At 37.9% G+C, this 246,241-nt stretch overlaps 2 protein-coding genes across 12 annotated transcripts; one reads left to right on the top strand and one right to left on the bottom strand.

Annotated features, from left to right (window-relative positions):
- MLLT10 (myeloid/lymphoid or mixed-lineage leukemia; translocated to, 10) lies at nucleotides 11,739–224,788 on the bottom strand. 11 transcript variants are annotated; one of them, XM_018057081.1, is made up of 23 exons: nucleotides 224,328–224,783; nucleotides 224,029–224,188; nucleotides 221,058–221,137; nucleotides 175,503–175,557; nucleotides 149,914–150,023; nucleotides 138,159–138,262; nucleotides 135,866–135,959; nucleotides 133,879–133,974; nucleotides 108,493–108,588; nucleotides 81,575–81,827; nucleotides 77,526–78,095; nucleotides 71,042–71,086; nucleotides 70,170–70,202; nucleotides 42,112–42,290; nucleotides 28,571–28,688; nucleotides 27,135–27,207; nucleotides 24,925–25,079; nucleotides 22,938–23,126; nucleotides 22,432–22,520; nucleotides 21,937–22,298; nucleotides 20,842–20,938; nucleotides 15,183–15,395; nucleotides 11,739–13,464 (listed from the first exon to the last, which is right to left on the bottom strand). In XM_018057081.1, the coding sequence occupies exons 2-23, from the start codon at nucleotides 224,186–224,188 to the stop codon at nucleotides 13,420–13,422; spliced, it is 3,216 nt and encodes a 1,071-aa protein (XP_017912570.1). In that variant the 5' UTR covers nucleotides 224,328–224,783; the 3' UTR covers nucleotides 11,739–13,419. The 11 variants fall into 11 exon arrangements, 3 of the variants coding, with proteins under 3 accessions (XP_017912570.1, XP_017912567.1, XP_017912568.1); XM_018057078.1 differs by having other exon boundaries at nucleotides 15,177–15,395; nucleotides 224,328–224,782; XM_018057079.1 differs by having other exon boundaries at nucleotides 15,177–15,395; nucleotides 224,354–224,782.
- SKIDA1 (SKI/DACH domain containing 1) lies at nucleotides 240,539–244,093 on the top strand. The gene has a single exon (XM_018057077.1). It carries the CDS (start codon nucleotides 241,163–241,165, stop codon nucleotides 243,935–243,937), a length of 2,775 nt encoding a protein of 924 aa, XP_017912566.1. The 5' UTR covers nucleotides 240,539–241,162; the 3' UTR covers nucleotides 243,938–244,093.

Genomic DNA, 246,241 nt, shown 5'->3' with positions numbered 1-246,241 from the left:
CATGAGGGACAGTTCTAGTGGCTTGCCAGGCCCTGGGTCCATTCTGGCTCTGGTCCAGCATCAGCCCGTCTTTCACACAGCTTGTCTGTCCAGCTGTGACATTCTGTATTAAGATCACCCTTTTCACTTATGGTGCTTTGAACTGGGTCTCTGTTACATGCATCCCCAAATCCCATTACAAGGTTTCTGGGCTTCCAGTGTTGGGAGAGCCTCACACGGGTCCAGCGATGCCTTAAGAGGTACAATTCAAGATAAAAGGCCCTAATTTGCCTACATCATCATCTTCTGCACACCCATTAAGGAGGTGTCTCCAGCATGGTTTGTCCTGATGACTGCCCCTGCCACCAGTCCCTCTAAAACCAGAAAGGGGCCCTTTCTGCATGGCCGCCCCTATTCAGGGGACACAGAGTGGCTAGTTCTGTTGAGGTAGGACCAGTGTGCCTGGTGGGGAGGGTTCACGAGCGTAGCAGGACACAGGAGACCCATGGGTGCTTCCAAAGGAGGTTTCTGACAGGTCATGTGGGGGCCAGGCCTGCCCTTCCTGACTCCCAAGGAATCCCTCCCCAAACCCACTCCCTCAAAGCCCCGCCTTGTGACCTCTGTCTACTCACACCTCCAAGGCCAAGCTGTGTGACATCAGTGCCTTGTTTTACCTCTTTGTCTCAACTCCTTGTCTGGAAAAATAGACTAATGGTGGCTGCAACACAGGTTGTTATGACAGTCTGGCTTGTTGAAAAAAATAAATGTTGCTTTTCTATCTGACCATCCGGACTCCCTGTTGCCATCATTTTCAGTGGCTGCTGACACGCGTGACAGGGCTGACAGGCCACCAGCCCGTCACATGCTCATTTGGCCCCTCATGGGTGGGAATCTCGGGCCCTGTGTGGATTCCTGGGGGTCTGGGAACCCTACCACATGGTATGCACAACCTTTTCCTTTTGGATGTGTGGTCCACATCTTTCACTAGATGCCCCTGAAGGGTTTCTCACCCAGAAAGGTTAACTCTAGCCTCTGCTAGTGTGTTTACTCTAATGATAGCCATGGCGGACCCACATGGTACAAGAAGAACCCCCAGACTTCACCTCTGACAGGAGGTCCAGGACTTTACCTGGGAGCTCCACCCCACTCAGACCCCAGCAGAGGGACGGGCGGCAGGTGTCACCTGGCCCTGGCACACCCCCCAGCTGCACCTCCAGCCCCACGGGCTTCAGGGTCTTGCCCCCATCCTCCCAGAAGCCTGAGCCTTTTCTCCCAGAGTGATTTTCATTTACTTTATCCACTGGGGCAAGGGCTGATGGTTCTGTTCTTTACACCAGTGAGAGCGCCGATTTTCAAGTCCCATCTCACGTTCTTCTGTGTGTGCTCACCAGGCCCCTACTGTTGGAGCAGGTTCCCACCAGAGCCAGCGAGGCTCTGAGGCCAGGTGCTGTCACCTAGCATGTGGACCGGCAGGGCTGGCTGCTTTCCTGGCTGCGCCTGATGATGCTTCCTCACTGAGACTCCAGGCGGATGACAGGTTTTTCTGTTGACACTTGCTGTGGGAACCACCTAGAAGTCTCATGCTCTTGTCCCCTTGATTGACCCACGAGTGCCTGGCAAACATCCTGGCCCCACAAGACAAGCTCTGTCTCGACTGGAATACTGCTGCCCATAGGCCAAGTCTTCCTGAGTCCCCTTCTCAGTTTTAGAAAAATCATAAGCAGCGTTCCTGGTCAATGTTCTGGATGCCTTAAAAATCCCTCTTGGTATGTGCCAGCCCCACCCCCACACCAAGTCCACCCACCCCTTGAAACTGGAGAAGGAACCCCTTTAAAATATGAACCACTTTAGCCCCTTACACCTATAGCGGAGCTGCAGTTGTTTGCTTCAGCAATTAAGTTTTTTCCTAAATCTTAAAGGGCACAGTTTAAATTGTGACGTTCTGTCCTCACGGGGTAACTGCATGTCCCAAGCAGCCAGGGACGGCCCCGGTTTGAACTGGACCCAGTTCAGAGCGCACTTCACATGGTCACCTGTCTGTGAGGTCCAAGAGGTCCCGCCTCAACCCCACCTCATGAGCGCGCGGCTTCTGCATTTGTTTTGCCCAGTTTGGGCTGAGAAAGCTGGAGGACAGAGGGCAAGTGAGCCCTGGCACCCCCTGGGACACGGCCGCCTGCGTGGGAGCCAACCCGATGGGGTCTCCTGTAGCCAGGCGGGGACCCTCGCTCCCCCGTCACCTCCCCGCCGCCCCCACCGGCCCCCGCCTCCCCGCCGGCCGCCTGTGCCTCCACCTGTAGCTCGGATCACAGCACGGCCTGGAAGCCACCCCACTGTCTTGGCAGGAGTCCCAGCCTCCTGTTTGAGTAAACTGCTTGGCCTTCAGCCTTCGACTTTATTCACCAGGGAGCTAAATTAACACGCTGTAAAACTGAGCGGCTGCGATTATTTTCCTCTGGTCTGGGGGAAAAAAGAATGGCTTCGTGTAGAACAGAAAAAGGGAAACCACTTTAGCAATCAGATCCCCAGGGGGAAGCTACCAGTGTTTCAAAGAGCCGTGTCCAAAGAGCACCGCGGGCTGGTCCCCCCGCCGGAAGTGGGGTGAGCAGGCAGCTCCTCTCCTTCACTGGGTCTGACACCCCCGCCCCAGCCTCAGCAGGGACCCTCGAGCCCAGCTCCCTTCCTCAAGCCCCCCATGTCCTCCCACTCCAGAAATGAAAAGACACCAAATTCTTCTGCAGGGAAAGTTGACTGCTCATCTCTTGCCGTCACCACCTGTCAGAAGCCAGAAGCTCAGTGTCCCCTGGATTACTTCAGAAGTTTAACTTGATTAAGCCCATCTTTGATTAGTACAGTTTAAAAAGAAATCCTACTTTTACAGATGAAATGGACAAAGATATGAAAGGGTTATCTTTTTAAATGAAGTATAGCGAATTTACAATGTTGTGTTACTTTCTGGTGGTACGGCAAACTGATTCAGGTTTATATATATATAAACCTTTTCATATTCTTTTCCATTATGGTTTATTGCAGGATAGTGAATATAGTTGTCTGTGCTACAGAGTAGGATCTTGTTTATTTTATATATAGTCATTTGAATCTCAAACTCCTAATTTACCCCTCCCCATGCCCTTCCCTTTTGGTAACCAGAAGCTTATTTTCCATGTTTGAGGGAGTTATCTTTTTGTTTTGCCTGTCCTAAGTTACAAAGGAAAATGAACAGTCATGTTTTCTGTTACTCAAAAAGAAATGTTTTGTAGAATTTAAGATAAAATATCAAATTGTTTATCCCAAATTATCTTGGTTCCAATCTGTCTTACAAAGGAAGATGTTCCTGCAGTGACAGATAGATGCCTCTAGACACCTGACCCCAGCTGGTCTCCTGTTTTAAGAGGCTTGGCATAGGAAACCCCGACGGAATCCTCCTCTTTGGCTACACTGAGATCTATCCTATTATGTTAACACTGGAATAGGAGCACTGGACGTGGACTCTTGCCTGAGGCTCTTTCCGTACAGGAGAGAGGAGGGTTCTGGCCTGGGGTGGGACAGGATCTCATTGTGCTAATGAACCCAAACATGCTTCAATCCTGGGACCAGTCAGCTCCAAACCACCACCCCCGCTCAGCACCAGTGCCTGGAGCAGAGAAATCCACTGTCTGCAGTGGGCTAAGCAGCAAGGGTGGGGGAGAGAGGGCTGACAGGGCCACTTCCTCCAGGAGCAGAGCCTGGGGCGAGTAGGGGCCGCCCAACACCTCCTTCCGGGTCTCAGCTTGGACACTGACAACAAACCAGAACCAGAGGTGCAGAGATGGAGGACCGTTCTGAGGGAGGAGTTAAACATGGGTCATAAATCAGAAGAAAGAACTTCCAAGAACTCGAGAAGCACAAAGCTGAGAGCACTGCAGGTGGGAGGGCCAGTGTTTATGAGGTCACGGGCCTGGCTGTGGAGCTGCTCTCGGTCCCCAGTAAAACCCAAGACTGAGCACTGAGGCCTACAGTCAAAGTGTCAAAGGTTCACACTGCGGTGAACAAGGCCACCTGATCCGCAGCTGGAAGAGGCCAGTTCCTGGAACAGCAGCAAGGCCCATGACGGGGACCAGCCCTTCGCCAGTCTGGGCAGCTGCGCGGCTTCCCCCAGAGCCAGGAAAGGAGGAGAACTGGGGGGGAAGGGGCAGAGGGCCCGCGGGAGGGGAAGCAGCTGGAGGGCGCATCAGGTTGTTCCCGGAGCTCCGGGAGCACCTAGGGCCAAGCCCCACTCCACCTTCAAGGTTGGCCACACCCCACCAAGAATTTGCAGACACTGTGCATCTTAGTTTTTCACAGACCAACAACACACACACACACACACACGTTCAGCTGTGGAAACACCTGTCCGTACTTGCTTTGGGAGAACTAGCAAGATCACTGTGGCAGAGCAGTGGCGGTGCCAAAAATGTAAAATCTCCTAATTAATCCGTCTGCTTGTTCAGTGAGCCAAGTGAGAAACAGCAGATGCATCAATCACAATTTGAGGAAAACCAAATTAATTCCATCAGCAAAAAAGTGAATGTCTTGCTTTAAACTTCAGAAAGACTGGCACAGCCGGAACGTGTTCACGGCCGCCAACCGCAAGTTGCCTTCTTGTGCCTCGGGCCTCCGGCTGCCTGGCCGCGGGACCCGGCCTGTCAGCTGTCCCTCACACCACCCAAACTTCTTCAGGTCACGTCACCACACATCTTTGCTACCCACTGGATCCCGGAGGCGTTTTCACCAGGGGGCTGATTTCAAGCTGGATCTTCAGTCCTGATGACCAGCAGTGTCACCTTTCAATTTTCTGCAGCTTCAAGTTTTTACAGAATGAAATGAGTGCAAATTCAAGAAAACAGGGAGCCTTTCAGGGTCCTCCTCAGATCCTGTGCAGGGGCTTCATCTCCCTCCTGCCTTTTGAATCTTGTGGCCCCCAAAGGCCTGCCTCCAGCGCTCCCTCCTCGCAGCTGTCACCCACACCGTCTGCACTGGCCCAACGGGGACAGCCTTCCTGTGCGCCGATTCCCCAAGTACCGTCCTCTCCGCCCCTCTGGGTCCCCTCCCTGGAAATCAGAGGTTAGAAGTCCTCCAACAGAACCAAGACAAGGCATCTTCAGTCTGGAACCGGCGATGGAGTCTGTTCATTCCTTGCCTCTAAAAGCCTCTGCTTGGTGGAAACACCCTGCTGTTTCTTTCCCATTCTACTCAGGGGTCACCCCCCCAAGGGACCCAAACATGCCTTTCTTCCCCACCCTCCACCTGATTTCATCGGAACCTTCAAAAGTTTGTGGTCCCATGGAGACAGGCCTGGGACCCTTTGCTGCAGTGTTTCCACCTGGACACACCTCTCCTCCAGCAACAAAATATAAAGAAACTATATTGGACTAAAAATGAGTGTGTGCATGAGCAGTTAGGACAAATTCTGGACCCCAAAGATACAAAGAGATCAAAAAACCCAACGGCCACTTTTAAAGAAACAGGAACAAAAAACAGGGTTCCTGAAGCAAAAGAAGAGTATTATGCATGCCCCCTGCACACACCACAATTTAAGGGGTTGGCAAACCATGTAAATCACCCCTACTCTCACCCCATGTAAGAAACAAGCTCACCCCGCCTCAGTGAGGGAGCAAGGGAACCTGTTGTTTGTCCCTCCCCGATCCCCCCAGCTACAGAGGGGCCCCAGTAAAGCCTCACCTGTATTTCCTGTCTGGCCTCTGATCAATTTCTAATGATTAAGGAAGCCAAGAACTCTGGTCGGTAACACTATGCCAATTTTTTGGTGCCGTCAGGTTGGTAAGGAGAGAGTGACAAGTTCCAAGGCCCTGCACTCAGGGGGTGGGGGGCGGGAAGGGCGAGTGGGAGATGTCCCAGCTGCTGCCTGGGAATTGATGCAGAGTCAAGTCTTGCAATTGTTTGAAAAGCGGTCATGATAACTTGTCACTTAAAAAATGTATTAATCCTAACACCTAACAGTGTTACTTACCAGCACCCGGAGGTGGATGTACACGCTGGGGAACATTGGCAGTTTGTCTCTTCCCCAGTTCTGCGTCCTTGTGGGGCACCAGGCCCAAAGCAGCCAGGGGTCTGGGGCCAGAGAGGGGCCACAGCCGTGAGGGTGTCCCGGCACCACGGAGGCTGTCTCCAAGCACAAACTTGCCAAGCCTGAACTGTGACCAAAGACAGCTCACAGAAGTCCTTACTGAACTTACAGGATCGTCAACATTCACTTATCAGTAAGAAAGAGACATTTCCTTTGATGCCACTAATAAGGTGAGGGATGGGACTGTTAAGTGGAGGAACAGCTGGCATGAATTCCTAACAAGGTAAAATTACTTGAAAAATCTAGTGGTTTCCCAATGTTTGCAAAAGTTCACAACTATTTCATTTGGAAAAGCCTACTTTAATGTATAGCAAAACTTGGCATGATCAATGTATATTTCATTTTCACTGAGTAAATTTAAGGTTAATGGTATTTGTCTCATTGAAGAGTGTTCACATTCGAAACACAAGTCCATCCCCTACTTTTAAAAGCAGAGTTCCATTTAGTTGTAAGGCACTTGTGCCTACAATGCCAAGGGCTCTGCATTCTGTCTTGGGGAGCATCCTGAGTCAGTGGTTATCTCATCTTCTGATCGGCTGATGAGAGCTGAAGAAAACAGCATGGAGACTTGTTTTCTGGGCACTCATGTCCAATGCCTGCTCTTGACCCCATGAGCAAGCACACCTGCACAGAAGTCTCGCTGGGAACCAGCCCACAGAACCCCACGTCCACGCAGAGCACCCTTTCCCAAGCGTCTGTGGTGGGCAATAAGCAGCAGGTGCTCAGAAACTTCTCAGAATGAAACTCAACAACAGGGAAGCAGGGAGCAGCAGCCCAGGTGCATGCCATTTGCAGGGGTCGAATTAGGCTACCCAGAACCTCAGATAAGTTAAAGTGACTAAAGCATGAAGAACCACACGAAGACAAACAAACAGCCGAGACAAGTGACTACACGTATATATAAGTATATAAATGCAAGTGTAAGTGTATAAATGAAATATATATTTCATTTCTTATACAAGAAATGAAAAGGTGGCCAGTGATGTTTTGTTTGGAGTCAATGACTCAGAGTGAAAACCGAGGAGGCTGCCAATGAGCTCCTGTCTTCAGTCTTGGGAGGGACAAGACTTTCCAGAATCTGGTAATTATTTTCCAGTTGTGTACCAGAAACCTAAAATGTGCTCCTTAATAAAGTGAAAAGCCTAACCCGGTTTTCCTTACTCATTCAACACTTAACAACCAGGACCCAGTTACACAGACCAGCATACTCTACACAGATCAGTATACTGTGGTTCGGTAAGTCTGAGATAAAGGACTCTGCAAGGACCACAGGTGATTCTGATGCTCACTGAGAGCCCGCAACCACGAGTTTCTCTTTAACTTAAATGCCTCTGGTTAAAGCTAACTGTGTAAAAAAAAAAAGAACTCACTTTTTACCAAGTACGAATACAGCTTTACTGATGTGCCTTCTTTTCCTGTCTTTTCCACTGCGGTCATTCCCTCCTCTCTACACCGGTGGTTTGCGGGACACTGTGTCACCTAACCCGCGGGCCGCAGGGTGGTTTGCCCTCCACGCTGCATGGAGTCTACTCCCGAGATTCAATAACCCCAAGATGCAACCGCACCGACACCAAAGCACGAAGCACCCAGAGTCTCCTGGAACCAACCCACTCCAAGGGCACCAGGGTGTCAGGAGCTCATCTTCTCCAAACAAGATAGACGTCACCAAGCAGGTGACACAAGGCCTTCTGACCTCACTGTCCTCACAAGACGCCCCTAAAAACCCTAGACCTGGCGGGAAGGGGTTGAGGCTGAAGCTCCGTCCACACCACCGGCCTTAATTATTACGAGTAATGAAAGTGCGGCCACTGCCTCAGGGCCAGCACAGCGCCACCCAGAGGCACCCTGCGCCTCCGAGGGAGCCTAGGTGGATACCCAGCCTCCACCCGGGCACCATGGGATGCTTCACAGGAACGTCTACTCCAGCTCCACCTCCTCAGGAGCAGGGGAATCTGAGGGCCTCAACGCCTCGTCCGCTGTGGTGGAGACGGCACCGGGGCTAACAACCAGCCTTGGCCAACTGAGCTCCTACCTGCAGAGTCCAGGGAGCAGTGGCTCTCGGCACCTCCACTCCCCTGCGGCGGCGAGGAAAGCAGGGCCGGGAGCCGGACGCAGGGCCTGGAGTCAGTTTCCCGCCGCTCAGGCCCGAGCTCACTCAGAGCCCCGCCCACCAGAGAGGATGCTGGGAAGCCAGCGGAGCGGACCCTCACTCACCCCCCGCCCACTGCTGAGAGCGGCTCCCCGGCCCACCTGCCCAGAAAGCGTGAAGAGAACGCAGGAAAGCTGGCATAGCCCAGCAACTCTGGAGCCTAGTTGGGCAAGCCGAGTTCTGCTGAACACATCCAGTGGCCCTATTCAGCCAGAGAACTTGAGACACAGGTGGGCTTAAGTCAAGAACGCAAGAGCCTTACCGTCTTGGAGCTAGTTCTTCCACTCTGCCTGGGCAGGGGAACCAATTTGTATCCCCACCCACTGCCAAGAACAAGCGCTTACCCAGGGAGCCTAACAGGAGCACATCCCATCCTGGGATGTAGGCGGCCCACCCCAGAGCCATGCTTACAGTGGCACTTAGTGCACGGCCCGTGCTTCTCTGTCTTCCCCGGGAGTTCAGTGCCGTCTGGCCTAATTAGGAGGCCTAAACAACGGTGCCCGCCAGAGAGGGAAGCTAACTCGGAGTTCTGCTTACTACTGTGTATAGTACCCAGTCTCAAATAGCCGGATAAACCTGACCAGAGGTCTTAGGCAACAGCAAAGCCCATCCTACAGCCTTACTAGGGCAAGGAAACAAGCCAGAATTCCTATCCAAGACTTCTCAGCAGCAACACCACCCCTGCCCTCCCACCTTTCAGGGCTCTGGGCAGGGGCGGTGTTGCCCCAAAACAGACACTAATATAGCAGGCCCCATCTGCCCACAAGCATTACCAGCAGACACATCCAGAAACCTCAACAGAGCTGACTGGTGAAAAGCTGTCTCTCCCAAAACAAACCTGTAAAACCTGGAAGACAAGCCCATTTACTCACAAAAATTCACATAAACATGATGTCACCAAAGTAAACTAATAACTGACACTAAAGTAATGGAGATCCATGAACTGTCAAAGAATTCAGAATAATCCCCTTAAGGGAACTACAAGAACACAAAACTATAAACAAAATTAGGAAAACAATTCGTGAACAAAATGAGAAGTTCAACAAAGAAATAGAAACCATTAAAAACAAAAATCCTAAAGCTGAAAAATACAATGGAAGGATTCAACAGCTTTAAAAAGATGAAGATGCAGGAGAAAGAATCATCTTGACCTAGAAGACAGGATATTTGAAATTACCCAGTCAGAGGAACACAAGGGAAAAAGTGAAAAACTGTAAAGAAAGCCTTGTGGGACACAATCAAAGAACCCACATCTGCATTATGGAAATTTCAGGAGAAAGTGAAAGAGACAGGAAGCATATTCAAATATGCTAAATATTCAAATGCTAAAAACTCCCAAACCTGGGGAGAGGTGTGAACAGATCCACGAGGTCCAAAAGACCCCAAACAGGTTGAACCTAAACAGGGCTACACTGAGACACATTATAAATATCAAAAGTCAAAGACAAATAATTTTGGAAAAGACAAGAGAGAAGTTACATACAAGGGAAATCTCATTTTTAAGACTATCAGCAGATTTCCCAAAAAAAACTTCAGGCCAGGAAAGATGGGTGATACATTCCAAATACTGAAAGTAAAAAACTGTCAACCAAGAAGTCTGTATCCAGCCAAAGTGTCCTTTAGAAATGAAGGACGGATAAACATTTTCCTGAACAAGCAGAAGTTGAGGAAGTCCATCACCAGGAGACATGCTTTACAAGAAAAGCTAAAGGGAGTTGAGTGGAAGTAAAAGGATGCTAACTAACATTGTAAAAATAAAAGAAGGTAGCATGAAATTCACTGGTATTTGTAAACATATATTCAAAAGTAGATTCTGTAATACAGTATGGTGGCACATAATTCACTTACAACTCAAAGTTAAAAAACAAACAGTAAAAAGAACCATAACTACAAAAATCTGTTATTGGATACACAATATGAAAAATATGTAAACTGTAACATCAGTAAAATGTGAAGGGAGGAGAAGTAAAAGGGTGAAGCTGAGGACTTAAGCTGTGTAAGTTTAGTTATCAGTTTAAAATAGGGTGTGTTATAATTCTCATGTAACCACATGAGAAAAATCTGTAGTAATTACAACAAAAAGAAAATGATGGAGAAGTCAAAGCATATTGATCCCCAAAGACCTCAAAATACAGAACAAGACAGCAGGAAAAAGAAAAAGGAACAAAGGGTCTACAAAACAGCCAGAAAACAATCAACAAAGTGGCCATAGTCTAAGTCCATATCTACCAATAACTACTGTAAACAAAAATAGATTAAATTCTCCAATAAAAACAAAAGAATGGCTGAATCGATTTTTTAAAAAATGATACAACAATATGCTGCTGCCTACAAGAGACTTGCTTTAGTCTTTGAGATATTTAACTGAGAGTGAAGGGATGGAAAAAGACATCTCAAGCAGAAGTAACCAAAAAGAAGCAGGGAGAGGTTGTTATATATCAGACAGAACAGATTTTAAACTAAAAAGAGACAAAGAAGGTCAGCATATAATGAAAAAGGGGTCAATCCATCAAGAAGATATAACAACAAACTGAAAAGACAACCTACAGAATGGGAAAAAATATCTGTAAATCATGTATCTGATAAGGGATTAATAAATATACAAAGAACTCATACAACTTCATAGGGAGGAAAAAATCCAATTTTAAAATGGGCAAAGAACTGCAACAGACATTTTTCCAAAGACCTACAAATGGCCAACAGATACATAAAAAGTCATTTGAAAAGTTCCTCAACATCACTAAATCATTAGGGATATGCAAATCAAAACCACAATGAGTTATCACCTCATGCCTGTTAGATGGCTATTATCAAGCTACCATCTGATCCAGCAATCTCACTTCTGGGAACACATCCAAAGGAAACAAAAACACTTATGTTGAAGAGATATCTATACCCTTATATGTTCATAGCAGCACTATTCATATTAGCCAAGACATGGAAATAATCTAAATGCCCATTAATGGATGAAGTTGCTGTGTTATGTACATGTGTGCGTGTGTAATGGAATATTATTCAGCCATAAAAAGGAAGTAAACCCTGCTATCATGACAACATGGATGGACCTTGAAGACATTTTGCTAAGTGAATTTAGTCAAACAAAGACAAAATACTGTACGATCTCATATGTGGAATCTTATTAAAAGAACAAAATCTAACTCACAGAAAAGAGGTGGAGTGAGGGGACGGAATTGGACAAAAGTGGTCAAAAAGTTCAAATTTCCAGTTATAAGATAAATAAGTATTAGGGCTGTAATGTACAACATGATGACTGTAGTTAACATGATATATAGAGAAGTGGTTAAAGAGAGTGAATTCTAAGAGTTCTCATCACAAGGAAAAAAACTGTTTTTGCTGTTCTCTTTTTTTGGTATCTGTATGAGATGGATGTTTACACTTACTACGGCAATTATTTCACAATATATGTAAGTCAAATTTTTATGGTGTATATAAACTTATACCATGCTGATGTCAATTATATCTTAATAAAATGGGGGAAAATGGCAGAGTTATAAACATTATTAAATTTTATTAACAAAAACTTTGTACATTTTCTTTAATACATGTGGAATTTTACATCTAAGTAAAATAACAACACATTCAAAATTTACCATTTATACAAATTGTTACAGAATAACAACCAGTGGGTTAAATAAGTAAAATAAACCACACCGATTTTTTTTTAATTATCTACAAAAGATTTGACTTTCTTTAAAATTCCCCTGAACATATAAAAATAAATTAATTTTACTTTTCAATTAAATCTACCAATTAGAAATATTACAAATCAAAATATCAATGTTATCTTATGAATTTTTCACAATACAAAACAGATTCACAAAACCTTATTTACAGAAATGAGGTAAGAACTGTGCAATGTTTAACCAAGAGACATATTGCAGAATTAACATGTTCTTCCAGCTAAGTACACAGTGGAGGTCTAATTACATCTGGGTCTTTTTTCCACTAATAATTCACACATTCAAGAGCAGTTCAATGATTACATCCCCAATTGTTTAATTTATATTCTGCTACAGTTACCCCAGGAGTGGGGCTACCCAACGTGGAAGGGGTGTAACATAGATTTCACCTGTTTCAGGAACTGCTGTGGTGGGGTTTGTTTGTATCTTGTTTTGTTTGTTTGAAATCACTGTTAACAAGAAGTTGTCTAAAGAAAAAAAGAAAATTCTTACCAAATCCACACATTTTTCTTGTGACTCATTAGTGGATAAATACCCAGGTAATAGCTTCGCCTGAGCTATCTACAGTGGCATAGAAAGTTCTCAATAAAGGCAGAACCATGGGGAAGGCTGCTGTTGCTACTCAGCTGACCAGAGCCACTTCAGCACAAGGCAGGTACTAACAGGCACTTGATTCAGGCCAAACCCTACCAGCAGTTTCCAGAGTGGCCCCTCTTTCATTTTGAATTGAGCTGGTTTCCCCAGCAGCCTTAGAGCTCACTTAACTCGAGGTTTCTTCAAAATATGAGTAGGTCTTAACACTAAAGAAAAAGCATTTAGCAAAAAAAAATTACCTTTAGCAGAAGCAGACATTTACCATGCTAACTTGATTACCAAAATTGGCCAAATCCCATTAGAAGGGAAATTTTTATAACAAAGATTGCCAAGTCCCAGTGGATGACCTATTTATTTGTAATATTTAACCAATCAAACTCTAGAAGAAGAAATTTAACAGTTCCTTGAAATTTGTTTTAAGGTTTGACTCACAGAGCAAATGTACTGTAACCCAAACAAAAGATCATATTTCATGTTCCAACTGGTACAATAAAATCAAATGGTTTATAAATGGAATGAGTCTTTAGTTTTGCTAGTCATCTCTGCAATTTAAAATCAAAATTAGTTGTGCACCAACTATATTAAATTTCTCTTAGGTTGATAAAATCATTGCCATGTAAATTATTTCACTGACCAAAGTTAGCCATTAAATTTTCTTTCCAAGTTCAAAAAAATCTGGGAGAGGGGTAGGGGATATGGGAATTTCATTTCAGTGCAACAAAGCAACATCAACCAAAGCCTTACAAGAATGCTCTTGTGGCAATTAATCCCTTGTCGTGCAGCTGGTTTTTTGTTGCATTTCTTCATAGGTGTAGTAAAAGGACTGCAACAGCAGCCAGATGAAGTGCCAGGACAGCAGGATAGGCCATTTCTAGATGGTTTTTTCTCAAGTGTCAACTTTTCTCTTGAGCAACAGGCCCACTTTTATCACTAAGTCTCTGTGGTTAAAACAAACAAAATCAACTGCATTAGCTAAAGAAATTTTTGGCCCATACTTGAAACAATCCACTCAACTGAAATTATAACTGAGATAAAAGGTAGTATATATGGTTATTCCTTTTTTCTACAAGTCAGCATGGCTACTTTTCAGCATAATGTAAAGACATGAAAATACTGATAAACATTCAGCTGCTTTATATTAAATTCAGCAGTACACAAAGACAGAAGTACTCCTCTGAGGCAGGACTAATAAGGAATGAAAAGTAGAAATCATCCCTCCAAAACGGACTTTTCCATGGTAGTAGTAATACAGTCGTGTGGAAAATGAACAAATAAGGGAGTCATGGGTTCTGATACCACATACATGCTATCTGTCCTTTGAACTTTAACCTCTTTCAATCTCCCTATTTTAAAAAACAGGGTTTTTAATAGTTTAAAGACTGGAACCATATATACCACTGTCTCTAATAAAGATGCCTGTCACATAGAGGGATACTCATTACTTCCCAGACTTGCTTTTCTACATTAGGTAATTAATATTGATAGTGTTTACTATCATGATTTTCCATTAAAATACATTTCATATTGTATAACCTTTTTGTTTTTAACACAAGAAAAAACTTTAGAGCAAAAAATGGTTAAAAAAAAAATCTAAATCAGTACAGAATGAATGAAATTTCCATGTCTGCAAAACTAGGTTTCTGATAATGATAATGACAGTATTCACAATCAGGAAGTCAGAGAACAGTAGGGTAAACAAAAAGCATTGACGAGGTAATGAAAACCAGTATACTTTATTTTGAACTAATTCTTGTTACTAAATACAAACTAAAGCTTCTGAAAACTAAAAGCACAGTAAAGAGCAAGGTTTCAAAGTAATGGGAAAGAGCAAACATTGTGACTTTGAACACCGTTTTTGCCAAGTCTCCCACCTCATTCTTTCCCTTCTTCCTTTTCCTGGTGTCCAGTCTCCATTCTATATCCCAATATCCTTCCTCTAACAGGGTTCTGCCCTCAACTGGAATTTAGGGGAAACATTTACACTCCAGTAAAGTAGACCTGATTGCAGAGGAGAATTAATAGAAAGAAACAGCCTTAAAATGTGTGCACTGTAAGCATAAGGATACTGTTCCTGCACCCCTTGTTTTGCTATCATTTTCATAAGATTAAGAATTTAAATTTCATTACAATTGTGATTATGATTTACTTTCTATCCAGTAGAATAACTAGATTGCCCTAAAATTTATATATTAATTTTACTGTAAGTATAATTCAGTTTTAGCACATCTGAGCAAAACAATAAAAATAATCCTAAATTATCTAGACTATTTCTGTAGTTAAACAAATCACTTAAAGATTCTCAAAATACCAACTCTTATCTTTTGATTGGACTGTCCCATATCACTTACTATACCAAAATATTTTCATTTTGAAAAACTGGTGAATTATAAAACAGCCCTCCAACCTTATATGCAAATTCAAACTGATATACTTAGGGGATATATAAATTGGTGTAGGTCCTTCGTGTTTACAATATACAGCTGCTGAAACAACTGGTTTTAAGAAGAAATTATCTGGGGGATAATATATTTTAAAAGAGAGAGAAGGAAAGAGGGAGGAAGGGAAGAAGGGGAGGGCCGGAGAGACAGTCATCTCTAATCACTAAAATTGGCTCTGTGATTTCACTAGCTGTAACAAAACAGATACTTACTGTTACCTTCTGGCTTGCATTCTCACCATGGATGGTGAGGAACGGGTTGGTGGTGGCTGGGTGAAGTGGAGGCGCCTGCGTGCCTGCAAGCAGGTTGTTGATAGGTATCTGCGTGGGCCCCGGGATCTGCAGCTGCTGGAGGTCAGGCTGGTGGTGCTGCTGCTGCTGCTGCTGGTGGTGCTGCTGCACCAGCTGGTACAGAAGTGCCTGGTGCTGCTCCTTAAGCAAGAACACGCGGGAGGGGTGAGTTCCCAGCCCAGATACGCCAGCAGGACAGCCTGCCTTGTCTCTTTTCTTCTTTATTCTGATACTAGGTACTGAAGTGATGTCAAAGTCATACTACTAAGAAACACAACAGGAGTCCCATCTGGAAAAACACACTGCACTAGACAATAACCATCTACTGTAAATGTCAGTATCAGGGAATGGTTTTATTTTCAAAATGGAACAAGCAAAAGAACCCCTATTCAAATGAGACTGTACACGAGAATCAAGGAAAATGGCAACTTAGAGAAGCCACGGTGATCTGTGTTTGGCTTTAGAAATCATTGCATGGGGAAATCCATCCTATAATTCTGGGAACATGAAGAGTTATTTTATTATGTTCTTATTCTGAGAACTTTAAAAGTTATTTTAAGAGGTGGGTGCAAATGTAATTGCAGTTTCAGATCACATATTTTAAATAATTATAACTAGGCTCAAATACATCTTTATTAATCAAAATAGGAACCATTACAATTAACACATTTTTGTCAACGAGAAATAAACGTGCTTATTCCTATAGCATAAAAATCCATTCTTTGGGATTCGATGAACTCTTGGAAAGCAGTCTCTGCCTCCTGGTCGTGGAAGCATTTCCTTGCAAGAAGTCATCAAGATGCTTAAAGAAGTGGTAGTTGGTTGGCAAAAGGTCAGGTGAATACGGTGGATGAGGCAAAACTTCGTAGCCCAATTTGTTCAACTTCTGAAGCACTGGTTGTGTGATGTGCCGTTGGGCGCTGTCGTGAAGAACCGGGCCCCTTCTGTTGACCATTGCCAGCTGCAGGTGTTACAGTTTTCGGTGCATCTCATCGATTTGCTGAGCATACTTCTCAGATGTAATGATATCACTGGGATTCAGAAAGCCGTAGTGGATCAGACCAGCAGCAGAGCACCAAACAGTGACCATGACTTTTGGTGCAAGTTTGGCTTTGGGAAGTGCTTTGGAACTTCTTCTTTGTCCAACCTCTGAGCTGGTCTGGTCATTGCCAATTGTCATATACAATCCACTTTTCACTGCACATCACAATCAGATCAAGAAATGGTTTGTTGCTGTTGCATAGAATAAGAGAAGATGATACTTCAAAACAACAATCTTTTAGATTTTCAGTCAGCTCATGAGGCACCCATTTATGGAGTTTTTTCACCTTTCCAATTTGCTTCAAATGCTGAACAACCGTAGAATGGCTGACATTGAGTTCTTCGGCAAATTCTCGTTTAGTTTTAAGAGGATCAGCCTCGATGTTGGCTCTCAACTGGTCGTTGTCAACTTTTGATGGCTGACTGCTATGTTCCTCATCTTCAAGGCTCTCATCTCCTTTGAAAGACTTCTCGAACCACCACTGCACTGTACATCTGTTAGCAGTTCCTGGGCCAAATGCGTTGTTGACATTGAGAGTTGTTTCCACTGCTTTACGACCCATTCTGAACTTGAATAAGAAAACTGCTTGAATTTGCTTTTTGTCTAACATCATTTCCATAGTCTAAAATAAATATAAAATAAACAGCAAGTAATAAGTCATTAGCAAAAAAAACCATAAAGCGAGAAATACTCATTAAAATGATGTAGAACATAACCACATTTAAGAATGTATTCCAATATCAAACAGTAAAGTTCAACAAAACCGCAATTACTGTTGCACCAACTTTTTAACTTTTAAAGTTCTCATTCATGCCAACAGAAAGACTGTTCTCCTGATGTGGTTATCATACCATGCCTTCCAGCATTCCTGAATGCTTACTGTGATTTGTCAGGCACTGTTCTAGGGAGAAGAAGTGTTAGGATGTGATTCCTGTCAAGCAAAACAGTAGTGTGAGAGAGACTATTGTGTGTGGCGGTTTCAGGGGGCCCTCACTTGGTTACAGGTGCAAGGAGATGAGGGAATTCTCTATGTGGACTGGGTGGGGTAAGGAGGAGGGCAGACAGTTCTAGGCACAGAGAATGCTAGCCAGTGCTGAGGGGCCCTGTGGGTGTAGCTAGCATGACCCAGGGCAAGTGAGGAGACCGGGGCTGGAGTGGAGTGAGCAGGATGGAGGCTGGAGAAGGACGAGGGCCTGCAGTGTGGCTGAGAACACTGGCTCTTCTTTCTCAGAGTTCTGTCGGAAGGCAGACGAAGCAGAGGAATGACACAACTTGACCTGGCATTTCTTGATGGATTCAATGTGAGGTGTCAGAAGAAGAGAGGGGTGAAGTAAAAACAGCAGGGATTTTTGACTGAAGCAGCTGGAAGGACGGAGGTGCATCAGCTGCGGTGGGGGCACCGTGTGGCGGGCCAGCAGTTCAGTGTGGCCATGGTATGCCTGCACCATCTGTTAAGAGAGCCAAGAGGCAACACCAAGGAAGCAGTGGATATGAGAGCTTCCAATTCCAAAGAAAGGCCTGGTCTGGAGAAGTCGGTGTTGGCACAGACAGTCTTTAAAGCCACTTGGCTGGAGGAGATCCTGAATTCTAGGATCCAATGAAGTTGAGAGGGACTAAGAAAAAGAGGAGCACCCAGGAAAGGAAGCTAAAAAGGAAGAACCAATTAGGTAGGAAGAAAACCAAGATCCTGGGAGCAAGGGGAAGAGAAGAGTTTTTGGGAACAGTCGCCATTACCAGGGGAGATGCCAGGTGGGAATGGTCCGGGCTGAGCACAGGCAGTACCTGGAGGAGGGTCCAGCAACAGTTTGTTCTTAAAGTGGGAGAGGGGAGGTGCCGCACAGGACCATTCCTGCCTACAAGAAGTTCAATGCTTATCAATGAACAAACCTCATCCCACAGCCTTGGCTGGCGAAAGAAAATATCAAGTCTAATCCACTCAGTCTTCATGGACTCTGGGCAATGATTTGTGCTAAAAATTTCTTAATCAACCACATTCCAGAAACAAGACACCTACATGTGACTATTAGAATAAAATCTTAATAGGAAGAACCCCCAATAAATTGAAATTTCAGTACTTCATAATAAGATGTGGCAAGAGATAAGAAAACAAGACCACATTTTAGTGTAAGCATTGAAGAATTTATATGTAATCTATCCTCATACCACTTTAAGAACAGTGACAATGATCCAGAATTGTAAAACAGACATTTTCAATATATTTTTGACTAAAGCAAGAAAGTCGGTGGGTTTTATTTTAGAAAGAAATTACAAAGGCTGAAACCTTGAGTTAATTAAAGGAACGTCCTCCTAGTCTAACTCAGTGAGGTGTGCAAGACACAGCCGGTACATAAAGTACCTTAGTTCTCTCACCCCTCCTCCAAGATATCTGCTCCACACCTTTTCTCTCCTCTGAACACAATTTCCCTATCTCCATCAGCTGATGACTTTACTTATACTTCTCATTTGAAAATGAAAAACATCAGAAGTGGGCTTCTTCAGCTTCCTATCTGCACTTAACAGCTTCTGCACCTCCCTCTTACCAGGTGAAGCTGCTCCCTCCTGAAGCACTCTGCTGCCCTGGCCTTACCCCTCCCCTCTCTGCACCAGAAAATCACCCATCAACATACATAGAGGGCTTCACTGGCCGTCCAGTAATGAGTCAGCCTGCCACTGTAGAAGACATGAGTTCCAGCTCTGGTCCAGGAAGATATCACATGCCACGGGGCAACTAAGCCCATGCAAGTACTGAAGCCTCTGCACCTAGAGCCTGCGCTCTACAACAGAGAGGCCACCGCACTGAGAAGCTTGGGCACCACAACTAGAGGATCCCTCGTTCGACACAACTAGAGAAAGTCCACACAGGCCAACGAAGACCTAGTGCTGCCAAAGATGAATCAATCAAAAAAACATACACATATGCTGTTATTTTCAAAATGAATAGAAAGACGCCCGTAGACGTCTTCCTAATGCTAACTGCTCTTTCACTTCTCTGCTCTTCACAGTAAAATATCTCAAGTGGCCTGTGCCCCATTTGTGTTTCCTGTTTTCTTTTGAACCACTCAATGAAGCTTTTCACTTCTCACCAAAATCACATTCTCAAAGAGTTCTAGACACGTAGTTTCAACAGGCAGTTCTTACTTGTCTCAACAGAGTATTTTACTCAGCTGAGTCCTCCCTGTCTTGAAAAGCTTCTTTGCATGGACTCTAGGCCACCACTCTGTTCTAACTCTCCCCTCATTCTCTCCTCAAGACCCTTGACTGGATTACTCTCCTCTTTCAGGATGCCCAGAGCCCAGTCCTCTGAAGACATCAGTCTTCATTCCCTACTGTCCTCAGCAAGTCATGTGAATCTAAACATCACATATGCAGCAATGACTCCAAGCTCCTATTTCCAACCTCATCCTTTCCTTGGACTCCAGACTCATCTAACTGCTTAATCTGTGTCACCTGAACATCTAAACAGATACCTCAAATCAGCATGTCCATAACAGAACTCCTGTTCTCTTGCCAAAACATGGTGTTCCTCCTAATCTTCCAAATCTCAGTAAGAGTCATCATCTAAGTAAATGTCCAACAAACCAGTCTTGTTGGCTCTATCTTCAAAATACACAATTCTAGACAGTTTCACCATGTTAATCTTGCTCTCATAAATCAGCAGCACCTGGACCACCCCCAGAGCCCTGCTCCCCCCAACACACACACACTGTTCTCCATTCAGCAGCTAAACTCATGTTTTAAAATGTAACTTACTGTCATGTCACTATTGTGTTCAAAACCCTACACTTAATTCTTTAAAATCCCGAAAGGAAAAAATGAGGATATATGAAAAGACTTTTAAATGGGGATAATTATAAAAGCTAGGCAATTGGTATACCATACTCTCTACCACTGGTACACCTGAATGTTTATTTCCACAAAGAAAGGTTTTTGTTTGTTTTTTTTTAAATCACCAACGGCTTTCCATCACACTTAGGATAAATTTAAACCCCATACCATGGACAGCCAAACAAAGCAGCCCACGACCTTGCAGCCCACATCTGCCTGCTCTCCTCCACACCAGCCCAGTCATGCAGCACAGGTGCTCTAGCCCCTCAGCCCTGAGTGCACATTCTCTGCTACCTCTGTGTCAGAAAGTCATGCTCCTTCACCTTTTATTTACATCTGTGCTCAGAAGTCATCTGCTCAGTGGCTGCACCATCCTATCTACCATGGCTCTCCCCCCACTGTCCTCTATTCCCTTATCCTGCTTCGTTTTTCTTTCTAGTACTCATCACTATCAAAAAATATGCATCTAATGTTTATCTCCCCTATCAGAATGAAGTTACATGAAAAGACAAGTCTTGTTCACCAGAGCCTATAAGAGCAGCACAATAATGTTCTAATACCTGTTGAAGAATCCATATAATTAATATCACTGCAGGTATCATAGACTAGACCATGTCACTTCACAAAGTGGGTGATCTATACCTACACACTGAATATTTATTATAACTTTGATCACTTGCTCCTACTAAAGATCAAATATTATCAAAAGGAAGAACTTACTGGTGTGAGCTGTTGCGAATTTAACAACTGCTGGAATTGCTGTTGATGAAGAAATATTTGTCTTTGCTGGTCAGAAAGTAATCCTAGTCCTGAGGCACTGAAAAATGATGAAAATTCTTACTTTCTACTGTAAACCTCTTTTTTTTTAATGTAAAATGAAAGAACTTCTCAATTTGATGTTTAATAAGTTTAACAAGTCAAGTTTTTAACCATAACACTTTTTGAAAAACAACGATGTAAAAATCTCTTCTTTCTCTCTCTCTGCACATATACAGATAACCAAGAATTCACATTGTCAATAAATGTTTTGGTTCCCTTTTTATTGTAAACCAAGCAGGTACTAAGTTGTTTAATGGAATAAAAATTTATATGTACATGTAATACTTTATTTTCAATCATTCAAGGATAATTTAACCCACAGATTAAAACAAAGAATCCAAACATACTGCTAACTGATTTAACTTAAACTTTTTTTATGGTCCCAACTGTCAGTAAAATTAAGCACCAACGAAAAGAGAGCCAGAAGAAACAGTTTGCTACTATCCACTACAAATCCATTTAAAATGATTTATTCCTCAAAAGTATGTGCAATAACAACATGGCTTTGCCATTCAAATGAAATTCCAGCACAATGAAACAGCAAGTCTCACTCCCTGGAAATTCAAGATAAATATTTGACCTTCATCTTATATCAAAACCTTTGATTACAAAGCTAACAAAATTACATAGCTGAATTTTAAGAAACCAACATTCATATGTGATCTTCATTACAATATTACTTTGCTCCAGAATTTTTGATACATGAGGTTAAGAAAAATAGCATTTAAAACAGACATTACAGATCAAGACTGAAATTTTCAGTACAGAATATATTTAATGCTTATGCTTTGTTACTAAAAATGATTTTACTTTGTATTTAATCTGAATTACTAAAGTGTCAAAAATAAATGGCTCCTGGTATAATATATTTAGTTTGTGGGTTTTACTTTCTTAGAGCACATCTATAAGGGACACATTAAAACATCCCTAACTAAAGCATGGATAGCTTGGTACCATGCTGCTCTAAAAACTGCAAAAGATACTTAAGTTTCTTACCTGTTAGTCAGTGTAGCTGGCATTGGATGTGTTGCATTAGGTGGTACAGTTGTGTGGGTGAGGGGGGTAGGGTTCTGGGATATTGTGACAGGGGTCTGAATAACCCCATTTAAAGCTCCTACAATGCCATTAATTGCCAGTTGGTTACCTGGCAAAGCTCCAATTATTCCACCCACTCCAGGCACGGCAGGAATGGTGGATGTTACAGTCGGCATTCCACTAGCCAGTGCCCCCACTGTCACACCATTGACCTGCTGAACTCCACTAACGCCTGAGCCCTGCTGAGCTGGACTCTGCCCGGCAGGAGGTGGAGTAGAAAGAGCCGATGAGCTGCTGGTGCTTTGTCCGCTGGAGGTTAAGTCCTAACATAAGAAAGAAGAGGAACCAAGTTGTAAACAACACAGCAAAACGGTTTAAAATTATTTTAAACCATTTAATGTGGCATACTCTTGTTTGTAAGTAAAACACACAAATGAAATTAACCATACCAATTACCTGATTTAATACAGGAAGAGAATTATCAGGTAAAAAGCTGTTTCCAAGATGAGGGCTCTTACTGCTGTTCAAGGAATCAGTAGTAGGAGCTAGAAAGAAAAAAGACAAAAAGAAACTTATTTACCTGTTGAATTACATTACATGTAAGATTAAAGGTTTGTCTAAAAGCTTAGTTTGAAGCCCACATCCGAAACATTTAAATTTTAAGCCTTGCGATTCTTAAGATCAATCTGAATGAAAAAATCTATATCTCTATTGAATATCATGGCTTTAAATCAATAGATATCATCATATACTTAAATTTTATCATTAAACTCTGTACTAAAGATGTTAGAGCAAATTCAAATTGAACACTGAACAGGATTCTTTATGCTCCTCTAAAATAACCTATTATTCCTCTTCTACGTCTTCATATACCTGGTGACCACTTATTATTCACTTATTATGAAAAAGATAATGAAAAGTCCATCCTACTGTCCTTAGATCCACAATAAATTCACACTTACCATTCTGTGCTGAAAATGCATGCATTTGATGAGATGGGCTGGGGTTTGCTGTTATTGTTGGAAAAGGCACTGAGAGCTGTGCATTCAATAATTGAAGGCGTTCCTTTTTGGCAGTCAAGTTTTTAATCTGTTCCTCTAATCTTCGATTTTCTACCTGAAGTTGATGTAATGACTTCAGCATCCCTAAAACTAGCAGAGATTTGAATAAACACAATTTCACACACAGGACTAAGTACTTTATGAACTTGTGTCAATAACTTTAGAAATAAAACAGAAAAGCAGAAATTCTGTAAAGCATTTCTAAGTGACTAGGTTCTATTTCTAAATTTATATACAGATACAAATATATAGTAATATATTTCTACCTATATAAGCATAAAGGGATATTGTTCCAAGATGTACTGTGTAGAAACTTTGTTGCCACTAACAAAAACACCCAAACCTACTTCAGGTAATTTCCATTCTCAAATAAAAATGACAAGAACATTTGATTTTCATTAAAATAAAAACTTAATTAAAAATTCCAAGTGCCCGCCATGATTTTTCATTAAAATCATTTGTTAAAGGGCAAAGAATCACACACACCAATATCCTTCAAAACAAATAAAGAGCACAAGCATTTGTTTGCTGTTTGGTTAAACTAAGCAAGCTACCCAACGACACTGGACGAGGAAGCCCAGCCGCTCAGCCTGCGGATCCACACACGCCCAGCAGGGAGCAGTGTGTGCGCATCAAAGCCCTACTCCTGGCTCCCAGGAAAGGTGCATCCTCTGCACACGGCTGTCCTGTTTCACCACCTCAAATACTTTTTCCATCCCTGCCACAGCTCGAACCTCTCAACGGACAGCAGAGATGCCATGATGATGGACACTTTAAAGTTCTATGTATTAAAAAGTTGTATTTGTTTAACATGCCCTCAGGGCCTTCAGAAGACACAATTCTACTGGTACAGACACATACGGTCATTTCCCAAGGATTTAACTTTTATCCCTTCTCTTCAAGATCCCACACAGATCCCTTAGTGTACCCAAATGAGATGCAATAGGACTAAGCTAAACCTGTCCTCCAGCTATCATGTTTAAAGGATTATCCCGGCATGAATTTTCTCACAATTAGCATTTTTTGTCAAGAGCACCATTCATAAAAATACCAAATTTACAGCACCTGTCTAATAATAAGCAAAATATTTTGTTTTGTTTTAAAAAATAAAAAAGCAAAAGCTTATACCCCCTCAAATTATTAGAAAAAAATTAAAATAAAACACCTATTATTTCCACCAGATAGATCCTTAAAATTGTAAAGATACTAAATACGTATATATAATAGACACTACATAATTTAACAAGTAAATTATATAAATAATATATAGTATACATGTGTAACTTAATACTTATTCTTTCCCATCCAAATTATAAAATCAAGAGAGTTGGCCTTACTTGACTACACACATTTTTAAAAATAAATTCTGCAGTGGTGAGCAAGTTTTATTTAAACAATTAAGCTAAAAGAAGCTACAGCTCATATTTTTAGTAAAACTTAACTGATTAGAACAAAGTAGAATGGAGAAACAAAGTACTAATATTTTAATATTAATAATTATAAAAAGTAATAAGAACCAGTGAATTCTACAAACCAGCAATGTTCATTTTATCTTTTATGTTATCTAACCCTCAATACTGTGATATAGGTACATTATTATTTTCATCCTATAAATGGAAAACTACAGCATACTGACATTAACACACTTGCCCAAGATTACACTGCTAATAACAGGTAAAAACAGAATTCAAGCCCAAGGGGTAAAACTGTAGCCTCTGTTCTATTAAGCCACTACATTACACTTTCTCACCATATTATATAAGACATACATCATAATTTCAATGCTATTCTTGACAAAGTGTGACTTCTACATCTGTCCACCTGAATATTCATCTATCCATCCATCCATCTACTGCTCTTCCTTCAAAGACAAGAAGAGAATACTTACTGTCACTAGGAGTGCCCTGTTCTAATAAAAACTGCTGTCCTTCACTCCACTGCCTCTCCAGAAGCTGCTCTATGCTGGCTGCTACTGGGGGCAGGTTTTCCAAACTGCTGTTGCCTGGTTGGTCATAGCGGATCTGTAAGTTGCTTACAGGGGACCTGTTGGAAACATTAATCCTCAGGTTAAACAGGAGGAGGACCCTCTAAGGGAAGCATAATCACATTTCTCACCTTATGCTGACTCTTCTCCTGTACAAGCTTTCTAACACCAGGTTATCTAGGCTAAAATGATAAAATAATCTACCCTAAAATTAGTAATTACCATCCTTCCTCCCCAAATGGTAACAACCAAGGGGGAATAGCTGGCATATAGGATAAGTAAAAAACACTAGAAAATATAAATATACTACTAATAATCTCTGAAACTGGCAATAAAAGAACTTGATGCAACTTTATAAGACAAAAGGGAAAAAGACAGGATTAGAAAGATTCACACTATACAGTTAAATGAATTTTTCCTAACATCTCTTAGATCTGTACTTCAAATGATAAGAACTTAAATATTCCAAAACAAAAATCACTTACATTAACATGAACATGTAATGTTCTCTCATTCAGTTTTTGTTTTAAATACATAAATGTGCCCATTTCTGGTCTCTGGCCTCTATAATTACATAATGAATTAGGGCTATAGAGTTTCCAAAGTATTTCCATATAATTATCTTCACACCAACCTAGTGAGAAGTCAAAACCTGCCTTCCTGGCTCTATTTCTATTTGAGGAAACAAGATGGGGCTTTAGTGACTTGTCCAAAGACACACTGCTAGTGAGCGACAGAACTGGGCAGCAGCTCAGGGCCTCTTGCAGCCTGCTGGTATTCTGCTGCAGCCCTAACACGCGTCGCCACAAAAATCCCTTCAAACAAGAAGTTAAACAAATGAGTCTTTTTATCCCTTCCACATGTAACCATTGAGTGCTATACATACAGCTGCCTGTCCCTTCCCAAATAGTACATTATTGCCAGGATAATTTAGGCTATTTTATTCCAGGCTGATTTTTAAAGAATAATATACACTCAGAAATATGTGCTAAAAGTAATTTAGTGCCATTTTTTGGTGTTAAATCCTATTTAGCAAACAAAACACAAAGAACCACACAATAGCAAGATACCACTAAGGAATCTTAACTAATTTCTAGGGTTGCCTGTATGATATTTTAAATTTATAAGAACACAGAGATGCTTCTTCCACTAAACATACAAGCAAAAAAATCCATTAACTTTCTCCTTTGAGGAAAAAAAGAATAAAACAGTACAGAAGTAGCACAGCATAAATTACAGATTGGTCTGACGATGTTTTAACTGTGTACTTCAGACTCCTAGTTTCAAAAGAATAATATTTAATTTTCTGAAGAGTTCAACTGGGAAAAACAATACGACCTTTATTTCAACCAAGGATCATACAGGAAAAAAGGAACTACTGATGCACCACTAGAAAATAGCTACATTAGAGGTTATTGGACGAATCTCTCTAACATTACACAACTAGAAAACAGTATGGAAGTTGAGAGTGGAATAAAATTAATAAAAATACAGCCTATTAAATAATAAAAACATGTCCTGTTAGCAAGAATAATCTGACATATATATTAATATTATAAATGATATCTGAGCTCTCTTATATAATATCCAAGGAAATTTCACAGAACAAGTATAATATATTTGCTGTACTTTGTTTCAAACAATTTTAAACAATTTTAGAGGGATTTTAGAGACAAGTCATAAGAACTTCATTTACTGAATTAGGAACTGGAGACTAAAGGATTAAGTACATAGCCCACAACAGCACTAAAACTGGACCCCAAAGTTGAAAGCCTGGAGTCTGCAGCTTTAACAGATCTTAAGACTATTCTATAACCAAAAAGAATTATCCAAGTTAACACATTAATAGTACCTGCAGCTAAATATACAAGAGAGCTCAAATTGATTAGAGATCCAAGAAAAGGCTATGTCTTTTATAAAGCTTAGAAATCTAACCACATGTTTAATATTCAAATTAATTTAGAATCACTCTTCTTAACTGTCCAGACATGCCTCTTATCTACAGAATGATTTTATAGCCTCACAAATGTAAGCTCTGCTGATATGAGATAAAGAAGTTTCCAAATCTCAAAATGTTTCCTTTGCTGATACTTTGCAGTGCAAATAATGCTTACCTTGGTGAGAGACTTCCTCTGGGTGAGCTTCCTCTGCCAGCAAGGCTACGGCTATTGTCTCCAAGATCTTGATCTGCAGTGTAAATATTTCACAGCTGATAAAGTGACTCTCACTAGATGAGAGGTTTTAAGCCCTGGCCCTGATTTTTCCTAAAACATACATAAAACCTTTACTACTATCTTTGCAGTTACTACAAAAGTAGAAGATCTAGTATGTTGCTAGTTTAGAACTGCTGGAGTGTGGCATGTAAGGCGCTGTCCCTACACGTTTTTTTTGTGGGTGGAGAAGGCCATGGATTATGTTCCTTCTTTCATTCCTTTCAGTTTTACAGCACAGAAGCGTGGTTTCCATTTGCAGTACCCTCCCCTCAGCCACTTTTAATTTCTACGGTTAAAGTAATGAATCACAGCTGTGGACAGCTAATCTGTATGCTTATCACAGCAAATCCTTATGCTTTGTATATTTTAACACTTCACATTCCAAGACAAATCATAAAATACATATGTATTACATAGAGCCACGCACCAAAACTAAAATTATATATATGTTACATGGATCATTACACGTAACACTAAATAACCAAATGGACAAAGACAAGTAGGAATACAGAATTCTGTATGCAAAAAGAAATTAATTTTTTAAAGATATTCCTGAGGTGACATCCAATATCTCAGCTTGAAGAATAATTTGTATTTCCCCTACAGTGAGTTCCTTATAAAATCACCCTATCTGGCCTCTTTCAAGGTCGTCCTCCCCTTATTCTGAGTCAGGTGACCTTTGACTCTTGAAGGGTAAAGACATGACTGATCCATTCTTGGTGAACTGCTAAACCCATTCCCTTCCCCCAAACAGGCATGACTACTTGGACATGTCAACAAATCCTTAAGGGTGGAATGAAACAAAGCAAATCCAGTGGCTCATTAAAACAGTACAAGAGGCAAATGCTACAAAATGTCAACTGGTAAAAATTCACAGGATTACTAAACACTGTAGAGATTCTCTAACAGGATTTTTTTTAACCAAGTTTGTGTAATGCAATTTCATGAATTATGCAAATAAAGATTGAGGCTATTCACAGAAAGCCCAGTGTTATGCTACTTTCATTGCACAGAACTAAGCACTGAACACATCAATCACAAAAGTCACAGGAGACACTAGCATTCCTGCCTGCTGATGGCTCTGCTTAAACATTTACATTTCAGACAGTAAAAAAAAGGCACAGATTTTGCAGCACAGCATACTATTTACTTCCAACTGTAATTCTTTTCATTTAAAAGGGGAGGGGTACACACACACACACACAATCCTCCCCTTTAGATTTTATTTATTAACCACATCTTTAGATTCTTCAAATGAAATTAGCTTGATGGGGGGTAAAAATCAGTTTGGTGGAGGGGAACAGAATTTTAGAGTTTAAAAATTCTTGAGACCATACCTGTTTGATTGTTTTCAGACTGAGCTATAAGAGCTGCCATTGATGAAGCTGAATTTAATCTATTGCCATACATATGAGATGATGCCTGATTAAGAGACGATCCAGATAAGGTATTTGCCTAAATGAAAAGAATTACAAAGACAAATTAATTATTGTATAAAATATCTTAATACTTTCCTTCCTAAAAGACCTAGCAACAACTATTTTCTTCAACATAAGAATGTAAGTAGAACTTCCTGACTTTGCAAATTTCATTCTTGTTTTACCATTTCAACATTCCAGTTTCTGAAAAGTTACATTAACTCAAAAGAGAGAGGGAGCACTGCAACTGGCACAAAGTTAACTATTTATGATTTAATTTCAAAGTATCTATTTGATACCAAAACCAGTGGCCTGGTAACCATGTGAACATATGACTAGTTATTTAATCTTATTAAACCGTTTAGAAAATAAGGGCAGGGAGACAACAGATGTCTAACAAATGCTTCAGTCTCTTACCTCACAGGCTGCCTGAGGAGGCCAAAAGGTTCAGCTTCTACCTTTAGTATTTTAACTACACAGAGCCATATCTCCATTGCTTAACTCTGTCATTAGTAAAACCCGCACACTATTTTGTTACTTCCTATTTTGATAGACTTGGAAGCCTGCTGCTTTTTCTGTTTTGTTTTGTTTTTATTTTAAAAGAAAGCAAACAGGCATCACAAGTATGTTTTCTATACAATGCAGGGCTCAACGAATCACAGCTTTGCCCTGACCCCATATAAGGCACTGTCTTTTTGGCAGTAAGCCAGCTCTGCGAACTGAAGAGCTGGTCCACAGTTTGTAATTCATTCATGTTGCTAACCACAATTCTGAAGGCCTCTACTGGGACTTGTGCCAAACAAGCGAAAATGAACCCTTAAACAGATGAAGCTAAGGAGGCTGGCCAAAGTCTTGCGTAATCCAATGTAATAAAAATGCCTTCTTTGATGTGAATACTTTCTCCCACTTTCCAAGAATATTATAACCTCAAAAATGTGGCATTTTGGAAGCAAATCTCTTGTACACAAAACACTGCTAACTCACAGAAGGCTATCACTAGTCTGAAATACTTTTCAGATTTAACAGAACCACACATTTCAAAGCAGATTTTTCTTTTTCATGAAGTGAAATCAAAACTTAAACTTTTGTAAAATGAAATAATTGTGTAGTTATTGCAGAACAAAATTCTGGAAAACAATCTCAAAGAATTGAGGTGTTTTTAATATAAATAAGCTGATTAACAATAGAACAAGATGTAGAACATTTTGACATGTTTAACTGCACAAAAGAGACCAAGACGACAAAGCAGTGACAACAAGCAAAATATCACAGAAAATAAACTGTGCTTCTGGAAAGACTCATTCCCTGACATTAATATTTGGCCTCTAGCCAACTTACTCAACATAAAAACTAGACTTTACAAGTCACAGGAATAGTCTCCGTGACATAGAATCCTGTCCTTGCTTTCCATTGTCTCAAAGGGTATATTTCATAGTTCATACTATAATGTCTAAGTTCAATTGGTCAGTTTCTGGGATTCACTTTTCTTCTCATTAAAGCTATGTATACAAAGTCAGTAGTTTGGATTATACAGTCCTGTTTCACAATCAATTAGCCCTCAGCAAAAGCTAAGTCATCCCTTTAATCTGAAGATCACACTAGACACTTACCATGCATAGAATATATAAAATGTGTCAGCAACAGAAAGATAGGAAGACTTTTCTTTTAACCTCTTCAAAAGTTAACTGCTTGGGAATCAGCTACTCATAAAATAACTTAGAATGAGAAAAATCCAGAGACAAACAGAAAGACCAGATGTTACTAGAAACCCAGTTTAAAATCTTGGGCACCTCACACTTAAAAGAGCCCTTTGCAGAGCCAATTTACTCTTACTCTAGACAGAATTCTAAAAAGATCAACTAAGCATATAACAGATTAGAAGTGGAAAATTAATTAGAAAGAGGGAGAAAAAGTAATATCTTGAGACACTTTGTTGGCAGCAAGAAGTAACAGCTGACAGCAGGAGAGGAGAGAGAAAAATATGAGCAAGAAGGAGCACGCTCCCGAGTGCTGGCCGGGCCTGGCTCCGAGCACGGGCAGGAAGGGTCGCCACACCTGCACTCCAGCCTTCTGACTCTTGTGCTAGTGCACTCATCCACTGGCTGAATCCAAACTATTATCACACTAGTTAAACTGCTTTTCCAGTTCCAATTATCAGCTTTATTAGCTTCCTTAGTCTCTTGATAAGAATCAAAGATCCTATTCTCTTTCAGGAAGGGTTCCTTCTGTCAAGGGCTTTATATTTATCCCTGTTAGCTTCAAATTTCTTGATGTAGTCTCCAAATCATCATATTTTTTCAATCACACACTCCACCCACTACACTACCGGCTCAAAATGCAAAGCAGCACAGCGTAACTCATTTCCATAAAGACTACCATCAGGAAGAGGATAAATCATCGTTAGCACAATTTCAAAGCAAGAAAGTATGGATTTTATAAAGATGGTAGGCAAAGGTAAAATTAATAATAAAAAAATTAGAAATACATTCATTATCCTGAATGACAAATTTCCCTCAATTTTTTTAATGTTTAAAAACTACCAGGTAGTTTTTTAAATTATTGTATTCATCTAAGTAAGGAATTTCCAAGAGAGATTGAAAATTACTAATTTTTACCATCTAGGGTTTTGTGGTATATGAGAGCACCTAAACCACTCTACATTAAATTCAAGTCATTACCATCATTTTTAGCAGGTAATATGAGCTAGCAAAGACTCTACAAATGTCTGACACTGGCCAACATTTCTGAAATGATATTTACAAAGGTTACTGCTGGAAAATGTTGATAACTCTGCAGGAAACTTAGAGCAAAGAGACTCCCAACATTTTAGCTAAAAGATTCTACAACTTTTAGTAGCAATAAAGAAAGAAAAGTGAAAGAGACAACCTACACTGATGGGGGAATATAAATTGGTACAGCCACATGGAGAAAAGTACAGATCTTTAAAAACCAAAAACAGAGCTGTCATATGATTCAGCAATCCCACTCCTGGGCATATATCTGGAGAAAAACATAATTTGAAAAGACACAAGCATCCCAATGTTCACAGCGGCACTATTTACAAGGAAGCAATGTAAATGTCTGTCAACAGATGAATGGACTACTACTCAGTCATGTTCAACTCTATGGGGCCCCATGGACCACAGCCCACCAGGTTCGTATGTCCATGGAATTTTCCATGCAAGAATACTGGACTGGATACCATTGCCTTCTCCAGGGGATCTTTCTGACCCAGGGATCAAACCTGGGTTCCCTGCATTATAGTCAGATTCTTTACTGTCTGAACCACAAGGGAATTGATATCACTTATATGTGGAATAAAAAAAAAAAAGATACAAATGAACTCACATACAAAACAAAGATATAGCCACAGACATAGAAATAAATTTATGGTTACCAGAGGAGAAAGGGGGAGGGGAGGGGGATAAACTAGCGTTAACATACACATATTACTATATAGAAAATAGATTACCAACAAGAACATACTGTGAGGCACAGGGAGCTTCACTCAGTATTTTGAAGTAATCTATAAGCGGAAAGAATCTGAAAAAGATTATATACACACACATACCACAACGGAATCATTCTGCTGTATACCTGAAATTAAATCAACACTGTAAATCAACTATACTTCAATTACCCACAAAAAAGAAAGTGCTACTTGTTTTTGGAAGTAAGTATACACCTTATGGTATTTCAATTCTATCTTGCCCTGGAAAGGAGAATGTCTACTGTGGGCAAATATGTTCTTGAGCCTGTTGGCACTATAAAGAATATAAGCTGTTAAAACACTGGGGAGGCTGAGTGAAAGTATCCAAACACTCTGCACTGTTCCTGCAACTTTTCCATATACCTAAAATTATTTCAAAATAAAATGCTAAAACAAAAAAGAATATGATTGCAAAAAACTGGTTACTTGGCTTTATAGTATTTTGATGAAATGAAGTAATGTACTCAAAATGTAAAAAGAGGTGTTAGTCAAGATTCACTTCCAAATATATGATCTTGGGTTTTTTCTCTCCCCAAGAAGAAACCATTTACACGCAAGATGTTATACTATACCTATTCCAAAATCCTAGTAACAGTCTTAGTAAGTGTAATAATTATTTTACAAAATGAACCCAAAGCAAAGTAAAGCAGAAGTAAACTTAATAATTACTGAGGTAAATCTAAGTTACACTGAAGCAAAATATGCTTAGGTATCCAAGGAGACCTGGGTTCAACCCTTGGGTCGTGACGATCCCCTGGGGAAGGGAATGGTTGCAAAAGGGCAGACACGACTAAGTGACTTTCACTTTTTCACCCAAGAAAGAGAATACCCTTAGCAAATTTAGACTACTATGCTATGCTAAGCATCTAGAAAGACATGTAAGCCACTACCAAGGTAGTATTTACACTCAAAATCAAAGAATCCTAAGTAGACTGACATACCCTATTAAAATACAAGATTAAAATTACATTTCAGCTTGAAATTTCCTATTAATAGCTCACCTCTTATATTTCAAATGTCTGCTTATGACCACAGAGAAATTTTTAAAAGGATTGTAGTTGTAGAGTGAAGTGAATCTATCAAATTCCTAGGCACCTGGCTCATTCTAAAGGAGTTAGTTGTGGAGGGGAAAAAAAATCAGGCTAAATCTATTCAATTATCTGAATGTCAGACTTAAAAGTGAGTATTGATAGTTTTTTCCCCCTCCCCACTGTTGGTAAAGGCAGAATGATAAAATATAAAGAAGTAAAATTAGTACCTATCAAAATTTCACCTTTGAAAAGTATCATAGCAATACATCATCTAGAGGTGAATATGAAACTTCATGCTTGAATCATATAGGAAGAGCAAGCATTTTTTAAAAATGCACAATTAACCTGCCAATAAACATTAAAGTCAAATCATGCAAAGAAGCTCTAAAACACAGTAGCCTCCTCTTCAAACTTTCCAACTCTAATTCCTGATTTTAAATTGCATTCTTCCAAAATATCAGCTCACTAAGCAGTATTATTTTAAATATTCCTACTTCATGTATACTCTTACAAGGAAAAACTTTTCCTTATCACTGTATCTGCCATAAGCCCACCTATCCCACCTTGCTTGGGTGGGGCACTAAAGCTCTGTCTTTAAGCTCCATCTGTAAAAATGGAGATATGAAATAGTAACTACCTCCTAAGAATATTATGAGAAATTAAGCTGAGGTATAGAAGGGCTGAGAAGAATGCACGACACACAGTAAGCACTCAAATTTTACCGTGCTATTTTAAAATTATTTTCCTGAGCTATTATGGCTTCCATCTTTTCCAGTAACTTCATTAGCAAATATAAATTGCCAATTATATTCTTATATGAACATGGTTATATTTCAAAGAGCAAAACATTTCCCTGAGAAAAATTAGATAGAATTAATATCTCATTATACAATGACATTTTAATCTATATATTTTATAATAACACAGCAATAACACAGCAATACTGCAAATATACTATAAGAATTCAAATATTTTAATGACAATTTACACACAATTTGTTTGACTACAAAGGTTTCCATGAAAAATTAGAGAACAATGGAAAGTTTTATGTGTTCTCTAACTTAATTCTAACTTTCTACTGTAAAATGTACCCTGATAACAGACCCAATTCTGTGTCAGCTACCACCATTGGGCTTTAATGCTCTGCGTGTGATGAGAGAAGAAACCAAGTGTGAACAACTTTCAGGTCCCATGAGTAGGCTGACTGTTAAAGCTGTCAGGTTCAATTGCATCATTCCACTTTATTCAATGCCCCAAACTGCTCCCTAATTGTTAGGAGCTTAACGTATTCAAAACCATTGTTTAGGCTAATGCTGAAATGCCCCACAATTGAGTTTCTACAAAGTCGTGGGAGGATTAAATTGTAGTTAAACCATTAATGAACACTTATGACTGGACAACAGGACTGTACAGAATAACCACCAACTCTAAGCAGGTTTCTAATTGGTTAATATCTAATCAACATATCACTTATCTTTTGGGGGGAAAATTATCAAGTCCCTAAATAGGCTGTTGAAATAATTTAAGAATGGAAAAGATCTCATTCAACAGCTATATGTAAAATGACTAAAATTCATCTGTCTATAGTAATATGAAATTGTAAGTTTTAACAGAAAAGTTTAACACTAGTAAAGGAAGTGCTTCTGTACAATTTTCTCACTGGCAATCAGGCTGTTTCTATAAGAGCTGAAATTCAAAATGTGCTATAACAACTGTAACATCAATGCAGTGACTATGAATTCCAAAGTAATTATGGTCTGCAAAGTACTTTTCTCATTTGAACTTCAATATATACCTGTATTGCAGGTAGAATAGGTATTTAAAATATTCCATTTCATATATGAAAAAAAATAAAACCCACAAATGTAAAAGATCTACCCACCACCACACTAGTAGTGGTAATGTTCCAGGAACCTAGGGTTTCTGACCCAATTTCTGCTATTTTGGATTGTGTCACACAGACACAGTAAAATTCCAAACATCTTTTTTCGACAGAGACTCATCATCTATGTCCCTTACCCTCTTTATCATCCATAGTAAGAAATGTTAGAAAGCACTTTTAAAACCTTTTCTGCTCAGAAAGATAACTCCTGTAAAATTTTAAGTCATGTTGCAATTGTTTAAGACAGATGAAACTTTTATTCTGACCAATCAAGTCAGAGCTCCTTCAAAGACAGGTGAATCTGCCTGGGAAACTGAAGCATTTTCCAAACAATATCAAAGTGTCCTACCAAACATTATCTGAAAGGAAACCAAAATTAGATCTACAATAACTCCCCAGCACACACAACCACACCACACATAAACACCAAACTTACAGTCCTTGAAGCAAAAGTCTCAAAGAAATCTGCAAAACATCATTTGCTAAGTTATTCCTTTAAAATACTTCAATTTATCTGCATTGACTAAATATCTCATAAATAAACCTTAAAAGTTGCTTCATTTATATTACTTTTAAACTGTATCATTTGTATAATAGTAACATAGAGGAAACAAGAAACCATAATTTAACCAAAGACTGTATCCAAAAGCAAAACTCACAATGCAGGATGTTAGAACACAATTATTTTCATTACATTCTGCCTTTAATTCTACTAAAGTAATCCTTCAAACAAAAGCACCTGCATTTCTCCCAAACACAAAACAGAATGAATGTAGAACTGGGAAACTGGAATTTGAAAGGCAGAATGAAAAATTAATGGCACAGCTATAGAAACTAATCTATTATCTCCACCGATGATACAACAAGAGCAGAGCACCCACCATTAAAAACACCACACGGACAGCAGTTCTATCTTCCAGTAATGTTAAGAAACTATGCTTGTAACTATAATGTCATACACTGCTGATATCTGTGAACCAATAATCACCCTAAAAACAAGTTTATCAAAGAAAAGGATTTAACATCAAACAACATGAAACAAGGCTAGCAAACATTTTTAAAAGTTTTTTGTCCCTTCAAATTAGGGGTGTTAAGCATTAGACTTTTTCTTCCAAAATTTTAACAAGTGTCTCCTTTTTGCCCCATTAAAGGCACATATCTAGTCTCAGTTTTTAATTTCTATTAGTTCTTTCTGATTATATATCCCCGACCACTTGCCTGGGAACAATCCTTAAGACATCAAACAAACCAAATAAAGAGGTCTGCTTGTCTTACTTAAAACCAAGGCCAGAAAGATCAAGAATGATCTCCGGATTTTTATCCTGCTGGCACCAAGACTATCACTAAAACAGACTACTTTCATAAACTTTTTGGGAGGGAAAGGAAAAAAGTCAAAACACTGTTCAAATTTAACACCTCTATTCTCTGTTTACTTCTTTAAAATATTTGCTTGCTGCAAGACTGTGTAACAAGTCTTCTACAATTATATTTTACATATTAATAGTTTTAATTTACACACTTTAGAAGTGTGTAAGAACTACTCTTTTCACTTTTCAATCAACTACCTATAAAGAAACTCTAAGTAAAAGGCTAAAATGGGGTTAAACACACTGAATTGTATGATGTAAAAACATATAAGGCCTATATATAAACAGAAATAAACGTGTTGTTTTGAAAAGAAGATTAAATTACCAAGTGCATCACAATTTTAGGAGTTCTATCTAAATATTCAATTTATTCTAAATATTTCTGTATCCTTTCCTTTGCACACTGCCTAGAAAATTCACACCTTGTACACTCAAAATCAATACTATTGTCTCAGGAAGCTAAACTGACATAGTTTTGCACTTGATTCAACTCAGAGGTCAACCTGCCTCAGTTGCCTGGAGACTGATGGTTGCTAGAGCAGTACCAGCTAAGCCAGGCTAAATACACTCTGGCGTGAGGGCGGAAGGCGTTTACTGCTGGAGAGAAACATAGATGCAGCTGTCTCAGCATGCAGCCTGTGAGTCTCACTGGATGATCATATTTATAAGCTACCCATCTTACTGCAACAGGGAAAGAGGATAAACAGTGAAGATTTTAATTGGACTGAATCCTGGATTACTTGCAACTATGATTTCTTTGTTCTTCAGTTGAGTCATATGTGAAGTGGAATTTTCCCTCTAGCCATAAATTTCTCTTCCCTACCACTTCCCCCACCCATCTCCCTAATGCCAACCCTCAAAACCACAAACATAATGAATGGGAAGAAATGAGATTTTTGCTTAATTCAGCCTGGAATTAACGAGAGAGTAATTAAAACAGACTTTTATAAAGAAAGGAAAGAAAAACGCACATTGAAAATGTTCATGTGAGACTCTTTCCAAGGATATAAAGCTATCAACAGCATATGGTTACACTTAATTAAGAGATAAAACTATTTATAAAGGCCATTCTCTCATTTATCCTTTCACCCTCTCTAACCCCAAACCCCAGTGATTATGCCTACCTCACCAAGGCTAGTGACATGAGCTAGAGAAAAACTCTCCTAAACTAGTCAAATTCCCCTTGCTCAGGTTGATAAGTTCACCAAATTGTCAAAGACAATACCACTAATCATGCCATTGTTTTTCTGTGCTAAACTACTGTTTAGCTAACTAAACTAAACTATTGTTTTTCTGTGCTAACTATTCCAATTCTTGACCTAATTAAAAAGTGACTGTTTGCACTTCACCATTACATACTTTAAAGACAACAATGCTATGCTTTGATGTACAGATTACAGGATATGCTGGAAAAGCCTAGGTATACTCTAAAGGCCCATACAATGTAATTTACGCACACAGACATAAAGCATGAGTTTACAGCAACTTACAAACAACTACTTAACTAGTTACTTATAGTTAGACATTTGTCTTTGTTAGAATTTTCTCAAAACATTGAGACTATTAGAGGCTTTGGGTAAAGTGAAAATAAAATTATAAGAGAATGTCAATAAATAAAACAAATAGGAATTTTAAATTATCACCTTTGAAGAAATCTGAGGGTTGAGGATGGGGAATGAGGGGTGGAGTGTGTGTGTGTGTGTGCATGTGTGTGTGTGCGTGTGCGTGTGTGTGCATACACACGTGTGCAAGCATACACCCATGAAAAACTTTGCCCATTTACTGTCCTACATATATAATTCAAGACTATGATTTCTCTGCTTTGACTCTAGGTCTTAGAGCATTCCTGCAGACTAGGGCACCTATCAAGTTCTAGATACAAAATGAAGAAAAAGATTAAATGGATGCAAAATCATCAACATAGTCACCACTGCTTACAATTTTATAAATACTTCTTATCTACTAGGAAGAAATCATGTAAGTATATAAAGACTTAAATGAATTATTCATTCTCAATCCTATATCCTTCTGCACTGTTCTTTAAAAAAATTAGACCATAGATATTCATATATTACTTTTGTGATTTTAAAATTATAAAAGGAATTTTTTAAACCACCTAAGTCCAAAATTGGTTCATACTTTGTAAAGTCCTTAACCCTTTTATCCTTATCCATCAGAGGGCAGACAAAACGAAACCACAATCACAGAAAACTAACCAAACTGATCACATGGACCACAGCCCTGTCTAACTCAATGAAACTATGACCCATGCCATGTGGGGAAACCCAAAACAGATGGGTCATAGTGGAGACTTCTGACAAAACGTGGTCCACTGGAGAAGGGAATGGCAAAGTACTTCAGCATTCTTGCTTTAGGAAACCCATGAACAGTATGAGCAGGCAAAAATAGGACACTGAAAGATGAATTTCCCAGGTTGGTAGGTAACCAATGTGCTACTACTGGAGAAGAGTGGAGAAATAACTCCAGAAAGAATGAAGAGATGGAGCCAAGGCAAAAACAATGCCCAGTTGTGGATGTGACTGGTGATGGAAGTCAAGTCCAATGCTGTGAAGAACAATACTGCATAGGAACCTGGGATGTTAGGTCCATGAATCAAGGCAAATTGGAAGCGGTCAAACAGGAGACTGCAAGAGTGAACATCGACATTTTAGAAATCGGTGAACTAAAATGGACTAGGGCAAATTTAACTCAGATGACCATTATATCTACTAGTGTGGGCAAAAATCCCTTACAAGAAATGGAATAGCCCTCATAATCAACAAAGAAGTCTGAAATACAGTACTTGTGTGCCATCTCAAATATGACAGAATGACCTCTGTTTCTTCTCCAAGGCAAACCATCTAGTATCACAGTAATCCAAGTCTATGCCCCAACCACTAACACTGAAGAAGCTGAAGTTGAACGATTCTATGAAGACCTACAAGACCTTCTAGAACTAACACCCAAAAAAGATGTCCTTTTCACCATAGAGGACTGGAATGCAAAACTAGGAAGTTGAGAGATATCTGGAGTAACAGACAGCTGGAGTACAAAGTGAAGCAGGGCAAAGGCTAGCAGAATTTTGCCAAGAGAACGCACTAGTCATAGCAAACACCCTCTTCCAACAAAGCAAAACACAACTCTACACATGGATATCACCAGATGGTCAACACCAAAATCATATGGATTATGTTCTTTGCAGCTTAAGATGGAGAAGCTCTATACAGTCAGCAAAAAGAAGACCAGGAACTGACTGTGGCTCAGATCATGAACTCCTTATTGCCAAATTAAGACTTAAATTGAAGAGAGTAGGGACAACCACTAGACCATTTAGCTATGACCTAAATCAAATCCCTTACGATTACACAGTGGAAGTGACAAATAGATTCAAGGGATTAGATCTGTTAAGAGTGCCTTAAGAACTATGGATGGAGGTTCCTAACACTGTATGGGAAGCAGTGATCAAGACTCATCCCCAAGAAGAAGAAATGCAAAAAGGCAAAATGTTGTCTGAGGAGGCCTTACAAATAGCTGAGAAAAGAAGAGAAGCTAAAGGCAAAGGAGAAAAGGAAAGATCTACCCATCTGAATGCAGAGTTCCAAAGAATAGCAAAGAGGGATAAGAAAGCCTTCCTCAGTGATCAACGCAAAGAAATAGAGGAAAACAATAAAATGAGAAAGACTAGATATATCTTCAGGAAAATTAGAGACACCAAGGGAACATTTCATCCAACAATAGGCACAATAAAGGACAGAAACAATATGGACCTAACAGAAGCAGAAGATATTAAGAAGAGGTGACAAGAATACACAGAAGAAACCTATACAAAAAAGATCTTTATGATCCAGACAACCACAATAGTGTGATCACTCACCTAGAGTCAGACATCCTGGAATATGAAGTCAAGTGGGCCTTAGGAAGGACCACTATGAACAAAGCTAGTGGAGGTGATGGAATTTCAGTTGAGCTATTTCAAATCCTAAAAGATGATGCTATTAAAGTGCTACACTCAATTTCCCAGCAAATTTGGAAAACTCAGCAGTGGCCACAGGACTGGAAAAGGTCAGTTTTCCTTCCAATCCCAAAGAAAGACAATGCCAAAGAGTGCTCAAACTACTGCACAATTGAACTCATCTCACACGCTAGCAAAATAATGCTAGCATGACTTTCAAAATACTCCAAGCCAGGCTTCAACAGTACATGAACCAAGAACTTCCCGATGTTAAAGGTGGATTTAGAAAAGGAAGAGAAACCAGAGATAAAATTGCCAACATCTGCTGGATCATTGAAAAAGTGAGAGTTCCAGAAAACATCTACTTCTGCTTTACTGAGTACACCAAAGCCTTTGACTGTGTGGATCACAACAAGCTGTGAAAAATTCTTAAAGAGATGGGAATACCAGACCACCTGTCTCCTGAGAAATCTGTATGCAGGTCAAGAACCAACAGTTAGAGCCAGACATGAACAATGGACTGGTTCGAAATTGGGAAAGAAGTACGTCAAGGCTGTATATTGTCACCCTGCTTATTTAACATATATTCAGAGAACATCATGTGAAATGCTGGGCTGGATGAAGCACAGCTGGAATCAAGATGGCAGGGGAAAATATCAATAACCTCAGATATGCAGATGACACCACTCTTATGGCAGAAAGCAAAGAAGAACTAAAGAGCCTCTTGATGAAAGTGAAAGAGGAGAGTGAAAAAGCTTGCTTGAAACTCAACATTAAAAAAGAAAGAACATGGCATCTGGACCCATCTCTTCATGGTAAATAGATGGGCAAACAATGGAAACAGTGACAGACTTTTATTTTCTTGGCTCCAATATCACTGCAAATGGTGACTGAAGCCATGAAATTAAAAGATGTTTGCTCCTTGCAAGAAAAGCTGACCAACCTAGAGAGCATGTTAAAAAAAAAGAGACAATTACTTTGTCAACAAAGGTCCATCTAGTCAAAGGTATGGTTTTTCCAGTAGTCATGTACAGATGTGAGAGTTGGACTATAAAGAAAGCTGAGTGCCGAAAAACTGATGCTTTTGAACTGTGGTGTTGGAGAAGACTCTTGAGAGTCTCTTGGACAGCAAGGAGATGCAACCAGTCTATCCTAAAGGAAATCAGTCCTGAATATTCATTGCAAGGACTGATGCTGGAGCTGAAACTCCAATACTTTGGCAACCTGATGGGAAGAACTGATTCATTGGAAAAGACCCTAATACTGGGAAAGATTGAAGGTAGGAGGAGAAGGGGACGACAGAGGGTGAGATGGTTGGATGATATCACCCACTTGATGGACACAAGTTTGAGCAAGCCCTGGGAGTTGGTGATGGACAGGAAAGCCTGGTGTGCTGAAGTCCACTGGGTGGCAAAGAATTGAACATGACTGAGCAACTGAACTGCACTTGTAAGTCCTAGTTTTAAAAGAAAGAATAAAAGCTGCCCCCAAATCACTATTTCACATTATTAGGACAAAATCAGAAACGCAGAAATCTAAAAGAATTAGTTGGTGCCAACATCAGTTTGTGCTCTCAGGAATATCAAGTAAAAATGCATATTATTTCCACTCATGTCAATATAGGTTGAGACATTTTATAACTTCCTACAGGAAGTCCTATTCATTTCTCTCTTACAATGAAACAGTTTCAAAAATGACAAAATGATCCCCATTACTTTGTAACATTGTAATAATTTACCTGAGTTGCAGCAACAGCAGAGGGTGCAGATGACCCAGCTGATGGGGAGAGAGCGCCCACTTGCTGTAAATGCCCAGAAGGTTGCTGAGGTAAATGAGAACTGGAGACAGGAGTACTCGATCCTGAGCCAGATACTACATTTGGAAATGATACTGCTACATCACTGCTGTTATAAATACCTATAAGGGAAAAAAGGGTCTTATTTAAATATTTTATAACTTAGCAGTTGAATCTGTCACAGACACACAATATTAATCAATACGTTAGAGTACTCATTATTTGCTCCTGATCCTTCCCACAATGATAAATTTTATTGGTTTAAAAAAAAAAACAAATGAATAAAAACTGACTTTTCATAAAGCACTTGTTTTAAAGAACCTAAGTCATTTTTTACATATCAATGATGGTTTGTTAAGAGACAGAAATCGCCTCAGGAGGTGCTTTGTAAAAATAATAGTAAGGGTTTTAGGAATTCCTAAAAGAAGTGACATGCTTGTTAAACTGCAAAATGAAGAAATTAGAAACTGTATAAAAATCACTTGGTAAATCTTTCAAAAATGCAGATAGGTAGGACCCAGAACTCATGAATTGAGAAGGTCTGAAATGGTAGGAGACTGTCTTAGGAAGAACATCCAGATTACAATGCAGAAAATAAAATGGAATAAGACTAGACATTCCAAGAACAATAAAAAGCCTGATGCCACTGGTGGACACCCCCTCGGTGAGAATAAAGAGTACCAGTGGGTTCTGTAGACATTCAAGAGGTAAAATAAACAGGACTTATTGACTGACTGGATGGAATATCAAAGTACGAGTCAGGATGGCCAGGGACATGGAATACTAGGTGTTGGATGCATTCACTTCAGAGAACACAGAAAAAGACAATAAAGACTTGAAAGCATTTTCAGTGGCACCACAGGTGTAAAAGCCAGAAAGAAAAAGCAGAAGCAAGTCTAGAAAAGTGGATGGGAAGAGGACAGAGAGAGAACATGAACAAAAGTTAAAAGGAATCAAAGAGTTACTTTAAAAAGTGCTCTGTGGGTTTCTTTTAAAAAGATTGGAGCTCAGGTTCTTACACTGATGCCTAGGAGTCCAAGGAGAGGCTCTTTAAGGATAAAGGTTAAGAGACAGGAATCTCTATAAACCAGTGGGCTCTCAATCAGGGGTGATTTTGCTCCACAAGAGACTTGACAATGTCTGGAGACATTTTTGGTTGTCAAAACTAGGAGGTGCTACTGGCATCTGGTAGGTCAATGGTGTCCGCGGGCTCAGTCATTCATTCCTGTTACAACTCTTTGCAACCGTATGGACTGTAGCACACCAGGCTCCTCTGTCCATGGAATTTTCCAGGGAAGTGTACTAGAGAAGGTAGGCATTTCCTTCTCTAGGGGTAACTGCAAGGAGATGTTGCTAAACATCGCACAATGAACTGGACAGCTCCTCACAACTGAGAATTATCTGGCCCCTAGAGTCAACAGCAAAAGAAGCTGAGAAATCTTGTAATAAACCAGGGCTCCTGGGAGGCTGGGAGGTAATAAAACCCTAAGAACCTAACACAGAGGAGAAAGCAGGGAAAAAAAGAACCTAAGCAGGCTGTATTAAAAACAAAAAACAAAAACAGTGAGAAAACACAGCCCTTGAAGGCAATAACTAGTTATCTATAATGACAGTACAATTTACTTTGTTTCTAAAAAATACAAATACTATTAATTCATAATATATAAAAGTACCTATAATCTTCAAACGAGAATGAAAAAAGGGGGGGGGACATTTTTAAAGGTCTTACAACTATAATTGAGGCTCCTAAGATCCTTTTAATATCTACCATTTCTCCAGGAAAAAAAGAAAAAGAAAAATTTATTCACTCAGCAAATGCATTCATTTCCACAAACATCTGAGAGCTCACTGTTTACTAGACATTATTCTAAGCCCTAGAGATACAAAGCCATTCAAGATATGTGGTCTCTGCCTTCAAGACGCTTAGTGGAATAAAGAGACAATTACAAAAGACTGTGAAGAGCACTGTGACAGAGACATCGTCCGGAAGCTGGGAGTGCATAAAGAGGGGTATCTGACCCAGACGTGGAGGGAGAGACTGTGGGTGAGAACAGTACCTTTAAAGCTCATTCCTAAAGAAGCCGCAGGACAGAGGAGAAGGGCAGTCTGAGGAAGAAACATGCCACAAGAGCTTATATGTACCATGCATGCAGCCTAAGCAGAAATGAGGTTAAAAAATAAGCAGGAATCAAGAACAGGAAAAATTAATGGGTTAAAAATTTAGAGACAATAGGAAGCCACTGAAGGACTGTAAGCAGAAGTTTGGTGTGACCAGATTTGTGTTTCAGCAAAACAAACCACAGGCACAATGCGGAGAAGAGCCTGGGAAAGAGGGTTAAAAACAGACTGAGAAAGCTGTTAAGGGCTGCTACAGTAATACTGATGAGCAAAAATATTATTTTTAAAAAACTTAAAGCAACAGCAATAAAGAAACATTACAAAAATAACATTCACAGGACTGGAAACTAATTAGATTTGAAGAATAAAAAAAGAGAAAAGAGTCAAGAATGACTCTTAAGCACCAGTAAGTGGATCACAATAAACTGAGGAAAATTCTGAAAGAGATGGGAATTCCAGACCACCTGACCTGCCTCTTGAGAAACCTATATGCAGGTCAGGAAGCAACAGTTAGAACTGGACATGGAACAACAGACTGGTTCCAAATTGTGAAAGGAGTATGGCAATGCTGTATATTGTCACCCTGCTTATTTAACTTCTATGCAGAGTACATGATGAGAAACGCTGGGCTGGAAGAAGCACAAGCTGGAATCAAGATTGCCGGGAGAAATATCAATCACCTCAGATATGCAGATGACACCACCCTTATGGCAGAAGGTGAAGAGGAGCTAAAAAGCCTCTTGATACAAGTAAAAGAGGAGAGTGAAAAAGTTGGCTTAAAGCTCAACATTCAGAAAACGAAGATCATGGCATCTGGTCCCATCACTTCATGGGAAATAGATGGGGAAACAGTGGAAACAGTGGTTGACTTTATTTTTCTGGGCTCCAAGATTACTGCAGATGGTGACTGCAGCCATGAAATTAAAAGACGCTTACTCCTTAGCTGGAAAGTTATGACCAACCTAAACAGCATATTCAAAAGCAGAGACATTACTTTGCCAACAAAGGTCCATCTAGTCAAGGCTATGGTTTTTCCAGTGGTCATGTATAGATGTGAGAGTTGGACTATAAAGAAAGCTGAGCGCCGAAGAATTGATGCGTTTGAACTGTGGTGTTGGAGAAGACTCTTGAGAGTCCCTTGGACTGCAAGGGGATCCAACCAGTCCAACCTAAAGGAGATCAGTCCTGGGTGTTCATTGGAAGGACTGATGTTGAAGCTGAAAGTCCAATACTTTGGCCACCTGATGTGAAGAGCTGACTCACTGGAAAAGACCCTGACACTGGGAAAGACTGACGGCAGGAGGAGAAGGGGATGACAGAGGATGAGATGGTTGGATGGCATCACCGACTCAATGGACATGGGTTTGGGTGGACTCCAGGAGTTGGTGATGGACAGGGAGGCCTGGTGTGCTGCGGTTCACAGGGTCACAAAGAGTCGGACATGACTGAGCAACTGAACTGAACTGAAGTTGGTGTGAGAGTGGTAAACACCATTCACTGAAGCAGAAACACCAACTGAGAGCACTTGTTATTACGTGTAGGTCACTGTGCTAGCACAACAGACCAATGAAATACTATTACTCTCATTTTACATATGAGCAAACAAGTTTAAGGAACTGAACTAACCTGTTTAGTGACCTAGTAGATGGTGGAACCAAGAGTCAAATTCATACAGCCATCAGACTTTACAACTGAAACCACTTCCTAAGTACATGTTTGAGGTTCAGGTTGAACATTACAGTCTTTGAGATGCCTGTGGGACACAGAACTCCTAGATGGTCTAGAAGAGAATGTGGGGAGTCTGAAGCTTTGCAGAAAAATCAGGTCTAGAGATACAAGGATGTCAGAAGGATGTCATGTCTAGAGATACAGGAGTCAGAAGGATGACAAAGATAGAATAAACATGAAAACTCAAAAAGGCTTTCAGCTGGCCTGCTAACTATAGTTCATATTAAGACACATAGAAACTTCACATTAAAAAGCCTAGATTTCTATTTCCTTCTGAAAAACCTGAAGTTCCATTCACACTGATAATGTATTCTGAAATAGCAACAATCCACTGGAGCTCTGGACGGGGCACTGATTCTTTAATCCTCATGAGCCCCTCCATTCATTATTCATCATCTTTTCCTCACTCATTTATGTCATTTACTTGGCTCCATTAAGTAACTGATTATAACAACCTGTGATATGAAAACTGGTCAAAGGCAAGGAATGGAAAAATGAGATCACCCAGTTCTCAGTGTGATCAAGAGAAGTAGATTAAAAACAGGACCTCGGGAATGTTACCATTTAAAGGGTAATTTTAACATTCAACAAATATTGAGGTACCAATTATTTAAAAAGGCACTGAAGACAGCAAAGAGCACAAAGAAATTCTTCCTTCCAAGAACTCAGTCTCACAGCAGAGCCAGTAAGTACTCATAAGCCACTAAATACAGGAGGGAAACACTAAGTACCAGAAGAAGGTCATATCAGACGAAAAAGTTCAGAGGAACAGTCAGGTAGAAGAGTTCTAGAGAGAAGTACTTGAACTCAAAATTTAAGTTTTAGGGTAAAAATACCTTAAAAGGTAGAGTGCTTTTTTTAAATATCAAAAAGTATATTATACATAGAATCTCCAGTTACGAAATCTAAAAGACAAAAGTGAGCTGGAGGCAGAAGGCTGAAATCACAAGAGCAAGAGTTTTTGCCTGAGACAAAAGTACAGGCTCTCCCAACCATGTGATCTCAACTGTCTGAGCCTTTATAGTGTTCTTTTCTATAAAACCAAGATAATAGCTACCTTAAAGGTTTATATTTGAGAATATCCTTGTAAAGTCTCTAACAATGCCTAAAGCACAGTTAAGTTAATTTTAAGTTAGGAAAGTATTGTATTTAAATTGTCAGGTCCTCTAAAGTCCCTGTTGTTGTTGCTTAGCTGCTAAGTTGTATCTGACTCTTACAACTCCTTGGATTGTAGCCCACCAAGCTCCTCCATGGGCTTTCCCAAGCAAGAATCCTGGAGTGGGTTGCCATTTCTGTCTCCAGGGGATCTTCCTATCCCAGAGATTGAAACCATGCCTCTTGCATTGGCAGGCAGACTCTACCACTGAGCCACCAGGGAAGCCCCACATGTCCCCACTGCACTTTGAAAACTACAAATACCATTATCACTGCAATGGTATATCATGAGAGTACAATACCAAAAAGCAAAACTGTAGTGTTAGAGGATCCTCAATCTCTAAACTTAAGTCTGTTTTCATACTGCATTAACATGTACTTAAATGGGAAACTGCACAGCTAAACAGGCAGCAATCACACTTTGAAACTAGTGCTCAGGTTACTGCAATAAAATGGAACAAATCAAAATTTTCCTTTCTTATCAAATCAGGAAAGCATGGAATTCTGAATCTTTTTGGAAAATGAAGCTCACTTGCTTACCTCAGCTCTCTCACACATCAGGTATTCTGGTTTAGCATTATTCACTAAGACCTCTAGGTCTTTTTTTCAGAAAGCAAATGATCCTCTTCAGACTGTTCTGTACTTGTTTTCTGTTTATCTTCACTCTATTTCCATCTTTTACAAGCTATATGCTATTTTAATCCAAATCAAGATGACATTCATCAAACTAAACAGACCTGAATCCTTCAATGCACAAACTCTAGGAAAATACCCTGAAATTCACCTGTTTAACATAGAGTAGAAACAAAGATGCAGTATGACAGAGAGAGTGGGAGTAACACACTGATTCATTTATCCATCCAAGAAATATGTATTTCATGTGTGCTGAAATATAGCCACTATGCTAGGAGCAGGGAATAAAGGAGGGAACAAGACAGAAAAGATCTCTGCTCTCCAGGAATATACAGACGAATCAGGGAGGCAGACATTAAAACAAACACATGACTATAAACTGTGCCAAGTGCTCTGATGGAAGAGAAAAGGGTGCCATGAGAAGGAAAAATTAAGAAGCAGAAAAAATGATATACCAAGACCTAAAGGTTAGGTAGACAGTTGTTAACTGAACGAAGAACGAAGGAGAAAAGCTTGTTCAAAAGACAACACATACACATTATCAATAATTTTAAATAAATGTCAAAGTAGGAAAAGAAACATTTTAACATATTTTTAAAACATCAATTTATATATTTAATATAATTATATATAATTAATGTATTTAATATACTATAATGTATAACAATATAGTATGAAATATAAATAATATATTTAACAGTAAACAATTTATATATTTAATATAATTGAATGTACTTTATATATTTAATATAATATTAATTTATATATTTAAAATATTTTTATATTTTTTCAAACTTTTTGGTGCATAGCTTACGGTTTTGCTGTATAGAACTGCCTATATACAGGATAGAGGATTTTAATCCTTTTATTAACTTACCATACACATTTTTGGGTTTCATTATAAAATATTTCAAAATGTTTTATATCATTTTGATATCAATCGAATATTGCAGAGCTGACCTGATTTTACAATATCCCACAAATATTTATGTGCCTTATATGATCAGACGCAATGTGCTGCTAAACATACTACAAAAAAAGAAAACAGATACTATCCTTGCACTCATGGAGCTTACAGTGAAGGCTCCACACATTAAATAATCACACAACTATTAGTGCTATGATGAAAAAGTAGAATGTGCTATGACAGAACATGAAGGGTAACTTAAATAAGATTCACAGTACAAAAAGAAAAAAAAAGGATCAGCAGTAAAGAGGAGAAATCCTTAGGAGTGGTCTCTACTTTTATTTGCCGAGAATTCATTCCCATGTCTTTTTCAAACAGCACCCTATTTTCCATCAGGGATATACTCCTAGCCAGGGATGAACATGTGATCTAACTTGAGGTGGAGCGTTTCTGCTGGGAACTTACACCTTTAACACATGCCCACCAGGGCAGAGAATGGTCAGACCTAAGTTAGTCCAATACTAATAATACTGGTAGTCTATTAGGTTCTTGTTCACCTGGCCCTGGAAACTACCATTTCTCTCCTCCCAAAAGTTTACGATAAGATTTTTCTACTAATTCTCTGTGTGGTATAATAAGCAAAGAAACAAGATACTCAAAAATGAAGCTAGAATCCAGCCCAAGAACAAGCTCAGGTACAACTCTGCAGGCAATAAATGACTTGCCAAAATCATAGTAAAAAAAACTATTAAAGCATTTTAACTTAGAGTAACAAGATCAGAATAATATTTTTTAAAGATCACTTTGAATATAACGTGAACAATGCCTTAAAATACAATAGAAGGGGACTTGACCGGTGGCACAGTGGATAAAACTCCGCTTGCCAATGCAGGGCATGTCAGTTCAAAGCCTGGTCCAAGAATTCCAAGTGCTGCGAACAAAGTAAGTCCATGTACCACAATTACTGAGCCCATGTGCTGCAACTACTGAAGCCTGTGTGCCTAGAGCTCGTGCTCCGCAACAAGAAAGATCACTGCAATGAGCAGCCTGCACACCACAACAAAAAGCAGCCCCCATTCACTGCAACGAGAGAAAGCCCACACAAAGCAATGAAGACTCAACATAGTCAAAGATAATTAATATTTTTTTAAAAAACAGACAACAGAAGAGTGGAATCAGGGAGCTAACTTTAGTCACTGTAATACTTGAGACAAAAGATTTTATTTAGCTTAAATTTGGTGAGAATTATGGAATGAGCGAAGCAGAGGTTCAGGACTGAGCCCCAAGGAATTTCAACACCAAATCAGGATGAAAGGGAAGCCACAAGAAAACTAAACACAAATGATCAAAACAGTAGGATAACCAAGCTAAGGCAAGAAAAGAAGGGAAAGTGATGGAAGATGATCATGAAAAAAGAAAAGTGAAAATACCCATCTGAACTTGGCAATGTGAAAGCTATTTCTGACTTAAGTGTAGTACTAGTTGCAGAAGCCAGTATGAAGTGGGTTAAAAAAACAAAACAATCAATCAATGGGGGAATTTGTTTCTGTCAATGAGGGAGGTAAGGCAATGTAAAAATCTTCCTGATTAAAATTACCTAAAAATGAATAGTTGAGCCTGTAAGAAAGGAAAAAACCTTAGGGGCCAAAGTGAAGAGGAAAAGCTTTAACAGCTGCCCTAGAGCAGCCTGTCAGAAACCTAGGAGCTTGGCTTTAATGCTCACAAGGAAAAGAGATAAACCTTGGATCTCCAAAAGACGAAAAGCTGAAATTGGTAAGACCTTGTTTATATAATTTAGACTTTACAAGGGCTAGACTTTGAGGGGAAAGTTAAGCTATTCCTTCCCAACTCCACTCCTAAAAGACTCTCACAAAACACAAAACCTCAAAATCACAGCATACACAGGGAGAAAAAGAAGTTTGTCCAATTTGATCTCAGCTTTGAATAAAGGATGGAAAATCTGCCTTGAGATTCAAATAGGCTGACAGCCTTGCCTTCAATAGGTATGGGGGTTTGAATTTACACCATGTTCCTGGTCTGGTAAATCACAAACATTAAATAAACATAAGAAGGGGTTACGCAGTCTTGTCACTCTCTGAAGGGATACATCCTCAACTCAGAACAGAAAATGAGCTTGCAATCCAAAATTAAAAAACAAGGAAAGAACAATCCTCTTTCTCACAAGTTAGCATTTATAAACATTAGGATTTTACTGTCTTCTAAGAACCTTAGAAAACAGAACCAGCAAATAAGGATTAGGACACAAAGATTTCAAATGATTAAGAACCTAAGAAAAGGAATAAAAAATGAGAGAACAAAATTCTATAAGAACCTGGGATTATCCTGCTGTGGTAAGCAGAATTCTAAAGATGTTTCCCAAGTTCCCCCTCTCCTGGTTATTCAACCAAACACTAACCTAGGAACTGTTCTGAAGAAACCTGGCAGACTGAATTAAGGTGCTGATCAGCTAAACTTAAAATAGGTACATTAACTGGATATGAGGATGGGCCCAATGTAATCAAATGAGTCCTTAAAAACCAAAAAAGGGCAGGATAGCCAGTGGAAGATGTAGAAGAGAAAGCAACAGAAATGCAGCAGAAGGGAAAGTCAAAAGAGAAGAGAACTCAAACCATCACCTAGGGGCACATGTACAAGGATGAGCAAGAAGCCTCTAGGAGCTAAGGGAGGCCTCAACTGACCAGTATCAGGTAGTGAGGAAGCATTAAAAGAGCAGTGGAGACCTACCAGAAGGACATGGACCCATTTTAAAGGGCTGCCAATGGCTAACTGTGAACAATTTGAGCATCACAACAAACGGATTATAATCCATACAAATCTGTAAATCCACAGTGAAACAGATTGAAAGTCTGATGAGGAATGACTATTTAATATAGTCTTTAATTTTAAACTCAGGCCCATCGAGTCAGTGATGCCATCCAACCATCTCATCCTCTGTTGTCCCCTTCTCTTCCCACCTGCAATCACTCCCAGCATCAGGGTCTTTTCCAATGAGTCAGTTCTTCACATCAAGTGGCCAAAGTATTGGAGTTTCAGCCTCAGCATCAGTACTTCCAATGAACACCCAGGACTGATCTCCTTTAGGTTGGACTGGTTGGATCTCCTTGCAGTCCAAGGGACACTCTAGAGTCTTCTCCAACACCACAGTTCAAACGCATCAATTCTTCGGAGCTTAACTTTCTTTATACTCCAACACTCACGTCTATACATGACCACTGGAAAAACCATAGCCTTGACTAGATGGACCTTTGTTGGCAAGGTAATATCTCTGCTTTTCAATATGCTATCTAGGTTGGTCATAACTTTCCTTCCAAGGAGTAAGCGTCTTTTAATTTCATGGCTGCAATCACCATCTGCAGTGATTCTGGACCTCAAAAAGATAAAGTCTGACACTGTTTCTACTGTTTCCCCATCTATTTCCCATGAAGTGATGGGACCGGATGCCATGATCTTCGTTTTCTGAATGTTGAGCTTTAAGCCAACTTTTTCACTCTCCTCTTTCACTTTCATCAAGAGGCTTTTTAGCTCCTCTTCACCTTCTGCCACAAGGGTGGTGTCATCTGCATATCTGAGGTGATTGATATTTCTTCCGGCAATCTTGATTCCAGCTTGTGCTTCTTCCAGCCCAGCGTTTCTCATCATGTACTCTGCATAGAAAGTTAAATAAACAGGGTGACAATATACAGCCTTGAAGACTCCTTTCACAATTTGGAACCAGTCTGCTGTTCCATGTCCAGTTCTAACTGTTGCTTCCTGACCTACATATAGGTTTCTCAAGAGGCAGGTCAGGTGGTCTGGTAGTCCAGTCTCTTTCAGAACTTTTCACAGTTTATGGTGATCCACACAGTCAAAGGCTTTGGCATACTCAATAAAGCAGAAATACATGTTTTTCTGGAACTCTCTTCCTTTTTCCATGATCCAGCGGATGTTGGCAATTTGATCTCTGATTCCTCTACCTTTTCTAAAACCAGCTTGAACATCTGGAATTCATGGTTCACCTAGTGCTGAAGCCTGGCTTAGAGAATTTTGAGGATTAATTAATCAGCGTGTGAGCTGAGTGCAATTGTGCAGTAGTTTGAGCATTCTTTGGCATTGCCTTTCTTTGGGATTGGAATGAAAACTGACATTTTCCAGAGCTAAACATACTTAAAAGCAAGAAAGAAAAAAACAGGCCAGCTCCTTTAAAAAAGAAAACCCACAAAGAATTCCTAAAATTTAAAAACACATTCACTAAACAGAAACAATAATAAAGAAATTATGAGTGAACAAAAAGCGCTAACGAAATTAAATAGATATAGCACACAGAGATTAACAAGTAGAGTTTATAAAAGAGAGGGTAAGGAATATAAAGACAGGCGAAAATCTTAAAAAATGTCCTCAAGAATAGAAAGAATACGAAGAGTAATAATTTGAGATATAATGGCTACAACTGGGTCCAGAACTGACAATAGACATGAATTCTCTCAATGAGGAAAAGGGATTAAAAGAGTGTCTGGGGTGTTTTTTCAAGAGGAAAGACTGGAGCATATTTAGATGTAGATGGTCAAAGATAAGTGATAGTGAAAGAGAGGGTGAAGAAACTAAAATGACAAGGTCTCTGAGAGGGCATAAAAAGGATACATGAGATCCAGATCACAAGTAAGGATTAGCCTTTGACTGCAGGAGAGAAAGACAAGATGGATACAAATCAAGCAGGGTTGCAGAACTGGGTGTTGAGAGATCAAGGTGTTCCTGGGAATAAAAGACAAAGACATCTACTATAGTGGGGACAGGGAAAGGGGAGAAAGAGCTAAAATATCATGGCAAAAATTGAGAGCTTCCTAGTGATGTGTACTAATACTGCCAAGTAATGTAAATGTTACTCAAGGCTAATATCAGGAACCTAAACACTTAGCTCAGATGAAGTATAAAAATATAGGTGGTCAGCTTAATGAAGGAGTTCAGTTCAGTTCAGTTGCTCAGTCATGTTCGACTCTTTGCGACCCCATGAATTGCAGCACGCCAGGTCTCCCTGTCCATCACCAACTCCCAGAGTTCGCTCAGACTCATGTCCATTGAGTCAGTGATGCCATCCAGCCATCTCATCCTCTGTCGTCTCCTTCTCCTCCTATCCTCCCAGCATCAGAGTCTTTTCCAATGAATCAACTCTTCACATGAGGTGGCCAAAGTACTGGAGTTTCAGCTTTAGCCATCATTCCTTCTGAAGAAATCCCAGGGCTGATCTCCTTCAGAATGGACTGGTTGGATCTCCTTGCAGTCCAAGGGACTCGCAAGAGTCTTCTCCAACACCACAGTTCAAAAGCATCAATTCTTCGGCGCTCAGCCTTCTTCACAGTCCAACTCTCACATCCATACATGACCACAGGAAAAACCACAGCCTTGGCTAGACGGACCTTGGTCAGCAAAATGATGTCTCTGCTTTTGGAATATGCTGTCTAGGTTGGTCATAACTTTTCTTCCAAGGAATAAGCATCTTTTAATTTCATGGTTGCAATCACCATCTGCAGTGATTTTGGAGCCCCCCAAAATAAATTCAACCACTGTTTCCCCATCTATTTCCCATGAAGTGATGGGACCGGATGCCATGATGTTCGTTTTCTGAATGTTGAGCTTTAAGCCAAATTTTTCACTCTCCACTTTCACTTTCATCAAGAGGCTTTTTAGTTCCTCTTCACTTTCTGCCATAAGGGTGGGGTCATCTGCATATCTGAGGTGACTGATATTTCTCCCGGCAATCTTGATTCCAGCTTGTGTTTCTTTCAGTCCAGCGTTTCTCATGATGTATTCTACACAGAAGTTAAATAAGCAGGGTGACAATATACAGCCTTGATGTACTCCTTGTCCTATTTGAAACCAGTCTGTTGTTCCATGTCCAGTTCTAACTGTTGCTTCCTGACCTGCATACAGATTTCTCAAGAGGCAGGTCAGGTGGTCTGGAATTCTCATCTCTTTCAGAATTTTCCACAGTTTATTGTGATCCACACAGTCAAATAGAGTTTTGCCAAGAAAATGCACTGGTCACAGCAAACACCCACTGAAATCAGATTGATTATGTTCTTTGCAGCCAAAAATGGAGAAGCTCTATACAGTCAGCAAAAACAAGACCAGGAGCTGACTGTGGCTCAGATCATGAACTCCTTATTGCCAAATTCAGACTTAAATTGAAGAAAGTAGGGAAAACCACTAGACCATTCAGGTATGACCTAAATCAAATCCCTTATGATTATACAGTGGAAGTGAGAAATAGATTTAAGGGCCTAGATCTGATTGATAGAGTGCCTGATGAACTATGGAATGAGGTTCGTGACACTGTACATGAGACAGGGATCAAGACCATCCCCATGGAAAAGAAATGCAAAAAAGCAAAATGGCTGTCTCGGAAGGCCTTACAAATAGCTGTGAAAAGAAGAGAAGAGAAAAACAAAGGAGAAAAGGAAAGATATAAGCATCTGAATGCAGAGTTCCAAAGAATAGCAAGGAGAGAAAGAAAGCCTTCCTCAGCGATCAATGCAAAGAAATAGAGGAAAACAACACAATGGGAAAGACTAGAGATCTCTTCAAGAAAATTAGAGATACCAAGGGAACATTTCATGCAAAGATGGGCTCAGTAAAGGACAGAAATGGTATGGACCTATCAGAAGCAGAAGATATTAAGAAGAGGTGGCAAGAATACACAGAAGAACTGTACAAAAAAGATCTTCACGACCTGGATAATCACGATGGTGTGATCACGCACCTAGAGCCAGACATCCTGGAATGTGAAGTCAAGTGGGCCTTAGAAAGCATCACTACGAACAAAGCTAGTGGAGGTGATGGAATTCCAGTAGAGCTCTTTCAAATCCTCAGAGATGATGCTGTGAAAGTGCTGCACTCAATATGCCAGCAAATTTGGAAAACTCAGCAGTGGCCACAGGACTGGAAAAGGTCAGTTTTCATTCCAATCCCAAAGAAATGCAATGCCTAAAAATGCTCAAACTACTGCACAATTGCACTCATCTCACATGCTAGTAAAGTAATGCTCAAATTTCTCCAAGCCAGGGTTCAGCAATATGTGGACCATGAACTTCCTGATGTTCAAGCTGGATTCAGAAAAGGCAGAGGAACCAGAGATCAAATGGCCAACATCTGCTGGATCATGGAAAAAGCAAGAGAGTTCCAGAAAAACATCTAATGAAGGAGAGTACTTAACTAAGAAGAGATAAGACACACCTAAACTGGTATCAATCATAAGCCTAGATGAGAAACATTATGAAGTTCATCACACAGTTATTTATTTTTTAATTTCTTTATCTTATAGAAAAAGAAGGTACAGTAGGAAAAAAAATTGTCCAGTAAAATGAAGAGCATAATCTTATTAGACGTGGCAGCTGTTAAAACAATTATTCATTCTTCATGAAAGATTTTTTGTTACTCTAATAAAAACATAAAAGTAATGACAACATTCAATTTTAGAAAGTGAAGACAAGGAAAAAACTACTCTCAAATCTTTAACATAGTTGCTATGATAACTTTGTCTAATATTTATTCTCTATTTATATTTCTGACTCTTCCAACTAGAATGTGAGCACCAAGAAAACAAGAATCATAAGAAATTGACAGTCTTTTACCATAGTCATTATTTATGCATAATAATACACAACCTGTTATTCTGGGTTTGGCGTCCAGGAAAATATATCCCGGATATATTTTCAAGTTACTAGATAAACTTCCTAAATAAAACTTGATAATCAAATCTAGGTGATTCTGTAAGAAATGTGAGTATAATTTTCACATTCCCAATATTTTCACTTTTTCGCTATGATAAATATCTCTGTAACTCTAACCTTTTCATATGTTGTACCATTTCCTTAGAAAAATAATCACTTCTATTTATTCCTTTTCGATTTCCTTAAGAAGCACTCCATAGTTAAGAGTCCATGTTTTAGAATTATTTCCTTTCTTGATAGTTCTACATTTTCTCTATAATGTGTCCAGATGAGAATTTTTTCTTCACTCTTTTTTCTGCGGCACTCCAAGGGCTGTTTCAGTCTAAGACCTCGTATTTTTTTTGTTGTTAAAGAAAGTTTATCTCCATTATTTCTTCACATTATTTCCTCTTCTCCGTTCTTTCTCTGCCTTTCTGGGGCTCCTGTTATCTGGATTCTACTTCTACCCTCCTCGTTGTTGTTGTTCAGTCACTCTTGAGTTCGAATCCTTGTGACCCCATGGGCTGCATGCAGCACGCCAGGCTTCCCTGTTCTTTTTTATTTTTTTATAGAGATCCTTCCCATCTTTCTACAGATTTCCTTAATCTGACCTACCTATTATTTATTTTCTTCCTTGGCTATATGCACTGCTATTTATTCCATATATGGTGTTCTTTATTTCAAACATTATAATCTTCCATACCTGAAATTTCTATCTCTTTCTTTTTATAATGTTTTCTTAGTTTAAAACTATTTCCCTTCACATGTTTTATATGTTTATTACACTGATTTGGTCTCTCTCCATAGTTCCTTTAAGGACTGATCTGGGTAGAAGGTCAGATTCTTTGGTCTCCTAAATCTTGACACACCTAGAAACAACTTTCAATATGAGCTTTCTAATTTGGAATAAAAATACTAGTTGCTTTAATACTTTTGGAGCATGACGCATGCTCCACAAGCATCATGAAGAAAAATCTGAGAAGCATAATTCCAAATATTTAGCTGTTATTACATGAATATACTATTCTGTCAGGAACAGGTATATACATCAATCCACTCCAAGTAGCTACACTTTAAGCATCAGGTAATATGTTCCATTCTCTGGATATCTCGTTCCCTCAGATGAAAGTAATTTCCTCTGACCTTGAACTCTTTATTATACTATAGATCATTTAAGAACTTATAACTATGATCTGGAAATTATTTATACACACAGTTCTTTTCCTTTTAGATTTTATGTTCCCTAAACAAAGGTCCATATAATCAAAGTTACGGATTTTCCAGTATTCACATATGGATGTGAGTTGGACTATAAAGAAAGTAGAGCACCAAAGAACTGATGCTTTCAAATTGTGGTGCTGGAGAATAGAGTCCCCAGACTGTGAGGAGGTCAAACCAGTCAATTCTAAAAGAAATTAACCCTGAATGTGCACCGGAAGGACTGATGCTGAAGTTTCAATACTTTGGCACCTCATGTGAACAGTCGACTCACTGGAAACGACCCTGATGATGGGAAAGACTGAAGGCAAATGCAGAAGGAGGAGGCAGAGCATGGGATAGTTAGATAGCATCATCAACTCAATGGACATGAATGTGAGAAAACTCTGGGAGACAGTGAAAGACAGAGAAGCCTGGCATGCTACAGTTCATGGGGTCCCAAACAGTAGGACACAACTTAGCGACTGACAACAACAAAGGCAGGATCCACTTGCAGTATATACTTATTTCCCCAAAGCAACTAACCAGGATCTTAGATATAGAAACAATATATACTTGCCAAATGAAAAACAGCCAAGACACTCTTGAGAAGGAATGTTTAATACTGCAGATACTCACAGCCTGCAAGATTTTTATTATTAATATGCACAACTGATGTTTTTAGGAGAGAGAAAAGGAGAGAGTAAATGCATACGTTATTTGGTTTAGAGTAGTAGATTCAGAATATATATGCTTATTCTCAGCCATTCCAGAAGTAACACAGAGATACATTATAGAATTAGAGAATTTTTATAAATCATAGAATATGGTCTCTGATTCTTCTTTCTCTCAGTGAGAGAGACGTGTCACAGATGTAGAAAATAGCCTTTAAAAAAATCAAAGACTTGACAGGTAAATAATTTAAGGAATCTTAAAACCCAACATACCATGTCTTAACAAATTCAAACAAATACAGTAAGAACATGATCGAGTTCTTCATCCCACCAACCACCCACATTTATGGAGAATCCATTTCAGTTATTATTTCTGTAACTACAGGTCTCTAACGCTGCTTTATATGGGAAGGCTCCCAAGCTACATTAGGATTAATTTAACACTACTATCTTGTACATACCTATGAATTTAAGTTCCTGCTCTGTTAGTATAAAACTGTCAACACTGTCTAAAGAAAGGACACACTTTAATTTTGAATTTTTCATAAACCAATTCCTAAAAACTACCATGACAGACAAGTTTAAAAACAGACATTATGAGAAGGAAAAATCAGTAGAGTTAAAGTCAAAATGGGGAGAGGTCAGTAATTATACTTTCATTTTTCACTAAAATAAAAAGGTAGCACTCTAAATAAAGGTCTATTATCAAACAGCAGCATCATTTAAATTAAAATAAATTCTTATAAATTCATGTCCATTTACACCAATTCCTTCAGTGAGAACTTTTCAGATTCTTTTCCTCTTGTAGTTTCAATGAAATGCTTATACATTTCACTTTGTAAGTAAATAAAGACGCATACTGCAAGTGACTTTTTAGCCCCAGTGGCTGATTCACCATTCATATATTAATATCCTTCAGTGTTTATCACTTAAAAGTCTTGAACAGCCATCTTTCAGGTACTTAGAGAGATCCACAAGGTAGCCTGGAAGCTTTGAGATGGAAAAAGCCTTACTGTTTTATCTGTAATATATATCTTATATTACTTAGCAAGGCTATATAGTAATTAGTTAAATTCCTTCCTACTTAGGAACAAATACCAAAAGGAACAGCAGTATTTGTTGTATCTTGGGGTATCACAATTTACTGTATAAAAATAACATACCAACTAATTTCGGTAATAAGGAAAAACAAGTCTATCGTGATGAAAAAGAAATTAAATCTAGAATGATCTAGATCCACTCTTCTCAGTCTCTACACTACGCACAGCAATAGCTTCTCCCATCAGCAATGCCTCGTTACACACAGTTAATCTCAGATGATTCACAGAGGGACTGTGGAACAGTTCTGTCTGGGAACTATTCATCCCTGTTCTTAGATCTCTACCTCAATCCTGCCTTGAAAGAAGAAGGGGACATATGTGAAGAGAAAAAAATTCTAGTTTCCTACAAATCATTCTGAATAAACCTTAGTAGGAACCCATTCTTGAGGGAGAATATTCCCCCCAAATCAATTAGCATTCATATTATTCTCAATCCTATAGCAGATATTTATGAACAACTGGTTGACATTACTTTGTCTCCTCCATCAAATGAGATTTGTTTAATAAGCATGGTTGTGACAAACTATAAGCACCGTAATTAAGGGAATTTAAACTCTTAGTAAATGGGGCACTGAAATAAATTACCAATATTACCGTGGTGAAAACAGATCTAAGCTCTTTAGCTACTTTAATCTACTATTTCAAAATTATATTAAAAGTAAGACTTGAAGCTAAACAAATGAAGCAACTCTACTTTTGCAGCAAAGAACAAAGTTACTACTGTGACAGAAACAAGATGGCCTAATGCAAAAGCTTAATTTCTCAAGAAAATAAACACATTACAGACAATATATAAAACCTATTCAAGGACTATGTAGCAACTGACAACAATTTATTCATTCAACATTCATGGAGAGTCTACTAGATGGTAAGTTAAACACCAGTGAAATAAAGAGTAAAATCCACTGCCTATGCTACATGGCTTTACAGTCTAGTGAGGCAGAAAAACTATAAACAAACAAATAATTAAACCACCTAGAAAGCACTAGAGCAAAATCATGCTTTAAATAGGATGATGAAAATCAGGCTGCTGATGTGGTAGGTTTTAACTGGACTATGAAACTAAACTGCAATCCTGTATACGTACATAGTACTTGTTTCATCATTATTTTAAGTATACTTGCCAGATGAAATCTAGAGGTTAAACTTATAGTTCAGTAATACCATAAAATCTAAATTCTACCACGCAAGCTAGCTAGTTCCAAGGTACCACCATGAAACAAAATGTTATGAAATACCAGGCACTTAACTTCACTACTACTACTACTAAGTCGCTTCAGTCATGTCCGACTCTGTGAGACCCCATAGACGGCAGCCCACCAGGCTCCACCGTCCCTGGGATTCTCCAAGCAAGAACACTGGAGTGGGTTGCCATTTCCTTCTCCAATGCATGAAAGTGAAAAGTAAAAGTGAAGTCGCTCAGTTGTCTCCAACTCAGCGACCCCATGGACTGCAGCCCACCAGGCTCCTCCATCCATGGGATTTTCCAGGCAAGAGTACTGGAGTGGGGTGCCATTGCCTATTTAAAGTTTACCTCCCACCTAGCCCCACTGTTTTTTGAGCAAACTCCAGGAGACAGTGAAGGCCAGGAAGCCTGGCATGCTACCGTCCATGTGTTGAGAGTCAGATATGACTTAGCGACTGAACAACAACACTGTTGTTCAAAGCAGTCAAATGACTATTTTGCCTTTCCAAACTGCCTTAAAAGTTTCCAAAATTTACAAAAAGACTTTTACATTCTGTCTTACTCCTATCTATTCAATTCTCTTTTTCTGTTAGGACAATAATTTTAATGTTATTTCAATTCAAGCTTCCTAAATTTCTCGCATCAAACAGAATTCATCCTACTTGAGGCTATTTTTAAAATATATATTTTGGCAAAGAGCTTTCCTAAAAGTAATTTTCTTTGTATTGATGATATTCTTACTTCCTTATCAAAACATACCAATTTCAAAAGTTTATGGAATATTTTACACACTTTCAAAAAACCCACCATCATTAAGTCCTATGATCTTCTATGAGAAACACCAAATCAAGAAATATGCTTAAAATTCAACATGACTATTAAACATACAATATGTCCTCGGTTCTTATATTTCGTTAGTTTTTCAAAGCAAGTCTTACTGAAATAACAAATTTTAATTTTATAAAGTTCTGTATAACAAGATATTTTGATATGTATCAATGCTGGACAGTGAACAGAAGAGTTTATGGGGTTTTTTTCCCCTCCTCCACAAATGTGAGACAAGTATGACTAATATACAGATTACAGAAACAAAAACAATTGTCTGGAGCAGCAGTAGAAACAGAATAAAGAAAGCATTAGACCACCAGGTACACCAGAAGTGCAAGGGTTTTTGTTTTTAGTTACTGTCAATAGACGGGGGAAAAAGTTGCAGAAGATAAACCTATGCTTAGTTTTAAATTCTATTTTCTTTAGAAAAAGACAGATGGAATGTCATACCAGCAGATACAACCAAAGTCTAAATCATTGATTTTTGCAGAGAGCAGTCTATCAGGAAACTGACTAGGATATACTCATGCCACAAGAAGTAGGAGAGTTAGGTGAGCCTGGAGAGGCAGGTCAGTCCAGGAAAAACTTCTTATGCCTTGTTAAGGACTATGAATTTATCCCATCAACATCAGGATTTAAGTAACACAGTGACATGGTCAAATCTGCATCTTTAAAAAAAGATCTAAGATCAATAATCTAACTTTCTATCTTAAGAAATTAGAAAAAGAACAAACAAAATTCAAAGTAAGCAGAAGGAGAAAAAAAGCAGAAATACAATAAAGAACAGGAAAACTATAAAGGAAATTAATGAAACCACAAGTTGGTTTAAAAAAAACACAAAACTGTTAAATCTTTAGCTAGACTGACAAAGAAAAAAAGCCTCATATTATTATAATCAGGAATAAAAGGGGACTTTACTACACATCTTATAAAAAAAATTTTTAAGGACTATAAAGATAATATTATGAATAACTATATGCCAACAAAATTAAAAATCCAGATGAAATGGGCAAATTCTTAGAAACATCCAAAACATAAAAACTGACCCAAGATATAATTTTCCTGAGGAAAAAAAAAAAAAGCCCAATAAAAACATTAAAAGATGCTAATTCATGCTAATTCATAAGGGCAATGCAAATCAAAACCAAAATGAGGTACCATTTCACATCCACTTGGATGGCTATGGAAAAAAAAAGGAAGAAGTAGTCTTGGTGAGGATGTGGTAAAATTGGAACCCTCATGTACTGCTAATGGAAATGTAAAATGGTACAGCTGCTGTGGGAAAGAGTTTGGCAGTTCCTCAAAAAGTCACCATAATGAACCAGCAATTCTACCCTACATATACACACAAGACAAATAAAATAAAACCAGTATGTTCACACAAAAACTTGTGTGAAAGTTGACAGCAGTATCAGTCATACTATTCAAGCAGTGGAAACAACCAAATGTCCATCAACTGATGACTGGATAAACCAAATATGCTTTATATCCATATAATGTGTATCATCCAACCATTAAAAAACAAACAAACAAAAAAGAATGAAGTGTTGATATGCAAGGAGATCCAACCAGTCCATTCTTAAAGAGATCAACCCTGGGATTTCTTTGGAAGGACTGATGCTAAAGCTGAAACTCCAGTACTTTGGCCACCTCATGCAAAGAGTTGACTCATTGGAAAAGACTTTGATGCTGGGAGGGATTGGGGGTAGGAGGAGAAGGGGATGACAGAGGATGAGATGGCTGGATGGCATCACCGACTTGATGGACATGAATCTGAGTGAACTCCAGGAGTTGGTGATGGACAGGGAGGCCTGGCGTGCTGTGACCCACAGCGTTGCAAAAACTCAGACACAACTGAGTGACTGAACTGAACTGAACTGATAATGTAGATAAACCTTAGGTTTAAACACAAAAAATATTAAGTTAAGTAAAAGGAACCAAACACAAATTCCCTCTATGTGTAATGCCAAAAACAGGCAGATCTATAGAGACAGAACCCAAATTGAGGGACAGATTTCTCTGGTGGCTCAGTGGTAAAGAATCTGCCTGCCAAGGGGGCTTGATACCTGGGTTGGGAAGATCCCCTGGAGAAGGCAATGGCAATCCATGCCAGTATTCTTGCCTGGAGAATCCCATGGACAGAGGACCGAGCAGGCTACAGTCCATGGGGTTGCAAAGAGTTGGAGACACTTACAGAGACAGAAAATAGATTATTGATTGCCAGGATGCAGAGGTGGAAGACAATATACTGGGATTATGAGATTTATTCTGGGACTGATCACATTGTGAATATAGTTGACCCTCAAACAATATGAATTTTAATTGTATGGGTCCACTTACATGTGAATTTTTTTCAGTAGCAAATACTGCAGTACTACATGATCCTTGGCTGAATTCATGGGTGTAAAAATAACTATAGAAAAGAAATCTGTATATGCAGGGCCAACTATAAATGATATGCAAAAATTTTACATGTGAGGAGTGTTAGGGCCCCTCTCTTGAGATATTCAAGGGCCAACTGTATACCAATAAACCTTTGAACTATATACTTTTAAATGGTTAAAATTGTAACTTTTGTATTAAATAAATTTTATCTCACTGAAGACGCTGGGGGAAGAAGTAAGATACTGAAGAAGTAGACCAAAAGTCATTTACTCTGAAAAAGGATGAAAGCAGGAAAAAGAAATAAGGGAGTATAATTTTACACATACATGCAAAACAACTAAGCAAAGGAATTATAAACAAAATGCAGGGTAGTCGTTAACCGTGGGGAATGCAACGGTGACGAGTATTCAACAGTGCTGGTAACATTCTATTTCTTAAATTGGCAGTAAATTCCTGAGTGCTCAAGTTGAAAAAGGGTCTATGAAAATAAGGCAAAATATTATCAGGTGTTACATCTGTAATAAATTCATGATGTCTGTACTTTTCTATAAATGTGAAATATTTTATAAATTTATTAAAAAGATAAAGGAGAATGATATAATGGAATACAAAAAGCTTCAAAACAGAGTGGCCAACAATATCTCTGCAATAAAATCAAGTAAGATAAAAACCTGACTCTCTCCTGGAATTGGCAATCAGAACGGGTCACCAGTAATTTAAGAGAGAAAAGTTAACAAAAAAGGTGCAAAGCCAAAATTATTCAACAAATACATGTACTAGCAAAGCCTAACCTCGGAAATGATTTAAGCAACACCTTCTTAAAGTACAGTAGAATAATTTTAAGCGAATATGGTATGCAGAATACTACCCCCCCAAAAAAGTACCCATGCCTTATGTCCACAACCTATGAATGTGTTAGCTTAAATGGCAAGAGACTATGCAAATGTATGTAACTTAAGGACCCAGAGAAGCAGAACTGTCTGGGTCAACCCCATATAATCAGAGTCCTCACAAAGTGTATCTGAGAACCAGAGAGACTGAAACATGAGAGACTCCCCACAAAACTGATGGTTGTGAAGACAGAAGCCACAGGGTAAGGAGAGCAGGCACTGCCCCAAAGCTGGAAAATATAAGGACACAGATCTTCCTACACAGATTTGAAAAAGGAACAAAGCCTGCCCACACCTTAATAGACCCAGTAAGGTTCATGTCAGACTTCTACAGCACTATAATAAATGTGTGTTGTTTTCAGTTTCTGATAATTTTTTAGAACCACAGAAAACAAACCTAAGAAGAATAAAATGGAATGTAAATTCTTTTTCTTTCCTCCTCTGGTGACAAGTCTCAAGCTTTTTACTCCTTGATGTTCAATATAATGAAGAAGAAAAAATATTAAAGCTAACATTTGACACCTCATATCCATTAAGATGGTTACTATCAAAAAAAACCAAGAAAACAAGTGTTGGCAAGGATATTAAGACATTGGAACCCTTAACACTGTTGGTGGGAATGTAAAGTGGTGCAGCAACTATGGAAAACGGTATAATAGCTTCTCAAAAATTAAAAATATAACTATGTAAAAAATAAATAAGCTACAAAGATCTATTATACAGCACAAGAAATATAGCCAATAATGTATTAATAACTTTAATGGGGTATAATCTATAAACATTCATTCTGAAACATTCTGTTATACACCTGAAACTACCAAATTGTTGTAAATTTAAACAAGTATCACAAATACTTAAATTTTTAAAAATTTAGATAAATGCATAAGAAGTGGTATGTTCATATGATGCAGTGTTAATACTATTCAGTCTTAAAAAGGAAGGAAATTCCAACACATGCTATAACACGGATGAATCTTGATGATATGATCCTAAGTGAAATAAGTTAGTCACAAAAAAGATAAATATTATATGATTCTATTTACATGAGGTATCTATAGTAGTCAAATTCATACACAGTAAAATGGTGGTTGTCAGGGTCTGAGGAGGCAGGGAATGGGGAGCTACGGTTTTATCACTATAGTTTCAGTTTTTGTAACACTGAAAAATTCTGGAGATTGCTTGTACAACACTGTGAAAATATTTAACACTAACTGCACAATTGAAAAAGGTTAAAATGGAAAATTTTTTATTATGTGTATTTTACTACACTTTAAAAAAAGATAAGACTTGAAAAAAAAAGAAAACACAAACATATGGATATTTCCAACCAAGTCCGAACAACTCTCCTTCAATCCTCCACAGACTAAATATCAATTCACTAGGTGCCAATTCTACACTTATCTTTACAACTGAAAATATACATCCAGAGTGATTCCACAAGAAAACAAAAGACATCTATTTGGAAGGGAAAAAAATAAAACCACTGCTATTTACAGATGGTATGCTGTTACACACTACATTAAGTCCACTACTATGAACTTTCAAGTTGTAAACTTTCAAAAATGCAAATGTGCATGCATGTAAGTTAGTTCACATGTCTGGCATGAACTACTGTGCTTTCCAAGGTAATGTACTCTAAGATTAAAAACATTTTATTTTTGTGTTTGCTTTTTTATTATTTGTGAGAAAAGTATTATAAACCTATTACAGCACAGTACTATGTAGCAGACTGTGGTAGTTGGGTACCTAGGCTCACTTTGTTGGGACTTATAAACACACTTAAACTTATAAATGTACTCTTAAAATGGAACTCCTTTGGATGTAGGGGACTTACTGTATAGAAAGCTCTAGATACTTCACCACAAAAATGTTAAAATGAATAAACAAATTCAATAATGCTGCAGGATATAAAATTAACATACAAAATCAGTCACATTTCTATACACTGATAACAAACTAAACAATAAAACAATCCCACTAACAACTGCATTAAAAAGAATAAAATACCCAGGAACAAATTAAATCGAGGAGGTGAAAGATCTCTACACTGAGAAATAAAAGGCATTAATGAAAGAAGTTGAAGGCACAAATAATGTAAAGATATTCCATATTTATGAACTGGAAGAATTAATGTTAAAATGTCCATACTACCCAAAGCAAGCTACAGACTCCGTGTAATCCATATCAAGATTCCAATGGTATTTTTCACAGAAATAGGAAAAAAAAAAAAAATTAAATTTGTATGGAACCACAAAAGGCCCCAAACAGCAAAAGCAATGAGAAAGAACAAACCTGGAGGCATCATGCACCCTAATTTCAACTATATTACAAAACTATAGTAATCAAAGCAGTATGGTATTAGCATAAAAACAGATATACAGATCAGTGCAACAGAATAGGGAGCCCAGAAATAAACCCTAGCATATATGCTCAAGTTGTGACAAAAGAACCAAGAACATAAAATGGGGAAAGGATAGTCTCTGCAATGAATGGTGCTGGGAAAACTGGACATCCGTATGCAAAAAGATGAACCTGGATCTTATAGTCTACACAAAACCCAACTCAAAATGGATTAAAGACTTGAAACTATAAAAGTCCTAGAAGAAAACACAGGTGATAAGCTCCTTGATACTGGTCTTGGCTATGATTTTTTGGATTTGATAACCAATAACAAGGATCAGCATTCCTAATCGCCAGTTGTTTCAGTTGTTCAAGGGTCACTTATATCTGATAAAGGGTTAATATCCAAAATACATAACAACTCCTACAATTCAAAAGAGAAAAAATATCCAATTAAAAAATGGGCAGGGGATCTGAAAACATGTTTTATCCAAGGACAAACAAATGGCCAACAGACACATGAAAAGATGCTCAACACCGCTATCAACAGGGCAATGCAAATCAAAACCACAATGATATCACCTCACATCTGTCAGAATGGCCATTATCAAAAATGTAAGAATTAAGTATTAGTGAAAATGTGGAGAAATGGGAACCTGTGTTGTAAGAATACAAACTGGTGAAGCTACTATGGAACACTGTTTGGAGGTTCTTTTTAAAAAATCAAAGGCTAACATATGGATCCATTTCTGGGCATTTATTTAAAGAAGACAAAAACACTTTACCCAGAAAGGTATGTGTACCCCGCCATGTTCACTGCAGCATTATTTACAAAACCCAAGACATGGAAACAACCTAAATGTGCATCAGTAGATGGGGAGGAATGGGTAATGGTGGTCAAAAGGTACCAACTTCCAGTCATAAAATAACCCAAGATTTTAAAGGAAATCCATGTTCACTGTATTACTCCGTGACATTAGCTTCATTTACCATGCAGAGAAACAGGACAACTGCCCCATTAAATTAATATAACCAGTATTTTGTCAGTTACTAAAGGCAAAGGATTTCTGTGGCACTGACAGTATTTACCTTTTTTTTTAAACCCCATCTAGTCAAAGCTATGATTTTTCCAGTAGTCATGTATGGATGTGAGAGTTGGACTATAAAGAAGGCTGAGCACCAAAGAAGTGATGCTTTTGAACTGTGGTGTTGGAGAAGACTCTTGAGAGTCCCCTGGACTGCAAGGAGATCCAACCAGTTCATCCTAAAGGAAATCAGTCCTGAATATTCATTGCAAGGACTGATGCTAAAGCTGAAACTCAAATACTATGGCCACCTGATGTGAAGAACTGACTCATTAGAAAAGACCCTGATACTGGGAAAGATTGAAGGCAGGAGGAGAAGGTGACAACAGAGAACTGAGATGGTTGGGTGGTATCACTGGCTCGATGGACATGAGTTTGAGTAAACTCCGGGAGTTGGTTATGGACAGGAGGTCTGGTGTGCTGCAGTCCACGGGGTTGCAAAGAGTCGGACACGACTGAGTGAGTGAACTGATTACTCTTCAAATTTTCAGAATACTTCTAGAATAAATTACTCATTAATTATAATAATAATTACTACTATTCCAGAATTTAAAAAACAAGTTAAATTTATGTATGTAAACTGAAAATGATGTTTTTATACTTTCCTATCAAAGAATGGTAATATATTCACTTTACTCTAAAGAAGGTTGCTAATCCCCTTTCCTCTGTATACAAATGTTCAAGAGTTCCTTTTTATCTGGAGTATTTATTCTAAGAGCTCACAGTTCCAAGTTACACAGGAAAGCAGGAGTTATCTTTTAAAAGCACCCATTAATATAATGCTCATTATGGGGTCACCATCCCAACCACTTCCACCCTCAAATCAAAGAGTGTCCTTCCTTATTCACCATGGAAGTCTCTTGCTGGCTATACATTTGTAAACATGTTACAGTTTAATCCAAATACAATGCAAATCAATGGCAAATTAAACGACATTAGTAAAACATTCAAGACTTCATGAAGTTAATGAAAATGTGCTGGGAAAACTGCCTGGAATCATACACACAGTACTGAACAAATAAGTTTGTCAGTTAATGACTAAAAATGAAAATCAACAAAAGGTGACAGTAGATTCAAGAGGTTTATTTTTTTGAACATCAAAAAATTAAGGTTCTTGGAACTGAAGAAACTCAAACATTTTTGCAAAATTTTATCTTAAAAGTAAAAAAAAAACTAACGGTAGCATTTGCCTTAATATTATGATTTCAGAACCTAATCCTATAAAAGATTCAAGTCTCCTATAAAAATACTGGTCCCAAACTGGGCATAATCTAAAAGACTTTTTTTTTTTTAAGTCGCTTACTCGTGTCCAACTCTTTGTGACCCCATGGACTATACAGTCCATGGAATTCTCCAGGCCAGTATACTACAGTGGGCTATTCCCTTCTCCAGGGTATCTTCCCAACCCAGGTCTTCAAGGGATCTCCAGGGGATCATTCCCAATCCAGGTCTCCCATATTGCAGGCAGATTCTTTACCAGCTGAGCCATGAGGGAAGCCCAAGAATACTAGAGAGGGCAGCCTATCCCTTCTCCAGGGATATTCCTAAACCAGGAATTGAACCGGGGTCTCCTGTACTGCAGGTGGATTCTTTACCAGGTGAGCTACCAGGGAAGCCCACTTATCCTTTGTTTAATCACTCAATGAAACAGAGAAGTAGAATAACGAAAGTATTATGTTTTTAACCCTAAAATGAAATTCACGTTCATGGTTGCAAAACATCAGTTAATTCCTGAAGAAGAAACCAATAATCAACTGCACTGGTAAGAAAAGTTCAAAAGAACCAGGAAAAAAAAATTTTTGCAAAACTAGAAAAAAGACTTTAATAAAGGAAGAACAACACTATCACCATTTTGTCTTACAAAGAGACAGTAAAAGCCAAACTGATGAACGAAGTTGACCTATCATCTTCCTATAGGCAATCTACAAAAAGTTTCACTGTGGTGCTGAACAATTGATTCAGAGGCAGGTTTCATTTCATCAATAGAACATGCAAGCTTTCAACTGGGATTCTCAAAAAAAGGCAACCTTTGTAATAAATGAACCACCAGAGAAGATTCTAATAAAACTTACCATTGTGTATTGCATTCAGCAACTCTGAGAAAGCTTTTAAGTAAGGAAAAAAGGACTTCAGGTTAAGATCATTCTCAAACACACAAAAGAAATACATAGGTATAGACTGAATTAGTATAATAAAATCTCATAAGTCTATCATGTATCATTACTTAAATCATTACAAGGTTGGCTCAGTTTCCACACAGTATGAATTTTAGATATTGTATTTCATTTGCCAATATATTATCTACTAAATTTGTATGCCAGATATACTGTCATAATGATGATAAATTTCCTTAGTAAAAATATATGTAAAGCTACTTTTAAAAAGACATTTAGTAGTCAAATGTCTTTCTTGCTGAAAGTCAGTAACAGTAAGATACAATTCTATATAGGTAAATCCACCTTTGGTCACACTTAACAATATTTATAATTAAAAAAAAAAAAAAACTCATTTTAACATCTAGCCTGATCAAACATTCTCATTTCCTAGACTTTAGAACAACAGTCTCAACATATGAAGTGGTCTAAGCAAAAAACGCTATCTAATGCCAATATACATATATGAACATTAAGATTAGTGAAAACCAAAATATTGAAAATATTACTTCACTGGGGAACAAAAGTCACAATTTCGCAACAGAAGCACCATATTAAAAGGCCAGCAATCAACAAAATTTGGTCACAATTTCACTGTAATATGGATTCTGAACACAGGTCAGACAAAACAGCAAGTTAATCTATCACTGTAGGAGAAACCTACATAATTAAGAATCAACTGCATTTTAGAAAATTAAAACTTAAGGGTTCAGAGGTGGTGTAATACACTAGAAAAAGCACCAGAGTAGAAGTCAAAAAGCCTGGGTTACCAACCCAGTTCGACAACTTACTAGTTGTTGGACAAGCTCCATCATGCCGATACTGCATGGAAATTTCTGTTGGGAGGGAGGAGAAAGGAAATCAGCAAAGAAGTTGCCAGTGACTTAAGGGTAGAAAAGAAAGGGGCCAGAAAAACAGGAAAACATTCATCCAAAGTCTAGCTGAGAAGGGGAAACAGAACTGTGTGAACAGAAATTATAAGCCAGTAATTGGGACGTCAGGGGTACAAGGACCAAACAGAATGTAATTCTCACAATCTTAACAGGACAGTGTAGAAATATGTGTGCATGCATATGTGGGCAAAGAATGAGGAAAAGACATACGGGCTTACAAACGAATCTGTGTAACAAATGTTTTAAGAATAAATAGATACACTACTATGAGGAAATATAGTTAGGTAATGAGATAAATTTTATACAATTCATTAGATGAGAACAATGTATCAAAAATATCTGAATGCTGTATTCAATTAGAAACTGTAAGTATGAAAATTTAGTTTCTATCTGAGCAGAAAACCATTATGACTTACTGTTATGTAAGTTTTATATAACTTACAGTTATGTAAAACTCATTAAACTACACTCAGCTTATTATCTTGTATCTTTCATTTTTGATGATTATAATGAACAAGCAATTACTTTTATTGCTTTATTCCTTCCTTATGAAGAGAACTAGCAGAGGGTGACTAGCAGAGGAAATAAAACACTGCTAAAAGGAAAATCTGCTCAGAAATTGGGAGTCAATTTCTATATGATATTCCAAATAAAAAAATAATTGATAAAGCCAGGACTAAGGGAAAGCTGTGACTCAGAAGACCTGGCCTACTAATCTGGAAACAACTGTTATTCACGTATGGTCACCACCACTGGCCAGTTTTTTTAAAGAAGGGATATCTGGGAATTCTCTGGATATTATGTTAACCAAAAACATGTACCAGAGAGCCTTCCAGGCAACCATCATTCACGCATCTACCTCAAAAGTCAAGTCTAATCATGAGCCCACTCTGAATAATTTGAAATTAAAAAGGAAGACAAAGCAATCACTATAATGTTAAAGAAACTGATATGAGATACAGTTTAAAGATTAAACATTTGGGCCAGTTTAGTGTAAGTCCTTTCCAAATAACCCAAGAAGATGAGCCATTGTGGGAGAATTTGCCACCTTAATGTTTCATTAATAAATGCAATACAAGTGAGATTTTAAAAGGCTACTGAAGAGATAGACATGCTATGTTCTAGAGAAATGGTATCTGCTTGGAATGGTGCTAAAAATAATCAAAGGACCTGGTGCAGAAAGATTTTGTCAATGGGAAATAAACTGGAATATGGCTATTCTGGCTTTTGATATAATACTGTTATAGAAAGAAAGCCATAACATAGGGCCAGAAATTTTCATGTCATCAAAGACACAAAAAAATCAGGATTTTCTAAGGAAACAGATTCCAAGATATTCACTGGTCTTAGCCGTATTCAGTATCTTCTTCATTTATAATCCAATATAATCAATGTATACAAAATCATTAACCTAAGTCATTAAGATAGATGTGAATTATGTTCACTAACTGTATCTACTCCCTGGTTTCCAGTACTGCATTACTAACTCTACTCTTATGAGTCTACTATAATAATACTTTATATCTTTATGATTCCCTTATTTGCTTACAGAACCAGTCTGTTTTTAATTAAAATATTTTATCAGAAAAAGACTTCAAAGTTTCACTTTACCAATATAAGTAGATATGACATAAATAGGATCCCTTTCAAAGTTACATGGGGCTCAAGTCAAACTTTCATAAACTTTATATTTCAGTAGAAACCAAAAGAAACTTCTAGAGGTGATTTACTCATATTAATAACTTATCTTTGTGATTATCTTTTAAGAGCTTAAGAATTATAAGTATACAGCATCACAACAGAATGACTGCCTTTCCAGAATCTCTTTTTACAGCATTTATTACCACTAAAGAATTCCATCACTGAAAGATTTCAGGTATCTTAACTGAGAAAGGTATGACAGCACTCTATTAAAGAACGAGCGACTAAGATTGAAAAAAAATAAACAGGGAAGAATATACTCTGAAAGGGCAGAGAATGCCCAAAGAAAAGAAATTAATGCTAAACTACTGACTCTTTATCAGTAGTTTTAATGAATACCAAATTTTTCTCAGAAAAAAATAACATGTTGATTTCTGTGAAGAAAAAAGTGCTTTCATTTTAGTAAATCCTAAATTCTCCTACTGTGATTGAGATAAACAGGAAAACAGTAAAGGACAAATATAACATGTCAATTCATCCAAAACTTTCAATGTTTTCAACATCCTAACTTTCAACATTTCAAAAGACCAGGTGCCTGTTAATACCTCATAAGAATATATGTAGGAAAGAACTCAATCAAAAGTTTAATATAATCTATAAGCCAAAACTTATAACCTTGAGTAAATTTTGTGCAAGTCACTATAAAACAGTAGTCATTTAACGGGATGTACTGTGATTTATTTTAATAGAAATCTTACAATACAAATCCTCCATCACTCCAGTTTAGAGGTGTTTTTTGGGTTTCTATTCTGACTGGATCTAGGCCTCCTAGAATACATATCTCGACACATATGCTCTACTGTAATTTGAACATGTCAAGAGAGAACTTTGACTACTCTTAAATTGCTATTTCTAACAATTTTAAGAGAATCACATCATAAGGACTTGATTGTACATCTGCTTTATGTCTTAGTGGTGGTAAAGAGGAAAAACAACTACCACAACAATGGCAGCTGTCCTGTCTATTTCACAAGATTGTTCTAAGGATCAACTGAGATGGTCATTAAAGAGTTCTTTAGAAACTCTTAGGTGTTCCAAGATATACAAGATATCATTACTAGAAGTTCAGACTTACTCTCCATAAACCCATCCTGCCCTGTTTAATCAATGTTACTTCTATCCCACAAACACAAGCTTCTTGTTTTTATAAAGTTTATCCTTTAAATATACCTTAACTTTCTTTTCTGATAATAATGCTGGGCTTCTTTATCTGCCAACTCCAAAGAACAATACAAATTTCATTTTGTCCATGGTCTTTTCCAGCTAATTATATATCCTAAAACTAGCCTGTAATACTACATGAGAAGCTTTTAAAAAAATAATTTCACTTGCAACCTGGTAAAAACTCTTGAAAGACAAGTACAAAACTACACAGGATACTACTAAACACATGGTACATTCTCAGTGATCACTAATTACTAACAGTATTCACTCTTTTTTCTTTTTAATGTTTAGCACTTAATTTGTTCAAAGCACTAGCTAGCAGTGGAGACAGTAATGAACATGGCAAACACAGGCCCTAACCTGCTGGAGCTAGGGTTCCAGTGCATGGTACAGCTCACCTTATAGTTAATAGCTGTATACAAGGTTGCCTGCATTGTTACTTGCACATGCATCTTTTAAAGAGAACATCATGAAAGACTCTTGGTAACACACTGCACAGTACAGATTCCTTCTATGACTTATTTATACAGGATAAAGTTTTCAGCTTGTATAATTACTAAGTGACTTCTCAATCTAAAATTAGTGCGAAAGTAAAATTAACATTTTCCTACTAGTAGGAGGTAGTACTTACTGCAAGTTAAAATTATTGGCTCAAATTTTCTTGTTGATCCCATTGCTTAAAGTATGACCAACAGCGTACTACCATGGTTTTAGACCCTCATCAACAAACACCCCTTAAATTTTATAACTGTTACTGGAGTCAAGGTAAATGCATAGTTCCACCACTGAGAGCTGTGAGAATTCTGTTTATATTTCTTCTTCTATATAATGAGCAATAATATTCTATGGAAGCCAGTGTGCAGCACAGGCTAAGTTTCAACAGCAGTTAGCAATCTTAACTTATGGTAAGAAGACTTAATTCCTAAATATTCATGGCATTCAGCTAGCATTTCTTAGGTAAGAATAGACTTTTTAGAACTAAGCTTATCAATGAGAGAAAGCTCTGATCTAATCATAAAACTTTTATTTAAATGTGTAAGATTAAATAATATATTACCTCAAATAGTTTTAAACAATCTTACTCCATAATAATAGCTTTAACAAGATCTATACAATCTTCAAAGTGATTTAAAAATACAGATTTAAGGGGGAAAAAAATCCTGACAAGTCTAAACTTCGTGAAATATTTATGGGAATTTCTCCCTAAATTTCTGTTTTGCCTACTGGTGAGGTAAAAGGGATATAATTCATATTTTTCTGCCACAAACACTGCTCTCTCAATGTAATCACTATGTAAAGAATATGATTTCCACACCTAAAATCTCCCTAAATCAGTAACACACAGTAAAATCTTCTCAAGAGTGTAAACTGGTATTTTAAGTCCATTAATTTGAGGATGTGTATTTCAACTGGCATCCAAATGCAATTTCTGAAATTTAGTTAACTCTCAGACTGTGCCCCTATGGATAGGACACTGGTGAGGATCTCCTCCTAAGAGCAAATTTACACCTAATTTTCTGTCTGTTACTTACCTGATTCCTGTGCCTCTTTGCTAAAGAAAAACATGAACTAAAAAATTTTTTCCAAGGAAATCTGTGTAAATTTATTTTTTGTGACCAGGGGCTATGACTATCTGCTAAGCTCTTCTGGTCTCAAAGCAAATATACTATATAAATAAAACATATATTCAAGGGTGCAAAATATTAAAATCTTTTCAATGAACTTATTTCTTGATGCAACTTATTATTTTCCCCTTCTAAAACAGTGGTTCTCAACCAAGGGCTATTTTGCCCCTTTCAGAACCCAAATGTTTTTTGATTGTCACTATGGGTAGTGGTAAGGTTTGGGAATCCTGATAAACATGCTTCAAGGCAGAGGGCAGTGATGCACAGCAGAGAATTAGCCCAACCAGAATATCAATAGTGCTAAGACTAAGGAATCTTGCTCTAAACCATCTTTAACAGTACTAAATCCTTCCATAGTTTCTATTCATTTCTCCAAAAAACCTAACAGGTCCACCACAGGCAAAGAAGCCAGCTATCAGAAATAAAGAGAGAAAGAAATCCCTAACTGTGTGATCTTGATATTTTACCTAAGTCTCAGTTTTATCAGCTATAAAATAGAGGCATTCATAGCCCCTATGTCATAAAACTGTTCTAAAGATTAAACAAGATAAAAAAGAATGTAACAGATGGCAGTTAATAAGTTACTACTTTTCATATCTGACTTTTACACAAGCTCTTTTCTCCCTTATAATGGTCTTTCTTACATTTACTTACTGAATTGTCTGTAAAACTACAGAAACAATACAAAATTCTATATTTGTAAAATAAACATGGAATACTCTTCACTTAAATTCTATTTATTATTTTATATATACCATTTTCCACCTATCTTCTCCATCTAACAGGCAAAATCCATAGTTTATTTTAGCCAAAATTTCATCATTTCTATAATCAGAAATCTAAAGTTGAAACATGGGTAAAATTTACAATGAACACATCTAAAGTCATTTATCTCAAATTGAAGATATAATATAAAAGATAAATGCCAACATTCAGCTAAGTTTCTGTCTTAAAAACACACATCCTGAAATTTTTTTAAACTGAAAATAATATTTACATCACAAAGTATAAGTTAAAAGAGCATACCAATGTGGTAAATAACAGCATTTATAAATCCATTCATACTATAGTAAAAATGATGGCAAAAACTGGTAAACACAATTGAAAACAAAAATGATACGTAACATTTGAGATATTTCCTGAGATGGGATTTTTTTAAATATAAATTTATTTATTTAAATTGGAGGTTAATCACTTTACAATATTGTATTGGTTTTGCCACACATCAACATGAATCCGCCACAGGTACACACGTGTTCCCCATCCTGAACCTCCCTTCTACCTACCTCCCCGTACCATCCCCCTGGGTCGTCCCAGTGTACCAACCCCAAGCATCCAGTATCATGTATCGAACCTGGACTGAAATGAGATTTTTAAAGTCCATAAATTTAAATCACCTATCACTGACTGAAAAATATTCCAGATAGCGTTAATTCAACTAGAATTTGAGTCAGGAACTACTGAGAAAATAAAGACTAACTGAGGTTTAGGGAAAGGAAGCCCCAAACAAATACCAATCAAAAATAGCGCTCTCACACCGTAAATGTAAATTCTGAGTTGATTTCTAAAATACTATCCAAGTGAAGCAAAAACAAAAAAATGGGAAATCAATTCTAGGTGTTTCATAAGAAATGAATGACCGATGAACTGAACTATTTAGTCTATATTTAGTTATGTAAAATTGGAGTAGTGCCAAATGTCTTTTCCAAAGACCAAAGGCCGAACTGTCCTTCTAAGACAACATTTTTCATTAAGATAATTAAATTAAATGTCTCTTAGCAACTCACAGTATTTTCATAATGATAGTTTAAAACGATTTGCTTGTGAAGGTGAAAGGAGGATGGCGGTGGTGGGAGGGAGGGGTGGAGGGGGAAACAAAGGGCTAGGCCTACCTGAACCAAGTGGAGAGGAGCCCACACTGAGGCTCTGCACACTCCCATTCCTGAGTGGCGTGGGGGATTTCTGAAGACTAGAGCTGGTTACACTTCCTGCAGCTGATGCTACAGATGACGTTGGTGAAGCAGAAGAAACTGAGAGATGAGAAACATTCTCTTGATTTTTGTTTCCTTTGGGTCTACCAGGCCCATGCTTACTTTGCTTATTTCCTTTTCTTTTCTTTTCCTTTACAGCTTCTTCTTCTATGCCAGAAGTTTGAGCCCGCTTATATCCTGCTGTAGGGAGGCTGGAATTACCCAAATCTCCAGGTGAATTTTCAAAGCTTTTAGGCTGTGAAATAACAGCTGAGGCTGAAGGGAGACCAATTATGGAACTAAAACTATTTACCCCCCCTTCCTGGCTTCCAGACTCTCCTTTATGTACATCTTTGGTTGATGATGACTGCTGGGAGTGAGTATAACTGTCATTACGCAGATCTGAGTCTGTAAAGCTCAAGAAATCCTGGGGAGACTGTACTGAACTTCCCGAAGATGATTTTACACTGCCTGGAGTTCCTGAAAAACTGCCTGTAGTGGGGGAAAAAAAAAAATGGGGTAGGAAAAGAAAAAATTGGATGCAAAAGTTCCCATGAGCAGTAGAAATGATACAATTAGCAAAAAGAGAGGACGAAAAAAACTAACTATAAAACCAAGGACATCGGTATATAACTCAGCTAGATTTTTTTTTTTAAAGATTACTGAAATCAAGTTTATCTATAAAATTATACTTGTCATTTTATAGTTATTAAATTGATTAACTCTTGAATTACAAGCTATTACCTGTACAATTACCAAGATACAAGATGTGGTTCTGAACCTACCTTTCACTTTTACCATGGCAGCATTCCTCAGCTCTCCCCACATGCCTTACATATGCTGAGGAAGGACTGAAGAACAGCTAAGTCTCAAGAAGACTTTCAAAAGACTGTGATCGAACTCTGAATGGCATGGGGAATTTACTCTTTTGCAATTATTGAGATACCATGATAAATGTTCCCAACATATAGTAAGAACCAAAAGATGTTGCTTAAGTCGTTAAGTTCTGAGTTTTAACTTCAAGATAATGTTAGTGAATATTATCACTCAGTTACATCTAACCCACCATGAATTTGATAAAACAACAATGATCACATGGAATAATCTACATAACTCACATTTCTCCCAGTCTACCTCTCATGGAGCTGCATAAAGAAAAGATACCGGCCACTTATATTTTGCCACTGCTTTTATGAAAGTAAAATCATACGCGAGGCACCTCTCATAAAACTTCCAAAACTGCTTATTTCCCCCACTCTTTACTTAAAGAATACTAGTAGCCCATCATGTCATTATGAGATATAAGAAGCTCAAAGTTCTTATTTACCAGGTAAAAACTAATGGCTGTGATGAAATAAGTTCAGTCCACCATTTCACTTTAACCCTCTCATCACACTTACCAAATGAAGTAACACATGTTTAGACTCAGTTTTGACCACATAACTATTGTGTTTCATAAAACTAAACTATATCAGGTTTTAACTATTATACTTAGAAACAAAAGCTCAAAATGACGTGTTCTGTTGGCAGTGGAAATTCCAAGCTAAATACAAATTTTATTGCAGAGAACATTCATAGGTAATCACACATAAATTCACTTAAACATTCAGAAAGATATTTTTTCCTTACAAACAGAAATAATTTATTTTAAACTAAAGTCTCATGGTTTTGGTTTTTAAATTTTAAGTTCTGCTGAAATGGCTCATTTAGAAAACAATAATAGTTCTAAAATTTAACTTTTTCAAGAGAATATCTGCCTTATTCATTTATGAAATTACGTGTACGGCTATGACCATTTTCAGGCCATTTCTGTATAGAAAAATATACATATTAAGAAGCAATTTACATTACATCAATCATTTAAGTATAACTGCAATTTGCCACTTAATTCGCAGCTATAAAGAAGTTCTTTATTATCCATTCTGATCTGTCACCATCTGTCTTTTTCCTGCATGTTTTTGTTTTTACAGCTGGTGTTAAAAGCTCACAACAGCAAGGTAAATACTTTAAAACATTTAGTATATGCAATACATTAAATGTATATTTTCTAAAATTCACATACAATCCTGAAATTAAAAAAAAAAAACACAATTACTTTCAATGCTCTACTATAAATTTCAACTTTTAAAACTTTTTAGAATGTTACCTCGGATATGAAAACATGACGTATCTCTATCATATCTTAACAGAAGCAGGGAAAGACTCCAATGTTATTAAGTTTAAGAAAATGAGAATTCTTTTCTAAATGGATTAGCATTTCAAAGATACAATTAAAAGCTCAAAAATGCAATTTTAGCAGTACAAAATGAGGTCTTCATTACAAAGAAGAAATAACTGACTTCTGCCAATCACATTCAAAATGTGAATGAAGTTACATCAAAAATTACAATTTTACGAGAATTCCCTGGCAGTTCAGTGGTTAGGACTCAGCACTTTCACTGCCATGGCTTGGGTTCAACCCTTGATTAGAAAACTAAGATGCTGCAATTCCTGTGGCATGGCCAAAGAAAAAAAAATTACAGTTTTACTATTTATTTTCCAAAGTATCATAAAAATAATATACAGAAAATTTATTACACATAAAATAGCAAGTTTAGCATTTTCTTTTCTATCTAATTTTTTATTACATGAGGAAAAAGGAAAAAAAAATTTAGGACTTGAAAATCTTGAAATCCAAGAATAACTTAGTTGTAAATATATGAATATACTCTTTTAATGAAGAGTTCAGTGACTAAGCAATCTTTCTATGTATTCAAATTATGTCCTGGCAGATTTTGGGTGTAATTTTTATCATCATCAAAAGTTTGAATAGGGTAAAGGAAAGGACAGCATTTCCCCCTCATTTACTCCTAGGAATAAAAGGGCAGGATGGGAGGTGGGGGAGAGAAGGAGGCCTTTATTTTATACTTTATTAAATATATTTGTTTGGAACAGTTTTGAACATTTATATTACTCAAAATATTTATGTCCATGATAAAAATTATACAAAGTAAAAACCTAGAATATTTGGCTAACTGATTCTAAAGTTTAGCTGAGTTATTCTGTTGCCAGAAAACAGTACTGCCATATATTAAAACATACCATGCCTTGTTAATTCTGAATATCAGTTAAATAGCAAATTATTTTTTCAGTATAAGTTATGTCCCAAAAGAATGCATAAAACATATATACACTGGAAAAAAAAAAAACAGTTGTTTAACTACAACTCAAAATTGGGTATTCATAATTACCAAAAGATATGGGGCTTCCCTTGTAGCTCAGTCAGTAAATAATCTGCCTGCAGTGCAGGAAACCCGGGTTCAATCCCTGCATTGGGAAGATCCTTTGGAGAAGGAAATGGCAACCCACTCCAGTATCCTTGTTTGGAAAATCTCATGGACAGAGAAGCCTGGTGGGCTGCGGTCCATGGGGTCGCAAAGAGTCGGGCGCGACTGAGCGACTAACACTTAACTTATGTAGGCTGAGTAAACATCTACTTTAAATGTCAAGCTTCATAATAAATGCATTAATATCAGTAATTATTATTTACTGAAAACTATTTAGCTCCCCTAAAATTTACTCAGTACTTGTTCACTTACTAAAAATGTATACAGTTCTAGTGTTCAACTGGGAAAGATAAATAAAAGTAACTTATAAAATAGAATGACTTTTCTATTGAGCATAAAGCAAAGGAAAACTCCAGCTTGTATTTTCGCCCCAAACTGTTAACTTTATTCCACATCTATTTTAACATTTAAAAAAATTACATTTCAACTTTAGAAGCACAGGTCATAACACAAAAGGAAAGCGAAGGTCCCAGAAACATTTTAAGAAGGAATATTAGTCTTTGAAGTAATCTTAGTATAACAACTAATCATGAAATAACCTCTATTATCCAACAGTTATAAGGAAAAAATAATTCTTTTCTAAAACTTAACTACTATTGATCATCATAAGAACAAGTATTTCAACTAAAACATCATAAGTAATACCTTGCTGGAAAGGACTAGCAGCTGATACAGTCGTTCCTGGATTTCTTCCACCAGGCTTTCTTCCCCTTTGACCTGAGCTGTGAGCTGAAGATTTCTTCCCTTTGCCCTCTGACCCTCTAGCCTCTGAAACATCTTTTGCACTAGTAGTGTGAGCAGAGACTTCCTGGAAATTTGCATTCGTAAATCGAGCTGCAGTATCTTCCAAGCGCTTCAAGGATCCAGATATAGAGTTGCTACTAGTGCTTGTATAAGTCTAACATTTTGATTGAGAAAGGAAGTAAAAGGAAAAAGAATTTATTACAATTTGTCTACAAGCAGAAGATGGTACATTAATAAAAAATAATTACTGGACTTGTAAAATAAAAATACGAAAACTTCAGCTATAAAAATAACTCAGTCTGCCTAAAAAATCAAGCAAAAGTTTAGAATCTGGTATAAATATTTCTTTTAAAAATATAGATAATTTATAACATGGCTGTTTGAGCATCAAACTGCAGCAATTAGTAAAAGTACCTATTAGTTGTTTTATTTAGTGACTCAGAGTAAGCAACACAAATGATATTTGTTTCTCAGGAAGCATCATTTTAAACAAGAACATTCCACTTCTAGACATGAAATTTAAACCAGTTTTAGTGCTCAGAACAGGAAGGCAACACCTAGAAAGAAGCAAGGCACTACAATTTCATTAGTGGGCCACATCCATGAGATTGAAAGGACCAAGGCAATGGCACCCCACTCCAGGACTCTTGCCTGGAAAATCCCATGGACAGAGGAGCCTGGTGGGCTGCAGTCCATGGGATCGCTAAGAGTCAGACACGACTGAGCGACTTCACTTTTACGCATTGGAGAAGGAAATGGCAACCCACCCCAGTGTTCTTGCCTGGAGAATCCTGGGGCGGGGGGGTTGGGGGGGGGGGCCTGGTGGGCTGCCGTCTATGGAGTCACACAGAGTCGAACACGACTGAAGCAACTTAGCAGCAGCGGCAGCACAGATCAGAGCAAGAACTTTTAAAATTGAGGTGAAGGCTGCTTTTCAAAAGGGAAAGCTTAAAACCCCTGAAACAGACACCATTTTTTCCGCAGAGGAAACAGTTTCATTTTGCAGTTAAGATTTCTAAATATTAAAAGTACAATTATATGATGTAACTGATTCTCAATCATCCCCTATATATAGTTGTGGGGGAAGGGAGAGGCAAGATAAAGACTGAGTAAATGGTTTTCAGTTTTTAATAACCATTTTAATATAAGGTGTGTGCAAATAATGACCAATTAAGTAACTATGAAAGTATGAAGCCAGATGTAAATTAATCAACATGCTTTGAAATGAAAGGTTTGTTTGATCCAAAGGGTGTTGTCATTGTTAAACTGGTGCCTGGACTATAACTAGACCTAAATTTCTGTTGAATAAATAAATACTTTCCTAATACATCTACCTGAAATCTCTGATGGAACACAAGTCAAAAATCTGAAAATATGCAAAACTGAAATTTCCCAAACATAACAACTACTCAATACAAAACATCGGATAAATTCAAAAAATGAGAAAATGACGACGATGAAATCAGGTTACCAAATAATTTTTAGCAAATTAATGTTCAAAGAAAGTAATAAGGTAAAACTTCAAATGTTCTGAAAACCAAATATTCTTTACTATTACTTTTCTGCTACGTGCCTCCCTGGTGCTACACCCATCCCATAACATCACACCCAAGAACAGATTTTCATCATCAAATACAAAAGACATAATATTATCTCATAAAAATTAATCCCTGTTGTAATAAACTATAATACACAAATAAGAACAAAGTTTTTAAGTATGTTTCAGGAGAAAACAAACTGCCATTTAACAAACCAATCATATTTAAGTTGATTAAACTGCATGGATGACCTCAGAAATGTGAACCTTTCCCATCCAGATAATTCACTTTGGAAATCGCTTGAAATTTCCTTTTCAGATATTTTTTTCCCCAATAATTCGAGTTGATTTTGAGGTTTTCCATACCACCCATCTGACCCTAATGAAGTTTAAAAGTCATCTAAAGAAGACTTTAAAATGCTCAAACTACTGCACAATTACACTCATCTCACATGCTAGTAAAGTAATGCTCAAAAATCTCTAAGCCAGGCTTCAGCAATACGTGAACCATGAACTTCCAGATGTTCAAGCTGGTTTTAGAAAAGGCAGAGGAACCAGAGATTAAATTGCCAGCATCCACTGGATCATCTAAAAAGCAAGAGAGTTCCAGAAAAACATGTATTTCTGCTTTATTGACTATGCCAAAGCCTTTGACTGTGTGGATCACAATAAACTGTGAAAAGTTCTGAAAGAGATGGGAATACCAGATCACCTGACCTGCCTCTTGAGAAACCTATATGCAGGTCAGGAAGCAACAGTTAGAACTGGACATGGAACAACAGACGGTTCCAAATAGGAAAAGGAGTACGTCAAGGCTGTATATTGTCATCCTGCTTATTTAACTTCTATGCAGAGTACACCATGAGAAATGGTGGGCTGGAAGCAGCACAAGCTGGAATCAGATTGCCAGGAGAAATATCAATAATCTCAAACATGCAGATGGCACCACCCTTAATGGCAGAAAGTGAAGAGGAACTAAAAAGCCTCTTGATGAAAGTGAAAGAGGAGAGTGAAAAAGTTGGCTTAAAGCTCAACATTCATAAAATGAACATCATGGTATCTGGTCCCATCACTTCATGGGAAAAAGATGGGGAAACAGTGTCAGACTTTATTTTGGGGGGCTCCAAAGTCACTGCAGATGGTGACTGCAACCATGAAATTAAAAGACGCTTACTCCTTGGAAGGAAAGTTATGACCAACCTAGATAGCATATTCAAAAGCAGAGACATTACTTTGCCAACAAAGGTCCATCTAGTCAAGGCTATAGTTTTTCCTGTGGTCATGTATGGATGTGAGAGTTGGACTGTGAAGAAAGCTTAGCACCAAAGAATTGATGCTTTTGAACTGTGGTGTTGGAGAAGACTCTGACAGTCCCTTGGACTGCAAGGAGATCCAACCAGTCCAACCTAAAGGAGATCAGTCCTCGGTGCTCATTGGAAGGACTGACGCTAAAGCTGAAACTCCAATACTTTGGCCACTTGATGCTAAGAGTCAATGCACTGGAAAAGACCCTGATGCTGGGAAAGATCGAGGGCAGGAGAAGAAGTGGGGTAGAAGGGATGAAATGACTGGATGGCATCACTGACTCAATGGCCATGAATTTGCACAAACTCCAGGAGATAGTGAAGGACAAGGAAGCCTAGCATGCCGCAGTCTATGAGGTCACAAAGAGAGAGATACAACCTAGCAACTAAACAATAACAATCCTTCCAGAGTCATTCAATAGGATATCCTTGCTTGCCCCATAACTATACAATGTCCATAAATCCAATGAAAACATGATATTTGGAAGAAAAGGTATTACAAAGAAAGTAATTAATGAAAATTACACAAATTTTAGTGATCAAAGTAGTAATAAATTAATCATAACATTTTATTTTTCATAAACCTCAACACCTAAGTTTCAAAAGATATCACAGCTTTGTTAATCAGAAAGAAAAAACTTTCAGTCAAAGATTCTACCACTTAAAAAAATTATACATAATGAAAAGGAAAAAAAAAAGAAAAGGAAAAAAAAGGCTCTACAGGTTTTACTCAAACAGTCCTCTACCTTAATGCCAAGTTTGTAACTTAAAGTGTATTTGTTTCACAACATGCTATTTAAATAGTATGGCACTGTGGAGTTCCATTACAACATACAATCAATCAAAACCAAGAAGGTGGAGAAAAAAAGTGTAGGTAGGAGGACAGCCAATGGAGACACAATGAGAGGCTCCCAACATCACAAACCTCTGTTTTCTCAGTCAGTTTCACAACCTACATAACTCTTAGATATAAGCATCTCACTGCTCTGAGAGCCATGATAGTGCGAAAAATACATATTTTTCAAATAATTGGCCATAAAACACAAATTAACTCTTCAAATGGTACTCAACTAAGTAAATACAGCCTTGCTTATTTTCATTTCTACTAGAGATAAAATTGGTTATCAGGCTATAGTGACAGCCTTTAGAGAAATGCATAAACACTTTGTGATTTATAGGTAACCTAATGAATCTTTCAGGATAGACATTTAAAACATATTTGATTTTTGTTTCATAGCTAACTGTAATTATTAGTCCTCAGATTAAACCAACATACCTACTAAACAGCATTAATCAGGAACAAAAATATTTCTAACTTCAAACCAAAATTTTTATATTCATAATTAGTCAAAGACTATCAGAGGTATCCAAAGAAATGGCAGTTACTTTTTTAAAGGTATAGTTAGTTGTCTTATGTTTTATTCTACAAAGCTCTATAATCCATGTTTGGGAGAGGAGGCACAGAGGGAATGACAACGACCATAGCTATGCCTTCCACCAACATGATGAAACAGAATAATGTTGGTCAAATGTTTTTTTAATGATGTACTATTCAAGCCTCTCATAAAATTCACAAATTTTTCAATAGCCCAATTCTTAAAATACAATACAGACACTACCAAACATGAGGCACAGAAACTGTAAACAAAACAAAAAGATCCACGGAATGAGAAAAAATACTTGCAAATGAAGCAACAAAGTATTAATCTCCAAAATATACAAAGAGCTCATGCAGCTCAATATAAAAAACAACCAACCAACCCAATCAAAAACTGGGCAGATGGTCTAAACAGACATTTCTGTATGTCCTTCAATGAAGACAGAGTTCCTGGTAGCTCAGCTGGTGAAGAATCCACCTGCAACACAGGAGACCCCAGTTCGATTCCTGGAGAAGATCCCCTGGAAGAGGGTAGGCTACCCACTCTAGTATTCTTGGGCTTCCCTGGTGGCTCAGTTGGGAAAGACTGTGCCTGCAATGTGGGAGACCTGGGTTCAATCCCTGGATTGAGAAAATCCCCTCGAGAAGGGAACAGCTACCCACTCTAGTAACCTGGCCTGGAGAATTCCATGGACTGTATAGTCCATGGAGTCGCAAAGAGTCAGACACCACTGATTGATTTTCACTTTTCAAAGAAGACATACAGATGGCCAAAAGGCACATGAAAAGATGTTTGGCATCATTAATTATTAAGAGAAATGCAAATCACAACTACAATGAAGTATCACTTGAAACCAGTCAGAAGGGCCATTAACAGTAAATGCTAGAGAGGGTCTGGAGAAAAGGGAAGCCTCCTGCACTGCTGGTGGGATGTAAACTGACACAGCCATTATGGAGAACGGTATGGAAGTTCTTTAAAAAAACTACCATAAAGAACTACCATATGACCCTACAATTCCACTCCTAGGCAAATACCTAGGAGAAATTTCCTAGGAGAAAACTGTAATTTGAAAAATTACATGCATCCCAACATTCACTGCAGCACTATTTACAATAGCCAGGACAGAGAAATAATCTAATTGTCCAACAACAGAGGAATGGATAAAGAAAATGTACACAGAGCCAATGATATATTACTCAGCCACAAAAAAGAACAATATAGGGATGTCCCTGGTGATCCAGTGGCTAAGACTCTGCACTCCCAATACAGGGAGCCTGGGTTCAATCCCTGGCCAGGGAACTAGATTCCACATGCTGCAACTAAGATCTTGTGCAGCCAAAGAGATAAAATGAATATTTCTTAGGGAAAAAAAAAAAAAGAATATAATGCCATCTGTAGCAACATGGAAGGAACTAGAGATTGTCATACCGAGTGAAGTAAGTCAGACACAGAAAGCAAATATCATATGGTATCACTAATCTGTGGAATCTATAAAAAGGGTACAAATGAACTTATTCACAAAACAGAAGTAGAGTCACAGATGTAGAAAACAAACATATAACTTACCAGGAGAAAAGGAAAAGAGGGATAAACTGGGAGACTGAAACTGATATATATGCACTACTATATATAAAATAGATACCTAGTAAGAACCTACTGTAGAGCACAGGGAACTCTACTCAATACACTGCAATGGCCTATATGGGAAAAGAGTTCTTAAAAAGACTGTATGTATGTATATGTATAACCAATTAATTTTGCGATACACCTGAAACTAACAAAACATTGTTAATCAACTATATTCCAATAAAAATTTTTAATTAAAACTTTTATTTTTTTACATGAAACACACAAAGAAAAAAGACTTTTTTAACATGCAGTGACCTATGGGACAACATCAAGAAGCCTTATTTACATGCTACTATAGTACCCCAAAAAGGGGTGGGGGGTGGGGGGTGGGGGGTTGTGGGGACGGAAGGAGGAGGAAAGGACTTAAAAATAATTATAGCAGAGGGGAAAAAAAGAAAAAGTACTCTGAATAAAACTATAAAATTTAATGAAAACTATATAACCTACAGATCAACTAACTCCAAGTATAAGAAATATGAAGACAACTCCATGAATGCACATCATAATTATATAGTTATCACTAAAAACAAAAATAAAGAGGAAACTATAAAAGCAGCTGGGGTGGTGGTGGTGAGGGAAAATGTCTACGTTCTAAGAAACAAGGTTAAGGATGAAAACAGATTTCTCCTGAAAAAGATGCAAGGTTAAAAAAGAAGAGTAAAATCTTCAATATACTAAAAGAAACAATCATTAACCTAAAATTCTAAAGTGAGCTAAAATATCTTGCAAAAACACAGGCAAAATAATTGCTTTACAGATTTTTTTTAAAAAGCTGAGAAAACTAATCACCAGCAGTTAACACCATAGAAAACACAGCAGGTGGTCTTTTAGGAAGGAGGACAACAATGCAAATGTGAATGTACACAAATTCACAGCACTAGAAACAATAACTACATGGATACATATAGAAGGTTTTTTAATTACTTAAGTCTCTTTTTAAAGTAACCGATGATTTAGAGCAAAAACAGGAACAATTGTGAGGTTCATAAAATATGTAAAAATTTTAAAACATCACAGAAACAGGTTCAAAGAAAAAATGGTAGGAATGAAAGTATACAGTTGCAAAGTTCTTATGTGGTATGTGAAAAAAGTGTAATATTTCTTGAAGGCAGACTCTGACAAGCTAAAGATGTATAAACCCTAAAGCAACCAATAAAAATAACACAATGAAGAATTATTTCTACTCAGCCACAATGGAATCACCAAAAATGGTCAATGAGGAAAAAGAAAGAAAATGAAAAATGATGGGCAAATTAAAAAGGATTAACAAAGGATAGATTTAAATACAACCATATCAATAATCACATTACATGCAAATTACCTGAACACTCCCATTAAAAGGCAGAGATTATAACAGTGAAAAAAGAAATTCAAGACTTCATGTTGCCTACAAAAAAAACCCATTTAAACAATAAATACAGAAAGATATTAAAAGCACGGGAAAGACATAGCAATCTGACACTAATTCAAAGAAATCTGAATTCATAACATTAATATGAAAGTACATTTCAAACAAGAAATATTACCAGGATAAAGATATTTATTCATCAAGAGGATATAAGAATCCTAAATGTTCTGTAACTAGTAAGAGACCTGCAAAATAAATGAAGCAAAAACTGAAGAGAAAAAAACAAAGAAATAACAAAATGTACAGTTACTGTAAGAGAGGTTCATTTCCTTTTCTCAATAATTGACTGAACAAATAGAACAAAAATATAAAAATAAATAAAGGACATGAAGAACTTAAGCGATGTAAGTCAACTTGACCTAATTCTATGAATTCACATTTACAGAAAATCTTCATAAAGTAAGAGCTGAACAAATAAATATTCTTTTGAAAAAGCACACATAAAAACAGATAATCCCATGTAAGAATTAAAGATTTTAAAATTTAAAAAAAAATAAAAATAAATAAAAATAAAATAAAAATACTTTTTAAAATTATGAAATTTTAGAATTAAAAAAATAAAAATAAAATAAATATTTATATAAATATAAATAAAAAACAGATAATCCATGTTCTGTATCATTAAAAAAAATGAAAATGAGTTATAACACAAAGATATTGAATGAGAAATCAACAAGATGTGAAAAATTTCTAAAATATTTCAACAGTAAATGAAATGCTTCTAAGTAACCTACAGTCAAACAAGAAATTAAAAGGAAGCCATAAGATATTTGTTCAAATAAGTAAAATGAAAATACAAAATGCCAATATCATAATTTATAAGTGGAGCTTAGAACAAAGCTTTTAGCCTTAAATGTCCATACTAGTGCTTCGAGATTCTAGTCAGCATTTAATAAGGAATTTTGAAGCCTTCATCCCATCCTAACAAGTAAAAAGCATAAGAAACTGAAAAGTTAGTAACTCTTTTTTGATGCGTCAGAGAAGTCAGGCCACAGGGCAAACCCCCAAAATGTGACAGACGGATACAGAGGATCACAACATAACCAAACAGAAATCTCCATGGCAACCAGGATCAGAGTAGGAAAACCTCAACTGTGACTAACAAATTCCTGAAGGTTCAGCGTGTGCAAATCTGAGAGATAAAAACACTCGGGACTCAATCATAGGGAAGCCCTCAAACTTTCCAAGTTTCACCTCCAGGATGCCTACCCAAGTCTTAATAGTGAATACCAGAAGAAAAAAAACATGCATGCTTCCCTTAGGGAAAAGGGGAAAGAAAGATTCTGAAAAATGCTAAGCTTTTCTATTCTTAGTAAGACCTGTTCTCAGGAATCTACTCTACCAGAGCATCATCTGCTGGGGTTGTATCAGAGCTTCAAGTAGGTGGAGGAAGGGAAATATCCAACTACAACCCCCACTTGATCCTGTCCCACCAAAGCAGGGTAGGGGGTGAGAATCACTCGTGATTCACAGTCCAGGAGCACAGGCTCACCAAAAGACTGAGAACTAACCACAGGAATACAGACTGCTTTCTGCCCCTCTTAACATCACATTATTTAAAAAGGCCTACTTATCACACTCGCTTTTATTCAGTATATCATACACACCTTTTCACAAAAAACTATAAGGCACACTAAAAGACACATATACAGCATGAAAAGAATAAACAAACATCAGAACCAGAGACAGATACAGCAGGATTGTGGGAATTACCAGCACAGGAATTTTTAAAATTATGATTAGTGTGTTAAGGGTTTTAATGTAAAAACCAGCATGCAAACAACAGATGGATATTGTAAGCAAAAAACGAAAAAGAAACTCTAAGAAAAAATTAAAGAATCTTTGAGATTAATAACTCTGTAACAAAAATGAAGACTTTGATGTACTCATCAGCACACTGGGCAAGGAAGGCTAAGAAAAGCATCTCAGAGCTTGAGGATATGAAACTAGAAACTTCAAAAAATGAAGAGAAAAAACAACCAAGAAACACAGAACAATGTCCAAGAATCACAAGACAACTATAAAAGGTATAAACACAGTTGGGAGTGGGAGTAACAGAAGGAAAAGAAAGCAACACAAGTAATTTTGAAGGAATAACCAAATTAAAGTCAGAAACCAAATGACAGATCCAAGAAGCTCTGGGAATACCAAGAAAGATAAAGGCCAAAAGCAAGCAAACAAACAAACAAACATAGGCACATCATACTGAAAATGCAGAACATCAAAGATAACGGAAAACACTCTCAAAGAACCCACAAGGCAGACAGCTTTACCTACAAAGGAGAAAAGATAAGAATTACAACTGACTTCTCTTCAGGAACAATGCAAACAGAGTGATGTAAAATATTCAGTGTTGAGGGGGAAAAAAACCATAATTCTGCACACTGCAAAATTATACTAAAAGAGTGAAAGACAAAGAAAAAAATTAAGGTAATTTGTTACTGGTGGCCCTGCCTCGCAATAACTTTTAAAAATTCTTCAGAGAAGGAAAATGAAACAGGTCAGAAACATGGATTTGTATGAAGAAGCACATCAGAGAATGAATCAATGAAGGTAAAATAATTGATTTTTCTTATTTATTCTTAATTGATTTTAATAGTTTGCTCAATGATATATTTGATATATAGTTATATATTCATGGACTTCCTTGGTGGCTCAGATGGTAAAGCGTCTGTCTACAATGCAAGAGACCTGGGTTCAATCCCTGGGTGGGGAAGATCCCCTGGAGAAGGAAATGGCAATCCACTCCAGTACTATTGCCTGGAAAATCCCATGGACTAGAGGAGCCTGGTAGGCTACAGCCCATGGGGTCACAAAGAGTCGGACACGACTGAGTGACTTCACTTCACTTATATGTTCATATGCTATGTATGCTCATGTGTAAATGAAATGAATAACAGTATTGACAGAAAAGATAGGAGGTAGAAATTAGGAATACTTTGTTATTATAAGATACTTGTACTACCATGAAATAGTATAGTGTTATTGAATGTAGCCTTAGATACACTGTAAAGACATACTGCAAACATGAGGACAACCAGGAAAGCGGGGGAAAAAAAACCTGATATGTTAAGAATTGAGAGAAATCATATAAAACATCCAATAAAAACCACAAAAGGTAAATAACATGTGAAAGACAAAAACAGGAACAAAGACCAAGGACAACAACAACAAAAAAGTAATGGCTTTCATAGATACTAACCTAAACTGTATCAATAAATCACCCTAAACATAAATGATCTAAATATACCAATTAAAAGATAGAAATGGTCAGAGTGAATCAAAAAACAAGACTCAAGTGTAGTAAATATAGAGACACACTGTGATTAAAAATCAATGGATGTAAAAAAGAAATCAATAAATGGAAGAAGATATGCCACACAATCACTAATCTGAACAATCCAAGAATAGCTGTATTTAAGACAGAACAGACTTCACAGCAAGGAAAGTTAACAGGAATAAAAACTGACATTATATAACAATAAAGTTATCAAGACTACAAGATATCACAGAAATCTTTCGTGTGTTTCTGCTTGACATCAAAATACATGAGGCAAAAACTGATAGGACTACAAGAGACGAAACCACTCCTGTTAACATCCCTCTATCAGAACTGGACAAATCCAATCCAGTAGGCAAAAATCAGTAAGGACATACTTGAACTGACCAACATCATTAATCGGGTGGATAGAATTGACATCTACAGACTACTGTATCCAATAAGAGCAAAATATACATTCTTCCCAGACTCACATGGCACATGCATTCACCAAAACAGATCACATTTTGCACCATAAAACACGCTTCAACAAATCCTAAAAAGAAATCTTGTAATGTCTCCTCTCAGACCACAATGTATATAAGAAAGAAATCAATTACCAGAAAGAGCGCTTAAAAAAAAAAAAATCCCAGAATGCCTGGAGATTAAACAACACAATTCTACATAACATAAAGCTCAAGAGAACATTTTAAATATTATAAACCAAACAACAATGAAAATGCAACATTAAAATTTGTGGGATGCAGTAAAAGCAGTTCTTACAATGAAATTAATAGCACTAAATTCTTTTTGAAAAAACCATTTTTTCAGTCTTTACTAAATTTCTTACAAATACTGTTTTTGTTTTTATGTTTTTGTTTTTTTGGCCGCAAAGCATGTGGGATCTTAGCACCCCAAGCAGGGACTGAAAATGCACCCCCTGAATTGGAAGGTGAAGTCTTAACCACTGGACTGCCAGAGAAATCCGTAGTGTTGAATGCTGTATTAGAAAAAAAAGATCTTAAATGAATAACCTTACCTTCTTCTTTAGGAAACGAGAAACAAAAAGCAAATTAAATCAAATATAAGCAGAAAAAAAGACAAAATGAAAAAGCACACATCAAGGAAACGAAAACAGAAAATCAACAGAGAAAAACCAATGGAACCAAAAGCTGGTATTTGAATAGATATATAAAATTGATAAAACTTCTAGCCAGGACAACTAAGGAAAAAAAGGGAGGATACAAACTGCTAATATCAGAAATAAAAGAGAGAACAATTAACTACACAACACTTAGCCATTAAAGGATAATCAAAGAATATTATGAACAACTCTATGTCCACAAATTCGATAACCTACTGAAGACTGATCAATTTCTTGAAAGACACAACTGTTAAAAGTCATACAACAAAAGAAACGGACAATCTGAACAGGCCTATGGCTATTAAAGAAATTGAATCAATAATGAACCACACCCACCAAATTATAGGAAGCACCAGGTCCAGATGGGTTCACTGGTGAATTCTACAGAATACTTCAGGAAGAAAATTATACCAATTGTCTACACCCTCTTTTTTCCTGTGATCCACACAAAGGCTTTGGTATAGTCAAAGCAAAAGTAGATGTTTTTCTGGAACTCACTCACGTTCTGCTGAAGACTCGCTTGGACAATGTTGAGCATTACTTTGCTACTGTGTGGGATGAGTGCAACTGTGTGGTGGTCTGAGCATTCTTCGGCGTTGCCTTTCTTTGGGATTGGAATGAAAACTGACCTTTTCCAGTCCTGTGGCCACTGCTGAGTCTTCCAAATTTGCTGGTATATTCAGTGCAGCACCTTAACAGCATCATCTTTTAGGACTTGAAATAGCTCAACAGGAATTCCATCACCTCCACTGGCTTAGTTCATAGCGATGCTTCCTAAGGCCCACGTGACTTCAGACTCCAGAATGCCTGGCTCTAGGTGAGTGATCACACCACTGTGTTACCTGAGTCATTCAGATATTTTTTGTATACTTCTTCTGTGAATTCTTGCCAGATTTTCTTGATATATCTTCTGCTTCTATTAGGTCCATATCATTTCCATCCTCTATTGTGCCCATCTTTGCATGAAATGTTCCCTTCAGTTTAGTCGCTCAGTTGTGTCCAACTCTCTGTGATCCCATGGACTGCAGCGTGTCAGGCTTCCCTGTCCATCACCAACTCCTGGAGCTTTCACAAACTCAAGTCCATTGAGTCAGTGATGCCATCCAACCATCTCATTCTCTGTCTTCCCCTATCCTCCCACCTTCAATCTTTCCCAGGATCAGGGTCTTTTCCAATTAGTCACTTCTTCACATCAGGTGGCCAAAGTATTGGAGTTTAAGCTTTAGCATCAGTCCTTCCATTGAATATTCAGGACTGATTTGCTTTAGGAAGGACTGGTTGGATCTCCTTGCACTCCAAGGGACTCTCAAGGGTCTTCTCCAACACCACAGTTCAAAAGCATCAATTCTTCAGCGCTCAGCTTTCCTTCTATATATACCCCAACTCTCACATCCATACATGACTACTGGAAAAACCGTAGCTTTGAGTCAGATGGACCTTTGTTGGCAAAGTAATGTCTCTGATTTTTCATATGCTGTCTAGGGTGGTACTAGCCTTCCTTCCAAGGAATGAAATGTACCCTTGGTATTTCTAATTTTTTTGAAGAGATCTGTAGTCTTTCTCATTCTATTGTTTTCCTCTATTTCTTTGCATGGATCACTGAGAAAGGCTTTCTTATCTCTCCTTGCTATCTTTGGAACTCTGCATTCCAAATGGGTATATCTTTCCTTTTCTCTTTTGCCTTTAGCTTCTCTTTTCTCTTCTCTTTTTTTCTCAGCGATTTGTAAGGCCTCCTTAGACAACCATTTTGCCCTTTTTGCATTTCTTTTTCTTGGGGATGGTGTTGATCATTGCCTCCTGTACAATGTCACAAACCTTCATCCACAGCTCTTCAGGAACTCTATCAGATCTAATACTTTGAATCTATTTGTCACTTCCACTGTATAACCATAAGGAGTTTGTTTTAGGTCACAGCCGAATGGTCTAGTGGTTTTCCCTACTTTCTTCAATTTAAGTCTGAATTTGGCAATAAGGAGTTCATGATCCGAGCCACAGTCAGCTCCCAAGTATGTGTTTGCTGACTATACAGAGCTTCTCCATCTTTGGCTGCTAGGAATATAATCAATCTTATTTCAGTGTTGACCACCTGGCGATGTCCATGTGTAGAGTCATCTCTTGTGTTGATGGAAGAGGGTTTTTGCTTTGGCCAGTGCATTCTCTTGGCAGAATCTGTTAGCCTTTGCCCTGCTTCATTTTGTACTCCAAGTCCAAACTTTCCTGTTACTCCTGGTATCTCTTGACTTCATAGTTTTGGATTCAAGTCCCCTATAATGAAAAGGACATCCTTCTTTGGTGTTAGTTCTAAAAGGTCTTGCAATGGACAATGGCGTACATGTATACTTTTAAACCAAGTTTTCCTCCAGATACATGCCCAGAAGTAGGATTACTGGGTCATATGGTAACTTCTAGTCTTCGTTTTCTAAGGAACCTCCAAACTGTTCCAGAAGCCTATATTCTTGCCTATTTCCATAAACCAGTCTCATTCTTCTAACTCCTTTTATTACAAAGATGCATTTTAAGATATGGCATCCAAAGAGATCCTTTCATCTGCCAGCAGTTCCCAATAAAGAACAAGTAACTATATGGGAGTCTGGGATTGACACAGACAACACTGTTCTATTTAAAATAGATCACCAACTAGAACCTACTTTATAGCACACAGAACTCCACTCAATATGTTGTAATAAATGGGAAAACAATTTTTTAAAAATGAGGGAAAAAGAAAATATTGTATTTAGTCAAGTCTAAAACATGTTAATTACATATGTACAATTATGTTATGTGACACTGAGAAAGGAAAAATGCTACCTATTCAACCATCACCCCATTTTTTCCTTTGATATACAAATTGACTTCACACTAAAATGAAAGCAATAAGCCTTTAAAAAAAAACCTGATTATAGCAAGGTTTCAGAATAAGGTTAACGTAAAAAAGGAAACAGGTTTCCTATATACCAGGAAGAAACAAGTTGAATTTGAAATTATAAATCCTTAGGTTAAATCTAACTAAATATGTAGAAGGTTTGTATGAGGAAGAAACAAAACTTTGATGAACAAAATTAAAGAACTAAGTAAATGGAGAATTTTCCCAACTTCATAGATAAGTTGCCAATATCACCATCAAAATGTCCCAACCTCATCCACAGATCTAAACATACTGAATCAAAATTCCAGCATTTCTGTGTGTGTGTGACTACTGAGGAATTGATTCTACATAAGAAGCAGCAAAGGACCCAAAATAGCCAACGCAATATGGAAAGACAAGTTGGAGCAGTGATATTAACTCAATTTCAGACTGACTATAAAGTTACAGTAATTAGGACATCATAGTATTGATGAAAGACTAGACAAATAGATCAATGGAACAGACAGCTCAGAAATAGATCCACACAAACACTGTCAACTGATCACAAAAGTAATACAATGAAATACAGACAAGCTTTTCAACAAATGGTGCTAGAATATTAAATATGCACATAAAACCAAAAAAAAAAAAAAAAGGAATCTAGACACAGAAGACATATCCCCTACAAAAATGAACTCAAAATGGACTACAAACTTAAATGTATAATAGAAAACTATGAAACTCATTATAAAGAGTTTCTAAAACTCCTTGTCTAACTAAATGAACGTATGAGCAATGCAGTGTAGGGCCACCCAAGACAGAAGGGTCATGGTGCAGAGTTCTGCCAAATGTGGTACACTAGAGAAGGGAATGGCAAACCACTGTAGTATTCTTGCGTTGAGAAGCCCATGAACACTATGAAAAGGCAAAAAGATGAGAGACTCAATTCCTAGGCAGGTTGATAAGAAGTCCAGGGTCCCCGAGGTGAAGAAAGGGGTTGGGGGTTCTCCAGGAGGAGGAAAGGACAAACTTTTTTTTCCCTCTACATTCCTTAGTCACATAAAACTAAGTTTGTTTGCTTGTTTTTTATCTTTAAGCCTGGAACTGATGATTACACAATTCAGTTTAAACTCTGTACTAGGGATTATATAACAACAATGTATCCTGCTTGAGGACAGTTTCTCCTTCCTGAAAACCTTCTGATTCATCTTGATATATCAGAATGTATCTTATGGGAATGGGTCTGGTAGGATCTATCTATTGTTAAACTGTAATCCTGCTATCCTAAAATGTAAATTGTGGGACTGGGTTTGGTAAAATTTTCACAAACTTGAGACATTCTCTTGATTTATTGTAATAACCAATTAAAAAAGTATATAACTCCCTAGCTAACACTAGCGAGGGGTGCACTCTCCATCCCCTTTCTGATGTCTATGTCAGAAGCTTTCTCTGTCCCTTTTTATACTCTAATAAAACTCTGCAATACAAAAGCTCTTGAGTGATCAAGCCTGGTTCCTGGTCCTGGTCCTAAAGTTTAATCTTCTGAGATCATGAATCCGATACCATTCACTATAAGCTGTCAAAGATATGACGCTAAAACATGAACACCTCAGTAGGTGCCCAATATGCTACTGGAGAACACTGGAAAATAACTCCAGAAACAATGAAGGGATGGAGCCAAAGCGAAAACAAAGCTGAGTTGTGGACGCGACTGCTGATGGAAGTAAACTCCAATACTGTGAAGAACAAATATTGCATAGGAACTGTGATGTTAGCTAGTCCATGAATCAGCGTAAATTGGAAGTGGTCAAACAGGAGATGGCAAGAATAAACATCGACATTTTAAGACTCAGTGAACTGAAAGATGTCCTTTTCTTTATAGGGGACTGGAATGCAAAAGTATGAAGTCAAGAAACACGTGGAGTAACAGGCAAGTTTGGACACGGGAGTACAAAATGAAGCAGGGCAAAGGCTAACATAGTTCTGCCAAGAGAATGCACTGGTCAAAGCAAAAATCCTCTTCCATCAACATAGGAGATGACAAAAAAAGAAGGAAAAAAAACCCACAAGAGATGACTTTACACATGGACATCACCAGATGGTCAATACTGAAATCAGACTGATTATATTCTTAGCAACCAAAGATGGAGAAGTTCTATACGGTCAGCAAAAACAAGACCAGGAGCAGACTGTGGCTCAGATCATGAACTCCTTATTTCCAAATTCAGACTTAAATTAAAGAAAGTAGGGAAAACCACTAGACCATCTGGCTATGACCTAAATCAAACCCCTTATGATTATACAGTGGAAGTGACAAATAGATTCAAGGGATCAGATCTGACAGACAGAGTGCCTGAAGAACTATGGACAGAGGCTTGTGACATTGTACAGGAGGCAATGATCAACACCATCACCAAGAAAAAGAAATGCAAAAAGGCAAAATGGTTGTCTAAGGAGGCCATACAAATAGCTAAGAAAACAAGAGAAGCTAAAGAGAAAGGAGAAAAGGAAAAGATATACCATTTGAATGCCGAGTTCCAAAGAACTGCAAGGAGAGATAAGAAAGCCTTCCTCAGTGATCCATGAAAAGAAATAGAGGAAAACAATAGAATGGGAAAGACTACAGATCTTTTCAAGAAAATTAGAGATACCAAGCGAACATTTCACGCAAAGATAGGCATGAAGAAGAGGTGGCAAGAATACACAGAAGAACTACACAAAAAAGATCTTCATGACCCAGATAACCACAATGGAGTTGATCACTTACCTAGACCCAGATACCCTGGAATGCAAAGTCAAGTGAGCTTTAGGAAGCATCACTACAAAGCTAGCAGAGGTGATGGAATTCAGTTGCGCTATTTCAAATCCTAAAAGATGATGCTGTTAAGTGCTGCACTCAATATGGCAGCAAATTTGGAAAACGCAGCAGTGACCATGGGACTGGAAATGTCAGTTTCCATTCCAATCCCCAAAAAAGTCAATACCAAAGAATGTTCAAACTACTGTACAATTGCACTCATCTCACATGCTAGCAAAGTAATGCTCAAAATTCTCCAAGTCAGGGTTCAACAACACATGAACTGTGAACTTCCAGATGTTCAAGCTGGACTTAGAAAAGGCAGAGGAACCATAGATCAAATTACCAACATACTCTGGATCATCAAAAAAGGAAGAAAATCCCAGAAAAACATCTACTACTGCCTTATTGACTATGCCAAAGCCTTTATGTACATCATAACAAACTGGAAAATTATTAAAGAGATGAGTATACCAGGGTACCTGACTTGCCGCCTGAGAAATCTGTAAGCAGGTCAAGAAGCAACAGTTAGAACTGGTCATGGAACAACAGATTGGTTCCAAATTGTGAAAGGCGTATATCAAGGCTGTATATTGTCACCCTGCTTATTTAACTTATATGCAGAGTACATCCTGCAAATATGCTGGGCTGGATAAAGCACAAGCTGGAATTAAGATTGCAAGGAGAAATATCAGTAACCTCAGATACGCAGATGATGCATTCCTTATGGCAGAAACGGAAGAGGAACTCAAGAATGTCCTGTGAAAGTGAAAGAAGAGAGTGAAAGATCTCACTTGATACTCAACATTAAAAAAACTTTAAGATCACGGCATCTGGTTCCATCACTTCATGGCAAATAGATGGGGAAACGATGGAAACAGTGAGAGACTTTATTTTCTTGGGCTCCAAAATCACTGCAGATGCTGACTGCGGCCATGAAATTAAAAGATGCTTGCTCCTTGGAAGAAAAGCTATGACCAACCTAGACAGCACATTAAAAACCAGAGACATTACTTTGCCAACAAAGGTCCATATAGTCAAAGCTATCGTTTTTCCAGTAGTCATGTATGGATGTGAGAAGAAGGATGACCCATGAAGAATTGATGCTTTTGAACCATGTTACTGGAGAAGACTCTTAAGAGTCCCTTGGAATGCAAGGAGATAAAACCAATCCATTCTAAAAGAATTCAGTTCTGAATATTCATTGGAAGGACTTATACTAAAACTGAAACACCAATACTTTGGCCACCAGAGACGAAGAACTGACTCACTGGAAAAGTTCCTGATAATGGGAAAGACAGAAAGTAGGAGGTGAAGGGGATGACAGAGGATGAGATGGTTCAATGGCATCATCGACTCGATGGACCTGAGTTTGAGCAAGCTACAGGAGTTGGTGGTAGACAGGGAAGCCGGGCGTGAGGCAGTCCATGGGGACACAAAGAGTAGAACACAACTGAGTGAGTGAACTGCAGTGATAAAACTGTTAAAAAAATAACATAAAACAGGATAATCCTTGTTTTGGTGATGGCTTTTCAGCTACAACACCAAAGGCATAAACTATTAATGAAAAAAAATGGTAAACTGGATTTCCTTAAAATGGGATATTTAAGAAATGAAAAGAATAAAGTAAAATGGAAAACTTCTACTCTGCAAAAGACATTGTCAAGAAAATAAAAAGATATAATACAGACTGGCTCAAAATAATTACAAAAGACATATCTGATAAAAAAAGACTGTATCTCATATAAAGAACTCAAGAAAGTTAACAATAAGAAATCAACCAATGTGATTTTTAAAACGGCAAAAAATCTTAACAGATACCTCACCAGTGTTCTTGCCTGGAGAATCCCAGGGACAGGGGAGCCTGGTGGGCTGCTGTCTATGGGGTCGCACAGATTCGGACATGACTGAAGCAACTGAACAGCAGCAGCAGCACCAAAAAATATACAACATATGAGGGAATATACCCTGGTAGTCTAGTGGTTAGGACTCAACACTTCTATTGCCAAGGGCCCAGGTTCACTGAGTCAACAGGGAACTAACAGCCCATAAGCTGTGTGGTGAGACAAAACAAAAAAACAAATGAAACAAACAAAATCCAAAAGAAGAAAAACAAAAACAGGGACTTGCCTAATGGTCCACCAATTAAGACTCCAAGCTTCCAAAGGAAGTTCCATCCCTGATCAGGGAAACAGGATCACATATGCCATGAGATGCAGCCAATGAGGGAGAAAAAACCCAAATGAAAACTAATCTTGTAATTCTGTAATCACGCTCCCAGTTTTCTACTGAAAGGTGATAAATTGGGTCCACACTAAAACTTCCACATGGATATTTATAGCAGTTCTATCCATTACTGTTAGAATCTGGAAGCAACCAAGATGTCCTTCTATAGTAGGTGAATGCAGTGTTCAGACAATGGAATATTATTCACCTGTAGAAAAAATTCAGCTATCAAGCCTTGAAGAGATACACAAATCTTGAATGTACATTCAATTCAGTTCAGTTCAGTCAGTCGCTCAGTCGTGTCCGACTCTTTGCGACCCCATGAATCGTAGCACAGCCAGGCCTCCCTGTCCATCATCAACTCCCGGAGTTCACTCAGACTCATGTCCATCGAGTCAGTGATGCCATCCAGCCATCTCATCCTCGGTCGTCCCCTTCTCCTCCAGCCCCCAATCCCTCCCACCATCAGAGTCTTTTCCAATGAGTCAACTCTTCGCATGAGGTGGCCAAAGTACTGGAGTTTCAGCTTTAGCATCATTCCTTCTGAAGAAATCCCAGGGCTGATCTCCTTAAGAATGGATTGGCTGGATCTCCTTGCAGTCCAAGGGACTCTCAAGAATCTTCTCCAACAACACAGTTCAAAAGCATCAATTCTTCGGCGCTCAGCCTTCTTCCAGTCCAACTCTCACATCCATACATGACCACAGGAAAAACTATAGCCTTGACTAGACTGACCTTAGTCGGCAAAGTAATGTCTCTGCTTTTGAATATGCTATCTAGGTTGGTCACAACTTTTCTTCTAAGGAGTAAGCATCTTTTAATTTCATGGTTGCAATCACCATCTGCAGTGATTTTGGAGCCCCAAAAAACATTACTAAGTGAAAAAACTCTAGTCTGAAAAGGCTACATATTACATGAGTCCAACTAAATGACATTCTGAAAAAGGCAAAATTATAGAGACATTAAAAATTTTTGCGGTTGTCAGGGCTTAGGAAGACAGAGGAATGAATAGATAAAAACAATATTTTTAGGTTACTGAAATGATTCTGTAGTGGTGGATACATATCATTACACATTTGCTAAAAACCACTGAAAAGAATGTACATCAAAACTGAACCCTAGGTGAATGAGACTTGAAACTTCTAATCCAACTCTTTAAATATAAAGAAATACCATAAAGAAATACACAGGAAATTAACAAGTGATATGATATTATAAAGTTAATAAAAAATTTGAACAGATTTTGTTCAAATTTCACAAAACTTCATGCCAGCGTCCATTATTTGTTTTCCTACCTTATTCAAGACTCCACACTGTATTTAATTGCATTGAGCAGCTTCAGCAGCATGCAATAAAGTCTGGTGAATTATCTTCTCATTTTTATTCTATTACAAATATTTTCTAATTTTCCTTGCTCTCACTTCTTAGATACACTCATCATTTAAAAGTGGACATTTAATTTCCAAATGCGTGGGGTTTTAAGTGTCTTTAATATTAATTTCTCACTTTGATACTAATTTCTCATTTAAATGCTTTCTCCTCTGCAATCACTCTGTTTTTTTTCAGTGCAACTTTATTGAGGCTTTTGACGGCTAAGTCAAAGCTCTCTCTCTTAGTAAATGTCACATTGCCCTTGAAAATACATGGGTTGTTTTCAAATATCTTTTGATATTTATTTCTAACATAATTACACAGTGATAAAAGAACAGACTCCGAACGATTTCAATACCTTTAGACCAGGAAATGTTTGCACCTTGTTTTATGTCCCCAGGTAAGTTCTAGTGTCTCCTTGTTTACAGTCTATGGGAGGGAACTCAAATAGAATTTGTATCCTACTATTGTGTGAAAATTTTATCAATCTTCATTATGTTGAATTGGCTCATATTTCAGGTCTACCATAGCCTTCTTAGGTGCTTGTTTTTAAAATGGTTCTCTCAGGAAGACTTACAAATAGCTGAGAAAAGAAGAGAAGCAAAGGGACAAAAGAAAGGAAAAATACACCCAACTGAATGGAGAGTTCCAGAGATTACCAAGGAGAGATAAGAAAGCCTTAAGTAAATAATGCAAAGAAATATAGGAAAACAATAGAATCGGAAGGACTAGAGATGTCTCCAAGAAAACTGGAGATACAAAGGTAACATATCATGTAAAAATGGGCACAAGAAATCTTGGACAGAAACAACTAGAACCTAACAGAAGCAGCAGAGATAAAGAAGAGGTGGCAAGAAACACAGAAAACTATACAGAAAAGGTCTTAGTGACTGACCCAGTCAACAGTGTGGTCACTCACCTAGAGCCACACATCCTGGAGTGTGAAGTCAAGTGGGCCTTAAGAAGCATTACTACAAACAAAGCAGGTGGAGGTGATGAATTCCAGCCTTTGATATTGGAAATGCTAAAATTGCTGTTCAAAGTGCTGCACTTAATACACCAGCAAATTTAGAAAATGCAGCAACGGTCATAGGACAGGAAAAGGTCACGTTTCATTTCAATCCCAAAGAAAGGCAATGCCAAAGAATGTTCAAAATGTAACAGGAAGGAAAGGGGCAGGGCACAACTTTTCAAAGAATGACACAGCCCAAGGACACATAAAAAAATTAGAATCAAATGGGATCAAGAAGGCTGAAAAGACTAGACCTTGATCCTCAATCAGTAAGTGAAATGACACACCCAGAGGTGCCATGACAGTTCCAACTCCTTGTCAAAAACCAATGAATGGGCAATGGCCTAAATCCTGGAAATCTCCATACTTTCCCAAAAATCAGTGGAATAATCCTCCTACTCATTAGCATATGAAATTTACTTCAGTTCAGTCATGTCTGACTATTTGCGACCCCATGGACTGCAGCACTCCAGGCCTCCCTGTTGAAAGCCAACTCTCAAGCATATGAGATTACCCAGCCTATAAAAACCAACCAAACCACATTTCACGGCTGCCCTTGCCCTCTGCAATGGCCCACACTCTGTCTGTGGAGTGTGCTTCCCTCTGAATCTGAATAAATCCATTTCTTACCTATCACTTTGTCACTTACTGAATTCTTTCAATGATGAGACATCAAGAATCTGAGCTTCATTAGGTCCTGAAAGCAACTACTGTGGGTTTTGGCTGGGTTCGAGTTCCAAGCAGAGTTTTGGTTGGGTTCAAGTCCCAAACTGGCTTTTGGCTAGGTTTGAGTCCCAGCACATGGGTTCAAGTCCCAATTTGAGATAAACGGTTTCAAAACTACCACACAACTGCACTCACTTTACACGCTAGCCTCCTTGGACTTCCCTGGTGGCTCAGACGGTAAACCGTCTGTCTACAACACAGGAGACTGGAGTTCAATCCCTGGGTCGGGAAGATCTCCTGCAGAAGGAAATGCAACCCACTCCAGTATTCTTGCCTGGAAAACTCCATGGATGGAGGAGCCTGGTAGGCTACAGTCCATGGGATTACAAAGAGTCGGGCACGACCGAGCAACTTCACTTCCTTTCTTTCTTTCTTTACATGCTAGCAAGGAATGCTCAAAATCCTTCAAGCTAGGCTTAAGCAGTACATGAATCGAGAACTTCCAGATGATCAAGCTGGATTTAGAAAAGGTGGAGGAACCAGAGATCAAACTGCCAACATCCACTGGATCATAGGAAAAAAAGGGAAATTCCAGAAAAACATCTATTTCTGCTTCCTTGACTACGTGAAAGCCTTTGCCCGTGTGGATCACAACAAACTGTGGAAAATTCTTAGAGAGATGGGAGTACCAGACCACCTTACCTGCCTCCTGAGAAACCTGCATGCAGGTCAGGAAGCAGAATGAAACATGGATTCACTGAACCCAAAAGCTAACAACTTAAGATTATAAAAATTCATAGCCAAACTGGTTAGAAAAAAAACTTGAAAAACTGTCAAAGCTTACTCAATGAGAAGGAGATAACCTAAACAGCCCTAACCTAAACAGCCCTATATTTCTCTTTTTAATGGTATTACAGTTAAAAATCTTCCTCTAAAGAAAACTCTAGGCCCAGATAGCTTTAAAAGTAAATACTGGCAAACATTAAGTAATATTACCTAATTTTTATATAAACTCTTCCAGAAAACAAGAGTAAATACTTGTTTTTAGCTCATTCTAATAAGGTCAGCACTCCTTGACACCAACACCAAAGCCACTGTAAGAAAAGCAATCTACTGGCCAACATCCCTCATGAAGAGAGAGCCAAAATTTTCTGTAAAATTTCTAAAAGTTGAATTAAACAGTATATAAAAATCATAATACAACAAGACCAAGTGGATTTTTTATACAAACAGCTCATACAACTCAGTATCAGAAAAATAAACAACATAATCAAAAAGCGGGTAATACATCAAGACCAAGTGGGATTTTCCCAGGAATATAAGGTATTTTTTTTTAAACACTGGAAAATCAACCAACATACTTCATCACATTAACAGATTTTAAACAAAATACTGTATCAATACATCTATTACGAACAAATAGTCTCTTCAACAAGAGATGTTGGGAAGTCCTGTCAATCAATGATTTTAGAACACTCCTTGACACCATATACAAAATTAAACTCAAAATGGTTTAATGACCTAAAATAAGACATGACGCTATAAGATTCCTAGAAGAGAATGTAGGCAAAACATTCTCTGACAAAAATCTTAACAGTATTCTTAGATCAGCCTCCCAAGGCAAAAATAAAGGAAAAATAAACAGATAGGAATTAATCAAACTTAAAAGCTTTTACATAGCCAAGGAAACCATCAACAAAATAAACAAAAACACCAACAGAATGGGAGAATATATTCACAAAAAATACAAACAAGAGCTTCATTTCCAAAATATACATACAGCTCACACAACTCAATACCTGAAAAACAATATAATTTAAAAATGGGCAGAAGACCTAAGTAGACATCTCTTGAAAGAAGACATACAAATGGCCAAAAGGCACATGAAAAGATGTTCCATATTGCTAATAATTAGAGAAATGCAAACCAAAATCACAATAAATTATCACTTCATACTGATCAGAATGGCTATCAAAAAGTCAACAAATAATAAATGCTGGAGAAGGTACTAAAAAAGGGGAACCCTTCCCTACACTGTCAGTAGGAATGTAAACTGATACAGCCACTATGGGAAGTACTATAGAGGTTCCTAAAAAAATTATAAGTAGAACTACCATATGGATCCAGCAATCCCACTTCTGGACAAGTATCCAGAACAGACAGTAAGAACTCTAATTCAAAAAGATACATGCACCCCAAAGTTTACAGCAGCACTGTTTTCAACTGGTAAATCATGGAAGCAATCTAAATGTTCACTGACAGTTGAGTGGATAAAGAAAGTGAAGTCGCTCAGTCGTGTCCGACTCTTTGCGACCCCATGGACGGTAGCCTACCAGGCTCCACTGTCCATGGGATTTTTCAGGCAAGAATACTGGAGTGGGCTGCCATTTCTTTCTTGAATAGCCCAAACAACTCTGAAAGAGTACAATCTTGGAGTGGATAAAGAAGTTATACACAAACACACACAATGTTCACAGATCAGAAAACTCAGTATTATTAAGGTATTAATACTCTACCCCAAATGATCTGTAGATTCACTGCAGTTTGATTCAAAATACCAGCAGTTTTATTTCTAAAAGCTGACAATCTAATTCTGAAATCCATATACAAATGCACAAAACCTAGAATAGCCCAAACAACTCTGAAAGAGTACAATCTTGGAAGGTGGACCCTATCTGACCTCAAGCATCATCATAAATCTATAGTAATTAAGATTGTGTGGTATGGAACAGAATTAGAGTCTAGAAATAGGGCCATATACAGATGGTCAACTGGCTTTCAACAAATGGAGGTAAAGGTAATTTAATAAAGAAAGGACAATCTGTTCTAAAAATGGCTCAGGAAAAACTGAATTATCAATATTCAAATCAGTGGACTTTGATGTATAATTCACATCATACACAAAAATTAACTCAAAATGGATCACAGACCTAAATGTAAAAGATAAAAACTTTTAAAAGAAAACGTATGTATCTGATAAATGACTTGCACCCGAAACACATAATGCTTCACAAAACTCGGTAATAAAACAAATCAATAAAAAGGGAGAGGTAGTGGATAGATGTGGACACTTCACCAAAATAAATAAATAAATAGCTAATATTCACATGAAAAGATGTTTAACGTATGTATAGGTCACTGAAGAAATGCCAATCAAAATCCTCTAGGGTCACCACCGTCCCTTTCTGGATTACTGCAATAACCTCCTAATGGCCTCCTTCCTTTCACTCTTAACTCTCTATAGTCCATATACAACAAAGTAGCCGCAGGTTCTTATAAAACCTAAGTTAAGACCATGTTACATCTCAGCTTAAAATTCTAATGGCTCACTTTTCACTCAAATTAAAAACCTTTCCCTGGCTTATACAGTCTTACAAGATTGGCCTCTCACACTGGCCTCTTCTCCTACTGCAACCCCCTCACCTTCCTTTCACAGTACTGTCCCAGCTGCCTGTCCCTGTCTCCACTTGCTTTCATGTTAACCACATGATAATAATCTTAGTAATATTTAACATTTACTAAGTAATACTTACTATGAACCAGATATTGTTCTGCTAAGTCACTTCAGTCGTGTCTGACTCTGTGCGACCGCATAGATGGCAGCCCACCAGGCTCCCCTGTCCCTGGGATTCTCCAAGCAAGAACACTGGAGTGGGCTGCCATTTCCTTCTCCAATGTATGAAAGTGAAAAGTGAAAGTGAAGTCACTCAGTCGCGTCTGACTCTTGGCAACCCCATGGACTGCAGCCTACCAGGCTCCTCCGTCCATGGGATTTTCCAGCCAAGAATACTGGAGTGGGGTGCCATTGCCTTCTCCAAGATATTGTTCTAACTGCTTTAAATGCATTATCTCACTCAATTCCAACAATTATCTCCCCCAACTTTACAAACGATGAAACTGAGTTACAAAGAGGTTAATTAACCTAAGAGTTAAGTCTGTAAGTGTTGATGTCAGAATTCAAAATCACAGATGGAAGAAGCCAACTGCACAGCCCAAAATATACATGTCAATAATGTCACCTACTTCTTAACATTCTTAAGAAATAAGCATAGAATAAAGAGAAGATAGGATAAAGGACTAAGAGAGGGAAAATCAACATGCTTGATGTAGTCTCAGAGACGTAAAATTGGTTAGGAAGAACCAGGACAATTCAAGTATTTTCAAAATGTAGCATCTAACTAGTTAAAAGGTCAAAGTCAGCACAAATATTATGTAAATCAAAATACGACATTTAAAACTTACTTTTTCTGTAGTAACAGTCAAGGAAGGAACCAATGCAGGTGATGGTTCTGGTTGTTTCTTATGTTTTTGTTTGTGTTTGTCCTTTTCTTTATATTTCTAAAAATGAACAGAAGTAAAATACAATTTAAATTTAAATTATAACTGATATTCACATAATAAGATATTTCTTTGTAATTACATTCAAGTAATTTAAAATATTAATAAATGCTTGTCAAAAAAAACCAAACTCACTTCTAATCAGATATCATTTTATATATAAACAATAATAGTAATATACTGATGGTATTACTACATGTATTACTATATATTACAATATATAATACTACTACTGTAAGTTATATTAAGGTGATTTGTTTTCTTATCCTTGACCAACCTAAAAGATAAACTGAAGTCTACATTTATATCTGACAAACTATTTTTGTCCTATTAAAAATACCAAATGCTGTTGTACAGATTTCATAAATAGTACTTTAAAATTTCTATACACTTTGACATGCACTATCACCTCATAATGGTATCAGATTCTCCAACACCATGCATTAAATTATATGGCCCATAAACTACAAACCAGTGCAAAGAAACTCAGACAAGAAATTCTTTTTGATGTTTACTCAAAAAATAGACAAATCAGTTATCTCTGCTAAAACTGATGAACTGAAATATAAAAAGAATTCAATTAATAAGAAATTAACTACATTATTAGGAGCCCAACTTTATATAACATCAAAGTACTTTAACCAAATTGTTCTCAATTGTTTGAATCAGTAGGTAAGCATATTGTGTGTGAAGTTTACCACTGTTTAAAGAGTTAATTCAACTTATTTCTCACAGTACTTAAGTTTAACCATTCAGAGCACTTAATCTATTCAAAGCAAGATTGAATACTACCACTGGCCCTGCCCTAAAAGAGAGAGCATATCAGCAAAACAAAATGTGTACAAATTAAGGATAGATGTTTTACTATAATACCTAAGACTACTGCCCCTTTTTGTTTTTAATTACTGATTTAAGTACATAAGATACCTCTCTATAGCAAGGTTAATAATTTAGAAAAAGAAAATATAAAATAAAAGTAACAGTTTCTATTCAGAGTTTTTAGGAAACTTTGTTACTATGAAGTTGTTTTAACTGTGACAGATCATAAGGAATCATGCCTCTAATTCTTTGTATGAGGATGCATATAGAAGTTGAGAAGGCAAGAGCTTTGAGAAGACCTCTATGGCTTTCACTTTTGCTGCCTTAGTTTCTAGTCATCATGTAGAGAGTCAGTTCACACTTTCCTGATAGAGAGGCTAGGTAGAAAAAGAGGCCCCATGGAGAAGAACTGGAGTTAACCCCAGCCTACAGTCAGCAGCATGTCAATTGAGACATGTAAGTAAGACTATCTTATCTTAGATCACCCAGCCAGCCACCAGCTATGAGTAGACTCATGATTAAGCCCAGCTGATACCATGTGAAGGAAAGACAAATTGTGCTGAGCCCTAACCACTAAAACATGTATACCACTAAAAGTCGTTAAGTGGTTTACCAGTAGATAATTGAAACAAAGCCAGAATTCACAACCAGGTAATGGGAGTTAATGAAAATAGAAATTTAAAGTAACACATATTGGAATTTTTGTATTCACCAAAATGACAAATATAACTATACAATCTCATTTATAAACATGATCCTTGACTGCAGTAAGTTCTATATCAATACTTTTCTCCCATAAAGATAATACAGGAGCCTCTCCATCCTTCTTCATGTTCTACTTCCCATACTGGTCTTTATTCATCAAGGGTACAAGAGCTGGGATAATTTTATATATATTTTATAGAGAATGACGCTGAAAAAAAGGATGAACAACCTCTACGGGGCTTCCTTGGTGGCTCAGTCAAGAATCTGCCTACAATGCAGGAGACTCGGTTCAATCCCTGGATCAGAAAGATCCCTGGAGAAGCGAATGGCAGTCCATTCCAGTATTCTTGCCTGGAGAGTCTCATGGACACAGGAGCCTGGCAGGCTACAGTTCATGGGGTTGCAAAGAGCTGGACACAACTGAGAGAATAACACACTCACAAACAACAGCTACAATCGTAGATAGAACAGAAGAGTAAAAAGTAAAGTATACATGTATATGTATGAAAACATGAATGTATGTAAGACATACTGGAATAATACACCACTTCTGTCCTGTGTAATACACCAACAAATATATGTTGAGACTGTAAATGTTCACTGGGAGAGATTGTGAATAGATTACATCTACAGTATAGGCCTGTGAAATATGAATCAACGCAGTGAAATGACTTTCACACTAAAGAGATAGGCTGATTTTAACAGAATAGGGAAAAAATTCAGGAAAATATTCAGTTACATCTAAATACTTAAAATATGAAAAAGACGGGATTCCAAATCAGCAGGAAAGACTGAAATTATTTAATAATACTAGAAAAAGTGGTTAATAATGTAGGAAAAATGTCTTATATAAAAAAGACAAAATCTAAACAGATTATTTTATAGTTAAAAATTAAAATAATATAAGAGGCTGAAGAAAATGTTTTTTAAAATTTGAAATTTAAAGGAGGAAAGACTTTTCTAAGCATAAAACAAAGTAAAAATCAGAAACAAAAAAGGTAGTTTTAGCTATTCAAATACTTCTGCATCAATTTAAAAATCATTAAAAAGCTAAAAACAAACTGAGAAATAAGTTAACATGTTCTGTATTTTACTGTTTAAAATGTTTATAAGTCAGGAAGAAAAAATAAACATGCTATGAAACAATGTACAAAGGGCAATTCACAAAAGAAACAATGAGCCACAAAACAAAAAATGTGCAACCAAGAACTGAAGAACTAATGGCAATATTATTCTATTACCTAAATTTTTTTAACACCAAAACTGCTGGATTTTTGTTTTAATTTTAAGACCCAATGTTGCCCAAGTTGCTATGAAACGAGCACTTGCATACAATGCTAAAGAGAATGTAAACATTCAGTGGACCATTTTAAACGTTAAGAGTTAGAAATCGTACGTAGATATAGTATCTGACTAGTAATTTCATCTCTAAGAAGTGAAGGTTCAAATATAGTTTATTATGTTACTATTTGCAATGAGAAATAAAAACTGCAAATAATCTAAATGTTCAACAACACAGGTGTGGTTGAAAAAATTATCATACAACCATGTAATGGTCATTTAAAAAGTATGTTCTGAAGGAATATTTAAAGATCTGGTAAAATTGCTAATATGAGTTTCACTTTAAAATTTTATGCAAAGAGTCAAGCTTGAGAAAGAAAAAGCTGAAGATGTCACAGTTTCTGATTTCGAAATATACTACAAACTGTTGGTAATCAAAACAGCATGGTACTATCACAAAAACAGACACAGAGATCAGCAGAATGGAACAGAGTCCAGAAATAAACCTGTCTTTATAGGGTCTACTGGGCTTCCCTGGTGGCTCAGACAGTAAAGAAAATGCCTACAATGCAGGAGACCTGGGTTCAATCTCTGGGTCGGGAAGATCTCCTGGAGGAGGAAATGGCAACCAACTCCAGTATTTGTGCCTGGTAAACTCCACAGACAGACAAGCCTGGTGGGATCCCATGGAATCCATGGGATTGCAAAGAGTCGGAACAAGACTGAGCAACTAATACTATATGGTCAATTAACCTACAACAAAGGAGGCAAGAAGAATCGAAAGGGAAAAGATATTCTCTACAATCAATAACGCTGTGAAAACTGGACAGCCACGTGCGAAAGAATCAGACGACTTTCTCACACCGTATACAAAAATAAACTCAAAATGACTTAAATAGAAGACCTGAAACCATAAAACTAAAAGAAAACATGGACAGTGCCTTTTGACATTGATCTTAGCAGACTCTCTCGGGCAAGAGAAACAAAGGCAAATATAAATAAATGGACCTATATCAAACTGAAAATGAGAAGCTTTTGCACAGTGAAGGAAATGAAACAGCCATATTTGGAAACAATACATCTGATCAGGAGTTAATATCCAAAATATGCAAAGAACTCATATAACTCAATATGCAAAAAAACAATTAAAAAATGAGAATTTTTCCAAAGAAGACATACAGATGGCCAACAGACATATGAAAAGATGCTCAACATTATTATTAATCAGGGAAATGCAAATCAAAACCACAATGATATACTACCTCACACCTGTCAGAATGGCTATCATCAAAAAGACAACAAATAACAAGTACTGGCAAGGATGCAGAAAAAAGAACATTTGTGAACTGTTGGTGGGATTGCAAATTAGCTCAGCCACTATGGAAAACAATATGAAGATTCCTCAAAAAATTAAAACTAGAACTGCCTTATTATCCAGCAGTTTCACTTCTGGGTATTCACCCAAAAAAAACAAAAACACTAATTTGAAACAATATATGCACAACATTTACTGAAGCATTATTTGCAATAGACAAGATATAGAAGTAACCTAATTGGCCATCAACAGATTACATGCATAAAGATGCTGTGTGTATGCCTGTGTATCATTACTCAATGATTTAAAAAAAAAAAACAACTTTCTATTTTACATGAATGGACTTAGATGGTATTATGCTAAATTAAATAAGTCAGAGAGAGAAAGACAAACACCACCATATGACCTTACTTTTATGTGGAATCTAAAAGACAAAACAAGCCAAAACGGAAACGGATTCAGATGCAGAGAGTAGGGTGGGAGTGAAAACTTTCAGTTATAAAATAAGTAAACAAAGGGAGGTAGCTATAAGATACACCATAAGGAACATGGTCAATAACACTGTTAAGAACACTGGACAGATGGCTACTGGACTTATGGTGATCATTTCATAATGTATGTAAATATCAAATCACTACATAGTACACCCAAAACTAATATAATACTGTATATCAACTACATTATTTCCATAAAAAATAAATTTAATAAGTGAATAAAAAATTTTATGCAAAGAGAGAACAACAACCAGGAGGAAATAAACAAACACAATTTTTTTATGTTAGGACAACTGGTGTCACTCCCAAATATATCATTGTGTATAATGAACAATGAAAATAATCAGAATTTCATCCTTAAAGCAGCCCTGTGATGATCTACTTTTATAGATCAGAAAGGAATGGTTTAAACAAGTACAAAATAGATTCTTATCTATATCGCCCAAGAAACTTAGCTGAAACAAAAACTTTTTTTTAATTTGAAGAAAAAAATAAATAAGGTACCCATGATGACAAACTATAAAAGGAAAATTTGAAAGAGTAGGGGAAAAAAGAAAGATTTAAAGGAAAGGAAAGAAAATGATTCCATCTTAAAAGTATCTTCAGCTACAGAATGAACTACTTTCCCTGTAGAAGGTAGGGACAATACAGTTTTTAACCTAAATTTAGAGCATAATGAACAACAAAGAGACATTCAGTGTTTCCAGTATTCAAACCGGAATGGGAAAATAAATCATTAAAGGAAAATTAAAGTACAAGACAATAGAGATAATACTTGAAATAAGTTCCTCTCTTCCAACACAGAGGAATTTGATATCTGAGAGTCTGAGTCAGGGACATGTATCACAGAAACACTGCTAGAAAGAAATGTTTGGTGTAAGTCAGAATTCTAAAAGGAATGCAGTATCGTGCTTGAGGTTATTTCCCCAGAAAAGTTCTAAATTAACAAAGATGTGCTCATATGTAGGAAAGATTTCATTATCACTAAGTGTGAAGAAGAGTTCATCAGGAAGCCTAATATTAGAAATTAAATTTCTACTAAGGAAAAAAGGATCTATGTTCAGTAACTCCCAAGGCTTTAAATGGTGATTTAAAATCACACCAATTTTTTTCCAATGTTAACAATTAAAAATCAAATAAAAACCAGTGAAAACAACAAACCAAACAGCAACCAAAACTGGGGGAATGGTAGAAGCAGATAATACAGTAAACAAAAACTAGCAGGCAAGCAGTGAAATAGAAGACTCTAGAAATAGAGCAAAAGTTGCCCTGAACTGAACTATAGAATTCAGCTATTAATAATCCTACTTCCAATTAGCTAAAATTCTGAAAATATCACAAAAACTCCCAGATCTGCAGAGAAACTACCTATTCTTTTGCTTTTCCTGACTATTTAATTTGTTCTTTCTTTACCTAAAGAGTAGTGCAGGCTTTAGAGCAGAAACAGGAAAAGCTAGGGGAAGGGAGAGTACTAACTGTTTGGAAGTAGACGATCTAGGCTAGGAATGAATTATATAAAATCAGAGGGTATTCGTAAGTGTGTGAACTATCCCCACACAGTTAAGAGATTAAAATCTAGCATAAGATATTTAATCAAGAATTAGAAAAGAGAGCTGAGCCTGGGGTTCTACCAAAAACTGCATACTGTCCCAGTTGAGCTTGTACACTGCACCTTTGACATTTCCTCTGGAAATCAGAAAGAGACACTTAGTCCTCAAACCCTAGCCTCAAAAATGGTGAGAAGAGATTCACAAAATGGTCTTAACTACAGTGGAGCAAATACCTAGAAAGAGCCTCAAAAACATGAGCAAAAAAGGAAAAACTTGCATGGCAAAGAAACTATAGCTGAAAAGGAAACAATATAAAGAGCATAACATGCAGAAGAGAACCAAAACTCTCAACCTACAAATAAATATAACTTAGCATAGAGGTATTTCTCAAATTGTTCCATGCTAAGTAAAACTTCACTCTAATGTATGTTCAAGGCACAAAATGAGATGATGAAACAAAACAGTTAAAAAAAACTCAGGGATTGTAGAACCAAAGTAAATTTAAAACTAAAACAGAATTAGTAACTAAAATAGAATCAGCAAGGGAAAAAGCATACATTCTTGAGAATAAAAATATTGCTCTAAAAAGGGCATGAAAAAAAATCATAGTAATGCAAATGAAAAATCAGCAGATACGTTCAGAGGGAATTCTCTGGCAGTCCAATGGTTGGGACCGGGTGCTTTCACTGCTGTGGCTTGGGTTCAATCTCTGGTCAGGGAACTAAGATCACACAAGCTCATACAAGCCACACAGCAAAGTCAAAAAAAAGGGGGTGGGGTGAGGGGTAGTTTAGAGAGGAACATTTAACAGTTACAGACAACAATAATTAAACATTAAGTATAATTTGTGTCCCTACAGTAGAGAATCTAGTGAATGGAGAACGGAAGATGTATTCAAACATAAGAGTCTACAAAATAAAAGGGGGGAAAACCCCCCAAAAAAAACGCATTCTGAAAAATTCAGTTATAGAATGTTCAATGGCAAGACTTACTGCAGTTAAACTTAGCAGACTACATGGGGGTCAGTGGGGTAGGACTGTCCCTGGTCCTCCCCACAGCAATAGTCCAGGTCCACTGCCTGAATTCTTAAAGGAAAGAAAGTGTCACCCAATAATATATACAGCCAAGATTCAGTTCAAAAATTAGGACAAGAAGAAAACACTTTCCATTATGAACAAAGTCAGAGAATACAGGTCTGAAGAACATATTCTTGAAAAAAAGTTACTGAACACTAAAGCCCTGCCAATTTGAGATGATATAAAGGACTCATTGGAGAAGCTGTGGTGAAAGGTAGTGACCATCTAACAAATTTAAATTAAATACAGAACAAATCCCTAAAACAACTGTGAGGATTGTTTACAGAAGAGACTGTCTCAGACCTGAAAAATGCAACATAAATATCTTTAAAAACAAACAAACTAGATGGAAGGAAATGAGAAGAGCACAGGGATATTGTTTGCCTTTCATAGCAGGAGCTCAATATAGACTCTGAAGCACATAGTTAAAATAGTTTGCCACCAAATAGTAATTGCACATAAAACCCTTCCTTGTAGACAAAGCCTGGTTTTCTTTGGCTAATCACTCTCTCAGATTTTCAAGCCCAGAGGTGAACATGGATTATCTAAGTCAATTTAGATAAATCTACCTCCTGAGCCACAGACCGCTTTAGGTCTGGGATAGATTTAGGTCAGGACAATAAAACAGAACAGGAAATTTTCTGTGAGATGGCTGGGAATGATCTCTCTCTTTAAAAGGTACTCCCTTGCTGTCTTCAGATACTCAAGTGTTAGGCCGCGACCCCTGGAACAACTGCAGTGACCTGCCAACCATGCCTAGAGAAGCCAAGAGAACTACAAGGAAGACAACAATGCCCTACCGCCACTGAACTGACCACTGCTAAGCTAACCAATCTCAGAAATGCCCCTGAGCATCTTATGCAAAACAGTAAGTCTCCACTGCTTTAGCAAAATTCTGTTACAGTTAAAAGCATCTGAACTAGAAGGACGATCTTACTTTTCAGTGATTTTTTTGTGTGCTTCAGTATATCCACAATTAAAGATAGAAGTTTAAGGAAATAATATCTGTTCGGATAAGGAAATCTTATATGAAGTTCAATTTATATATTTGCTTCACTCTCTTTTATAGAGCCAAGTAAATCTAAGTTTAATATTTTTTAAAAAACCAACAGTATTGCACCATTTTAGTATTTTTGATTGTTCTAATCATCCTTTCAAAATCTATTACCTATCTATTTATAAAAATCTGGAATGTTTACTTAGTAGTAATGATGGCTATTTCTGGATGGTGAATTCTGGAGTGTTTTTTAATTAATTTGCATTTTTAAAAATGCTTTGCCTTATTATTATTGTTTTTTAATAATTACATATCCCTGGTGGCTCAGGCGGTAAAATCGTCTGCTTGCAGTGCTGGAGACCCGGGTTCTATCCCTGGGTCAGGAAGATCCCCTGGAGAAGAAAATGGCAACCCACTCCAGTACTCTTGCCTGGAAAATTCCATGAGTGAAAGAACCTCATAGGCTATGTCCATGGGGTCGCAAAGAGTCGGACACAACTGAGCGACTTCGCTAACAAAAAGAATGGGCTAAAATGAAGTAGAGACAGCTAGCTAGCTATTCACCAAACCCGTTTCTTTCCCTTATTCAGAGTGTAACTAGACATTTCCCAGTTTCCTTTGCAATCCAAAGTGGCATAACCGAGTTCAGGTCAATTATAATCTGAATGAAAAATGACATGTGCTGCCTCTGGGCCTGGTCTTTAATAGCCTTGAGTATTGAGTGTCCATGCTCCTTCCACTTCCAGGGATTAATACAAGGGAACACAGCAGACACAGAACCAACACTGAAAAGAAGGCCGAGAAGCAAGAATGGAAGCAACCAAAAGTCCTAACTCATGGCTTGTAAGAAAGCTGTTAATCAAGAACATCTGTTTTGGATGTCATTGTGAATGAAAAATAAACAATGTATTAATTCTCATAATCTGAGGAGTATCAAATGTTAGGAGATAATTCTTACCTAAGTCTCTGCTCTTTCTTTATGTCTTGCAAATAAATAAGGCAATGACTTGTCCATCATCTAAACTATCTTTTCAAGGTTGTTTGTGTAATGAGCAGACTTAAAAGACAGAATGTGTACCTTAGGAACAAAGGGCAGCCACATTTACTATTACAAAATATTCAGGTGCCCTAAGCTCAGGGTTCTACTGCAACAGACTGCATGAGCAGCTGTCATCTGGCCCTCTTTGCTCTGCCCTATGGAAACTGGGTCTTGGGGGAATTGTGCAAAAATACTGATACTCTGGTTACTTCTACTGCTTTAAGTGATAAACTACACTTTATCTCTAATCCAAAATTCTCTTGTCTTCTAACTGGCTACCTTATAAGTAGGGTATACCTTATCAGACCCCTTTCACAGTTCTTGACCGTCTGGTGATAGGAATGTAATGCTGTTAAGAGACATGGCTTTCTGGAAAAGGAAGGATAAGTGCTTCAAGGGCCAATTAATGGGATATGAGGGAAGCCTGTGGGAATGACTAACAAACACATTGAGCAAACCGTATGCTCAATAAAGCAGTAAACGATTCTTCATTTTATTGCCTGATAATGAGGAAAAACTGAGGAGGTGGCTGCTAAAATCTCCTCCAGGTTAAAGGAGATTATTATATAGCAAAGGGGATAAGTCAATATTTTATAATAACTATATAAACTTTAAAAATTATAAATCACTACACTTGCAACATATGTAAGACTGTACATCAACTACAATTCAATTTAAAACAAACAAAAATCCTCCAGGTAGGAGATTTTCTCACCAATCTGACAGTTGGCTTCAGTTTCACCCTACCATAATAATAACTAATTTCAATACTGAGTCACCCTAAGTGGACAGAAGGTTCTAACCCTTTCAGATAACAGTTATGGAACTGCTTATCTACACTGAGCATGAAAGGAAGGAAACTGGCAAACAATCACTATGGGCAGAAACAACGTGAATCACAGGAATCCTGGTTGCCTTGGAAAATGCAGGTGGAGGGGTCTGTATGTTAAGGAACAATGGACAGTTGGACTGTCTCACAGCTCAATACCTCCTGCGATCTATCCTATCATCTTTGAATTCATTTAGATGAAAACAGAAGACTTCAGTTCTGTTTTTGTTTGTTTGTTTGTTTGTTTTTTTGCAATGGATCCTGGTTGCTATAAGGCATCTTTGGTCCTTCCTCTCGTGGAAATTTCCCAGAGACAGACCAACACTTTGTGTGAAATAAGGAAGCTAACACTGTCCCTCTTTAGTGACCCACAATCCCTAGGGTAGTACCCCACCCCTTTTTGAAAAGCAGCTATGAGCCTGTCCATGGGCTCTTTTCAAAATCAAACCCATGGAACAATGTAGCTCTCGAGCCTGTGATGTGTATTAGTAAGTCAGACTAAACCATGTGGCAAGGGCCCAGAAATTCCTCACTTGTCAAATGGAAATGGTATATTCAAGAACACAACTGGCCTGGCCCCAGCAGCATCTCAGCTTCGTATTAAAAAGTGGCAGCTACCTTCGTTCTTGTCACCTGATACAAAACTACTTGTTTAATGGGGATCTCAATACTTTAAGGCCACCTGACACGAAGAGCTAACTCACTGGAAAAGACTCTGATGCCGGGAAATATTGAGGGCAGGAGGAGAAGGGGGCGACAGAGAGTGAGATGGTTGGATGGCGTCACCGACTCAATGGACACAAATTTGAGCAAACTCTGCAAGACACTGAATGACAGGGAAGCCTGGAGTGCTGCAGTTCATGGAACTTAGTTCACTAACTGGTTCAAATAAACTAAAACCAAATGATGGGCAATGGGTTCCAGCAGCTATTCAATCTCACTACCTGCTAAACTGATCCAAAACTGCACAAGGAGGCAGAATTCAGACATTCTGCATTTTGATAATTCTGAATGTTTTGATAATGGTATCAAAACATGTTTAAACCCTAATCTTCAGATTCTATTAAGTATGTAACCTTAAAAGACAAAAGGCACTTCACAAATGCAAGTATATTTACCTATTCTGGATTATCCCGTAGGCCAACTGTAATCACAGGAATCCTTAAAAGTGAAAGGAGGAGTCAGAAGTAGGGAATCAATGGAAGATTTGACTATGGCAGACTGATCAGAGTTGCAACATTGCTGGCTTTCAAAGGAAGTGGATCATGAGGCAAGGAAAGTGGGCATACTCTGGAGACTAAACAAGTTAAGGAAACAAACTATGTAAACACATGAAGGAACTGAATAATAACTGATTTAATGCTCACTTTAACTTCTTTCTGCCTGATTATCAAGTATATCCATTTTCAACATTTATTACTAATCCTTTCCTTCTTCCAGGGATAAAAGTCCTTACCATCTCTTCTCAATGCCTCATCAGAGATTATCCCTTCTCATGACCTCAGCAAAGCACTCTTACTCCATTAACACCCTGTGCTCCAGTTTCATTTTCTTCCTTGCCTATAAACATATGTGTACCTACTACAATATAGTCAATGAAACTAAACTATAATTCCTCCCAGATCAGTTCTTAATTTTTCAAAAGTTGTCAACAATACTACCTTTATTTCACTACCCTCATACTTAAACCTCTGGGTTTGTTTAAAAAGCATTTCACATGGTTTCACTGTGTTCAAGAAACCATACTAGGTCGTGTTGGAAAATAGTTAAGTACAAAACATGGGGATCCGTTCCGGAACACAACATAGAGAATTCCCTGGCGGTACAGTGGTTAGGACTCCATGCTTCCACTGCTAGGGGTACGAGTTCCATTCTTGGTAGAAAAATTAGATCCCAAATGCCATGCAGTATGGCCAAAACACATACACACACACCCAAAAAAAACACAAAAATCCAACAAAAAACAAAACACAATTTGGCCTGTCAGTGAGACATATACTAATGATAACCAGCAGTTAAAAAAAAAAAAAAGTGAGATGAAAAAAGAAAGAAAATCACATAAAAAATAGCCACAGCAAGAGATACAGTGTGAGTCACACAAGACAAAGTCCAGCTTCACTAGAAAGCCAGAAATGAGTGTTGGATCTGAATTAAGATGAAGTAAGAAAAGAGGAAACTGAAAACTGAAGATCATTTGAAAAAAGAACAACTGAAAAAGATCAATTGACAAAAAAACACATTAAAATGTTTTAAAAAAGAAAAAACAAAGTTTATTTGGAGGGAATAGGTAGAATATGACTCAAACAATTTTTCCCTTTTGTCACATCTAATGTGTTAATACCTCAGTTCAGCCCAAGCAAAGCCTCATCACTTAACTCTTTCTGGTGACCCTTTTCTATTATCAAATCAATCTTCTCATTTTAAAATACTAATTATAATATACAGTTAAAATATTAATAATTTCACTTATCTGAATCAAATAGCCTAACCCATCTTAAAACTCCAAATTCATATTTCTGCCTTTAAAATGTTTATCATTCCACCATACCCAAAGCGACTAAAATCAGTATTATCAGTTTCTCCTTTTTATAATGTTTACTCATTATAATTAATAATTACAATGCTTGCTTTTCCCTCAAGACCCTACCTGTACTTATGGTAGCATGCCCCTAATCAAGACTGCCTACAACCATCCATCACCTCCAACAGACTACCAATCAGATCCCAGGCCTTATAGATTTTATTGCTTCAATACCTTGACTACATTTCCCATATCTTTCCATTCATACAGCTATTAAATTCAGTTAAGACTTCATTACTAAACATGAACATCAAGGCTCTCTTTATTTTCTAGAGTCATGTTGTCTAATATGGTACCTACTTGCCACATGTGGCTATTTCACTATATTAACAGTGGTCTAGTCTAGAACTTCACACTAAATCAAAAAAATTTATATTTTAATATACTCCTCTCTTTTCCTCTAATGTAACTATGAGAATAACTGGTACACAGTTTATTTAACAATAATCAGCCCCAAGAAGAGAAACAAAAGAGCAAAAGACCAAATAACTTATTACAATGAAGGAATAAAACTACTACTGAGAATAGTTTAAAAAAAAAAAAAAGTGTTGTTAAGGATGTGGAGAAACTGGAACCCTGGTTGGTAGAAATGTGAAATGGTAGAGCTGCTGTGGTAGTACTGTAGATCCTCAAAAAGTTAAACTCATTAAAAAATAAACTTTTAAAACATAATTAGAAAAAAAAAAAAAAAAACTCAGAATCAAGATGTGATCCAGCAAATCCACTTCTGGGTATATACTCAAAAGAACTGAAAGCAGGGTCTTGAAGAGATATTGTATACCCACCCATGTTCATAGCAGCATTTTTCATTCACAACAGCTAGAACGTGGAAGCAAACAAGACTCCATCAACAGATAAATGAATAAGCAGAATGTGGTATATACATACAACTGAATATTTCACTTATATGAGGAATCTAGAGTAGTCAAATTCCTAAAAGCACACAGCAGAATAGAGGCTGCCAGGGGCTTGGAGGAGACTGGGGACAGGGGGAGTACTGCTTACTGGTTACATATTTTCAGTTATGCAAGGTGAAAAGAGTTGCACAGATGTATATCGTGGTGATGGTCTCCAACAATATAAATGTATTTAATGACACTGAACTGCACACTTAAAAATGGTTAAGATAGTAAGTTTCATGTTATGTATATTTTACCATTTAAAAAATTAAGGGTGATAACTGCTACAGAGAGAGAAACCCAGGGCCCTGTCACTACACTATCATGTATCATATCATATCCCAAGAATTCAAACAAGCTCACATAGAGAAGTAAGTTAGCTGGAGAGCAGCCCCAAACTGTTTATATTAATTCATTCTGTAGATACACCACTTACTTTTTCTTTATCCATTCCCCCACTTAATTGAAGTGCTACAACTAAGACAGAGATTGTCTTTTCAGCTTAAAAATAGGCTACAGCAGAAACTAAACAGAATCACTTGCTTTTAAAATACAATTATTACGATTACTATGTCACAAAGGATTCAGTAAAACAGTAAAGTATTGTAAAAGTACTTTGTACTACTTCTGTACTATTTCAGGCTTAAACTAACATTAATCAGTGATGAAACTACCTCAAACAATTAGGTAGTTGATACAAGATTAACATATAAAAGTCCACAGTCTTGGTACTTCACTGGTGGTCCAGTGGTTAAGAATCCAACTTATAATGCAAGGTACATGGATTCAGGGAACTAAGATCCCACCTGCTCCAGTGTGTCCCATTTACTGAAGCCTCTGGAGCCTATGCACTGAGTCTGAAGGCCACAGTCAAAGATCCCACATAACTTCACTAAGATCTGAGGAAGCCAAATACATAGATAAATATTTTTTAAAGTCAATAGTATTTATAAATTAGACAATAAAAGAAGATATAATAAATATAGAAAACCCCTTTTAAAACAACAAGAAGAAATTAGCATAGTGAGAAAAGGAAGATAGTGGCCAACAGACTAGTTGTACTGAAACTCCATACAAAAATAGACTATTTAGAAAAACTAAAAACCAATGGAATAACATTTTACAATAAAATCAAATGCCAAAGTACTTCCATGAACCCCAAAATACAAACAGGGTGGAACAAAAAACTACAACATCAGCACAGTAACAGCATTTGTGAGGGGAGAAGGAAGCCACAAGACAACTGCAAAATCATCAGTGGTACCCACTGCAAAGCATCAAGGGCTGATTTGAGGACGGCAGCTGAAACAAGAAAGGGTTTTCTACTGGACAAATAATAGATAAATGCAAGCAGCCCCCTCTAGGAAAGACTGAAGTGACGTCTCAAGTTAACCTTTCAGGCAGGGGTTCATTCTCGGGCAGAGACTTACTCCAGAGAGAAATGGTTTCTAAACACTAACCCCACTGAAAGAATATGATAGAATGATGGCCAAAAAAAAGAAAAAAAAGTTATGATGCACTGTGAATACACCATTTAGGTAGTACTTCTCACAAAAGAGCTGGACACCACTTAGCGACTAAACAACATACATCTAATCAAAGGGAAATTAAAAAGACAAATACCAGTTAAGGAACAGGCTGCAAAACAGCTAGTAAGGAATCTTCAAAAATATCAACGTTGTGAAAGGTAGAAAAGCCTGAAGATTATGTTAAAGAAAACCAAAGAGACATTTAATACTTGATTGAATCTTGGATCAATTTCTTCTAAATCAGCTATAAAGAACATTACTGTGACAACAGTATACTGGATATAGACCATATAAAGTAGACACTTCATAAACATTTACTAATTTAAACACTAATGTCCCTTTTCTTCATCTACAGAAAAGGAAATTAAACTATACAGTGTAACATAGGAAATAAATATATTAACAGATTTACTATTAAGGGAAAAAACTTGTTATAATCATTGTAATACTATGATTTTAGAGAGTTGGAATATAACTCTAAACACCTAAATGAACTTAAGTCTTCTACTTGTAACTTTGTCTATCTATCCACTTTTAACAAAGAATCTTTCCCTTCTAAGTTACAAGCTCTTTATAAATCTCTCACCACCCCCCCGCCCCCCCACCCCGGGCAAACGCTAATCTAAGAAAGACCCTCCTGGAACAAGGTAAAGATTTAATGACAGAGTCTTTGTATCAGCATTCTATTAAGAACACATGAGGACTTCACCATTTGTACTAAGATCAAAAATAAATTTAATTTGTAATACACCTGATTTATCTAAGAAATCTGATTATTAAACCTCCAAGTAAAAGGCAGAAAGAGGTAGGTAGAAAAAAAAAAGATTCCATTGACTGTGGAGTCAGGCATGCCTGGTCATAAATGCTGGCTCCATCATTTATTAATCAGTATCTCGTTTTCTTCAATTTAAGTCTGAATTTGGCAATAAGGAGCCCAAGATCTGAGCCACAGTCAGCTCCTGGTTTTGCTTTTGCTGACTGTATAGAGCTTCTCCATGTTTGGCTGCAAAGAATATAATCAACCTGATTTCTGTATTGACTATCTGGTGATGCCCACGTGCAGTCTTTTCTGTTGTTGGAAGAAGGTGTTTGCTATGACCAGTGTGTTCTCTTGGCAAAACTCTGCTAGCCTTTGACCTGCTTCCCTTTGTACTCCAAGGCCTAATTTGCCTGTTACTCCAGGTAACTCTCTTGCCTTTGTAGTTTTGCATTCCAGTCCCCTATAAAGAAAAGGACATCTTTTTGGGGTGTTAGTTCTAGAAGCTCTTGTAGGTCTTCATGGAACCGTTCACCTTCAGTTTCTTCAGCATTTCTGGTCGTGGTATAGACTTCAATTACTGTGATATCAAATGGTTTGCCTTGGAAACGAACAGAGATCATTCTGCCGTTTTTGAGACTGCATCTAAGAACTGTATTTAGGACTCTTTCACTGACTCTGAGGGGCACTCTATTTCTTCTTCGGGATTCTTGCACACAGTAGCAGATATAATGGTCACCTGAGTTAAATTTGCCCATTCCAGTCCATTTTAGTTCACTGATTCCTAAAATGTCAATGTTCACTCTTACTATCTCCTGTTTAACCACTTCCAATTTGCCTTGATTCATGGACCTAACATTCCAGGCTTATGCAATATTGCTCTTTACAGCATTAGACTTTACTTCCATCACCAGTAACATCCACAACTGGGTGTTGTTTCTGCTTTGGCTCCATCTCTTCATTCTTTCTGGAGTTATTTCTTCACTGATCTTCAGTGACATATTGGGCACCTACCAACCTGGGGAGTTCCTCTTTCAGTGTCCTCTATCTTTTTGCCTATTCACAGGGTTCTCAAGGCAAGAATACTGAAGTAGTTTCCCATTCCCTTCTTCAGTGGACCTCATTTTCTCAGAACTCTCCACCATGAACATTTCATTTCATGCAAAGATGGAAACATTTCATGTAAAGATGGGCACAATAAAGGACACAAATGGTATGGACCTAACAGAAGCAGAAGATATTAAAAAGAGGTGGCAAGAATACACAGAAGAACCATGCAAAAAGACCTTCATGACTCAGATAACCACGATGGTATGATCACTCAGATCACAGACATCCTGGAATGTGAAGTCAAGTGGGCCTTAGGAAGCATCACTACAAAAAAAATTAGCAGGGGTGATGGAATTCCAGTTGAGCTATTTCAAATCCTAAAAGATGATACTGTGAAAGTGCTGCACTCAATGTACCAGCAAATTTGGAAAACTCAGCAGTGGCCACAGGACTGGAAAAGGTCAGTTTTCATTCCAACCCCAAGGAAAGGCAATGCCAAAGAATGTTCAAATACTGTACAATTGCACTCATCTCACATGCTAGCAAAGTATGCTCAAAATTCTCCAAGCCAGGCTTCAACAGAATTATGAACCATGACCTTCCAGATGTTCAAGCTGGATTTAGAAAAGGCAGAGGAACCAGGGATCAAATTGCCAACATCTGCTGGATTATCAAAAAAGCAAGAGAATTCCAGAAAAACATCTGCTTTATTGACTATGCCAAAGCCATTAACTATGTGAATCACAACAAACTGTGGAAAATTCTTCAAGAGATGGGAATACCAGACCACCTGACCTGTCTCCTGAGAAATCTGTATGCATGTCAAGAAGCAACAGTTAGAACTGGACATGGAACAACAGACTGGTTCCAAATTGGGAGAGGAGTACATCAAAGCTGTATCTTTTCACCCGGCTTATTTAACTTATATGCAGAGTACATCATGAGAAATGCCAGGTTGGATGGAGCACAAGCTAGAATCAAGATTGCCAGGAGAAATATCAATAACCTCAGACACACAAATGACACCACCCTTACGGCAGAAAGCACAGAAGAACTAAAAAGTCTCTTGATGAAAGCGAAAGAAGAGAGTGAAAAAATTGACCTAAAGCTCAATATTCAGAAAACTAAGTTCATGACCTCTGGTCCCATCACTTCATGGCAAATAGATGGGGAAACAATGGAAACAGTGGCAGACTTTATTTTCTTGGGCTCCAAAATCACTATAGATGGTGACTGTAGCCATGAAATTAAAAGATGCTTGGTCCTTGGAAGAAAAGTTATGACCAACCTAAACAGCATATTAAAAAGCAGAAATACTACTTTGCCAACAAAGGTCCATATAGTCAAAGCTATGATTTTTCCAGCAGTCATATACGGTTATTTAAGAGTTGAACCATAAAGAAGGTTTGCCTGGAAGAATTGATGCTTTTGAACTGTGGTGTTGGAGAAGACTCTTGAGAGTCCCACGGACTGCAAGGAGATCCAGCCAGTCTATCCTAAAGGAAAACAGTCTTGAATATTCATTGGAAGGACTGATGCTGAAGCTGAAACTCCAATACTTTGGCCACCTGATGCAAAGAACTGACTCACTGGAAAAGACCCTTATGCTGGGAAAGATTGAAAGTGGGAGAAGGGGACCATAGAGGATGAGATGGTTGGATGGCATCACCGACTCAATGGACATGAGTTTGAGTAAGCTCCAGAAGTTGGTGTGGAGAGGGAAGCCTGGCATGCTGCAGTCCATGGAGTCGCAAAGAGTCAGACACGACTGAGTGACTGAAGTGACTGACTGATCTCTTGTTTTTGTCTGCCCATTATTTTGTTCCTTAGGTAACTCTTGCCACCTCCTTGCAACTTTGTGAAGACTTTCAGCCACAGTATTGCATCACCCCTGACTACAACACTGGGAATGTTAAACGGTAAGGCCAGTCCTAAGTGGACAAGCCTCAGGGTCTCTAATCATTCTCAGTTCCAATGGCTTTCACTTCGATTCTCCTTTAGTATGCTATAATCATATTTTGTAAAAATTGAAGAGTCTTAATGTACTTGCAAGCTAACAGTGAGCCCACCAGTTTCATGGGTACTGGAAGAAGACGTAAAGACTTGTGGGTTGGACACAAGGAGCTTTACTACTCATAGCAACAGCAGTAGCCGTAGTGTCAGCATTTGCACTGTTCCTGCCCAATTCTGACAGGATGATCTGAAGGAGACCAGGTGACACTTGTACACACAATGGTTTGTATTTCAGGAGAGGAACTTTGGGTTTAGGGAACCCAATGCCTGTATCTCCCAAGAAGACACACAAATCTGCCTTGCTCTAGATGGTGCTGCCATTTTCCTAGACTATTTATTATACAGATATTCTGAAAAGATGTGTACAAATGTGAGAGACCTGTAGAGAGCTGTCTCCCAACAACTGATGTCATAACAGACCAACAAAATATTAACCACTATGCTCTACTCTAATTCACTATGCTCTAGTCACAATCATGCAGTTGACTCACTCTCTCACTTGTTCTTGGGACTTCACTGAGTTCTTTCAGACTCTTGCTCCAACAAAACTCTTCCTACATTTCCTTTCTACAAAACTCTATGCCTTCATCCCCTAGCTTTGCTTTAAACACTTTTGAAAACAACTTGTTTCCTTATCCCAATACCCAATCCGCCTAGCCATATCTCCCCTAGGATTCTGCTGCCATCTACCTTCTCTGCTTCATTATCCAGGTGACCAAGTTGTAAGCAGACAGGGTAGAGCATCCTGGAGAAAGAGAACCAGGCATGGCTTTGTTGACATAAGAGATGCCATTTCTGACCCAAGCCATTTAATGATCTAGGCCTGGCTGCAATGCTTGCCCTTGAACAGGTCATAATTAATGATCTTAAGGGAAGTGAGGGAACAAAGGATACGCAGTCAAGAAACTTCGTAGTTCAGTGATAAAACAGTCCTGCTGCTGCTAAGTCGCTTCAGTCGTGTCCGCGTCTGTGCAACCCCATAGACGGCAGCCCAACAGGCTCCCCTGTCCCTGGGATTCTCCAGGCAAGAACACTGGAGTGGGTTGCCATTTCCTTCTCCAATGCATGAAAGTGAAAAGTGAAAGCGAAGTCGCTTAGTTGTGTCCGACTCCCAGCAACCCCGTGGACCTCAGCCTACCAGGCTCCTCCATCCGTGGGATTTTCCAGGCAAGAGTACTGGCATGGGGTGCCATTGCCTTCTCCAATGAATGCTCTAGTCCTCCATAAAAAATGGCATAGTATCCACATTTAACCTATACATCCTCCTGTGTATTTTAAACCATCTCCTGATTATTCATAATACCTAATAAAATGTAAATGCTATATAAATAGTTGCCTGAGCCCAGCAAATTCAAGTTTTTCCTTTTGGAACTTTCTGCAATTTTTTTCCACAGTTGGTTGCACCCACAGATATATAACCCAATGGGTAAAAAACAGGCATTCAACTAGGGCGATGGGAAGCTATGTGCACGCACACATGTGACATCTGAGGCCAGGTCACAAAAAATACTGTAGTTTTCACCATGCTCTCTCTTATTCTGGGAAAAGTTAGCTCATCTGACGAAAAGCTAGGTGCCATATTATAAGGACACTCAAACAGTCCTACAGAGAGGTCATGCAGCAAGAAACTGGGGTTCTTGCTCAGCCAGCATCAACTTACTGGCCATGTTAATAAGCCATTTTGGAAGCATATCTATGGGCCTTAGTCAAGCCTTCAAATGACTGTATTCCTGCCAACAGGTTGACTACAATCTGATGAGACCCTGAGCAAGGAATATCTAGCAAACTCTATCTAAGTTTCTAATTCAAAGAAACTACAAGATAATAAATATTCAGTATAATTTTAAGTCACTAAATTTTGGAGTAATTTGTTATGCTGCAACTGGTAACTGATACACGTTTGTGTTACATGCACAGAATGCTACCATAACAACAAAAACAACAACAACTAAAACTGTAGGAGTTTCAAGCAATCAGTGGGCACGAGCTGAAAGACTTTTAGGAAATGATGAGTGAAAGCCTAATGAGCACGGAAGAAACTATTCTCAGTCTTTCAGGGGGCTGCTAAGGAGAGCTAAAGGAGAAAAAACATTGATTTAACTGAAAAGTAGAGGAAATGGGGTTCTAATTATGTAGTAACAAAATTTAGCAACATTGGTGCCCTTGGTAACATAAAAAAGAGAAAACGCACTTAATGTATGATTTAAGTAAGGAGATTTTTCTAATATGTTAAAAGTGTAGTCTTCTTACTATTTATAGTAAAAAGCAGTATAGAGAAAAACTAAACTGCGAAGACCACTGACAAAAAGGAACCAATACTTTCTGGTTTTAAAAATGTCAGTCTTTCCAAACAGCAATCAATACTTAAGTAAGGACTAAGTATATCAGATTTGGAGACATGTGGTTGTATTGTGAGGCTCCCAAACATAAAACAAACATAAAATCTAGGCTATTTCAGAAAATGAGAGCAAAGTCAACGGTGTGGCTGTAAAATCCATTCTTAAGATCTGGGAGAACCTCAAACAACGTCAGGTGTTAGGATCATGAAAGACAAACAAAGAATGAGGAAATATGCCAGAATGGGGAAAAAAAATAAGAGCCTAGAATAACTGAATGCAATGTGTGACCCTGGACTGGACTCTGAACCTGAAAACAAATTTCCCTCCTTTAGCATGGAGGACATCCAACCAGGATCTGAAGATCCAATAGTTCTGCAATAATGTTAATTTACTGACTTTGTACTGCAATCATGTAGGAAATTTCTCTTTTTATTAAAACTATACACTAAAGTACTTAGGCTAACAGCATTAAATTCATAATTTACTGTCTTAAAGTCCAGGAAAAAAGACTGCACACAGAAAGTGAGAGAGAAAGAAAAGGCAGGGGAGGAGAAGGGAGGACAAGAAAAGACTAACGGGATGAAATGTTAACATCTTGAGAGTCCGGGCGAATGGCAGAGAAATAATGTGCAGTATTTTTGCAACTCCTCTCAAAATTCTACTACTATAGAATACTAACAGCTACTGTAAAATTAAACATTTTGGGGAAAAAAATATGTTAATCCTTCTGACTGGCTGCCCAACATAGCAAGATAAAACTAGCGTTACTTATAAAACTCCTCGTTGAACGGCCGCTTCTTAATTAATCACATCTCCTGTCACTCTTCAGCTCCACCACACACACTACAAATATTCTAAATTACTGGTCCTGAAAAGCCCTGGCCTCTCTTAACTCTCTGTACATGTAGAAGCTTAAAGCTTTAATGTGAGTGGGACACAGAAGTAGCCCAGTACTCTTCAAAGAGACGAAAAGTCCTAAACAAACGGGAAGTCCAGTCAGTGCCGAGGCTCACAAAACATCGACCAAAAAGCCCATCTCCCCCAACCTCCCATGACACGCTAACAGTACTTATTCTACCAGTAACTCGTTTATCTGTTGCCAGTTATTAATAACAGAATGAAACCAAGGGCAAGTAAGAGGGTGGAATTCAGGGCAGGAGATAAATCCCTCTGAGTAGGGGACAGTTGGATTTCTGTCATACCTAGTTACAACTGAGTGTATTTCCATAAGATACACTACCACTAATTGTAATATGGATGTAAAGAACTGTAAGCCTAGTTCTATACTACTATTGCATTATAAATTAGCATTAATGAGTGGGAGAAGGATAAAGTGAGGATCAAATGAACTGGTACAGATTATCTCAATGCAATAAATAACCACTGATTTCAAATTGATGATCTCCAACTTAGTCTTCAGAAAAAAACAAATAAATCCTTTCTGAAGCTGGGAGCCTCACAATACAAGCACATGTCTCCAAATCTGATACACCTTTTCATTTCCTAACTCTCACCCACACCTGACTCTTCAGCAGTGCTAGGCTTAAAAACAATTCTACTTTACAGTGAACAATAACTAACATTAATGGGAAGATAGTCTTCATAAACAATAATTCATGATCCAAATTGTTTCATGATTGAATTAAGCCTCTTCTATACTATAACACAGCTTTTAATTCATTTCAAACACCTATTTTCAAACTATATATGCCGATTTTTAAATTTTTATAGAGACTGTTCCTTATTCAAAGCTGAATTTCACCAGTAACTTCTCCTCTTTCCTTGCTGGCATTTCACAGTTCATAACCAGTAGTAATACACCTTGGTCTACACAGAAATTCTCTGAAAAGCAAAGGCTTAAGTATTTTTTGAATTTTCTTACAATTATATATAAAAGGTTAACATAAATTGATTTCATTTTAAAATAAGTGAGTTGGATAACACAATATTTAGTATTACTCTTTATCAACACAAATTTAACAATAAATATGTGCAAAATGAACTCTGATAAAAGAACTCACTGGGAATATGATTCTAATATATCTTATAAACAATATCACCAAAATTATCTTCATAATATACTGTATTTTATAGTACTAAAATCTATATAGATGATAAGTACTATCTGTGAAAACATTTTATAACATGATATATATATTTTCAAGACAACCCTACTAGATGTTAAAATCTTAAAAAAGATAAGGATAAAGAGAAAGATAGCCTATAACATCCGATTTCTACAGCTATTAATATATAACTCAACATCAAGATACCATAATAAAAAAGTTGCTTCTCAAATATTCCCAAGGCAAGAAAACAAATTTAATAATAATATTCTCACAGTCTTTATGGATTATCAGGAAATCTCAAATTATTAGAAAATAAAAAGTACAAGTTAATTTTAAGTCTGACAACAAAATCAAACTGTACTAAACTCATATGTCCTAAAAGTAAACTTCACATAGTATTTACATACTAATGAAAGTAACAACTGCTAGAATTTAATGCTAAACAAGTTTGACTAAATACATTGTTTTTTAATCTACTACCCAACAATTGCAAAAACTCATAACATGAAAACTTTAATTCATTCCTAGAGAGAAAGAAGATTAATAAATAAATGTAGTATCCATACTATATTGATGAACACTGTACTATATTTAATAACTATGCTCTATAAATAACATGACAGGGCATTTATCAAGGTAAATGTGGTCATACAGCAAATACTTCTTTAAAGAAGGTAATGCTCATGAAATGGCAGACCATAAGACCATCATTAGTATGACCTCGCTCTTCACAATTTATAAAAGCCCTATCTAAGACTTCCTCATTCATGATTTAAAAGCTTAAAATTTCATGGTGCTTGTGACAAAACCTGTAATTAAACTAAATCTGCCATTTTTCCATCAGCAATGCAGATAATAATAGACAATAAAATCAAACCCTACTGTCACTATCACAGAACTATCTCGTTAAAAAACTCAAAATGAATGTGTACTTGCTACCTGAGATCTACCAAAAATATATAAACCTAACAAATGCTCTGAAGGAGAATATGAGGTTATAATTATTTTTCACTAATAACTGGAAAATTAAATTCAAAACAAAAAGAAATTAAGCTTTCAAAATATTTACCTTCAGAAAAGAAACAAATTCAAACTAAATTCAAATTTGTTTTTAATAACATTAGTATTTTAATTGCGTTCCCAATCCTAAGTATTTACAAACATGAGATTGTTAAGTGATTTAGTTTTTAGCACAATCTGCAGAAATATGTTCCCAACTAGTGTACAACAACTGTTTAAGAGTAATGCTCTTTTCTAATTGAAGAAGTTCTTCACTTCGTTTAAAATAATTCACAGTTGTATCCTTCTCCTATGTGGGCAATATGTCCTAAGAATGATTCTCTAGTACTTAATATTAGTTTATTAAAAAATTACTCATATCCTTTACAGTAAGTAAAAATGTAAGCAAAAACCAGGTAAGTCAGAAGAAGACAGATTAGTATTAGGGAAGCTTTTAGTCTTTAAATAAATAAATGGTATGACATTTGATGATTTAAAAAATAATAAACCATTAGCACCATGGGGCAGTGGGATCAGGGGGAGGACAGTTAAGAATATATAGAACTTCAAAACCATTCTATATTACAAAGGAAAAGGCTGATGAGGTTCTTTCTCACATGTCAAATGAGTTAATAATATCTAGCAATAAACCATTATTGCTAAAGTTAATCAAAGATTAAAATAGATAACCAGAGTAACACATGCAATAATTGCTCTCATGCCTTCAATCAAGTTTTTAATATTTCAAATTTTCAGTTGAAATGGGCACGACCATATTCACAAATATGGCATACTATTTTAAACCTACTTTTTTACTTAATACACAGTTAGAAATTTTCAGTACTTCAATGTTTTCATTCAGCTATCAAGAACTTAATTTTATCTAAAAAAGAAAAAAAAATCTATTAAGTAGATGTGCTACATATTTAGCAACAACAAATCCACTTACTTTTTTCTCTTTCTCATGATGTTTATCCTGAGAGTGAGAGGAAGAATCACTTAAACTTTGATCATATGACCTATTAGATCCCCGTTTGCTCTTTTTCTAAAAGAGAAAATATATATACATATAGGTATATGTATATAAAGTTTTAAATCTTTTTTGTTAGGTTAAAACCAATTCAAGTGTGAAATATTTTTAAATGTCTACTGGAGGAAAAAAGAAAAGGCTATTTCAAACTACATAATCCAATTCAACACCATCCATATATTATCTATTTCACTATAAAGGAAAATATAACCCTTAACCTAACATTAATGCCATGTTTTTGTACATTTATTAAAATGTGTGAAAACAGACAGTATTTTCAACTAAGCAGTGGCTTATTTGCCATTTTATTACAAAACCACCTCATTACAGAGATCAACTATAGTTTTCAATGTCTGCTTTAAAATATAAAAGAAATTTCAACAAAAAATAGAAAATACCATATTGAAGAAGGATGCCAAAACCAGAAGAATAGAAAAACTTTTAAGAGTTACTTTATGCCAGTAGGAAAAGTAAGAACCCTTTTAATCTCACACCTTCAGTATTAAGGCATACTATTTTCTAAAAATTTGTCTCTACAGTTCATATAGAGAAAAAAGAGAAAGGAAATGTCAGTATTAGACTCACGCATTTTTCAAAGCAATACTAAAAGTAACACACATTTCTGTTTAAAAGACTTACACAGATTCATAATAAAGTATGACAGTGAGTTATTTCAGGTGTTAAAACTTGGTGGTACCATAACTGATTAGTTTAAACTAGATAAAAATGACTATAAAGGATGATCAAATTCCTTGCAAACATAGAGCTCATACAATCTTATAAAATTATTAAACAGACTTTTCCCCCATCACCAAATAGGATAACAGCACATTAATAACAATGAAAAAATTCTATTTGCACAAATTCCAAAACCCATTTTCATTATTTCTATATTTTATCTACATCATCTCTGATTTAGAAAATCAAGATTCCAACATGCTTTTAATATCCTAAGTAAATTTTCAATTTTCTCCTAGAAGACTTTGATGTTCTTTGATAGTCATTAAAAAAATAAATCAGTAAGTTTATGTTATTTGGTATCTTCAATATCAAATAATATATATACACTCTCAGTACTTTATATGCAAGAGCCAGAATACTGGAGTCATAAGCTGCTCATTTCATAAAAAAAAGAGTTCCTTTTCTAAAAAGAAACAGCCCTATTCACAGAAGAAAAGGAACAATAAAAAATAACAAGAAGACACTAAAGAAAAACAAAGAAGCCTTCAATTTCAGTATACAAACCTGGTATCAACTAAAGACTGAGAAACAGACAATGGGGAATTAAAGAAATATTGATCCTTCAAAGGAACACAGACACAAAATATACGATGATTAATCAAACAGTACTAACTTATCCATGCTATGTGACAATACAGACTAATCAAATCTAAAATATTCCCACACTTGTATTTAAATATTTCTTTCTAAGACCTTTAATGAAGAAGCTACAAAAGAGCCTTGTTTCAGCGTTACTATCCAAGCAAATAAAAATGAAAACAAGTAATAAAACCAGTAATAGTAGTAAAGCAAAAAGATGTGAAACAAAGTGACAGGGAATCACAAATTATATAAGCAAATGTCAAAAATTAAGTTAACTGAAAACAGTGGTAAATTATAAAGAGTTCATTACACATTTTTATTTTCTACTAAATATATACCAACATTTACTATTAACAATTAATATATATTCTAAAGTAGTATATTTTAGAACAGTCACCTTTGTAAATGAACTCATGCAAAGCAAAATCTTCTAAAACTACTATAGCTTTTAATTCCCAACAAACAACACACTAAGAAAACTCAATCTAGAGCAAAAGCAACCCCCAAAAAAGGGATGCTTTATAAAGACTCAGTTCAAACCTAATTATTATAATTGTAAATTAAATTCAAGACAGATTCTTACCAGCTTACTAAAATGGTATTTACAGTAGCCACAATATTGGACGTTATCTGCACCATTACCTTCTTCTTCACAAAGCAGTCCGGCAAACTGAGCACTGAAAATAAAAGCCAAGTATATCAACAAAATTTAAACCATAGTATATGTATGTGTGTGCGTGTGTATAAAACATTTTATGTGTATGTATTTATGTATTTGTGTATGTTTGTGTATATATACATAAAATTCAATTCCAAGCACGTAGGTATCTCGTAAGAGAAAAGAGAAAATAAAAGGCTTTATTCTCATTGAGACTAAGACATTCCACCCCATCTTTTGATTGCTATATCTTTAAAGCTATACACATGGTTTAAAATAAACTTACTATCCATCTCTAATAAGGAAAGAGATTTTTGCATGCTTAAAGTCACCAAATAGACATTAAATTTCTTGAAAGATATCCTCACGACCCCAAACTTAACACTTCATTTGATTTTCCAATCTGTATCACAGGTACAATTAGAAAAGGCCAGGTATCTAAAGGGCTTACATGACATGTGATGCTATTTACCCATGAACACAGATTATATTGTTAGAAGTAAAATGCTTCAAGTTATAACATAGTACAGTAGGTAAGAAAAACAGAAGCTGTGTTTTTCTAGTCAAAAACAAGGGAAGAAATGAAATTAAAACCTAAAGCTATGATAATATTTTTTTTAATGAAGTGTTAAAGTTTATAACCATCATATTGTCAATTTGACCTTCCACTTTCAACATTCCAAAATAATAGTACTAGTATGTACCTCACAGCCAAAATAGGTCTTTCATCTTTGGAAAATTAAGTACAATATTAAGGAAATTTTTAAATTTTATTTTTTACTGAGGTATAGTTGAATTACAATGTTGTATTAATTACTGCTGTACAGCAAAGTGACTAAGTTATACATACATAAATACACATACACTCTTTTTCATATTCTTTTCCACTCTAGTTTATCACAGGATACTGAATGCAGTTCCCTGTGCTCCAACAGTAGGACCTTGTTGTTTATCCATCCCATATTTATTAGTCTGTATCTACAACTACTAGTCCCAAACTCTCAATCCTGCCCTCTCCCATCCCACTCCCCCTTAGCAACCACCAGTCTGTTTTCTATGTCCCTGATTAGGGAACTAGATCTAGAACCCACACGCCACAGCTAAGTGTTTCCATGTCACAACTAAAGATTCTATATGTTGCAACTAACACCAGGCGCAGTCAAGTAAATAAATATTTTTATTTAAAAAAAAAAAACCTGCCCATTTCATAGTAAATACTCAATGTGTATTAGTCACTCAGTCATGCCCAACTCTTTGTGCCCCCATTGACTGCAGCTGCCAGGCTCCACTGTCCATGGAATTCTCCGGGCAGAATACTGGAGTGGGTTGCCATTTCCTTCTCCAGAGTATCTTCCCAACCCAGGGATCAAACCAGGGTCTCCTGCACTGCAGGCAGAGTTCTTTGCCACCTGAGCCACCAGGGAAACCCAAATACTCAATACATAACAGTTACTATCATTAATTAGTATTCTAAGGAAGTTAAATTTATGTTTGTTAAATGCACCAAATGTTCCTTACAGTAGCACATATTACAAAACAATTTGGAAACAAAGTGTCTGAAAATCTGTGAAATGTTAATTAAATACCAATATCTGATAGGATATAATGTAGTCATTTCCATGCTGCTATGGACTGTATTTCTATCATCTCATCAAAACTTTTTTGTGAAAGAAATTATCAGAAAACAATGTTTCATTTAAACTGCTATTAAAATAATGCAATGAATATGTTCATGGATAAAAATAAAAGGAAGCATGAACAAAATAAAAACAGAAGGTCATTTAAATATTTAAGAAACTTTCTAAGGAATAGCCACTATAATACAGAGAATGATAGTGATTGCTTTTTTTCCCCTCTTGAAATTTAGGCAGTGGAAAAAACACGATCATTCACTAAATTCTCACTAGTATTTCAGGCTCTGCACTAAGTTTATCTACATCAGCTCTTGTAATCCTAATAACAAATCAAAGGGTAGGTAAACAACAGAAATATCTTAGGCAAAATAAAGCTGAATAAGACACTAGAACCAGGGTTACTTACTGGAAATTCACTCTGGTAAATACACTCAATTATTAGAATTACTTTTATTACAGTAAGTAAATATAGACATAGAAACTATACCAACAAAATTTAGTTTAAGTAATATTTGGGTACCTGAGTCTTTAACTTACAAGGTATTCCCAATTTCAGTTCTGTAAAATGACAAAATCATATTTACCATGTCACGTGGAAAGCTTGTCGACATCCATGTTTATTACATGTCATGCAAGCACCAGTGGCTGCTTTGCTTTCTCTTCCTTGTTCATCACAAATATAGCAAGTCTTAGGGTAAAGAAAAAAAAAAAGAAATAAACACCTTACAAGTGGTTTATACAGATATGGATTTTATAGTTATCTTCACAGCTCAAAATCAGGTTTACTAACTAATCTAATCCAAAATATAAATCTATTTTTTTCTATTTATATCTGTTTTACAAGCAATGCAAACATGAAAACATCAATACAGACATAAATAGTCCTTGTAGGATTTCACAAGGCACAGTTTCCTAGACTAAAAAATCCCACAAGATAGGAGGAATCCTTACAGGCACTGAGGCCAGGGTGAAGAATATAGCTTATGCCACCTCGGTATTAAAATCTCCTCTCCACTATTTAACTGATTCCTGTAACAAAAACGTAAAATGAGGTTTGTCTCTTTTCTGCTGGAAGTGAGCATACAGAAAGGAGCTGGATATAAGGAGCTGGGACTCAGTGGGTGAAGGACAGTCCTTAATGAATGAGCACAGTTTAGGTCATTCCTTCACAAAAATCCCTTCCACATGAACTATCAATCAGCCCTGCTAACCTGACATACTAGTTCTGGGAGGAAACGCTTTTAGGAGATCAGAGGTGCCTCCAAGAGCTACTGGCCAATGAATACTCCCAGCAACTTTGACATCTACCTGGTCCTTTTTCTTAGGTGAAAATAGCTGATAATGAAAGGCTAAAAATGGCAATCTACAAGTATACAAAAAATTAATGCCTAACTACATATAATCAGATGATATAATTCTAAAAATAAACCAATCTGAATAAGGTATAACCTAGCCAACTTCAATAGGACCACATCTATTTTTTAACTTGGAAAAGTTTCTCCCACAATGCACTGTGGTGTCAAATATTTACAACACAGTTTCCAAAAGCCTAATATTTAGACAAGTAGGTAAATGAATTTCAACTCCTCTGCTGAAAGATAGAGACTGAACTGAATTACAAAAATTACTTTGTATGTCTAAAAAGGAAAAACCCAAATTACAACAAAACTAACCTAGACACACTAACAATCGTAAAAGCATCTCTAACTGTTCATATTACCAGAAGGCAGTATCAAACAATTATAATGGAATAATTTAACATACATATTTTAGCCTATAAATAATCAAGCAAATTTTTTAAAAGAAAAGTACAAAGCAGGTTGAAATTCAGGGGCAATACGCAAACAGACCTCAAAGAATATCTCAGTAATTTCCAAAACAGTTGACAGTGAAAAGACACCATCATTTCACCATTCAATAAAACTAAAAATTATGACGGATTTTACTTTTAAGGAGTTAGGCCTTCCAGACATATGGAATAGCAGAGTGAAGAAGTCCAGGGATCCTCTCCTCAGTGAATTAAATACTTCATAGGTGAAAAAGAACCACTTAAAGTCTCTGTATAGAATAAGCTGCGCCTGTGTGTGTGCTCAGTCATGTCTGACTCTTTACAAGCACATGGATTGTAGCCCACCAGGCTCCTGTATCCATGGAATTTTCCAGACAAGAATAATAGAGTGGGTTGCCATTTCCTATTCCAAGGGATCTTCCCAACCCAGGTATTGAATCTACATCACTCATGTCTCCTGCACTAGCAGACAGATGCTTTACCATTGTGCCATCTAGAATAAGCTACAAGGATATACAGTACAAACAGGGATGATACCTAATATTTTATAATTACTGTAATGGAATATAACCTCTAAAAATTATGCTACTATACTGTATATCTGTACCTATACAATACTGTATGTCAACTTAGTCTCTGAAAACTGTCCTAATGGCATGCGGCAGGATATTTTATCAAAGACAATCTACTAAATCTCATTAAGAACAGTGAGCATCTGTGGCACTTGAGCCATGATCTGTCCCCATCACCACCCTCATCCCCATAGCTCCCTGTGATGGTAGTTCCTTTCTGGGTAGTGCTGTCAAGAAGGTGAGGGCTCCCTTTCTCCTCTATCCAAGACCAGAGTTTTATCCAAGGAGGGTCAGGTCTCCAGTGACTCATACCACTATTCATCCTGATAGCTCCTACTCACAGACTCCCGACCCTAATAATAGGCCAAGATTCCCAGTGTTCTATCAGCTTGCTTGCAGAATGGAAGCTACATGCTAGGAAGGACAAGCTGGGCTACTTATACCCTTCCCTCCTGCCAGGACCTATCAGAGTACAGGTGTCTGTCCAGAAAAAGCAGGGTGCTGTCTCTACCCGCAGCTCCAGAGAAAGCACTAGTGCAGAGGTTCTGTCTCCACAGGGAGAAGGAAGAATCATTCTCTAGAGTGGCTACATTACCTAACTTGCTTAATTTTTAACAAAAAAATTATAAGACATGAAAAGAAAAAGTATGACTCAGTCACAGGAAAAAAAAAAGTAGGCATTGGTAACTGCCTTTAAGGGGAGTCAAGATGTTGGACTTAGGTGACAAAGACCAATAACCAACAGAATTCTCGAGTTTAAAACTCACTAAAAGCACTAAACAGTAGATTTGAGTTGGCAGCAGGGAAAGAACAAATAACTTTAAAAACAGATCAACAGAGATTATTAAAAAAAAAAAAAAAACATGTTTTCAATAATACCACCTAAAGAACAGTTTCAGAAAAATATGCTACACCATTAACTGCATTAACAGACAGTTAAGGAGAAAATTATGAGAAAAGAAAGGGACATAAACTGTATCTGAAGAAATAATAGCTGAAAACTTTCCAAATTTGATGAAAAACAATAACCAACACATCCAAAAAGCTCTGCAAACTCCATATAGGATAAACACAAACAGATCCATATTCAAATTAATGAAAGGCAAAAATAAGAAACTCTTGAAATCAAAATGGGGAAAATGGCTCATCACATACAAGGAAACCTGAGGTCTTATTAGAAATAAAATGGGAGACAGAAAGCAGTGGAATAACATTTAAAATGCTCAAAGAACAAGAATCCTATATCCAGAAAAAGCTATATTGCAGAAATAAAGATAAAATAACAACAATATTCTCAGACCCAAAAAAACTGAGATACTTTGTTTCCCCAAATCCAAGTAACAAGAACTACAAAAAGAAATTCCTTCAGCTAAACTCAAGTGACACTAGACGACCACTGCAATGCACATATAAAAACAAAGAACTCCCATCACTTACATCTCAATAAAGGTGAAGTTTTTAAAAACATGCATACAGACCAATTTAAAAACACACAGAAAGAGCTCTGTAGGAAATGATAAAGACAGTATTTTTTTTTTAACCAATAAAATCCATTGTTTGTGGATAATGAACATATCCAGAATTTTCCACTGGGTCAAAATCTCCTTTTCTCAGTGGAGTTTCTGTGTTCCAGAGCACAGTTTATCACTCTATACATAGAAACTTAACTGAAAACAGCAAATGAAAACTCTGGGGGCTGAAGCTCAATAAGGACTCAATACATTTTTACATCACTGATGTTCCAAAACGGCACAAGGTCATTCACACAGGCAGCTGTGGACCATTACACCCTAGGAGGCGAGCACTGGCAGGAATGAACACGGACTGTGAAGGAGTGGGGACTGCAGTGACGCCGCGGAGCTTTCAGGGCCATCCATAAAGTGAGTCTTACCTTTCAAGAAGAACACAGATATTTCTCTCTCACTTTGTTAACTTAAAAAGCAATTACCTAAAACATGTCCATAAATTGTACTGTTGGGGCCATAACATATAGAAATGTAGACAATGACAACACAGTGAAAGAGAATGGGAATAAAGCTATTCTAGAGTCAGGAAATAACATCAGATGGCAACTAGAACCCACAGGAAGAAATCAAGAGAAACAAAAATGGTAAACAGAAAAGCACACACTCTATAAATATATTTGTGGGTGTCTTCTCTTAGTTTCTTTAAATAGTGTAAGACTATATGGAGTAATAATTTTAACTTTTTGGGGCTTACACTATTATACAGAGAGAAAATACCTATAATAGTAATAACACAAACGTGGGGAGCAAAGAAATAAAATAAATGCCGTGAATTTTTTATATCTTACTGGAGGTTAAGCAGATTCTATAAATTAAGATGAATATTATAAACCCAAGAGCAACCACTAAGAAAATAATCCAAGAAAATATAACTTAAAAGTACAATGGAAGATGTAAACCCAACCATATTAACAGCACTGACTATGAAGAGACTGATAAAGGCAGAGACTGATAAACTGGGGCGGGGGGGGAGAGAGAGTTCCATATGCTGCCGATAGGATACATTAGGTTTGAAGACACAAGAAAGTTAAAAGTAAAAGGATGAAAAATAGATATACCATGCAAAAGGCAACCAAACACACAGCTGAAGAGGTTCATTATATCAGATAAAAAATAGTCTTTGAGAGAGTCTACAATAATAAAAAGGATGTAACAATTATAATCTATATTATGCAACAAACAAGAGCTTCCAAAACACATAAGTAGGAAAAAAGTGACTTGAAAGTTTTTATTTTCTCCTTAAATAGCTGTTGGATTGAGAAGAAAAATTATAAACTAAAGAATTATTGAGAAAATAATCCCAAACAACAAAAATACACCTAAATAAAATATCAAGTATGTGAATAAAGTTATAATCAGAGGCAAATGCATAGCCTAAAAGTTTTCATTTTAAGTAGGGAAAAAAGTCATAGTTTGACCTAACATTTTTAATAAGAGAAACAATGTTCATATATCAAAAGGATTTAAGGCTAGATTCCAACTCTACCTAAAAACTAGAGAACTGAGAGAACATCACTCCAAATCTATTAACAAAAAGCCATTTTAAATTTTTTAAAAAATCACAACTTTTCTTGAAACTATAAAAGATTTGCAGTTGCAAAGGCAACCAATTAGCCTGAAAGGGGACGCCTTCTCCTCTTCAGCCACCTGAAAACCACAAGACATTTGGAGACTATCCAATAATAATACAGCAACAGAAGAAGATATGGAGGAAGAGGTGCAGCTAAGAAATCAGCTAAAATTTTAACAAACTGTTAACGGCTGATTATGGGTTACTGCAATAGAACAGGACCAGTGGAACCACAGACAGGAGTTAACACCCACTCACAGGCTCTACTCCATGAAGACCCACAAGAAGCTCTTAGGGAAAACTGGAAGCAAGGAGGCAAAACAACCAGAAAGAATCTCTCTTGGTTTTGCAGGCATAAAGGACAGGATTAGGTGCCACTGAGGGAAAGACATGAAATCCCACCTCTTGACCAGACACTTCTTTCAAAAGCCCTGCACATCTGGGGGACTGGCAGCAAACCCTGTCACACCCAGGGCATGAGTACACTCATGATGGTTAGGAAGACAGAGAAGAAAAATTACCCCTGAACAAGGCACAAGAAAAATTCCTGACCCCAGGCTCTGTTGATCTTCTCGCATTTTAGGAGAGGCAGGAAGCTTCTCCCTCACAAGTCCTTCTAGAGATGTAAAGCAAAGTCAGCCAAAGGGAGGAGGCAATAAAATGGTAAAACCCTGAGGTCCAGGTATACAGAAGCCTCCCCATGAGTCTGGACCAAAACAACAAAGAAACCAAAAGCCCAGAACATCAAATCATAACAGCAATCTAGCACTAACGGTGTGGGGGGCGGGACAACAAAAGTGTGGCAAAAGGAAGAGCACAGAAAGAAACCAACCTCTGCGGCACAGAATCACCCAATACTCCAGCCCTCAACCTAAACATAACATATTAGAGGAATATAAACGGGCAGGGACACCCCAATGGGTTCAGGAGACAGATCATCAAGCCAGAGGGAGAGGTCACACAATGTCACTGTCACTGCATTTTATTAAATGCAGTCACAAAGCAAGTCACAAAGCAGCCTGGATACAAGAGATAGGGTATTTAATGCTGATGCAGATAAAAACTGATGTAGCCACTATGGAAAACATTATGGAGGTTAAAAAAAAACTAAAAATAGAGCCATCATATGAAAAGATATATGATCCCCTATGTTCTAAGCAGCACTATTTACAATAGCCAAGACATGGAAGCAACCTAAATGTCCATCAACAGATAAACAGATTAAAAAATACATGGTGTGTGTGTGTTTATGTGTACACAATGGAATATCAGTCATTAAAAAGAATGAAATAACACCATCTGTGTCCGTGTGTGTGTGTCTGTACACAACGGAATATCAGTCATTATAAAGAATGACACCATCTAGAGCAACATGGATGGACCTAGATATTACAATGCTAAGTGGAATAAGTTATAAAAAAAACAAATATATCACTTACATGTGGAATCTAAAAATAATGATACAAATGAACTTATTTAAAAAGAGAAACAGATTCACAGACATAGAAAACAAATCTATGGTTACCAAAGGGGAATGGTGGGATAAATTTGGAATCTGACAGTAACATATAAATTCTACTATATATAAAACAGGTAAACAACAAGGCCTTATTATATAGCATAGGGAACTATATTCATATCTTTAATAACCCACAATATAAAAGAATCTCAAAAAGTGTGTGTATATATATATGTATCTATGTGTTATATAGATAGAACTGAATCACTTTTCTGAACACCTGAAACTAACACAACTTTGTAAATCAACTATACTTCAAGAGAAACAAAACAAACACTTCTCTTATTATCTATCCACATATGTATAGCCGAGTCCCTTCGTTTGTTCACCTGAAAATATCACAACACTGTTAACTGATTATACCCCAACACAAAATAAAAAACAGCTATCTACCACTAATCCTTTGGAAAAAAGATAAACGGAAGCAGGGTCAGCAATTTCTAAGTTTTCCTCTACTGTTATCTTCTTATAATTCAATGACACCACATTTTATGGTGGTTTTGGTTTGTGTGGTTGGCCTATTATGATCCTTCCTAAACTTATAAACACTCATTCCTTCATGGCCACTCAATAAATAAAAACTATTCAAGAGAATAAATTCAGGATATACATAGCATCTGCCAACTACTCTCTATGGAAATTGCACCTTTCTAAACTAAAAGCTTCTCTGACCTAAAAAGGTCCCAAATCCCTATGTTGCCCCAATCTTCCCATTTCTTAAAAATTACTGAAAGGTAACTAAAGGTAACATGCCATTTATGTTTTTTAACAAAATGTATCAGTGAAATGAGGAACTGATACAAGAAAATATGAGAGGTCAAAAATAAGAATCTGATGACAAATGGTTCAGAAGAAACTGGCCACTCTATTTTATTGACATGTGGAAAATTTAGCAACAAAGTCTACAGTGAATTGTCTGCAAGCGGATATACTACACAGGTAAGTCTAGAAATCATCCTTTTATTTCCCTTCTAAATCTCACAATGTTCCAGGATTATTTATTATTCTTTGCACTGATTATGATAAATTCTCTGAACTAATTTATTATTAGCATCTTCTCTTTGCACCTATTATTCTAGTTTATGTTACTTTCTCTAAAATTATTATTTGATTCTTTCTTCCAAGGTCAAATTCCCTATTATTGTGCATAGACCTTATAATATCTTTGTGTGCCTTACTCAATTCCTTAGACAAAAATAATACCTCCTTCCATTATGTTCTATAATACCTCATTCAGCTGTTCCATTATTTGTAAACTATCATTATTATTTTCATACACTGTAGTTATATATTTAATTGACTGTGTGTCACACGGAGATAAATTCTATGTCTTACACAATTTTCAGGATCTAGCACATGTAAAGCAGGTCCATTTCAAGTGGCCAATACATTAAAAAATAATCTCTACATTATCCTTTACCACCACCCATTAAGGACTGGTAACTTCCAAGGGAGTTCCCTGGCAGTCCAGAGGTTAGGACTTGGCACTTTCACTGCTACAGCACGAGTTCAGTCCCTGGCTAGGGAACTAAGATCCCATGGGCCATGTGGCATGCCCCAAAAAAACCACTGATGTCTTCCAAACTCAACAAACCATTTTCCAATTGTTCCTATCATTTCAGAATTACATGTCCCCTATTAACCATACTAAATATTCATGAACCGGATATTATTGTTTTTAAGGTTTACTATACTACAGATCATGCAGTCGCAAAGAGTCAAACGTGACTTAGCAACTAAACCACCACCATACAGACCAACAACCATAAAAATCCAAGAAACATATGCAGCAACTACATTTAAGGAAAACTACAAAAAGGAAAAATATTTGACAGGGAGAAATGCCGTATTTCTGGAAGGAGAGATTCAACATTGTAAAAAGATCAATTCTCCTCTAAAATGTTTCACTGTAATACAAATAAAATCAAAACTGTAGTGTTACTAATGTTCATCTAAAAAAACTATATGCATGGTATTATTTGTTCTAACACATACCAACATGTATTTAAAGCCATCATAAATTAAAATAGTGTGCTACTAGAATAAGACTACAAAGATAGATCAAGGGGGTACAAAAGAAGTCAGGAAAAGCCAAGAATTTAATGATCATTCAAACAGTATTCCAAATCACTGCAAAACGTAGTGCTGAAAAACCTGACTAAATCATGTGAGGGGGGAAAAATTAGACATCTATCTCAGCATATTCTAAAATTAACCTAACTGGATAGAAGATTTGTATCTAAATAATTCATTCTTCTTTCTATACTCCCTTGAATACTTTCTACACTCCTTGAATACTTAAGCCTTAAAGCCATGAGGTGGGGTGAAGCATGGCAGCATCTATCCTGCAAAGGAAGGGATAGCCCAACTCTAGTATCAGAGCCCCAGTAGGGTGGTTCTCATGAAAGTGTTGAGGGTAAGGGTGGAAATAGTATCAGAATGAGTTGTCAGAACCTGTGCAAAGTGAGGAAACCAACCATGAAAGGGAAAGAGGGGAGTTGTGTACTGAAGCTAAGCATTAAGCTCCCAAAATGGTTTAAAAAGAAAAAAAGCAGCCATGCAGGGAATCAGCAGCAACCCAAAGTGAGGTTTGAGCCTAAACAAAGTTAGGATGGCCTCTATATTATGGGATGGCTTGTTAATAAAAGAGAGAATAATCAAATAAATATACTGAGGATAAAAGGAGTGAGGTTTCTCACTGTCTCACATGAGAGTCATAAGAACAAAAAGAAAATTAAAATGAACCCTGTGTTGTTGGATTAGGTGTAGGGAAATTACTAAGAAATTCCTAGAAGTTTATGGGTAGATACATAAATAGACATAGAAATACATATAGATATGTGTGCATGTACATATATCCACATAATCATCAAAACTATGTGACCTCATCTACTTCAAAACATAAAGAAGATATAGATGTGAATGTGTGTGTATCTCTGCATCTATACACACTGAGAGGGCCTGAAAACAGCAACCTCCTCGTTAACAGTGAGCACACCTAACATCCTCTTCAGTTTCTAGATACCATTCTTACCTAAAAGGATTCAAAACTTCTCTGAGAAACGGTTATTCGAGGACTAAGAAAGCAATGGTACAAGATGAGCCTAGAACATACCGTCATGTCAGAAGAAAAGAAGCCCTCAGAGAAAGACAGAAAGAAGTCAAAAGACACAGGAGAGCCTGAAGGGACCCACCGACTAAACCTGACACAATATAAGCATCACAATAAGTGACAGCGATGGGGAATGACCCATTAAAACAAAACAGCAACACGTAAGTCGTTATTAGTCCATACTGATATAAATCATTGGGAAGTGATGAAAACATCTCCTTAAAATGGAATGCCAACTGATGAATGTAAACAATGGAATCAGAATACCACCACTTCTCATCAATCGTGGTAATAGATTCATTAAGCAAAGAAATAACAGTGGATGCTAAAATTAGTGAATAAAAGGCACAAGAAACAAGGTATTTACATACAAAGTACTTCACTATAAAATGCTTACTAATTATAATGGAAATAAAGATTAACCTCCCAGTGGAGAAATCTTGCAGACACCACCTTAACCAAGTGACCAAGGTAACATCACCAGTATTGGGAAAAACTGAAATCATGTACCACCTGACAGGATGCAATGAGAAGAACACAGCACCAACTCTGTGACATTCCTGCCAAAAACACATAATCTTAATTTAATAATGAGGAAACATTATTAAAAACCATTCTACAAATAATCTTCAGAAGTACCAAGGTTAGGTAAGTCAGGAGACTTAAGGGACAAAAAGCAGACTATGATCTTTTTGCTATGAAAAGATTCTACTGGGAAAACAAAGAATATGAATGGCAATTAGACAAATAATGATGACACTTCTGGATTAGACAAATAACACATAAATGTTAATTTCCTGATTCTGATGGGTGTATTCTGGTCATGCAGAAGAAAGTCCTTCTTTATCGGAAATACATACTAGAAAATAGTTATACTTTAGTGAAAGATTCTGTGTGGCAACAAAGGCAGAAACAATCAAGAGTAGTTGTATAAATTATTAAAAAAAAATTTTAATTAAAACTAGAAAAAATTAACATGCTAGAATACCAACAATAATGACAATCATAAAGACAAAATAAAAGTTAAAAAGCAAATATTAAATTATGGGCAAAAGCACGGACAGCAAGTATATAAGAAAAAAGAATAATTATTTCAGTATAAAAAACATTTTGTAAGAAAAAATTAAATTAAAATGTTAAAATTAACAAAGAGCTATTCAAGGTCAATTAACATATATGAATAACCTTTTCTAAAAAAACCTTCAAAATATTTAATGTTATCAATATGGAAAGAAAATCATTCAATACTTTCAATACATTTAATACTGCAATACTTTTCACTAAAAAGAATAGCAAAGATTGTCCTACTGGTAATACACAGTGCATTTAACAGGACATAAGATTATGTACAATCTCATATACCACTAAAGTGATCAGTCAACTAGAAGTATATAGTATTTGAAAAATGCAAACAAAAATAAATCTAGGAGGATCTTAATGGAAAGATTTTACATGAGTTTTGTCCTACATTTTTCTATTTCTCTGAATTTTCCAAATAAATATTAATAATCTACATTACAAAATGTTTAATATTTTGAAATCTTAGCATTGGCTCCATGACCCTTTCTCCAGACAAAATAAATCAACAAGTACCTTCAGTTAAAAATGATAATAGTATTTTTAAAGGCACAGTAGGTAATTTAAAAAATAATAACCCAATACGCAAGAGAATGAAACAATATAAATGTACTAAACTAAGAAAAAGATACAAGAGAAAAAAGCAAACATTAAGATTATTTTTAAGGGCAAAAAAAAAAAATAATACTGTCTTGAGAGCAAAAAAATCATTTGGAGAGATGAATAAATATTCTGTGATAGGATTATTTTTTAAAACAGGATGTGTATCACCACAATGAATATTATATCAAATAATGATTAATTAAAATTTGATACAGCCTTAATATCTGAAAGAACATAAAAGTCAATAATCATTTTTTTGTTTTTCTTTAAGTCAGTAATTTTTAAAGAACAATCTGTAAGGATTAAAATATTAGGACCTTATATACCTAGGTTAATATAAAAGGTAATATAGCTTTGCTTATGTGCATTTGTTTTATACTCCTGTGACTTTAGTATTTTATTTTAATAACGGTACTTCACCACAGTAATTATATTTTTTCCAAATCAATGGAGGCATTTACATTTTTTAATGAAGGGCTATAATAAAACAAAATTTAACAATTCCTTTACACTTACCAGTTTTAAAACAAAAAGTTATATTAAAATATCAGTAAAATAATATATACTGTACCTTATTATAACGATCATGTGGAACAGACTGCAAAACAATTGGTTCCATTGTAGAAACATTGGCAAACTGTACCTCTGGAATATACAGGGCACAAACCACATGAGCCCAACCTAAAAATGAGTAAACAAAAATAATGTCATTCTCCAGCTCCAACAAAGGTTTTTAAAACATAAATTATTAACTTTCCGAACAGATCCCTTAATTGCCCATTTGAGCAAACACATAACAAAAAACATTAACAAATTCACACTACTAATAGTCAAGCCACTAATGATAAAAGACTCTCAGTCATTTCCGCAGCTACTGTGTGCAGTAACACAAATAAAGAGAAACTTTTTTTTTTTGACTGCTGCACCCATCCATCTGGGATCTCAGTTCCCGGACCAGGCAGGGACTCACTGAACCCGGGCCATGGCAGTGAAAGCCCATAAACCTAACCAAGGGGACACCAGGGAACACCAAGGGAACACCTCCCCAAGGGAAACACTTTAAAATTCAGATGCTGGCACTGACACGTCCTGTAAGAGTAAACTAAATATTTCATATCAATACTTTCTCTGAGAACCACAGAAAAGTATTAAGTTTTATAGCTGAAACCCTGAAATAAAAATTTAAATACTTTAAATGTCAATATTAAACTTGTAATTGTTATACTAATGTTGATACTTTAAATACTAACATTCATTGTTTTACTATTTTAATATTTCACTTCAAATAATTGATCTTAAATGTTGCTTCCCTCAAGTTTTCAAATTGTGACTCAGTCAATTCAGTTCAGTTGCTCAGTCGTGTTCGATTCTTTGCGACCCCATGAATCACAGAATGCCAGGCCTCCCTGTCCATCACCAACTCCCGGAGTTCACTCAGACTCACATCCAACGAGTCGGTGATGCCATCCAGCCATCTCATCCTCTGTCGTTCCCTTCTCCTCCTGACCCCAATCCCTCCCAGCATCAGAGTCTTTTCCAATGAGTCAGCTCTTCGCAGGAGGTGGCCAAGTATTCTAGTTTCAAGCCTCAGCAACAATCCTTCCAATGAGCAGCCAGTACTGGTCTCCTTTAGGATGGACTCATTGGATCTCCTTGCAGTCCAAGGGACTCTCAAGAGTCTTCTGCAGCACCACAGTTCAAAAGCATCAATTCTTCGATGCTCAGCTTTCTTCACAGTCCAACTCTCACATCCATACATGACCACTGGAGAAACCATAGCCTTGACTAGACAGACCTTTGTTGGAAAAGTAATATCTCTGCTTTTCAATATGCTATCTAGGTTTGTCATAGCTTTCCTTCCAAGCAGTAAGCGTCTTTTAATTTCATGGCTGCAGTCACCATCTGCAGTGATTTTGGAGCCCCCCCCAAAAAAGTCTGACACTGCTTCCCCATCTATTTCTCATGAAGTAATGGGACCAGATGCCATGATCTTAGGTTTCTGAATATTCAGCTTTAAGCCAACTTTTTCACTCTCCTCTTTCACTTTCATCAAGAGGCTTTTTAGTTCCTCTTCACTTTCTGCCATAAGGGTGGTGTCATCTGCATATCCGAGGTTATTAATATTTCTCCCGGCAATCTTGATTTCAGCCTGTGCTTCATCCAGCCCAGCGTTTCTCATGATGTACTCTGCATACAAGTTAAATAAGAAGGGTGACAATATACAGCCTTGACGTACTCCTTGTCCTATTTGGAACCAGTCTGTTGTTCCATGTCCAGTTCTAACTGTTGCTTCCTGACCTACATATAGGTTTCTCAAGAGGCAGGTCAGGTGGTCTTGTATTTGCATCTCTTTCAGAATTTTCCACAGTTGATTGTGATCCACACAGTCAAAGACTTTGGCACAGTCGATAAAGCAGAAATACATGTTTTTCTGGAACTCTCTTGCTTTTTCCATGATCCAGCAGATGTTGGCAATTTGATCTCTGGTTCCTCCGCCTTTTCTAAAACCAACTTAAACATCAGGAAGTTCATGGTTCACGGATTGCTGAAGCCTGGCTTGAAGAATTTTGAGCATTACTTTACTAGCATGTGAGATGAGCGCAACTGTGCGGTAGTTTGAGCATTCTTTGGCATTGCCTTTCTTTGGGATTAGAATGAAAACTGACTTTGCCAGTCCTGTGGCCACTGCTGAGTTTTCCAAATTTGCTGGCATATTGAGTGCAGCACTTTCACAGCATCATCTTTCAGGATTTGAAACAGCTCAACTGGAATTCCATCACCTGCACTAGCTTTGTTCGTAGTGATGCTTTCTAAGGCCCACTTGACTTCACATTCCAGGATGTCTGGCTCTAGGTGAGTGATCACACCATCGTGATTATCTGGGTCATGAAGATCTTTTTTGTACAGTTCTTCTGTGTATTCTTGCCACCTCTTCTTAATATCTTTTGCTTCTGTTAGGTCCATACCATTTCTGTCCTTCATTGAGCCCATCTTTGCATGAAATGTTCCCTTGGTATCTCTAATTTTCTTGAAGAGAGCTCTGGTCTTTCCCATTCTGTTGTCTTCCTCTATTTCTTTCCACTGATCGCTGAGGAAGGCTTTCTTATCTCTTCCTGCTATTCTTTGGAACTCTGCATTCAGGTGCTTGTATCTTTCCTTTTCTCCTTTGCTTTTCACTTCTCTTTTCACACCTATTTCTAAGGCCTCCTCAGATAGCCATTTTGCTTCTTTTCATTTCTCTTCCACAGGGATGGTCTTGATCCCTGTCTCCTGTACAATGTCACGAACCTCCATCCATAGTTCATCAGGCACTCTGTCTATCAGATCTAATCCCTTAAATATATCTCTCACTTCCACTGTATAATCATAAGGGATTTGATTTAGATCATACCTGAATGGTCTAGTGGTTTTCCCTACTTTCTTCAATTTAAGTCTGAATTTGGCAATAAGGAGTTCATGATCCGAGCCACAGTCAACTAGTCAATCTGATCACAAGGACCACAGCCTTGTCTAACTCAGTGAAACTAAGCCATGCCATGTGGGGCCACCCAAGACGGACGGGTCATGGTGGAGAGGTCTGACAGAATGTGGTCCACTGGAGAAGGGAATGGAAAACCACTTCAGAGAACCACCTTGAGAACTCCATGAACAGTATGAAAAGGCAAAATGATAGGATACCAAAAGAGGAACTCCCCAGGTCGGTAAGTGCCCAATATGCTACAGGAGATCAGTGGAAAAATAACTCCAGAAAGAATGAATGGATGGAGCCAAAGCAAAAACAATACCCAGTTAAGGATGTGACTGGTGACAGAAGCAAGGTCTAATGATGTAAAGAGCAATATTGCATAGGAACCTGGAATGTCAGGTCCATGAATCAAGGCAAATTGGAATTGGTCAAACAAGAGATGCCAAGAGTGAACGTCAACATTCTAGGTATCAGCAAACTAAAATGGACTAGAATGGGTGAATTTAACTCAGATGACCATTATATCTACTATTGTGGGCAGGAATCCCTTAGAGGAAATGGAGTAGGCATCATGGTCAACAAAAGAGTCCAAAATGCAGTACTTGGATGCAATCTCAAAAATGACAGAATGATCTCTGTTTGTTTCCAAGGCAAACCATTCAATATCACAGTGATTCAAGCCTATGTGCCAACCAGTAACACTGAAGAAGCTGAAGTTGAAAGGTTCTATGAAGACCTACAAGACCTTTTAGAACTAACACCCAAAAAAGATATTCTTTTCATTATAGGGGACTAGAATGCAAAAGTAAGAAGTCAAGAAACACCTGGAGTAACAGGCAAATTTGGCCTTGGAATATGGAATGAAACAGGGCAAAGGCTAACAGAGTTTTGCCAATAGAACGCACTGGTCATAGCAAATACCCTCTTCCAACAACACAAGAGCAGACTCTACACATGGACATCACCAGATGGTCAACACCACAATTAGACTGATTATATTCTTTGCAGCCAAAGACGGAGAAGTTCTATACAGTCAGCAAAAATGTGACTGAAGAAAGGTATAATGTGACTGAAGACCTGATGTGATAGTAAGGAATTATCAGGGTTACCTGCAAAAGGATGGAAGTCCAGGGCCTTAAGTACAACTTTGACCACTTTGCCCCGGGGGGACATTTGCTTATTTCAAAGAAAACAGTTCAGAGAGTGGAAGGTACTTTTGACAAACTCAGAAGGCTGAAAGTATAGGGATCTATGTCCCTGGACAACTGAGGGAAAAGAGGAATACTAGTAACTCCCTCACCCTCTTTCAGTTGCAAAACTTAGTGGCTGCAAGTCAGAAATGCCAATAAACTAAAAGTACAGAGGCCCTCCAAGAGCCTGCAGCTGAGCTTTGATCATCTCAAGCTCAGAAATCGACTCATGTAATCCTAAATTATCAAGTGCCCCAGACACCAGACAGAAGCTAATATAAACCCTCTCTCCAGGAAAACAATGTCATTCATTTGGCTACAAATAATTTCTAATACAGCAAGGAGATCAAACCAGTCAATCCTAAAGGAAATCAATGCTGAATATTCATTGGAAGGACTGATTCTGAAGCTGAAGCTCCAATGCTTTGGCAACCTGATGCGAAGAGCTGACTCACTGGAAAAGACCCTGATGCTGGGAAAGATTGAAGGCAGGAGGATAAGGAGACGACGAGGACGAGATGGTCAGATGGCATCACCGACTCAATGGACATGAGTTTGAGCAAGCTCCGCAGATGGTGAAAGACAGGGAAGCCTGGCATGCTTCAGTCCATGGGGTTGCAAAGAGTCAGACACGACTGAGCAACTGAACAAGTTCTAATTCTAGCTCATTTTCATTTTCAGCACAATGCAAAGTATGAAACACAAGAAAGACAAGACAACATGAATGAAAAGCAGCAAAAACATGAAAATCAAAACAGATTCGTATGTTGGGGTTTCAGACACAGATGTTTAAAAGTATGCTTATTATATTGAAACACACACAAACTATTAAAAATTCCCTCAAAGAAATGAAGACGCTCAATCAAAAATTACAGAAGTAAAAACAAAAATTTAAAACTAGTAAATGGGATTAACAATGGCCTAGATATATCAATAGTCAAAAAGAAAATTAGAATGAAATAGGTCAGAAGAAAACACTGAGAACATTAGCACAGAAGTATGAAAAAGACAGAAAGAGGACAAGAAACAAAAACAACATAATAACAAGTTACCTAACAAGTAATTAGAGTCTCAGAGAAATATAAAAGAAATAAATGGTATGGAAGCAATATTTAAAATGATAGTAACTAAAAACTTTCTAAAATAAAAAGATAATAAGTCATAGGTTGAATAATCACAATAAATCCCAAGGTAAGTAAATATTAATGTAAATCCACACACAGGCACATAATCTGTAGAACTACAGAAAACCAAAAAGAAAAATACCTGAAAATAACCAAAGGCAAGTTATCACCAAAAGAAAGGGATAAATAGCCAAAAATATCTTTAAACAAATTAAAGCCAAAAAATATCTTTAAACAAATTCCCTCTAAAAGGAACACTAGACAATTTTCCTTGGGCAACAGAAAAGAGAGAAAACAAAAATGACCCAAGAAGGAAGCTCCAAGATGCAGAGACAAATGAAGCATGATAAACACACAGGTACTTCTGACAGAGTACTGGCTATTAAAACAATAATAATACCTTCTTTCACTTAAAATACATATGACTGCTTACATCAAAAGTCTTGTAAAGTTTTCAATGTGTATAAAACATCTTATTACTAAAGACTAGGGAAGAAGCAGGTAAAAGAGATCTATACAGTTCTGAAGTTTTCTACATTTTGTGTAAAGTGGTATACATAATAGATTGAACTATTTGTATGAAACTTGTAATCCCTAGAGCAACTGCTATACCTACATACATAAATATTAATACCTGTATATACAGAAAAGATATGGCCCAAATGGTAATCTAATAACATTAAATTTAAATGGAACTGAATTAAGAGTATTATTACATGGATTAAAATACAATGCTAAAAACATTCATAAAATCACAAATAAGGAAGAAAAGAGGAAACAGAGAATAATAAAATAAGGAAAAAATCAAGGTTAAGAAAAAATAATAGGAGACTAGTCAAGATGCAATAACAAGGACCACATTTCTGCTCCTGCATGTAACAATGCATATCCCCCCAAATCAAAGTTTTACAAAGGGACAAAACAATTTAGACAATGTTTCTCAAGACACTTGAGTTTCCCTTGTGGCTCAGCTGGTAAAAACCCACCTGCAATGTGGGAGACCTGGGTTCGATCCCTGGGTTGGGAAGATCCCCTGGAGAAGGGAAAGGCTACCCACTCTAGTATTCTGGCGTGGAGAATTCTATGGACTACAGTCCATGGGGTCACAAAGAGTCAGACACAACTGAAGCAAATGAGCACACATCAGCAAAAATGGGGGAGCAGGCGGCTCCAAAGGCACTTTCCACCACAGAAACATCAAAAAGTCAAGCAAAAACTTTAAGAACCAATTTCAAAGATTTTGGAAAAAAAAAAAAAGGAATGAAAGGCTTGCAACAACCAAATGAATGCTAAGTCAAGAAAAAAAGAAAGAAAACTGAAAAACTGTGGGAAAGTGGAGAGTTCCCTCGCCGTCCAGTGGTTATGAGTAGGTGCTCTGACTGCCAGAGGTCTGGGTTCAATCCTTGGTCGGGGAACTAAGATTCTGCAAGTGGCAAAAAAGCCAGCAAAAAAAAAAAAGTAAGAAAGCTTTAGGAATTCTTACTTTCCCTTGACCCCTGCCAGCCTGGATTCAGGAGGTCTTTGAGAGAGCACCTTGCAGACCCAATAAACAACCTCAACTCGAGTTTCTGAAGGAACAGAGCAGACTTTATTTGCAAATAATTGTGCTTCCCTATTTTAAAATGACTGTGGGCTACTGAAGAACTAACGCATATTCTTCTGACAAACTCAAAACTCACACTGGCCAGAAAAGTGGAAGGTATTCCTCAAATCACTGTACGGCAGACAAAACAAAAACAAAAAGGCACAGATCCTGGGGCAAAAGATTATGGTTCACAAACATGCCAAGAGTCCAAGAGGAAAACCTGGGACAAATTTTCTCTTGGAAACTGGGAGCACTGAAAAGTATCTCTGTATTCCAGGGAATTTAGACAGCACCACATGCCCAGGGCAGGATCCATCTTCGTAAAAGACCTGATGAGATGCTAAACTTTAATCCCTGATATATCTCCTAGTACAGAGCAAAGAGGAAGCAGAACTCTAAGCAGACTGGCTGGCCACTGAAGGAAAGATCCCCGCACAGAGTCAATCCACAAACACTGGAGAGTTGTTTCTTTTCTTTTTTCTTTTTTTTTTTTTTTTGAGCCCCTCTCCCTTCTCACTTCTACTGCACATTATCTTAGCACCTAGTATTCAAGCAAGTCTTTGCCAAAACACCAGTTGAACACAAGCTACAAAAACGGACTTTAGAGATCAAAGTGACAAAGAAAGCACACTTTAAAAAAAAAAAAACCTATATAGAAAACCACTTAAAAGGCAAGTAACACCAAGCAACAAAATTAAACCATGAGTAAAGAACCTACTTTCCAGAGTGGACATAGTATGTCCAGTTTTCAAGAAAAAGTTACAGAGGATATAAAGAAAAAGAGCATATAGCCCATTCACAGAGGAATTTAACAGAATTTGTCCCTGCAGAAGCACAGACATTAAATGCAGACTTTAAATCACTGTCTTAGATCTGCTCAAAGAGCTAAAGGAAAGCAAGGACAAGAAACTAAAGGAAACCAGGACAATGAAGTCTCAACAAAGAGAGAATCAATAAAGAGTCATTTTAAAAAGGAACCAAACACAAACACTCATGCTTAAAATTATAATAACCAGAATGAAAAATACACTAGAGGGTCTCAACAACAGATCTGAGTACAGAGGAAAAAAACTCAGTCAGTCAACTTAAAGGTAGACCAGTTGAAACATTAGATAAAAGACATGAATCTACACATTCAAGAGGTTCAAGAAACCATCAGAATAAACACAAAGAGATCTGCGCTGAGATAAAATAATAAATCACTGCTAAAAGCCAAGGAAAAAGAGAATCTTTGAGAAGAAACTTGTTACATACAAGGAATCCTCAGTAAGATTAAACAATAAATTTCTCACCAAATTCAACAGAGGCCATTAGAGTGTGTACAATGACATTTTTAAATTTCTGGAAGAAAAACCTGTCACTTAAGAATTCCAAATCAAGCAAAATTATCCTTCAAATATGGAAAAAAACACATATCCCAATGAAACACAAGGTGAGGGAATCTGTTGCTAAGAGACTTGCCCCACATGAATCTGGAGAAGGGTTTCTTCTGGCTAACCAAAAAAATACTGTTATTTAGTCACTAAGTGTGTCCGACTGTGACACCATGGACTGCAGCCCACCAGGCTCCTCTGTCCACGGGATTTCCCAGGAAACAATACTGTAGTGGGTTGCCATTTCCTTCTCCCAGGAATCTTCCCAAGGGATCAAACCCATGTTCCCTGCATTGGCAGGCAAATTCTTTACCACTGAACCACCAGGGAAGCACCTGGTAAAGTTTAAATACAGGTAAAAGTTAAAGGCAACATTATGATAGTTTTGAATTGTAACTAATTATCTTTCCTTCATGGTTTAACATCTACTTCTGCATCACTGATTACACTAATGACTTTGACTGTGTGTGGATCACAACAAACTGTGCACAAGAGATGGGAATACCAGACCACCTGACCTGCCTCCTGAGAAATCTGCATGCAGGTCAAGAAGCAACAGTTAGAACCAGACATGTAACAACAGACTGGTTCCAATTTGGGAAAGAGGCACGTCAAGGCTCTGTATTGCCACCCTGCTTACTTAACTTATATCCAAGAGTACATTATGCGAAATGTTGGGCTGAATGAAGCACAAGCTGGAATTAAGATTGCAGGGAGAAATATCAATAACCTAAGATATGCAGATGACACCACCCTCTGGCAAAAGCAAAGAGGAAATAAAGAGCCTCTTGATGAAAGTGAAAGAGGAAGGTGAAAAACCGGGCTTAAGACTCAATGTTCAAAAAACTAAGGGCTTCCCTTGTGGCTCAGATTGTAAAGAATCTGCATGCAATGTGAGAGACCTGGGTTCGATTCCTGGGTTGGGAAGATCTCTGGAGAAGGGAAAGGCTACCCACTCCAGTATTCTGGCCTGGAGAATTCAGTGGACTGTACAGCCCATGGGGTCGCAAAGAGTTGGACATGACTGAGTGATTTTCACTAAAATTAAAAATTAAAAAAAAACTAAGATCATGGCATCTGGTCCCATCACTTCATGGCAAATAGATGGGGAAACAATGGAAACAGAGACTTTATTTTCTTGGGCTCCAAAATCACTGCAGATGGTGATTGTGGCCATGAAATTAAAAGATGCTTACTCCTTGGAAGAAAAGCTATGACCAACCTAGACAGCACATTAAAAAGCAGAGATATTACTTTGCCAACAAAGGTCCATACAGTCAAAGCTATGGTTTTTCCAGTAGTCATGTACGAGTGTGAGAGCTGGACTATAAAGAAAGTTGAGCACTGAAGAACTGATGCTTTTGAACTGTGGTGATGGAGAAGACTCTTGAGAGCCCCTGGGACTGCAAGGAGATCAAACTAGTCAATCCTAAAGGAAATAAACCCTGAATATCCATTGGAAGGACTGATACTGAAGCTGAAGCTCCAACACTTTGGCCACATGTGAAGAGCCAACTCACTGGGAAAGACAGATGCTGGGAAAGACTGAAGGCAGGAGGAGAAGGGGAAGACAGAGGACGAGATGGTTGGATGGCCTCACCAACTCAATGAACATGAGTTTGAGCAGGCTCCAAGAGTTGGTAAAGGACAGGGAAGCTGGCATGCTGCAGTCCAGAGCGGTCAGAAAGAGTCAGACACAACTGAGCAACTGAACAAAATAGTTTAAAAGATAAATGCATGACACAAATTTTGAAAAAACAACAGAAAGGTTGGGGGGTCTAGATGTATAAAAGCAGAATCTTTGCATGCTATTGAAGCTAAGTTGGTATCAATTCAAACAAAGGTATTATAATAAATTTAGGATAACTGTAATCCTCATGGAAAGCAGCAAGGACATACAGCTGGCCCTTGAAAAACACAAGTTTGAACAACGCAGGTCCACTTATACGTAAGTTTTCCATAGTAAATAATACTACAGTCCTACATGATCCAGAGTTTTTGAATCCATGGATGTAGAACCTTGGATAGAGAGGAATCACGTATATATTTGGAGCACCAACTATACAGTATATCTGGACAAAGAGTAGGCTAACAGCTGTCCAGGTTGAAGGTGCTGAGGGCAAATGCGACGTGAATGCTAAAGATTACAATGCATATTTCTGGACTGATAAAAATTCTAATTGTCATGATGGATGCACAAGTCTTTGAATACTGTAAAAACCATTGAATTACATGCTTTAAATGGTTCGATTGTATACTATGTGAATAGAGTTGTTATATTTTAAAAATCAACAATACAAAACAACTGAAATTTTTTAAGAGGCAAAAGATTTGAATACATACATTACCAAAGATGCAAGAATGGCAAATAAGCACATGAAAAGGAGATCAAAAGTATTATTCATTAAGGAAATGCAAATTAAAACTACAAGGATATTGCAGACATAGAAAACAAACATGATTACCACAGAGCTCAAAGAGGAGAGAGATAAATTAGAAGTATGGGATTAATAGATATGCATTACTACATAAAATAGATAAGAAGAAAAGATTTACTGTTTAACATTATATCCAATATCTTATAATATCCAATGAGACAAAAGTCATCTCAAACAAACCCCCACAAAGCTATTCTTCTTTAATGGCAACTTGAAAAGAAACAGAAACAAACCCTGACTATACCAAGTGTTGAAGAGGATATAAAGCAACTGGAACTCTCAAATGCTCCTGATGGGAATGTAAAATGTTACAACCACTTTAGAAAACAGTTTGTCAGTTCCTTAAACAATTAAGCATGCACTTACTAAAAACTAGCCATTTCATTCCTATTTATCCAAGGTAAATGAAGGCCTATGGTCATACATGCACTCAAATGTTAAAAGCTTCATTTTTAATAGCTGAAAACTAAAAACAATCTGTCAGCAGGTTAATAAACTGCTATAACCATACAAAGGAATAATAGTGAACAACAAAGGAAATGAAATGTTGATACAAGTAACAAGAAGAATTACCTCAAAATACTTATAATGATGGAAATAAACCAGACAAAAAGTTTGCATGTATATTATATACATATTTGTATCTCTAGACACACATATAGACTCCATTTGTAGAAAACTCTAGAAAACATAAATTAATCTACAGTAATAGAAAGCAAACCACTGGTGACCTGGAAGAGGCTGCAAAGAGGAACAGGTAACTCAGATATACTATAAAGCTATACAAGGAAAGTTTTAGGAATGATGGATATGTTCACTGACTTGACTGTGTTAATGGTTTCATGTATATACATTAGTAAATGTCATATATTTCAAAGTCAATCATATCTGAATAAAGCTTTTCTAAAAGAATAAATCTCAAAATAGATCTCAATCCAACATGTACATGTATGCCTAAGTCCCTCTGCTGATCACCTGAAAGTATCACAACTTGTTAATTGGCTATACTTCAATATAAAATAAAAGGTTCAAAAGGAAAACAAAGTAAAATATTAATATTAAAAAACAGATCTCAATTCGAATTTTAATTTGTGTTAAATCATTTATACAAAATAGTTAATGACACAAGGTAGATTAAAGATTGAGAGGGACAGAGTAGTCTTTTTAAAAAATGACCAAACTATATGCTGCCTATAAGAGAAACATTTTAGGGCTTCCTAGGTAGCCCAGTGGTAAAGAATTCTCCTGCCAATGCAGGAGATGAAAGGAGACATGGGTTCAGTTCCTGGGTCAGGAATATTCCCTGCAGCAAGAAACGGCAAACCACTCCGGTATTCTTGCCAGGGAAATATCATGGCCAGAGGACTATAGTCCATGGGTTGCAAAGAGTTGGATACAACTTTGCAACTAAACAACAAGCCAAAAACAAAAAGAGAAACACTTAATAAATTAAAAAACTCTGTTAAGTTTAAAAGAAATAAAAGCGAATCAATGGGAAATGATATATCCTAATATATCATATGCTAATAATATATATATGCTAATAATAAGAATATAAAGGCAGGAGTGACTCTTCTGATATCAGATATATACTACAAAACAAACACTCCATAGATATAAAAGGACATTTTGTAACAATAAAGGAGTATCAATAAAAAGACATAACAATTAGGGAAGTATATGTACCTAGCCTTAAAATATATGAAGCAACACTTGACAGGATTGGAACACTTGACAATGTTCCAACCTTAAGAGATTTTTAACATATGATTTTCGGCAATTAATAGATAAACTAGATTCACCCCCCAAAAAATAAAATCAATAAAGACACAAAAGAGCTTAACAATATAAACTGTCTTGATCTAACTGACTACAACACTATATTCATTCAACAGTAGAATATACATTGCTTTCCAAATACATATGACACATTCACCAACACAGATAATAAATATGCTGGGCCTTGAGATAAGCCTTAGTGGACTTTAAAGGACTAAAATCATCCAGAGTGGAATCGCCAACGATAAAGAAATTAAATTAGCAATCAACAATTACCTATCTAGCAATGTAACTGGCAAATAAATAATAGACTTCTAAATTTGGGGGTAAAAGAGAAAAGCAGGAGAAATTTGGGCAACATTTTGACCTAACAACAAATAAACAACCTATCAAATTCTGTGGAATGCAGTAAGAATGTTAGGAGGGAAACTTGAAGCTTTACATATTTTTGCTAGAAAACATATACTTTTACTAAAACTTCATGGCACATAGATGGGTAAACAATGGAAACAGTGAGAGACTTTATTTTGGGGGGCTCTAAAATCACTGCAGATGGTGACTGCGGCCATGAAATTAAAAGACGCTTGCTCCTTGGAAGAAAAGCTACGACCAACCCAGACAACACATTAAAAAGCAGACATTATTTTGCCGACAAAGGTCCATACAGTCAAAGCTATCATTTTTCCAGTTGTCATGCATGGATGTGAGAGTTGGACCATAAAGAAAGCTGAATGCTGAAGACTGATGCTTTTGAACTTTGGTGTTGGAGAAGATTCTTGAGAGCCCCTGGGACTGCAAGAAGATCCAACCAGTCCATCCTAAAGCAAATCAGTCCTGAATATTCACTGGAAGGACTGATGCTGAAGCTGAAACTCCAATACTTTGGCCACCTGATGTAAAGAACTGACTCAATGGAAAAGACCCTGATGCTGGGAAAGACTGCAGGAGGGAGAAGGGGACGAAGGAGGATGAGATGGTTGGATGGCATCACCAACTCGATGGCCATGAGTTTGAGTAAGCTCCGGGAGTTGGTGATGGACAGGGAAACCTGGTGTGCTGCAGTCCATAGAGCTGCAAAGAGTCGGACACAACTGAGTGACTGGAATGAACTGAACTGAACTAGAAAAGAAGATCTATAATCAAAGATCTAAGGTGCCGCCGTGAAGAAGTTAAAACATTAGAGCTAAATACATACAAAGTATGCAGAAATAAGGAAATCATAAAGACTAAAGGAGAAATCAGTAAAATACAGAAAATGGGCAGATAACTTTAAAAATTAAAGTCAGTTTATTTCTTTAAAACGGTGAACAAAGTGACAAATTCCAGGTACACTTGTTAAAGAAAAATGAAACCAAACATCAAACTCCAAAAACCAAAACAACAAAGTAAAACAAAACAAAAAGCAGAGACCACAAATCACCAATATTAAGAATAAAAATAGGGCTTATCACTACTGACACACTACTGATCCAAAAAATAGTAACAGGCTAATAAAAAATACTATACATATTTACTCTCCAAAAATAAAATTTTGGGCTTCCCTAGTGGCTCAGTGGTAAAGAATCTGCCCACCAACGCAGGAGACATAGGACTGATCTGTGTCTGATCTGGAAAGATCCCACATGCCTTGGAGCAACTAAGCCAGTAAGCCACAACTCACTCACAGGCTTACAGCTGGTGCTCTTGAGCCCAGGAGTTAACAACTACTGAAGTTCTCTTACCCTAGAGCGGGTGTTCCACAAGAGAAGCCATCACAATGAGAAGCCCACACACAACAACAAGAGTAGCCCCTGCCTGTCACAACTAGCGAAAAGCTACTGCATCAACAAAGACTCAGCACAGCCAAAAATAATAAATAAATGAAATTATTTTTTAAAAATAAAATTTTCAGGGCCTCCCTGGTGGCTCAGTGGTAAAGAATCCACCTGCCAATGTAGAGGATGGGGGTTTGATCCCTGGTCCAGAAAGATTGCACATCCGTGGAGCAACTAAGCCTGTGGGCCACAACTGCTGAGCCCACACACCACAACTACTGAAGCCTGTGCGCCCCTAGAGCCCATGTAGCCCAACAAGAGCAGCCTCCACAACAGGAAGCCCAAAACCTGAAATGAAGAGTAGCCCCTGCTCGCCGCAACCAGAGAAAACCCACATGCAGCAACAAAGACCCAGTGCAATCAAAAATAAATAAATCTTTATAAAAAGTAAGAGCATACAGATTTTAATATTTTAAAAGCACATTAACAAACTACAGTACACTGACAATGTTTTCAAGTGTACAGTTCAGTAGTGTTAAATCTCCCTTCTTTTTAAGAAGGGAGATTAATATCCCATTTTATGTATATAGGGCTTCCCTAGTGGCTCAGACAGTAAAGCGTCTGTCTGCAATGCAGGAGACGTGGGTTCGATCCCTGGGTTGGGAAGATCCCCTGGAAAAGGAAACGGCAGCCCACTCCAGTATTCTTGTCTGGAAAATCCTGTGGACCGCGGAGCCTGGTAGGTTACCATCCACGGGTTCGCAAAGAGTCGGACACGACTGAGCGACTTCACTTTCACTTTCACTTTATGTATATAACACATCTTGTTTATCCATTCAGCCTCTGATAGACATCTGAGTTGCTTATACTTCTGGACTATTATGAATAGTTCTTCTATGACCATGAGTGTACAAATATCTCTCAGAGACTCTGCTTCCAGATATATCCACTGGAAGTGGAACTGCTGGATCATTCTTTTTTATAGTAATCTTCTTAAATTTTTTGAAGGGCCTCCATACTGTTTTCCATAGCAGCTATGACACTTTATAATCCCACTAACAGTGCACAAGGGTTCCAATTTCACCACAGCCTCACTAACACTTGTAATTTTGTGGGGGTTTTTTTAAATAGGAACCATTCCAAAGGTATGCTGTGACCTCATTGTGATTTTTCATCTGCATTTCTACAGTGATTAGTAACGTTGAACACTTTCGTATCTGTAATGTCACGTGTATATTGGTACCCCCTGACATGATGAGAAGGGGACTTAACTTTTGTGGAATTCTTTCCTCAAACCCATACACTCAATCTCATTAGGAGAAAAACATCAGAGGAGCCCAGATTAGGGGACATTCAACAGGTACCTGGCCAGTATTCAAGACTGTCAAGGTCATGCAAAACCAGAAAAGACTGACAAACTGTTACAGACCACAGGAGACCAAGAGACATGGAAACTAAATGCAAAAGAACATTAACAACAACAACAACAAAAGATGAAAAAAAATTTAAAGTATAGCATTCGTTTAATAGTAACATACAACCGTCTCTTAGTTTTCACAGATATATCATGTTACTGTACAAAGTTAATAATGAAGAAACTGGATAAAGGGTATACAGGAACTCTCTGTACTACCTTTGCAACTTTTCAGCAAATCTAAAAGTATTCCAAAACATTAAATTAATTAAAACAAATTAAACAAGCTGACTTAAAAAATGCTTAGAGAAAAACAAGTAGAGCCAAAAACACCATTAGTACTCTTTAAAAATTAAAAAGAAATTTTTTTTAAAGACCAAAAAAAAGTGGGAGAGCAGAAGGAAAAATGGAAGAAAGGAAGATAATAATGAGGAAGGGCTATCTCTGCAAGACATGAAATTGGGACAATTAAAACAGTGTAGTACCGGCCACGAAAAGACACATCACTAAACAAAATGAGTCCAGAAATGAAGCCAAATCACATGCGAACTTTGTATTTTTAAAGTGTCATTTGGGGAAAAGTGTCAAAAGGGGAAATCAGATTATTCAAAACATGTATTTGGAACAAATGGATAGTCACCTAGGTGAAAAATAGCTCCATACCTCATAGCTCACATTACAATAAAATCTGGATGGATCATTAATCTAAAAAAATTATAAGCCACATACTAGAAAAAGCCTACCCAAAGTGTGAAATTATCTTGGTATAGAAAATAGCCCTTCCAGTATGCTACCACAGGAGAATTCTTTTGAATGATAATAACATGATCACTTATTTCTGTATGGCCAAAAACAAAATGAAAACACAAACCAGCATTTAGAAGGAAAAAAACCTGTAATACTCCAAAGGGCTAATTTCCCTAATACATTAAGAGCTCTTACATAACTATCAACAAATGTACCATGAGGAATGTATCAAAAGGAAAATGAGTTTAAAATATGAATGAAAACTTCATATAAAGAAAATAAAAATAGTTTTTAAGCATATGAAAAGGTGTTCAACTTCTCTCATAATAACAGAAATGCAGATTAAGGCTATGTTTATTTTTACCCACCAGAGAGAAAAATATTAAAATATTCTTAATACTGATAGATGGAAAGGGTTAAAAGCTATATTCTGAATCCCTCTTTTAGGCTCTTGAGGAAAATATCTTGATTGTTCTTGCAACATCAACCCTGAAAATAGATGGCGGTCGTATAGGGTCTGCCATGTACTAATAACTAACCCCAGAATAACTAGCCTGCTGTACTTGGCTGTCAGGAATATATATTCTATGACTTATAATTTATGGTCTACAGCTATATTAAAAATAAAAGAGCTAGCCACTTACAAATATAGAGGCTAAAATGTGTGCTAATGTTACCTGTACATGCATGTCAACCTTACAATCAAAATGCTGGCAACATCAAAACCTGCATCAGAGTTTGGAGGCCTCTGTATTGTAATTTTATATGCTTTTCCTTCATAGGTGTATTTGGTGCTGGATAAGTCAATTGTGACTTGTGAATCTGATCAATGATCCCAAACTGAAACAGACTCAGGTAGTCATGCAACTGTGCTGAGGAAACCATGTCAAAAACAGTCTCTTCTCATGTAATGTGCATTAGTACATCTCAATAGAGGGGATATGGCAAAATCCACTAAAATTTCAGATGCACATACCCTCTGACCCAGCAACTCCACTTCCAGGAATTTTTGCCTACAGCAAATCACCCACATATCTATGATTACATTGTATATGGTTATTCACTGCAGTCTTGCTTTTTAAAAAAGACTAATAATAACTAAATGTTATTATGGTTAAATGGTTAAATAAATTACAGTTCATTTTTACAATTAAATAACATACAGATGTATATGAGAGAGTTTTTTACTGCTTATTGTGCAGTGATTTCCAAGGTACATTATTAATGAAGAAGTAATTCATAAAACACTATATTCTACATTTGTGTAAAAAGTGTTTATGTATGCATAAAATAGCTCCAGACAGATAACAAGAATGTGGTAACCTCCCCAGGAAGGAAACTACATGGTAAAGAAGCAGGAATGGTAAGAGCTAAAAGCTGATAATTATATTCAATTTCCTACCAACATATCCATTATTTAGCAATCTCACCATCATCTTAAATTCAACACATAAAAAGAGTATCTCAGCATTGATCTCTACTTGCAAAACAACTCTCTAACCAACACTCTCTAACTCAGTAAAAGACCATCAATATTCTGCTGTCCACAAAGAAATCTGAGCAACTCCCTTCCCTCATCTCAGCCACATCCATTAAGTCATACAGTATTACTGTTAGACAGCCATGATTTAAGCTTGTTCAGTATCCATTCCCTCTTCTCACTAGAATACCATGCTTTAGGAGATTCTATTTATTTCTCGTTCTAATAACTCCAAAATGCAAGCACTCAAGCATTCATTTTTTCCTCCAAGTCTGTGAGTTATATCTTTTCATTTATTCTTTTTGCTTCGGATATCCAGATCTATTTCTGTTACTGACAACTAAATAATATACATGTCTCTTAAAAACTGGTATATAAAGGTCAAAAATGAAGCATCTGGACTGATGACATGTCCAAGAGCCTGTGATCTTACAGATACACCAGAAAATGGAGCATAAAATGTCAAAACCAATTTGGTCAGAACTCTACTCTGGAAGACAGTCAACAGTTTACAGCACCAAGTAAACAACAAAGAGGCAACTTAAAAACTCTAAGAGTTTTGTGTCATTTTCAGTTGCCTAGGCTCTACCACTTACTAGCGTGACAATGGTCTTGAAGACAGCATCCCATGTTCCTAGTGCCAAACTCTGGCCCCTGGTTCCTGAAGGGGTGAAGCAGAGCTTGTCCTCAAAGAACTATGGGTTTAAGTTTTAACAAAACTAAGGAAGGAGGACTGACTTAGGCATTTGCTCTTGTATCCTTTAACCTGGATGAAGTATGTTTTAAGTTTAAGAGGTTAATTGTAATCCCCAGGATAACCATTTAAAAAAATATACATGGGAAAGAAAGTAAGAATCAAAATCTGATACAAGAAACAAAGAAGAACATTATATACTGAAAAGCAGGTCAAAACACCAAGAACATAAAAAACAACTATAAACATACATGCACCAAACAGCAGAGCTCCAAAATACACTGGCAGGGGCAGCGGGGGGGGGGGGGGGGACTGAAGGAGAAACAGGCTGTTCTTTATTCAAGTTTCAATAATGGGTAGAACTTAGAAAACCACTAAAGAAATAGAAGAGTTACTACAACCTATCTAGGCTCAATATACGTATACAGAAAACCGCACTAAAATCAGCAAAATACACATTCTTCTCAGTTCAGTTCAGTCGCTCAGTCGTGTCCGACTCTTTGTGACCCCATGAAAAGCAGCACACCAAGCCTCCCTGTCCATCACCAACTCCCAGAGTTCACTCAGACTCACGTCCATCGAGTCGGTGATGCCATCCAGCCATCTCATCCTCGGTCGTCCCCTTCTCCTCCTGCCCTCAATCCTTCCCAGCATCAGTCTTTTCCAATGAGTCAACTCTTCACATGAGGTGGCCAAAGTACTGGAGTTTCAGCTTCAGCATCATTCCTTCCAAAGAAATCCCAGGGCTGATCTCTTTCAGAACGGACTGGTTGGGTCTCCTTGCAGTCCAAGGGACTCTCAAGAGTCTTCTCCAACACCACAGTTCACAAGCATCAATTCTTCGGCGCTCAACTTTCTTCACAGTCCAACTCTCGCATCCATACATGACTACTGGAAAAACCATAGCCTTGACTAGACTGACCTTTGTTGGCAAAGTAATGTCTCTGCTTTTCAATACACTATCTAGGTTGGTCATAACTTTTCTTCCAAGGAGTAAGCGTCTTTTAATTTCATGGCTGCAGTCACCATCTGCAGTGATTTTGGAGCCCAAAAATAAAAGTCTGACACTGTTTCCACTGTTTCCTCATCTAATTCCCATGAAGTGATGGGACCAGATGCCATGATCTTCATTTTCTGAATGTTGAGCTTTAAGCCAACTTTTTCACTCTCCTCTTTCACTTTCATCAAGAGGCTTTTAGTTCCTCTTCCCTTTCTGCCGTAAGGGTGGTGTCATCGCATATCTGAGGTTATTGGTATTTCTCCAGGCAATCTTGATTCCAGCTTGTGCTTCTTCCAGCCCAGCGTTTCTCATGATGTACTCTGCATAGAAGTTAAATAAGCAGGGTGACAATATACAGCCTTGACGTACTCCTTTTCCTATTTGGAACCAGTCTGTTGTTCCATGTCCAGTTCTAACTGTTGCTTCCCGACCTGCATACAGATTTCTCAAGAGGCAGGTCAACTGGTCTGGTATTCCCATCTCTTTTAGAATTCTCCACAGTTTATTGTGATCCACACAGTCAAAGGCTTTGACAGAGTCAATAAAGCAGAAATAGATATTTTTCTGGAACTCTCCTCAAACACCCACAAATGGTCTCCAAGACTGGTAACAGTGTCGGTCACAAAACAAGTGTCAATAAATTTTAAAAGATCTGAAATCAGATCTTACCAATCCACAATAGAATGAAAATAAAAATAAAAAAAGAAGGAAAACTGGAAAGTCTACAAATATATGTAAATTACACAATATTCTCTTAAATAACCAACGACCCAAAGAAGAAATCATGATGGAAACTGGAATATACTTTAAGACAAATGGAAAACATATAAATGACATATGAAATTTCATGTGATACATAGAAAGCAACAATGCAGTTAAATTCATACCTGCTAATACCTATGTTGCAAAGAAGATGCTTGAGTGGGGTGAAATGCAGTGACGGGAGTGACAGTTTAAATATATACAGGATCTCTTTCTTTTTTTTAATTGATGTATCGTTGATTTACAATGTTGTCTTAGTTTCTGGTGTACAGCAAAGTGATTCAGACATATATATGTTTATATATATACACACACATAGATATGTATATGTATATATTGTTTTTCAGTTTCTTTTCTTAGTTTATTACAAGATAATATAGTTCCCTGTGCTATACATAAAAATAGTAATAATACAGGGTTTCTAATTATATACCTACCTTAAGGAGCTAGAAAAAGAGCAAACTAAGCCCCAAACCAGCAGGAAAAAGAAAAGTGTTAAGACTAGAGATAAAATAGAAAAGAGAAAAATAACAGGAACAATCAACAAAATGAAAGTTCTTTGAAATATCAACAAAACTGACAAACTTTCAGACTGACTAGGAAAAGGAAGACAAATGACTAAATTCAGAAATGAGTGGGAACATTATTGCTGACCTTAACAAAAATAAGAATTAAAAGAGAATACCATCAACAAATGTACACCAACAAATTAGTTAACCTACAGGAAACGGACAAATTCCTAGGAAAATGCAAACGAACAAAAATGACTCAAGAAAGAAAATCTGAATAGATCTAGAACAAGAGATTGACTCAATTAACAAGGAAAAACCTCCCGACAAGGAAAAGCCCTGTACCAGATCCTTCATAATTGAATACCACCAAACATTTAAAGAAATATAAACACAAATCCTTCTCAAACTTCCAAAAAACTTGAAGAGGTAACACTTCCTAGCTCATTCTATGGGGCCAGTATGATATCAAATGCCCCACGGTCAGACAAAAAAGCATAAGAAAATAAAGTAACAGCCCAATACACTTTATGAATATAAATGCAAATATTCTCAACACAAGTGTACCAGTGTCCTAGGGCAGTAATAAAAATTTCAACAGATTAGGTAGCTCAACAAAAAAGAAATATATTCTCTCACACTCTCAGTTCTGGAGGCTAGAAGTCCAAAATCAACATGCTTCTCTCTCTTACCTGATGGCTCAGGCAATCCTTGACATTACTTGGTTTATAACTACGTAATTCCAATGTCCACTTTAGTCTACTAATGCACAGAAAATACATGGAACAAAGTGACATGTTAAAACACACACACACACACACAACATACACTCATCTAAGATTAATCAACAAAGCATGCTGTGGACAAACTACAGGGCAAATGATTTAGGTATTTTTTCCCCTAAGTAAACTGACAAAGAGGAGAAAAGGAGACCACAGAAAGACCTAAGAGAGGGGGCGGGTGGGGGGGCGAGGAAAAAATAAAAAAAGAAAGACCTAAGAGAAATATCATATTGCAATGTATGTACCTTATTTGCATCTAGCTTATGGACCTTTGTGAGATCCTGATTCAACAAGTATAAAAGAAAACAGGAGACGATCAAGAAATTTTGAACAATGACTGCATATATCATGAATTAAAGAAATCCTTGTTAATTCTTTTTAGGTGTGATGATATATTGTGCACTTTTAAAATATCCACCTAAGTTAAGAATGCTCACAAAATTTAAACTCATCAGAAGACAGATAGGGGAGGGTAAAAAGGAAACAGCTGGCTATGACTTGGTCATTGTTAAAGCTAGATATCAAGGTAAAGATTCTCTCTACTTGTACGTATGCTTGAAAATTTTCCACAGTAAAACTATTTTTAATATATCTGTAAAAATTCATCACTTTAGTATCTCTCATGTCCATTCCCTCATTTTTAACCCTCCCACTACTTCTATCTCAAACAGGTCCTCAGTACCTCTCCCTTGGATTCACTGCAATAAAGCAAAGTCCTATCTTTGTAGAGTATACATTCTAACATCAGAGTATAAATTACAGCCCCTCAAAATACGACCTCAGATGGTAAAGAATCTGCCTGCAATGCGGGAGACTTAGGTTCGATCCCAGGGCTGGGAAGATCCCCTGGAGAAGGAAAACGGCAACCCACTTCGGTATTCTTGCCCAGAAAATCCTGTGAACAAAGGAGCCTGGTAGGCTACAATCCATGGGGCGGCAAAGAGTCAGACATGACTGAGCAACTCACACAAATAGGAATAATCAAAACTATCCTAGAAAAACAGCTTTTAACTCCAATAGAGGAAGTGCATGATATTGTACACTGTTATGAATATACAACCCTGCTGTATTCCAATTCTCCTAATTGTTCTGTCAGACAGTGTCTATCAACGGCCCTCAACTCATTTTAAAATTTCCTCTTCAAGAATATAGATAAGCTGACACTGCCTCCTGCCTGCCCTCCTCAATTGTACACTTCCTGTCTTTGACAATGACGGTTGGGAAAGCCTTAAAATCATTCACAAGAGATATCCATATAGGTTTGGCTAGAGTTCAGTCAATAAAATGGCAGACTGAATTATCTCTACAATTTTTTTTTCTATCTCTTCCTATGTAACTGATTTTTAAGTATGGTAAAAGCACACAGGATCCAGCTACACCTTTCTTTTTTATAGCTGGTCTGGTCTCATACCCTTCTAACCCATTCATAAGGCTGTCAGAGTGATCTTTCTGAAACAGAAAACTCATGTTATTCCTCAGCTTCAATGGCTCCTGATAATCATCAGGACCAAGTCTTGAATTAAAAAAGGGTGGGGGGGGGGGTGCGCTGCCGGGAGAAGAAAGGCAAAGGGAGAAGGTGGGGAAGGAAGATGTGTCAAGACTGGGGGAGGGGACACAAGGGGAGGGAGGGAGGAAAAAGACAAGCAGGGGAAAGGGAAAAGAAGCTCCACCTCTCAGAAGGTCTACCATTCAAACTTTACAATGCAAATCCCTGATACACCTGGGTCTTTATCATTTGCTTCTTCCTTTGCCTATAACTCACTTTCCACACACCAATCTATGTTAAAACACTTACCTTCAACAAAGATCTATGGAGTAGCTGACATTGAAGAAAATCAAAACCAAAATTGAGAAATTCCTGATCATGATCACTAGAGAAAGAAAACTAAAACCTGGAACATAATTTTCCAGCACTAAAAATGGGTGTTAGTTGCTAGGCTGTGTCTGACCCCTTGGACTGTAGCTCACCAGGCTCCTGGAAAAATGGGTATTAGATATTAAAGAACAGTATCATCAATACTATATATCAGGCACATTGTGGGATTTTGCTAACCATGCTGCAAATACAATTAGCATTTCTACAGGAAAATGCATTTCATGCTCCAAAATAATTTTGGAACAGAATTTAGAATCTTTTAAATACACCCCAAATTTAGACTATAACACAGATGGCACTGCAAATCAATAAGGAAAAATGAACTGAAAGAAAGAAGGAAAGAAAGAAAAAAAAAGTCATAAAAATACTAGAGAAGGTACTCCCCTGGTGGTCCAATAGTTAGAACTCCCACATTTCCACTACAAGAGGCACAGATTCAGTCCTTGGTCAGAGAACTATCCCACATGCTGTGCATTGCAGCCAAAAACAAAAAACCAACTTAGAGGAAAATGTGAACGCATTCCCTATATAACTTTGGAGTAGGGAAAGCCTGTTTAACTAATGGTTCAAAATATCAGAAGCCATGACACATAAGATTAATAAATTCAACTAAATAAAAATCAAAACCTTCTGTACAGATAAAAACCCCAAGAGGAAGATTAACAGCAAGAATGAATCATAAAAAAAGCCTAGTATATGAAGTGCTCCTATGAAAGCTCCAACAAACCAAAAAGAAAAAGATCAATGACTAAATGGAAAAAGCATATGAAGAGATCACAGAAGGGACAACATGAATTGCTCTTAAAAACATGAAAAGATGCTCAGATTCAGTCATAATAAGAGAAATGCAAAATACAAGCTCTGAGATACTTTCACCTACCGGATTACCAAAGACATAAAGAATAGGTTTTCATTCATTACTTACTGCTGGGAACACAAATTGGTACAACCACTAAACAGAATAATTTGGGAATATCTACCAAAATTAACTGCAAAATATCTTTGATCCAACAGTTCCACATCTGAGAATTAATAAAATCCTACAGATATCACTGCATACAAGCAAAATGACATATATACTACAAGCAGTAGTCATAAACACAAAAGATTAAAGTCCATCAACAGGTGACTAATTCCATAACATGCAGTAATAAATAAAGCTCTATACTGATAGTAGATAAATTGTTCGGGGAAAAAAACCTTAAGATGCAAGAGAGTATTGCATACTATTAATCCATTTGTATTAAAGTTATAAAAATATGTCTCCTCATATTTATTGGTATATGCAAAATAGTAATAGAAACTATGTTGGGGGCAGAAAATTTACTGAGAAACTGTGTAGATAGTGAACAGCAGTAGGAGGGAGGGTTTTTAATATTTAAAATTTTGGATAATGTGACTTATGGTCTAACATTAAATTTAAACAGATATATTGCTATCCAAAAACACTATTTTTTCCTTTTATTTACTCACGTCATGACACTAGTCTATGCCAAAACATTTCATAGAGTTGCCTGCCCAAAATGGGAAGTACATACTAACAGTGGCTTAATCTCTACTTTTTGAGATTCATCAGTTACTTAATTTTCATAGTATGCCACAGATGTATAAACTGATGCCTACACATTTAAGAATGGTACTGAGCTATAAAGAAACATGGGATTTCTTTGGGAAAGGTACTAAAAATGGAAATGAAAACTAGAAATAAAAAAGGGGCCTTAGGAAAACACATCAAAATTTAAGAGAAATCAAATTTCTTTATATTCAAACAACAAAGATCCACAGGACGTCAAAATTAACATTCATTAGAAACATCATTTGTCTAGCAATACACAAAAGAGGGAAAAAGGAATCTAAAAAAATAGATTTTTATCTCTAACCAAGAAAAAAAAAAAGTGGCTTATTTTCCCAACAGTAATTTCTAATATAAGAAATTGTATTCATTAAAAAAAAAAAAACTCAAGATTTTAATCAGAAGTATGTGGATCATTCTGCACTAAAAACACAAAACAAAAAAGTAGAAAAGTTGTGTTTCAATAAAAAGAAAATTCATGAATTACATCCAGTACTGTTAGAAAAATATTTGAGTGGTCATCACTATTTGATATAAATGAATTACCAGATATTTAAAAATAAATCTGCACTCCAGATCTCAATAAAAATTTTTTCAAAATTTTCTGCACTTACCGCCATTATCTGTTCTTTTTAAAGCTCCATCCTTATGAGGACACAGTTCACATCTCTATTAAAAGGGGAGGAAACAAAGAGATTTTTCAGATTACCAAAGTATAACATCTTCCCTGTAACTTCAAAACTATTCAAAATGCGGTAGTGGCATTTTCTCTTAGTTGCCACTAAGAATATTTCAGAAAGATCCTCATCAAGTAATTCTCTATGATAAGTGATCATCCTCAGAGTACCAGACAAGAAGTTTTAAAAAGTGAAATTTAGTGAACAGTAAAATGTTAAGACTTTTTTCCGTCTTGCTGTATTAATAAAAATAAAAAAGATTCTCTAAACACAATATTTGGGCAGGGTTTTTAATATTTGCCTCTATCCCTTTACTGTCTGAGTAGAATCAACCAGGATTATTACACAGTCAGTTGGATCTGGTTTCTCCTGAAATAAAGAGGCAAATTCAAATTTAGATTTTTGATTTAAGCAGATTATGATCTCGTATGTGCTGACCTGCCTTTGGCAGGCAAGAACTGCTCTAATTATTCCCATTATTGTTTTCATTCACAGCACAATGATACTCAGTAGTTATTATGGATCCCTCTCTCACCACTCCCACAATTTAAAACGAGAAATAAACACCTAGCCAGTATTACCACTTCTTTTCCCCACTGAAAAGAGGGCTGAAATAATTATAAAAATAATTAAAGAGTTTTCAGTGGCACTGTCTTACATTCCTCAAAGTCATAAAGTCATATATAACTACTTATTATCTGTACCCTTCCTTACTCTCCAAAGAGGTTCTGAGAGTCAATTCATAGGTAGGTTGATGAGAAGTCCAGGGTGCCCAAGGAGGAGAAAGGGTTCTGTGGCTCGAAAGGAGGAGAAAAGGACAAACATTTTATTTCCTACATTCCTTAGTCTTAGTCACATAAAACGTTGGTTTTTTTTTTTTTTTTCCTTTAAGCCCAGAGCTAATGATTACACAACAAACAACTCATCTTAAACTCAGCACTAAGGATTATATAACAACGAAGTATCCTGCTTGAGGACGTGTTTCTCCTTCTTAAGAACCATCTGACTAATCCTGTTATCTTAAAATGTAAATTGTGGGAGTGGGTCTGGTAAGACCTTTACAACCTTGAGACATTCTTTGATTTACTGTAATAACCAAAAAAGTATCTACCTCCCTTGCTAAAACTAGCCAGGAGGGCTCTCTCCACCCGGTTCTAATGTCTATGTCAGAAACCTTCTCTGTCCTTTTACACAAGAGCCCTGAATGGTCAAGCCTGGTCCCTGATCCTGAAGCCACATTTTCTTCTAAATTTTTCTTCTAAATTAAAGCTAAATTTTCAGGAATGACGAATCCAACAGCATTCACCAAAAGCTATCAGTTTGAACCATATAATACCCTAAGATAAATGAGCTACAAAGGAAAATAAAGAGCAGGAAGTTAAGATAAAACAGTAAATCAGTACACAGCTTCCCTGGTGGCATAGAGGTGAAAGCGTTTGCCTGGAATGCGGGAGACCTGGGTTCGATCCTTGGGTCAGGAAGATCCCCTGGAGAAGGAAATGGCAACCCACTCCAGTACTCTTGCCTGGAGAATCCCATGGAGGGAGGACCCTGGTAGGCTACAGTCTATGGGGTAACAAAGAGTCGGACACGACTGAGCGACTGAACTGAACTGAACTGAACTTTAAAGGTCAGCAACTTAAAACAATCCTATATATATACACAGAGCACTATACCAAAATCTCATGGTAACGGCAAACCAACAATCTGTAATAGACAACACACATAAAAAACAAAAGAGAATCCAAACATAACCCAAAATATGGAAGTATGGACGTATTAGTCACTCAGTTCAGTTCAGTTGTTCAGTTGTGTCCGACTATTTGCGACGCCATGAATCGCAGCACACCAGGCCTCCCTGTCCATCACCAACTCCCAGAGTTTACCGAAACTCATGTCCATCGAGTCAGTGATGCCATCCGGCCATCTCATCTCTGTCGCCCCTTTCTCCTCCTGCCCCCAATCCCTCCCAGCATCAGAGTCTTTTCCAATGAGTCAACTCTTCGCATGAGGTGGCCAAAGTACTGGAGTTCCAGCTTTAGCATCATTCCTTCCAAAGAACACCCAGGGCTGATCTCCTTCAGAATGGACTGGTTTGATCTCCCTGCAGTCCAAGGGACTCTCAAGAGTCTTCTCCAACACCACAGTTCAAAATCATGAATTCTTTGGCGCTCAGCTTTCTTCACAGTCCAACTCTCACATCCATACATGACCACTGGAAAAACCATAGCCTTGACTAGACGGATCTTTGTTGGCAAAGTAACATCTCCTTTTCAACATGCTATCTAGGTTGGTCATAACTTCTGTTCCAAGGAGTAAGCGTCTTTTAATTTCATGGCTGCAGTCACCATCTGCAGTCATTTTGGAGCTCCAAAAATAAAGTCTGAAACTGTTTCCACTGTTTCCCCATCTATTTCCCATGAAGTGATGGGACCAGATGCCATGATCTTCGTTTTCTGAATGTTGAGCTTTAAACCAACTTTTTCACTCTCCTCTTTCACTTTCAAGAGGCTTTCTGTTCCTCTTCACTTTCTGCCATAAGGGTGGTGTCATCTGCATATCCGAGGTTATTGCTATTTCTCCAGGCAATCTTGATTCCAGCTTGTGCTTCTTCCAGCCCAGCGTTTCTCATGATGTACTCTTCATATAAGTTAAATAAGCAGGGTGACAGTATTCAGCATTGATGTATTCCTTTTCCTATTAGTCACTCAGTCCTGTCCAACTCAGCCACCCCATTGACTGTAGCCTGCCAGGTTCCTCTGTCCATGGGATTTCCCAGGCAAGAATACTGGAGAGGGTTGCCATTTCCTTCTCCAGGGAATCTTTCGAACCTAGGGATCAAACCCAGGTCTCCCATATTGCAGGCAGACTCTTTAACATCTGAGACACCAGGGAAGTCCAGAAACATAACCCAAAAAGGCCATCAAACCACAAGAAAACAAAAGAAGAAGAATGGGGGAAAAGACCAACAAAACAAATCCAAAACAATTAACAAAATGGCAATAAGAACACATATATCAATAATTAACTTAAATGTAAACAAACTAAATGCTCCAACCAAAAGGCTGCCTGAATAGATACAGAAACAAGACCCACATACATGCTGCCTGCAATAGACTCCCTTCAGATATAGAGACACACACAAAGTGAGAGGGTGGACAAGGGTATTCTAAGCAAATGGAAAAATCAAAAGTCAGAGTAGCATTCCTTGTATCACACAGAGACAAAATGAGAGGGAGGAAAAAGGTATTATTCCATGCAAATGCAAAAATTAAAGGTAAGTCAGCTATGCTTGTACCAGACAAAACAGACTATAAAGACTGTTACAAGAGACAAAGAACATTACATATGATCATAGAATCAATTGAAGAAGATGAAAGAACTATACATGTATATGCAACCAACACCAGAACATATGAATACATAAGGTAAATATTAATGGGTGAAGAGAAACTGACAGTAATACAATAATAGTAGGGGACATCAAGTCCCCACTTCATCAATGGACAGATAACCAGACAGAAAAATGATAAGGAAACACTGAGGGGCCAGTGATTAGGACTCCACACTTTCAGTGCCGAGGCTCCCAGTTCAATCCCTGGCAATGTGGCACAGAAAGGGGGGGGAATGTTGTGAACTATCAGAGAAACACAAATAAAAATTACAATGAGGTATTGCTTCACAGTAGTCAGAATGGCCATCATCAAAAAGTCTACAGGACTTCCCTGGTGGTCCAGTGATTGAGAATCTGCCTGCCAATGCTAGGGACACAGGTTCAATCTCTTGTCTGGCAAAATTCCACTGCCATGTGGCAACCAAGCCCAGGTACCACAACTACTGAAGCCCATGCACCCTAGAGTCTGTTCTCTGTGACAAGAGAAGCCACCACAGTGAGAAGCCCTCACATCACAACAAGAAAGCAGCCCTCAAGTAAGATTTGTTGGTTTTTTTAAGCCTACAAATAATACAAGCTGGCTGGAGAGGGTATGGAGAAAAAGGAACCCTCCTACACTGCTAGTATGAATGTAAACTGGTGTAGCCACTAAGGAAAACAGAACAGAGGTTCCCAAAAAACTAAAAATAGAGCTACTAAATGACCCAACAATCCAACCACTGACTGGGCATATATCCAGAAAAAAAACTCAAAAAAATACATACACCCAATGCAATATAAATAGCAGTACTATTTATAACAACCAGGTATCAGTTCAGTTCTGTTCAGTCACTCAGACATGTCTGACTCTTTGCGACCCCATTAACCACAGCACACCAGGCCTCCCTGTCCATCATCAACTCCTGGAGTCCATCCAATCCCATGTCCATTGAGTTGATGATGCCATCCAACTATCTCATCCTCTGTCATGACCTTCTCCTCCTGCCCCCAATCCCTCCCAGCATCAGAGTCTTTCCCAATGAGTCAACTCTTCACATGAGGTGGCCAAAGTACTGGAGTTTCAGCTTTAGCATCATTTCTTCCAAAGAACACTCAGGGCTGATCTCCTTTAGAATGGACTGGTTGGATCTCCTTAATAAAATGTAGATGTAGCTAATTAACGAAAAACCATTTAGCCTCACTTATATCCAAATAAATATGAATAGAAAAGTCACATGGAATAGGCGTTTTTCCCACTTAATTTAATAAATCTTTTCTTAAAAAATAATCCGTAATGTTCAAAATGCAGTGAACATTTATTTTCATATACTGTTGATGGCACTATAATCTAATTGTTTTAGAGAACAATTTAGCGATATGCTTCAAGAAAAATACTGATTCAATTAATTCACTTCCAGAGAGTCAAAGGAAATATAAGAAAACAGCAATTATTAAGTACCATATCTTAATGATCTTTATATTATTTATATGCTTTAATCTCAAGACATGAAAAGATATATGCATAAAAATATTTTATATGGCTGTTTATAACTATAAAATTTTTATTTAAACTGTGTAACAGTGAGGAAGCTAACGCTATATTCACAAAAATTTTAAGTGAGTTTAGAAATACACAGAAAAGGACCTCCCTGGCAGTCCAGTGGTTAAGATTCTACCTACAATTCAGGGGGCACAGTTCAATCCTTGGCTGGGAAACTAAGGTCCCACATGCCGCATGGAGTGGCCAAAAAAAAAAAAAGTGCAGAGTAGAAAACTCTTAAGAGAAAACTACATGCTAATAAATAAAACACTATTCCTATGTCTTCCCAAAAAAGGTAAAAACAGAGATATATGAGACTTGACAGAAAAAATGATAATAAGAAAAGAGAAGAAGTTATAGTTAGAGGCTCCACCCTAAGTTCAAGGAAAAAGGATCAGATTCAGGACAACAGAAACTCTAGAGCCTACAGTAAACCAATCCAAACTGAAAAGTTTCACACAGTAGGCTACAGCTATACATGTTACTACTAGAATTCCACAGATGTATTCTTATTTAGTGAGAGGTACTGTTAAAACACTGGACTGGAAGAAGCACAAGCTGGAATCAAGACTGCCAGGAGAAATATCAATAACCTCAGATATGCAGATGACACCACCCTTATGGCAGAAAGTAAAGAGGAACTAAAAAGCCTCTTGATGAAAGTGAAAGTGGAGAGTGAAAAAGTTGGCTTAAAGCTCAACATTCAGAAAACGAAGATCATGGCCTCTGGTCCCATCACTTCATGGGAAATAGATGGGGAAGCAGTGTCAGACTTTATTTTTGGAGCTCCAAAATCACTGCAGATGGTGACTGCAGCCATGAAATTAAAAGACGCTTACTCCTTGGAAGGAAAGTTATGACCAACCTAGGTAGCATATTGAAAAGCAGAGACATTACTTTGCCAACAAAGATCCGTCTAGTCAAGGCTATGGTTTTTCCAGTGGTCATGTATGGATGTGAGAGTTGGACTGTGAAGAAAGCTGAGCGCCAAAGAATTCATGATTTTGAACTGTGGTGTTGGAGAAGACTCTTGAGAGTCCCTTGGACTGCAAGGAGATCCAACCAGTCCATTCTGAAGATCAGCCCTGGGTGTTCTTTGGAAGGAATGATGCTAAAGCTGGAACTCCAGTACTTTGGCCACCTCAAGTGAAGAGTTGACTCATTGGAAAAGACTCTGATGCTGGGAGGGATTGGGGGCAGGAGGAGAAAGGGGCGACAGAGATGAGATGGCCGGATGGCATCACCGACTCGATGGACATCAGTTTGGGTGAACTCTGGGAGTTGGTGATCAACAGGGAGGTCTGGCGTGCTGCGGTTCACGCCATCACAAAGAGTCGGACACGACTGAGCGACTGAACTGAACCATTAAAATACATAAGTAAATCCTGGTACACAGATGATTAGGAGACCCCCCCAAACACACACACACACACACACACAGGAGCTTACCCTTTTTTCCCCATTTTAGTTTTATTTTTTGGATTCCACAATCTCACATTTTACCAAGGGGGGGTGAGGGAGGAGAACATTTTAATTGATATGGTCCAAACACACAGAAATTATATAAGATGGTTGTTTCTATTTTACTTCATGTAGTGTAGTAAGAAAGCATACAAGTATTTTCCATCTTTATAATGTAGGCATCAATTTCCAAATACTTTTTCTACTTTAAATTAGCTTTTTTCCCAAAGTATGCTGCTAAGTCGCTTCAGTTGTGTCCGACTCTGTGTGACCCCATAGATGGCAGCCCACCTGGCTCCCCTGTCCCTGGGATTCTCCAGGCAAGAGCACTGGAGTGGGTTGCCACTGCCTTCTCCAATGCATGAAAGTGAAAAGTGAAACTGAAGTCACTCAGTCGTGTCCGACTCTTAGCGACCCCATGGACTGCAGCCTACCAGGCTCCTCCATCCATGGAATTTTCCAGGCAAGAGTACTGGCGTGGGTTTCCATTGCCTTAAACTCATACACTTAAAGTTTTATACTTATACATAAAACTCACTATACTTCACTAAATCAAGTTCACCCAAAATACTGACCTTTAGGAAGCTGTAACTATATAACAATCCATTCAGCTATACAGACTGGTTTACTCATATTGTGAACACCATTCATTATACATACAAAAAGCAGTAAGACTATAATTGCAACCAAGAAAAAGCACAGGCTAAATAAGAAGGATAAATTCAAGTTTTAAGTTTGATCTGTCTCATATTATATGAAAGATATAATTATGGCATGAAACATTTTTTGTTGGATAAAACATTTACCATCATTATTTCTTCTTTTAAGCAAAAGATAAAAAATAAATATAAATTAACCTATTTTCTTGTGTTTTAGAAAGATTCATCGACTACCACAGTAGAAATAAACACCTCTATCTCCCAGGCTGGGGTCTCCAAATAGCATTTCCTGAAGCAACCAGGACTCCTGAGAGAAGTGGATGGTTCCAGGTCTAGGTCAAGTGTGCCCTAAATACGATGCTCTATTAAATAGCAAGAGGCTGTAAAAGATTGCTTTAGCCCTGTCAAAAGGACCTATTTGAAGCAATCTAAAGAGGCTCCTGCTGGCCAAAGATGAAATCACTTAATGCTAAAAGAGATAAAAACTGCAATAAATTGAAAAATACCAAATATTTTTAAATCCATGATAAAATAAATTTATACTTCTAAAATGCCTAAGTTTATAAGAAACAAACCCTTACACAGGATAAGCAGCCAGATACATGCTGGTTTCCCACCAGAGGTCAAAACTTGGAAGGGACCAGCGAAAGAAGAGTTCCCCCTTTTCTGGGACTTTTAGTGTGAAGACAAGCCACAGTCAGCCTGTATTGGCTTCTGCAGTCTTAATATCTAAAGAACCAGAAGTTCAGGAAAGTGACATCTGAATCCAGAAGAGGAGAGAACCAGGAGCAGAGCCCCTGAATTTTTAGGTATAGAATCTGCCCAAATCTCCCAGTGACCTTGGGCCAACCACTCCACGTAAAGGGCAGACTAGAATCCAGTTAAGGAAAAAAAAGAAATGAAATGAAATTCAAGCACTTGCTCAAAATATTTAGTAGGCAGCTTAAGTCCAACCAACTCAAGTGCCTGATAAAAACAGTATCAATTTCTTCAAAATGATTTAATAAGAATCAGACTTCCCACAAATATTCATAGTGTCTAGCAAACAATTCAAATTATCTAATCTGTGAAGAATCAGAAAACAGGTTGATCATACTCAAGATAAAAGGCAATCAATGAAAGTCAATCCTAAAATGACCTAGCCATTGGAATCAGGCTTTACAGTAATAGGTAGTATAACTAAGTCCTATGAGGTAAGTGAAAATATACCTAGAGTAAATGAAATATGAGATCTCAACAAAAGAAAAACAACTACTGAAGTAAATAAAAATTCTGAAGCTTAAAAATACAAAACATGAAATGAAAAATTCACTGGATGGGTTTAACAGCAGAATCAAGATGACAAAGCCAAGAATCAAAGAACCTGAAGTTACTTTATGAATAGACAGAATCTATCTGAAAAAGAGTATATAGTGAAAAAATGAAGACCCTCAGGGACCTAACAAACAGTATCAAGAAGCCTAACATGTATAATACCAAGGGAATATTTCATGCAAAGATGGGCACAATAAAGGACAGAAATGGTACAAACATAACAGAAGCAGAAGATATTAAGAAGAGGTGGCAAGAATACACAGAAGAACTATGCAAAAAACATCTTCATGACCCAGATAACCACCATGGTGTGATCACTCACCTAGAGCCAGACATCCTAGAATGTGAAATCAAGTGGGCCTTAGGAAGCATCACTACAAACAAAGCTAGTGGAGGTGACGGAATTACAGTTGAACTGTTTCAAATCCTAAAAGATGAATCTTTTAAAGTGCTGCACTCAATATACTAGCAAATTTGGAAAATTCAGAAGTGGCCACAGGACTGGGATAAGTCAGTTTTCATTCCCAACCCAAAGAAAGGCAATGCCAAAGATGTTCAAACGACCACACAATTTCACTCATCTTGCACGCTAGTCACGTAATGCTCAAAATTCTCCAAGCCGGGCTTCAACAGTACATGAACTGTGAACTTCCAGATGTTCAAGCTGGATTTAGAAAAGGCAGAGAAACCAGAGATCAAACTGCCAACATCCACTGGATCATAGAAAAAGCAAGAGAGTTCCAGAAAAACATCTATTTCTGCTTTATTGACTGTGCCAAAGTCTTTGACTGTGTGGATCACAACAAACCGTGGAAAATTCTGAGATGGGATTCCAGACCACATGAGCTGCCTCCTGAGAAATCTGTATTCAGGTCAAGAAACAACAGTTAGAACTGAACATAGAACAACAGACTGGTTCCAAATAGGAAAAGGATTATGTCAAGACTGTATATTGTCACCCTGCTTATTTAACTTATATGCAGAGCACATCATGCGAAATGTCAGGCTGGATGAAGCAAAAGCTGGAATCAAGATTGCTGGGAGAAATATCAATAACCTCAGATATGCAGATAATATACACTTATGGTAGAAAGCAAAGAACAAGTGAAGAGCCTCTTGGTAAAAGTCAAAGAGGAGCATGAAAAAGTTGGCTCAAAACTCAACATTCAGAAAACTAAGATCACGGCATCTGGCTCCATCACTTCATGACAAATAAATGGGGAAACAATGGCAACAGTGACAGACTTTATTTTTGGAGGCTCCAAAATCACTGCAGATGGTGACTGCAGCCATGAAATTTAAAAAGCCGCCTGCTCCTTGGAAGAAAAGCTATGACCAACCTAGACAGCTCATTAAAAAGCAGACACATTACTTTGCCGGCGAAGGTCCGTCTAGTCAAAGCTATGGTTTTTTCCAGTAGTCGTGTATGGATGTAAGAGTTGGACTATAAAGAAAGCTGAGCACCAAAGAATTGATGCTTTTGAACTGTGGTGCTGGAGAAGACTCCTGAGAGTCACTGGGACTGCAAAGTGATCAAACCAGTCAATCCTAAAGGAACTCAGTCCTGAATATTCACTGGAAGGACTGATGCTGAAGCTCCAATACTTTGGCCACCTGATGTGAAGAACAGACTCGTTGGAAAAGACCCTGATGCTGGGAAAGACTGAAGGAGGAAGGAGAAGGGGACAGAGGATGAGATGGTTGGATGGCATCACCGACTTAATCGACATGAGTCTGAGCAAGCTCTGGGAGTCGGTGATGGACAGGGAAGCCTGGCATGCTGCAGTCCATGGGGTTGCAAAGAGTCGGACACGACTGAGTGTCTGAAGTGAACATGTATAATCGAAGGCCTGGAACCGGGAGGCAACAGGAATGGGGGGGGAGGGGGGGTGCGGTGTACAAATATGAGAATATGACAGCAAAGAAAAGTTTGGAAAATAATGGATGAAAATTTCCTCTAATAAAAGACAAATTTATGGATTCAAGAACCACAGTGAACCCCAAACAAGCAAAATGGCTTGCTGAAAAGCAAGCAAAAGTCTTAAAGAAGCAGGAAAGAGAAAATGACACATCAAACACAGGGCAATAACTGAGGTAATAGCTGATCTCTCATCATGAATGGAAGCCAAAATAGTAAGACAGACATCATCAAAATGCTTGAAGAAAAAGAACTGTTAATCCGGAATTCTAACTAAGATATACTCCAAAATGAAGGTGAAATAGATATTTTTAGGTAATAAAGAGCGAACAGAGTTCACCATGAGAATATGGACTACAATAAAGGCCAAAAGAAATTCTTCAGAATGAAGGGAAATGGTACTAGATGAAAAACACACATCTTCAGCAGGCAAAGAAGAGCACCATAAATGATAAATATTTGGGTAAATAAAACAGACTTTTAGATCTTAAATTCTTAAAAGTACATATGATTATTGAAAGCAAAAATTGTAATACTGTCTTGTACGGTTTGTAACAAGCAGATCTAATACATACGACAACAGTGTAAGTGATAACGGACAGAGGTGATGTGATGTGCAAGAATCTCTAGTTATATAAGATTTCTATGCTTTACAAAAGGTGATACAATACTAACTAAAAGTGCATACACTAAGTAGATTGGGACTCCCCTGGTGGTCCAGTGGTTAAGAATCTACCTTCTACATACAGAATGAAGTCAGTCAGAAAAATATTAACACAGACATATGGAATCTAGAAACATGATACTGATAAACCTTTCTACAGAGACATGTGGCCATGGGGCAGGGATAGGGGTAGGAGAGGGTGGAACGAATGGAGAGGGTAGCATGAAAACATATACACTAAGATATGTAAAACAGAGAGCCAGTGGGAATTTGCTGTATGACTCAGGGAACTCAAACCAGGGCTCTGTGACAACCTAGAGGAGTGGGATGGGGTGGGAGGGAGGTTCAAGAGGGAGACGACATATGTATACCTATGGCTGATTCATGCTGCTATACCTCAGAAACCAACAATACTGTAACACAATTATCCTTCAATTAAAAATAAATTAAAAAAAAAAAGAATCCACCATGCAATGCATGGGACACGTGTTCCACCCCTGATGGGGGAAGTAAGATCCCAAATGCCACGGAGCAACTAAACCCAAGCACTGCAACTACTGAGCCCGCACTCTAGCACCTGTGTGCCACAATGAAAGATTCCACGTAATGCAACTGAGATCTGACAGAGCCAAATAAATATTTTTAAAATAAAGACTATTAAAAGGTAAGGAAATATATTGAAATTGTCAGAGGAACACTAAAAAACTGACATAAACAGAAACAGCTCTACAAAACTGATACCTTAAAAATTTTTCTCTACACGCAAAAAATTAAGTTGGACACATTACTCATATGACATATAAAAGTAACCCAAACAGATCATACACTTAAATGTAAGAACTAACACTGTAAAACTCTTAGAATAAAACTGGAGCAAATTCTTCATGACTTAGTGTTGAATAATGTTTTCTTAGATACAACACCAAAAGAAGAGGCAACCAAAGAAATAATAAACTGGAATTTTCCAAATCTAAAAACTTTCATCCCCCAAATGATACCATCAAGTAAAAAATCCCACAGAAAAGAATACTGACAAGTTACTGTCCGTCATAGGGATTTATACCCAGAATACATACAGGGCTCAAAATCTCTGAAGGTCCAGTGGTTAAGACCCCATGCTTCCACTGCAGAGGCCACAGGTTTGATTTTTGGTCAGGGAACTAAGATTCTGCATGGCACATGGCATGGCCAAAACAAATAAATACTTAAAAAAAAAAAAAAGATGCATATCCCAATTAAAAATTGTGTCAACAACCCGAATAGAAATTTCTCCAAAGAAAACGTAAATAACCAGAAAGGCCCATGAAAAGATGTCTAACAAACACTTAACAAATACAAATCAACACAATGATATACCACTAGGAAGCCTAAAATCGAAGGCTGAAAGCAAAAAATAAACAATAACAGGTAAATCCTGTTAGCAAGAAAGTAGAGAAATTAGAACCCTCATAGAACACTGATCAGAGTTTAAAACGGTACAGCTGTTTTGGCAGTTTCTCAAAAAGTTAAACCAGTTACCACATGGCTCAAAAATTCCACACCCCAAAGAAATGGAACATATAAAAAATGTATGCAAATGCTCAAAACAACATTATTCAGAATGGTCAAACTACAGATAAATCATAAATGCCCGTTAACTAATGAGTAAACAAATGAAATGGGCTATTATCGATACAATGGAATGTTACTCAACAATAAAAAGGAATAATGTTCTGATACATGCTAAAACATGAGTGAACCTTAAAAATTTTGCTAAAAGAAAAAACGCCACTCACAAAATGTCTCAAATTGTATGATTCCATCTATATGAAATATCCAGAACAGAGACAGAGAGCAGATTAGTGGTTGCTGGAATTTAAGAGAATGGAAAATGGGGAGTTGGCTTCTAATGGACAAAGCAGCTTCTTTTTGAAATGATGAAAATGTTCCAAAATTGATAATGTTGAAGGCTTCACGATTCTGTGAATATACTGAAAACTACTGAGCTGTACACTTTAAATGGCTGAACTTTATGATATGTAGATTACATATCATTAGAGCTATTTTTAAGTAATATTCAAAAAGATGAAACAAAATAACTTCATAAAATGATAAATGTAAACCCAATCATATAAGTACATTAAATATGAAGAGACTAACCTGAAGAGACTAGTTAAAAGACAGTGTACTGGCACAGATATAAAAGTAAAACCCAACTGCATATCATCTACTAGAGACATGCTCTAAATAGAGACACAAACAGACGGAAAACAAATGAATTTTAAAGTGATACACCACACAAATCAAAAGTATAAAATAGTCAGTAGCTATACTTAACATCACAGACAAAAGAAATTCCAAGACCAAGAAAATTAGTGACAATAATGTGAGACATTTCATAATAAGTGTCAAAATAATGAAGACATAATTGAAAGACACTTATTCCTTGGAAGAAAAGTTATGACCAACCTAGATAGCATACTGAAGAGCAGAGACATTACTTTGCCGACAAAGGTCCGTCTAGTCAAGGCTATGGTTTTTCCTGTGGTCATGTATGGATGTGAGAGTTGGACTGTGAAGAAAGCTGAGCGCCGAAGAATTGATGCTTTTGAACTGTGGTGTTGGAGAAGACTCTTGAGAGTCCCTTGGACTGCAAGGAGATCCAACCAGTCCATTCTGAAAGAGATCAGCCCTGGGATTTCTTTGGAGGGAATGATGCTGAAGCTGAAACTCCAGTACTTTGGCCACCTCATGCGAAGAGTTGACTCATTGGAAAAGACTCTGATGCTGGAGGGAGTGGGGGCAGGAGGAGAAGGGGACGACCGAGGATGAGATGGCTGGATGGCATCACCGACTCGATGGACGTGAGTCTGAGTGAACTCTGGGAGTTGGTGATGGACAGGGAGGCCTGGTGTGCTGCGATTCATGGGGTCGCAAAGAGTCGGACACGACTGAGCGACTGAACTGAACTGAATAATCATAAATGTACACTTAATAACAATCCTTCAAAATACATATAGCAAAACCCATCACATGTAAAGGATTAAAGTAGACAATTCCACAAATGTAGTAAGATATTTTAACCTCTGTCTCAGCAATTGACAAAATTAGGATCCTCCTCCCCCAAAAATCATAATCTGAGCTATTCTAAAACCACAACAAAACACATTCCTTTCAGGTGACCTTAGCACCTTCACCATGAAACACCATGTACTGGGTCACAAATGAAATGAATGAAGACACAATGATTTAAGAATGAAATCATACAAAGCATATTCCCTTACTACATTAGGGGGAAAAGCTATAAAATTAACAACCTAAGATTTTACCCAAAGAACCTATAAAAGAAAAATGCAAATTAAACCCAAAGTGAGAAGAAGAAAGGAAGAGTAAAGAGCAGAAAAAAATGAAATAGAAACACTGAATTCAACATTAAAGATATTCCTTTGGAAATATTAATAAAGTTGATAAAACTTTTAGCTAAACTAATTTAAAAGATACAAAATTACCAATATCTGAAAACAAGGAATTATCATTATAAAATCCATAGATACTAAAAGACAAACAATTATTAACTTTACACTAACCAAGTCAACAACTTAGATGAAATGAAAAAATGCCATGAAAAATACCAAAATTTACAAGATAAAAGAAAATCTGAAGAGCCCTTTAAGATGAATGCATTATCAAAATCTTTCCTCAAAATAAAATCCAGGCTCAGATTTTTTCACTGGTAAATTCCATCAAACACCAAGGAACAAATATTAATTGTATCAATCTCACATAAACACTTACAAAAACAGACTGCTTCTGAAATCACATTTCAGCACGAAAAATATCAATGAATATACCAGACCATCAATACCAAAAAAAGAAAAAAAATTACAGGCTAACATCTGTCAAGTACACAGATGCAAAAAATTTAATAAAGTATTAACAATTTAAACCTAGCCAAAAAAAAAAAAAATACATATATATATATATATATACAGATAATATACTATGACCAAGTGGCATTTATCCCAGGAATACGAGATTGATATAACAAATGAAAATAAAACAATGAGACTCATCATATTAGTTTCGTAAAAAACATATAATCATCTCAACAGGTGCATAAATTTCATTTAATAAAACAACATCCATTCATGTCATAAGTTGTCAGAAAACAAGGAACAGATGAGATCTTAATCTGTTAATCATACCTTTCATTCTGTATTTTTCCTACTTGGGGGCCTTGCTGATCCTGGGGAGCTGCCCCTCCCAAGGTTAGCAAATTCCTGGAGACAGCAAACAACTCTCCAGCTTGCTTTCATATGCAAACCAACCAGTTCGGAGCCCATACCCCCAATCATTTCTGTTTATTTTACACTGGCTATCTATTTCTCCTGCCCTAATCACCCCAGGGCCAGTATCAGACGGCAAGCCCCCTTCCCCAGAGCCCTAGATATTATTCAAACTAGACAATCCTAAACCTGATTACCAAACTCCCTAACTATTCCTTCCCACAGAAACCAACATAAGGCTCTGCATCCTAACTAAGGTGTTTTGCAATGTGTCTTTCTAGGTCACAGTATACCTAGTTTCCTCTGGGGAATTCTGTTGAGTACAACAAATTACCTTTTCAATGGCAGTCATCTCCAGATCTGTTAGCCTTCCCTGCCATCTTAAGCAATAATAAAACCTATATTTTAAAACAACCTGATAATGATAATCAATAAAAAGTCTACAGCTAACATAATTAATGGTGTAAAACTGAATGCTTTCCCCAAAGAATGGGACCAAGATTTAAGTGAATGCAACAAGTAAAGAAAAGAAAAAGAATCCAAATTGGAGAGAGGTAAAAAAGTTTTATGGCATGATCACTATTAGAAAATGGAATTACATTATCTACAAAAAACTCACAGAACCAACGTGAGTTAAGCGAAGTTTTATGACACAAATTAATAAACATAAGTCAATTCTATTTCCATATATTAAGAATTAGAGACTGAATTCTTTAAAACATCCCCTACAATAACATCAAGTGACATGAAATATTTAAAAATTACGATAACTTTAAAAACCAAAGACATGCAAATCCAAAGGCTGAAAACTACAAAATACTGCTCTTAAAAACACAAAGATGACCTAAATAAATGGAGAGATATGCCATGCTAATGAATAGGAATATCTAACATTGTCAACATGTCGGTTCCCCTCAAACTGATCTATAGATCAAAGCAACTGCAGTCACAATCCCATCAGCCTTTTTCAGAAACGCAAAAGCAATGTTAAAACTGTATATGGAAGTCCTAAGGACTCAGCAAAGCAATCCAGAAAAAGACTAAAGATTGAAGGGCTTAAAAATCTGATTTCAAGGCTTTCTATAAAGTTACAAATAACTGAAACAGTGTGGCAATGATACAAGGACAAACAGATCAATGTAACAGAATCAAGATTTCTGAAATAGAGCCCACTTCTGCAGCCATGTGATGTTTCAAGCAATCCAGTGAGGAAAGGAGACTCATCTCAATAAAAAGAAGAAACAATCATATATAAAAACAAAACCTACAAAACTTTTTTTGAGCTGTATCACAGACCTAAATATAAATTAGCAAAAAAACAAAAGGTTTTAGAGGAAACAAAGGAAATTACCTTCATGACTTCAGGGTTAGGCAAAACTGTCTTAGCTCACAGTAAGCAATAACTATAAAAGAAAAAACTAATTAGACTTCATCAGACTTAGACATTTCTGCTCATCCAAAGGCACAGTTAAGAAAAGAAACAGAAAACGACAGACCTGGAGAAAGTACTTACAAAACACTCACCTAACAAAGGACGGGTATCCAAGACATACAAGGACCTTCTGCAAAGCAAACAAGGGGGGAAAAAAAAAAAACACAAAAAAAGTAGACAGAGGAGGAGAGAAAGGAAAATGGCTAAAGCTCTGAACAAATTCTTCACAAGAGAAACACATGAATGGTCAATAAACAAAATGTACTCAGTATCACTGGTCAATATGAATATGCAAAATAAAACCACACTATCATCACTTCCAGTCAAGATGGAAAGAAAGAGACCAGATTCAGCCTTCTGTGTGAAATAACAAAAATCTAACAAAATGTATGAAACAACAGTAGTGAAGACTTTAGACAAGCAATGAAAGACAGTGATCCCTGGAGACAAGAAACAAACAACACAAGCCACACATATGCCCAGCTTACTGCCTTGAGAAGTCTCCAGGCCGTGGACCAGGGAGAAGGAACCCAGGCAGAACCTGTGGGCTCCCCAAGTGGAGGAAATGGAGCTGGGAGTCCAAGGAAGTCAAGGTGGCTAGAGCTCACAAGGGAGACCAGCACTGAGTAGAAAGCTGGAGAGAGAGAAAAATGAAGAGATCTACAGAGGCTCACCCTGGAGTATGTTGAGTAACTAATCAGCACTTGCATGTGAGAGAACCATGCAAGGCCAGGGAAAGAACCACCAAAACATTTTGAAGTGACAGCACCCAGAACTCACACAAGGATACAAATAATGGCTGTTCTCAAAAGCCAGAATAGAAAACCTACTAATTCACACTGCATCATGAGTACTGAGAAGGGTAATGCCTCAGAAAGTGGCTAAACGTAGCTCTTGTCCATTCAAACAAAACATAAAAACAAGACCCAGAAGCGACAAAATGTTTTCCGATAGTCTAACCATGTGAGAGAATAAAAGTTCAAAAATATTTTTAGGCATAATCTATAAAACAGAGAATCTAGAAAGATAAATTTCACAATGACTGAAAGGTAAAAAAAAAAAAAAACTTACAAGACATATACAAAAGGAGGAAATTATACTCCATAATAAAACAAAAACTAGTCAGACCGTGAAATGTCAATTTTGAAACAATACAGAATTAGCAACAAGCTTTTCAAACAATTATTATCAATACAATCCCTAAGTTCAAGGACCTAGAAGAAACAAATATGTTTAGTAGTAACATCACAGAATTCTTAAAAAGCGGACTTCTAGAGATGAAAATTACAAGGTCTAAAATGAAAACCATACAGTATGAGATTTACAGTGAAACCAAGTAATAGTTACTACCCAAAATGAAACACAGGAAAAAATACTTTTAATAAATTAATAGAGTGTAAAATTAGCTTTGAGATAACTTCAAGAAGCCAAATACACTTATAACTGGAGCCACAAAGCAGAAAGTATAGGAAAATATACTTGAAGAAATGTCAACCATTTTCCGTATTTGCTGAACACTGTAAACAGTGAGATTAAAGTATTTCATTAACAACAAACAATATGAAGAATGTAAACCAAAACTTATTAAGATCAAATTCCCTATAATATCTTTAAAGCAGCTAGAAAAAAAGGACATATTACATACTGCAGAAGTAAGCAAAGCTGAAATGGTTATATTAATTTCATATAAAGAAGAATTTAAAAATTAACAATATTATCAGAAAAAAAAGATGATCATTTCTCAAAAATAAAGCTTTATTAACTCATTAGGATATAAAAAATCCAAAACATTTATTTACCTAAAAACAGCTTCAAAATACACAAAGTAAAATTAACAGAATATAAGAAGAAAAGTTTCACAATTATATTTGGAGATTTCCACAAACCTCTCTCAATAATTGACAGAACCAATGAACAGAAAATCAGTAAGGATATAGAAATCTTGAACACTATCATTAACCAGAATAATTCCATCAACCAAACTGGTATTAAGACATTTATAGAGCACTAATACAAATTAGCAGAATATTCTGTTCAAGGACATAGGGAACATTTACCAAGACCAATCATATTCAGAGAAGGAAACATCTCTTAAATTTAAATGATTTTAAGTCATAAATAGAATTTTCTCTGACCATAATCAGTGATGAAAAAATCTCAATATTTGGAATGCAAATACAGTTCTAAATAAACAATAGCTCAAAGAAGAAATTAAAAGAGAAAATATACACTTTTTTTTGGCCACACTTAGTATGCAGGATCTTATTTCCCCAACCAGGGATCAAAACTGTGTACCCTGCAGTAGGAGCACAGATTCTTAACCACTGGACAGTCACGGAAGTCCCTGCAACATTTTAAAGTAAATGAAACAGGAAAAAAAAAAAAAATTACCAAAACTTATGGAAGGTAATTTAAAGCAATGAATGAAGGGGAAATTTACAGCACTAAGTGCTTGTTTACTACAAAAGAAATAACTCAAATCAATGACTTCATCTCATACCTTATGAATACAGAAGAGCAAAGAATAAAGATCAGAGCAGAAACAAATGTAATGTAAAACAGGAAAACCAATACAGTCAACAATGAAATCAAAGGCTACGCTTCCTCAATTTCTGAAAGGATGGAACAGAAAGAAACACTTTTTTCCAATCGCTCCTACTAAAAGTACAAGCAAAAACTGTGGACATTAAAAATAAAATACATACATTCTGAAAGGTAGAAAGAAGATAAATTAAGTAGGGACCACAGGACCCAAGGAACAACATGGCAGTGAGCTCCCTGGACTTTCTTTTTGCCTAATATGTCCCATTCTCATGAAGGAATAAGTCAGCAAACCCAAAAGCACCACTACTTTAGTTCAGTGGCTCAGTCATGTCTGACTCTCTGCAACCCCATGGACTGCAGCACGCCAGGCTTTCCTGTCCATCACCAAACGGAGCTTGCTCAAACTCATGTCCATTGAGTCGGTGATGCCATCCAACCATCTCATCCTCTGTGGTCCTCTTCTCCTCCTGCCTTCAGTCTTTCCCAGGACTAGAGTCTCTTCCAATGAGTCCGTTCTTCACATTAGGTGGCCAAAGTACTGGAGCTTCAGCATCAGTCCTTCCAATGAATATTCGGGACTGATTTCCTTTAGGTTTGACTGGTTTGATCTCTTTGCAGGGACTCTGAAGAGTCTTCTCCAACAAAAGTATCAATTCTTCGGCATTCCGCTTTCTTTACAGTCCAATTCTCACATCCATACATGACCACTGGAAAAACCATAGCTTTGATTAGACAGACCTTTGTCAGAAAAGTAATGTCTCTGCTTTTTAATATGCTGTCTAGGTTGGAAATAGCTTTTCTTCCAAGGAGCAAGCATCTTATATTTCATGGCTGCAGTCACCATCTGCAGTGATTTTGGAGCCCAAGAAAATATACTTTCCCTGTTTCCCCACCTATTTGCCATAAAGGGATGGAACCAGATGCCACGATCTTCATTTTTTTAATGCTGAGTTTTAAGCGAACTTTTTCACTCTCTGGTTCCTCTGCCTTTTCTAAATCCAGCTTGAACATCTGGAAGTTCTCGGTTCATGTACTGTTGAAGCCTCGCTCGGAGAATTTTGAGCCTTACTTTGCTAGAGTGTGATATGAATGCAACTGTGTGGTAGTCTGAACAATCTTTGGCACTGCCCTTCTTTAGGACTGGGATGAAAACTGACCTTTTTCAGTTCTGTGACCACTGCTGAGTTTTCCAAATTTGCTGGCATATTGAGTGCAGCACTTTCACAGATTCATCTTCAAGGATTTGAAATAGCTCAGCTGGAATTTCATCACCTCCACTAGCTTTGTTCATAGTGATGCTTCCTAAGGCCCACTTGACTTCACATTCTAGGATGTCTGGCTCTAGGTGAGTGATCACACCATCATGTTTATCTGAGTCATTAAGATTTTCTTTGTATAGTTCTTCTGTGTATTCTTGCTACCTTTTCTTAATACCTTCTGCTTCTGTTAAGTCTATACGGTTTCTGCCCTTTATTATGCCTATCTTTGCATGAAATGTTCCCTTGGTACCTTTAGACTTGGTTATCTCTTTTCTTGAAGAGATCTCTAGACTTTTCTATTCTATTGTTTTCCTCTATTTCTTTGCATTGTTTATTGCGGAAGGCTTTCTTATCTCTCCTTGTTTTTCACTGGAACTCTGCATTCAGCATTCAGATGGGTAACATCTTTCCTTTTCTCCTTTGCCTTTTGCTTCTCTTCTTTTCTCAGCTATTTGTAAGGCCTCTTCAGATAACAATTTTGCCTTTTTGCATTTCTTTTTCTTGGGGATGGTCTTGATCCGTGCTTCCTGTACAATGTCTGGAACCTCCGTCCATAGTTCTTCAGGCACTGTCTATCAAGATTTAATCCCTTGAATCTATTTGTCACTTCCACTGTATAACTGTAAGGGATCTGATTTAGGTCATATCTGAATGGTCTAGTGGTTTTCCCTACGTCCTCAATTTAAGTCTGAATTTGGCAACAAGTTCATGATCTGAGCCACAGTCAGCTCCCGGTCTTGTTTTTGCTGACTGTATAGAGCTTCTCCATCTTTGGCTGCAAAGAATATAATCAATCTGACTTTGGTATTGACCACCTGATGGTACCCATGTTTAGAGTCGTCTCTTGTGTTGTTGGAAGAGGGTGTTTGCTATGACCAGTGCATTCTCTTGGCAAAACTCTGTTAGCCTTTGCCCTGCTTCATTCTGTACTCCAAGGCCAAACTTGCCTGTTACCCTAGGTATCTCTTGATTTCTTACTTTTGCATACCAGCCCCCTATGATGAAAAGGACATCTTTTTTTGGTGTTAGTTCTAGAAGGTTTTTGTAGGTCATTATCTGAAATGCAGTACTTGGGTGCAATCTCAAAAATGACAGAATAATCTTTGTTCATTTTCAAGGCGAATCATTCAGTATCTCAGTAACAGAAATCTATGCCCCAACCACTAATGCCAAAGAAGCTGAAGTTGAATGGTTCTATGATTACCTACAAGCACACTAAGTAGAGGCCAAAAAAGATCCTGACAAAAAGCTTGGTCCAGAGAAAGGACCAAGAAGAGGACACAAAAGATAAAAAGAAAACTTTTAGACAGTAGCTGCTCTACTCCAGCGCACCACCAGAGAAAAAAACTGACCCCACCCATTTCTGCAATGATCAATTGGGGAATGAACCTAGATATCCACCTTTGTGAGACTAAATCATCTCAAGATTCCCAATGGGGTAGTGAAAGAGCATAGCAAGTAGGGAATCAGGACTTTCATCCTTGCTGGCAGGTAATGACCACCTTTCCCCATGCTATCAATGCAGACAACATGGGAAGCCTGGACTTCAACCTCCATTCATTAATGAGCAAATGAATTGAAAGTGAAAGTCACTCAGTCCTGTCAGAACCTTTGCAACCGCATGGACTATACAATCCAGGGACTTCTCCAGGCCAGAATACTGGAGTGGGTAGCCATTCCCTTCTCCAGGGGATCTTCCCAACCCAGGGATTGAACCCAGGTCTCCCATGTTGCAGGCATATTCTTACCAGCTGAGCCACCAGGGAAGCCCAAGAATACTGGAGTGGGTGACCTATCCCTTCTCCAGGGGACCTTCCCAACCCAGGAATTGAACCAGGGTCTCCAGCATTGCAGACGGATTCTTTATCAGCTGAGCTACCAGGGAAGCTCCCTGGTATGGCATCAGCGAAAGTCTAGGGTTGAGTCAAGACTCCCACCAACACAAAGTGTCAAATGAGGCCACATGCATTGTGGAGATCAAGTATAGATCCATAACTTCCAACTTTGCTTGACATTAATAGGTAGTTTCCCTCAAATGTCAACAGGGGCCAAGTAGGAAACTTGAACTTTATCCCTACCTGGCATAAGGATATGGTGTCCATACTCCTCCTCTGTCAGACAAGTGTCACAGAAAGCCAGTTAAAACAGATTTATAAAAGATGTAAAGCCCCTTAACATAATATAAAACTGATCAAGTTTCAATCAAAAGTCAACACTAAGATGTTTTAAATTTGTTTGCTTGTTTTGTTTTTTGGCCACACCATGAGGCTTCTGGGATCTTAGTTCCCCAACTAAGTATTGAACCTATACCCTTGACAGTGGGAGTGCAGAATCCTAACCACTGGACCTCCAGGGAATTCCCATATGTTTGTAATTTTAACATGATAGAGATGTTATTATTGTCTAACAACTATAGACAACTGCATATATTGTCTAGAAATTATCTGATGAAGATTTTAAAGCAGCCCTGATAAATATTATTCAACACACAATTATGAACACAGAAATGAAAACTTAAGCAAAAAATCGAAGATATAAGGAAGAACCAAATACAAATTTCAGAACAGTGAAGTATAAGAAGAAAAACAAACAGCTCACTGGTTGACTTTAAGAATGAAAAAAAAAAAAGAGGAAAAGAATCAGTGAACTGGGAAATACTACAAACAAGTTACTCAATGTAAACAAGAGACAGAAAACAGACTGAAAAAGAAAAAAAAAAAGAGCCTCATGCATCCTTGGGACTACAAGAAAAAAAACCTGACATTCACGTCATCAATGTCTCAGGAAGGACAGGAGAAATAAGGCAGAACTAAAAAAGTCCTCAAATAAATAATAACTGAAAAATTCCCAAATCTGGCAAGACTTTATAAAACTACAGGTTTAAGAAACTGACCAAACCTCAAACAGGATATTCCCAAGGACATTCACAACTGAACAAATTCTAAGTAAATTTATGAAATCTAAAGAGAAGGAAAATATCCAGAAAGCACCAAGAGAAGAAACATACTTACAGGCATACCCCAGAGATACTTTGACTCTGGTTCAAGAGTACTGCAATACAAGGATAACATGATTTTTCTGGTTTCCAAGCACATATAAAAGTTATGTTTACACTATCCTGGAGTCTATTAAGTATTCAACACCATTATCTCTTAAAAAAAGAAAAAAGACAATGTATATGACTGAATAAAAAATGCTTTATTGCTGGCACTTCCCCAGCCATCCAGTGATTAAGACTCCGCACTCCCAATGGAGGGAGTGCAGGTTCAACCAGTTTCCTGGGTGAGGAACTAAGATTCTGCATATCACACAGCAAGACCAAATTTTATATGTGTGTGTGTATATATATATATACACATAGATGCTTTACTGCTAAAAAAATGTTAATCACCTGAGTCTTCAGCAAGTCATAACAGTAACATCAAAGATCACTGATTACAAATCACCATGACAAATATGATAAAGTTTAAAATATTGCATTTACCAAACTGTGACACAGAGACATGAAGTGAGCAAATGTTATTAGAAAAATGGCAAAAAAAGGGCTTTCTTGGTGGCTCAGTGGTACAGAATCCTCCTGCTAATGCAGGAGACATGGGCTTGATCCCTATTCCAAGAAGATCCCACATGCCACAGAGCAAGTAAGCCCATGCTCCACTAGTATTCAGCCTGTGCTCTGCAATAAAAAAAGCCACCACAATGAGAAACCGGCACGCCACAACTCAAGAGGTAGCCCCTGCTTGCCTCAACTGGAGAAAAGCTCCCGCAGCAAAGAAGACCAACACAGCCATATGTAAATTTTTTTTTTTTTTTAAGGCACAGATAAGCTTGTCTGCTAGGACAAGAATTGCCACAAAACTTCAATTTGTAAAATACAAAAACAAAAAACATATATCTACAAGGCTTCCCCGATAGTTCAGTGGTAAAGATCTGCCTGACAATGCAGGAAACATGAGTTTGATCCCTAATCTGAGAAAATCCCACATGCCACAGAGCAAGTAAGCTCCCGTGCCACAACTACTAAGCCGGTGCTCCAGAGCCCAGGAGCCAAAAATTCTCAGCCCACAAGCCATAACTACTAAACCCCATGCACCCTTAGAGCCTGTGCTCCACAGAGAAGCCACTGCAATGAGAAGCTTCGCTGTAACTAGATAAAAGTCTGCACAGCAACAAAGGCAGCACAGCCAAAAGTAAATAAATAATCTTTTTAAACATATGTAACACACTGAAGACATACAAAATGTCTATGTAGGGAAAACCCAATATGAATGAGCACCGATTTCTCATCAGAAACCACAGAGGCCAGAAAGACATGGCACAGTAATAAAAGAAAAAGCCTCCAAAAAACAGAAAATAAAACAGTAAAACCCTTAAGGAAAATTTTTAAAAGTAGTCAACTGAATGAAAATTGTCACATTTCAAAACTTCAGGAACATAGCTAACCCAGCACTAAGAGGGAAAGTTGCAACAATGCACAGGAAAGTAGAAAAGTCTCAAATCAAGAGTAATCTAAAATTCTATCTCAGGAAACAAAAACCCAAAGCAAGAAAAAGGAAGCAAAAAATAAAATATAGAGCAGAAATCAGTGAAGTTTAAAAAAAAAAGAAGAAAATCAACAAAACTAGACAGTCCTTTTAAAAGATCAAAAAATTGATAAATCTATCAACACTTGACAAATATGAGGAATGAGACAGGGGCTATCAGTACAAATCCTGTAGACATCAAAAGGATAAGGGAATGCTACCAATAACATCACACACATAAGTGTCACAGCTCAGACAAAATGGATTCCCTTATTGGAAAAACAAACTACTCCAACTCACCAATCAGAAAACTGGCAATTTGAATAGTCTTGTATTTTAACTTAAAAAAACTATCCCAAAAAGAAAAAGAAGACAATCCAGATAGTTTCAAAGGAGAACTGTCTAAAATGTTTAAAGAAGAATTAACATCAATTTTATGCAACCTCTTTCAGAAAATAGAAAATAAGGGAGCATTCGCCAACTCATTTTATAAAGGCACTTTTACTCCAATACCCAAACTAGACAAAGAGTAAAACTACAGATAACAGAACTCATGAACAGACACAAAAATCCTTAAAAAAAATACAATGCCTCTGAGGTCAGAAAAAAGTACATCCAGTCTCATCAGTCTTAATCAACATGGTGCTGAAACAATTATGCAAGCATAACAGGCACATAAATTAAGAAGGAAGAAATAAAAATAATCTTATTTGTAGATGACACAATTATCACTCTAACAAAACTCCCAGAGTAAGTGAAGGCAACAAGGTTGTAGGATGCAAGATAAACATAAAAATCAATTGTTATTTCCATATACTACCAATAAATGGGCTTCCCAAGAAGTGCAGTGATTAAGAATCTGCCTGTCAATGCAGGAGATACAAGAGATGAGGGTTTGATCCCTGGGTCAGGAAGATCCCCTGGTGAAGAAACAGCAACCCACTCCAGTATTCTTGCCTGGAAAACTCCATGGATAGAGGAGCCTGGCAGGCTACAGTGCAGGGAGTCGCAGAGTCGGACATGACTGAGCATGCACAAATACACCAATAAATACATGGACATGAAAATTAAACATACAACACTATATAAATTGCTTCCCTCAAAATTAAATACTTAGGGTATGAATCCACAAAATGTGCACAGGACTTTGGCTGAAAATTATACAAAACTGAACAGAATAAACAAGATGACATAAATAAATGGAAAGACACAGAATATTCACAGATTAGAAAATTCAACATAGTAAAGGTGCCAGTTCTCCACAAATTGATATTCAGTTTAACAGTATCCTATCAAAATTCTAGCAAGATTTTGGACAAAGACAGGTTACTCATATATATATATAATTAAATTTAAACTCAACAGTGTAAAGAAACTAGACAGCCAAAACAATTTTGAAAAAGAATGAAGTGAAATGAACTGTCTAACTATAAAGGAACAATCCAAAAATGAAATTAAGGAAACAATTAATTGCATTTATAAGAGCATAAAAAAAGAAAAGAAAACTTTGAGAATAAACTTATCCAGAGACAAAGAACTTGTACACTTAAAACTACATAATGCTGCTAAAAAATATTAAAGATGACACAATTTAAGTTTATGGATTGGAAGAATGTTGTTAAGATGCATTCACTATCCAAAGTGATCTACAGATTCCGTACAATTGCTACCAAAATCCCAAGAACATTTTACAAAGAAACAGAAATAATTCCTAAAATTCATTTAAAATCTCAAGGCACCCTGAATCAACACTAAAATCATGAAAATGAAGAACAAAGTCAGAGGACTTACATTTCCACATTTCAAAACAGACTACAAAGCTACAGTAACCAAAGTTGTCTGCACAGGCATAAAGGCAGACGTATGAAACAATGGAAAAGAACAGAGAGCCCGGAAATAAATCCTTGAATGCATGTGCTCAACTCACTGCAACCCTATGGACTGGGGCCTGCCAGTCTCCTCTGTCCATGGGGTTCTCCAGGCAAGAATACTGGAAAGGGTTGCCATGCCCTCCTCCAGGGGATCTTCCTGACCAGGGATCAAATCCACATCTCCTGTGTCTCCTGCATTGCAGGTGGCTTCTTTATTCACTGAGCCACCTGGGAAGCTCTAAATCCTTGCATACATGGTCAAATGACTTTTGATAAAGAAGCCAAGCCATTCAATAGAGGGGAAAAGCACCTTTTCAACAAATGATGCAAGGAAAAGTAGATACCCACATGCAAACAATAAAGCTGAAACCTAACTATAACGTATACAAAGATTAACTCAAAATGGATCAAATCCTAAATAATGTAAGGGTTAAAAAACACTTAAAAGAGAAAATGTAAGGGAAATCTTTGTGATACTGGATTTGGCAATGATTTCTTGGACATGACATGGAAAGCACAAGCATCGAGAATAAAAAAGCTGAACATTATCAAAATTAAAACTTCTGTGCATCTAAGAACACTATCATTAAGAGTGAACAAACCCACAGGAGAAAATATTTGTAAATCATGTATCTGATAAGAGTCTAGATCAAAAAGTAAACAAAAACCTCTTACAACTCAACAACAAAAAGACAAACAGCCCAGTTACAAAATGGGCAAAGAACTGAATAGGCAAATCCTCCAAAGATTTACAAATAGCCAAAAAGCACAGGAAAAGATGCTCAGCGTTATTAGTCAGTGTGGAAATACAAATCAAAACCACAAGGAGATACCACTTCACACCATTAACATAGCTCTTATCAAAATAATGAGCTGGAAGGGGTATGGAGAAACTAGAACTCTCATGTGTTTCCAATAGGAACATAAAATAGTACAGTCACTGTGAAAAACATTTTGGCAGTTCCTCAAAATGCTGAACACAGAATTATCACATAATCCAGCAATTTCACTAATATATACCTGAAAAAAAACTTAAAAGAGGGACTCAAATAGATACATGTACATCAATGTTCACAGTAGCATCATTCACAGTAGTCAAAAGGTTGAAACAATCCAACTGTCTATCAAAACATGAATGGATAAACAAAATGTGAGACTTCCCTGATGGCTCAGTGGTAAAGAAACTGCCTGCCAAATGCAGGAGACTCAGGTTCAATCCCTGATCCAGGAAGATCCCACATGCCACAGAGCAACTAAGCCCATGCACCACAAGTACTGAGTCTGTGATCCACAGCCTGGGAATCACAACTACTGAAGCTAGCAAGCCCTAGAGCCTGTGCTCCAGAGAGAGAGAGAACCCGCCATAATGAGAAACGCAGGCATGGCAAGGAGAGAGTAGCCTCTGCTAACTGCAACTAGAGAAAAGCCCATGCAGCAACAAAGGCCCAACATAGCCAAAAATAAATAATTATTATTTTTTTTAATGTGATGCATACACATGATGGAATATTATTCAGCCATAAAAAGAAAATTCTGACACATGTACAACATGCTGTTAAAAGTTTTAATAAAACTATGTGAAATAAGCTAAATACAAAGGACAAATATTGCATGATCATACTTAAATGAGGTATAGATAGCAGATAAATATCATAAAGACAGAAAGTAGAATATTAGAAGTTACCAGGGCCTAGGGAGAGGGTGGAATGGGGAGTTCTACTTTAATGGGTACTTTCCATTTGGAATGATGAAAAAGTTCTGGAAATAGATACTGGTGATGGTTATACAACATTATGAATGTATTTAATGCCACTGATTCGCATACTCAAAAATGGCTAATGATCAATTTTATGTTGTATACATTTCACCAGAATTAAAAAAGAAAACCTAACAATTGGAGACCACTATGTTCATGACTCAAAGATTAAAAACTGTAAACAGATGTCACAAACTGATTTACAGAATGAATGCAAAGCTAATCAAAACACCAAATCGATTTTTCATGGAACAATATGATTCTAAATGGTAATCAAATGCAAAGAGCAACAGGTAAGATAATAAAAATAAGACAAAAACAAGAGGCAACTACCAATGCTCATTTTATTTGAGAAGGAAATATCAATGATCATTTTATTTGATATCTCATGTCCAGATTTTAAAAAGCTAGAGCGATTTTAAAACTGGCCATTGGCACAAAGATGAAAGTACAGAACAGCAAGTCCAAAAAGCAATCTACACATATATGAAGGGCTGATTCATGACATGGTGGCACCGTACAGTAAAATAAGAATGAAAGGTGTTAAAGTAACTGGATGCTCCTACTTAATATAATATGTAATATATATTATGTATATAATTTATATAAAATACATAAATAATGTACATAAAATGTTTTTGCCCTATTTTATTCTATACATGAAATCAAATCCAGATGGGTTGGTTATAGACCAAAATGTAAAAAGCAGTTAAAAAAAAAAAATTCCTTTATAGGAAAATCATTTCATGACCTCAAGTTAGGACAAGATTTAACAAGTTGCAAAAAAACATTAACCATAAAAAGAAAAAAGAACAGAAACACAACCAAAAAAACCCACCTGAAAATTCTGACTACACTGAAATTAAAAACTTTTTATTAAAAGAATTAAAAAAAAAAAAACCCCACTAACCCAGAGAAGCCATCTCCAAGTCACAAGTCAGAAAATCTACATGGCCTATAAGTATACAAAAAGGGGTTTTACCATCATTATTATCAGGGAATTAAAGTAAAAATCACAATGGGACTAACAAAATGACTAAATTTAAGAAGACTGACATACGAAGCACTGCACTAAGGATGCTGAGGGAAGAAGCCATGCACTGATGGGAAAGTGAAGTGAAGTAACCACTTCTGGAAAAGGAGTGGCCTTCCTAACAACCTACCAACTCCACCTCTAGGACATATCCTAGAGTAATTATTTCTCGAGCCTTCCTGATCATGAACCACTCTAAGAAATACACTTTTCATTGCAATTCTGTACACACACACACACACACACAAGACACTGAAAATGCACTGTCAATTTTTTTTCTGTCCTAATTTTTTAATGCTGGTTGCTCCCTGCTAAATTGATTTTATGACCCTTTTTGGAGCAATCCCAGCAGTTTGATCAGTTGTGAGCTAAATTCCTACAGGTGTACAAGTACATTCACAGAAGTGTTCATAAACTGCACAACACTGACAAAAACCTACAGATACATCAACAAGAGAATAGATGGTGGTGTATTCACATACTGAAATATTATAGAACAAAGAAAATGAATAAACTATAGGTATATTCATCAAACTGATGCATCTCAGAGAAGTACTGTGAATCAAATATATCAATACAGCATTACTCCATTTACAGGAAGTTCAAAACAGCCACAACTAAACAAAATACTGTTTAGAAATAAAACTGAGAAAAGAACAATACAAAATTCAGTAAAGTGTTTCCTTCTGATGAAGAGAGGAATGCACTCAGAGAGAGTCACACAGGAGTCAAAGGTATGGGCAATGCCCTATTTATTAAAGCTTGATCACTAAATACATAGATACTCACTTGATTATTTTAAGTGGGTAGTTCACCCTCTTACTTTGCAACAAAGATCTTACAATAAAAAGTAAGTTAAAGTTACAGGACTTCCATTGTGATTCAGTGGTTAAGAATCTGCCTGCCAAATGCAGGGGAGATCCTGCATCTCCCCAGGGATCACAGGTTTGATCCCTGAACCAGGAAGATTCCACATGCCTCAGGTCAACTAAGCCCAAGTACCACAACTACTGAGCCCAAGCATCACAACTACTTAAGTCCATGCACCTAGAGCCTGTGCCCCACAACAGGAGAAACCACAGCAACTGCAACTAGAGAAAGCCAATGGGCACCAATGAAGACCCAGCACAGCCAAATAAATAAATATTTTTTAACGCAATAAAAATTAAGTTATGATAATCCTACACACAAACACACACAAGTGAGAAAAGTAAATTAAAATGCATAGTGTTGGTCCAAAGAAATTAGGAATCTGTTTGAATATGAATAAAATATCAATCCTTTTATGGCTTATAATGCACAACTATTTGTACAAATGACAAAAGAAATATGTTTTGACATACATATCCATATATCAAAGAAACGGAGTGTGTTTGGGAAAAAATAAAACTAGCACTTCCCCCAAAAGTCAGTTGCCAAAAGCAGTCATCTATCCATAAACATTAATTGCATGTTGCCAAAGAAGTGAAGATTAAAAAAAAAAAAAAAACTTCTGGAAAGTCTTAAGTAACATGAAACTATAATTTTAAAGACAAAAGGAATATGGTAGGAACTCAGGGGGTTAAAACATACATATACAATAGCAGAAAGTAATGAAATCACACAAAAGATCCAAACATGAGAGAACAGTGTACTGATAGCTGATAACATACACCCTAATCCCATCACATTGATGTTATTTCACCTTGTATTCTAAAATAACATCAAGATAAAGATATTTACATACACTTATCTATTAACACCTGCAGCTACTTGCTTGAACTATAATCTGAAGTACAGTGCTTAACCACATCATCTCTAGAGTGTCCAGGGTTCAAAACTTGGCTTGCCCACTTTTACGTGACCCTGAACAAATCATTAAACCTTTCTATGCCTTAAGTTGCCTCATCATTAAAACAAAAAAAAAAAAACTCATTAAAATAGTGCCTATATTTTGTCCTGTTGAGAGGGTGAAAATATTCCTCTATACAAGCACCTGACAGTACCTGACACTATTATTAGAGCTTCGTGGTATTTCACACATGAGGAAACTGAAGCTTAGAAGATAAACTTGCCCAAACATAAATTGAGTCCACTTGACTCCAAAGCCCATGATCTTAACACTACTACTATACCACCTTGATATCTCAGCATCAGATTGTGGATTTTTTTCTACTTATCTTTCTTTCCCCAATTATCAACAATGAGCACATGTGCACTACACTAAGAGCAAAATTTTTGAAGTTAGAAGACAACAAATACTCTGGGCTTTGGGACTTAAGAGAACAGAAAAGCACTGGCAGCATCTGAGAACGGCATGTAGAAAGTAATCCTTTGGAGTAATCATTACCTATCTATTCATGGCTATGGGAAGACAGTGCAGAAAGTAAACAAGAGGAGGGGTAGGGACAATACAGACGGGAAAAGAAAATTTCATACCATGTTAGGGCAGCTGTAATTTCTACTTGTCTCTAGAGCTATATATCACCATAAATATCTGAGCCTACTATATACACACACACACATAAAGAACTAAATTTTTATTGTTGTGGTGGGAGGAGGGGTGTTTACTCAGCTATATCTTGTGCAGAAATTACATGTGATAGTGAAAATACTGTGAACCTGAAAAGAAATCTTTGTTGCACCAACAGTTAAGTAACACTATAGGAAGATGGGAAATAACAATCATATTTGCTTTAGAGGCAATAATCTTGAGATATGGGTGGAGGGGAGGAGACTCTACTGAAAGGAGGGAGGTAAAGAGAAAAAAGAAGTTCACTCTAAGAATGTGTAATATGCTACATTTTTGTAGAAAACAAGAGAGTCCATATATGCATAAATAGGTACATACATAAAGAAACTAAGAAATGAATTAAAAGCTAGTTAACAACAGAGAAAGACAGAAAGCAAAACTGGACAAATAATAGGTTTAGGGGAAAGAATTTTTACTGAATATCTTTTTTATATATTTTGAGTCATGTCAAATATATCATCTAGACAAAAAATTAGGGCTTAGGTTATGTCAGTGACTACAGAAGTAGAGAAATTAAATTTAAGATGCCTAGGATACAGTGGCATCCACTCCAGTACTCTTGCCTGGAAAATCCCATGCACGGAGGAGCCTGGTAGGCTGCAGTCCATGGGGTCGCTAAGAGTCAGACACGACTGAGCGACTTCACTTTCACGTTTCACTTTCATGCACTGGAGAAGGAAATGGCAACCCACTCCAGTGTTCTTGCCTGGAGAATCCCAGGGACGGGAGAGCCGGGTGGGCTGCCATCTATGGGGTCGCACAGAGTCGGACACGACTGAAGGGACTTAGCAGTAGCAGCAGCAGGATACCTAAACATAGATATCCAGAAGCGAAGTGAAGTGAAGTGGCTCAGTTGTGTCCGACTCTTTGCGACCCCATGGACTGTAGCCTACCAGGCTCCTCTGTCCATGGGATTTTCCAGGCAATAGTCCTGGAGTGGATTGCCATTTCCTTCTCCAGGGGATCTTCCCAACCCAGGGATCGAACCCGGGTCTCCCGCATTGCAGACAGACGCTTTACTGTCTGAGCCACCAGGGAAGTCCAGAAGGCAACTGCAAATACGGATCTGAAGGCTAGAACTGTCAGGTGCTAAGTGATCCCTAGAGGCATCTGTATCCATGCATGAATTTACATAGGGTGAGGTAATCAAATAAATAGGCCAGAAAAGTAACCATGTAAACTTAAAATTTTCTTCAAGAAGTAAACAAATAATGCTAAATAGGAATCCAAAAGGTTATGTTTAAAGAGGTAAAAGAAGAAAACAGTTTCTCAGAAGTCATGAATAAAGAAAGTTGCAAAAAAGATAAACTGATCAGTTTAAAATGCTGAAGGTAGATTAAGTTTAATGGAAACAGAAAAGAAAGTTTTGGATTTGGCCATGTGAAGCTAAAAGCAAAAAAATCAATAGAGTGACAGACATTTTAGCAGTCAAATGTAATGAAGAATGACCATATAGGAGTTTGTGATATTTTACTTATTTATACCTGAATTTTTTTCAGAAAAGGATTTGAGGCAGACTACAAGTAAAGTACCTACAGTGTAACAATAAGAAAATCGAAAAATGAACATTGAAAGCCAGTATGAGGGACATCCCCCTGATTCAGGGAAACTGCTCTTACCCCTGACTCCAACTATGTAGTTCTAGTGAGGGTTGTCATTCTTAGTACCCTCCCCACTCCAGCCACAGGGATGGTGGTACATGATCCAAGACAGGCCAATCAGAGTCCTTCCCAGGATTCTTCAAGACAGCCCCTTCTTCTGGTAGAAGGGGCTAGAAGATGAGAGCCAAGAGCTGCCAGCAGTCATGGTTCCAGCCTCATGAAGTAGAGAGTCTGTAGTATGAGAGAATGAAATCAACACGCAGAGAAACAGAGATAAGAGGTGAAGTCCTAAACTCCAAAGGACGAGGAGAAGAGAACAAATATACTAATAATCAAATTAACACAACTGATGTAACTAAAGACCAGATTTGGTTGTGGACTGCATGACAGCCAGAACAAAAAGAAAAACAGAATACGTATCATAGAGCTATCAAAAAGGAGGAAATATACCAGATCCTAAAGGAGGACAATTTTTCCTATGCTGTATTATATTTGTTGAACATGGATTTTTAAATAAATAAAGGTCACTGAAAGACAAAACAGACAATCTCCATCATGAGAGTCTTACAGCAAATGCAGATTACATGTGCTACTGCTCAAATCGACCTCCCTGGCAGGCCAGTAGTTAAGACTCCCTGCTTCTACTGCAGGGCGCCTGGATTGGATCCCTGGTAGGGAAACTTAAGATTCCCCTATGCCACTCAGTGCAGCAAAAAAAAAAAAAAGAATTAAGTTATGTGTTAATCATTAAGTACAACTAAAAGGCTATACTAGGCAGCTGAAACAGAGGTATCAACTAATGGCTTTATTCTTCCAGAAGGCTCACTAGTGAAAGAGAAAGACAAAAAGGTGAAAACGTTTAAAGGAAAACTAAAATCCATGGGAAAATTCAAAAACAATTGTGAGCTCAGTGAGTGGGCGGGGGGGGGGGGTGGTGTGTAAAAAGGACAGAAAAAAGATAAAACAAGATCTTTGAAGAAATGGGAAAAGACTGCATCATGAGCACAGGCAGTTAATTCCACTTAAAATTTAAAAATACCTCCTCTCCTTCTAAAAACTTATCAACTAAATGACATAAAACGGCGAGAGTCACAAAGAGAAAACAAACACAAAGGGAAACAGTCACAAAATTTGGGGAGCTGGAAAGGAGACAAGCAGCAACTGACTTAACAGATCAGAAAAGGATGCTGCTGCTGCTGCCGCTGCTGCTAAGTCACTTCAGTCGTGTCAAACTCTGTGCGACCCCATAGACGGCAGCCCACCAGGCTCCCCCTTCCCTGGGATTCTCCAGGCAAGAACACTGGAGTGGGCTGCCATTTCCTTCTCCAATGCATTAAAGTGAAAAATGAAAGTGAAGGCGCTCAGTCTTGTCCGACTCTTAACGACCCCATGGACTGCAGCCCACCAGGCTCCTCCGTGCATGGGATTTTCCAGGCAAGAGTGCTGGAGTGGGGTGCCATCACCTTCTCCAGAAAAGGATGCTGCAGTATGACAACTCCAAAAGCAATATATCTTAGACCACACAGCAGCAAAACTAGAGAAACTTGAGGTACCACACATCAGGGGGTAGGGAGTTGCCATGCACAGTGGTGGTGTATGTATCCAAGAAGGATGGGGTCAAGTAAAGCTAAAACGGGGGGTGGGGGGGGAGAATGAGATAAAATCTGAGAAAACAATCAACAACACCCCCTCTTTCACCCTTTCTACCTTCCCCCACCTACACGCATGCGTACACACACACGTACAAATGCACGCACGTGCCAATTCCTTCACTATACGCTACAAGGTAATTCGCTCTCCCTCAGCGTAGAAAACTGCAGAAAGGGTAAACAAGAGGAAATCTGGACTTGGAGACATCACGCACATCTGAGCAAAGGGGCACTGAAAATCTAGCTCTAAATTGTGAAATTTCAGCAACCACTGGCTCAGAGTTGTAACCAGGTCTGTGAATCCTGAACAGATGACTGGAGGATTTTCCTCTGAATAAACTAACCAGGTGGTGGCATCCCGATAAAAGAACTCAGCCATACTACCTATAATGAAGCCAATCAGCCCCCAATTTCTGCTACACATACAGAGCTCCCAGTCACCTCAATAGGAACTTGTCTTAAATTCAGATGGATGGCTATAAGTCACTAAATTTGTAAGCGAAGTCCCTAACAAGACAGGCCAAAACAAACGGTACAAAGGAACTCTGAGTAGAAGTCCTAAGAGCAGAAGAAAACCTCAGAAAACTGAAACAGAAAAACAACTGGCTGATTAACATCCTCATGAAATTAAGAGGAAATATGCACCCAAGAAACAAAAGCAGATGATAGAAAATAAGCATTCAAAAAGTATAAAAGAGCCTTTGGAAACTAAAAGTATAATAAAATTTAGAAATTTAAGTGAAGGAATGAAAGACAAAATAGAAACAGCCTCAGAGAGCAAAACAGAAATAGATAAACAGCAAGATCAGTTCAGAAGGTCCAACATCCAAATAAAGAACAATACAGAAAAAGCAAACAATGACAACAAAACTGAGGACCTATCAGAAATAATTTCAGGGACATCCCTGGTGGTCCCGTGGTTGAGAATCCACCTTCCAAGGCAGGGGATGCAAATCTGATCCCTGGTCAGAGAACTAGGATTCCATACGCTGTAGGGCAACTAAGCCCAAACACTGCTAGCAGGAAGCCTGCATGCCACAACAGACTCAGTGCAATCAAAATGTTTTAAAAAGATTTTAATTAAAAAAAAACAATTCTCCCTTAACTAAACTCATGATTTCTAACATGATTTACTAGATTAAAAGGGACCCAGTACGATGAGTGAGGGGCAGCACACTACCACGAGAAATAGCAGAGATAAACTGGATACAGAAAACACACTAAATCCAGAGAGAAAAATCCTATACAAAGGATTAGAATCAGAACTTCATTGGTCTTCTTAATAAACACTGACAGCTAAAAAGCAATGGAGAAGTAGCTTCAAAATTTTTAAGGGTAGTTATTTCCAACCAAGAATTCCATACTCAGGCAAACCATCAATCAAAATGGTAAAACTTTTTTCCTATTTTAGAATTTTAGAATTTATGAAGAATCGAAATGATAGACTACCTGATTCATTAAATAAGTGGGAAATTATATAAGAATTGCCTACAAAGTATACAAAGATTTAGGAAAATGAAAATACAAGACAATTATTAATCCCAGGAAAAAAGAAAAACTTTTAAGATAAGAAAGCAATTATAGTATGCTTTTGACTCAGAAATGAACAAAAAATAGTCATAAAAACACAAAACTTTGTTTAATACTACTGGGCTAACCAAAATTTGTGGTATACTAAAAGACAATATCTAAAACTGATGTCAAGAACAGCTGCTTCTGGACTTCCCTGGTGGGTCAGTGGTTAAGAATCTGTCTTCCAATGCAAGGATACAGGTTCAGTTCCTGCTCCAGGAAGATCCCCACACGCCCCAGAGCAACTAAGCCTTGTACCACAACTACCGAAGCCTGAGCACCCTAGAGCTTGCTTCACAACAAGAGAGGCACTGCAAGGAGAAGCCCAAGCAAGGCAACTAGAGAAAGTCTGTGCTCGGCCATGAAGACTCAGTACAGCCAAAATAAAAAATAAACATTTTCAATGAACAGCTGCTTCTACATTCCATGCCAAGAGTCAAGCAGCAAGGTACTATTTTGATGTGTGTAAAAAAGAATCTTTTAGTACTACTAACAGTGCATTTATCACTTAGATAAACATAAAAATTAAAATCTCAACAAAAAATGGAACAGACACAAAGGGCAATGTATCAATGTACCCCCATGTTTTCATTTCTCTTGCTAGTTATGGTGTTATGGTGTTGTTGTTATTTAGTCTCATGTCTGACTTTTGTGACTCCATAGACTGTAGCCAGCCAGATTCCCCTTTCCATGAGATTTCCCAGGCAAGAATACTGAAGTGGGTTGCCATCTCCTTCTCCAGGGAATCTTCCTGACCCAGGGACTGAACTCAATCCCCTGCGTGGCAGACAGATTCTTTACCACTGAACCACACTAGCTTTGTAGGCAGATTAGAAAATGATACAAACAAATGTTAAGCACTTACTTCCTGAGAGCTATTATGCTAATCTTTTCTCACAGTTTAAAAAAAAAAAAAGGAATTCAAGAAGAAAGACAATGGAAATTGGTTATTTGCTATTCTATGTACGGTGGTAAGCACTAAATCTGTTAATTTTTTAAAATCACCTCTTTCAAAGTTACAGGAACTTAAGATGCTATGCTGAATTCAAAAACAAACAACAGGGAATTCTCTGGCAATCCAGTGGTTAAGGCTCCACATTTCCACTGCAGGAGGCACAAGTTCCAACTCCGATGGGGAAACTAAGATTTCACAACCTGAGCAGCACAGCATGGCCAAAAAAAGGGCAAATACTGGATATGAATCATCAGAAAGAGAAAAAAAATGTTAGCAAATACTTAACTTTGAAGGCATTCTATTTAGAGTATATAGGCTAAAAAACTTGCACAAAATAAGAAAAAAGTCAGTGCCACTGAAGATACTCCATCCTGGCTTTCTGTACTCATAAGTCAGAGTGAAGAAGATAAATCTGAAAACAAATTTTTAATTATTTAAGCAAAAGTAAATCTAGTGATACAAATAAAAAATAACTTAAAAGCTTAAAAAAAAAGTCAAAATTAACTGAAGCTGAGGCAGGCAATGAAAATAATCAATTTATTATGTACCTTAGAGGATTCAGTATGCATAGACCCTAGATGTGCTGAACAGTTCTAACCAAGTTCTCACCAAGTTTGCTGTTTAAGGACAGGAGCTGGTAAGGGCTGATCCTACCAAAAGGGAATCTATGCCAAAAAAAAGATGTACTGGACCACTAAGGTAAGAGAAAGCTCATTTAAGAGGGTAACTCAGGTGAGAGGAAAACCACTTTCAACCGTTCCCGTCCTTGTTTCTGCCTGGAACATCTCTTTACAGTCATAGTGAATGCCATGCTGTGACTGTGCAACAATCATGAAAATGAAAACCACGTGTTAAGGTTGGTATAACAGGAAGACAGAAGAAGTCTGATCCCTAAAGATTTCACAGAAGGACTTCCCTGAAGTCCAGTGGCTAATACTCTGTGCTTCCACTGCAGAGCGGCATGGGTTCCATCCGTGGTCAGGGAACTAAGATCCCTCATGATGCAGCCAAAATTAAGTAATTAATTAATTAAAGATTTCAGAGAGTTGTCACAAAGCTTTAAAATGCCTTTCTGAATCCTTTTAAATAGGAAATTTGAAAAATGCTAATTTGCAGACCACTGTAACCTGGTCTTTGTTACTAGCACCAAAAATAATTCTTAACAAATAACAGAGCAAATGCAAAAACTCCCCTCAGGGACACCTTCATAAACCCAGGTTATTAGCAGAAGAGGGATCACAAGGAAGACAACTCTTAAAGATTAGCTCACCGTCAAAAATTACAAAGTGTATGAGGACATCTACCACCAGTTAAAAAACAAAACAAATGAAAGAATTCCAGAATCTGTGGAGTTTTAAAATAAATATGCTTTAAATGTTCAAATAAGTAAAATAAATATAAATGTTAAGAAATAGCAAGATATTATGAAAAAAAAGGCTAATTGAAAAATATAAAACAAATTAGAAATTCTAGCTATGATTTACTCAGAAAAGAAATTCATTGACTGGATTAACAGTAAGTTTGAAAACAGAGCTAAAAAGATTATCCATAACAAAGAGGTAATAGAGAAACTGTAAAAGAGAAATTAAAAGACCTGAAGAAAAGGATGAGAATGCCAGTTAAACACCTAAGTAATAGTTCCCAGCGAAGAAAATATAATGAGAAGATGATATATTTGAAAAGATAAGAACAGAGCATTTTCCAAACTGGATGAGAGCAAATCAAGTCTCAAGCAGGATAAACAGTCACAGATTCCTTATTAGCACAAATAGGCACCAGAAGACAAACTAAAGTCTTTAGTTACAGGAAAACTACTATTATCGTAGATTTCAAACTAGCATACAAGACAGCAAAATAATGGCACTCTTAGACATAAAAAGACTAATGGATCTTACTCCTTACTAGCCACCAATCGTGAAAATACCACCAAAAACTTTCAAAAAGAAAACGACACAAAGGGCGGCAACAGCAATAAAAAACTGAGTGGGGCAAAAACATCAGTAATGTTAAGTCCAAATTACAAATGATCATTTTTAAAAAAACTACCACTGGAAGATTAAAAATAAGATGGAATTAAAATGTAAACGACAATAAAATAAGATTTTTGCCAGGAAGAAAGTGGAATACAAGGTGTCCTAAGGTCCCTTGCTTTGTTCAAAAGGAGTACAAAGATCAAATCTTGGAGTCAGAGAAAAAATAGAAAGTAGGCACATTAAAATTTTAAGCAGTCATTAAATTAAAAAAGAGACTAGAACATAAAACCTCCAAATCAGCCCAGATTAAAAAAAAAAAAAAAAGGAATAAAGAACACTCAATCACTCCATATGAAGGGGAAAAGAGGGGGGAAAAAAGCAGGGTAAATAGGTAACACAAAATGAAACCTTAAGAAATAACTCTAAATATATCAGAGATTATTATAAATGTAAAAAAACAAACAAACAACAACTTGCATGTTGGACTTCCCCTGTGGCCCAGAGGTTAAGAGTCCCACTCACAATGCAGTGGACTCAGGTTCAATCTCTCGTCTGGGAAGATTCCAGATGCTTCAAGCCAACTAAACCTGTGAGCCACAACTGTGCTCTAGTGCCTGCCAGCCACAACTACCGAGCCCACATCCTCCAACTACTGAAGGGCAAGCACCCTAGAGTCCATGCTGTGCAACAAGAGAAGCCACCACAATGAGAAGCCTGAGCCCCGTAACTCGATAGCAGCCCCCACTCACTGCTGGAGAAAGCCAGAGGAACAGCAACAAAGACACAATGTCGCCAAAAATAAATGAATTTTAAAAACTTTCATAATATTCTTAGACTATATTAAAAAAAAAACAAGCTTCATGATATTCACAAAGATGTTCACTGAAACACTATTTGTGACTGTGAAAAATTGGAAAAATTACAACAGTCGATAAAGGAATTAAATTACAGTACATTCTATGACAGAATACTAAAAAGCAGATAAAAAAATGAACTAGATGAGTTTATACGGTGCAGCAATCTCACAAGTAGCTGTATCACAGAACACATATATAACGTGATAACATTCCTATACAATATACTACTAGGTGGTGTTTATGGATATATACATGTAGTAACAAGGATATATGATGGCTCTACATAATGAAATATTACTCAGTCTTAAAAATAAGAAGGAAACCTTGCCATCTGTGACAACAACAGATGAACCTTGAAAGCATTATGCTAAATGAACCAAGTCAGACAGAGAAAAACAAATACTATATGGTTGGACTTAAATATGGAATCCAAAAAAACAAACTCAGAACAGACTGGTATCTGCCGGAGGCAGTGAGTGATGGTTGGGGGAAATGGGTGAAGGTGGTCAAAAGGCACAGACTTCCAGTTGTAAGTTAAGTTCTAGGGATATAGTGGTGACTGCAGTTAACGATTCTGTATTGTGTACTTGAAAGCTAAGAGTTTATCTTAAAAGTTCTCATCAAAAAAAAAATTACAACTATGTGAGGGGATGGATGTTTACTTTAGTAATCATTTTGCAACATATACATATATTAAATCATTATGTTGTATACCATTAACATTCCAATGTTACATATAAGTATAGCTCAATAAAACTGGCAAGAGAAACAGAGACCGACCCCACAGACACTAAAAGGGTAATGGCTGACTCAGACTGCGGAGGATTCAAAAAGTATTTCAACTCAATTTTTTAATTTATTGTCCTTTTTCAGCAGAAGGGAAGATCTGAAGCATATATGAAGAATGGACATTTGTTCATTCTGGGTAGCAAACACACAGATAAGCATTTTATGTTCTACTTTGCTCAGAACTATTTATGACAATCAAATGCATATTAACATAATTTATAGAATTCAACATAAATATTTAATTAGTGTCGTTAAGTATGTTTCACATGCTTTTACAGATTTAGAGTGATTTATGTGCATTACATATATTCAGTAAGAAAAAAAGTTAAAACTGAAAGTATAATCCTAGATCAATCCCTAAAACCCTATTCATATCCCATCCACCAGTTCCTCCCTAACAATGTAAAAAAGCTAGGAGGAACTGCAAAAAGAGAGCAACAAGAGAAAGTTACAGCTCAGTTCCTGGAGGAAAGGAATCATCTTTTCATTTACAGCCAGAAGAGCAAGACCTAAATAATGCAAATCCTTAATGGGCTATTGGCCATTTTATTTTTCTGTACAATCCACTTTCAACGTGTCTTCCAAGTAGAATATTTAAAAATCTAAAATATCCTCTCTCTCTATCTTATTAACACTGTACAAGTAGGTAAAATTTCTAATAAATCTCTTCAGCCTGTGATACTTAAGAACACATACACATTAAATATAAAAACAGTCATCAATGAGTGTTTTAAACTCTAAGCACTATGATTGCGGTTAATAAACAAGGAAATCCAATCAAAGTATTTATTCACTTGAGGTGAAATAAGCAATTCAAGTGTGTTTTTTCGGAACAATGACTGCCTATCTAACAAGGAGCTTCCCTTAAAAACCAACCAAACTTTTCTTCAATCACCATCTATTTTTATTTTCCTCTTTCTTTACTTTTTCAACATTTATTCTAACCCTGAAATCCCTACTATTTTCGATGCCCTGTAACAAGGGTTCTGCCCAAAGCAGGGAACTACAATCGCTGCCTTAAGAACTTGTCTTGGGACTTCAGCATCCCTGGTAGCAATGCACACTATCAACTACTCTTTAAAAAACAACTGCTTGTGTTGCTACTGGAACCTACAGTTCTTCCTTTCCTGACAGTTCATCAGTCATCCTTGGTAACCTGTTCTTACTCTCCCAAATGTGAATATTCACCATAGTTCTGCCTTCACTCTTCTTTACTAGAGTAAATATTGTCACTTGGTTCCCAATCTTCCTGCTACGCAGCTCCAACCCTAACTTTTCTTCATTACTTTAACCCTAAATTTCCAATGAAACATCCTAGCATCATCAATACCAACATGCCCCAAACGGAACTTTCCTTACTCTTCAAGTTTCCTCTCCATCCTCTATTACTATTAACAGTATCACTTGCCCAGAGTGTTCAACCATGACATCTCAGAATCATCTCTGATTATTCCCTTTCCTTCATGCCACTTCCATTTCTGTCATTTCTTCCTCCAAAATGCTCTCTCCCTTCCTTTCTACTCCCTTTCTACTCTCAAATTTTTATATAACAGCAATCTCAGTCTTTCAGTTTCTAACCTCCCTTTCAAAACCATTCTATATACAACCAAGCTATTTGAGTAAAAATACTGCATTATGGTTCTGGCTTTTCACTCCTCAGTATCTATGAGCTTGTAATTTCCCCTTCTCTGAAAAGGAAGCTATCCCAAATCCACAGAGACTTCCTTGCATCTGACCAACTCACCTCTACTCTCCGCTGCTAAGTCGCTTCAGTCGTGTCCAACTCTGTCCGACCCCATAGATGGCAGCCCACCAGGCTCCCCGATCCCTGGGATTCTCCAGCAAGAACACTGGAGTGGGTTGCCATTTCCTTCTCCAATGCATGAAAGTGAAAAGTGAAAGTGAAGTCGCTCAGTCGTGTCCGACTCCTGGCAACCGCATGGACTGCAGCCTACCAGCCTCCTCCGTCCTTGGGATTTTCCAGGCAAGAGTGCTGGAGTGGGGTGCCATTGCCTTCTCCACTTCTACTCTCTAGCTATGGCTAACTAACTCATCCAGAACTAGAAAAGCCAAGACAGTTTTTTCCCCATCAAAGGAACATGAGATTCAGACTGAAATTCAGTCTCTTGAGACAGGACTGAAGTATGGCCATCATTCACCACAGGAGGCAACAATACAACATACTGTGGTTGAGAGTTTAATCACAGCCCAGACTCCAAGTAGGTATGTATTTCTCTCAAAACTACTAGGTCTTTACCTGTGAATAACAAAAGGGTATCTACCTCATATATTTGACAGGATAATTAAAGAAGATAATTGATATAAAACATTCAGCACAGTATCTGACAGTAAACAATTAAAAAAAAGTTAGTTATTGACAGAGTAACTAGCAGAGAAAATCTGTAGAAAGGAAAAGAATTAAGCAGATACACAAAGAAAACCAAAAATAACATTAAGACTAACTCAATTCCCATTCTAACTCATAGATTTATTTTCAGGCTAAGTTTCTTGGCTACTATATCCTTTTAACAAGAGGATGCATGTAAGTATGTATATGAGTATATATTTAACTATATACATATATAAAACTATGGCCTTATAACCCTACCTTTTATAACTGTACACTATAGGAATTCAGAAAAGACTGTGCCTATTCTTTAATTAATGACCCCCACATTGTGCCAAATAAAGCTTAAATAAAACAAGTCTTCCAATGTACCTTTTAAGATATACCTTATTCACCTGGATATCCTGACCATGACCTTAGAGAGGAAAAAGGCATAGAAACAGGCAAGAAATGGTATTTGAGGCAAATAATCCTGGCATTTCACCCCTTTATCCTCCCTCTCTTGATACCCACTTTCCTATTTTCTCATCTTTTCTCTGGCCATGAAACTACTATGTCATGCTGTGGAACCTTACTGTCATGTTTACTAACAAAGTAAAGCATAACTTCCTTTGCATGGTGACCCATCAACCCCATAAAATGTTACAAAGGGTGGGGGTGGGGGGGTAAATCTATACATAAATTAAGTCCTGAAATTTTTACAATTAATTTCATCCTCCACTTGCTAATTTCCATTTCTGTAATGTTAGAATAACGATAACTCTGCTACAGTGCATTCTCATACACAAACACCACATATCAAAACAGACTAATGCTCTGATTTCACAATCCTATATAGGCTACTCAGCCATTATTTCCGCTGATCAAAAATTGCCCAGACAAAATTTAAAACCTCCATTCTTGCTCTCCATGTAGGTAGAGAGGTTGAAATATTTGTTTTCTAACTTCTGTCAAATTCTCTAGTCAATACCAAGAGGAAGAAACACCACACTGCAAATGGTAATACTTTCATATGATTAATGAAGATAAAATCTATTCTTCCCTCATATTTCTAGAAGTTCAATTGGAAAAATGCTTTTGGCCACAAAGAATAAACATTTCTCTCTCATTCTTACAGAAGGTTTACAGAAGTGTTCAGAAAGAAGGTTAACCAGCCAAGTTAAAAAAAGGAAGATTTTTATGCTGCTTTGCCAAAGGGCCTGAATACCTGAAAATACTGAGCAAAGTTAAACTATACATGTACAGATATAATAAAAAGAAATATGAACCACTAAATACTAAGGGGTTTTTTTTACTCCTTAAACAGAACCTAGCAGAATTTTCTCAGTGTAACTTACGTATGTCCTATTGCCATTATGTTCTAACCGTGATTAGCCAATTTAACCAGTAGGCAGGGCCAATAAAGCCAAAATACAACTTTATATTTTATCCTTTCTAAGTATCCATCAATATGTAGTTCAATTTGTTTTTCAGATCTTATAAAACCAGTTTAAAACTACAAGTCAATATTTGGCCCAAATTCAATATTTGAACAAGACTGAAAACCCTTCAAACTGAAATCTGAGTATGTAGCATCCTAAGCTACTCACTGAAGTATTTTAAAGTTTTTGATAAACAGTCCTTACCACTCTGGCCGCTCTCTCCTGAGATTCACATTTCCTGCAAAACCATGGTCCTGTGGGTACTTGAACAATGCCATAGCAAGCTGTTGGAAAACAGAATGTTTGAAAATAAGTTAAAGGTTGAATAACTATGGAAAATCAAATATTGTATCAAAGCCCTATTAAATACCTCTGAAACTATTTAACTGCTTTGTAAAAAACTAAAACATGTCATATTTATGTTTATCATTTATCACCAAGTTACAATTATGACATTTTAAATATTAGAAAGGTAATCTTTTGCTATTTCATTTCGAAAGAATAAACATCACAAATCTTAATTATTCTTTTACAATAAAAAGGGCAGATAAAATTTAACACGTTTTTACATAAACAAATTATTCATTCCTATAGTGATATATGAATATTCACTAATTCAAATTCATTAATTCATTCTATATCCTAAAGTTTAAATATTAAGCATTTTGAATACATGAAAATCAAAATTACTTTCAAATCACCTTTCAAAATAAACAAGCTATTGCAGGAAATGAAATGAAATGTAATGTTAAAAGTGAAATGCTTCTATTTAAATAAAATGTCCAGAATAGACATTTGCCTGTCTATACAGAAGGTAGATTAGTGGTTGTCTAGAACTGGGGGAGTTGGAGAGAAATGAGCAGTAACTAACTGTTAATGGCTCCAAGGTTTCTTATGAGGGTGATGAAAATATTCTATAAAATTGCAGTAAGAAATCCAAAACTGTAACTATACTGAACACCATTGAATTGTACATTCTAAGTGGGTTAACGGCATGGTATGTGAATTATATCTCAATAAAGTCATAAAAAAACAAACCCTGCAGGTTTTTTTATAATGTATAATGTTAATGTTTCAACAAGTGATGTGAATGCATATCACATATCTAAATCACAGTCTAGTTACTTTAAAAATTGTTTCCATATTAACATTTACTTAACTCAAAGTTTAAAACTTGCCAAAAACCTAAAGACATTAATAATCCAATTGATATTTTCTCAAATGAACCTGCTCAGAGGAAACATGGAAATACATCAAATATTGGAAGGCATTTAAAGAATATAAAATCAACACAGATTTCTAAAACTCCAAAAGCTAAACTTTGAACCCCTATTAAAAGTGGTAATTATTCATTTGTGTCCAACTCTTTGTGATCACATGGAATTGTAGCCGGCCATGCTCCCCTGTCCACAGAATTCTCCAGGCAAGAATACTGAAGTGGGCGCCTTTCCCTTCTCCAGGGGCTCTTCCCCACTCAGGGATCAAACCTAGATTATTCTGCATTGCAGGCAGATTCTTTTAGAGTACCAGGGAAGTCCCAACCCCTTTTAAAAGGTATGAATAAAAATATTCTATCAACCAAGTAACTGGCGGTCCAGTAGTTAAAACTGCCTTTTAATGCAGGGGATGGGAGTTCGATCCCTGATCAGGGAGCTAAGATCCTACCTGCCTTCTAGCCAAAAAATCAGATCATAAAATAGAAGCAGTATTGTAACAAATACAATAAAGACTTTAAAAATGGTCCACATCAAAAAAAATCTTATTAAAAAAAAATACAACATAAGTGCCCAAAAAACTTCTATTTTAATTCAGAGTAAATTTTAAGTCATAAATAAACATTTTCTAAATTGGGAGATGAGACTAGTTAGCATCATTTATCACCCAAATTCATAAGAAATACCTCCACAAGTAGCACTGAACACTACAATAGAATATACCAGGTTCTCAGACTTTCAAATCAGTAGTTTCAATTCACACTGTTTTCACTCCTTAGAAAAGTGAGGTGTGCAACTGCACACCTTTCTTCCTTGAAAGAACTGGGAATAAGTGCATCCTCACATTAGGTTACTCACTACCTCCAAAATCTCCATTCTAATTCTGAGATCCCATTCTATGAAGACTGCAGTTTAGTCCCTTAGGCTCAGGCTTTCTCTCGGTGACTAGCGTCCAATACACTACTAAACAACATCTGCATCACTCAATGCCAGATTCAAAAACGGCAAGGGGCGCAGGCTAGTGCCTAACAAGAGGAGTACAAGAACCACCAAAAAATTACCTAGGTTTTTTCCAACTCAATTCCTTACCACCTGAAATGGAAAAAAAACAGAAACTTCCATGGCCAGAAAGCTACCTTACTAGTGTCCTTGATCTTTATCTACATTCCAAAACTCACCGAATAGTCACACCCCAAAATAATACTAAGATGCTCCCCAAGTTCCTGGCGGCACCGCCACCTCCTCTTCTGTCCGGTCACTTAAGCTGCGGAAGCGGCCCGAGGCAGCCATCCCGACAAGCCTCAGCCTCCACCCGGGCAGCTCAGCGCAGCCGCTCCGGGGGGCGGCACGACTGCGGCGGCCGCCTTCCGCCTCTTCTCTGCGGGAAGCGCCAGTCCGCAGCGGCGACGGCAGGGTCTGGGCCAGAAACCTTGGGGTGCGCGGCAGCCGGCGTCCTCTCCTCTGCCCCAATCTAGGGCCGCAGGGCAGCCCCCGAGGCCCCCGACCCGCCCCAGCGCCGCGCGCCCGAGCCCGACTCCATGGCACAGGAAGTCTCCAGACACTGCGGCAGACTGAGCGGCGGGAGGGGGAGGGGGCTCCACGCTTTCCAGCCCGCACCCACGGCCGCGGGGCGCGCGCCCGGCCCCCCGCACCCCTTCGCCGCCGACCCCCGCCTCCCGGAGTCCGCAGAACCGCGGCTCCGGGCGCAGGCGGCGGCCGAGTGACACTTGAGAGAATGAGCGCTGGATCACATGACAGTACAGGCCACACGCACTTTCTCCCACATGCACAGCCCACACCCCCTCCGCCCCGCCGCGGACCCTCAGAGTCAACCCTCTGCCGCGGAACGGGGCGGGGCGGGGGGAGGGGCGGGAGGAGAACTGGCAGTTGCTGCCAAGGTGGGGGAAGCGGTGACGGTTGGGAGAGGCCGGGTTCAGCCCGGCGGGCGGTTGGGTGTTTACCTTGATGCACCGCGACGCTGCAGCCGTGCCCGTCGCAATAAACCAGCGGGTTCTCGGCCCAGCCTCTCTCGTCTGAGCAAACGCAACAGCCTCCAATCATCTCCTTCATACTATGGGAGACCTCGTCCTCCAGTGACACGGGCCGGTCGCTAGAGACCATCTAAGAGGGAGTTGGGGGGGACCATTAAAAAACACATGCAAGCCAGTGAGTTGCTTCCCACCGTCCCGTACAGCCCACCGCGCCCCAGCTTCCTTCCCCGCGCCCCGGCCCCCCGCCCGCCGCTCGGCCGCTCGCTCACTCGGGCTTTGCCGCTCAGTCACTCACGTTCCGCACAGGAGTCAGGAGCCATGTCCTTGCTGACTCCCCCCACCTCCCCTCCACCGCCTCCTCCGCCTCCTCCTCCTCGTCGTCTTCCCTCCCCACCTCCACCCGGCCGCTAACGCTGGAGCCCGGAGAGGGCACACATAATCAAGCAGGCCTCCGCACAGGCGCACTGGGGGGGGCTCCCGCTGGGCCAGGGGCAGCGAGGGAGGGGAAGGGGGTTGCGCTTCCTCCTCCGAGCGTCACTCAGCGTGCGCGCCCGCCCGACGGCCGGCGTGAGAGAGCAGGCCCGGGAGAGGCGAGGCCTGCGTGCGCGCCGCCGCGTCCGACCGGCAGCCCAGGCCGGCCTCCCAGCCCTTCCCCTCTCCCGCGCCTCTCGCATCCGCCGAGGTGTGCGGCGGAGGGGCGGGGTCTAGCGGAGCCGAGCGGAGCCGGCGGCGCGCCGAGGCCGGAACAAGCCAACTGGAGGGCGCGGGGGCGCGCACGCGGGGGCGGGGACGTTGGGGGCGGCCTTCTGCAGCGCTGGCCGCGCGGCTTGCGTGTGCACGTCACGAAGAGGCCTCTTTGGGAGGGAGGGTAAAAAGGGAAGATGCAGAGAGACGAGAGGGAGGGCGGGTTTTGTCAGAGTAGCTGGAAGGGACTCCCCGGAGGCATCTGAAGACCAACCTGCCAGCCTTTGCCTCAAAAACTGGCCCGAGGGTAACAAGGGTTGGGCAAGTCGGTCGCCTTTCCAGAAGGGCGCAGTGAAGCATGGCTGCCTGCAGTTGGCCGCACGAACTTCACTGTATTGCCGCAGCCTGTCCACCCATTAAATTCACATCCTGGCTCTACCCAAAGTTCACCCAGTGAAAGTGCCACCAAGTCTGCCGCCCATTTACACACCACATTGGCCCCAGTGACAACTGAAAATGCATCTCAGACAAGATCAAAAGCCTAAGTTAGGGTTGTACCCGATGAGGAAACAACACCTGTAGTACCTACCCTCAGCTTGCAGTGTAAGAGTACAAATGGTTGTTAATCTCTTCAGTTTGCAGTGTAAGAGTACAAATGGTTGTTAATCTAACAGTAACAATATAATGTGAGGATACGGAAAATGCAGTTTGAAGGAACCCAAGTTGTAGTCAGTCACCAAATAATAGCTAACACCACAGGACAGTGGAGTTCTTTCGATTGAGAATTTCTCTGATCTGGCTCTGTACTTCAAATTTACTCTTGCAAATTTGTCACTTTTATTAAGGTCACTTAAGTGGCAGAAAGATGGGAGCTTACTGCTCACAAACAAATAGAAAATGGATCAGGCCTATCTGAACAGATTAATTAGCTGGATATTGCGCAGTTTTGAGCTGTGAGATCTCCCACTGTTGCTCTACCCGCTATGTATCCTGTTAGCCCAATATTGATTTTAGGCAGCAACAAAAAAAAGTGTCTAATTATAAATTTAGCACGAAATAGGAATATAGATTGTTTAAATGACAAGCATAGTTAGAAGGCAAATTCATGACTTTGATGAATACCTTGCAGGTAACAAAATAACTTTATCAAGGGTTGGCAGTATCATGTGAGGACCTAGAAAATGCAGTTTCATAAATGCTAAAAAATGAAGGAACCCAAATTCTCCTAGTCAGCAAAAGATAATGGTTTAAGCTCTAAAAGCATTCCGAGTGTTCTCTTGGAGAAAAGAAAAATGGTGGCATGGCTGCTATTTCCATTTGAAATTAATTGCTAAAAATCTATTTAAGAATTATAATAGCTGTAATACAGTGCAGGCATATATTAGCAAATATATTCAAACACCCTCAAAGCTAAGTGAGATAGCTACAGTAATGCAAAACTTTAAAAATAGACACTGAAAAAACAAAAAATGAGAATTCAGTTAGTTATATTAGTGCATTTTTAAAAGGTGATTACAAGATTATATAATAAAATATATATTTTGGAGCTTATGGTAATAATAGATTTCTGACCATATAAGAATGATATTCTTAAAATGCCATTGATACTTTTAAAACTGAAATCACCTTCAAACCAATCTATACTGTTTCGTATATCTCTACCATATATCTTATTTTTACCCCTTTTTAAAGGAAACCAGTCCAACATCCAATTCCTGGTCAGGTTCAGACTCCTAATGAAGAGTAATTTTTAGTTAAAATCAATTTGAATCTTCCCTTTTTGAAGACTGCAGTCAAACCTTAATGCAATAAATTATTTAAAAATACATTCATGTTATTTTGAATGCATTGGAGCTCAGTTCTTGTGATAGGATTAATGTATATATAAAGAATGGTAGGTATTTTATTCTATAACACTTAATCAAAGAAATGCAGGTAAACACTTGTCATTTTCAAAACAAAATTTTAAAAAAATCATTTGTAACATTTTTGAAATTTAGACAAATAGAGAAAATATACTATTTCTTAAGAACAGGACTTTATATAAATAGTAGCATCTAAAGCAGAAATTTTGCTAAAGATGTACATATAAATGTTCACAAAATGTAAATCAAATTATTTAAAACTGATATTTAACATTAAATGTTGGGTTATGGAAATTGTGAGAAAAAACATAGAGTATAAATATTCTAATTTTAACTCGTACTAGATATAGAACTTTTTATGTTATACATCAGAAGTATAATATTTAATATACTTCTATAAAATATTAGGTGACAAGGAAGAATAACAGACATTACAAAGTAGTTCAGAGATACAGTTAATTATTAATTCAGCAAGTATTTATTGAACATTTACTGTGAGCCAGGGAACATTTACTAGATACAGGAAATATAGCAGTGAGCAAGTTATATTTGTCCTTTGTGTGAGATACATATGCATGTGTTTGGTTGAATATGCTAGTTCTCATACCTCAGAATGGATAAAACTTATAGTTTAATTGCCAGAATTGCTAAAGTTCAAGTAAGTTTCTGGAAAAACATGGTAATTGTAAAAATATAAATAAGTTCTCAAGATTTATAAAATAACTTCAAAGAAAACTACAATTTCAATCTTAAAATAGTTATCCTTTAAATCTGATTTCATGTTCTCAAAATATCCTTTGAAAACATATATCCAGTACCTGTAGAATAAAACAAAAGCCTGTGGTCCCAGTACACTTCTTCACATAACAGCAACAAACTCAGTATTGGCTAATCTATTTCTCTGAACTAATCATCTGAGGCAAACCACAAAAAACTCAAGTAAAGTATTTTATGATGTAACCTCTAACCCTTCTATAATGGGAAACTACATTTTCTTCCTGTATGGGTAATATATCTTCTTATAATTTTCTTTATTCCTCAACCTAGTCACCAAATTTTTGGATTTGCTTTTCCATAATCATTTATATTAGATATTTATGAACGAAATAATTAAAACCAAATTTGGTTCCTAGATTAGTACTGCTTATATGTATCTCCTTTTTAAAGTTTTATTTGCCTTCTGTTATTTTCCTCATGTTATGTTTAGTCTATTATATCTATTGTTGAAGCATATTTCTTTAATGAGATATAGAAATTGAAATATATTTCTATAATATTAGGACTAAATGCACTTCTCTTAACTCGGATTCTTAACTTCCATAAAGTGTTTAAAATTCAGTATTGACTCTGATACTAAGGTTTTTAAACAAAAAACAATGATAAGAACTCATTCATCTACTAAACCTCATCAGAAACTGTAATTTTCTTTCTAGATAAACTTGTTGGAAAAAGCAATAAGGCAATTTCTTATGATTCGCACAAACTTTAAAATATACCCTCTTTTAAAAGAATCAATGAATAAAATTTTGTTTTGCTCATTGGTACCCCAAATTTAATACTTTACATGAAAAGTTTATGAGTCAAATATTTATGCAAGTATGATTAAAATGTTGAGGTATTTCTGATACTAGTTTTGTTATTTATCTCACAATAAGTGAGCATTTTATCTATATAGGTACAAACCCACACATGGCACCTGTATCATGGACTACTATCAGAAATTTCATTAAAAGATATTCATTCCAATTATGTTTTAAATTGATAGTCCATTAATGGCTTTTGGAAAATTTCACTTAATGAAGCATATTAATTAATCTTACTAGGTGATTTTTTTTTTAACTCAGCATACCACCCTATGGAGGAGTGTCCTGTACGCACATAGTAGGCCTACAATAAGTATTTATTTAATGCACAATATTGGTGTTTATAAGCCAATTGTAGTCTGAGCTTTATTCTTCAGAGCAAAGCAAGGCTTTGTTTTCTATGTGCAACTGAACTAAAACTTCTAAGTAATGAGAAATGATTAAGAAATTTTCAGATAAGTTGGTTTATTTAAAGGTTTTCAATAGTTGAAATTCATACAGGTGAAGCATTTTTATTTACCTGGTAATTTAGAATTGTCTGTATTTAAACAGTCCTCAAATATTAGCCACCTCTCCATGTAAAAGTCATCATTTTCTTACAAAACAGATCCTAACTTAGAATCAGTCATAATTAATATTATTGTTAGATATACTTAATTATTGAAAAGTTTAGTTAGGTAATTCTGAAATTTAAATTGCATGTAATCTAAATTTTAAAATCTTTCTAAGAATCAAGGCCTAATATTTACTTTACAGGGTTTAGTGTGGTTAATCTTGTGTTTGGCCTCAGAGCTACTCCTTTGCTGTAAAACTGATATCCATTGGCTGTATTTACATTTTTGGGTAAAACACCGTGTAATTACCCACAGAAAAATATATCTAAAGGATGCCTGTAGATCTGCTAGGCATTACATAAACCTCAATAACATTTTTAGAATCGCACTATTTTTTTCCATGATGCAATAATACTTATAGGTGTTACACTTTTGACTTTTCAGAGTATCATCAATATAACCTAAGGGCAGGAGTGTGAGGTCCATGTTCCCATTTTTTAACTGACACTGAAGATTTGCATTTCTGTTATAATTATAGTGTGATTAAAGTGACATATTTAAGTGTCTGTTTATAGGATACAATAAGGTTATCTGAGTGAAAAGATTCTGGACATAGAAAAGAGGAAAATCAGTTTCTGAAATGGAATAGAACCTTGCAAGAAATGAAACATATCTGGGACTTAAAAAAAAGAAAAGGAGAATCAGAAATTAAACTGAATTTCTAAATACTCTTTGGACCAAAGATTACTTTTTAAGATTTAAATGTTTTCCTCTCTGAAAGGGGCCACTGCTTACCAAATCCAGAAACAAGCCCAAGAATATGTTAATTAAGTGCATTGTGTCCCAGAAAGAAAGAGATTGACAAATTCATTTTTTTATTCCTTCAATCAAGAAAATGTTTGCCTAGTACATCTTAGATTTTTTTAATCTATAATGTGTATATTTACCTCTTGAAATTGTACAGTAACAGTGCCAAAGACCACCATGGCCCCATAGGGTGACTCTTATGAAGCTTAACATTCCTGGCGAATTAAACACACAAGACTCCCGATCACTTTTTGTCAGTCTTTACTGTGGCAAAACAGTAAGAGCCAAACTGTAGGTAATTTTTATATGGTGGCAATTTATCCTAATTAAAAAAGCAATGATCTTGGATGCAAGCACAAGTGAAAAATATAATGACAGAAAACTAAAGAAAGGTATTACAAAGACTGGCCTGCAATGCTACTTGTCCCTCTCCATCCCCACCCCCATTCATGCCCCTTTTTCCACCCATTTGTTGTTTTTCTCACAAGTATATCATGACTTATAACATTTTTTTAATTTAAATAACCCCCCAAATGCCTAAAGCACTAAAAGATCTAAAAAGATTCATCATCTACAATCAACTATGTAGCAGATAAACTTATAAAGCTATTCTAAATATTCAGATTTATAAATAAAAAATGTAAATTGAATCCAAGTAGCTGGGGAGGGGGACCATGGGAGGATGAGTGTGGAAGGACTGAACAGATTGAGGATATCTAATTTCAACACCAATTTTTTTTCTGTTCAAATCTTTCCATAGTTACACTTCCAGTGATTTCTTATATACCAATTTCTCCCCATATTCGAAAGAATTGAATGATTTCCTTGAGGAAATGCAAGTTTAGGAAGAAGAGTCGCATAATGAAACTGTTAAAATGCAAACCACTTCTATAGCATTTCAAATGCAAAATCACAACCACTACTACCTTTAACTGACTCTTAAGGGTTCTTTTCAAACAGATGCTATTTATGACCATTATCTGTTAACTTCTTTCTTGTAATTCAAAACTCTTATCAAATGATGTTTTCATGATGACGTGTAAATATAATATTCCATTAGAGATCAATTCTAATTGGTTTTTAAAAATCCACCTTGGGAAACCAATGCTGTATAATACACAGACTAGTAATGGGCATTTTACAAGGAATTTCCGCAAAGTCTATTATAAATCTAAGTCGAGATTACTCTCTGGCCCTAGTTAGGTTTGAGCAAAAGAATTGAAATTATTTCTTCATGAGTTTTCAAGCACGATGACTTTACTCTTGTCTTCAAGACTTGCGATCACTTGTTGGAAATCTTCATTTTTTAAAACTGTGACGCTTGCCAGAAATATTTTTTCCACATGCCTCACAAAGGAAAACAGGCAGAGTTTCGTAGGTGTCTTTCAGTTCTTTCTAAAACGTGTTATAAAAGCAAATGACACGTTTTTCCTTTATGAATTTGTGTTATTTTGAAAATGCACTTCACGTTAAGAATCCAAGCCTGTTTTTGTTAGGGGTAGCTCAACCCAGCCTTTTAAAACTAAACTCCTTATATACAACAAAGAACTGAATAGTAACAGCGAAACAGTGCTTTTCCGAACTCCTTTGAACCCCGACATTCATTTTTGAATCCATACATTTAAAGAGATTTAAAATAGGATATCATAGGCTCTAACTCTCTGGATCCAGAAAAAAAATTTTTTTTGCCCACATTTGTCTCTATCTAGCCATCACTTTACAAATATATCTATGCTGCTTTCCCTCTTTTCGTGTGGAGTCTCAGGCTTGCCCAGTTTCCTCCAATTTAGCGGCACGTTGTAAAGCCTCCTTCCTACGCGGTCTGGAGTCGGGAACCCCTCGCCAGCCGACACTGATCATAAAACTTGCCGACCCGACCCGGCCCGAGCCTTTTGCAGTTCGGGGAGCTGGGGGTGGGGGCAGAGTCCGATCTCGGGACCCCTCCCCCGGGAAGGACGCGCTTGGCGAACTGCTGCGCTGCGGCCGAACAATGGGGGCGGCCGGGCGACCGGAGCCCGACTCCAGCTTCATCGGCGGCGCCGGTCGCGCGCCCGGCCCCCGCCCACCTCGGCCCTCCCCGCCCGCGGTTTCGCGCTCGCACTGCCGGCGCAGCCTTCCTCCCAAGCGCCGCGGCCCGGCCCGGCTCGCCGCTCTCTCCGCCGCCGCCGCGCGCCTGCTTCCCGGCCCTGGGCTGGCCCTCCTTCTTCCGACTGCGACACCGAGGCGCTGCCTTCGGCGACTCCAGTTTTCGCTGCGGCCGCCTTCCCGCTATTTCCTGGATATATTTTCTCAATTTCGCCTTTATTTTCAGAAGTGGTTGAGATGTCTCACTTCCACCTTAATTTTAATTTGCTGTTTCCTTCTGGAAAAGATCCCCCCAGGAAACCCAAAAATCTAGAAGGAACTACAGCAAATCCCATAAAACCTTTAACTCGAAATACATTTCTCTTAAAAAAATTTTTTAATGCATTTATGTCGTCTACCCAGGCAAAAGAATTCGCCCCTTTTTATTTCCTCCTTTAAATATTGTTATTTTATACTCTCCATCAAGTACATTTTGACGAGAGGGCAGAGAATGTGTCCGGCGGCATGCAGCAAACCAGAGGTTTTATCTTACGCCTCCCGGGACGGTAAAAAAGTGGAACGTGGACGAGGGAGCTTCTTGGGAAGAAGCAACACAATTCGTTGGAGAAGCCGCCAGACCGGGCGGGGGGGAGCGCAGCGGGGGCGTCGAGGGCTCCGGGCAGGGGAGCTGGTCTGAGGAAGAGAGAGGTTTTAAATAGCCGGGGCCGGGAGGGCGGCGGGCCCGCGCATGACAGGACTTTATGAGACAGGATGGAGCAGCGGATGAGATTACTTTGCTTTCTCATCCCCTAAGAAAAAAAACTAAAGTTGGAGGGAGGCGGAGAGAACAGCCATCCTTATTTCCTCCCCACGTTTCCGCGGAAGGACCGGGGCTGCGGCGGCCTGGGAGAGAGCGCAGGACGAGTCGGACCAATAGCAGTCAACAGGTCCAGGCCGCGGCAGGGCAGCGGGGCCGGGCCGCCGCGCCCCCTCCTTTCGGGTCCCCTCCCCCGCCTTCTTCTTTCCTCCCCTCCCCTCTCCTCCCCCGCAGGCCCGGCCCGGCAGGGGAGGCCAGTTCTCCACTCCCCGCCCCACCCGGCCCGACTGCGGTCGCCTCGGCCCGGGCTCTCGGGGTGGGGGTGGGGCGGGGGTTCCCTGCCGGAGAATCCTCCCCCGGGGCTGGCGGCGGGGCGGGGCGGGGGGGGCGGGTAGGGGAAGGGGAGGGGATGGAATCGGGGAATGGAGGATTAAGAAGGACTCGAGCTCGGCACGAGCGCGACCGGCGCGAGGGATCCTGGGTAAAAAGTGGCCGCGCGGCACCGGGAGAGCGCGGAGAGGAGCCAGGGTCAGAGGTCAGGGCCCTGGAGCCCCGCTTGCAGAGCCCCCCACGTGAACGCAGCGAGCAGGAGGAACCTTTTTGTTTTCGACCGCGCCAGCATGCTCCCCTATTGACCGAGCTGCTTTTCCCGGGCCGCTGGAGAGAGGAGCTCCATCCCGGATCTCCTAACCCCACCCCACCCCCTCCTTCCACCACCAACACACTACCCAACTCTACCCTTCCTCTCAACTCACTTCCCAGCCCCCCGTACCGGCCTTGCAATAACGCAGTAAATTTGCTTTAACAACAAGTGGGGGTGGTTGCATTTACTCCTCCCTCTCCTCTCTCCTCCCCCTCCTCTTGCTGCGGCTCTTGACACTACTACAAACCAGGACTATAAACATAAACATGTGTCACTGTAACTGGGCAGGTAATATACGGATTTGGGGGTGGCGTGGAGGGGGGGCTTCGTCGCCGCTGGGGGGGGCAGTAAAAAAATGTGTGTTTCACGTGCTCGCCGGCTTTGGGGGCTCCCCCCACACACCGATCCATTTATATAATGCCGATGGCACTCGGTCACTTACTCATTCAGCCACACAGACCCACAAAGGCCGACTTGCCGATAACCATTGTACCCCAAAGCAAATACATTTATATACGACTCTCCTTTCCCAACCACTGCTGCCATTTCTTCTATCAGCAAACAGTAGCGTCAATGCTTGAATCCCCTTTCCTTTGAACAAAATTATTTTCCACATAGAAATAGAGAACATTTATCGACCTGAACAGTACGCCGCTCTTTCCCCATAGACAGTAACCTTCACATTTTGTGCGCAGAAATCCTTTCAAAAAGCAAGTAAGGCTATTTAAATGACTGAGTTTGAAATCTGTAATGTAAAGGTTCTTTCTTGGGCTTTCCCTTCTTGCATTTAGCAACTTCTAAAGTTGCTGGGGCTGGAGCTCTGGAGATAGCTACAGCAAGTCTTTATTATTATTATTTAGTCTATATTTACACTGCCGCTCAACTTTTCTCTCTTAGCTCAGGAAGCCTGGCAACAACTGCTTACGGTAGAGTAAAGCGAATCCCCTCGCAAGCTTTTTGGCTTGAAACAGAGGGAGATTCAGAAAATGTTCAGATGGAGAAGTGGTTCCCTTTGTTCTTTCATTGTTTCTCTAGGAACTGGTTGATACAAGGACAAACACTTACCTTCTCTTCTTTTTGCTCCCCAAACCAGACGTTCCCATCAGCCTGAAAATACACAATCCACCTTGAAAGTAACTACGAATGTCGGGAGAGTTTGTATTCCATTCTTTTTCTCTCTCTGCCCTCTTTTAGCGTAGGATTAAGTTGCCGAGCACGTTGCTGCAAGCTGTAGCCCCCCGCCTTAGTGAATCGGTCACGTTTAGGACCCTCTAAGTCCATCCTAATTCTGCCAGTAGAATTGAGGGTATTGGAAGCTCTAAACTTTCAAAAGAAAAGGGGTCCGCAAGCATCCAGGGAATTTAGGTATCCTCTGAAAATGTTTACCACTGTATTTTTGTACCACATCACCAAAAGAATATGCCAAGAAATACTAGATATTTGAGGAAAATGTGTGTGTGTGTGTTTTTTTTGTTGTTATTTAAGTTTCTACTTAGCAATGCGCTGCTTAGACAGAGGGAGTAAAAAGGCAGGTTTGTAAGGACATTTAACGGAAGGAGTGGGTTTTCCATAATGTTTGTTATGCCATGTGTTTTTTTCAAAACACTACTGGAACTGAGAAAGGAAGCAAGCAGAGATTTGTATTATAGTGTTTTGGAATGGCTTAAAGAGAGGCACTTTGCTTGAAATGAATTCGTGTAAAAACTGGCCTTTAAAGCAAAAAGTGAGCTTTTCAAAGTTGAAAGACAATTTTCACCCTATGATTCCAATATTTAACAAGTGACTTTCCTGGCTAGCATGTGATACGTGTTAGTGTTTAGTGTCCAGCCTGGTGGGCATTACTCCCCAAACCTTGTTTAAAATCTGATTATAATGTGATTTGTTGAAGTCATGAATACGAAATGATCCTTGTGTATCCATAAATGCGAACGTGGAGTTTTTTGATCTCCCGCTTTTTTGTGTGCACCCAGTAGCTGTAGCAGTGGAAGACAGTGATTGGCTCCAGTGCTCCTAGAAGAATCTGGGCTGAAGCCAGGGGAACAGAACCAGAGGATTCCCTTTCCAGAGACCATCAGGCTTCACATGCGGATCTTTCCCTTCTCCCCTCTAGGGTGCTCAGAATTTCAGTGTGGCTTAAGCAGCCCATAGGTAGGCCTCAACACTGAATGTCATCACTTCAGTTCCTACATGTTTGGCTCTCTCTGATGGGAAATAGGAAATAAACAAAAATCGGGGTATCCCAAATAAACTGTGGATCTTGAGGTTTGTGGGTTATTGAATACACCAACACAGAACTCTATACTTTCTCAGATTTTTTTTCCTACATTCACGATCAATTGTAAGAGGCCCTGGTGTCTCATAGGAAAATATTGCAACAAAACAAGATAATTGGGGGAAAGGCAGTTGCAGTTGGAAAAGTGGTTTTTCTTTGATAGCATTTAATTGGAATTAAAAGATTCTTGAGCTGTAAACATTCTTTATTTATTCAGCACACATAAGCAGGCATTGTTTTATCACTATCATAATTATGGTGTCCTTTAAACTGGCTGATAGCAGAAAAGATAAGGGAATGTGCCTGTACGTTCAGATCAGGTCTTGCTCCTTTCTTTTTTTCCCTCCCAGCCTTCCTCCCCTCTCTCTTTACTCTCTCCCACCCCATTCCTTCCATGATCACTAGGGTCCCCCACAGCCCTTGAGATGAGGAGAGCAGGAAGATTGTGGCCTAACCATTTCTTGCATCATGAAAGTGATTTGTACCATACTCTAATTTGACGCAATCTATAACCTTCTTGTCTCCCACATTTATAACTGCTTTTTGGCTTGCAATATGTGTTATCTGAAGAGTCGCCTATGGCTCACCTGTATAAAATCTTGTCCGCCAGGGTTTGTTGCTCTACCTTTGTCTAATTTAGAAAGCACACTCTTAGGGCTTTTTCAGAACAAAGCCTCACAAAACCCCCTCTACCTCCAAGGATTTGCAAATTTATAAAGGCTGCATTGAATTCAAGATGGGTCAGGGGGCAAAAAAAGGGTAGAAGGTCACCGCATTTTGATTATGGGTCAGTAGACAACATGGCATATACTCTGTGTCCCAAACTTCTGTTAAAAACAGGATTTTCAGATGCCTAAGAACAGAAGGATGGGCCCTTTTGGAGACCTGCCCTGATTTGTTTGAATGAGACAAAAAAGAAAAAAATTAAAGAAAATGTACTAAGTTATAATTTAAGTTGATCCTCAAGTTAGCCATTTCCTCCTCCTGCATTCTCATTTTCCCCTCCCCAAAAGCAGAGAACATGTAAAAGACATAAATTTAGGTAAGGAACTGTTGACTCTCACACAGGATTTTATTATCCTATATCCTCAATTAATTCAGCCATATGAGTCGTTATTATTATTTTAGACTTTGTTATGTTTTATTATAGTTACTTTTGGCTAACAGTACAAGGGATTTCTTTTATTCTTCTAACCAGTGTACTTACATTGTGGAGGCCTTTGTGATGTTCCCTAGTCTTTTCTGTCTGAGTTCACTTTGAACAAAATGTGCCAGCAATCACTAAAACAAATGTATATGGTGAAGAGTTAGGTGATGGTGGTGGGGTGGGGGTGGGGGGGTTGTTCCTCATTTAAATTATGTATGTATGAGTGAAGGCTGGGAAGGGAAAGGATTATTTTAATGCTCTTCAATACTTTAATTATATGACATTGTAGTGTAGAAATGCAAAAGTACTCTTAGGTTTTCCTTCAGGTTTTCAAAAGAACTTTCCCCATTAGTAAACTACATCTGCAAATTGCTATTGCATTTCCCAGCTAACCATTTAAAAGACTGTAAATGCCGTGTACATTACTTCGCTGCATAGGAAAGAGGTCAGACTGAATTGCAATGGTATTTAAATATAAAATACAGTGAAAATAAATCAAAATAGAACCTTTGAAGATAAATTTAGCACATTCACACAGGATAAGTAAAGACAAATATGTTCATATCTTCATAGCCCATCACTTTGAAAACTGAAAGTGCTGATTTTTTACAACAAATGCAGAAGTAAGTGAACATTAATATATTTCTATCTGTATTTGCCACAGAGGATTTTCCTCTAGCAAACAGCTTTGTTTTCAAAGCTAAAATACTTTTTTTTATGATAGTGTGTAGATTATGCATTCCTCCCTGAGTAAATAATCGCATTTAATTAACAAACTCAGTGCATATCTTATATATGCCTAAATTCTAAGTTAAGTAATTCCCTGGACCCTTGGAGATGAATATCCACATAAATGTTAATTTGGGCATATCCACCCCGCATATGTATATGTGCTTCAGAAACACAGAATTTGATATATCTTTTTGGAGAAAAAAAGAATTTGAATACCATCCATCATCTGAATGGGGTTCATCTTTGATTGTAGAGGCGGCTGACATGGTCAACATATTTATCAAAGAAACCCCCTGGCTTTTGAAGAATAGTACTTTATACATCTGGATCTGCACATCCAGGCAAAGTAAGTAAATTATTGCATAACTTTAAGCATAATTGATAACAGACACCTTTAATTTTTCATCCCCATTCTTTTGGCCAGCTTTCACATTAATAATCTAAGCCATAAATGTTGGTAGCTATTGATCGAAATCCCCTGTGTGCATGCAAATCCATCTTAAAGTCCCCTGCCTTTCATGTGTGAGCGCTCAGGGGCCTCAGCTAGATCTTTTTATCGGGATCGACCCCCAATGTGCCTGGAGAAGACCCCGGATATGCAACGTGTGCTGATGGCCACAAGAAAGCTGTCTGTCACATTCTCTGTGTGTGTGTGTGTGCATGTGCACGCGAGAATGTGCACGCTCACGCCTTAACACACACACACACACACACACACACTGATGGGGAAGTTAAAGGAACAAAAGAATGTATTAGACAAGAAGAAAGGTGTGTAATAGGAGTATTAAAAATGTATAAATGTGAAGGTATCTGAGTGCACATACAAACATACTCACATAAATTGTATATATAGACCCAGTTCCCAAATCCCTTGGCCTTTATTTTTCTTCATTTGACCCAACAGATTGTAACTTTAGTTTAAAACATACTATTCTGCTAGTTTTAAAAACCACTCATATTGCCAGTATTTCAAAGGTGAAAGAGGAGGAAGGAGAGGAAAAGGTGATTTTGAAATGGTTACTAAATCACATAGCCTTGTGCAGGAGGAATAGGACTGTGAGAGTGTGTGTGTGTGTGTGTGTGTGTGTGTGTGTGTGTGTGTGAAAATCTCAATAGGAATCGAGAACAACTAGTACTACCTGACCAAATTAAAAGAAAGAAAAAAAAAAAAAGGATGCTCCAGCCAACCTTTTGTAATGTGTTCTCAAAGGTTTTTTCTGAGTTTACTATTTCTTGGCTGTTTGACTCTCTCGTGGAAATCTTAAAGCTGGGGGAGGGGAATTGAATGGGGTGGGGTGAGAGGAAGAGGGCTGGCAGTATATAAGTGCATCAGGAGAAATTTTAAAACGACGTTATTGTCGCTGGCAATAGAAAGACACTGCTCATTCTACTTTCAAAAACAAACACCAGCATCTGCTTTTCCTGGAAACTTTGCTTTCTGCTTAAACCTCTTGCATTTTGCCTCCTGCGAAAGTGAAAGAAATACGCGGTGTGATACATCCAGATGCAAAAGAAAGCCAACTCCGTGGATGGTATTAGCTGTGACGAGGCATTGTTCATTGCTGCCTCTCGGTTACGTTTAAAGCCTGAAATATCACGAGATCCATTCAATGATCCTTCTCTCATTCAAGGGACAAAAATGTAATTTGCTGTAGCTCTGATTTCTTGGATGGAAATGCTAGCCTTAGATTTCAAAGGCAAGAACTAGACATCGCGGTTTGTACACACATTGATTAAGTTGAAGAGCAGCGATTACATCTGTGCTGAGTGCAACAGTAGTCCAGGGCTGACTTTTCAAATCCCAACCTCTGAGTTAGACTCTCCTAAATAGACTTCCTTAATTTCCGGATGCACTTCTTGAAATTCCCAATTCTCTTCAAAATTCCTGGGAAATTACAAGAAAGATGAGGGTGGGGGTGGGGAACTATGGCCGAGATTTCATGCAAACTACCTTTTTGTATGTCTGACTCTTCGGTTTTTAATCTCTCTCTCTCTCTCTTTCCCTCTCTCTTTGAGTCATACCTGCTTGTGCTAGTCAGACCAGAGCAGGGGAAGCTGGAACTTTTGAATGTGAAGGAAGAAATTACTGTACAATTTTTTTCTTGCAGGCTTAGAAATATCCGTTTATTCTTTTAACCACACGGATGTGTCTATTTTTGGAAGAACAAGGAAACATACAAATGCCTGGGCTGCATTCATGCTGTAGTTCCAAACACCGAACAGTTAAGAAGATTTTGCCGAATTTTGCAAAGCAGCCAACAAACTGCCTTGGGATCGTGGTGATGCGACTGGGAAGACCTTTGCTCTCATTTGGCAATATTTTGGATATCCTTGAAAATGACACCAAAATATGCTTTGACTAAGAAGAGGTTAAACAATATTGATATTCATCCAAAGTGATTTAAAAAAAAAAAAGCAGATGCTTGGCTTTCACGGAAAAAATGGGAGTTGTGGAAGATTCATTTAAACTACCAACCAAAAGCATCACAGACCACTGAAATAGTCTGCATCATACATCAGCACTTTCTTTTCATCGTTATTACGTAAAACCTCTGGAAGCACCTTGGGCGGTTTACCTTTTCTTTTCCTTGCTACAGAAGCAATCTGCTCCATGGAATTCTGACCTGTTGTGAACAGGACCCCGGCTAAGGCTGTGCTGGGGACTCTAGGACCATCCTGCCTCCAATCCAGCCAGCTTAATTGTGAAAAGTGTACACATTTCTGGCTTATCTATGCTTTGTTATGGGTCTGACGTGAAACTACCTCCTCCCCACTCCACCCCCCCAGCAGAGAACCAAAATTCAGTTGAATTGTTACAGTGTTTCGGAGCCGGAGCCTTGAACTGCTTCATTGGTCAAATAACTTTGTTTCTGGTTGTAAAAAGGCATTCTGGGGGGTGGGGGAAACAAGGAAAATCGAGAGAAACTCAAAACGTAAGTCTGTACTGGGATGGTTCACCGCGCGGATTTAACTTTGGAGCTCCCAGCCGGGCTCCTTCCCCACTCCCATAAGGGAAATACCAGGCTGTTCTGCACGTTTCGCTTAAGCTCCATTTTCCAAAGGAAAAGGGGGGTGGGATATATCTATTTAGGCTTGATAATGTTTTTAAAATGCTTTTCTTTGAAATGATAATAGCTATAGCGGTAAAATGCAAATAAAGCAAAAAATAGGCAATATTCCTTTAAAGGCGAATATACAAGGCTTTTTTTTTTTTTTTTAAGCGTACACACACTGCTTCTGATGAAGTCTGTGAGTCAGGCTGTTTCTGAGCTCCGATAGTTTAATGGAAAGATTTATATACCGACTGTATTATTTACTTTGGGAGGGGAGGTGGCAGTATAAGGGTATGCTAATTAGTGGGAGATTTTGGGGGGAAGGGGTGGAATATCAATTTTTATTGCATCACCTGTCAGGAGTGTCCAATCAGCGCTGGCTTTAGGGGAATTAATTGATGAAGGTGTCTCCGGACGAGCTCACTTCACTCTGTCATTTTATTTGTAGCTAAAGCAGCGGCGGGAATAGCAGCTGCATGTCTTTTCTCTTTCTCCTTCACATTCCATTATCATAGTGCTCCAATGGAGAAGGAAGGAATAGAGGGGCCCAGGTACTGATCTGCAGCGAGGACTTAGACCAACACACTGGCAAAGCAGAAATCGGATGGTTTTTCCCCTCTTTTTTAAAAAAACGAAAACCAAAAAAAAAAGCAAGAATCAAGTCAGTGTAATTTCATAGGTTTTTTTTTGTTTTTTTCTTTTCCCCAATAATTTCGCCTAGAGTTTGGCACTCCCTTCGCCGGGAATAACAGTCTTTGTTATTTTATTAGCAGGATGCCTTGAGACACACGCAGCATCTGGTGGAGGATTAACATACATACATGTGTATGTATGCGTCACGTATATATTTACTGCAAATGGTGGGGATCGTTTAGTGCCCGACATGGGAGACCTGAAGTCAGGTTTTGAAGAGGTGGATGGCGTGAGGCTCGGCTACCTCATCATTAAAGGAAAGCAAATGTTTGCCCTCTCCCAAGTCTTCACGGATCTGCTGAAAAACATCCCGAGGACGACCGTGCACAAGCGCATGGATCATCTGAAAGTGAAAAAGCACCACTGCGATCTGGAGGAGTTGCGAAAACTCAAAGCAATCAACAGCATCGCCTTCCACGCCGCCAAATGCACGCTCATCTCCCGGGAAGACGTGGAAGCGCTCTACACCTCCTGCAAAACTGAGCGCGTCCTCAAGACCAAGCGCAGGAGGGTCGGCCGGGCCCTGGCCACAAAGGCGCCGCCGCCAGGGCGCGCCGCCGCCGCCGCCGCCGCCGCCGGCCCCCGCCCGGCTTTCTGGAAGGACAAGCACCAACTTTGGCGGGGCCTGAGCGGAGCCGCGCGGCCCCTGCCAATCAGCGCGCAGTCCCCGCGCCCGGGCGCAGCCGCCGCCGCCGCCGCGCGCCCAGCCGCCCATCTACCTCAGATTTTTAGCAAATACCCGGGCTCGCACTACCCGGAACTCGTGCGCTCGCCTTGCAAACCCCCTCTAAACTATGAAACTGCCCCGCTCCAAGGAAACTACGTCGCTTTCCACTCGGACCCTGCTTATTTTCGGAGCCTGCTGTGCAGCAAGCACCCGGCCGCCGCCGCCGCTGCCGCCGCCGCCGCCGCCGCCGCCGCCGCCGCCGCCGCTGCCTACTACCAGGCGTCGGCGGCCGGGCCCCAGCCCAAGGCTGCAGCGGCGACGGCGGGCGCCGGAGGCCCGGTGAGCCTGACCTACCGGTGCAAGCGCAAGCGCGGGGGCGCCAAGGACTGCCTGCTCGCGCCGCACGCCGGCGCCCGCCGTCTGCTGCTGTTGCCCAGGTCCTACAAAGCCAAGGCGGCGGCGGCGGCGGCGGCGGCAGCGGCGGCGGCGGCGGCGGCGGCCGCCGGGGCCACTTGCCTGGAGAGGTTTCATCTGGTGAACGGCTTCTGCCCGCCTCCCCACCACCACCACCACCATCACCACCACCACCACCACCACCACCACCACCACCGGGCCCAGCTGCCGCAGCCGAATCACCATCCCCCTCATCACCACCGGCCGCAGCCCCATCTGGGCAGCTTTCCCGAGAGTTGCAGCAGCGACTCCGAGTCCAGCTCCTACTCGGACCATGCCGCCAACGACTCGGATTTTGGCTCCAGTGTGTCCAGCTCCAGCAACTCTGTGTCCTCGGAGGAAGAGGAGGAGGAGGGAGAGGAGGAGGAAGAGGAGGAGGAAGAGGAGGAGGGGGGCAGTGGGGCCTCGGATTCCAGTGAAGTCAGCTCGGAGGAGGAGGAGGAGGACTCGTCCACGGAGTCGGACTCTAGCTCCGGCTCCAGCCAAGTGTCAGTGCAGAGCATCCGTTTCAGGCGCACCAGCTTCTGCAAGCCTCCCAGCGTACAGGCGCAGGCCAACTTCTTGTACCATCTGGCCTCCGCCGCCGCTGCAACCAAACCCGCTGCTTTCGAGGATGCCGGCAGACTTCCCGATCTCAAGAGTAGTGTCAAAGCGGAATCGCCCGAGGAGTGGAATCTGCAGAGCTGGGTCCCCAAAGCGTCTCCGGTGTACTGCCCGGCCAGCCTGGGGAGTTGTTTCACAGAGATAAGGAACGATAGGGTATCTGAGATTACATTCCCACAATCTGAAATTTCCAGTATTGTAAAGAGAACTGACCTGACAATTAACTGCCTGACGGAGGGGGCCTCTTCACCTAGCCCAAAGACAAACAATGCATTTCCACAACAAAGAATACTCCGAGAGGCTAGGAAATGCCTGCAAGCAACTCCTACTACACACTGTGCAGATAACAACACAATAGCTGCTAGGTTCTTAAATAATGATTCTTCGGGAGCAGCAACAAATTCAGAAAAAGATTCCAAAATCCCTCATTGTACTGAATTTGCTACGGATTTGCCCTCTGCTTCGCCAACTTATCCTGAGGTGGATACAGCAGCAGTAGCAGCAACAACTAAAGCTGAGAATGCCTGTACTGATACCGGCGACAGGACATTGCCGTTTCTGCACAATATTAAAATCAAAGTAGAAGACAGTAGTGCTAATGAAGAATATGAACCTGACCTTATTACAAATAAGCTAAAGTGCGAGTGCAATGATACGAAGGGTGAGTTTTACAGTGTGACTGAAAGTAAAGAGGAGGACGCCTTGTTAACTACAGCCAAGGAAGGTTTTGCATGCCCTGAAAAAGAAACTCCTTCCTTAAATCCACTGGCTCAGAGTCAGGGCCTTTCATGCACTTTAGGTTCTCCAAAACCTGAGGATGGGGAATATAAATTTGGTGCCAGGGTGAGGAAAAATTACCGGACACTAGTACTGGGAAAGCGACCTGTACTTCAGACACCTCCAGTCAAACCAAATCTGAAATCAGCTAGAAGTCCTCGTCCTACAGGTAAAACTGAGACACATGAAGGAACACTGGATGATTTTACAGTTATAAACAGACGCAAAAAGGTAGCCAGCAATGTAGCATCAGCAGTGAAAAGGCCATTTAATTTCATGGCAAATTTTCCTTGTCCACCATCACTCATTATTGGGAAGGATGGGGATTTGTGGCCGGCGTATTCCTTAAACACCACTAAGGATTCCCAACCTCCTCACAAGGCCCATCCTATATGGAAATGGCAGCTGGGCGGTTCTGCAATACCTCTTCCACCTAGTCACAAATTCAGGAAATTTAATTCATAAAAGCGTTTTTGGAAGATATTTTCTTGAACCATACCTTCCTTTTGTTGTAAACTGCACAGGATGGTTTGTACAAGTCCATTAATGTGTTACACCTCTTTTGGAGTCCTGGTTTATCGCATTTTGAAGACAGAAATCGGATTACTTTTTTTTTCCATTGCGGGGTTTTTTTTTTTTTTTGGAGTAGGGTGGGGGAGGGGTGGGAGAAGGGTTGGTTTACATTCCTCAGACTATACTTCAGGCTAAAGACTCAAGTAAACTCAGTTATTACGGTAGAGCTGGAACACTTTACTGTTTCAATGCTAATAATGCACCCGGTACCTCAATTCAACTGCTACAAATAAATGTCAAAAGGTTGAATAATAAATATTACAATGAGCCATTAAGTTTATGCACTAGATTTCAGACCTAAAAGTGTAACTGTTAATTCAGTGAAAGTTTGTTAGGCTGGTTACATGGTTACACAGTGAGGTAGCAAGAAGTTTCTTGTGGGGTATCTTTTTCTTTTTCTCCCCTCATTTCCTCTCCAAGAGTAGTTGCACTTATTTTATTGTTTTTTGATTGGAAATATTGGGGAGTCCTGAATGAATGCTGGTAACAGCTGCTTCACATATATCGAGTAAAGTAAATATAATATTGTCTTTTTTCTTTTTCTTTTTTTGTAAAGGGTTTAATTTTACTTTTACGCCACTCCTTGCAATTGGAAAAGTCCTTTTTGCATCCTCACCCAGAATTTGAAATTAGGTGACTCTTACTATTGTCCTGCTTACCTTGTGGTCTGAACATGACTCCTCAAAGTTGCAAAACAATTAAAATATTTCTCATAATAGCAGGATATTTTATGGTCTGACTCTTTATAGTGACAGAGCAGTAAAAAAGCAACCAAGAAAAGGAAAATGGGTCAGAATTGTTCGAATACCCCAAATGAAAAATAACAGTTATTTCAGGGCTTTTTGGTACCAGAACTCAGGCACTTGGATTTTATTACTTTTACTTTCTCTGCATCTCTCTAAACTTCTGTTTTCAGACCATCCTGTGTATAGAGCAGGAGAGTTTCTACTGCAAGTGACAATCAGAGGTGACTATCTATATTTGCACTTAAAATCAAAGTAGTTCAACATGCAAATCGTTAGGGTCTAGCCCTTGGTAAGGGCCATGCTGGTGTACTATGTTGTGATGATGGAAGCAGTAAATCAAAATTATGGAAATTTGCACTGTTGAAAAGCATGCTTTAGCTTTATTTTCAATTAAAAACACTGTTTAAAATTCCTGGTTCCATACATTTCTACTTATTCCAGATTGAAGAACAGTTAACAGGAATGAATGGTTTTGTTGACATTTTCACTTGTAATGTTTTTGCCTGAAAGAAATGCATTTATTGGGTGTAGTGTTTTGTTGTAATACCATGTGACGAGGCCAGTCAGGTTCTGTGCAGACCACTGGTGGGTTTCTTCCTAAATAACAACAAAACGTCACAAACTTATTACAAATCAAGTGCAAAAAGTTTCAGGTTGAAGAAAGTGAAGCAGAGATCACTTGCTATTTTGATGAAAGTTAAATCTAATAATTTTGGGTCCACCTCCCCTAGTCTGACAAATTATAGATCTCAGATCTTTGCCATCTTAAACCTAAGAAGTTGCATCTATAGATCATAAATCACAGAATGAAACAAAACATCAATGAAATGTTTACTGTGTGAATTTAAGTCACTATTTCTCATGGAAATTCAGTCTTTTTCCACCACCCCCCCCCACCTTAACCTTTTAATTCCTACTCCCTTTGAAATTTTCCTTTTGTCTATAAATGTTTCAGATAGATCTGGATGGTCTCAGCCCTAATTGCTGTATATACTCTGTGGTTTTACTCTTTATTGTAAAGGACAGAGGCTGAGAGTACCTGCATCCAAATACATTTGGATGGAGTAAACAGATGCTTTGAACTGCCTCCCTTCCTTTCCTTCTTGAATGTTGCCAGATGTAGGTTCACTGGATCTTTTTTTTATTGGATGATAGATATGGTCAAAGTAAAAATTGGGGGATGTTATCCTTGAAATCATATTTGTGTGTAATTTCAAAGACCAGTACAAGTTACAGCTAAAGCCCCAGAAAGCTGAGCCACTGGCTTCTCAGTCAGTTCTTGCCTCTTTAGAAGGCAGTACAGGATTTGGATGCAGTCTGTTGTCCTGCAAAATCAATCTGTAAAAAGTGTGACACACACACCCTGGAAGTCTGTAATTTCTACTCTTTAATTACTGCTAAGTCAAGAAAGTTTCAAGTATGACTACTACATTTAGACTAGTACTTTTCT

This window comes from Capra hircus, chromosome 13 (genome assembly GCF_001704415.2).
Source record: "Capra hircus breed San Clemente chromosome 13, ASM170441v1, whole genome shotgun sequence".
NCBI classification, from domain to species: domain Eukaryota; kingdom Metazoa; phylum Chordata; class Mammalia; order Artiodactyla; family Bovidae; genus Capra; species Capra hircus.
The sequence above is the reverse complement of the archived record's forward strand: the minus strand, read 5'-3'. Positions and strand labels throughout refer to the sequence as shown.

Coding starts and splice junctions, on each gene's coding strand:
- SKIDA1 (XM_018057077.1), top strand. CDS start 241,163: ATGGGAGACCTGAAGTCAGGTTTTGAAGAGGTGGATGGCGTGAGGCTC.
- MLLT10 (XM_018057078.1), bottom strand. CDS start 224,188: ATGGTCTCTAGCGACCGGCCCGTGTCACTGGAGGACGAGGTCTCCCAT. Junction 221,138..224,028: donor CAGCGTCGCGGTGCATCAAG/GTAAACACCCAA, acceptor GTTTTCCAACAG/CTTGCTATGGCATTGTTCAA. Junction 25,080..27,134: donor AGAGGAAGTCTCTCACCAAG/GTAAGCATTATT, acceptor TGTTTCCAACAG/GTCCCCTGTAAGCAACTTAC.